The following is a 288,358-nucleotide window of genomic DNA, read 5'->3' on the forward strand; positions in this document are numbered from 1 at the left end:
GCCTTGCAAGTCTGCACTTGCATTGGGTCTGTGGTGGATCCGTTGCTAAGGATCACGGCTTGCATGTCATCGTGAAGCAGGCAAAGGATGGTGACAAATTTTTGAGGGCAGCCGAATTTAAAGACACTCCATAATCCCCCTCGGTCAATAAGAATCAAAGGCCTTTGTGAGGTTAAAAAAGGCTATGTAGAGAGGTTGATGCTGCTCATTACATTTTTCTTGGATTTGTCACGTGGTGAAAATCATGTCTGTTGTGGAATTTGCATTGTGACTCTGGGAGGAGCTCTTCAGCCACTGGGAGGAGACGACGGAAGAGGATGCTTGCAATGACTTTCCTTGTGGCAAACAGGGAAATTCCTCTGTAATTACCACAATCGGCCTGTCTTTCTTGAAGATAAGTCACAATTACGGCATCTCTGAAATACCCTGCTATGCTCTCCTCCTGCCAGATAAGGGAGATGAGGCCATGGATTCACACCAACAGTATTTCTACGCTTTAGTACTTTGGCAGGGATTTCATCTATTCCGGGAGCCTTGTTGTATTTCAGCTGTCGGATGGTCTTTTCAACCTTACGCTGGGTTGGGATTGTGCCAAGATAGTGGCCAGTGGCATCAGTATAAATGCCAACTGTGAGCGCATCATGGTGATAGTCAGTGGCTCCCCAGCCCTGCCAACATTTACTGACCAGAATCAGCTTTATTTTAAAGAGGAACTTTAAAAATGGCCCATCATAGCTCCGCCAGCTCTTTAAAAAAGCTATCCAATTAGCTCCACTCCCCTGCTCGTTCCCCATATACCTGCAAATTACTCCTTTTCAAGTTTAGGTTTGGGCTTGATCTTTGGAATTCAAATAGGTTGGGGAACAAGAGGGTTCTGCTCAAAAGTGGCCCTGTTGGTTGGGGTAATGGACCTCACCTATGGTTGCATTCCTGTGTTGGTCTGCTGTCTCTCCTAGAAGTTGTTAAGAGGTGGAGCAGCAGGTTGGTTTGTGCTGAGTTAGACTCAGGGTCCAGGCTTCACAACTAAATATTTCTCCAGTTCCAAGTGGAGTCCAAAGATCACTCATTTAGATAGGAGCATGCCATATAGGTGCTTCCGTATGTGGGAGAGGGTGTCACCCCTTGCAGCTAGAATGCTAACTTTTCATAGAAACTTACAGCACAGGTCATTCGGGCCAGTGTGCCTATGCTGGCTCTTTTAAAAGAGCTGCCGTGCTTAGTCTCACACCCCTGCTTTTTGTTTGTAACCATTTACGTTCCTCATCCTCTAGTACCTGGCCAGCTCTCAAATTTACATAATCAGCTCCCACCACCTTTGCAGGTAGAGTATCCCAGATCCCAACAACTCTGCAAAATATCAGCATTGGTGTCCTTCCTCCGGCACACTGGTGACACCAATACCACAGTGTCAGCATTGTACATTTGTTGCCAGACAATGACTGCATTTATATCAATACTTTTCAATGCGATCACATTAATCTTTCTACATTGTCACACTACGATTGGAGGTGGTTATCACTATTTTAAAAAAAACACCCCAGTACTCAATTAGCATCTCATTAAAAGCAATTTATTCATAGGTGGAATTGGCAGGTATCCCAGTGAGCTCATTCATTGCTTGCAAATTCGTTTTCAAATGAAAGTGCTGGAAATACATGTCTGTTGAATACTGTGCTTTTCAGAACTCTGTCCAGTCTTTGCCAGAACAATTATTGCCCAGTGAAAGTGGTGTCAACACAACTGATAGAGAATTCAAACAGGCTGCATTTAGACAGGCTGTGAAAATTCACAGACAACAAGTCAGAGATGCTACATGCATTTCAGCCACATTGCGTTAAGTCATCAATCAACTTGACATTATCGGACCTTGAGTAGTGAGCCAATAAGGTCAAAGAAGGCGAATTCTTTTCTGTAAATTGATCCAGGTATAAATACAGCCATTTTGACCATGTGGTTTCAGTAAGACAAAGAAACTGGCCTTCAGCCAGCAGCTTGTTACTCTTTGCCAAGATTAAAAAGTTAAAACTACCATCGGAGTTCATATTTCATTAAAATTAAGAGATCTAACAATTTTGGCGCTGTGAGCAGGGTCGCTGAGGAAAGAAACTGAATTTTGGACATCGGACCTACATATTGAGGTAAGGACACCTCTTTTTAAAAAAAAAGTCCTCGGTCAGAAGTCTAAATTCGCCTCTTCTTCTACGCGATTCCAAAAGCCTCCGGTTTGCGAACCCTCTGGTTGGTAGTCGGCTCGAGGTCCCATAGACGTCTAAACTTCGGCGGTGTGTTAGTTAATTAATCACCGACCTATTGATCGGCTAAAAGCCTACGACTCGAGACCCCAGTAAAGAAATGGCAGCAGGAGATAAGAACAAAGAATTGCCTACAACTGTTAAAGGTGGGCAGGCACCACCTGAAGTTTCGCTAGATTTAATTCTCGAACAGTTGAAAGAATACATAGAGCAACAATTCAACTTATCTAAAACCTGTATTAAGATCGAACAAAAGTACGGAACCTCCAAAGGACAATGGTCCTTGGACGAGATTAAAAGGGTCTGGGGAAAAACGACCCGTATGAAAAATAAAGAGTGAACTAGATGGTCCCTAGCGGTTATGGGCCAGATTCGAAACCAGAATGAAATTATAATGCGTTCCCAACATGATCGAGAACTGACCAGTACAAAGGATCAATTGCAAGCAGTTTGTGCACACTACGACAGAAAAAGCTTGAACTTGAAAAGCTGGAAGCGGAAGTTAAAGATCTTAAAGGTGAAATTAAAGAATGGGAAAAATCATTAGGTCAAGAGACAGTAATAGGAAAAGGAAAATGTATTGATCAATTCCCAGGGTACCCATGTTTGGATAAATTAAAAGCGCAAACCCGAAGACACGACCGAGGAATAGATACGGTTTCTGAATCCTCCGACAATACAGTGTCGGAGGATGATGAAGAATTAGGGGTGCGCTTTGCCCCGTTTAAAAAAAGACGAGTTGTAGTCAAATCAGAAGAGACTGCGGATGAGGGCGGAACCAAAAAAACAAAGAGAAGAGTGTATGCAGAATACTTAGTTCATGCTCCGGCAGACCCAGAGAAAATTGATAAATGGTCCAAGGAATTGCCCAATCCAAAGAAAGGGGGAGTAAAAACGTGGGACCAATTGGACCGCTTAAGAAATATATATCAACTTCATCCCTGGGATGGAGTGCAAATTTTGACCATAATGGTGTCAAAAACACAGGGAAGAAAATTGCACGACAAGGTAGATGAAGCTTTGGGGCAGAATGAGCAAGAATTAGACGCAGGATGGGAGGCGATTAAACACTGGCTGCAAGCCTTCAGTCCAGCTAAGACAGACTGGGGAAAAATTGCAGCCTGCCAACAGAAAGGAACAGAGGAGGTCCTGGAGTATGACGAGCGGTTTAGATGCACGTGGCTAGAACATTCGGGTATGAATAATACGGATGAGGAAATGGATGAACAAGCGTTTGGACCCCTGAAAGCAGCTTTCGTGGCAGGTCTAAAGCCAGAACTGTCCAAAATGGTTAAGGTAGTGTTACTGGACTGGGAAGGTAGAGGAACTACCTTTGCAGCATTTGTGGATCGATGTAACCAATTAGATCGGGATATGGGAGCTAAAGTCCGAGCTGTACAGGCTATAGGATGGAAATCCCAGGATTCCGATAAACAGTCATTAGGAAAATTACCCGGAAAATGTCATTATTGTGGGAAAGAAGGTCACTGGGCCAAGACGTGCAGGGCCAAACAGAAAGGTCGTGGCTGGGGAAGAGGACGCAGCCAGGGATACAATTCAGCCAACAAACCAGGCTTGTCACAAGATAACGACCTCATAGAAGCATTTAAGCGACTGACAATACAACAGAAGGAGTTACTTGGGATAGCAAAAAACGGTTAGAGCCCACCCTGGCCCCCCTCCTCGCACTAATACAACAAAGGGGAGATGGGTTATATATAACTGTGAGGGTGGGCGATAAGGATGTGGACTGTCTTTTAGACACAGGGGTGGAATTAACATGCTTACCCCTACAATATGGAGACTTTTTGCCGTTGGATGGTAGGGCACGTACAGTCTATGGAGTTGGGGGCCATAAAATGGAAATTAAAAGGACAACACCGGTACTTATAGGGCTGGGTCCACATGAACTAACCACGCCGGTCTGGATAGGCCCAGTAGATCAGCCCCTTTTGGGAATGGACGTTCTAATCCAAATAGATTCATCGTTGCATTTCGAGGATGGTCGGGTGACATGGTCAATTAGAACTTTGAAGAAAGAAGAATTGAAGGAACACCCGATATGGGCTAAAGATAAGAACGATTGTGGCCTACTCCAGATGGAGCCTGCGTCATTTATCGGGACCAAGCCTCCAGGCACTAAACAGTATCCCATCAGTCCAACTGCCATCGCAGGAATCTTACCGGTTATTCAGCAATTGGAGAAACAAGGGGTGCTTATTAAAACGCATAGCTCCTCCAATAGCCCCGTGTGGCCGGTACAGAAATCTAATGAGACTTGGCGTATGACTGTCGATTATAGGAAAGCTAACCAGTGTATTGATCAAAAAGCTCCTTTGGTCGCAGAACCCTCCACCATTTTTAATGCCCTCAAACCGGAACATAAATATTTCTCGGTTATAGATATGGCCAACGGATTTTGGTCGGTGCCTCTAGCACCGGAGGTTCGACAGTGGTTTGCTTTCACGGTCCAAGGACAACAGTATACTTGGACCCGGTTACCACAGGGTTTCCACAACAGCCCTACGGTATTCCACATGGCTTTACAAAGCCATTTGCGAGAATTACCTCCCCTGTCATCCACAGTCATCCAATATGTAGACGATATCCTGCTAGCTTCAAATACGGAAGAACAGCATGAACAAGATTTACGAGCTTTGCTGGACCACCTTTGGCTGAAAGGACATAAAGCCAGCATCGACAAAGCACAAATATCCCAAGAAGAGGTTGTATACCTGGGACAAAAGATTTCACAAGCAAAGAGAGAACTTACCCAGGATAGAACTGCAGCCATTCGGGCTGCTAAAAAACCCACCACTATTCAGGAACTAAGGGCTTTTTTGGGATTGTGTAACTTTAACAGAAATTGGATTGACTCCTTCACACAGCTTGCTCAGCCACTGAATGATATTTTAAAGGGGAAATGTGCCTCTAAAGAAGCCATTACCCTCACTAAAGAACAGCAAGAGGCCTTCCTGAGTTTGAAAAAGGCTTTGTATTCGGCACCAGCTCTGGGAATCCCCGACAGTGGTAAGCCATTTACCCTGTTTGTTCATGAGAAAGAAGGATATATGACAGCTATACTGACACAAGAACATGGGGATCGGCAAAGACCTATTGGCTATTATTCGGCAAAACTGGATGCGGTAGCCCTCGGATGGGGAAGTTGCCTAAGGGCCATGGAAGCTACATGTCGAGCGGTAATGATCACTGCGGGTCTAGTCCTCGACCAAAAGCTGATTGTCAAGTGTCCCCACACCGTACACGCTTTGCTGTCTATGAATAGAATGTCTCAGGTGACAGCAGCAAGATGGACCCGCTGGACAGCAGTTTTGGAAGCTCCTAATTTCCATATCGTCCGGGCCAGCCCGGTTAATCCCGCAACTATGCTCCCGATGTCAGAATCGAGGGAGCAAGAGGGGGGAGAATGTGAAGAGCATAACTGCGTGGAGATTTTAAAAGAAACAGAAGAAGCAGCCTTGGTAGCAGAGGAGCCTCTGCACAACCCAGACCTCATCCTGTTTACAGATGGTTCCTCCTTTGTTGACAACGGTACCAGAAAAGCAGGATGGGCAGTTCCAACCTTATATGAGGTAGTGGCAAAAGGATGTTTACCCTCAGGAACGTCAGCACAACAGGCCGAGTTACGGGCCCTGTCAGAAGCATGTCGAATAGCAGAAGGACAGACAGCTAATGTCTACACAGATTTGCGTTATGCTTTTGGAGTCGCTCACGACTTTGGTATGTTATGGCGGAAAAGAGGATTCCTCACTGCTGCTGGTACACCTATCCGAAATGGAAAAGAAGTCCGAGACTTACTGGAGGCCATACAATTACCTCAGGAAGTGTCCATCCTGAAGTGTAAGGCCCATACCAAGGAAAATACCACAGAAGCACAGGGAAATGCCCTAGCTGACCAGGCAGCTAAAGATGCCGCCTCACAGGGCATTCCTCCAGAAGAACCAACACAGATGTGTAGATTGAAAGCACTCAGGACTCTGACACGAGACCTTCAAACAATGCAAGGCGAGTGCTCCCGAGAGGAAAAATGGACATGGATCGAGGCAGGAATTAAGCTATGCGAAGATGGTGTCTGGAGACAAAGAGTTACCGACAAGCCAGTCGCGCCACAAGCGCTTATGCCTTTTTTAGCCCAACAGATCCACTCGTGGGGACACTTGGCCTCACAACAGCTGACGGCACGGTTCCAGAAAAGCTGGTGGGGTCGGGGATTTAAAAAACATGCCCAGCTGATAACAGACCGCTGTGTGGTCTGCCAGAAAAATAATTCTGGACCCATCACGGTAATGCCCCAACTGAGGCCCCCTGCCCCTGTCGGACCATTCCAGCATCTGCAGGTTGATTATATATCTCTTCCTTCATGCCAAGGCTACACTAACATTGTTATGGTCAACAGATTCTCTAAATGGGTAGAAGCTGTCCCAACTAAAAGAGCCACAGCCAATCACACTGCAAAGGTCTTGTGTAAGGATTACATTCCCCGATGGGGAGTCCCGAGTAGCATTGACTCAGATCAGGGAACACACTTCACAGGTGCTGTCTGCCAAGAAGTCTGTAGGTTACTGAACATTATGTGGGATTTACACTGTCCTTATCAGGACAAGTAGAGCGAATGAATCGAACTCTGAAACAACGGCTTGCCAAATATCACCAAGAAGGAACACCATGGCCCCAGGCACTACCAATAGTGTTATGTAGCATTAGGGCAACCCCAAACAGAACTACAGGTCTAAGCCCATTTGAAATTATAACAGGAAGACCCATGTCGCTGCCAGGAACTATCGATTTACGGAAAGCTGATGTTCACTTAAATGAGTGACACTCTGTTATCATACTGTCAGAACCTAACCAATGCTATTAGTTCTGTTTCCCGACAGTTATCGGCAGCTTGGGGTAATCCACGCGAAGGTGGACACATCATCCCGGGAGTCTGGGTGTATGTGAAAAAGTTGCATAAAGAACCTTTGGGTGCCAAGTGGGAGGGACCTTATCAAGTGTTATTGACCACCCAGGCAGCTGTTAAAGTCCAAGGAAAGAAAGCCTGGATCCACGCTTCACACGTTAAACGAGCACGCGTAACTGAAGCTGAAATCTAATAAGGACAATTACTTTTCGCGAAAATGTATAAATTTACTGTAGTATTGATTGTAGGTATTCTTGGCATAGGCCTACTTCTTACTAGCCGACCCTCTGCACCAAAGGGAAATAGTAGAGTACCAAGGGAATTACATGTAAATACCTTTTACTTTTATATTGTTTGTTTATGTTGATTAAATGTTGTTGCGACCAGGCGGCTGTCCCGCAGGTGAGACACCTTGCAGGTCCCAGCAGACTGTCTGTACGTGGTACAGGGGTATGGTATGCTTAAGGAAAGGTTGTTTACTGGTTGAATTAAGATATTGATTTGGATTAAATTGGAATAAGGTTAATTAATCTACTAAAACCAGACTTCCATTGTGGCCAGGATGGAACTCGGGTTGGTGTAAATTTGTGTGGCAGCTACTAGTCCGGACATGTGGCGAAACACATCAACAAATTTTAGAAGGAAACTCTATTAACACGTATGAAATTATTTTGTAGAATGTTTAACCAGTGATACCTGAAGTTTTATGATTCAGTTTGTGAAAGAATCAAAGGGGGGATTGATAGAGAATTCAAACAGGCTGCATTTAGACAGGCTGTGAAAATTCAGACAAGTCAGAGATGCTGCATGCATTTCAGCCACATTGCGTTGTCATCAATCAACTTGACATTTTCGGACCTTGGGTAGTGAGCCAATAAGGTCAAAGGAGGAGAGTTCTTTTCTGTAAATTGATCCAGGTATAAATACAGCCATTTTGACCATGTGGTTTTAGTAAGACAAAGAAACTGGCAATCAGCCAGCAGCTTGTTACTCTCTGCCAAGATTAAAAAGTTAAAACTACCATCGGAGTTCGTATTTCATTAAAATTAAGAGATCTAACAAAAACCCAGCTCAATTTCCTTCCACTGAGCCTGCGCTTTAATTAAATTAGGGCAAGTGATTCAAGTATTTCAGGAGAAAGGATCCACATTTGTTAAAAGTTATAGAACGCAGCACTGTAAAATAAGGGCAACTGATCTCCACTTAAGTGGGAGCCACTGAGGTTATAAAAGCTGACAGTCATTAGCTTCAGCTATTTGACAACAGCTGAGTAATTGCAAAATACATTTTTCACACCTACAATGGAACATCGCAACACATTAACTGACAAATATGAACAGCCAGTGTTAGTGTGCCTTGACATTACAACCATTAGCAGTTTTTGCACAATCCCCTCAAACTTGTTCGATGACAGAACTTCCATCCATTGAAACCACCCCCCACCCCGGTATACACATTTTGCTTATGGCTAATTAGTATATTGAAGATTTCTCCATACATTCCAAATACTGACTTTATTCATATGAATGTTTAAAGTGAGGCAAATTCAACAGAATGCAATGCAGTTTTAGAAAAAGACTAATGCGTTAATGCTTTTAGCTACAGAATAGGAATAATCATAAAACAAGCATGCATCTTTTGTCTAATGTGGATTAACCAATTAAACATATTCCATGCTGCTTGAGCAAGAAATGCATAGAATGTAACTGTAGAAGTGCATGACCATAGTGCACCATGGGATGGGTCAGAGAAATGCCATGCATTTAGAAAAACAATATTCCTGTCATTTACCCTCGAGTCCAACACTTAACCCGTCAATTTAACAATTCTACAAAGGTTTAACTCCCCCTAAAAAGGATCTTTATTTTGTTTTAAAAAAAAGATAGGGACTGACCAATTTTAATAAACTCCAACATATGGATGTAGAAACCCTGGGAGTAGGACTTCTGCTTATTTTGCAATTATTCGTTTGAGCAAGCAGATCTTGCGACGAAAATGCTAACACGCAAGTTTCAAGTAATTTGGCAAGACTGCAATATTCAGGTTAGAAAATGTGGGATCTTTTTGAAATTACAATCGTGTGACCCCCAATGTACTGAAGTGGAAACAATATGCAAGTTACCTTCACACTTTAAAAAAGTTAATATTCTTGACAACGTATAATTCCAAATTCAGTTCAACCAAATATTTTGAACAGGACCACACTCCATGTTAGTTTATTTGTTGGTAACTGGAAAAAGCCATTCAGCAAGTCATAATGTCTTGCAACGTTACCCGATTCCCATGCATCACGATGTAGAACATTCAAAATCGTACATATCTGTGCCGTATGTTGTGTTGTTACTGCGGTCAGAAGTTGTATGCTTCTCCAAGTAAGTTGCACAATGAGACAAGAAAGCCAGATAACTTCAATTAACAGTGCGCATTTATTTCATGGTCTGGCGGGCAGGTCCATCCTCCCATGAAGACATGCAACCAGTAAAACGTATCCCAAAATGAAAACATTCAGTACAAAACAAGACTGTGACTTAAAAAGTTACATAGATTTAAAAACCTATTCCATGGAGTTACTAGACTACATTGTTCGTGTCCCTCCCACAAGAAAAAGTCAACCGCTGATGAGTCCATTTCAAGGTCACTTAACTTGTATCCATCTACAAGAGAAGAAATACACCAATGGTAAATGTCAGCATATTGATCAGCATCAAGATTTTAAAACAAGCTACAAATGTACACTACTCAGTTTTTATCCATTTTAGATTAATTCAGCACTAGAGTCAAACCATTAGCATCCAAAGAGACCAATTTACAGGCCATGTGTCACTGGACTGTACCCCTGGCCCTTATATCACCAATCTACAGTTCTCCTCTGACCCCTAAGCAGACTAGCTCTTACCAAGCTTCAGCTCTGGTTGCCAAATGCACCTGTGTTTCCCCCATTGGACCCTTATTTACAGTCTTCCTTAAAGTATTATAATTAGCCAAGTTTATCACCTGTGTTTACTTGCATCCACAGCTGCCAGACTAGAGCTACCCGGCCTGTTTCCCAGCCTACCCGGCCTGTTTCCCAGCCTACCCTGCCATTTCCACACCCCATCTCAGAATTTCAGTCACTCTTCCTCAGCCCTCATTCACCCACACAAATCTACTCCACCACCGGTTGTCAGCAAGTTCCCACTGTATACCCTGCTCCCGAAATACAAGTTTCATCTTCTAATTCTCTACTGAATCTATCCCATTCATTGATCCTACCAGCACAGGTTATACTATAAAATGGCTGTCCCTTACACCTCTTCACCCATGATCTAATCCTGGGTGAATCCACCTACATCCTGGACCGGACTAAAACCCAGAGTGTTTGCCCTTTCAACCAAGCCGGTTCACCTGCATGTTCTCCACCCAGACCATTGAGTCATAGCTCATCTGCAAGGCTGACTTCAACCCTTCCTCTGCCATCCTATTACAGCTCTCATCGGCTACCATTGCCCAGAGATCCACGAGCCTTCATTAAGCAACTTGTCTCACCTATACAGTACGTGGCTTTTCCATCCAAGGTTTCTATCACTGACAAGACCCTTATCAAGCAATTCCTCGGTTCCCTTACTATCCACACATGCGTGTGCAACCTTTATCCCAAGGAGAGAGAGATACTTTCCCACCCCTCCTTTTCTTTAAGGCACATTCCTTCTTTGAATCCCAACAATTGGGCTTCTGCTCCTCCCATAAAGAGTACTCAGCCCAACAACAGCACTTCTATCACCTCTGACGGAGATCAAACACTGGGAGCCTCTTGGTCTGTGTGGCTCAGCTTAGAAACCTCAACTGATCAGCATTGTAGCCACCAGTAAGTCATTACTTTTTCCTTGCTAGACACAATAAACGGTCTAAACGCAATATTAAAAGGACACTTGGGACAGATTTAAATCCCACTAATGACATTGCTAATGAAACATTTGTGATACACGATTTCATCTTCCATTGATTTTTTTTTTAAGAAAGCCCATTAATGCTGCTTTAAACAATGAAGACGAACCCTACACCACCAGACTCACCCTAGCATTATAAGCATCCAATTGGGCATCCAGCTCTTCTGCTGAAAGCTGCTGCCTCGGATTTCTTCCACCCCGGCCGCCTCTTCCACCTCTGTTGCCTCCTCTGGATCGTCTATTTCCACCCCCAAACGCACTACCGCGGGTTCGGCTTATTCCTCGATTGCCACTGAAATTATAAATAATGCGGTCACGAAAGAGTCATGAAGATCATCGCCCTAAAGCACCAACTAGCCAGTGATAAATCAACAGTGCGCTTTTCCGACAGAAATCGTTTTAGCCCATAAATGTCAAATGTTAAAACGCTACAAAATAAACCTTTGGAGGTAGAGAAACTCACTCACCCGACAATCGGTCGTCTTTGGGCATCAATTTGTGAGGTAACCAGTTGAATATTCATTGGTCGCCCTATTCCCCGTGAGGAGAAAGGAAAAAAGTGTTAGGCAGCAATTCCAACAGTAATCTACAATCGACAATGTACAAAAGCACTTAGTCATTTACAGATAACTCAAATACAGACTGCCTGCAAATGCGTCACGTTTTTATTTTAAAATCATGTCTATTTCAGGTAATACTACTGATAGCAGCAACAAGCCATATTTCTGGTCACAGGGGACTGAACAAAATCTAAATACTTTGGCAAATGGTTATGTTGGCCTTCACTGCAAGAGGATTTGAATACAGGAGCAAGGATGTCTTACATAAGAATTAGGAACAGGAGTAGGCCATCTAGCCCCTCGAGCCTGCTCCGCCATTCAATAAGATCATGGCTGATCTGGTCGTGGACTCAGCTCCACTTACCCGCCCTCTCCCCGTAACCCTTAATTCCCTTATTGCTTAAAAATCTATCTTTGACTTGAAGACATTCAATGAGCTAGCCTCAACTGCTTCCTTGGGCAGAGAATTCCACAGATTCACAACCCTCTGGGAGAAGAAATTCTTTCTCAACTCGGTTTTAAATTGGCTCCTCCGTATTTTGAGGCTGTGCCCCCTAGTTCTAGTCTCCCCTACCAATGGAAACAACCTCTCTGCTTCTATCTTGTATATCCCTTTCATTATTTTAAATGTTTCTATAAGATCACCCCTCATCCTTCTGAACTCCAAGGAGTAAAGACCCAGTCTACTCAATCTATCATAAGGTAACCCCCTCATTTCTGGAATCAGCCTAGTGAATCGTCTCTGTACCCCTTCCAAAGCTAGTATATCCTTCCTTAAGTAAGGTGACCAAAACTGCATGCAGTACTCCAGGTGCGGCCTTACCAATACCTTGTACAGTTGCAGCAAGACCTCCCTGCTTTTGTACTCCATCCCTCTCGCAATGAGTTATACAGGGCATTGGTGAAACCGCACTTGGGAGTATGGTGTCCAGTTTTGGTCTCCTTGCTATAGAGGGAGTGCAGCAAAAGTTCACCAGACTGATTCCTGGGATGCGGAACTGTCGTATGAGGAGAGATTGGGTCAACTAGGCCTATATTCACTAAAGTTTAGAAGAATGAGAGGGGATCTCATTGAAGCGTATAAAATTCTGACTGGGTTGAATAGACTGGATGCGGGGAGGATGTTTCCCCTAGCTGGGAAGTCTAGAACAAGGGGGTCACAGGCTCAGGATACGGGATAGGAAATTTAGGACCAAGACGAGGAAAATTTCTCACTCAGAAGGTGGTGAACCTGTGGAATTCTGTACCACAGAAGGCTGTGGTGGCCAAGTCGCAATATATTTAAGAGGGAGATAGATAGATTTCTAGAAACAAAGGGCATCAAGGGGTATGGGGGGGAAAAAGCAGGAATATGGTGCGGAGATAGAGGATCAGCCATGATCATATTGAATGACGGTGCAGGCTCGAAGGGCCGAATACTGCTCCTATTTTCTATGTTTCTACTTCGCTTTATAGATCTCAATCGTGAAGGAGAATTTGACACCAAAAAATCTACCGATGTGTTACACTGTGCAGAGGTTTGTCCCTCTATCAGAGGCATTTTACAGCTCGTTCCCATTGAAGCCACTAAAACAGATCTTAACAGTTTGCTATATTCCCTGTAGTTTTAGTCTCCTTAACTGAGGAAGGAGAGACTTGCCCTGGAGGCGGTGCAACGAAGGTGCGCTAGTTCCTGGAATGAGAGATTTGTCCTAAGGAGATTGAGCCTAGACTCTACAGAGAGTTTAGGAGAGGTGATCTCATTTGAAATATACAAGATTCTGAGGGGGATTGAAAGAGTAGATGCAGAGAAGCTGTTTCCCTTGGCTGTAGCGTATAGAACATTGTCTCAGGATAAGAATACTGCCATTTAAGATGGAGATGAGGAATTTCTTCACAGAGGGTCGTGAATCTTGTGAATTCTCTACCCCAGAGGGCTGTGGAAGCTGAGTCATTGAGTATACTCAAGGCCGAGATAGATAGATTTTTGAATTCATGGGGAATCAAGGGATATGGAGATCGTGCAGGAAAGTGGAGTTGAGGTCGAAGATGAGCCATGATCGAGTGAATGGCGGAGCAAGCTCGAGGTGCCATATGGCCTACTCCTAATCCCGTTACGGTATGCAACAAAGCCAAAGCTTACTTTCATACATTTGGAAATATTATTAGAGGATCTTGCTGTCTTCAGTAGGTACTGGCTCTGTAAATCTTCTCTAATTCATAAACTACGTTATTTTTAGAATTAACTCCATTAAATTGGCAGTCAATATGTACTTAATTTTAAACATGGGTTATGGTTACATTTGGAGTTAACTAGCAGATGTTACTTCCAAATTTAAAAACTAAACCAATCTCACGGCATTGATGGGTGCTCTAGGCTACATTCGTTGCTACTGGGCCAGAGAATCTCCACCCATAAATGCTAGAGCACCCTTGGCCATTAACACACCCGTGACCCACAGCAGCTCCTCCTGACGTGACAATATCTTTAATATTTCAAAGGTAGCAGCATGGAGGCTCAAAAATCAACATGTGCTACTCAGCTCCACTCAATCTCCAAGCAATCATTGTTTCCTCCAATGAGGCGACTCACCCGAGCATCGATAGCAGCATGTGTGCCTGCACCTCAACTGCAGGCTCCAAAGGAGGAATTAAAATACAAGGAAACTTGAAGCAAGGATTGAGCAGTCAGACCATTGAGTAGGTTGGGCCTCTACACATTGGAATTCAGAAGAATCAAAGGTGGTCTTATCGAAACATAAGATTATGAGGGAGCTTGACAAGGTGGATGCAGAGAGGATGTTTCCACTGATGGGGGAGACTAGAACTAGAGGACATGATCTTAGAATAAGGGGCCGCCCATTTAAAACTGGGATGAGGAGGAATTTCTTCTCAGGCTTGTGAATCTGTGGAATTGGCTGCCTCAGAGCTGTGGAAGTTGGGACATTGAATAAATTTAAGACAGAAACACAGTTTCTTGAGCGATAAGGGGTTATGGGGAGCGGGCAGGGAAGTGGAGCTGAGTCCATGATCAGATCAGCCATGATCTTATTGAATGGCGGAGCAGGCTCGAGGGGCCGTATGGCCTATTCCTGTTCCTATTTATGTTCTTATGTAACTTGATTGGAGCAGGTTTAATATATTTTGTAGATGTCTTCAATCCCAAAAGAAAGTTGGACCAGGGAAGCACACCAATAATTAAAATGGGCATTTGGGGGGGGAGGGGGGGGGGGAGAAAGAGAAGAAACTCCTAAACATAATTGGATAATTAGAAATTTAAATTGGTGTTTTGCCTTAAATCTATCAACACTTCGCATCTTTTTTTTTTAAAATAGGATTTTCGTATTTATATCATTGTACGCTCAGTATTGTTGCACAAACTGAAAAAGTAAGATCAAGAAGCAAAGTCCAGGATCTGCCAGCTGTGCTAATGATCTTAAACTGGATTCAACTTTAAAAAGCTGATGCAACTTAAATTTTTTTCTCGATTCAAGCATTCTGCCACTGCTAGGCTAAGATTACCATCCAAGGGAACTCCATTATATTGCTTCATGGCCTTTAGAGCATCTGCCTTTCGCTCAAAGTGGACATCCGCTGTCCCCAAACTGCGACCCGATCGGTCATAATGTACAGCCGCTTTCTTCAGTGTTCCAAACTCAGCAAAAAGTTCCTGAAAATCAAAAACTGCATATAATTAGAGTGTGACAAGTGAGCAGACCCAACACATCCGGTATGGAGACATTGACAGGACAACGAAATGTATTCCACTGAAGTCACAATCCTAGATGTTAGCTTTCAGTGCATTTCATATCCAATAGCATGTGCTGCTGCATTTTACACTTGTTTTGTACAACAATTTAGAAACCATGGTTTACAGGTAGCCCACAAAGCTCAAGAAACAGCAATCATGGTTTCTGGAACTCGGTAGTACATTTTTAACTGCACATAGTACTGCAATTCCAACAAGTTACAAATGCCAAAAGAGGTACTAAAAAGGTCAGTTGGTTTCCACTGGCAACTCATTCAAGGCAATGTTAATCTGCAAGTGGATTAACCCACTAGGGATGACTGGGAAACACTGACAAGCAATAATTTGTTTTTAACAAAATATAAAAAATGCATTCAAGGAACAAAGTGTACCTTTCTCTAATTAGAAGTTTTTAAATGTTCTATCTGAAGCACATATATATATATATATATATATATTTAAAAAAAAGAGTAACGCAGGGCAAGGTGATCTCTGATATTGGGTCACGTTAGAAGCTGCATGCAAGTATTTGTATTGCGCCTTTAACGTTTTAAAACATTCCAAGGGGCTTCACAGGAGCATTAACAAAACCTGACATCCGATCCACATAAGGCGATATTAGGGGTTAATTAAAGAGGCAGTATTCAAGGAGCATCTTAAAGAGGAGGGGTAGAGGCGGAGAGGTTTAGGGAGGGAATTCCAGAGCTTAGGGCCTAGGCAGATGAAGGCACAGCTGCTAATGGTGAAGTAATTGAGCATCCTGAATTTGAGACACCAGAATTGGAGGCACGTAAATATCCACAGTTTGTACGGTGGGAGGCTACAGAAGTAGGGAGGGACGAGGCCATGGAGGGATTGGAAAACAAGGATGAGAATTTTAAAAGCGAGGCATTGCTCAATTAGGAGCCAATGTAGATCAGCGAGCACAGGCGGTTATGTGCGAATGAGACGATGCGAGTTAGGATGCAGGGAGCAGAGTTTTGGATGACCTCAAGTTTACAGAGGATGGAAGACGGGCCAGGAGTGCGATGGAATAGCCAAGTCTAGAGGAATGGATGGGGTTTCAGCAGATTTGCAAAGGCAGGGGCGAAGTCGGGCAATGTTATGGATGTGCAAATAGGCAGTCTTAGTGATGGGAGCGGATATACAGACATTGGATGCACAACATGGCACACGGTAGAATTCATGGGCCCTCCTGAAGCTTGCGAGCATAAACCCTGAACTAGTACATAAGCATATTATGTAGACTGACACTCCAACGTAACAAGGAGGAAGTGTTGTATTGTCAGAGGTGCCATCCCTTCGATCAGACTCTCGAGTATATACAGAAGGGGTATAGGATAGCGGCATGGTTGATTTCTGGAAAGAGCCCATGTGGGCCAATAGGCCAGTTCCATAGGTGTTTAGACTATAACGTCAATCCAATTTTTGGTGGTGAACCTTTATGCTCCAGGTGGGGATTCGAATACTTAAATAGAAAAAAAATGTATTTGGACATTTGGTCCCACAGCCTTCTGATAAGTTATTACACCTAAATTAAAGGCCGTCACTGTGGCATCAACCTGTCCTTGGGGGAATTGCAAATTTGATTGAGATTTTGGCAGAATTAGTCCAGACGGTCTCTTGCATCCTGGAGGTAAAAGGTCCATGTGCTTACACCGAGTCAGCAGCAACAGTAAACAACAGCTAACATCTAAACTACTTCAATTATAGGGCTTACATTGCAAGACTATTCTGGCAATGTCAGGAGGAGCTTGAAACTATTAAGAAAGAAATAGCGGGACATCTAGATAGGAATAGTGCAATCAAGCAGACACACCATGGATTCATGAAGGGAAATCATGTTTAACTAATTTACTGGAATTCTTTGAGGATATACCGAGCATGGTGGATAGAGGTGTACCGATGGATGTGGTGTATTTAGATTTTCAAAAGAAATTCGATAAGGTGCCACACGCAGAAGATAAAGGTACGCGGAGTCAGAGGAAATGTATTAGCATAGATAGAGAATTGGCTGGCTAACAGAAAGCAGAGAGTTGGGATAAATGGGTCCTTTTCGGGTTGGAAATCGGTGGTTAGTGGTGTGCCACAGGGATCGGTGCTGAGACCACAACTGTTTACAATATACATAGATGACCTGGAAGAGGGGACAGAGTGTAGTGTAACAAAATTTGCAGATGGCACAAAGATTAGTGGGAAAGCGGCTTGTGTAGAGGACACAGAGAGGCTGCAAAGAGATTTAGATAGGTTAAGCCAATGGGCTAAGGTTTGGCAGATGGAATACAATGTCGGAAAGTGTGAGGTCATCCACCTTGGGAAAAAAAAAACAGTAAAAGGGAATATTATTTAAATGGGGAGAAATTACAACATGCTGCAGTGCAGAGGGACCTGGGGGTCCTTGTTCATGAAACTCTTTTTGGGAGTAAACAAAAAACATTAAACCGTGCCCCCCAGATCTGGGGGAAACACCAAAACATTTACAGGCCCTTTTATTTTTTTGTGGTATTTTTTGGGGGGTTTTTTTTGGGCACAAAAACATATTTTTCTCCAAGTGCCCCCTATAAAAGGGGAGGGGGACACTAAAAGCACCGGCAATTAAAACAAATTAACTTAAAAACATAAAATCAAATTAAAATTTGGTTGCCGGGCGTGATGATGCACTCCAGTCCCTCCGGTGCCCACCTCTCGCGGAAGGCCGCGAGCGTACCGGTGGACACCGCGTGCTCCATCTCCAAGAACACCCTGGACCGGATGCAAGAGTGGAAGAGAGGCAGGCAGTCAGGTTGAACGACCCCCTCGACCGCCCGCTGCCTGGACCGGCTGATGGCACCCTTGGCCGTGCCCAGGAGCAGTCCTACGAGGAGGCCCTCGGACCTACCCACTCCCCTCCACACAGGGTGCCCAAAGATCAGGAGAGTGTGACTGAAGTGCAGCCAGAATTTCAGGAGCAGCCCCTTTAAATAATGAAACAGGGGCTGCAACCTCGTGCACTCAATAAAACTCTTTTTGGAGTTCACCTGCAAAACATAAAACATTAAACGGTGCCACCCGACCTGGGTGACACTCCAGACATTTACAAGGCCCTTTTCCCCCCCCCCCCCCTTTTTTTTTTTGTGTTTTTCTTTTTTTGGGCACTAAAATCACAATTTTCCCCAGTGCCCCCTATAAAAGGGAAGGGGAACACTAAAAGCACCGGCAATTAAAACAAATAAAACTTAAAAAACGTAAAATCAAATTAAAATTTGGTTGCCGGGCGTGATGATGCACTCTAGTCCCTCCGGTGCCCACCTCTCGCGGAAGGCCGCGAGCGTACCGGTGGACACCGCGTGCTCCATCTCCAAGGACACCCTGGACCGGATGTAAGAGCGGAAGAGAGGCAGGCAGTCAGGTTGAACGACCCCCTCGACCGCCCGCTGCCTGGACCGGCTGATGGCACCCTTGGCCGTGCCCAGGAGCAGTCCTATGAGGAGGCCCTCGGACCTACCCGCTCCCCTCCACACAGGGTGCCCAAAGATCAGGAGAGTGGGACTGAAGTGCAGCCAGAATTTCAGGAGCAGCCCCTTTAAATAATGAAACAGGGGCTGCAACCTCGTGCACTCAATAAAATCCCAAAAAGTTAGTTTGCAGGTGCAGCAGGTAATCAGGAAGGCGAATGGAATGTTGGCCTTCATTGCGAGGGATGGAGTACAAAAGCAGGGAGATCCTGCTACAACTGTACAGGTGAGGCCGCACCTGGAGTACTGCGTGCAGTTTTGGTCACCTTACTTAAGGAAGGATATACTAGCTTTGGAGGGGGTACAGAGACGATTCACTAGGCTGATTCCAGAGATGAGGGGGTTACCTTATGATGAGTAGACTGGGTCTTTACTCGTTGGAGTTCAGAAGGATGAGGGGTGATCTTATAGAAACATTTAAAATAATAGGGATAGACAAGATAGAGGCAGAGAGGTTGTTTCCACTGGTTGGGGAGACTAGAACTCGGGGGGCACAGCCTCAAAATACAGGGGAGCCAATTTAAAACCGAATTGAGAAGGAATTTCTTCTCCCAGATGGTTGTGAATCTGTGGAATTCTCTGCCCAAGGAAGCAGATGAGGCTAGCTCATTGAATGCATTCAAGTCACAGATATTGGTTAAAAATCTATCTAAGGGAATTAAGGGTTACGGGGAGCGGGCGGGTAAGTGGAGCTGAGTCCACGCCAGATCAGCCATGATCTTGTTGAATGGCAGAGCAGGCTCGAGGGGCTAGATGGCCTACTCCTGTTCTTATGTACTCACTGCTGCTACAAACAGAGCTGGAGCACGGGCCCTTGAACATCGTGGGCCGCCACGACCTATGTTAACACCACCGCAGGTCGGGCCTATAAATAGAGCTGGAGCGCCGGGCCCTGGAACATCGTGGGTGAAGGTGTGGCAAATGAGGGTACGGGGCCCAGGGGCAGCATGGGCCAGCCCACACTGCAATGTGTGCGTGCACTAGACCCGTGCAGCAGAGCAGGTCTCCCGTCACCCTGGTTAATCCTTGCCACTGGATAAAGACCTAGCTCTGTCGAGCCCGTGTGGTGGCTGATGTGCAACGGTCACCACACGTTAAAAAAATCCACGCACAGGCAGCTTCCACCCCCTCAATTGGAGTTCAGGACTGGAACATCGGGTCCTTCATTGAAGCATCTGTGAACTCTCGTGGAAGCAAGTCATCCTCGTTCAAGGGACCGTCTATGATGATGATCCTAGCAATGTCAGGAATGACCAAACTGGCAGCTTCTGTGCGTAAATTAAACGGAAGTCACATTAAGTCAAATTACGATTGCTCGAAATTGGTCAGCTGACACCAATTCGCAGGGGTAAAAAAAGAGCACTTGTTCACTCAACTCCTCTACATTGTTCCACTTTGCACAGGTCGATAAAATGGTGGTACCAGACAAAGCCCAATCCTACCAGAACTAGAAACAACCAAGGCTTCCAATCCACAACTTTATCAGCAGACAAAATAAATGACCACGTTAAAAGAAAACGGTTACCATCCTGCACTTCACTTACCTGAATATCCGCATCAGACACACCGAAGTCCAAGTTCGACACCAAGAGCTTTCCACCAGTTTCAACACCACCGCTAGCTCCAAAACCACTGTCAAAAAGGTCATGCTGCCATTTGTCTGGAAGTTGTTTCGGCTATAAGAAAATAAAGAGATACACCTCGCTGACTTCCTACATTTTGTTACCCCAAACATTGGTTGATTCACATGTCGACCAACCTCACCCCCCTCCTCAATATTTAAATGTAGACAAGCTTGAAATATCACTTGCTTCAGCAATGTTGTGTTAAGGGAAGTTTCATTACAAAATAAGGTCACTGACCTTACCTGAGATGGATTAACTACTTAACACGATCACGCATGTGTGTAGTGAATGTATTTGGTAGCTAATTACATTGTTTCTGCTCAGTTCACTAAATTAGTAACATGTAAAGAGCTCATACATACACAATGATAAATCAAATGAAAATTAAGTATAGAGAATCTGATGCAACTGTTTAATTGGTGAAAAATGAATTCACTTATTATCCTACCACTGTTTCCACAGCACATCTCGAACTAAAGCCTGGATTCCTTTTATTAGCCACTAGCCAGATACTTTGGTGTGAAATTCTCCTCAGCTTCTCCATAGGGGACATCTGTACGTCTCCACCTCTTCCCCAAGCGGGAAACATTCCATCTCTTCACAAATTTCTTCGTAGTGTTAACAGTCCCAAGGAGCAATTTTGCATTTGCCTGTTAAGCTCCTTTCGAGTGTTTTTTTTTTATAAATATAAAAAAAGTCCTTCGAAAGTCCGCGACTTGTTAGAAAACTAGCCGAGTCGTGAGACACATCTAAGGTGAATGTCCATACAAGTCCATGAAACGGTGTTGCAGAGTACTAGTCATTTTTGTTTTTAAGTAGAAAAATACGTGGGGTTGCTGTTGAGAAATAAGAGTTGAGCCGTTGATGTTTTAAGTGAATGTTCAGACAAGTCCATGAATAGGTATTGTAGAGTTTGCGACAGTTCAGAGTTTTCCTCTCTCAAAAGATATAAATATAAAAACGTGTGTGTGTGTGGGGGGGGGGGTGGGAAGAGAGGTTGATGTTTAAATAAAAACAGTCTTTACACTTCCTTGGCAGATGGCGACAATTGTGTTTCATCCTTTTTTTAAATTGCTGAAGAAGCAGGGCAGTGGCCATTGTTTGGTGTGCAGTTGCTGATCCCACGCAGGCGATGATGGCGCCTCCCGACATCTTTGTGCTGGTCGGGCCGCCATTTTACCTCCTGAAGAATGAAGGCCGTCCTCCCGAGAATCCACAGCTCGTTATAGCCCAACGTTGTGCCAAGCAAATAAAATATATCGATAAAATATATACACACACACACACGAGAGATATTTTCACACACGAAAACCGAAGCCATTGGGATCCTGCCCGACTGCCCTCCGTCCAATCCGAGACTCCCGTCCAATAATTCCTCCTCAGCCGCGATGCTTTCGAACTTCTGTCTCTCCGATGTTTAAAAACTTTTGAGACCAACGGGCCCGGAATTCGTCGTTTTTTAAAAAAAAAATTAACGGGCTAACAAATGTATTTTTTTTTTAATATAAAGAAAGATTAATCTAGAACGGCTCCACCAATGTGGCGCCGCTCCGTCACGGTTCCAAATTTACACCGTTTTTCTTTTTTTTTTAAAAATCACTTCAAAAACCAAAAAAAAAACCTAACGAAAGATTTTTTTCTCTCTCTTTGTTTGTTTTTTTAAAAAAATGCATCACATTTTTTTTGTTTTGTTATCATGTTATACCGCGGTCGCTTCCTACCCTGCTGTACGGAGCCGGCCGGTTTCTTCCCCGCATTGCACTCTGTCTGTTGCGCATGAGGCCTACACCCAGGCCCCCGCCACCAGCAGTAGCGCCGCCGCCGCGGCCTCCTCCTCCTCCTCCTCCCGTTCCTCGGCCGGCCAGGCCGCCACCACCACCTCGGCCTGCTCCACGGCCCATTCCGCCGCCGCCGCCGCCGCCGCCCCGACCTCCGCCTCTGCCGCCGCGGCCGCCCGGGCTTTTCTGCCGGTTGAGTTTGATGATGTCGTCCAAGGACATGTCGAGTTTGTCGCCCATTTTCCTTCTCAAGTTTTCTTCTCTTCCTTCACAAAATAAAACTTCCCCGAGAGATTTTACCGCGTGGGTGGGTTTTTTCCCCCCCCCTCCTCCTCGATGAATTATTATTATACGAAGCAAAAAAAAAAATGTTATTTATTCAAACTTTTTTTTTTTTTCCCCCCCCTCTCACTCAGATATTTCAAAAAGTGTGTGTGTGTGTGTGCCGGGGGCGGGGGGGAAAAGAGACCGTTTGTGTGCGGCGGTTGTCGGCCTGGCCCGCGGCGCGCACGCTGTAAACACGGTAATGGCGGCTTTAAGGGCACAACGGGCTGCAGCGGTGTTGGCGGCGGCCGCGAGGAGGGAAAGGGGGGAGGGGAGAGGAGGGAAAGGGGGGGCGGGGCCACAACCCACATTCGGCAGCGCGCCTGCGCCGATAGCTCATTATAACGGCTGCGGACGTCACGGCGGGATCAGACCAATGAGAGAGATGAGATGATGGTGGGGGGGGGGGGGGGGAAAAAGCGAGGGCGGGCCATTCATAAATCGCTCGGTCGGCGCTCTTCCGACTTACTACGGGTTAGTTTGTGACGTAATGGCGCTGACGCGGTAAAAGGCGCTCTTCTTACTACGGGTCAGCTTGTGACGTGATGGCGATGTGACGTAAAGGGCACCCCTTTTCCCCCGGGATATCCTGCTGTGGATGGCAATAGCCAATTTAGAGTTGAGCCCCAACTTAACCAAAGTTAAAAGGGAACTTAAAAGAATTAAATTATAATTCTATTTCCTGCTGAGATTGCTCACTTATTACACTGGTGGATGGTAATTGCCATCACCAATTTAGAGTTAAGCATGTGCCCCCTTCTTAAAGGGACACAACCAATTAAAAACTGTCACTTAACCAAAATTAAAAGGAAACGTAGCAAATTAAATTAGAATTCCTTTTCCTGGGGTGCTGATGCACTCCAGTCCCTCCAGTGGCCACCGGTCGCGGAAGGCCTGAAGCGTACCGGTGGACACCACGTGCTCCATCTCCAGGGACACCGTGACACGAACGTAGCCGCAGAAGAAAGACATGCAGTCGGGCCAAATCATCATCATAGGCAGTCCCTCGAAATCAAGGATGACTTGCTTCCACTCTAAAAGTGAGTTCTTTGGTGTCTTAACATCTTCATCATAGGCAATCCCTCGTAGTGAGGATGACTTGCTTCCACCAAAAAAGGATGAGTTCACAAGTGTTTCAATGAAGAACCTAATATCCCAGATCCCGAACTACATAATGAAGGGTGGAAGATGTCAGTGCGTGGATTTATTTAACGTGTGGCGGCCGTTGCACATCAGCCACCACACGGGCTTGACAGAGCTAGGTCTTGGTCCAGTAGCAAGGATTAACCAAGACGACTGGAGACCAGCTCCGCTGCACAACCTAGCGCGCGCACACATGTGTGGGCTAGTCCGTGCTGCCCCTGGGCCCTCGCCTCTTCTGGGCCCTGATCACGTTGCTCTACAATCTCTCGCCGCTCCAATCATGTTAACAAAAGACCATACATGTAAATAAATACCAGCTGTATAATCCAGGTCGATATTTACAGGACAAAGTCTGTAATCCAACTCTGCAAGTGGACAAAATACAACTCTTAAGAACTGCTCTGATTCTTTTAAATACTGACCGTGTCTCTTTTCTTTTTGGATTCCTTCTCGCCGGGGAAGCTGATTTTCATCGAAACTGCTTTTTCTTTCTTTTCTCACTCACTGTGCTTAGAAAGATGGAATTGTGATGATCCTCCTTTTCCAGGTTCAGCAGCACCTTCGAAGTTTCAAACTGACCAATTCCTTTGAGACTCGTGTGTGTCAGCCATGGCTCAGTGGGAAGCATGTTTGGTGTATGGGCAAGTACAGCGAGTGACTTAACAATCCAATACGGGAATGACAGTCTCTGTCACAGGTGGGACAGACAGTTGTTGAAGGAAAGGGTGGGTGAGGAGTTGACCGCCCGCTGCTTGGACCTGTTAACTGCCACCTTGGCCAGGTCCAGGAGCAGTCCTATGAAGAGGTCTTCTGACCTACCCGCTCCCCTCCTGCACTGGGTCCTGCTGCGATACTTCACTCTTATTTCACTGCTGGATGGCAACTACCATCACCAATTTAGAGTTAAGCATGTGCCCCACTTCCTAAAGGGCCACAACCAATAAAAATTATAACTTAACCAAAATTGAAAGTAAACTTAACAAATTAAATTAGAATTCTATTTCCTGGGGTGATGATGCACACCAGAACCTCTGGTGCCTACCGGTTGTGGAAGGACTGAGATAACTCGTCATTATTGGCAAGAGCAAATTGATGCTGGAAACGTAAAATAAAAATAAAATGCTGGAAATACTCAGCAGGTCAGGCAGCATTTGTGGAGAGAGAAACAGAGTTAACGTTTCAGATCGATGACCTTTCTGACCACATGAAATGTTAACTCTGTTTCTCTCTCCACAGATGCTACATGACCTGCCGAGTATTTCCGCTATTTTCTGTTTTTATTTAAGATTTCCAGCATCCACAGTGCTTTGCTTTTGTTCTCATTTAATTTATTGAGTTTCCTTTGTTTTATTTATAATTTGGGTGTTTGTTGTTTAATTTTTTTTAAAGGTAGTTCCCACATTGTTTTCCCATTTGCGTTCATCCAAGCTCTGTGCTCAAGCTCACATTGTGTAGTGTATGCACCTGTGAGCATCACAAGTTTGTGGAGCTGTTGCGGTCAAGGGGGTCGTTCAGCCCGATAGCCTGCCTCTCTTCCGCGGTTACGTTCGAGCCAGGGTGTCTTTGGAGATGAAGCACGTGGTGTCCACCCGTAAGCTCGCGGCCTTCCGCGAGAGGTGGGCGCCGGAGGGACTGGTGTGCATCATCATCCACTCGGCAACCAAATTCTAATTTGATTCATTTAATGGTAAGAGTTTAATTTGTTTAATTTGTTGGTTAAAGGGGCACTTGATTTATAGTTTCAACTGAAACAGTTGTGGAGCTGTTGCCGGCTTGCGGCCAAAACCATCGAGTTGTTAAAAGTGGTACTGGGCCCTGTCTCCACTAAGTGTATCAAGGAGGCTCAAGCACGTGAGGCGATCCTGTCCGAACTGACTCCCGTCTGGACGGAATTCCTCATTGACGCCAAGCCCTGGAACCTCCCTCGGGAGCCAGCGCCTCACACCACAGGCTAAATCAGGAAGTGTGGAACCATTGGTCTACTGCTCAAACCCAGGTTGAGCTCGCGAAACATCCAGTCCGATTGCAAGTGCATTGCTTTCATCCACTTTCGCAACATGAGGGGTCTGGACAGAGTAGATAGAGAGAAACTGTTCCCATTGGCAGAAGGGTCGAGAACCAGAGGACACAGATTTATGATGTTTGGCAAAAGAACCAAAGGCGACATAAGAAAAAACATTTTACGTACCGAGTGGTTAAGATCGGGAATGCACTGCCTGAAAGGGTAGTGGAGGCAGATTCAATCATCTTTCGAAAGGGAGGTGGATAAGTATCTGAAAGAAAAAAAATTGCAGGGCGGGGGAGTGGGACTAGCTGAGAGTCGGCATGGGCTCAATCTCCAGCTCTACTTCGACTTCTTCCCCTCCAGCTTACAAATCCTGAGACCGTGCCTTCGACACTTACGGCTTCACTTCATTAATGATGCTACATCCTTGTACAAAGGAAGAATCACACTCCCATCAGCCCCGTCCTTGTTTTCAAATCCCTCCATGGCCTCTCCCCTCCCTATCCCTGTAACCTCCACCAGCCCTACAAGCCTTTGCGATCTCTGCCCTCCTCCAATTTTGGTCTGTGGTACATCTCTAATTCTTATTGCTCCACCTTCAGCTGCCAAGTCCCTAAGCTTTGGAATTTCTTCACTAAACCTCTCTGTGTCTTGACCTCTCCTCCTTTAAGATACTGCTTAAAACCTACCTCTTTGACCTGTCCTAATCTCTCGGTGCCAAATTTTGTTTGATAATGCTCCTGTGAAGTGCCTTGGGATGTTTTTACCACCTTAAAAGCGTTATATAAATGCAGGTTGCTGTTGTCCTCTTCAATTACGATTGGCTTCCCATACCCTAGTGGGTTGACTTCAAAACATCTCATCCTCACTTCCAAATCCCTGCATGACCTATCTATGCCCAACCTTAGCGATAGCCTCCTGCCTTGCTTCTGAGCATACATTCTTCTGATGGGACTGGACAGGTGAAGTGCAGGAAGAATGTTCCCGATGTTGGGGAAGTCCAGAACCAGGGGTCACAGTCTAAGGATAAGGGGTAAGCCATTTAGGACCGAGATGAGGAGAAACTTCTTCACTCAAATTGTGAACCTGTGGAATTCTCTACCACAGAAAGTTGTTGAGGCCAGTCCGTTAGATATATTCAAAAGGGCATTAGATGTGGCCTTTACGGCTAAAGGAATCAAGGGGTACTGAAGTTGCATGGTCAGCCATGATCTTATTGAATGGTGGTGCAGGCTCGAAGGGCTGAATGGCTAACTTCTGCACCTATTTTCTATGTTTCTCATAGAAACATAGAAACATAGAAAATAGGTGCAGGAGTAGGCCATTTGGCCCTGCGAGCCTGCACCACCATTCAATAAGATCATGACTGATCATTCACCTCAGTCTCCCTTTCCTGCTTTCTCTCCGTACCCCTCGATCCCTTTAGCCGTAAGGACCATATCTAACTCCCTCTTGAATATATCCAATGAACTGGCATCAACAACTCTCTGCGGTAGGGAATTCCACAGGTTAACAACTCTCTGAGTGAAGAAGTTCTTCCTCATCTCAGTCCTAAATGGCTTACCCCTTATCCTTAGATTATGTCCCCTGGTTCTGGACTTCCCCAACATCGGGAACATTCTTCCTGCATCTAACCTGTCCAGTCCTGTCAGAATTTTATATGTTTCTATGAGAGCCCCCCTCATCCTTCTAAACTCCAGTGAATACAGGCCCAGTCGATCCAGTCTCTCCTCATATGTCAGTCCTGTCATCCCGGGAATCAGTCTGGTGAACCTTCACTGCACTTTCTCAATAGCAAGAACGTCCTTCCTCAGATTAGGAGACCAAAACTGAACACAATATTCCAATTGTGGCCTCACCAAGGCCCTGTACAACTGCAATAAGACCTCCCTGCTCCTATACTCAAAACCCCTAGCTATGAAGACCAACAGACCATTTGCCTTCTTCACCGCCTGCTGTACCTGCATGCCAACTTTCAATGACTGATGTACCATGACACCCAGGTCTCGTTGCACCTCCCCTTTTCCTAATCTGCCGCCATTCAGATAATATTCTGCCTTCGTGTTTTTGCCACCAAAGTGGATAACCTCACATTTATCCACATTATACTGCATCTGCCACGCATTTGCCCACTCACCTAACCTGTCCAAGTCACCCTGCAGCCTTTTAGCGTCCTCCTCACAGTTCACATCACTCCCAGCTTCGTGTCATCTGCAAACTTGGAGATATTACACTCAATTCCCTCAACCAAATCATTAATGTATATTGTAAATAGCTGGGGTCCCAGCACTGAGCCTTGTGGCACCCCACTAGTCACTGCCTACCATTCTGAAAAGGACCCGTTTATCCCGACTCTCTGCTTCCTGTCTGCCAACCAGTTCTCTATCCACGTCAGTACATTACCCCCAATACCATGTGCTTTAATTTTGCACACCAATCTCTTGTGTGGGACCTTGTCAAAAGCCTTTTGAAAGTCAAAATACACCACATCCACTGGTGCTCCCTTGTCCACTCTACCAGTTACATCCTCAAAAAATTCTAGAAGATTTGTCAAGCAGGATTTCCCTTTCATAAATCCATGCTGACTTGGACCGATCCCGTCACTGCTTTCCAAATGTGCTGCTATTTCATCTTTAGTAATTGATTCCAGCATTTTCTCCACTACTGATGTCAGGCTAACCGGTCTATAATTACCCGTTTTCTCTCTCCCTCCTTTTTTAAAAAAGTGGTGTTACATTAGCTACCCTCCAGTCCATAGAAACCGATCCAGAGTCGATAGACTGTTGAAAAATGATCACCAATGCATCCACTATTTCTAGGGCTACTTCCTTAAGTACTCTGGGATGCAGACTATCAGGCTCCATGGATTTATCGGCCTTCAATCCCATCTATTTCCCTAACACAATTTCCCGCCTAATAAGGATTTCCTTCAGTTCCTCCTTCTCACTCGGTCCCCTAGTATTTCCGGAAGGTTATCCGTGTCTTCCTTCGTGAAGACAGAACCAAAGTATTTGTTTAACTGGTCTGCCATTTCTTTGTTCCCCATTATAAATTCACCTGAATCTGACTGCAAGGGACTTACGTTTGTTTTCACTAATCTTTTTCTCTTCACATATCTATAGAAGCTTTTGCAGTCAGTTTTTATGTTGCCAGCAAGCTTCCTCTCGTACTCTATTTTCCCCCTCTTAATTAAACCCTTTGTCCTCCTCTGCTGTATTACAAAATGCTCCCAGTCCTCAGGTTTGCTGCTTTTTCTGGCCAATTTATATGCCTCTTCCTTGGATTTAACACTATCCCTAATTTCCCTTGTTAGCCCAGTTGAGCTACCTCCCCTGTTTTATTTTTACTCCAGATAGGGATGTACAATTGTTGAAGTTCATCCATGTGATCTTTAAATGTTTGCCATTGCCTATCCATCGTTAACCCTTTAAGTATCACTCACAATCTATTCTAGCCAATTCACGTCTCATACCATCGAAGTTACCTTTCCTTAAGTTCAGGACCCTAGTCTCTGAATTAACTGTGTCACTCTCCATCTTAATAAAGAATTCTACCATATTATGGTCACTTTTCCCCAAGGGGCCTCGCACAACAAGATTGTTAATTAGTCCTTTCTCATTACACATCACCCAGTCTAGGATGGCCAGCCCTCTAGTTGGTTCCTCGACATATTGGTCTCGGAAACCATCCCTAATATACTCCAGGAAATCCTCCTCCACCGCATTGCTACCAGTTTGGTTAGTCCAATCAATATGTAGATTAAAGTCGCCCATGATAACTGCTGTACCTTTATTGCACGCAACCCTAATTTCTTGTTTGATGCTGTCCCCAACATCACTACTACTGTTTGGTGGTCTGTACACAACTCCCACTAGTGTTTTCTGCCCTTTGGTATTCCGCAGCTCCACCCATACCGATTCCACATCGTCCAAGCTAATGTCCTTCCTTACTATTGCATTAATTTCCTCTTTAACCAGCAACACCACCCCAACTCCTTTTCCTTTCTGTCTGTCCTTCCTGAATTTTGAATACCCCTGAATATTGAGTCCCAGCCTTGGTCACCCTGGAGCCATGTCTCTGTGATGCCAATTACATCATATCCGTTAACTGCTATCTGCAAAGTTAATTCGTCCACCTTATTCCGAATACTCATCGCATTGAGGTACAGAGCCCTCAGGCTTGTCTTTTTAACACACTTTGCCCCTTTAGAATTTTGCTGTAATGTGGCCCTTTTTGCTTTTTGCCTTGGGTTTCTCTGCCCTCCACTTTTACTTTTCTTCTTTCTATCTTTTGCTTCTGCCCCCATTCTACTTCCCTCTGTCTCCCTGCATAGGTTACCATCCCCCTGCCATATTAGTTTAACCCCTCCCCAACAGCACTAGCAAACACTCCCCCTAGGACATTGGTTTCGGTCCTGCCCAGGTGCAGACCATCCGGTTTGTACTGGTCCCACCTCCCCCAGAACCGGTCCCAATGTCCCAGGAATTTGAATCCCTCCTTTCTGCACCACTCCTCAAGCCACGTATTCATCTGAACTATCCTGCAATTCCTACTCTGACTAGCACGTGGCACTGGAACAATCCTGAGACTACTACTTTTGAGGTCCTACTTTTTAATTTAGTTCCTAGCTCCTTAAATTCGTCTTGTAGGACCTCATCCCATTCTTTACCAATATCGTTGGTACCTATATGCACCATGACAACTGGCTGTTCACCCTCCCTCTTCAAAATGTCCTGCACCCGCTCCGAGACATCCTTGACTCTCGTACCAAGGAGGCAACATACCATCCTGGAGTCTCGGTTGCGGCCGCAGAAACGTCTATCTATTCCCCTTACAATAGAATCCCCTATCACTATAGCTCTTCCACTCTTTTTCCTGCCCTCCTGTGCAGCAGAGCCACCCACGGTGCCATGAACTTGGCTGCTGATGCTCTTCTCTGATGAGTCATCCCCCTCAACAGTACCCAAAGCGGTGTATCTGTTTTGCAGGGGGATAACCGCAGGGGATCCCTGCACTACCTTCCTTCCACTGCTCTTCCTGTTGTTCACCCATCCCCTATCTGGCTGTGTACCCTTTATCTGCGGTGTGGCCAACTCACTAAACATGCTATTCACGTCATTCTCAGCATCGTGGATGCTCCAGAGTAAATCCACCCACAGCTCCAGTGCCACAACACGGTCTGTCAGGTGCTGCAGGCGGATGCATTTCTCGCACATGTAGTCATCAGGGACACTGGAAGCATCCCTGACTTCCCACATAGCACAGGAGGAGCATAACACGTGTCCGAGCTCTCCTGCCATGACTTAACCCTTAGATTAACTTAATTTGGCAACAACAATGCTAAAAGGTTACTTACTGATAAAGAAAAGAAAAATAAAAACTACTCACCCTAGCAATGGCATTCTCTATCTCTCCTATTCCCCCAGCACCATCATTGGTGCCCGCTTCTTCAGTCACTACAATTTTCACGATTAGGTCGCTGAGAAATCGAGCAGAGCAGTTGCACTATGAGCTGGTTTCTGCTGCACTCTGTTACTGTTTTTTGGATACTTAACACAGTTGGATCAGTGGTGCAGTGTTGAACTTTTAATCAGGGGTTTGTTGATTCAAATCCCTCTAGAGTGAAGTTCTACTGTGAGGTTTTTTTTCTAAAGCCGGACTCCGAAATGGCATCGAGGGAGAGATTAGGGGAACGGTGCTAATGTTGATGACTTGGAGTGTGGATAGGTGATGGAAATCTATGGCTGTTTAGAAAGCATTTCATGCAATAAATCAATAGCATTATAGCAGTGTAGGTCCACTCACATAACTTTAAAGGATTTGCTGAAGAATAAATGTGAAGCAGGCCGACTTGTTGTTTCAAAGACACAATTGTATTCTTTTCAGACTTTCCTGGAGAAGATCCAATTTTCTGTGCTATATTTTTTGAGTCATTATCTTGGATTTTGCTAATTGTGTCCTTTAGAATAAAATGATTGTTAGAACCCCACTGGGACAATTACATTGAATTTGACATTTTGCCATTCTTAAATTCATTAGTTGCGTCTGGCGTACGTCACTAACTCGAGCTATTTCTGCCTGGGTCTCATCTGCTGAAAATTGTTATTTCCTGGTTACATTCCCATGGAGAGTAAACATGTCCTGTCTATTATCCTTCATGGATTTTTAACATCTCAGTGTTAACATCACTACAACCTAGTAAGGGAGTATTCGTGGAACACAAGGACACAGCATCTAACTTCCTCACTTTATCTTCTCTGTCAGTTGACAGATTTCTTTTATATCTACATTTACAATTGTTTTTTCCCTGTAAAGCACAGGAACTGTGTCTGGGAACCTTGTAATTGGCAATAAGCACTGTAATTGATGCATAAGTTAAACCGTTTATGTGGTGCCATTTAAGCAGTTACTACCAGGTTGACCCCAGTATCTTGTGTGTTTTGTCCTCATACAATTGGCAGTTTTGTCAAAGCTGGATTTACAAATGGGTATCTTTTATGATGCTTTTCTGGTTTTATTTATAATTCATTGTTCATTCCTGTTTTATATTTCAACAACATTTGCGATCACTGCTCTTTATAAATTGTTAGTTTGCAACTGAATTTCTTTATCCTCAAGAAAGACCATCAATAAATAAACCCTTTAATGTAAATGATGTGAATAGGGTTTTAACAATGGTGATGTTGAAGAATATGAATCATCATCATAGGCAGTCCCTCGTGTCGAGGATGACTTGCTTCCATGCCAAAAAGGGATGAGTTCACAGGTGTTTCAATGAAGGACCTGATATTCCAGATCCCGAACTACATCCTGAAGGGTGGAAGATGCCTGTGTGTGGATTTTTTTAACGTGTGGTGGCCTTTGCACACCAGCCAGCACACGGGCTTGACAGAGCTAGGTCTTGGTCCAGTGGCAATGGTTAACCAAGACGACTAAAGACCTGCTCTGCTGCACGGACCTAGTGCACACACACATTGCAGTGTGGGCTGGCCCGTGCTGCCCCTGGGCCCTCGCCTCTCCTGGGCCCCGATCACGTTGCTCCACGATCACTCGCTGCTCCTGCGCCCCAACCTCGCTGCTCCTGCCCACGCTCCAATCAGTGACCTGGACCTTGGTGACGTTCAATCCAGTCGCCCTCTTCGCAGCCGTCGCTCTCCACCACGTATTGTACCTTGAAGTGGACCTGCTGATGGTCCTTGCAGGTCGGGGCCGCCGCGCCGAATGCCGGGTCGGGCCGCACGCTGCTCCTTTGAAACATAGAAAATAGGTGCAGGAGTAGGCCATTCGGCCCTTCGAGCCTGCACCACCATTCAATATGATCATGGCTGATCATGCAACTTCAGTACCCCATTCCTGCTTTCTCTGCATACCCCTTGATCCCTTTAGCCGTAAGGGCCACATCTAACTCCCTTTTGAATATATCTAACGAACTGGCTTCAACAACTTTCTGTGATAGAGAATTCCACAGGTTCACAATTCTCTGGGTGAAGAAGTTTCTTCTCATCTCGGTCCTAAATGGCTTACCCCTTATCCTTAGACTGTGACCCCTAGTTCTGGACTTCCCCAACATCGGGAACATTCTTCCTGCATCTAACTTGTCCAATCCCATCAGAATTGTATATGTTTCTATGAGATTCCCTCTCATTCTTCTAAATTCCAGTGACTAAAACCCTAGTCGATCCAGTCTTTCTTCATATGTCAGTCCTGCCATCCGTCTGGGGAATCAGTCTGGGGAACCTTCGCTGCACTCCCTCAACAGCAAGAATGTCCTTCCTCAGATTAGAAGACCAAAACTGTACACAATATTCAAGGTGTGACCTGTACAACTGCAGTAAGACCACCCTGCTCCTATACTCAAAATTCTCTCGCTATGAAGGCCAACATGCCATTTGCCGCCTTCACTGCCTGCTGGACCTGTATGCCAACTTTCAATGACTGATGTACCATGACACCCAGGTCTCGTTGCACCTCCCCTTTTCCTAATCTGTCACCATACAGATAATATTCTGCCTTCCTGTTTTTGCCACCATAGTAGATAACCTCACATTTATCTACATTATACTGCATCTGCCATGCATTTGCTCACTCAACTAAGCCGTCCAAGTCACCCTGCAGCCTCTTAGCATCCTCCTCACAGCTCACACTACCACCCAGCTTAGTGTCATCTGCAAACTTGGAGATATTACATTCAATTCCTTCGTCCAAATCATTAATGTATATTGTAAATAGCTGGGGTCCTAGCACTGAACCTTGCGATATGCCACCAGTCACTGCCTGCCATTCTGAAAAGGACCCGACCCGCAAGGACCATCAGCAGGCTGAGGCCTTCAAAGGATTCTTTCTGAAGAATATGAATAGAATATAATAGAGTAACATAAAAGGACCAGAAGGATATGTTGATAGGGTGAGATAAAGTAAGGTGGGAGGAGACTCACATGGAGCATAAACACCGGCAGTACTGTTGGGCCAAATCGCCTGTAGAATTTACAGAATACTGTAAATTCTGTGCAATATGTAATCTACAGTTAATTGAAATAAAACAGAAAATGCTGGAAATATTAGCAGGTCATGTAACATCTGTGGAGAAACAGGGTTAAAGTTCTAGTTCTGATGAAAGGTCATCGACCTGAAACGTTAACTCTGTTTCTCTCTCCAACAGATGCTGCCTGACCTGCTGAATATTTCCAGCATTCTCTGTTTTTATTTCAGAATTCTAGCATCTGCAGTATTTTGCTTTTGTGCCGTTAATTTAATGAGCTTGTTGTAGGTTACCCTTAAAGAATTTATATCGACCCCCAAAAAAGGCATGTGATGAAAATTTCGACAAACACAATGTAGTTGTTTAGAAGACCAAGTATGTATATTTTCCGTAATAACACAAAATATCTGTACCCAAGACTGGATGCACACTTTTTCATGCATATTTTCTATCGTTATACAAATGTGCACGGCAGGTTGGATATGCATGTTTCTATAGCTGCACAGTCCCTATTTCTGTCATTTAAATCACCATCACTGCATCTTTAAGAGCAGCAACCTCAACTGCCACATCCTTCGCTCTTGCCAACCATCTCATCTAGTGTACTCCTCAAGTGTAAACCTTTCCAACCTCCTCCCTATCCCTCTCACAACTCTGCCTTCGAGCCACTGGCAGACAAACAATTAGTAGGTTTTAAGCAGCGTCTTACAGGAGGAGAGAAAGGTAGAGCGATGGGGAGATTTAGGGAGGGAATTCCAGAGCTTAGGACCTAGCCAGCTGAAGGCACGGCCACCAAAGGTAGAGCGATGGAAATTGGGGATACGCAAGGGGTCAGAATTGGAGGAGCGCAGAGATCTCAGAATGTTGTAGGGCTGGAGAAGGTTGCTGAGATAGGGAAGGGTGTAGGGCTGGAGGAGGTTGCAGAGTTAGGGAAGGGTGTAGGGCTGGAGAAGGTGGCAGAGATAGGGAAAGGTGTGGGCTGGAGAAGGTTGCAGAGATAGGGAAGGGTGTAGAGCTGGAGGAGGGTGCAGAGATAGGGAAGGGTGTAGGGCTGGAGGAGGGTGCAGAGATAGGGAAGGGTGTACGGCTGGAGGAGGGTGCAGAGATAGGGAAGGGTGTAGGGCTGGAGGAGGGTGTAGAGATAGGGAAGGGTGTAGGGCTGGAGGAGGTTGCAGAGATAGGGAAGGGTGTAGGGCTGGAGGAGGTTGCAGAGATGGGGAAGGGTGTAGGGCTGGAGGAGGGTGCAGAGATAGGGAAGGGTGTAGGGCATGAGGAGGTTGCAGAGATGGGGAAGGGTGTAGGGCTGGAGGAGGGTGCAGAGATAGGGAAGGGTGTAGGGCTGGAGGAGGGTGCAGAGATAGGGAAGGGTGTAGGGCTGGAGGAGGGTGCAGAGATAGGGAAGGGTGTAGGGCTGGAGGAGGTTGCAGAGATAGGGATGGGTGTAGGGCTGGAGGAGGTTGCAGAGATAGGGAAGGGTGTAGGGCTGGAGGAGGATGCAGAGATAGGGAAGGGTGTAGGGCTGGAGGAGGTTGCAGAGATAGGGAAGGGTGTAGGGCTGGAGGAGGGTGCAGAGATAGGGAAGGGTGTAGGGCTGGAGGAGGGTGCAGAGATAGGGAAGGGTGTAGGGCTGGAGGAGGGTGCAGAGATAGGGAAGGGTGTAGGGCTGGAGGAGGGTGCAGAGATGGGGAAGGGTGTAGGGCTGGAGGAGGGTGCAGAGATAGGGAAGGGTGTAGGGCTGGAGGAGGGTGCAGAGATAGGGAAGGGTGTAGGGCTGGAGGAGGGTGCAGAGATAGGGAAGGGTGTAGGGCTGGAGGAGGGTGCAGAGATAGGGAAGGGTGTAGGGCTGGAGGAGGGTGCAGAGATAGGGAAGGGTGTAGGGCTGGAGGAGGGTGCAGAGATAGGGAAGGGTGTAGGGCTGGAGGAGGATGCAGAGATGGGGACGGGCGAGGCCATGGAAGCATCTGAAAGGATGAGAATTTTAAAAATGCGGCGCTGGGAGTCAATGCAGGTCAGCGAGCACGTGGGTGATGGGTGAACGGGACTTGGTGCGAGTTAGGATATGGGCAGCAGAGTTTTGAATTAGTTCAAGTCTACAGAGGGTGCAAGGTGGGAGGCCGACCAGGAGACCATTGCGATAGATTTAATGCCTGTCTTACAACCATTCACTTGATCAGATTCCCTCAACGACTATCTGTCCCACCTGTAACAGAGACTGTGATTCCCGTATTGGGCTGTTCAGCCTAAGAACTCATCTTAAAAGTGGAAGCAAGTCTACCTCGATTCCGAGGGACTGCCTATGCTGATGCTCCTTAAAACCTACCTCTTTGACCAAGCTACTGGCAACCTGTCCTAGTATCTCCTAAGGTGGCTGGGTGTCAAATTTTGTTTGACAAATCTCTTGTTAAGAACCTTGACACTGCTCCCTGCATTTTTCACGCTCTCAGCGTTGAGATTCGAAGAGCTCAACACCCTCCCGGAAGCACTTTCTCCACCTAGGGCAGACTTCACCAGGCTTCGCTGGGCAGGCCACATAGTTCGCATGCCAGATACGAGACTCCCTAAGCAAATGCTCTATGTGGGGCTCCTTCACGGCAAACGAGCCAAAGGTGGGCAGCAGAAACGTTACAAGGACGTCCTTAAAGCCTCCCTGGTAAAGTGCGACATCACCACTGACACCTGGAAGTGCCTGGCCGAAGACCGCCCGAGGTGGAGAAAGTGCATCCGGGAGGGCGCTGAGCTCTTCGAATCTCAACGCTGCGAGCGTGAAGAGGTCAATCGCAAGCAGCGGAAGGAGCGCACGGCAAATCAGTCCCACCCACCCCTTCCCTCGACGAATGTCTGTCCCACCTGTGACAGGGTCTGTGGCTCTTGTAAGCGGGTAGGTCCGAGGGCCTCCTCGTAGGACTGCTCCTGGGCACGGCCAAGGGTGCCATCAGCCGGTCCAGGCAGCGGGCAGTCGAGGGGGTCGTTCAACCTGACTGCCTGCCTCTCTTCCGCACGTACATCCGCGCCAGGGTGTCCTTGGAGATGGAGCACGCGGTGTCCACCGGTACGCTCGCGGCCTTCCGCGAGAGGTGGGCACCGGAGGGACTGGAGTGCATCATTATGCCTGGCAACCAAATTTTAATTTGATTTTATGTTTTAAAGTTTCATTTGTTTTAATTGCCGGTGTTTTTAGTGTCCCCCTCCCCTTTTGTAGGGGGCACTTGTAGAAAAATATATATATATGATTTTAGTGCCCAAAAAAAAAACTTTAAAAAAAAATACAAAAAACAAAAAAAAAAGGGCCTTGTAAATGTTTGGTGCGTCCCCCAGATCGGTGGGCCACGATTTAATGTTTTCGTTTCCCCCAAAAGAGTTCTGTGGCTCTTGTATTGGACTGTTTAGCCATCAAAGGACTCACTTTGGGAGTGGAAGCAAGTCTTCCTCGATTCCGAGGGACTGCCTATGATGATGATAAGAATCTTGGAGGCCATTCGGCCCATCGAGCCCCTGCCGGCTCTCTGCAAGAGCACCTCAGCCAGTCCCACTCCCCGCCCTTTCTAGCCCTGCAATTTTTTTCCTGGCGTTACTTATCCAACTCCCTTTTGAAAGCCACGATTGAATGTGCCTCCAGCACCCTCTCAGGCCGTGCATTCCAGGTCCTAACCACTCGCTGCTAAAAAGAAGCTTCCCCCTCATTGTCGCCTTTGGTTCTTCTGCCAATCACCTTAAAAGGCCGCTGTATAAATGCAAGTGGTTGTTGCGTTGCAAGTGCAGTTCTTTGCAGATTGATTCTTTTTATGTGTCCCTGGCAAGTGCGTGTGCGCATGTGCGCCGGGCGGCTGATTGACAGCCGGACTGTGGCCCGCCCCGGAGCGCGAGCCGCCGTTGCCTTGGCAGCAAGGAGCGACGAGTCTGCGCACAAGCCCGGCATCACTTGGATACAAAAGGATACTGGGATCCGATTCATTCTCAAATCCGAGACTCCACAGACCGGAGGCAACATGACTATCAAGAACTGCACTCAGGGTCAGCAATATCGGCCACGAATGGCTTTCCTGCGTAAGGTAAAAGAGAGGAAATATTATTATTAATAATAACTCCTGCCAGTCGGTGCTCTTAATATCAGTGGGGGACTTTTGCTGAAAGCGCCCAGACACAACCAAAGTATGAATCTGCAGAGGCAGAATTGGAGCTGTCTTCCTTTGGAAGTAAAAATTATATTTCTGTTTAACAAAGAGTGCAATTTTTGTGATACGTGGTGCAAATGTGTGTCTCTCTCACCCACACATGCAAGTATTATTCAGGATTGATTTATTCCAGGTTAATTTGCTTAGCAAATTCGTTTTATATCAAAATAAGCAACAGATTACTGTCCTGCACTGGAACTATTTGTGTACTCCGTGCCCAGCATAACGGGAACTGTCTGCTGTAAGCACGTTGTTTGTTCTGTGAATTTTGTTTAGGGTGGGGGTGCTTATTAGAGATTTCAGAGAATGCATTTTATTTTCTTTATTGGAAAATCTTTCCATGCTCTTCTTGCAGCGCTTTCTGGAAACAGCTCTGCTCCGCCCTTCAGTCGAATAAAAAAAAGACGAATTTAAAGACAATAATCCGGCCAAGCGACAATAAATAGCCTGGGGAGCGAGTGTGGGGCATCTTAGGGCTAATAATAATCGGTCCTTTGTCCGATTTCATAGAATTAACGATATTGAGAGTGACAGGACCTTTAATACCTGAAACAAACCTCGTGCATCATTCCAGCTTCAGACTGTGAAGAGTGATACAGCAGCAAAAATGATACCAGAAATGTCTATACTCTTAATATTTACAAATAAATTAAGGAATAAAGGTTTAGGACGGGACACTTTAGCAGAGTTGACCTCTAACGTAGAATCCCATCGCAGTCTTGACCTCTATCCGATGCTGAGTGACTTGTTCCTGTTTCCAGCATTGGCTCAGTGTTCTTTTCATCTTTTATAAATGATATTCCGACTGCCAATTAGATGACGACCCATCAGTAAATGAAAATAAACCGCCCAGGCATGAACAACAGACTGGCTATCATTAAAGACATTTCTAGTGTGCTGCTTCCCTCGCCCTCCTACCCCACACACCTTCATTATTGCCTCTCTGTGCCAGTGATCTGTGCGTGCGCCGTCTCATTCCAGCCTGGAGCAGACACCACACATAGCAGTTCTCCAGTTTAATGCGATCTTCCTCAGATAGGCCACAGGGACAGTGAGGGAATAAAAAATGAAAGTGTAAGAGCGATGTCACGCTGATGGAAGAGGTGGCTTGTTGGAGGTTGGGGTTAAGACTCATTTGCTGCATTTCGATATTCGAACAAACTCATATTTTTCCTCGCTTGCAATTCTCCATTGGGTAGCACTCTCGCCTCTGAGTCAGAAGGTTGTGGGTTCAAGTCCCACTCCAGAGACTTGAGCACATAAATCCAGGCTGACACTCCCAGTGCAGTGCTGAGGGAGTGCTGCACTGTCCGAGCTGCCGTTTTTTGAATGAGATGTTAAACTGAGATCCGTCCTCCCTCTCAGCTGGACGTTAAAAACCCCTCCGCCTAAGTTTGAAGACGAGCAGGGGAGTTATCCCTGATGGCTTAGCCAATATTTATCCCTCAATCAACATCAGTAAAAACAAATTAACTGGTCATAATCATATTGCTGTTTGTGGGATCAAACTGGCTGCGTGTTTTCTACATTATAACCGTGACGACACTTCAAAAGTACTTCATTGGCTGTAAAGCGCTTTGGGACATCCTGAGGCCATGAAAGGCACTATATAAATCCAAATTTTTATTTCTTACTCCTTCCCTTTCCTGTTGCTGTACTTTTTAAGGGTGCCTTCTGTCATTGTCCTACCTTGTTCCAGTGCCATTCTTCAAATATGATTCTCCACAGTGAATGACAGCAGGCTATTCGACTGTGGGGGTCACCACAGCTATATACTCATTTCAGTTCTCTTTTTTTTTTGCTGCTCTAATCACCCTTTTTGATATGCCTCTGTAATCTTTTTTCCTGTGGGCCCTCTCTCTCTGCATGCCTATTGGTTTGATTTTGACATCAATTGTCTGATTGATATGAGCTATTTGAAATGATGATCACAAGATGCTGAGAAGCTGTTTTCCCGATCGTAGAGATAGAACCAGGGGTCACAGTCTCAGGATAAGAGGTTGGTCATTTAGGGCTGAGATGAGGAGGAATTTCTTCACTCAGAGGGTTATGAATCTTTGGAATTCTCTACCCCAGAGGGCTGTGGATGCGGACTCATTGATTATATTTGAGGCTGAGATCAATAGAGTTTTGGACACTAAGGAAATCCAGGAATATGGGGATCAGGTGGGAAAGTGGAGTTGAGGTCGAAGATCAGCCATAATCTTATTGAATGGTGGAGCAGACTTGAGAGGCCTACTCCACTCCTGCTCCTAATTTTTATGTTCTTATGCTTATGAATACATCCTAGAAACCTAGGATGTGCATGGCAAAAAGTTCATTTGATGCAACTCAAATTAAAGTCAACTCTGCCTTTAAGTTCATGACGTGGTAGCGTAACAATCAGTTACTGAATGTATATCAGGTACAAGGGAAGGGTACAGAGGGAATTTGGGCTATTAGGAGAGAGATCGGGTATGAGGACAGGGAAATGGGGGACTATTTTTGCTTTTGAAAAGGAGGAAGAGATGTCCGAGTTGGGAAAGGAGTATTACATAGAATTACACTGAAGTTACAACACCGAAACCAGTGTTGGTGTTTGTAGCCAGTAGTCCTAGAGGAGGTAGTTGAGATACAGGATGGGATAAAAATTGCTAAGGAGGAGTTACTAGAAAGACTGGCTGTATTTAAGGTAGATAGGTCACCAGGGATGCATCCTAGGATGCTGAGGGAAGTAAAGGTGGAAATTGCAGAGGTACTGGCCATAATCTTCCAATCCTCCTTAGATACGGGGCTGGTGCCAGAGGACTGGAGAATTGCACATGTTATACCCTTCTTCAAAAAAGGGTGTAAGGATAAATGTAGCAACTACAGGCCTGTCAGTTTAATCTCGGTAGTGGGTAAGCTTTCAGAAACGATAATCAGAGACAAAATTAACAGTCACTTGGACAAGTGTGGATTAATTAAGGAAAGAAAGCACGGATTTGTTAAAGGCAAATTGTGTTTAACTAATGTGATTGAGTTTTTTGATGAGGTAACAGAGAGGGTTGACGAGGGCAGTGCAGTTGACGTGGTGCACATGGACTTCCAAAAGCCGTTTGATAACGTGCCACATAATAGGCTTGCCAACAAATTTGGAGCCCATGGGATAAAAGGGACAGTGTCAGCATGGATATGAAATTGGCTAAGTGACAGGAAACAGAGAGTAGTGGTGAACGGTTATTTTTCAGACTGGAGGAAGGTATACAGTGGTGGTCCCCAGGGGTTGGTACTAGGACCACTGCTTTTCTTGATATATATGTTAATGACTTAGACTTGAGTGTATGGGGCACAATTTCAAAATTTGCAGATGACACAAAACTTGGAAGTATAGTGAACGCTGAGGAGGATGGTGATAGACTTCAAGAAGACATAGACAGGCTGGTAGAATGGGCGGACACGTGGCAGATGAAATTTAATGCAGAAAAGTGTGAAATGATACATTTTGGTAAGAAGAATGAGGAAAGGCAGTATAAACTAAAGGGTACAATCCTAAAGGGGGTGCATGAACAGAGAGACCTGGGGGTATATGTGCACAAATCATTGGAAGGTGGCAGGGCCGGTTGAGAAAGTGGCTAAAAAAGCTTACAGGATCCTGGGCTTAATAAATAGTGGCATAGAGTACAAAAGCAAGGAAGTTATCATGAACCTTTATAAAACACTGGTTCGGCCTCAACTGGAGTATTGTGTCCAATTCTGGGTACCGCACTTTAAGAAGGATGTGAAGGCCTTAGAGAGGGTGCAGAAAAGATTTACGAGAATGATTCCAGGGATGAGGGACTTCAGTTACGTGGATAGACTGGAGAAGCTGGGGTTGTTCTCCTTGGAGCAGAGAAGGTTGAGAGGAGATTTGATGGAGGTGTTCAAAATCATGAGGGGTTTGGACAGAGTAGTTAGAGAGAAACTGTTCCCATTGGCGGAAGGGTGGAGAACCAGAGGACACAGATTTAAGGTGATTGGCAGAAGAACCAAAGACGACATGAGGAAAAACTTTTTTAAGCAGCGAGTGGTTAGAATCTGGAATGCACGGCCCGAGACGGTGGTGGAGGCAGACTCAATCGTGGCTTTCAAAAAGGAATTGGATAAGTACCTGAGAGAAAAAGATTGCAGGGCTACAGGGAAAGTGCGGGGGAGCGGGACTGGCTGAGGTGCTCTTGCAGCGAGCCGGCACAGGCTCGATGGCCTCCTGTGCTCGTAACTGTTCTGATTCTATTCTGTGATTCTAAACTCGTACAGGTTAGCCAGTTTATGTGCATCATCGTAATAATGTGGAATAAAGCACACTTGGCAGGATTCACAAGGTTGCTGTCTAAATCAAAGGGTTTGGATGGTTTCTATTTGGAATGATGGCTAATGAAGTGGTTCCTCGGCTGGAATCTAATAGAGCCCATACAACATCCAACCAAAACACGATGAGGCTTCGAGTGGTTCCTGAGTAGTATTAGAATCCGGATTTTAAATGACTGCTTTTGAATTGCCTCCGCCTGCTGCCATTCTAGATTTTTTAAATAGGAAATTTAAAACAATTATAATTTTTATTGATTATCGCAAAGTAAAACTGGCATGAATTTTGGGAGCATGACCTTCAGACACGGGTATTATTGCTGGTAATGTCATTACTGACGTCTTTATTTGGTGTACTTAAATATCAAATAATTATGCAGTTCCTTTATAAAAACACAAGCTGGTAAAAATTCAGAATGAGATTCATTTTCGCAATTTTATAAGGGAGAAGTCAGAATCCGTCTGTATCAGGTCCAGATTAAGGCTGGAACCCAGAATGTCTGTACTTAAACATTGCATCGCCAGGGTAGAATACTGCTTCTTTTGGTGAAATATTTATTAGTTTCAAAAGAAAAAGACTTTGATGTTTTTCCAGCGAATGGAAGGCACTTTAGAAAAATTTCAACTGTGACACTCCTTGTGTTCAATTATTTCAAAAAATATATTCACTGTATTAAACAATTGTTACATAACGGTGATAGCGAATTACACAGAGGGGAACAATTCTAATCTGACCCGCCCGGCTGAATCGGGTCGGCCGCCCGTTTTATACGCTCGTCCTATTTTGCTCCCCACTGATTTAAATATGGACTATAATCGGGCAGGGTGTAAAACCGGCGTTCAACCCGATCCCATCATTTTCCCGCGCCTGGGTGATTTAAAGTGAAATGACCCCCCAGATTCTTGCTGTTGAAAATAGCCAGTGAGGTTCCACAGCCATCTCCTCACATCCTGCTCCTCTGTTTCAATAATAGGTAGAAGCATAAAACAATTCACTATCCTAAAAATGCTGTAAATAAAACTGGCTAGGTGTCAGTATTAAATGTTGCTCCCATGGATTTGTAACGTCATTTAAGCCCCTCAATTCATTGGCGCTTTGTAATTGATTTGACAGGCGTTCCCAGGTTTATGTGGCTAAGGATAAATACAACGGTTTGGGAATGATACTGAGCAGTGGTATTGTGCAAATGCTTTATGTGCTCGTATCAAATTTTCTTTGCAGTTTTCACAGAGAAGTTAATTTCAGGCTGCGGAATTTATTGTAACTGACTAAGCGCTTGTATAGTATCGCAGAATGTAATTTCCAATGTAAAGAATGCATGTTCTATTAAATTGTGTACGGACAGCCAAATAACATGCACAAACCCGCCTAAGCCTATGATCAAAAATGATAGCCAGTCAGTAAGGGCCTCCTTGGTGGCTGAAATTCCGCTGTGACATTTATATTGCATTGGTTAACGCGGTCGTGTGACGTTCCTCTGACAGTCACTAATCTGTTTCGAATAAATTGTGTCAGCTGTGCCTCAGTGGGTAGTCAGGTGGTTGTGGGTTCATGAGCACAAAACTCTAGGCTGACCCTCCCAGTGTCAGTCATCATCATCATAGGCAGTCCCTCAAAGCGAGGATGACTTGCTTCCACACCAAAAAGGGATGAGTTCACAGATGTTTCAATGAAAGACCTAATATTCCAGGTCCCAAACTGCATCCCGAAGGGTGGAAGATGCCTGTGCGTGGATTGTTTTAACGTGGGTTGGCCGTTGCACACCAGCCACCACACGGGCTTGACAGAGCTAGGTCTTGATCAAGTGGCAAGGGTTAACCAAGACGACTGGAGACCAGCTCTGCTGCACAGACCTAGTGCATGCACATATCGCAGGGTGGACTGGCCCGTGCTGCCCCTGGGTCCTCGCCTCTCCTGGGCCCCGATCATGTCGTTCCACGATCACTCGCAGCTCCTTCGCCCCCAACCTCGCCATTCCTGCTGTACCTGCCCACGCTCCAATCAGCGACCTGGACCTTGATGACGTCCAATCCAGTTGCCCTCTTCGCTGCCGTCGCTCTCCTGCATCAATTCGCGCTGTACCTTGCAGTGGTATGCCGCCACGCTGTCCAGGGGCCGCTCGCCACTCCTTTTATGGCCCCGTCCAATGCCATATCCCAGTGCCAGTACTGAAGGAGTACTGCACTGTCTGAGGTGCCGTCTTTTGGATGAAACGTTAAACCGAATCTGCTATCTCGGGTGGACGTAAACGATCCCATGGTGCTATTTCGAAGAAGAGCAGTGGAGTTATCCCTGCTGTCCTGGCCAATATTTATCCCTCAATCAACATCACAAAAACAGATTACCTGGTCATTATCATATTGCTGTTTGTGAGAGCTTGCTAAAGCCATTAAAAGCCTCTCTGGTCGCACAATAAAATGAGGCCCCATAGCTTTCCATCACAGTTAGACAGCATTTCCCACATTACAACAATGACTACACTTTAAAAAGTACTTCATTGGCTGTAAAGCGCTTTGGGATGTCCGGTGGCCGTGTAACAAAATTTGCAGATGACACAAAGATTAGTGGGAAAGCGGGTTGTGTAGAGGACACAGAGAGGCTGCAAAGAGATTTAGATAGGTTAAGCGAATGGGCTAAGGTTTGGCAGATGGAATACAATGTCGGAAAATGTGAGGTCATCCACCTTGGGGGAAAAAAAAAAACAGTCAAAGGGAATATTATTTGAATGGGGAGAAATTACAACATGCTGTGGTGCAGAAGGACCTGGGGATCCTTGTGCATGAAACTCTTTTAGAGTTTATCTGTAAAACATAAAACATTAAACCGTGCCACCCGCCCTGGATGACACAGCAGACATTTACAAGGCCCCTTTTTTTTCCTTTTTTTTTTGGGGCGCTAAAATCAAATTTTTTCCGGTGCCCCCTATAAAAGGGAAGGGGACACTAAAAGCACCGGCAATTAAAACAAATTAAACTTTAAAACGTAAAATCAAATTAAAATTTGGTTGCCGGGCGTGATGATGCACTCCAGTCCCTCCGGTGCCCACCTCTCGCGGAAGGCCGCGAGCGTACCGGTGGACACCGCGTGCTCCATCTCCAAGGACACCCTGGACCGGATGTAAGAGCGGAAGAGAGGCAGGCAGTCAGGTTGAACGACCCCCTCGACCGCCCGCTGCCTGGACCGGCTGATGGCACCCTTGGCCGTGCTCAGGAGCAGTCCTACAAGGAGGCCTTCGGACCTACCCGCTCCCCTCCGCACAGGGTGCCCAAAAATCAGGAGAGTGGGACTGAAGTGCAGCCAGAATTTCAGGAGCAGCCCCTTCAAATAATGGAACAGGGGCTGCAACCTTGTGCACTCAATAAAAACATGGAACACGGACTCCTCCAGACCGCAGAAATTGCAGGCGGCCTGGGAGTCCGTGAACCGGCTTAAAAATTTATTGCACGGCACTGCTCCGTGCACCACCCTCCAGGCCAAGTCCCCGATGAATAGTGGGAGGACCCCTGCGTAGAGTGCCCTCCATCGGGGACCCCCGCCTCCTCCGGACGGCAAGATGGTACGCCATGGCGTGTCCGGACGGCCGGCGAGGATGGCAAAGTTGAGGGTGTGCAGGAGCAGCCCGTACAGGAAACCCCTCCGCGCGGAACTGAAAGGCACGGAGGGGATTTCCCCGAGGCGGCTCAAGTTGTGAGGCGCCGGCCCCCGAGGGAGGTTCCGGGGTTTGGCGCCGATGAGGAATTCCGTCCGGACGGGGGTCAGTTCGGACGGGATCTCCCCACGTGCTTGAGCCTCCTCGATACACCTAACGGAGTCAGGGCCCAGAGCTGTTTTTAGCGACTCGATGGCATCGGCCGCGCGGCGGACGTTGGCAGAATTTAGGCGCCGCGCCAGCGTGACTGGCGCCATCCAGCCCGCTCCTCCGCCATCGAGCAGGTCCCTGACCCTGGTCACCTCACCAGCCACAGCCCTCTCTTCCGACCGCCACATGAAGCCTCGGCCGTGGAGGTACGGATTCCCGAGCAGCGGTTCCTGCAGGACGGCCGCCACTCCAGCCGGCGGAGAGCTGCGCTTGGTGGAGACTTTGTTCCAGACCCTGATGAGTTCCCTGTAAAAGACAGGCAGCTCCCGGAGGGCGGTCCTGGCACCCCCCAAGTTCACAAACAGGAGCTGCGTGTCATAATTGAGGTCGAGCTGCTGGCGGAAGAAATACCTCGCCAGAGCACACCACCTAGGAGGGGGCTCGACGTAAAGGTATCTCTGCAGGGTCTGAAGACGGAAAGTCGCGAGCTGGGCGCTGACGCACACCAACGACTGACCGCCCTCCTCAAGCGGGAGACTCAAGACCGCGACAGAGACCCAGTGCTTCCTGTTGTTCCAGAAGAAGTCCACCAGCTTCTTCTGTATCTTGGCGACAAACGCAGGGGGAGGGGTCAAAGTGACCAGCCGGTACCACAGCATTGCGGCCACCAGCTGGTTTATGACTAGCGCTCGACCCCTGTAGGACAGCACTCGGAGCAGTCCTGTCCAGCGCCCTAGGCGAGCGGCGACCTTGGCCTCCAGCTCCTGCCAGTTCGCCGGCCAGGCTTCCTCGTCGGGGCTAAGGTAGACTCCCAGATAGAGGAGATGGGTCGTGCTCCAGGCAAAAGGCCTGAGCTCCTCCGGCAGGGAGTCCACCCGCCACTGACCCACCAGGAGTCCGGAACATTTCTCCCAGTTGATCCTGGCGGAGGACGCGGCCGAGTAAATCTCCTGGCACTCACGCATCCTCCGCAGGTCAGCGGGATCCTCTACCGCGAGGAGCACGTCATCGGCGTAAGCCGAGAGGACGACCTCCACGCCCGGCCCTTGCAGAGCCAGTCCCGTCAACCTCGTCCGCAAGAGGCGCAGGAAAGGCTCCACGCAAACGGCGTATAACTGGCCGGACATGGGGCATCCCTGGCGCACCCCTCTCCTAAAGCGAAGGGGCGCCGTCAAGGACCCGTTAACCTTAATCAGACACTCCGCGGCGGCGTACAAAAGTCGGATCCGGGCGACGAAATGCGTCCCGAACCCGAAAGCGCGCAGAGTTCCGAGCAGATAGTCGTGATCCACCCTGTCGAACGCCTTCTCTTGGTCGAGGGATAGGAAGGCGACCGACAGACCAGCCTCCTGGGAGCAATGGATGAGGTCCCGGACCAGATGGATGTTGTCGTGGATTGTCCGGCCCGGGACCGTGTATGACTGGTCGGGGTGGATCATGTGGTCCAGCACGGCACCAAGGCGAGCAGACATCGCCCTGGCGAAGATTTTGTAGTCCGTGCTGAGGAGGGAGACCGGGCGCCAGTTCTTAAGGAGGCGGAGATCGCCCTTCTTAGGCAGCAGGACGATGACTGCCCTGCGCCAAGAGAGGGGCATCTCCCCGGTCGCCAGACTTTCCCCCAGGACCCGCGCGTAGTCGCCCCCCAGGACGTCCCAGAACGCCCTGTGGAACTCCACGGTCAGCCCGTCCAGCCCCGGGGATTTTCCCCTCGAGAGCCGGGCGAGGGCACCGGTCAGCTCCGCCAGGCTTAGCGGAGCTTCCAGATTTTCGGCGCCCTCCGGGCCGACCTTCGGCAGGTCCTCCCACAAAACTCTACGCGCTTCCTCGCTGGACGGATCCGGAGAGAACAGAGCCCCGTAATATTCACGGACCCTGTTGTTGACGCCCTCCGGATCCGAGACGAGAGAGCCGTCGTCGGCCAGCAGCGTCAAGAGCTGCTTACGGACACTCTGCCTTTTTTCCAGCGAGTAGAAGAAGGGGGAGCCGCGGTCCAGATCCCGCAGGAACCGGATCCGCGACCTCACGAACGCGCCTCGGGACCCGACGAGCTGCAGGTCCTTCAGCGCGGCCTTCTTCGCTTCGTACACCGTCCGCAGGGCCGGGTCCTGGACGACTTGACCGAGACGGGCTTCCAGGTCGAGCACCTCTTTTTCTAGGCGCCCGACTCTGGCCGCCCGCCTCTTGGTCGACCCCCTCGCGTACTCTTGACAGAAGACGCGGACGTGAGCCTTGCCCACGTCCCACCATAGCCTCAAGGAGGGGAAGCCCCCCTGCTTCCTTCTCCAGTCGGACCAGAATCGACGGAACGAGTCCTGGAACCGCACGTCCTCCAGCAGCCGGTTGTTAAAGTGCCAGTACGCGGACCCCGTCCTCGCGCGGAGCGAAGCGAGCTCCGCCCACACCAGGTGGTGGTCCGAGCACGGCACCGGCCGCATGGAGGCCGCCGGGACGCAGGAAACGTACGCCCGAGACACGTAAAGGCGGTCGACTCTAGACCATCCAACTCCAGGCCTCACCCAAGTAAAGGCGCTGGAGTCGGGGTGGAGATTTCGCCAGACGTCCACCAAGTCGAAGGACCCGACCAGGTCCCTCAACTTCTCCATCGCCGTCATGCACTGCGGGGCACCGGAGCGGTCCCTCGCCTCGAGGGTGCAGTTAAAATCCCCCCCGAGGACAATGCAGTCGCCGACGTCGACGGAGCCAAGAAGAGCGGACACCTCTTCAAAGAAGCGCGTCTGCTGCGGGCCGGGATGAGGGGCGTACACGTTCACGAGATGGAGCGGCACGTCCCCCAGGCGAACCGTTACGTGCAGCAAGCGGCCTGGCACGGGCTCCTCGACCCCCAAGATCTCCGGCTGAAAATGCGGGCCCAGCAAGATGGCCACCCCACTTGAAATGGCGGTGAGGTGGCTCATGCGGACCTCTCCTTGCCATTCCAGGAGCCACGTGGCTTCGTCTCCCGGAACGGTGTGGGTTTCTTGCAGGAAGCACACCGCATATTTCCCCTCCCGCAGGAGCGAAAAATTGTCAAATCTACGGCGTGCCCCTCTGCCGCCGTTGATGTTGAGGCTGGCTATGGTTATCTTCATGGCAAAAGCATAGTGCAACCTCTACCTTAACCTATTTTGGGGGAGGGAGCGAAGTCTTTTGTTGAACTCCGCTCCCTCCGCAGCCCAGCGAGGAGTCCCTCGAGCTCGCGCAGCTCAAGGTGCTGCTCCTTTGTCAAGGGCCCGCCCGCGGCCAAGGTTTTAACGGCGGCGCGGACGGACCCCTTGATCAGCTCCGGCTCGGACCATTTTTCCAGGGCCAGTCGGGCTTGGTCGCGGCGACCCCGGCTCTGGGCCAAAAAGTCCCGGAGTTCCTTTGCAGGAACGAGGAGGGCCTCAGCGGCGGCCGCGAGCAGATCCACCGCCTCCCTGGCGGTGGTCTCTAGGTCTTCACCCGCGTCCCCCACCGAGTCCCCGTCCTCCTCCGGGAGGTGGCCGCCAGCAGCCGGCCCATCGACCGCACAAGGTACGGCAAATGAACCGGCCGCTCCAACCGGCCCTGGCACTGCCCCGATCCCACCCCCAGGATCGTCGGCAGAGGAGTCCCCACTGGGCTCTTTTAAAAATGGTGCCGGGTCGGGAAATGACAGCGGAAGGGGTTCCCCCTCCGCCCCAGGAACCGGAGAACAAGGAGAGACCCGGCCATAGGAAATCCCCAGGCCCTCCAAGTGCTCCAGCTCCAAAGTAAGGGGCGAGGGTGGGTGTTCCTCCCCCTCCCCGCTGCCACCCCCCGGCCCAGCATCTACAGTATCATTAAAATCAATTGTTTCATTCTCTGCCGGGTCGAGCAAATCCCGGGGTAAGTTGTGTATTGGCTGGGCGGGCTCAGGTTCGGCCTTTTCGGCCCCGCCCGCCTCGGTCCCCGGGACGCTCGACCCGGCGGCTACGCATTCTTCCACTGGCCCCACGCCCCCCACGACAGGCAGATCTTCCACGCCCTCCCCAGGAGGCAGCGGCTGGGCAGCCTCGACTGCCTCACCCTCCCCGGGGAAAGACTCCTCGCGCCTGCAGCGCAATTTGGGGGCGCTGGTGGGGGACGCGGGACACGCGGCGGGCACCGCCTCCTCCGCGGAGGGATGTTGTTCCCCCTCCGCCTCATTGGGGCGGTGCCTCTTTTTGTTCCTGGGGGCGCGCGGAGTCAGGGAGACCTCCATGTCTGCCGAGGCCTCCCGCTCCGCCCCCCCCTTTTCCTTTTCTTGCCCGCGCCTGGGCCCCTCTGTGGTGTTATTCAAGGGCCCGGGCACGGGCTCGGGGCACCCCGCGCTCGCCGGTGACTGGGTTGGGCTGAGCGCGGTGGTCAGACTTTCCGGCGCACCGAGGGGACCCGCCTCTAGATGTTTTTCCTTCTTCCGCGCCTTCTTTCCGCTCGGACGCTCTCCCTCCCCCCCGCCGGAGGCCCTGAAAACAAAGGCCTCCGACGATGCCCGCGCACCCATGGCTCCCGGCACGCGGACGCAACTAGGGGGAGGGGTGGCGGCGGCGCCAGCTATGGCCGCCTTCGGTGGTTTGGCGGCCTTGGAGGCGGGGCAGTTCTTGCGAACGTGCCCCACCTCCCTGCAGGCATGGCACCGCACGCCGTCCGACGTCCAGAAGACGCGGTAGGCAGTCCCCTCGTGCACCACATTAAAGTGCCCTTCTGTCAGGTCCTCCCGCGCCAGCCGGACAAAGAGCTGGCGGCGGAAGGAGAACACGTGGCGCAGGCTGTTCTCCCTGAGGCCGAGCGGTATGGGGTTGATCCCCGACCTTACCTCCCCCAGTTGGTGTAGGTGAGGGAGGAGGAGCTCAGCGGAAACAAAGGGCGGGACGTTTGACACGATGACCCTCTGCGCGGTGGCCTCGAGAGGGTCCACCGGCAGGAACGTCCCGCCCACCGTGAGCCCCTTTTCAAGGGCCAGGGACACCGCCCGCTCCGACCCCAGGAAGAACACGGCCTTCCCAGACATCTTGGAGGCTGCGACAATGGCCGAGGGGCCGACTACCCCAGCCATCGCCCGCACGCACTCCTCGATGGTCATTGTGGGGTGAGTGTAGCTCTTGACCCCGTGTTTTTTCGTAATTAACCTAAATGGTGGCAGGGCAGCGGGTGGCGCAGGAGGTGCCGTGGATGTGGACACCGCCTGCGCATACGTCCTTGCTGGCCCTGCCACCGGCGTGGATGGGGTCGCCATCACGGGGTCCCTTTAAGGGCTACACCCACCCCAAAGTCACAGGCCTTAATGGTCTTTATTAGGCCTCTTGTAGATTGACTGAGCAGAGGAGCCCTTAATGAGGTACCTCTCCCCTAGTTGGCAATTGGGGAGGGGCCTTGCTCCCTCTGCTCAGTTGTCTTAAATGTTTTTTAAAATTAAATTTGGAAGAAAGAGGCTCTCAGAGAGAGAGGGGAGAAACAGAGTAACAGAGAAAGAGAGAGGGGGGGGGGTGGGAAGGGGGGGACTGCGAGGGCAGGTCTCCCCTCGCAGCTGTGGGTGGGTGCACTCCCCAGATGGCAAAAACACAAAAGTCCTTGGGGTGGTCTTCAGGTGGGGGGAGAAGATGTCTTCACCTGGGGTAGCTGGAGCCACCAGGCACTCCTAACGATCTTTAATTGGGTGATTAATAACAATCTTCAGCCTGGTAGCTCCAGCTATCCCAGGCTAGGCAAATGTGGGGGGTGGGGGGGGTTCCAATTGTGGGGGGGGCCTAGTTGTAAGCACGGCCCCCACGCACACTACCACACACACACACACACCCCCCGCGATGTTCCGGCCCTCAGTGGTCTTCTTTCCTCCCCCCACCGAAACAACAAAGTCTTTTTGGGAAATGCACCCACACCCACCTGTAGAATGTAGAGTCTCCCTCCTTCCACACTGGATGTTGTTGTTGGTTTTTCCCCCTCTCTCCAACTCCTTGCAGAAATGATGAAGATGTTTAAAGTTTTCTGTTCTCCTCCTCTCCCTCTGGATAGAAGTTGGTGTTGAAGCCCCTTTCTTCCTTCTCTTCCTGGGCTGGTCTCAGGGCTCTCCAGGCAGGAGCTCAAGTTGCTAGCAGCTCCCCTCACTGCTCACAGCTCCAACTGAGCAGGACACGCCTCCACTGCTTCACGATTGGTTCCTTGTGCATGAAACTCTTTTGAGTTTACCTGCGAAAACATAAAACATTAAAGAGTGCCACCCGACCTGGATGACACTCCAGACATTTCCAAGGCCCTTTTTTTCCCCCCTTTTTTTTTTTGTGTTTTTCTTTTTTTTGGTTTTTTTTGGGCACTAAAATCACAATTTTTCCCCAGTGCCCCCTATAAAAGGGAAGGGGACACTAAAAGCACCGGCAATTAAAACAAATTAAACTTTAAAACGTAAAATCAAATTAAAATTTGGTTGCCGGGCGTGATGATGCACTCCAGTCCCTCCGGTGCCCACCTCTCGCGGAAGGCCGCGAGCGTACCGGTGGACACCGCGTGCTCCATCTCCAAGGACACCCTGGACCGGATGTAAGAGCGGAAGAGAGGCAGGCAGTCAGGTTGAACGACCCCCTCGACCGCCCGCTGCCTGGACCGGCTGATGGCACCCTTGGCCGTGCCCAGGAGCAGTCCTACGAGGAGGCCTTCGGACCTACCCGCTCCCCTCCGCACAGGGTGCCCAGAGATCAGGAGGGTGGGACTGAAGTGCAGCCAGAATTTCAGGAGCAGCCCCTTCAAATAATGGAACAGGGGCTGCAACCTCGTGCACTCAATAAAAACATGGAACACGGACTCCTCCAGACCGCAGAAATTGCAGGCGGCCTGGGAGTCCGTGAACCGGCTTAAAAATTGTTGCACGGCACTGCTCCGTGCACCACCCTCCAGGCCAAGTCCCCGATGAATAGTGGGAGGACCCCTGCGTAGAGTGCCCTCCATCGGGGACCCCCGCCTCCTCCGGACGGCAAGATGGTACGCCATGGCGTGTCCGGACGGCCGGCGAGGATGGCAAAGTTGAGGGTGTGCAGGAGCAGCCCGTACAGGAAACCCCTCCGCGCGGAACTGAAAGGCACGGAGGGGATTTCCCCGAGGCGGCTCAAGTTGTGAGGCGCCGGCCCCCGAGGGAGGTTCCGGGGTTTGGCGCCGATGAGGAATTCCGTCCGGACGGGGGTCAGTTCGGACGGGATCTCCCCACGTGCTTGAGCCTCCTCGATGCACCTAACGGAGTCAGGGCCCAGAGCTGTTTTTAGCGACTCGATGGCATCGGCCACGTGGCGGACGTTGGCAGAGTTTAGGCGCCGCGCCAGCGTGTCTGGCGCCATCCAGCCCGCTCCTCCGCCATCGAGCAGGTCCCTGACCCTGGTCACCTCACCAGCCACAGCCCTCTCTTCCAACCGCCACATGAAACCTCGGCCGTGGAGGTACGGATTCCCGAGCAGCGGCTCCTGCAGGACGGCCGCCACTCCAGCCGGCGGAGAGCTGCGCTTGGTGGAGACTTTGTTCCAGACCCTGATGAGTTCCCTGTAAAAGACAGGCAGCTCCCGGAGGGCGGTCCTGGCACCCCCCAAGTTCACAAACAGGAGCTGCGTGTCATAATTGAGGTCGCGCTGCTGGCGGAAGAAATACCTCGCCAGAGCGCACCACCTAGGAGGGGGCTCGACGTAAAGGTATCTCTGCAGGGTCTGAAGACGGAAAGTCGCGAGCTGGGCGCTGACGCACACCAACGACTGACCGCCCTTCTCAAGCGGGAGACTCAAGACCGCAGCAGAGACCCAGTGCTTCCTGTTGTTCCAGAAGAAGTCCACCAGCTTCTTCTGTATCTTGGCGACAAACGCAGGGGGAGGGGTCAAAGTGACCAGCCGGTACCACAGCATTGCGGCCACCAGCTGGTTTATGACTAGCGCTCGACCCCTGTAGGACAGCACTCTGAGCAGTCCTGTCCAGCGCCCTAGGCCTCCAGCTCCTGCCAGTTCGCCGGCCAGGCTCCCTCGTCGGGGCTAAGGTAGACTCCCAGATAGAGGAGATGGGTCGTGCTCCAGGCAAAAGGCCTGAGCTCCTCCGGCAGAGAGTGCACCCACCACTGACCCACCAGGAGTCCGGAACATTTCTCCCAGTTGATCCTGGCGGAGGACGCGGCCGAGTAAATCTCCTGGCACTCACGCATTCTCCGCAGGTCAGCGGGATCCTCTACCGCGAGGAGCACGTCATCGGCGTAAGCCGAGAGGACGACCTCCCGGCCCGGCCCTTGCAGAGCCAGTCCCGTCAACCTCGTCCGCAAGAGGCGCAGGAAAGGCTCCACGCAAACGGCGTATAACTGGCCGGACATGGCCTTGTGCATGAAACTCTTTTTGGAGTTCACCTGCAAAACATAAAACATTAAACGGTGCCACCCGACCTGGGTGACACTCCAGACATTTGGCCTTGTGCATGAAACTCTTTTGAGTTTACCTGTGAATGGCCTTGTGCATGAATCCCAAAAAGTTAGTTTGCAGGTGCAGCAGGTAATCAGGAAGGCGAATGGAATGTTGGCCTTCATTGCGAGAGGGATGGAGTACAAAAGCAGAGAGGTCCTGTTGCAATTGTATAGGGTATTGGTGAGGCCGCACCTGGAGTACTGCGTGCAGTTTTGGTCACCTTACTTAAGGAAGAATATACTAGCTTTGGAGGGGGTACAGAGACGATTCATTAGGCTGCTTCCGGAGATGAAAAGGTTATCTTATGATGATAGATTGAGCAGACTGGGTCTTTACTCATTGGAATTCAGAAGGATGAGGGGTGATCTTATAGAAACATTTAAAATAATGAAAGGGATAGACAAGATAGAGGCAGAGAGGTTGTTTCCACTGGTCGGGGAGATTAGAACTAGGGGGCACAGCCTCAAAATACGGGGGAGACAATTTAAAACCGAGTTGAGAAAGACTTTCTTCTCCCAGAGGGTTGTGAATCTGTGGAATTCTCTGCCCAAGGAAGCAGTTGAGGCTAGCTCATTGAATGTATTCAAATCACAGATTGATAGATTTTTAACCAATAAGGGAATTAAGGGTTATGGGGAGCGGCCGGATAAGTGGAGCTGAGTCCACGGCCAGATCAGCCATGATCTTGTTGAATGGCGGAGCAGGCTCGAGGGGCTAGATGGCCTACTCCTGTTCCTAATTCTTATGTTCTTATGTTCTAAGTCTTTTAAACTGATACTGACTTTGTTAAGGAAAGAAAGACTTGCATTTATACAGTTCCTCGTCATATCTCAAATGTTTCAGAGCACTTCACGCGCATTGAATCACTTTGAAGTGCAGTGACTGTTGTTATTTAGGCAAACACAACACCCCTTTTGTTCACAGCAAGATCCTATAAACAGCAATGAGGTGATGACCATCTAAACCAGCGAGCGGGACACCCTAACTAGTCCATTACAAATATTGCACAGATAAACTTCACTCCCAAAGTGGGGATTTGAATTTAGGGCTGCAAAACCATGAGCCAGCTGGTGCAAGTAGCTGAGAAAAGTTAGTGATCTGAAGTTTGGAAACCGCCCTCCCTCTAATAGCAATCAGACATGAACTTATTATGCATTACAGAAGCCTAACTTTTCATTAAAAGTACTTTGTAAGCAGCTTGCACGGGTAAGGACAAGACTATGTTTGGCTATGATGCCTTTCATGGTTTAAATAACCTGCCAATGCATACGGTCTGGGTTTACACATGTAGAATGATTAAACGGGTGAGCCACTCAAGTGCCACAACAATTTGTATTTATATAGCGCCTTTAACATAATGAAATATCCCAAGGCGCTTCACAGGAGTGTTAAGAGATAAAAATTTGACACCGAGCCACATAAGTAGAAATTAGTGCAGATGTCCAAAAGCTTGGTCAAAGAGGTTCTTGAAGGAGGAAAGAGAGGCGGAGAGGTTTAGGCAGGGAGTTCCAGAGCTTGGGGCCCAGGCAACAGAAGGCATGGCTGCCAATGGTTAAGTGATTATAATCAGGGATGCTCAATGATAGAGAATTCAAACAGGCTGCATTCAGACAGGCTGTGAGAATTCACAAACTCCCCAGTCAGAGCTGCTACGTGAGTGGGAGCATATTGCATTAAGTCATCAATCAACTTGACATTTTAGGACCTTTGGTAGTGAGCCAATTAAAGGTTAACAGACTATCAATTGAGCCAATAAGGTCAAAGAAGGCACGTTCTTTTCTGTAAACTGATCAGGTATATGAACATCCATTTTGGCCATGTGTTCTCAGTAAGACAAAGGAACTGGCAATCAGCCAGAAGCTTGTTGCTGCTGCCAGAATAAAAGTTATGTTAAAACTACAACCGGAGTTCGCATTTCATTGAAAATTAAGAGATCTAACACTCAAGAGGGCAGAATTAGAGGACCGCAGACATCTCGGGGGTTGTGGGGCTGGAGGAGATTAGAGATAGGGAGGGGTGAGGCCATGGAGGGATTTAAAAACCAGGATGAGAATTTTGAAATCGAGGCGTTGCTTAACAAGTTGTTGATGTCGATCTAGTAGAAAGTGTTCCTCTCAAACATTGGACTAGTGTTAAATGGTTCAAATGAGTCTGTCTGGTTTGTGTGATTCTCATTGTAGCTAATGTGAAACAGTCCTTTGGAATGGATATTATAATAACCCCTTCACCTGTCCTGCTATGTATCTGGACTTGTATATACTCTGTACAGCCACCAGAGGGCTCATTCCCTGGAGTCCCAAGGGATCTCATCATCCCTTGGGAGCACGGGTATTTAAGAGTGCTTCACAGGTTGGAGAGGCACTCTGGAGACCTGCAATAAAAGACTAAGGTCACACTTTACTTTGAGCTCAGTGTTCAGTCTGACTCTTTCTCCATACACTACAACTGGCGATAAGATACAGATAACAAACCCAAAGATGCAAAGAACAGTGGGCATCCTGGAGAAATTCTCGGAGGGAGATGATTGGGAAACTTTTGTGGAGCGACTCGACCAATACTTCATGCCCAACGAGCTAGATGGGGAAGAGAGCGCTGCCAAACATAGAGCGATCCTTCTCACCGTCTGTGGGGTACCAACGTATGGCCTCTTAAAGAATCTGCTCACTCCAGCGAAACCCACGGAGAAATCATACGACGATTTGTGCACACTGGTCCGAGAGCATTTGAACCCGAAGGAAAGCGTTCTGATGGCGAGGTAGCGGTTCTACACCTACAAAAGATCTGAAGGCCAGGAAGTGGCGAGTTATGTCGCCGAGCTAAGACGCCTTGCAGGACATTGCGAATTTGGAGCACATGCTCAGAGACTTTTTCGTACTTGGCATTGGCCACGAAGCCATACTTCGCAAACTTTTGACTGTATTGACCCCAACCTTGAGTAAGGCCATAGCGATAGCCCAGGCGTTCATTGCCACCAGTGACAATACTAAGCAAATCTTTCAGCACACAAGTGCTGCTACAAGTACTATGAACAAAGTGATGTTGTTTTCAAATCGTAACATACAGGGCAGGTCACACATACCTGCAGCTACATGTCCGCAGATGTCTGAGTCCACCATCAAGGGTTATGAATGCAAGGCCATTAACACCTTGTTGGCGCTGCGGGGGTGATCATCGTTTCCATTCATGCCGATTCAAAGGATACATTTGCAAGGGCTGTGGAACAATGGGAAACCTCCAAGTGTGCAGGCGAGCTGCTAGGCCTGCTAAACCTGCAAACCACCACATTGCAGAGGAGGACAGATCCGCGGAGGATCACGATGAAACAGAACCTCTGATAGAGGAGGCAGAGATACATGAGGTGTACACAGTCACCACGAATTGTCCCCCGATAATGCTGAATGTTGAATTAAATGGACTCCTGGTGTCAGTGGAGCTGGACACGGGCGCGAGCCAGTCCATCATGGGTAAAAAGACTTTCGAAAGGTTGTGGTGCAACAAGGTCTTAAGGTCAGTCTTAACTCCAATTTGCACGAAACTAAAAACTTACATGAAAGAACTGATTCCTGTAATTGGCAGTGCTACCGTAAAGGTTTCCTATGATGGAGCGATGCACAGGCTACCACTCTGGGTGGTACTGGGCGATGGTCCCACATTGCTCGGCAGGAGCTGGCTGGGAAAGATACGCTGGAACTGGGACGACATCCGAGCGCTATGGCTTTGTGTGCACAGGTCTTAAACAAATTTCCTTCGCTGTTCGAACCAGGCATCGGGAAATTCCAAGGAGCAAAAGTGCAGATCCATCTAATTCTGGGGCGCGACGCATCTATCACAAGGCGAGAGCAGTACCATACATGATGAGAGAGAGAGAGGGTAGAAATCAAGCTCGACCAGCTACAACGAGAGGGCATCATCTCACCGATCGAGTTCAGCGAGTGGGCCAGTCCTGTTGTCCCAGTCCTCAAGGGAGACGGCACCGTCAGAATCTGTGGCGATTACAAAGTAACTATCAATTGTTTCTCCCTGCAGGACCAATGCCCACTACCAAAGGCCGACAACCTCTTTGCAACATTGGCGGGAGGAAAGACGTTCACGAAGCTGGATCTGACTTCAGCCTACATGACACAGGAACTGGAGGAATCATCGAAGGCCCTTGCCTGCATCAACATGCACAAAGGTCTTTTTGTTTATAACAGATGCCCGTTTGGAATCTGATCGGTGGCGCCGATATTCCAGAGAAACATGGAAAGTTTACTGAAGTCGGTCCTGCACACCGTGTTCTTCCAGGTCGACATCTTGGTCACAGGTCGGAACACAGTCGAGCATCTGCAGAACCTGGAGAAGGTTCTTAGTCGGCTCAACCGCATGGGGCTCAGGTCAAAACGCTCGAAGTGCGTTTTCCTGGCACCTGAAGTGGAATTCTTGGGAAGGAGGATTGTGGCGGACGGCATCAGGCCCACCAACGTGAAGACGGAGGCAATCGAGAATGCACCAAGGCTACAGAACGCGACGGAGCTGCAGTCATTTCTGGGACACTTGAACTACTTTGGTAACTTCTTACCAGGTCTCAGCCCCCTGCTAGAGCCACTACATGTCTTACTACGAAAAGGGGGCGAATGGGTTTGGGGCAAAAGCCAAGAAAATGCCTTTGTAAAAGCGAGAAAATTGTTATGCTCAAACAAATTGCTTGTGTTGTATGATCCATGTAAGCGTTTGGTACTAGCATGTGATGCATCGTCATATGGTGTCAGGTGTGTATTGCAACAAGCTAATGATTTCGGAAAACTGCACCTGGTTGCTTATGCATCCAGGAGTCTGTAAGACTGAGAGCCTACAGCATGATTGAAAAAGAAGCATTAGCGTGTGTCTTTGGGGTAAATAAAATGCATCAATACCTGTTTGGGCTAAAATTCAAATTCAAATTGGAAACTGACCATAAGCCACTTGTATCCCTGTTTTCCGAGAGCAAAGGGATAAATACCAACGCATCGGCCCGCATCCAGAGATGGGCGCTCACGTTGTCCGCATACAACTACGCCATCTGCCACAGGCCAGGCACAGAAAATTGCGCCGATGCTCTCAGTAGGCAGTCATTGCCCACCACGGGGGTGGAAATGGTGCAGCCCGCAGATCTAGTCATGGTTATGGAAGCATTTGAGAGTGAGCAATCACCCGTCACTGCCCGGCAGATCAAAACCTGGACAAGCCAGGACCCCTTATTAACTCTAATAAACGCTGTGTGCTTCACGGGAACTGGTCCAGTGTCCCAGTGGAAATGCAGGAAGAGATAAAGCCGTTCCAGCGGCGCAAAGATGAAATGTCTATACAGGCAGACTGCCTTCTGTGGGGCAATCGAGTAGTGGTCCCCAAAAGGGCAGAAACACCTTCATCAATGACCTCCACAGTACCCACCCAGGCATCGTAATGATGAAAGCGATAGCCAGATCCCACGTGTGGTGGCCCGGCATCGATGCGGACTTAGAGTCCTGCGTTCACAGATGTAATACATGCTCGCAGTTAAGCAATGTACCCAGGGAGGCGCCGCTAAGTTTATGGTCTTGGCCCTCCAAACCATGGTCTAGGGTACACGTCGTCTATGCAGGCCCATTCTTGGGTAAAATGTTCCTTGTGGTTGTAGATGCGTACTCCAAGTGGATTGAATGTGAGATAATGTCGGCTAGCACGTCTGTTGCCAACACTGTCTGCGGGCCATGTTTGCCACACATGGCTTACCCGATGTCCTGGTGAGCGACAACGGGCCATGTTTTACCAGTGCTGAGTTCAAAGAATTTATGACCTGCAATGGGATCAAACATGTCACATCTGCCCCATTTAAACCAGTGTCCAATGGTCAGGTAGAGACGATCAACCAGTGCAAGAAGGGCCCCAGATCAACTCGCATTGTAAATAGTTACACTATTGACTTTGGGGGGTGACTGTTATTATGTATCTGGACTTGTATATACTCTGTACAGCCACCAGAGGGCTCATTCCCCGGAGTCCCAAGGGATCTCATAATCCCTTGGGAGCACAGGTATTTAAGAAGGCTTCACAGGTTGGAGAGGCACTCTGGAGACCTGCAATAAAAGACCAAGGTCACACTTTACTTTAAGCTCAGTGTTCAGTCTGACTCTTTCTCCATACACTACATGTCCCATTGCTTGTTATCTAAGCTGTGTCTCAGTTCTTTTCAAGACAGTCAATTGGTGTTTTCCATCTCAAACTGGTGCCAATTAGACCACCCGGGCCTCCTTTCCATTTGTGCTTCAGTCATTTAGGCTGGTGTGGAGCATAAACCCCGGCACCAATCAGTCGGGCCGAATGGCCTGTTTCTGTGCTGTAAATTTTATGTAATTGCAAGCCCTGGATTAATCATCAAAGCCCAGGATCCTTCATAAGAACATAAATAGGAACAGGAGTAGGCCATACGGCCCCTCGAGCCTGCTCTGCCATTCAATAAGATCATGACTGATCTGATCCTGGCTTCAACTCCACTTCCCTGCCCGCTCCCATAACCGTTGACTCTCTTCATTAATCATCAGAGCCCAGGATCCTTCAGTGAACCCCATTACCGTTCTCCTAGAAGTTAATGAAACAGTTCCTATGTCCTCTCTCGTTGAATTTGCCTCTCGGCTGCTGTTAGTGCAAATGTGAGCACAAAGAAGCTGCAAGATGTTAATTACACATTGAAAAATGGATCCGAAATTGACATCGCTCTGGCTGGTCCATCATCTGACAGGGAAATAAAGTCATGGTAAAACAGTGTAGTATATAACTAGTTCACATGACAAGGGGCTCATACTGTACTGACCTACATCCATATTCATGGCTGCTAATGGCACTATAGTACTTTTATAGAGCTTGGGGTCAGAGGCATGGACTATGTACGCCAGACACCAAGTTGCTGGTGAAATATCACCAACTATGTCTCCGCAAGATCCTACAAATCCCCTGGGAAGACGGGTGCACCAACATTAGTGTCCTCGTCCAGGCTAACATCCCCAGCATTGAAGCACTGACCACACTCGATCAGCTCCGCTGGGCAGGCCACATAGTTCGCATGCCAGACACGAGACTCCCAAAGCAAGTGCTCTACTCGGAGCTCCTTCACGGCAAATGAGCCAAAGGTGGGCAGCGGAAACGTTACAAGGACACCCTCAAAGCCTCCCTGATAAAGTGCAACATCCCCACTGACACCTGGGAGTCCCTGGCCCAAGACCGCCCGAGGTGGAGGAAGTGCATCCGGGAGGGCACTGAGCACCTCGAGTCTCAACGCCGAGAGCATGCAGAAATCAAGCACAGACAGCGGCAAGAGCGTGCGGCAAATCAGTCCCACCCACCCCTTCCCTCAACGACTATCTGTCCCACCTGTGACAGTCTGTGGCTCTCGTATTGGACTGTACAGTCACCAAAGAACGCACAGGTGTGGAAGCAAGTCTTCCTCAATTCGAGGGACCGCCTAAGAAGAAGACTTGTTTAAAACCTATTACAAGAATCATAGAAATTTACAGCACGGAAGGAGGCCATTTTGACCCATCGTGTCTGCGCCGGTCGACAAAGAGCTATCCAGCCTATTCCCACTTTCCAACTCTTGGTCCGTAGCCCTGTAGGTTACGGCACTTTAAGTGCACATCCAGGTACTTTTAAATGTGTTGAGGGTTTCTGCCTCTACCACTCTTTCAGGCAGTGAGTTCCAGACCCCCACCACCCTCTGGGTGAAAAAGATTCCTCTCAAATCCCCTCTAAACTTCCTACCAATTACGTTAAATCTATGCCCCTTGGTTGTTGACCCCTCTGCTAAGGGAAATAGGTCCTTCCTATCCATTCTATCCAGGCTCCTCATAATTTTATACACCTCAAAGGTTTCCCCTCAGTCTCCTCTGTTCCAAAGAAAACAACCCCAGCCTATTCAATCTTTCCTCATAGCTAAAATTCTCCAGTCCAGGCAACATCCTCATAAGTCTCCTCTGTACCCTCGCTAGTGCAATCACATCTTTCCTGTCATGTGGTGACCAGAACTGCACGCAGTACTCCAGCTGTGGCCTAACTAGTGTTTTATACCGTTCAAGCATAACCTCCCTGTTCTTGTATTCTATGCCTCGGCTAATAAAGGCAAGTATTCCGTATGCCTTCTTAACTATCTTATCTACCTGGCCTGCTACCTTCCAGGATCTGTGGACATGCACTCCAAGGTCCCTTTGTTCCTCCACAGTGTCCTATCATTTAATGTGTATTCCCCTTGCCTTGTTAGCCCTCCCCAAATGCATTACTCAAAAGCTACATCTCTAACTTTTTCCAATTCTGATGAAAGGTCATCGACCTGAAACATTAACTCTGTTTCTCTCTCCACAGATGCTGCCTGACCTGCTGAGTATTTCCAGCATTTTCAATTTTTATCAGTGCTTAAATAGTGGTGCATTTCTCATCATCATCATAGGTAGTCCCTCGGAATCGAGGAGATTTGCTTCCAGTCTCAAATGAGTTCTTAGGTGGCTGTACAGTCCATACGAGAATCACAGTCCCTGTCACAGGTGGGACAGATAGTCGTTGAGGGAAGGGGTGGGTGGGACTGGTTTCCACTGCCTGCGCTTGATTTCTGCACGCTCTCGGCGTTGAGACTCCGGGATGCACTTCCTCCACTTAGGATGATCTTTGGCCAGGGACTCCCAGGTGTTGGTGGGGATGTTGCACTTTATCAGGGAGGCTTTGAGGATGTCCTTGTAACGTTTCCTCTGCCCGCCTTTGGCTCGTTTGCCATGAAGGAGCTCCGAGTAGAGCGCTTGCTTTGGGAGCCTCGTGTCTGGCATGCGGAGAATGTGGCCTGCCCAGCGGAGCTGATCGAGTGTGGTCAGTGCTTCAATGCTGGCGATGTTGGCCTGGTCAAGGACGCTGATGTTGGTGTGTCTGTCTTCCCAGGGCATTTGTAGGATCTTGTGGAGACATCATTGGTGGTATTTCTCCAGCAACTTGAGGTGTCTACTGTACATGGTCCATGTCTCTGAGCCATACAGGAGGGCGGGTATTACTACAGCCCTGTAGACCATGAGCTTGGTGGTGGATTTGAGGGCCTGGTCTTTTACAGACAGGATAGTCAGCCGAAGTTGTTGATTAATTCTGGAATGGTTGCTGCTTTGCTCATGGAATGTCTCTTGGTAAGATATCAGACACTCGAGAAAAGATCAGAGCCAACACTCCAAGCCGCAGTAACAGCCTGTCTTATTTCTAATGTGGCTTGAAAGGAAGCTGCTTTGAGGGGAAAATAAAGTGTTCAGTGTGCTAAGGGGGCTGCTAATTTCAAAAGAAATTGCTGGAAATGCACACAAGACGGTCGTTATCTAACAGATAAGAACAGAAAAAAAAAAACTGGAAGTACACAGCAGGTCAGTCGGCATCTGTAGGGAGAAGAAACAGTCGATGGTTTGGGTTTATACCCTTCATCAGATCCAAAAACTGAGAGGAACAAGTTTATTAATGGGGTCAGAAAAAGGGGGAGCGGAGGGAATAAAGATAAAGCAAAGGGAGAGAGCAAGTGGAATGTCTTCAGTCCAGTAGTCGACAGATGCATTAAATAAAAAAAAGATATTACAGAAAAAAGAATGTGTGACTTGCTAAAACAGTGGGAGGCCAAAGGAAAATGGAACATAGAAACAGGAGTAGGCCATTCAGCCCCTCGAGCATGTTTGCCATTGAATGAGATCATGGCTGATCTGCGATCTAACTCCATATACCTGCCTTTGTCCCATATCCCTTAATATCTTTGGTTAACAAAAATCTTCGATTTATAATTCGCAATTGATCTAGCATCAATTGCTGTTTGTGAAAGAAAGTTCTAAACTTCTACCGCCCTTTGTGTGTAGAAGTGTTTTCTAATGTCACTCCTGAAAGGTCTGGCTCTAATGTTTAGACTATGCCCAGAGTCCTAGACTCCCCAACCAGCGGGAATAGTTTCTCTCTATCTATGCTATCAGTTCCCCTTAATATCCTGAAAACTTTGATCTAATCGCCTCTCAACCATCGAAATTCCAGGGAATACAACCCTAGTTTATGTAATCTCGCCTCATCCAGGTATCATTCTGGTAAACCTACAGTGCACTCCCTCCAAGGCCAATATATCCTTCTGAAGGTGGGGTGCCCAGACCTGCTCAAGTGCTCCAGGTGTGGTCTAACCAGGGTTTTGTATAGCTTCTATCCTCTTGTATTCTAGTCCTCTAGATATAAAGGCCAGCATTCCATTAGCCTTTTTTGATTATTTTCTGGACCAGTCCAGGATATTTTAATGATCGATGTACATGGACCCCTAATTCTCTGTGGACCTCCGCTGTTTCTAGCTTTTCACCATTTAGAAAGTTTTCTGTTCTATCTTTCTTTTTTAGGTCCAAAGTGGATGCCCTCACATTCGATTTGCCGCAGTTTTGCCCATTCACTTAATCTATCAATATCTCTCGAAATTTTATGCTTCCACCAACACTGCTTATAATGCCGCCTATCTTTGTGTCATCGGCAAACTTGGATATGTGGCTTTCTATCCCATCATCCAAGTCGTTAATAAGTACGGTGAACACTTGCAGCCCCAACACCGATCCCTGCGGGGCCACTGGTCACATCCTGCCGATTCGAGTACCTGCCCATGCTCCCCACTGCCTGTCTGCTGCTGCTCAGACAATCTCCTAACCGACTTGTCTTCAATTCCATGAACAAAAAAAAATGGGAGAGATAAAAACACATAAAGCCTGCAATTAAAACCAATTTGAAATTCAGACAGTAGATGTGAAGTAGAGCGTGTCTTCCAGTTCCTAAAAGAACAGGTGACCAGTTACAGTGAAGTTCCTTTTCCCTATCCCAGCATTGCACTGTGAGGAAGGTACCCCCATCACCAGTCAGTATTAAAAATCCGTGAATGTTTAGAATGCAATCCAGCACAACAAAAATCTGACCCGATTGCTGCTAATGTCATTGTGTGGTTATTTATTTGTTTTTTTTTATGCATTCCTCCTGTCTTTAGACTGTATAATGCAGCATTTTCCAGGTTGAGAATGGATTGCCCCCAACTATTTACTCCTGGTGCTGCATGTCATCTCCGTTAGCAGGCAGTGTGAGAGAGTGGGGAGCAACGGTGAACTGTGCTCCAATTTTGCCCATCCCTCTATCTCTAAATGACCACTCCCCCCACCCCCCGGGACTAGGTTTTTTCAACATTATACTATCAAAGTGCCTTCTACAGAGGTGACTGATTGCACAAATATGCGTTTAACATTGGGGCAATACTTTTATTTCAGCTTTGTTGACTGACTCGTGTGCCAGTTCCATACGCCGACTATCTGTTCTTCTTGGCTGTACCCAGACTGTGCAGGTCAATCGGCTATTTGATCAGAGCGGCATCACGGGCAGCCCGATCCTGCCCTAATTCAACGTAAATACACACATCCTACGCAGCAGAGGTGACTGGACAGCGGTCAGGTGCTGATTCCCCCCCCCCCCCCCGTCGCCCCATCTCCCCCCCCCCCACCCCCCAAGCTCAGGGGTACTGAGCCCATCGCTAACAGTTGCTGACATGAGTGAGATGAGCTAACTGAGCTCAGGCTGGAGACTGTCCTGGTCAATTCCACAATGGCAGACCATTTACCAACAGACCCACCAGGATTTCATAATGAATCCTATTGTTACCTGTAAAATCTATTCTTGTCCATGGGATCAACTCACTACCTTGAAGTCTCACCACCCCACCACCCCTCAATAGTTTTGCCTGTAAGATGAATTAGTACTGAAGGATCATACAGCACAGGAGGCCATTCGGCCCATCGAGTCTGAGTCCAGTGAGTCCCACTCCCCGCTCTTTCCCCATATCCCTGCAATTTTTTCTCCAAGTATTAATCCAATTCCTTTTTGAAAGCTCCTCTTTAATCTGTATCCACCACCCTCTCAGACACAGAATCCCAAATCCTAACCACTTGCTGTGTTTAAAAAAAATTGTCATGTTGCCTCTGATTCTTTTGTCAATCACCTTGCGTCTGGTTATCGACCCTTCAGCCACTGAAAACATTTTCTCTTTATTTACTCTATCACAACCCTTCATGAGATACTTTCAATGAAATAAACCATCCCCCAACCTGGATGAGATTTGAAAAAGAAAAAAAAGAGAAGAAAAAATAAAGACTTGCATTTATATAGCATCTTTCACGATCACTGGACATCCCAAGGCGCTTTACAGCCAATGAAGTTTTTTTTTTTGAAGTGTAGTTACTGTACACTGTAATGTAGGAAACACAGCAGCCAATTTGCCCACACACAGCGATGTGATAATGACCAGATAATCTGTTGTAGTGATGTTGATTGAGGGATAAATATTGGCCAGAACACCGGGGATAACTCCCCTGCTTTTCTTCAAAATAGTGCCATGGGATCTTTTACATCCACCTGAGAACAGACATCAGTTTAACGTCTCATGTGGAAGATGGCAGTTCCGACAGTGCAGCGCTCCCTCAGTATTGCATTGGAGTGTCGGCCGAGATCTTTGTGCTCCAGTCCCTGGAGTGGGACTTGAACCCACAACCTTCTGACTCAAGACATGAGTGCCACCCACTGAGCCACGGCTGAGGTGAAATGACCTTACTTTTTGGCTTGTTGCTGGTCAATGGGAGCACATAGAGGAACTATTATACAGAGTACAGCATAGTGAGTTCACTCAAGCGATACAAAGCTTGATCGATGTATGGATTTCCAACATTAACATGTGCGTGCAGTTACAGTATTACTGCAACAAATCTGTCGCTGATGATGAGTAGATGGAATAGCACATAACAAAGCCGTCAAACTCCCTTTCACAGAAGTGGAACTGATGTAGAGCTAAGGAGACACTGGTGTGTGGAGGTGAATTTTAATTACATGAATACAAAGGGGCTGCAGTGAGCTATCAATAGCATTCATTAGCGTTTGCCCAAACACCTCCATCAAATACCATAAACCCCTGGCATTTGATTAGCACAATTTACTATTAGCAACCCAGATACAATGTGCAAATACTCAATGCAGAAAAGAAACGGTTTTATTTTTAAAAACACACCTGTTTTTTCAGTACTGCGAGATTCTCAGTTTTATAAAGCTCCACTTCTTTTTACCATCCATCCTTCGGATGAGACGTTAAACCGAGGCCCCGTCTGCTCTCTCAGGTGGATGTAAAAGATCCCATGGCACTATTTCGAAGAAGAGCAGGGGAGTGATCTCCGGTGTCCTGGTCAATATTTATTCCTCAATCAGTATCGCCACAAACAAATTATCTGGTCATTATCACATTGCTGTTTGTGGGAGCTTGCTATGCGCAAATTGGCTGCTGCCATTCAGACATTACAACAGTGACCACACTCCAAAAGTGCTTTGGGATTGCCTGAGATTGTGAAAGGCACTATACAAATGCATGTCCTTTCTTTCTGCTGGAGCTGTTTTGTGACAATTTCAAACAATTGGTATTCTAGAATTACAGCAATTTGAGGAGTTTCAAATTTTATGCAAGTATTTACAAAAAAAAATTGGATCACCTCCATGACTTATTCTTCCAAACTAAACTAGATGATAACCTCCACTCCCATTCTCAGGCAGCAGGAGCTGGTAATTGTTGTATTGTTGCCATTTTCAGCTCCTCTCGATCCACCTTTTTGTTTTTTGACTTATTCCATTACCGCCCCCATTTTGCCTTACACCACTCATCATCCCTATTGTCATTTAATCTCTCCTACCTCCCACCCTATCACAGACCTTTCTGTTTGCTCTTCCCCCCCCCCCCTACCTCTGTACGAGTTTATAAACTGCTAAATCGCTAACTTCTTCCAGTTCTGACAAAAGGTCATCGACCTGAAACGTTCTCTCTCCACAGATGCTGCCTGACCTGTTGAGTGTTTCCAGCATTTTCTCTCTTTTTTTTTAATAATGTAAAGTAACTGCTTGTCTTGACTGTTTGTCATGTGGGCGAAGCATCATCATCATAGGCAGTCCCTCGGAATCGAGGAAGACTTGCTTCCACTCTTAAAATGAGTTCTTAGGTGGCTGAACAGTCCAATACGAGAACCACAGTCCCTGTCATAGGTGGGACAGACAGTCGTTGAAAGGGTGGGTGGGACTGGTTTGCCGCACATTCTTTCCGCTGCCTGCACTTGTTTTCTGCATGCTCTCGGCGATGAGATTCACTGACACCTGGGAGTCCCTGGCCAAAGACCGCCCTAAGTGGAGGAAGTGCATCCGGGAGGGCGCTGAGCACCTCGAGTCTCGTCGCCGAGAGCATGCAGAAATCAAACGCAGGCAGCGGAAGGAACGTGTGGCAAACCAGTCCCATCCACCCTTTCCCTCGTCGACTATCTGTCCCACCTGTGACAGGGACTGTGGTTCTCGTATTGGACTGTACAGTCACCTAAGGACTCATTCTAAGAGTGGAAGTAAGTCTTCCTCGATTTCGAGGGACTGCCTATGATGATGATGATGGTGTTTGTGGGAGCTTGTTGTGCACAAATTGGCTGCCGTGTTTCCCACATTACAACAGTGACTACACTCCAAAAGTACTTCATTGGCTGTAAAGCGCTTTGAGACCTCTGGTGGTTATGAAAGGTGCTATATAAATGCAAGTCTTTCTTTTTAATGTCCAGATAATCAGTTTTTTTTTAATAATGTTGATTGACTGATAAATATTGGCCCATGCACCTGGGAGAACTCGCCTGCTTTTCTTCAAAGTAGCAGCATGAGATCTTTTACGTCCACCTGAGAGCAGACGGAGCCTCGGTTTAATGTCTCATCCGAAAGACGGCACCTCCGACAGTGCAGCACTCCCTCAGCACTGCACTGGAGTGTCAGCCTAGATTATATGATCAAGTCTCTGAAGTGACCCATGACCTTCTGCCTCAGAAGGCAACAGTGCTGCCCACTGAGCCACGGCTGACATTGAGGAAGGTTGGTTTGCTTAGTAGGCATCAGGCTTTAGAATCTGACAGCCAAATAATCGATTGTAACGTCGAATGGTAATCTACCTGACACAAATAATTATGCTCCGATTCTAGGAGCCCAATTTTGCATTTTAAGAGTCAAAGTGAAGAGAAAGAAATGATGATGATCTGGGCTGGGTGTGTTTAGTCTGCACTTTAGATATGATATTGTATGTGGTAAGTGTAATAATGGTACTTGATGTCAGCCGTGATTCAGTGGGCAGTATCCTTGCCTCGGAGTCAGAAGGTTGTGGGTTCAAGTCCCACTCCAGTGCAGTACTGAGGGAGCACTGCACTGTTGGAGGGGCAGTACTGAGGGAGTGCTGCACTGTCGGAGGTGTCGTCTTTCGGATGAGATGTTAACCCGAGACCCTGTCTGCTCTCTCCGGTGGATGTAAAAGATCCCACGGCACTATTTCGAAGAACAGCAGGGGAATTTTCCCCGGTGTCCTGGGGCCAATATTATCCCTCAATCAACATCACTAAAAACAGATGATCTGGTCACAATCACATTGCTGTTTATGGGAGCTTGCTGTGCGCAAATTGACGGCCGTGCTTCCTACATTACAATAGTGACAACACTTCAAAAAGTACTTCATTGGCTATAATGGGCTTTGGGATGTCTGGTGGTCGTGAAAGGCGCTATATAAATGCAAGACTTTCTTCCTTTTGCCTAGTGGGAGAGCATCCCACAAAAAAACTTTATGGTTATTTGGGCAGCAGTGATCCTTTGTACGGTGTCTGGATATGAGAACGGTCCATTCAGTTGGACACCAAGCACTTGGTTAGAGGGCAGTGGGGACAAGCTGAAGTCAGGCCTGAAGGTGGGGTTGTCCACATGGTTATCTTCATTATATTGCATTTTCCTTGGCAGGTTATTTGCTATTTTCCCCTCTTCCATTTCTCTTGCCCAGGAAGTGACTGTCACTGTGGGGAAATACGGGGCTACCCACGCTGAAATGGGCGTGGTTGGTGGGGCGGACGTCACCATGTGAAGGGTGAGGGAGGAAGGGTCTTCCCTTCCCTACAGGGAGGGAGGGGAATCGGGAGGGCAACTATAGCCCTTCAAGCCGGAGATGGAGAGTGTGTGGTTGAAGAAACAGAAAAATGTTGGGGTTTTTTTTGTTTGTTTTTGTAAGCTACGCTTCTGTGAAAATAGGCAAAACCAGAATTGTTCTGACGCAATACTACACTGCCTGGCAATCGGCAAAAACGGAACATTTGCCTTTTGGAGAATCTGCAAGGAAAGCACAGCAGGTGCTGATGAACAAAGTGTTCCGTCCGATGCGGCCTCCTCTGTACGTCATCCGCTCAGTAATTTAAGGCTACATCACTCCATTCTCTACACCCAAGCTCCAGACTCGCTCATTATAACAACAACATCTCTGAAGTTCAAAAGGGCATTCCATTTCACGATTTATTTCTATTTATAATCCAGCAGGGCCTCAAATACTGCAATTAGACTTCCTAAAAATGTCACTCGTGGATCATTGCTAATAGGCTTGCCTGAGGCCCACGCAGTTCTGTGACCAGTGTTTTTTTTGGCTATTGGTTCAGTTTTAAGGTGGAATATTACTATAGAAGGAGGCTCGTGTGGAGCATGAACGCTGGCATAGACCAGTTGGGCCGAATGGTCTGTTTCTGTGCTGTAGACTTGATGTAACTCATTGTAACTATGGTGGTAGTTGTCAGGAGATCAAGTGGTACTTTCAATGAACATTCCCCCTCCACCTCTTTCTCCCCCCCCCCCGGCTCCCAATATACTTTGCCTCTTGAAACTATTCGAGACAATGGTGCATATCGTGTCTTGTTGCACTTGGGTATAAAGAATTGCCAGGGCACAGCACATCGAGGAAGCTCAGGAGAGAAAGATCACCTGTAAAGCAGCCCAGCCGATTTTCTGTCTATTAAGTTAAACGGACATAGATACAGGCAGGAGGTGTGATAAGCAGAGGATACAGGTTTAAGATAATTGGCAAAAGGACCCGGGGGGAGGTGAGATGAGCTGATTTTTTTTTTTTTTTACACAGCCAGTTGTTACGATCTGGAATGCATGGCCTGAAATGATGGTAGAAGCAGATTCAATCGTAACTTTCAAAAGGGAATTGGATGTACAGTTGAAAAGCAACAATTTTCAGGTTGTATGGGAAAAGAGCCAGGGGGTGTGGGACTCATTGGAAAGCTCTTTCAAAGCCTGCGAGGAAACACCAGCCGCTGGTCGGGGGTACAGGAGGAGCAGCCACTTCAAGATACAGCTTGAGGAGGGCGACGGCCTCGAGGAAGGTGACTGGGTGACGTCACCAAAACCCAGGTCGCCGACTGGAGAATGGGCAGGAACATCGGTGGGGCCCAGGTTCCGCCGAGGTGCAGCGAGAGATCGTGGCGGAGGAGTGGTGAGAGATCGGGGCCCAGGAGAGGCGAGGGCCCAGGGGCAGCACGGGCCCAGCCCACACTGCGATATGTGTGCGCGCACTAGGTCTGTGCAGCAGCGCAGGTCTCCAGTCGTCTTGGTTAACCCTTGCCACTGGACCAAGACCCAGCTCTGTCAAGCCCGTGTGGTGGCTGGTGTGCAACGGCCACCCCACGTTAAAAAAATCCACGCACGGGCATCTTCCACCCTCCAACATGTCGTTCGGGACGTGGAATATCAGGTCCCTCATTGAAACACCTGTGAACTCATCCCTTTTTGGTGTGGAAGCAGGTCACCTCGATTCGAGGGACTGCCTAATACTACAGGGTACTATACTTTTCAAAGAGCCGGCAGAGGCACGATGGACCAAACAGCCTCCTTCTGTGCTAGAATTCTATGACCGAAAATTCGATTGGAGGCAGCTTCATTCTACATGTAACTGAGAGTGACAGTCTCGCTCTGCATGTAACAGTGAGAGTGACCGTCTCGCTCTGCCATCAGGCAACATATCTTGTGTTGGTGCAAGCTGAGTTTTGCATTACATTGATGCAGGTCACCTGCAGTTTAACAACTCTGCCGAACTGGCATCCATTTGGAGATTATGCCGCAGTGCTGGACCCCATGGAATGGACTCTCCGGCAGCACTGGACCCCATGGAATGGACTCTCTGGCAGTGCTGGACCCCACTGGAATGGACTCTCCGGCAGCGCTGGACCCCATGGAATGGACTCTCCGGCAGCGCTGGACCCCACTGGAATGGACTCTCCGGCAGCGCTGGACCCCACGGGAATGGACTCTCCGGCAGCGCTGGACCCCATGGAATGGACTCTCCGGCAGCGCTGGACCCCACTGGAATGGACTCTCCGGCAGCGCTGGACCCCACTGGAATGGACTCTCCGGCAGCGCTGGTCCCCATGGAATGGACTCTCCGGCAGTGCTGGACCCCACTGGAATGGATGCTGCTACTGCAGTGCCTCCGATAGAACCAGTGTCAAAGCAGCTCCTTGAACTTTGAGGTTATGCTGTATAGGACTCGCCCATACAGCATACAGCAAGTGCACGTGGGGTGGAATGGTCCCTAATCGGCAGAACATCAGATCAGTTCCCTTACGGACATAAGAACATAAGAACAAGGAACAGGAGTAGGCCATACGTCCCCTCGAGCTTGCTCCGCCATTCAATAAGATCAGGGCTGATCATCGACCTCAACTCCACTTTCCCGCCCGATCCCCATATCCCTTGATTCGTCCAAAAATCTATTGATCTCAGTCTTGAGTATACTCAACGACCGAGCATCCACAGCCCTCTGGGGTAGAGAATCCCAAAGATTCACCACCCTCTGAGTGAAGATATGTTTCCTCATCTCGGTCCTAAATGGCCAACTCCTTCTCCTGAGACAAAGTCCCCTGAGACATGTGCTCCTCCTCGCCTTTGCTTCGGCACAGTGAATGCAGAATTAATCAAATATGCCCAGGGACTGGACCAGGACCAGGACAAGCTGTTCCAAAAAAAACCGAGGGATTCAGCAAGCCCACTGAATGTCCTACTCCCCCGTATCTTTTCTGTGATATGATGACTGACCCTCAACATTTTGCATTGATGTAAAACCAGAACTGAGCAGCACAAACTGTGCATTATACGTATTCTATGACTCTGTTCACTCGTTGAAAGCATTTTTTTAATAGAAGGACCAAGCCTCAGTGGTGAAGTCTCTCCTTCCGTTCCGTTACGTTACGCACTCGAATCTATGTTTAATTGGGTTGAGTGCGTTTCTTAGCCCTCCAGTTGGAGCGCTCTGTCTTCAGTTAACTAGGCCACCTGCCAATTCTTTTTTTCTTTCCGTTTCTGGAATAATGAAAAGTGACACACAGGAACTTTCAGTCTTTAATTGTGATATTCCTCCCTGCCACATGAGATTAGTCTCATTGAAGTAATGAAGCTGGCCTCTGAGAAGACTAGCTATACGCAGGAAGTGTGTCTTGTCTTGTAACTCTCTTAGGGCAAAGTGTCAGAATAAAGATCAATCATGTCCCGAGTGGCCAACTAGAAACCAACTGAGAAATATCAACAGTAATTGGCTAGAAAAGACGGAAGGAAAAGGCAAAAAATATAATTTTCTTTACTTCATTTAATTGTTAAATCTCAGCCATAAAATTGAATATCAATGTACTATTTAAAAACTACTTGGATGTGTACTTGAAGTGCCGTAACCTACAAGGCTACGGATCAAGAGCTGGAAAGTGGGATTAGGCTGGATAGTTCTTTGTCAGCCAGCGCAGACACGATGGGCTGAATGGCCTCCGTCCGTGCTGTAAACCTCTCTGATTCTGTGATTCAATGTTTTCATTGCGCAATAGTAATAGCCAATAAACAGAGGAACAGTAGGCCATTCATCCCATCGAACCTGTTCCGCCATTCATTAGATCTGGGCTGGTCTGTATCTTAACTCCACCTACCTGCCTTGGTTCCGTAACCCTTAATACTCTTGTCTAACAAAACTCTTTAGGCTGGATTTTCTGGTCCTTTGCGCTCTGGCTTGAGCTAACTTTCTCGCCCCGCCGCCATTATCGCCCCGAAAACAGCAAAGCCTAAAATCCAGCCCTTTCAATCACCGTTTTGACATTTTCAATTGACCCCTGGCCTCGACAGCATTTTGGAGGCGAGTTCCAGATTCCCACTGTCCTGTGTGAAGAAGTGCTTTCTCACATTACTCCATGAACGGCCTGGCTGTAATTTTAAGGTGATGCCCCTTGTTCTGGACTCCCCCAGCAGAGGAAATAATTTCTCTCTATCTACCCCACCAACTCCTTTTAATCATCTTGAACACCTCAATTAGATCACCCCTTAATCTTCTATACTGGAGGGAATAAAGATCTAATGGTCAGAAGGTCAGAGGTGAAGAATCCATCCCAAGAGTAGTCACTAGCTCTTTGGGTTTGAGTAGGTCACAAGAGCGATGGGATGCAGACACTGATATCAGACTTGGATATCACAGTCCAAATTTATGGATTGGATCAGCTCCAACAGCTGATGGTACTTGAGGAAGCGATGTGACACTAATCCCTCTAAGAGGCTAAAGAAAAAAAGCCTGCAGTATAACCAAGCAATTACATCAAATGAGATTGCATAAACGTTTGGAAATCTGAATAATGTCACGCGTTCAGCCCAGAATGTCCCAGGAAGGATGCAATTAGGACCCAGGCCTGTGGAGGTTGTGCACCATTGGATCACGGGCTCATTTGCTACAACGCAGCAGTGTCAATATTCACTCTGGGAAAAGAATCATGTGTGACCCTGTGACTGACACCTGGATGGCACCATGCTTTGGGACCAACACCTTCAGTGTCGCTGCTTCACTTAAACTGCGATGAAATTAACAGAAAAATTGATCCATCAGTTTAAATAAGAGATGCAGCAGTTCCAATGTGACGGAAGTAGGTTATATAACTAAGGTAGACTTCAATGCATGGCAATTTAATATCTCTGGAATCCTATAACAAGAGATAATTGTCTCTGACAAGGCAACCTGTCATTGGAATGGCATTAATGAGTTGGGTAGCTCTACCCAAATTTAGATGATCTTAGACCAGATGTCTGTGAAAAGATACTTTGCACAGTTGAAGTGTTTCCATGGAGAACGCTAATTATACAATACACATACAAACCCAATAGTTGTATCTGTGGAATCCTGATATGATTTTGGGAAACAAATGATGAATCTCAAAATGATTGATTTGTGTCCGATATTGTGCACTGATAGCCAGTTGCTGTTAAAGGAGTGACACATTATTGGGTAATATTATGTATTCACTGTTCAAGAATTCACAAGGAAATATTCAAAATGTCCTGTTGTAAAAATTTTCATTTGCTATAACTATAATCTGTTTCACTTGGTCACTGTTCCCCTCCCTTTTGAAAAACAGCAGCGGAGTTAACATAAGAACATAAGAATTCGGAGCAGGAGTAGGCCATTTGGCCCTTCGAGCCTGCACCACCATTCAATAAGATCATGGCTGCTCTTCGACCTCAACTCCACTTTCCCACCCGCTCCCCATATCCCTTGATTCCCCGAGAGTCCAAAAATCTATCCACCTCTGTCGTGAATATACTTAACAACTGAGCCTCCACAGCCCTCTGGGGCAGAGAATTCCAAAGATTCACAACCCTCTGAGTAAAGAAATTTCTTTGCATCTCAGTCTTAAATGGCCGACCCCTTATCCTGAGACTGTGCCCCCTAGTTCTAGACTTTCCAGCCAGAGGTAAACATCCTCTCAACATCTACCCTGTCAATCCTCCTCAGAATCTTGCATGTTTCAATGAGATCACCTCTCATTCTTCTAAACTCCAGAGAATATAGACCCATTCTACTCAATCTCTCCTCATAGGACAACCGTCTCATCTCTGGAATCAATCAGGTCAACCTTTTCTCACCAGTTTCTGGGCAATTTTTATCCCTCAGTCAACTTTACTAAAATCTCTCTCTCTCCTCTCTCTCTCTCTCTCTCTCTCTCTTTCTCTCTTTTTTTTTTTCTCTTTCTTTGCCAGTGTCCGTCACAGCATCCAGTGCCCACTGCCAGTGAAAGCACTATTGCACAAATGGCAGGTTGCCTCTGCTGTTTGTAAGTCCCAGACACGAGTATGGAGAATATGTCCGATGTCACTAAGTCAACTGCGGCTTATTATTCCAGCAGAGTGACATGATAGATTTTTTTTTCTTTTCCTTTCATGGAATTAGAGAAATCGATCTTGGCCAATTATGATATTGAATCTGAGCAATGTCACAGACCTTGCAAGCTACATTTTAGCTGTTAAGCTGTCTTTCAAGGGCACTGGACCTTGCTTTGAAATTAAGCTCCATTGTTGATAGAGTGGGTGAAAGGTCTCCGCCCTTGCCTCAGCTCGATCGCTGCTGAAGCCCTCATCCATGCCTTTGTTACCTCTAGACTTGACTATTCCAACACACTCCTGGCTGGCCTCTCACATTCTACCCTACGTAAACTAGAGGTGATCCAAAACTCGGCTGCCCCTGTCCTAACTCTCTCCAAGTCCCGCTCACCCATCGCCCCCTGTGCTCGCTGACCTACATTGGTTTCCGGTTAAGCAATGTCTCAATTTCAAAATTCTCACCCTTGTTTTCAAATCTCTCCATGGCTTCGCCCCTCCCTATCTCTGTAATCTCCTCCAGCCCCCCAACCCCCCCCCCCCCCCCCGGGGATGTCTGCACTCCTCTAATTCTGCCCTCTTGAGCATCCCTGATTATAATCGCTCAACCATTGGTGGCCGTGCCTTGTGTTGCCTAGGCCCCAAGCTCTGGAACTCCCTGCCTAAACCTGCTCAACCCTCTTTCCTCCTTCAAGACGCTCCTTAAAACCTACCTCTTGGACCAAGCTATTGGTCACCTGCGCTAATTTTTACTTATGTGGCTCGGTGTCAAATTTTTAATCCCATGATACTCCTGTGAAACACCTTGGGATGTTTCACTACGTTAAAGGCACTATATAAATACAAGTTGTTGTTGTTTTAATTCAGAGATCACTATTTAATTGCACTAGTTACCAAATGGCCTTTGCTATAATTATAACAATTAAATGCTGCAACCATATCAGAGACCAGGGAAACTGTCCCAATTATGAAGGCAGTTATTGGAGAGTAAGAGATGGCTGGATTGAGTCGCAAGGTACTAACTCAACCAAAGCAGTTTCCGATAGTGTTATTTCTTTTTTCTGCTGTTGAGGTTAAATTTGTGTTTATTCTTTAATGTGTTACCTGGTACTGCACAAGGCACAGTGATGGTGGCGGTGTAAGCAGAAAGAGATAGAAATGTGGGTGAGAAGAGCTAAAGGCACACAGTGTCAGCTTTCTGGTCCTGGAGACCTGCCTGTTCATTTTCTTTGCCCTGAATTACGAGGCAAGTGAATTACAGTTTAAAGTCATGACCTGACCTCTGCAAACCTGTCCTCTCCTGCTGGCAGTGTCCGCCCCAACGTTGCCTTTTTTGTTGTTTCCCCACAGTGTTTAACGTTGAAAATGCTGAGTCTGCTTTTGCTGCCACGGCCCTTTCTCCGTCTCCCCGGTGCTCTCTGATCCACTCGGCGGGAACTTTGTGCCGTACATTTTTCGCTCAACATTTCACATTTGTCGGTATTACGTTTAGTTTGCCACTGGCCTGCTAAATTAATCGAAGTCCCGCTGGCAAATCTTGAACTGCATTCCCTGCATTACTAAAAATCAGCGTTTGTAGGCTGTCGGCTGGCCATTGGCCAGAAACTTAACTGGACCAGTCATATTTAAGGTCATTGGCAAATGAACCAGAGGCGACATGAGAGGAGTTGTTGTGATCGGGAACGCGCTGCTTGAAAGGGCAGTGGAAGCATATTCAATAGTAACTTTCAAAGGGAGTTAGATAAATACTTGAGGGAACATTTTCAGGTGCTGTGGGGAAAGGGCGGGGGAGTGGGGCGAATTGGATCGCTCTGTCAAAGAGCCAGCACAGGCACGATGGGCCGAATGGTCTCCTTCTGTGCTACATTATTCTATGATTCTGTGAAAAGTGCACAACTAATAAAGAACTTAACCATCAAACAACAAAGGAATCTTGTATAATACCAATGTTACTTGTGTCCACTATACGCACCAGTCCCTCTGTTACTCGTTGCATCTGGTATTCGCAATCAATGGCCCATCGCAAGTGCTAACCAAGTTTAACTCTGCTTCGCCTGGACTGGCCGCTGTTTTTAAATTGGATTTATTGAACATTGAACACATTTACAACATGTGATCATTCTCTTGTACCATACAATCGTTTCCTTTACCAGTTTTTAGTTACAGAAATTAATCACTAAAAACATTATCAGCATTGTTCTACTGTGCAGTCATTCCTTTACCATTTATTAGCTTCAGAAATTGAAATTCAATTTGTCTCCCATGACGTATATTAATCTATTGAATTTCAAAAACTGGTCAAAAAGAATCGTGTGTTTTCAGAGTACCGTGTAAGTTGGCCGGCTTGATGTGTGCGATTTTGCAATATCAAGTTATGTGAATAATTATCTCTGCTCTGCTTTGTCCTGTCCCTAGCAGCAAGGGAAAGGCAGACAATCCTGTTACAGGTCACATTTAAAGATAAGTGGCCCCATCTGGACAAATATTGTTTCAGCTGTTTTAAAGGTTCAAAATGGATTTACAGTCTTTGTCAGTCTGTACCCCGACTTTGTGGGCCGAGAGGGGGAGTGGGGAGGGCGGGGGAAGGGGAGTGAATGCCAGGTAAGGTATGAAGTGGAAGGGAACCCATTGGAGTTAAGTGGGCCAGGGGCAGTGGTGCATCTGTTTGTCTGATGCACGGGAAAGTGGAGTTACTGTCTGAAATAGGTTGGGAATTATGTATGCAACCCTATGTAACCAGCATCATACCGCCACCAGAGGGCGTACCTGTTGGAGTCCCAAGGGATCCCAGCATTCTTTGGGAGCACAGTATATAAGCAGGTCACCCATGCTGTACCAACACTCGAGTTAGAATTAAAGGAATTAAGGTCACACTTACGTCTGCAGTACTCATATTCAGAATAAAGTAATGTAACTAACAGGTGTCCTGTTTGGTACTTCAGAGAAACCCTTTCCAGAGATCAGCAGTGCATCGTGCTTTCAGTAGATGATAGCTCGGCTCGCGGGTGTGCATGATACACGGGTACCCACCTCCACCACCAGCACAGCCTCACACAGTTGGATTAATATGTCATTGTTTTTATTTTTCAATCTTTCCTCTCCTTTTCACCTTGTTGGGATCTCTTTTCCCTTCAGATTGAACCTCTGATAGTGGCGATGCAGGATCCAAATACCGGAATTAAAACGCAAACACAGAGGCTGATGATCACCACCATCCCGCACGCTATAACCGGTAAGAAAGTTGATATTCCTTCCTTCTACCACCGACCGGGCAGGGAGAGCTGATTTTCTATCTGCCGTCATGTTAGTGGTTGTTCTAGAATTTGTTTCTTCAAATTGGTTTTAGAAATCTTACTAACAATCCTCTGCAACACTATTACATCAGTTCCCAGGCTTACTACTGGTGGTACAGGTTACTGGCACATCCATTGCTAAACCATTATACATGTACCAAACTTAAAGGTCTGTCTCTTTAAATGAGAGAACTTTTATTTATATAGTGCTTTACAGCCTCATCATGTCTCAAAGCGCTTCACAGCCAATGAAGTACTTTGAAATGTAGTCATTGCTGTAATGTAGGAAACGCGGCAGCCAATTTGCGCACAGCAAGGTTTCACAAACAGCAATGATATACATGACTAACTAAACTGATTCAGTAGTGTTGGTTGAGGGATGCTCATTGCCCAGTATGCCGGGAGAACTCCACCTCTCTTCTTTGAACTTTTACAGTCAACTGAGAGGGTAGAAGGAGTCATTTTTTAACATTTTACCTGAAAGTCAGCTTTCATTGACCAATGCACGGGGTCCTAAATCCTCAACATATTTTGGGTCAAAAAAATGGCAGCACTCTACAGGCATCAGCCCCTTTACTGCTCCTGGTACACGGCGTTCTGGCCTTCTCCCCAAGCTAAGAACATAAGAAATAGGAACAGGAGTAGGCCATACAGCTCCTTGAGCCTGCTCCACCATTCAATAAGATCATGGCTGATCCGATCATGGACTCAGCTCCACTTCCCCGCCCACTCCCCATAACCCCTTATCCCCTTATCGTTTAAGAAACTGTCTATTTCTGTCTTAAATTTATTCAATGTCCCAGCTTCCACAGCTCTCTGGGACAGTGAATTCCACAGATTTACAACCCTCTGACAGAAGAAATTTCTCATCCCAGTTTTAAATGGGCGGCCCCTTATTCTAAGATCATGCCCTCTACTTCTAGTCTCCCCCATCAGTGGAAACATCCTCTCTGCATCCACCTTGTCAAGCCCCTCATAATCTTATACGTTTCGATAAGATCACCTCTCATTCTTCCGAATTCCAATGAGTAGAGGCCCAACTTACTCAACCTTTCCTCATAAGCCAACCCACTCATCCCCGGAATCAACCTAGTGAACCTTCTCTGAACTGCCTCCAAAGCAAGTATATCCTTTCGTAAATATGGAAACCAAAACTGCACGCAGTATTGCATCTCCTTTGCAATAAAGGCCAAGATACCATTGGCCTTCCTGATCATGCTGAACCTGCATACTATCCTTTTGTGTTTCATGCACAAGTACCCCCAGGTCCTGCTGTACTGCGGCACTTTGCAATCTTTCTCCATTTAAATAATAACTTGCTCTTTGATTTTTTTCTGCCAAAGTGCATAACCTCTCACTTTCCAACATTATACTACATCTGCCAAATTTTTGCCCACTCACCTAGCCTATGTCCTTTTGCAGATTTTTTGTCCTCCTCACACACTGCTTTTCCTCCCATCTTTGTGGCTTGACCAGAGCTCTCTGTTTGCACCATGAGCGCCCATAACATATTTCGTGGAACAGATCTCACTGTGAGGTTTTGCTCATTTGGACACAGACACAGCCAGTACCCAATGAACAACCCCTGTTCCACTATACCTGTATTGTGGCCTCACCCCTCACTGAATCCATTCATGTAAAGAAAAGGGGCTAATGGCATTCATCACATCCAAAAGATGGCACCTCTGACAGTGCAGCACTCCCTCAGCGCTGCACTGGAGCATCAGCCTAGATTTTTGTGCTAAAGTCTCTGGAGTGGGACTCGAACCCACGACCTTCTGACTCAGAGGCGAGTGTGCTGCCCACTGAGCCACGGCTGAAGGGAGAACTTAGAAGAAATGTTTTTTTGACAGAGGGCTGTTAAGACCTGGAATGCCCGACCAGGAACTGTGGAGAAAGCAGGATACATAATGGATTTTAAAAGCGAAGTGGATACATATTTGAAAAAGTAAAATTTAAGAGTTTGGGGAAAGGGCAGGGAATCGGGACTTCGGAGAGCCAGCATGGGGACAATGGGAAGGTAAACCTCCTGTGCTGTAAGATTCTATATCAACATCACTGCTCACTCTGCGAATTGAAAATGCTGGAAATACACAAATAGGTATAAAAATAATTTGGCTGGATTTTCATGAGACCTAGCCCCCATCTATAATGCAAAGCTGTATTTTTGTTATTCAGGTGCTTGGCTCACTGGTTCTGTATTTTCTACCATTTTGGATTCACATTTCTGACGTTCAGTGTCTCATTTCATTTCTGCACGAGTGGCACATCTCTCCTGATGATGTTCTCGGGTGAAGCCTCCTCCACCAGCTTTCATTTGCATGATTTGAATTGAAGTGCGATGGGACAGTTACTGTTCGAGCCACAGAGACATCGGGGGTGTTGTTGTTAATGGGGGAGTGACACATCCTGAATATACACAGCCGGTGTGAGCAGCGCGGCATTGCTGTGAAGTCCAGTCCGATTTGCATTTTTAATTTATTTCTCGCGAGTGAAGAACTGTTTGTTGTGTAGCCGCCCATAGTATTCCACGCAGCCAAGTACCACTTGTGCTTTCTACTTCGGAGATAAAATGAAAGAGTAATGTCACTGATTCATCCTTTCATCAGCTCAGTCTGTTGCTAGGTTACCCGGTATAACAGTAAGAGGATTACATCACCCAAACGCTGACACCCACATGCGACTGCCGATCTTACTGATTTTGAATTTATTTGTGATTTTAGGAGATAGACAGGGTCAGCAACAACAACTTGTATTTATATAGCGCCTTTAACGCAGTGAAACATCTCAAGGCGCTTCACAGGAGTGTTTTGAGATAAAAATTTGGCACCGAGCTGCATAAGTAGAAATTAGGGCAGGTGACCAAAAGCTTGGTCAAAGAGGTAGGTTTTAAGGTGCGTCTTGAAGGAGGAAAGAGAGGCGGAGAGGTTTAGGCAGGGAGTTCCAGAGCTTGAGTTCGAGGCAACACAAGGCACGGCCACCGATGGTTGAGCGATAACAATTAGGGATGCTCAAGAGGGCAGAATTAGAGGAGCGCAGACATCTCGGGGGTGGGGCGGTTGTGGGGCTGGAGGAGATTACAGAGATAGGGAGGGGCGAGGCCATGGAGGGATTTGAAAATAAGGATGAGAATTTTGAAATCGAGACATTGCTTAACCGGAAGCCAATGTAGGTCAGCGAGCATAGGGGGTGTTGGGTGAGCGGGACTTGGTGCGAGTTAGGACACGAGCAGGCGAGTTTTGGATCACCTCTAGTTTACATAGGGTAGAATGTGGGAGGCCAACCAGGAGTGCGTTGGAATAGTCAAGTCTGGAGGCAACAAAGACATGGATGAGGGTTTCAGCAGCAGATGAGCTGAGGCAAGGTTGGAAATAGGCGGTCTTAGTTATGCTGTGGATATGTGGTTGAAAGCTCAGTTTCGGGGTTAAATATGACACCCAGGTTGCGAACAGTCTGGTTCAGCCTTGGACAGGAGTTGGGGAGAGAGATGGAGTCAGTGGCTCGGGAATGGAGCTTTTGGCGGGGACTAAAAACAATGGCTTCGGTCTTCCCAATATTCAATTGGAGAAACTTTCTGCTCATCCAGAACTGGATATCGGACAAGCAGTCTGAGAATTTAGAGACCGTGGAGGGGTCGAGAGAAGTGGTAGTGAGGTAGAGCTGGGTATCATCAGCGTACATGTCAGAGCAACAACGTTCTCCAACTGTAGCCCTGCTCTCCTGAAGGGAGGTACTCCGTGCTCTGGCTCCTCTAGCCATCTGTGTGTGAGCTTAGAATGTAACCTCCTCCAGCCCTCCGAGATCGCTGTGCTCCTCCAAATCTGGCCCCTCGTGCACCCCCCATTTCCTTCATCATCATCATCATCATAGGCAGTCCCTTGGAATCGATGAAGACTTGCTTCCACTCCTGAAGTGAGTTCTTTGGTGGCTGAACAGTCCAATACAAGAGCCACAGACTCTGTCACAGGTGGGACAGATAGTCGTTGAGGGAAGGGGTGGGTGGGACTGGTTTGCCGCACGCTCTTTCCGCTGCCTGCGCTTGATGTCTGCATGCTCTCGGCGATGAGACTCGAGGTGCTCAGCGCCCTCCCGGATGCACTTCCTCCACTTAGGGTGTTCTTTGGCCAGGGATTCCCAGGTGTCAGTGGGGATGTTGCACTTTATCAGGGAGTCTTTGAGGGTGTCCTTGTAGTGTTTCCGCTGCCCACCTTTGGCTCGTTTGCCGCGAAGGAGCTCCGAGTAGAGCATTTCCTTCACTCCAACGTTGGCAGCTGTTGAGGTCCTAAACTCTGCAATTCCCTCCCTAAACCACTCCGTTTCTTCGTCTCTCTCTCTCCTCCTTTTAAATCACTCCTTAAAACCCATCTCTTTCACCAAGCCTTTGGTCACCTCTCCTAATAACTCTTTAATAAAAACAGGAAATGCTGAAGACACTCAGCGGGTCAGGCAGCATCAAGAAGAAACAGAGTTAACATTTCAGGTACGGTGAGCTTTCATCAGAACTAGAGGAAGTTAGAGACTTAACTGTTTTTAAGCAAGTACAGAGGCAGGAAAAACGTGGGTGGAAAGATCAAAAGGGAAGGTCTGTGATCGGGTGGGAGGCGGAGAGATTAAATGACAAAAGGGACGATGGTGCGAGGAGAAAGGAGACGGTAATGGGACAAGATGGTCTAGAGGAGGTGTGAAAGGAAACAGCACAACCATTACCAGCTCCTGCTGCCTGAGAATGGGAGCAAAGGTTATGGTCTGAAATTGTTAAACTCGATGTTGAGTCCAGAAGGCTGTAAAGTTTCGAATTGAAAGATGAGGTGCTGTTCCTCGAGCTTGCGATGAGCTTCATTGGAACAGTGTAGGAGGCCGAGGAGAGAGTGGGACGGAGAATTCAGATCAGGGTCACTTTAATGGACATTTGAAGTTAGTTGACTTTCCTAATTAGCAGTGCGGAAGATTAACGAGTAATAATTACATTTGCTGTTAAAGTGATTAGATGGTGTGTAGAAATATTTAAATTTACAATGGCTTTTTAGCCTGAATTGCCTTGAGGATAAATTTGATTACATGGTTTATAATTAAGAGTCGGCTTCTGCCAACATTTCCTCCTTAACTTCTGTTTGTCTGCATTTCTGTTTTTGGATTCATTAAGGCTCACATGGAGGTGCTCACTCACTGAAGGATTGATTTTAAAGCCTTTTTTGATATAATGCACTAAAGCTTTTATGTCGAGTAGATCCTAGCCCGGAGGAATAGGTTTTATATTCTGACAACTAATGAGTTTTAAAATTCAGGATCTACACCTCCAATTTTATTGCCAAAATGTAACTACTTCTGTCTGTTGTGAGTGTTCCACAGAGTTAGTTTTCAAGCTGAGGAAAGAAAGAAAGACTTGCATGTGCGCGTACGCGTCTGCACTGTCAGAGGTGCCGTCTTTCGGATGAGACGTTAAACCGAGGCCCTATCTGTTCTCTCAGGTGGACATAAAAGATCCCGTGGCACTATTTCAAACAAGAGCAGGGGAGTTATCCCCGGTGTCCTGGGCAATATTTATCCTACAATCAACATAACAAAAACAGATTATCTGGTCATTATTACATTGCTGTTTGTGGGAGCTTGCTGTGCACAAATTGGCTGCCGCGTTTCCTATATTACAGCAGTGACTACACTCCAAAAGTACTTAATTGGCTGTTAAGTGCTTTGGGATGTCTGGTAGCCCACTCCATTGGTAGGAACTACAGGGCAAATTTACAAACGGTAACACCATTAATTTACAAAAGGTAACATATTACAAGAGAGAGACCATCAGCCCTGTCGGAGCTCTCCTGGCCTGGTAGATGGTGCAACAATCCTCACCACCCGCCCCAAATTTGGCAATAAACCGATGGCACGGGTCCCTTGGGGAAATAGCCATGTTGGTAGAAAGTCAATGTCTTCAGGAAAGTCAAAGTTGACAAGTGCCCACTCGGAGCTGAGATGTGGCTGCGCAACTCGCATCATGTACGAAAGCCAGCAATTTGGATTTGAAGCTAATCCAACTGCCATGGTCCATTGACCTACTGCTCCCTGCGTTGGACCTTATCACAATACTGCTTGTTCTCTCTGCAGGGCACGACACGTTGGAGTGGCTGATTCAGCACCTGCAAATTACAGAAGAAGGTAAGAGTATTGGCATTAATTTATTGGTTACAGTAGCATAGTGGTTATGTTACTGGGCTAGTAATCCAGAGCCTTGTCCAATGATCCAGAGACATGCGTTCAATCCCACCATGGCAGCCGGAGAAAGTAACTTCCAATTAATTAAATACATCTGTAATAAGTAGCAGTGACCGTGAAACTAATGGATTGTTGTAATGTTGTTCACTAATGTCCTTTAGGGAAGGAAATCTGACCTCCTTACCTGGTCTGGCCTATATGTGACTCCTGGCCCACAGCGATGCGTTGATATATATAAAATATGTGTGTGTGTGTACATATAATATATATATATATTATAATGTATGCCTAGAGTGTCTCTTTTATTACATTTAATATTTGTTGCTCTAATATCTTCACACTAGCTGACCGTTGTGTTTCACTGAATTGTATTTTTAGAAGGCGATCTCTTGGGAAATTTGATTGTGAAGCTCGGCTACATCTACCCCTTACAAGAGCCCAAGAACTTAATCCTGCGGCTGGACAGCAGTCTCTACAGATTCCAGGTAAGCAGTCGCCTCATCGCTAATCGAAAATGTCCGCACCCGGTTTGTGGAGAAGCGACGGAGTTTGTTCCTGAATCGGGACTCGGTCCTGGGCTGCCTTCACACCACAACTGCAGCACCGGTACGACGCACAATTGCCTCACACACACAAACTATTGCACAGGCAGCGGGGGCAGTAACCAGAGGACGCAGATTTAAGAAAGTTGGTAGAAGAACCAGAGGAGGAGATGAGGAGACCTTTTTTACGCAGTGAGTTGTGATCTGGAATGCGCTGCCTGAAAGGGCGGCGGATGCAGATTCAGCAGTAACTTTGGAAAGGGTATTGGACATATAGTTGAAAAGGAGCAACTTGCAGGGCAATGGGGAAAGAGTGGGATTAATTGAATTGCTCTTTCAAAGAGCTGGCTCAGGCACGATGGGCCGAATGGCCTCCTTGTGTGCTGTAAGATTCTATGCTACAGTCAAACGGAGAGATTTTCCTCGACCTTCGAGTTTTGGTCCCGTGCTGGCAGGCCCTGATTCTCCCATGATGCGGCCTACGTGCCGTTCAGAATGCTGCTCTCCGCTATCATGGGTACCACTGGGCCTGTTGGGTGCCGATTTAATGGGATCCAGGGGTAGCAAGAGAATGTCCACAGAACATACCCCAAAGCTGTTGCCGGTGGATAGAATCTCACAGGCGAAGGAGGCCATTCAGCCCGTCGTGCCTGTGCCGGCTCTGTGGAAAAAGTTGTCCAATTTAGTCCCACTGCCCCGCTCTTTCCCTCTTCAAATACTTGTCCAGCTGCCCTTCGAATGTTCCTATGGCACCTGCTTCCACCACCCTTTCAGGCCATGCGTTCCAGATTGTAATAACCCGCTGTGAAAACGTTTCTCTTCATGTCCCCCCTCTTTTGCCAATTATTTTAAATTTGGTTACCGACCAACTTGCCAGAGGAAATGGTTTCTCCCAACTCGCTCTATTTTCTTCTCCCAGAGGGTTGTGAATCTGTGGAATTCTCTGCCCAAGGAAGCAGTTGAGGCTAGCTCATTGAATGTATTCAAGTCACGGATAGATAGATTTTTAACCAATAAGGGAATTAAGGGTTACGGGGAGCGGGCGGGTAAGTGGAGCTGAGTCCACGGCCAGATCAGCCCTGATCTTGTTGAATGGCGGAGCAGGCTCGAGGGGCTAGATGGCCTACTCCTGTTCCTAATTCTTATGTTCTTATGTTCTATCAAAACCCCTCATTATTCTGAACCCCTACTAAATCTCCCCTTAACCTTCTCTGCTCTAAGGAGAACAATCCCAGCTGCTCCAGACTCTCCACATCACTGAACTCCCTCATCCCTGGTGTCATCCTGGTAAACTTCCTCTGTATCCTCTCCAGGGCCTTGACATCATTCCTAAAGTATGGTGCCCAGAATTGAACTACTTCAGCTGGAGCCTAAGCAGTGATTTGTAAAGGTTTAGCATGACCTTTTGTATTCATTGCCCCTAGTCACAAAGCAAAGTATCTTGTACACTTTCTTAACCCCCCCTCATCAATTTGCCCTGCCACCTACAAGTATTTGTGAATATGCACCCCCAGGTCCCTCTACTCTCCCCCTCCCCCCCCCCCCACCCCACTGTGTTTCATTCCCAAACTCTGGTGCCTCTGACCATAGAAGGGGCAAGATTGCTTGTGTCAACATAGATCTGGTTTGTGGTTTTCTGGTTAAGTCGGATTAAATTGGATAGTTAGCCCCAGACTGTCTGGAAGGGGAGTCAACGTCCACTCTCCTGCGTATTTCAGCTGGTTAGCAATCCGGATCAGGGATCCCAGGCTGATTTTTATTTCCCTCTCCAATGGGAACCGTTGTCGCTCCCCGACCGTCACCCGACTGGGAGCAGTGCCTCCGTACAGACCGAGAATCAATCCCCGGGATCCTTCCTATTCTGTACAGCTCGACCTCGCCCTGGGTGGGGCATGAAGCCACTGTGTGTGGGAGCTGTGACCGTGTCTGCCTTGTTGGCTCAGGATCGAAGCCCCGCGGAGTCACCCTGGATAAATATTCATTCGTAAATAATCAAGGGGGGGTCGGCAAATGTCCTGACTTTATCCAGTCAACGATTTATTGTTTTGGGATACGTTCAAGCAACTTAACAACCACTTGCATTTATATAGTGCCTTTAACATAGTAAAAGGTCCCAAGGTGCTTCATAGTAAAATTTGACACCGAGCTACATAAGGAGATATTAGGACAGGTGACCAAAAGCTCGGTCAAAGAGGTAGGTTTTAAGGAGCGTCTTTAAGAAGGAGAGAGAACATAAGGACATAAGAAATAGTAGCAGGAGTAGGCCATTCAGCCCCTCGAGCCTGCTCCGCCACTCAATAAGATCGTGGCTGATCCGATCATGGACTCGGCTCCACTTCTCTGCCCGCTCCCCATAACCCTTGACTCCCTTATCGCTCACAAATCTGTCCCTATCCGCCTTAAATATATTCAGTGACCCAGCCTCCACCGCTCTCTGGGGCAGAGAATTCCACAGATTCACAACCCTCAGAGGAAGTTTCTCTGCATCTCAGTTTTAAATTGGCGGCCCCTTATTCTGAGACTATGTCCCCTAGTTTTAGTTTCCCCTATGAGTGGAAATATCCTCTCTCAATCCACCTTATCGAGCCCCCTCATTATCTTATATGTTTCAGTAAGATCACCTCTCATTCTTCTGGACAATGAATATAGGCTCAACCTAGAGAGGCGGAGAGGTTAGGGAGGGAATTCCAGAGTTTAGGCAGTTGAAGGCATGGCCGCCAATGCTGGAGCGAAGGAAATCTGGGGATGCTCAAGAGGGCACAATATCTCGGGGTGGGGGTTGTGGGGCTGGAGGAGATTAGAATTAGGGAGGGACAAGGCCAAGGAGGGATTTGAAAACAAGGAGGAGTGTTTTTAAATCGAGGCGTTGCTTAACTGGGAGCCAATGTAGGTCAGCGAGCACAGAGGGTGATGGGTGAGCAGGACTTGGTGTGAGTTAGGACACTGGGTCAGTGAGCACAGTGGGTGATGGGTGAGCAGGACTTGGTGTGAGTTAGGACACTGGGTCAGTGAGCACAGAGGGTGATGGGTGAGCAGGACTTGGTGTGAGTTAGGACACTGGGTCAGTGAGCACAGAGGGTGATGGGTGAGCAGGACTTGGTGTGAGTTAGGACACTGGGTCAGTGAGCACAGAGGGTCATGGGTGAGCAGGACTTGGTGTGAGTTAGGACACTGGGTCAGTGAGCACAGGGGGTGATGGGTGAGCAGGACTTGGTGTGAGTTAGGACACTGGGTCAGTGAGCACAGAGGGTGATGGGTGAGCAGGACTTGGTGTGAGTTAGGACACTGGGTCAGTGAGCACAGAGGGTGATGGGTGAGCAGGACTTGGTGTGAGTTAGGACACTGGGTCAGCGAGCACAGGGGGTGATGGGTGAGCAGGACTTGGTGCGAGTTAGGACACTGGGTCAGCGAGCACAGGGGGTGATGGGTGAGCATGACTTGGTGCGAGTTAGGACACAGGGGGTGATGGGTGAGCGGGACTTGGTGCGAGTTAGGGCACAGGGGGTGATGGATGAGCAGGACTTGGTGCGAGTTAGGACACGGGCAGCCGAGTTTTGGATCTGCTCTAGTTTACATGCAAACAATGACAGTCTATTTGAGGGTGCATTTCTTGTGTATCGAGGTGCTTTGTTATTTACAATTTGCCCCCGCCTCCTAATTGTATGCATTTTCACCGATCTAAATTTATTTATTTTATATATCTTTATATCCTATGCAGACTCCGTACTTTTGGGCCACCCAGGAGTGGCCAGCAGACGACACAGACTATGGTAAGTATCTCAATCAAGGATTTGAGTCTGATCTTCCCCTTCCCACTCGTATCAACTCAAACAACCAACAACAAAGTCAATCAAATAATGCTAACACTAGAAAGGAAGAAAGAATTTGCATTGATATGGTGCCCCGGGATGTCCCAAAGAGCTTTACAGTCGTCATCAACAACAACAACAACAACTTTTATTTATATAGCATCTTTAATGTAGTAAAACGGAGCACCATCAAACAGTTTGACACCGAGTCACATAAGGAGATAATAGGATAGAAAAGAGGTGGATTTTAAAGAGTGTCTTAAAGAAGGAAAGAAACATCGAGAGTCGGAGAGGTTTAGGCAGGGAGTTCCAGAGCTTGGGGCCCAGGCAGCTAAAGGCACGGCCACCAATGGTTGAGCGATTATAATCAGGGATGCTCAACTGGGCAGAATTAGAGGAGCGCAGACATCTCGGCGGGAGGGGGGTTGGAGGAGTTTAGAGAGATAGGGAGGGGCGAGGCCATGGAAGGATTTGAAAACAAAGATGAGAATTTTAAAATGAGGCCAATTAGGTACTTTTGAAGAATAGTCACTGTTGTAATGTAGAAACACTTGTCTACTTTATTTTCCTTTCTGTTATGAAACTGTTAATTGATGAATATATTTTTTGTTTAACAGCAATTTATTTGGCAAAGAAAAATATCCACAAAAAGGGCGTATTGGAAGAGTACGAGAAGGTGAGACTCACCACATTTTACTTTGTAAGTCACAAGAGGTTAACGCTTGCGGCATGCTGTAAACAGGATTTTTTTACCCTGCAGCAATCGGCGATTATTTCTGAGCAAGTTAAAGTGAGATTCTGGAAGCCTGGATTACTCCTGCACGGCCCCACAGTTTCAGCCTTGGGCCTCAAACTCGTGACTATTTCCCAGCTGGGACCCAGTCCGCCACTTCCTGATCGACTTGGTCACCAGCCACGAAGTTCACTGGCCTCCTCCAGCATAGTCTCCCTTACTGCAGTGCACGCTCCACAGATCTCCCATTGTCCCCTCGGCAGAGACCCAACAGGATACCACGCTGGGACCCTGCCTCTGGTTCCGCACCACACAGGGGTGATGGGTGGGCGGGACTCGGTGCGAGTTAGGACGCAGCACTGCCGAAATGGCCTCCTTCTGCACTGTCGATTTCTATTCTACATTTAGCCGGGTCCTTTGGCACAGTCCGCCTCTTACAATCACAGAACGACACAGCACAGAAGGAGGCCATTCAGCCCATCGTGTCTGTGCCGGCTCATTGAAAGAGCGTCCCATTTGTTCCACTCCCCCCCCCCCCCCCCGCTCTTTCCCCACAGCCTGGCAAATATTGATCCAATTCCCTTTTGAAAGTTGAATCTGCTCCCACCGTCCTTTTAGGAAGTTTGTTCCCGATCACATAAACTTGCTGCATAAAAATAGTTTTCCTCATGTCGCCGTGAAACGGTTCATTGATTAATAACATTTTTGTTTAACTGCAATTTATTTGGGATAGAAAAATATTTCCTCATTGGTTCTTATTCCAATGACCTTAAATCTGTGACCTCTGGTTACTGCCCCTTCTGCCAGTGGAAACCGTTTCTCTTTATTTACTCCGTCAAAACCCTTCAAACACCTCGATCAAATCCTCTCTTAACCTTCTCTGCGCTGGATGAGCGCAGTTCCAACAACACTCAAGAAGCTCGACACCATCCAGGACAAAGCTGCCGCTTGATTGGCCCCCCATCCACCACCTTCTACATTCACTCCCTCCACCACCGGCGCCCCCTGGCTGCAGTGTGTACCATCTACACGATGCACTGCAGCAACTCACCAAGGCTTCTTCGACAACACCTCCCAAACCCGCGACCTCTACCACCTGGAAGGACAAGGGCAGCAGGCGCATGGGAACACCACCACCTCCACGTTCCCCTCCAAGTCACACACCATCCTGACTTGGAAATATATCGACTGTTCCTTGTTGAATGGCGGAGCAGGCTTGAGGGGCTAGATGGCCTGCTTCTGTTCCTAATCCTTATGTTCTTATGTTCTTATGTTCATCGTCACTGCGATAAAATCCTGGAACTCCCTCCCTAACAGCACTGTGGGAGTACCTTCACCACACGGACTGCAGCGGTTCAAGAAGGCGGCTCACCACCACCTTCTCAAGGGCAATTGGGGATGGGCAATAAATGCCGGCCTTGCCAGCGATGCCCACATCCCAGGAATGAATAAAAAAAGAAAACAACCCATAAAGGGCATTAATGAACCGGTTGGCTTTTTACAACAATCTAACAGCTTCATGGTCACTTTTACTGAGACCAGTTTTATTTCGAACTTAATTCAAATTCAGGGACTGTCCATGGTGGGGATTTGAACTCTCGTTCTAACTGGGCTATTTCTAGCACAGCAACATAAGCACTACATGCCCGTACCCCCAGAGGGAGACTTCAAACAGGCCACCGTGGGTGACTGAATGTGTGGCAAAGGCCCTTGGCAAATTCTGTGCCAACCGATTGCGGCTTGTAGCACCGCAGAATGCCGGGATGAGTTGATGGTCTCTCCCGGGTGGAGTTGCCGGGATCACAGACTCCACACTCCTACACAAGTGGACACAGACAGCCCAATCACACAGCGGGTTACTTGCGGGGACCGAGTGTGGGATTACACAGGCAGTGGGCGAATGAGGCTGTGCATCTGGCCAATTCACAAACTGCCCAGCCCGCCATCCTCTCGCCATTGATTATGGACAGGGAGTGTGGGATTGCCAACTCCAATTGGACGTATTCCTGGAGGTTTTATCACCTGCTTCCCCCCGCCCGGTCTAACAGACTTCTTTCCCCTTCTACAACATTGTTATAAATAATAAAGGTGTAATTCATTTTTAATGACTTTATAATCCCCAGTTGCTTGCAGAATTGGGGGTAGTGTGCTGACATGGATTGAGAACTGGTTGTCAGACAGGAAGCAAAGAGTAGGAGTAAATGGGTACTTTTCAGAATGGCAGGCAGTGACTAGTGGGGTACCGCAAGGTTCTCTGCTGGGGCCCCAGCTGTTTACACTGTACATTAATGATTTAGACGAGGGGATTAAATGTAGTATCTCCAAATTTGTAGATGACACTAAGTTGGGTGGCAGTGTGAGCTGCGAGGAGGATGCTATGAGGCTGCAGAGTGACTTGGATACGTTAGGTGAGTGGGCAAATGCATGGCAGATGAAGTATAATGTGGATAAATGTGAGGTTATCCACTTTGATGGTAAAAACAGAGAGACAGACTATTATCTGAATGATGACAGATTAGGAAAAGGAGAGGTGCAACAAGACCTGGGTGTCATGGTACATCAGTCATTGAAGGTTGGCATGCAGGTACAGCAGGCGGTTAAGAAAGCAAATGGCATGTTGGCCTTCATAGCGAGGGGATTTGAGTACAGGGGCAGGGAGGTGTTGCTACAGTTGTACAGGGCATTGGTGAGGCCACACCTGGAGTATTGTGTACAGTTTTGGTCTCCTAACTTGAGGAAGGACATTCTTGCTATTGAGGGAGTGCAGCGAAGGTTCACCAGGATGGTGGGACTGACCTATCAAGAAAGACTGGATCAACTGGGCTTGTATTCACTGGAGTTCAGAAGAATGAGAGGGGACCTCATAGAAACGTTTAAAATTCTGACGGGTTTAGACAGGTTGGATGCAGGAAGAATGTTCCCGATGTTGGGGAAGTCCAGAACCAGGGGTCACAGTCTAAGGATAAGGGATAAGCCATTTAGGACCGAGATGAGGAGAAACTTCTTCAACCAGAGAGTGGTGAACCTGTGGAATTCTCTACCACAGAAAGTAGTTGAGGCCAATTTACTAAATATATTCAAAAGGGAGTTCGATGTAGTCCTTACTACTAGGGGGATCAAGGGGTATGGCGAGAAAGCAGGAAGGGGGTACTGAATTTGCATGTTCAGCCATGAACTCATTGAATGGCGGTGCAGGCTAGAAGGGCTGAATGGCCTACTCCTGCACCTATTTTCTGTGTTTCTATGTTTCTATGTAAGTTATTCATCTTTAATTCCTGGAGACTCCAGGACAGATCTGGAGTATTGGCAACCCTGAAAGACACTTCTTCAGGAGAGGCATTGAGAGGGTGACGGGACGGGGGAGGATTTGTGCATTTACTATTTTGTTTCTCTATTTTTAAAGGAAAATTACAACCTCTTAAACCAAAAGATCAATCACAAATGGGATTTTGTCATCATGCAGGCAAAGGAGCAATATCGGTAGGTCCAAGCGATTGCAGCAATCATCACCCGCCGATGTTCAATCACTTCTTAGTTAGACAGCACCAGGTGCTTGGGAATCAGTGAAAGCAGAACGGTGATCCAGCCAATGTTCCCCCCAAGGTGCTTGGCCGAGCAGACCGTGCACCAATCGGGAGGCCCTGCGCGAGCCGGGCCTTGCACAAATCGGGAGGCCCCATGCGGTCCGCTCACCAGCTGAAAACACAGCCACGCAGCAAATTTAAAGGGACCACGCACCAGGGAACATTGGATCCAGCTCTGGAGTTTTCAGATTACAGCACGGGTTAATATATAGAAAAGAAGAAAGAACTTGCATTTCTATAGCGCCTATCATGACCTCAAGATGTCCCAAAATGCTTTACAGTCAATGAAGTACTTTTGGAGTGTAGTCACTGTTGTAATGTGGGAAACGCAGCAGCCAATTTACGCACAGTAAGTTCCCACAAACAGCAATGTGACAATGACCAGATCATTTTTTTTAGTGAAATAAAAATCTGAAAATACTCAACTCTGTTTCTCTCTGCACGGTTGCTAACGTTTCAGGTCAATGCCCTTTTATCGGAACATTGGGTGTTTCCAGCATTTTCTGGGATTATTCCAGCTTTCCAATACATGCGGTATTTTGCTTTTGTTTTATTAGTGATGTTGATTGAGGGATAAATATTGGCCAGACCGGGGGATAACTCCCCTGCCCTTCTTTGAAATAGTGCCATGTGATCTTTTACATCCACCTGTCGGCTGTGGCTCAGTGGGCAGCACACTCACCTCTGAGTCAGGAGGTTGTGGGTTAAAGTCCCACTCCAGGAACTTGAGCACAAAAATCTAGGCTGACACTCCAGAGCAGTGGTGAGGGAGTGCTGCACTGTCGGAGGTGCCGTCTTTTGGATGAGACGTTAAACCGAGGTCCCGTCTGCTCACTCAGGTGGACATAAAAGATCCCATGGCACTATTTAGAAGAAGAGCAGGGGTGTTATCCCCGGTGACCTGGGCCAATATTTATCCCTCAATCAACATAAAGAACAGATTGTCTGGTCATTATCACATTGCTGTTTGTGGGAGCTTGCTGTGTGCAAATTGGCTGCTGCATTTCCCACATTACAACAGTGACCACACTCCATAAGTACTTCATTGGCTGTAAAGTGCTTTGAGATGTCCTGAGATCGTGAAAGGCGCTATGATAATAAATGCCCTTTTTTTCTTTGAGGGCAGACGGAACCTCAGTTTAACGTCTTCTCTGTGTTTAGTTGATGTTGGTTGAGGGATAGTTATTGAGCCAGGACACCGTGAGTCCGTGCTGGAGGTGGGAAGTGTTGGCCAGCAGCAACGCGGACTCGTAAACCGCCAGAGCAAAGCTCGCGTAATGCGTTCCCCTCCTGCGTAGAGCTGGGATCGTAGAGTGACTTTTCCACTTTGCATGCTGCTGGCGCAGTCTTTTATCAGGTAGCCGTGCGCGTGGGCAGCTCCTGATTTTAATGGGCAGAAAATTGTAGGCCGCACGTGCGCGATTTCCCCACTGGGCGAGCGAGACTGCACACTGGGCAAATGGACAACTTTCCTGTACATGTAATGTAAACAATGGCCAGCAGAGGGGAGTGCTGAGTCACTGTAAAATGGGGCGCCTTGCAGTCTGGGGTGCGTGTCGTTGCAGAGTTTTCATGGCCGAGCTACAGCTTGAAAATCTGGGAAAGAAAGTACCTGCATTTATGTAGCATTGTTCACAGCCTTCAAAACATCCCAAAGTGTTTTACAGCCAATGAAATACATTTTGGAGTGTAGTCATTGTTGTAATGTGGGCAACGCAACAAACTCCCACAAACAGCAATGTGATAATGACCAGATAATTTGTTTTTAGTGATGTTGGTTGAGGGATAAATATTGGCCAGGACACCGGGATAACTCCCCTGCTCCTCTTCGAAATAGTGCCATGGGATCTTTTATATCCACCTGAGAGAGCAGACCGGGCCTCGGTTTATAAGAATTAGGAGCAGGAGTAGGCTATTCGGTCCCTCGAGACTGCTCCACCATTCACTGAGATCCTGGCTAATTTTGTACCTCAACCCCACTATCTTGCACTATCCCCATACGTGTCATCCGAAAGGCGACAAGTCCGACCGTACAGCACTTCCTCGGTACTGCACTGGTGTGTCAGCCTCGACCTTTGTGCTGGGACTTGACCCCACAACCCCCTGACTCGGTCACGGCAGAAAGCAATCCGAAGATCTCTGGCAACGGAGTCCTTTGAAAAAGAATGCGCCACACGTTAATTCGAACCCTCAGGATTAAATCTGAAGGCCAGGATTTTCCGAGACCGCACTGCCCAGGCCGCTTGGGGCTTTGTTGAAGGTCTCGAGCCAAGACTGCAGCAACCGACAGCACAGAACGGCCTCTAATTCGGGTCTAACTCCAGTGTCACCGAGACAGGCCTGAGGGTGGTTCGTATGGGAATGGTACATTAAATGCCCCACTGTCGTCACAGGGCGGTACAGTTCTGCGTTTGGGGTTGAAGCATGTTTTGGGCAGCAGAGTGGAGGGAGCTCTGCTTTGATGCATGAAATCCCCAGCATCGATGTCCCACAACTTTACGTACACAAAAAAATGTAAATGTATAAAAAGGATGTAAAGAAAGAGGAACAGAAAAAAGCAACTTTTGAAAATTGCATTTGGCGTAATTTGAATGTGAGCTGGGGCCCAGGACAGTGCATTCCAAACTGAAATTACATCTGGACTATAATCCAGATACCGGTGAGGACGCAGCTGTGTAAAGGGACGACAGCACAATGGCGGGCACATCCGTTCCGGAAAGAAATCGCTCTGTAAAATGCTCCTTTTCATTTTCTCAACCAGGGCAGGTAAAGAACGTAAGAAGGCGGATAGATTCGTCCTGGACTGTCAGGAACGGGCCTACTGGCTTGTGCAAAGACCCGCGGTGAGTACTGGTCCAATATCGGGGACCCTGTCAAAGAGTCTCTCAAATATGAACACATTTTTTCCCCCCCAAAAAAGAAAGACTTGCATTTATATAGCGTCTTTCACAACCCCAGGACGTCCCAAAGCGCTTTACAGCCAATGAATACTTTTTTTGGAGAGCAGTCGCTGTTGTAATGTGGGAAACGGGGCAGCCAATTAGCTCACAGCAAGCTCCCACACACAGCAAGATGATAATGAGCAGATAATTTTTTAGTGATGTTGGTCGAGGGATAAATATTGACCAGAACACCGGATCATCTTCGAAATAGTGCCGTGGGATCTTTTCCGCCCACCTGAGAGAGCAGACGGAGCCTTGGTTTAACGTCTCATCTGAAAGACGGCACCTCCGACAGTGCAGCACTCCCTCAGTACTGCTGCTGGGAATGTTAGCCTAGATTTTGTGCTCAGGCTCTGGACCGGAGCTTGAACCCACTGACTCGGAGACGAGAGTACTTCCAGTGGAGAGCCACACCTGGTCAGGCAAGGAGGCAGACAATGGGCTGAATAGCCTCCTTTCACTCTGTAAATAAAACAAAAGATTTGAACGCACCAGTCACGCTCCAGAACTCACGTTTGTATAGAACACCAAGAAATCGCTACGTGAGATTTAGACTGGTGGCTAATAGTGCATGTTTTTTTGGCACTTTTCCAACAGCCAGGAACCCTGGACGTGCTTGATTATGGGATTGACCGTGCGACTGACCCGAATGCAGACAAGGTAGAGCAGGTGAGCTCAGCGTTGGGTGGTGTTAAGCGGCTGGCTGTGAGGGAGCTGTGTGTTCGGGTTCTCCTGGGGCGTGGGGAAGCAGTCTCTGTCTGTGGGCCCTGCGGCTATCGCCAGTGCCTCGCGGTGGGTCCCAGCACGCGGCCACACACGGCAGCTTGGCACGACGTCACCACGGAAACCGTCTCGCCGCACTTTCCCAAGTGGTTCCCGATTCGCCGCGTGACGATCAGCATTGGTGACCTATTCAGCCACGGGCAGCATCACAACCCCGGTCCTGGCCTGGCGCCTACTTCCACTGGGGGGAGGTGGTGGAGAACAGCCACTTCCACCGGGGGTGGAGGGAGGAACAGCCAATCAGCCAATTCCACCAAGGGGGACGGTGTGGCCACTTCCACCGGGGGTGGGGGCGGAGAATGCCGGGACAGCGATCAGAGGCCGGACCCCCCCTGGATGATGCTTCCTCCTCCCCAACCAAAGGGGAGCCCAGTCCGATCGTACCACCCCCCCCCCCCCCCCGACCCCGACTATTGCTGCGGATAACTTGCCGCACGCCAGCCCTTGAAGCGGGGATCTTCCTCTGCCGTGGGGTGAGCCCAGTCGGTTAGTCCCACTCTCCGTGTAGGCGGGATGGGAGAGATAGGTCATCGTTGCTAATGGAAGCGCGGGCTGATTGCTCACGGGAGCAGCTCCCAGCTTGGATCGGGAGCGTGCTTGAGGGAAAGCTGGAATTTATGTCCAAGGAACAGACCAGCTCAGGGTGATGGGGAGCGGGCAGGAAAGTGAAAGATCAGCCATGATCTGATTGAATGGCGGAGCAGGTTCGAGGGGCCGAATGGCCCGCTCCTGCTCCTATTATGTTCTTATAAACCTCAGTGACCTCCCCTCATGGTTGCTTTTGAAGTTTGAGTATACAGTTGACGGCATTGTCTGACACTTGAGGGGACAGGCTGTGGAGTTACTGAAAGCCCATCACCATTTTATTTACTAGCATTTAGTTACTAATAAAATGTTTTATTTATATAGCGCCTTTAATGTAGTAAAATGTCCCAAGGCGCTTCACGGCAGTGTTAAAAGACAAAACAGATAAATTTGACACCGAGCCACACAAGAAGAAATTAGCGCAGGTGACCAAAAGCTTGGTCAAAGAGGTAGGTTTTAAGGAGCTTCTTAAAGGAGAGAGAGAGATAGAGAGGTGTAAATGTTTAGGGAGGGAGTTCCAGAGCGTAGGGCCCAGGCAGCTGAAGGCACAGCCACCGATAGTTGAGCAGTTAATGAGGGATGTTCAAGAGGCCAGAATTTGAGGAGCGCAGACATCTCGTGGGATTGTGAGGCTGAAAAAGATTAGAGATAGGGAGGGGCGAGACCATGGAGTGATTTGTAAACAAGGGTGAGAATTGTGAAATTGAGGCATTGTACATATCATTTTCCATCCCTGCGTAGATTCTATGAGTTATTTCACCTTTATGAGGAGGACCTTCTGATACCGATTTATTATTGGTCGATTTGAAGGCGATCACCGTAACCCACAGGCATTGAAGCCCTGAATGAGTTTTGCAGCTCATCCCCTCCGTGAACAATTGCCCACTTACACCTCTTGCCCCTTGACCTATACCAAGAACTTTCATTTCTATAGCACCTTTCTTTACCTCAGGCCATCCCAAAGTGCTTTGCAGGTACTTTTGAAGTGTAGTCACTGTTGTAATGTAGGAAATGCAGCAGCCAGTTTGTACACAGCAAGCTCCCACAAACAGCAATGTGATAACGATCAGATGATGTTGGTTGGGGGATAAATATTGGCCAGGTCAATAAGGCGACGACGTACTGTAACCCCATTGGAGGAGCTCGGATCTGTGAGGCGTTAAATTCCTCCTTTTTAAAATTCTTTTAAAAATTCTAAGCGGCTTAACTAAAACAACAATAAATTGCATTTATATAGCGCCTTTAACATAGTAAAACGTCCCATGGCACGACACAGGAGCACAATCAGACAAAAATCTAAACAAAGCCAAAGAAGGAGGCATCAGGACAGGTGTGTGAGAGAGGCGGCTGAAAATGCAGCAGCCAATGTGGAACGATGAGAATCGGAGGGGCGCGGAGATCTCGGAGGGTTGTAGGGCTGGAGGAGGTGCAGAAGGGTAAGCATTGACCAAAGGGAATTAACCCCTTGGTGACGGGAGCCCCGATGTCCAGTTCTCCCCCGCCCCCTACCCCCCCCCCCCCCCCCTTGACTTGATGCAGAACAGCAGAACAAGGGGACACGATGACCAGGGGACACGAGGACACGCTGAAACATTGGGCAGTTTTGGGTCGGAGAGGGCAATCAGCTTCTGGAACAGCTTATCGGGGTGGGCAGTAGGAGCAAGTAGCTTCGAGCCTTTCGGGAAGGAAGTGGGCGAGTCGTTGAAGAGAAAGGTAGCGTCTGCTGCAAAGTACTGGGATGGGAGGGAGGTGGACTCGTGGTCTTTGAAAGCCTTGAGATTGTCTGTTTATCTAAGCATTGTCTCACCTACTCAGCCTCTCGAGAGTGATTCCAGCATAAACGCTGATCCCCAAAAACTAATTGAGCAAAAACCAGATGCTGAATGCAGAGAGAACAGAGGGGAATGGTTTGAGGCGCCCAATAGTGCGGTAAACAGATTGGCTTGCTCTTGGTCTGATGGTTTTCAGCGTGTCTGGAGAAACACATTGCTGCTGCCTTCATGATTACATTTCACAGTCAGAAACAGGCCATTGGTTCCTCTCGGGGCCCTTGCACAAGTGACCACCACCAACACCATTCCGGCGCTGCGAGTCGATTCATCGCCTCCGGCATTTCCACTTTGCAAGGAGGTTCTTCGGGGACTTTCGACTCCTAGCAACAGATAATTGCCGAGGCTGAGCTGGGCTGACTGTTGCCATGGGCAACGGGAAGAGCAGAGAGAGACTGCCAGCTTTCACGATGTGCCTTGTGCAGTCACTCTCAGCATCAGAGCGTCCCGCCGGCTGATTAGCACTGACAGGAGGTAGCGGTTAACACAAACCCCTCGGATCTCTCTCTCTCGCTGAAAACAAACTGAAATCCGAGTGAGAGAATCGACTGTTACAGGGTCTAACTCTCCCTCTCCCTCGCTCTGTCTCTCCCTGATGATCAGATCAGCCATGATCTTATTGAATGATGGAGCAGGCTCGAGGGGCTGTATGGCCTACTCCCGCTCCTATTTCTTATGTTCTTATGTTCCCTCTCCCCCTCTCTCTGTCTCCCCCTCTCTCTGTCTCCCCCTCTCTCTGTCTCCCCCTCTCTCTGTCTCCCCCTCTCTCTGTCTCCCCCTCTCTCTGTCTCCCCCTCTCTCTGTCTCCCCCTCTCTCTGCCTCCCCTCTCTCTGCCTCCCCTCTCTCTGCCTCCCCTCTCTCTGCCTCCCCCTCTCTCTGCCTCCCCCTCTCTCTGCCTCCCCCTCTCTCTGCCTCCCCCTCTCTCTGCCTCCCCCTCTCTCTGCCTCCCCCTCTCTCTGCCTCCCCCTCTCTCTGCCTCCCCCTCTCTCTGCCTCCCCCTCTCTGACTCTCCCGCTCTCTCTCTCTCTCTCTGACTCTCCCGCTCTCTCTCTCTCTCTCTCTGACTCTCCCGCTCTCTCTCTCTCTCTCTCTGACTCTCCCTCCCTCTCTCTCTCTCTCTGACTCTCCCTCCCTCTCTCTCTCTCTCTCTGACTCTCCCTCCCTCTCTCTCTCTCTCTCTCTGACTCTCCCTCCCTCTCTCTCTCTCTCTCTGACTCTCCCTCCCTCTCTCTCTCTCTCTGACTCTCCCTCCCTCTCTCTCTCTCTCTCTGACTCTCCCTCCCTCTCTGACTCTCCCTCCCTCTCTCTCTCTCTCTGACTCTCCCTCTCTCTCTCTCTCTCTGACTCTCCCGCTCTCTCTCTCTCTGCCCCCCGCTCTCTCTCTCTCTGCCCCCCGCTCTCTCTCTCTCTGCCCCCGCTCTCTCTCTCTCTGCCCCCCGCTCTCTCTCTCTCTGCCCCCCGCTCTCTCTCTCTCTCTCTGACCCCCGCTCTCTCTCTCTCTCTCTGACCCCCGCTCTCTCTCTCTCTCTCTCTGCCCCCCGCTCTCACTCTCTCTCTCTGACCCCCGCTCTCTCTCTCTCTCTCTCTGACCGCTCTCTCTCTCTCTCTCTGTCCCCCTCTCTCTCTCTCTCTCTGCCCCCCGTTCTCTCTCTCTCTCTCTCTCTCTCTGTCCCCCCCTCTCTCTCTCTCTCTCTCTCTGCCCCCCGCGCGCTCTCTCTCTCTCTCTCTCTCTCTCTCTCTCTGTCCCCCTCTCTCTCTCTCTCTCTCTCTCTCTCTGTCCCCCTCTCTCTCTCTGCCCCCCGCTCTCTCTCTCTCTCTCTCTCTCTCTCTCTCTGCCCCCCCGCTCTCTCTCTCTCTCTCTCTCTCTCTGCCCCCCCGCTCTCTCTCTCTGCCCCCCGCTCTCTCTCTCTCTGCCCCCCGCGCTCTCTCTCTCTGCCCCCCCGCTCTCTCTCTCTCTCTCTCTGCCCCTCTCTCTCTCTCTCTCTGCCCCCCGCTCTCTTTCTCTCTCTCTCTCTGCCCCCTGCTCTCTCTCTCTCTGCCCCCCGCTCTCTCTCTCTCTCTCTCTCTCTCTCTGCCCCCCGCTCTCTCTCTCTCTCTCTCTGCCCCCCCGCTCTCTCTCTCTCTCTCTCTCTCTCTCTGCCCCCCGCTCTCTCTCTCTCTCTCTCTCTCTCTGCCCCCCGCTCTCTCTCTCTGCCCCCCCGCTCTCTCTCTCTCTCTCTGCCCCCCCGCTCTCTCTCTCTCTCTGCCCCCCGCTCTCTCTCTCTCTCTCTCTCTCTCTGTCTCTGCCCCCGCGCTCTCTCTCTCTCTCTCTCTCTGTCTCTGCCCCCCGCGCTCGCTCTCTCTCTCTCTCTCTCTCTCTCTGCCCCCCGCTCTGTCTCTATCTCCCTCCTGAGGGACTGAAGCTGGCTTGTTTCGATCAGAAGATTCTGAAGAGGATGAGCCTGACTCTCAGATCATTAATATTCCAGCTGTAAATGTCAGCTTCAGACGCACTGCAGGGTCACCGGAACCCGTTTACTGAGATTAAACCGCTTCCTATTAATTAAAATCTTAATTGGATGTTTTTCTTTTGCGCTTCCAGTTTTGTTCTTTAAAATCTCTGCCTCCAAATCATTTGCCTTCCTGACCCCACCGTGACCCCGACGGGTTAGGGTCGGTAGATATGCTGGGGGCAGGCTCCCAGGGTGATTCCCCACTTGGTGTGTGCATTGATGGGGTCCTCAATATGGCTTCTTGTTGTTAGCACCATCAGGGGGCAGGGAGGCACATTCCACCCCCACCGACCCACCAAGGGGTCCTGCTGCCATGTTCCTCCCCCCGCCTCACCACCTCTTTGGGAATATATCGGCCGTTCCTTCATCGTCGCTGGGTCACAATCCTGGAACTCCCTCCCTAACAGCACTGTGTGGGAGCACCTTCACCACACGGACTGCAGCGGTTCAAGAAGGCGGCTCACCACCACCTTCTCAAGGGCAGTTAGGGATGGGCAATAAATGCCGGCCTTGCCAGCGAGGCCCATATCCCCAGAATGAATTTAAATCAATGAACATTTTGTGCACAGTTTGATTTGATCTTTTGCTGCCCTGAAGGTGCTGACTCCACGCCGGAGTACAGGCCTCAGGAGCTCTCGGGCACCTCGCCCACGGGGCCGCTCGACTGTCAGTCGGCAAACTGAGCTTGGGGACTTTGAATAGAGCCCGTCACCTGATCGGTAGTCCATGGATAGTAACCAGACACGGGAACTGTGGGCCCCCCCATCCCATCCCCCCCCCCACCCCCAGCCCAGTGGCCCAGAGGATCAACTGCTGCCCAGGAGGATTAGAACAAGGATTGATACTGGACCGTCTGGTTAGTGCCTGTCATCAGCCCTGTGCTCACTGACCTCCATTGGCATCCGGTCTGGCAACGCCTTGATTTTAAAATTCTCATCCTTGTGCTTAAATCCCTCCAGCCCTCCAACCCTCCCAGATCTCTACACTCCTCCAATTCTGGCCTCTTGCCCATCCCCAATTTCAATCACTGGCAGCCGGGCCTTAAGTTGCTCAGGCCCTAAGCTCTGGAATTCCCTCCCTAAACCTCTCCAGCTTTCTCGCAGCCTCCCTCCCTCTTGCAACCTCCCTCCCTCTTGCAACCTCCCTCCCTCTTGCAACCTCCCTCCCTCTTGCAACCTCCCTCCCTCTCTCGCAACCTCCCCCTCTCGCAACCTCCCTCTGTCACCTGTCCTAATATCCTTCTTTGGCTCAGTGTCATTCTTAATCTGATAACGCTCCTGTGAAGTTCCTTGGGACGTTTCACTACGTTAAAGGCGCTATATAAATACAAGTTGCTGTTGTACCCACCAGCTAGTGTGAGATCTAAAGATAGCTATTAGCACCATGCGAATGTTGGCGTTATTAATTCCGACATGGCGGTCATCGCTGGTCTGTGTCACCCTCACCCCTCACCCCTCACCCCTCACCCCTCACCCCTCACCCCTCACCCCTCACCCCTCACCCCTCACCCCTCACCCCTCTCCATCGTTTACACCCTTCACCTCTGAACTACATTTTACAGCAATATATTTAATGTGCAATTGATAAATTGATTCTGATGTTCAGACAGAGGCTCTCCCTATACATACAATTAATTCAGTCTTATTATGTTATATGGTATAACAAATAGAAAGTTTATCAATTAAATCTGTTCCTTTTTTCCTTTTTTGTTTCCATTCAGACTCTTCCTCTTCTTTAGTGTGTTGTGACTGTCTGTCTCCAAATCCGTGGATCTCTCAAATCTCAGAAGATTGCCGCATATTTCACTGTGTAATTCTCCGTCTGTCTCTGTCCCTATTCCTGTCTCTGATTCTCTATCCATATCCCTTATTCATATCCCTTATCCCCATCTCTATCCCCGATCCCCTATCTCTGACTCTATCCCTCCTGTTGTTCCAATAGATTTTAACTCTCATTTATCATAATGGTGTTGAGGTGTCTCACACTGTAAAACAGGGAAAGACATCCATGTGGGAAAAGAGCATCCTGATTGAGGGAACTGAGCAAGTCTCTCCTGGTCGATTGTCCACTGGGTTCCCAGGGAGCCAAAGTTAAGAATTTGGAATTTGTTTCATTGGTTGTAGAAAATTCAAAGAAACATCTTTTATTAAAGTTGGTTGGGGTGGGTGGTAGCAAAAACAAATCTTTATCTTTACTCAGGCAGAAAAATATTCCCCATAGAAGTTAGGAATAAGTTGGGTAGATCAGGCAGAAGGGAAGGAGAATTGTGGAATCAGCTAACCCGGAAACCCACTGAAACAGACAGTGTGAATGGGTCCCTGAGGCATCTCCATGTGCTTCCGGAGAGCGGGAGAGAGGAAATGGATGGGCTGGTGGGGATGACATCGGTCAGAAGGGGGCTTGTTGGAACCGATGGGCTTTTCCCTTCCTTGTGCTCAGATAGTTCAACCATTTAACAAGCAATGTGTTTAATTCATTCCTTTCTGAGTACAGGATGTTGCTGTGCAGCTTTTGTACTCTGAACGATTACCTGTGAAGTTATAACGTTGAACTCTAGACTCAGGATAAGGGGTCGATCATTGAGGACTGAGATGAAGAGAAATTTCTTCACTCAGAGGGCGGTGAATCTTTGGAATTCTCTGCCCCAGAGAGCTCAGTCGTTGAGTATATTCAAGACAGAGGTCGATAGATTTTTGGATATTAAGGGATATGGGGATAGTGGAGTTGAGGTCAAAGATCAGCCAATGGCGGAGCAGGCTCAATGGCCTCCTCCTGCTCCTATTTCTTATGTTCTTATGAATGTTATAAAGCAGATGATTCGAAGACAGTGCAGAGTTACTGAAACATGCTTGCTTGGAGTTTTTAGTTGATTCATTCTGGGATGTGGGATGTGGGCGTCGCTGGCAAGGCCGGCATTTATTGCCCATCTCTAATTGCCCCTTGAGAAGGTGGTGGTGATCCGCCTTCTTGAACCGCTGCAGTCCCGTGTGGTGAAGGTGCTCCCACAGTGCTGATTTTGTTGCAGCGGTTTGGTACTGAGTGGCTTGCTGGGCCATTTCAGGGGGCAGTTAAGAGTCAAACACATTGCTGTGGGTCTGGAGTCACATTTGGGCCAGACCAGGTACAGGTGGCAGATTTCCTTCCCTAAAGAACATTAGTGAACCAGATGGGTTTTTACGACAATCCGGTGGTTTCATGGTCACCATTACTGATACTAGCTTTTTTAGTTAATTAATTGAATTTAAATTCCCCAGCTGCCGTGGTGGGATCATGTCTCCAGATCATTGGTCCAGGCCTCGGGATTATTAGTCCAGTAACATAACCACTATGCTACTGTTCCCCTTTGTGTTCTCTGGAGCATTGCTGGAGAAAGAAAATAATTTGTTCCTCTGGTTTCCCAGCCCCAGCATTAAGCACGCCCTGACCAGGTATAATGGATGTGATAGGTCCTACTACACTGTACGATGTTTCAGCAGGACAATACGACATTTCCATTTGCCAAACTAAAAGAAGTGTTGTTAAAGATTGTCGATTATCCTCGGGTCCTGGAACCTGTCACAAGCTGCACTAATGATCGAGAGGGAAACAATGAATCCTCGTTTATTACTTGTTCACGGGATGTGGGCGTCGCTGGCAAGGCCGGCATTTATTGCCCATCCCTAATTGTCCTTGAGAAGGTGGAGGTGAGCCCTCTCCTCGAATCATGCCAGTCCTTGTGGCGATGGTGCTAGGTAGGATGGTACACACACAACCTTAGGCCACATGCAATTACCGAGCGTGTATAGCACAGAGACAGGCCTGGCTGATCTAACTGCTCCATGCCAGTGTTTATGCTCCACACGAGCCTCCTCTCATCCCTTGATCGTCTAACCCTATCAGCATAACCTTCTATCTTCTGTCGTTTAAAGAAGACTTGGATTTATATAGCACCTTTCATGACCACCGGACATTTCAAAGCACTTTACAGCCAATGAAGTACTTTTGGAGTATAGTCACTGTTGGGTGAGGGATAAATATCGGCCAGGATACCAGGGATAACTCTCCTGCTTTTCTTTGAAATAGTGCCATGGGATCTTTTACATCCACTTGAGAGCAGATGGGTCCTCGGTTTAACGTCTCATCCAAAAAACGGCACCTCCGACAGTGCAGCGCTCCCTCAGCTCTGCACTGCTGCCAGCCTAGATTTTTTTTTTTTTGTGCTCACGTTTCTGGAGTGGGACTTGAACCCACAACCTTCTGACTCAGAGGCGAGAGTGCTGCCCACTGAGCCACGGCTGACCGTTTGCCCTGCAATGTATCCATGCTAACTGCCCCAACCCCTCCTTGTGGTAGTGCCTTCCACCTTCTCACCACAAAGAGCTCAGATTGCGCTTGGTTTCACATCACTGGGGTTGTAGACACAGACACCGACTTACAGCAGCAAAATCAACCACTACCTCCAAGTCTCGCAAGTCAGCGCCTATAATTGAGCCAGGCCTCCCACTCCTACCTGCCTATAATTGTGTTTCATGGCACTCTGAGTGAGGAGAGACTGCCATTTTATTACAGTGTGTTGAGGATTTGTGTTGAGGATTTTCAAAGTTTACAGTGAGCGAGGGCGTTTATCCCATCCATTCAGCTTGAATTCAAATCCTAAATCCAGGGGATAAACATAAGAAAAGTCAGGGGCAAGAAAAGGCCATTTGGCCCCAGAGAGCTTGTTCCTGTTTGAGGCCCCAGTATCAAATTGTGCTGCCCTAAACACAGCCCGTGTCAGGCCAGCCGCATTCAGGAAAACCAGGACTCCTGATCGCTACCCCTCCCTTTCTCCCTCCCTCCACCCTCCCGCTCACTGCCCCGCACCCCTCCCGCTCACTGCCCTTCCCCCTCCCGCTCACTGCCCCTCCCCTCCCCCCTCGATCACTGCCCCTCCCCCTCCACCCCCCCGATCACTGCCCCGCCCTCGCCCTCCCTCTCCCGATCACTGCCCCTCCTCCTCCCCCTCTCCCTCTCCTGATCACTGCCCCTCCCCTCCCCCTCTCGATCACTGCCCCTCCCCCTCCACCCACCCGATCACTGCCCCTCCCCGCCCCCTCGCCCTCCCTCTCCCGATCACTGCCCCTCCTCCTCCCCCTCTCCCTCTCCTGATCACTGCCCCCTCCCCCTCATTCTCCCCCTCCCGATTACTGCCCCATCTCCCTCCTCTCCTGATTACAGCCCCCTCCCCCAATCACTGCCCCCCTCCTCTCCTGATTACTGTCCCCTCCCCCTCCCGATCACTGCCCCCCCAACCCTCACCCCCGATCACTGCCCCTCGCCCTCCTCTCCCAATTACTGTCCCCTTGCCCTCCTCTCCCGATCACTGCCCTCTGCCCCTCCTCCTTCCCGTCCGACTCCTGGTTACTGACACCCCCCTCTACCCCCATTGGAAAGTGCGCAGGTGCAGACGTCAGGGGTTTGGGCCTATGTGATGCTCCACATTGCCGAACAGCCTGCTGACAGTCCTCTGTATCAGAGGGCTGCTGCCACCCCAGCAAGAAGTCAGCACCTTTAGGTTGGAAAGGGAGATAACATGGTGTCAAATGGAGGGATGGGGGGGGGGTTGTGCAATACAAATCTATAAACAGAAGGAGTGGAATTGGAACCTGGACCCCTGGAAACCAATACTGATGTTCACTTTTCTGATTTCTCCCCATATGAATAGCCTCAATCCACTCCTCCAGTTTTGCTCACGCGTTCCTACATTTCCATATCCTTTTATTTTTCTTAAAACTTTGAAAATGTCACTAGTTATTCCATGCGGTATAATGAGCTCATGTATATGCATGGAACATGCAGATTGGGAGTTTGCCGCAGACCGAAGGCAACAGGGTTGTTCGTGCCAACTTGCTGGTAGCCCGCTGTGTCTGACACTGCTGCGTGCACGGAGTCGCCTGGAACCTTGCCCAGTTTTATTTTGTCCACTCTTTAATTAAGAACCACTAATTAGAATAATTATCAGGTGCTCTAAAATGACTCGCCTTACTCTTTTCAGACACCGGCAATTTGCCAATGCTGTCAACCTGTAAATTAACATAAACATTTCTAGGAACCTTAAGAAATCAAGTTAAAATGTTGCTCCTGGTTGTGGTGATGTCCTCCAGTCCCACCAGTCTCGAGTGGACACCGCATGCTCCATCTCCAGGGGGACACCGACTCGGCTTAACACCAAGACACAACTCAAAAAGTGGTTTGAAGGCATGAGCGTTGGTGCTTTGCTTTATGGCAAAGATGTTCTCATTTGAAACATCGCAAGGTTTTCCCATTGATTTGATTCTGATAAATTTTCCAAAAGAAGGGTGTGTTCCAGAAATCTGCTGCTGTTTATCACAACACTGTGTACAAGAATTGTTTGCAAACTAAAGCAACATTTCAGCTGAAACCCATTGTCACCCATCTGGTGTGTTGAAATGTGCAGTGTGAGCTCCTGCAGAGCCCTCTTGTGGTGACCGATATTTCCCCTGATCGTTCTTCATTACACCACTAGGTGGCGCAGCAGGCAGCGAAACATTTTGGGGGCGAATTTCCTGGGGGATTTTCTCCTGCTCCGCGCTGTAACTTAGCCGGAAACGGCAGCTTTACGCCAAACTTTAAGCCTCGAGGAAACTGACCCCCGCCCCCACCTTACAATTGTGAAAATCAGTTCAAACATTTGTGTAAAATGCAGGCGGAAATCACTCCTTGCGGATGTGCAACGAGTTTCTGTTGTGGAAATAAAATATTGGCCCAGATTTTGCAGAACCGGAGCATCTCGCGGCATACGCCATTAGTTAGACTTGTTCGTGCACATTTAGGTTTAACATTTTTTTCCCCACAAAGTTGTTGGAAGTGTGAGCTGATAACGATGCAGGAGGGCAATGGGGCATCTGGGACCTTAGTGAATGACTGGACCAAACGGTGTACCTCCTTAACCAATGAGATTAAAGGATTGAGAAATAAACAGGAAGGGCTGAGAACGAAGGTGAATAAGAGTGGGTGAATTCAATGTCAGATCGGGTAAAGAAAGAGAAGTAAAGCGAGAGAAAGAAATATTGGATTAAGAGAGAGGAAAACATTAAAAAAATCTCCAACAACAATTCAGTACCTGAAAAATGGGACGCCACGTTTTAATTGTTTATTTTCTGGACCAGAGAGATTGATTGACAGTCATTAACAACGATCATGTCATTAAAAGGCTGCAGGTTGAACCTCCCTTATCTGGAACCCTCGGTTTCCTGGCCTGTTCTGGATAAGGGATTTTTCCGGACGAGGGGTGGTCACAAACAGGTACTGAGCAAGAGGATATCGGAGCTGGCTGGCTTGGGACTGGGATTGCAGCAGAGAGATTGTAGGGGGTGGGGGCAGTGGTGGATTGCGGGAGTCGGCAGCAAGGAAGGACTTTAATTTGTTTATGTCAGAGTTCCGCACATGCGCCACCGGTGGCTGGGAATGGTTCTGGACGAGGGGTGGTTCTGGATAAGGGAGTTCTGGATAAGGGAAGTTCAACCTGTACTTGCACTGTTGAATGTGCAGATGCAGCAACTACATGAAAATCACTGGGAGGTTAATGCTGATTTCACAAAGCTAAATCGTCCAGCAACCTCTGGTGATTCTCAATTCATGGGGTATCTCTTCCTGGCCACAAGTCGGCTGATTTGCGCATTAATAATTCACACACCGTTATTTTTTCAGCAAATTCTGGGCCATTGTATTTCATCATTTTTTAAATGCTTTCCTCTTTTGTTAACATTATTTTAATTTTTTAAATGGCAGTTGCTTTCCTTTCATAGCTGCCTGCTGCATGCCCCTACCTAGCGCTGACTACACTGTTGAATGTGAAGCAGTCATTTAAACCCACACAATCACTTTGTCTCCATGATTTCTGAAGATCAGAGATGGGAGTTCTTCATCCGCTACTGCCTATAATTCAAACCAAACCAAACCAGCATTATTACAAATGTTCACTCATTTGCTGATGCTTATTACAGAAAGGTTAAAATATAAGAAACACTCTCGGGTGTCATTACTGCAGCCAACAGGACTGGCCACAGCCTAAATGTGAACTCTATCGTACCCGTTACATATGCCACATGTAAAGTTTCAGTTGTTTAATAATTAACGAATTCCTTTGCTGTTCTTTTTCCCAACAGAAAAAGACGCATGTTTATTACAGACGAGAGGTAATGTGGTTTTATTTCACTGCTGGATCTGTCATTTTATCTGTTTGTGTGGATTTTGTGTAAGATGAATGCCTGAGTTCAGAATTTCCATTTAATCCAAAGAGAAATTTAGAATAATGCCCATTCTAACACCTTTTTTAATGATACAAATTAATAAACTTTGTGCTCAGTGTTTTTTAAAAGAAATCTGGAAATCTAATTCTGTCGCAGCTTTTGGTTTGGAAAATCAGCCGCGGTCATTGGTTTGATCGAATTCCCAATATCCGTAGATAAAAGAGACTCTGGAATACTGACTTCATTGCACAAATGATCCGAGTGCTCACGTTCACACGTGCCCCGTCTTTAACTATATTTTTCTTTGATTGTGTTAGATTCTCTACTATCAACAGGCCCTGATGAAGTCCAGGGTGAAGTCTTCTGTCTCACTGGGAGGGTAGGTGATGCAGAACGTGATGCTGTAGGTTTTCTGTATTATTAAGGAACGAGGACAAGTTAAAATTGTTCGATTTTCAACACTTGGGTGCAAGTTATCACCTTGCCCATGCCTGCATGTGAATTTGAAGTAATATAAAACAAAATTCTCAGTGTGGAAATGACCGAGGAGATGAGTGGAGTAGATTGCAGACACAGATATTCTTTCCTAATTCCCAATTTCCAAGACACAGCCTGATCCTGGCACTGAACCTGCCCACAACACTGTCCCTTTCAGTCATACATAGCAATACATAGAACTTACAACTCGGAAACAGGCCATTCGGCCCATCCACTCTGTGCCAGCCTTTGCCCACCATGCGAGCAAATTGTTCTAACCACGTGTGACCATGCTTGTCCAGTATGATGTGAAAAGCAAGAGCAGCTTATACTACGTATATGAACGCTACACCTCCACTGAGTCAAACACCTCCTTATTGACTTTCTTATTTGTATCCAGGCTTGTCTAAGATATCATTATGTATGCACTGCTGCTAAAGGAGTTTGAATGTGTCAGACAGAGACCACTTTTCAAATGGTAAATTGCCAATGGTGTTGCCCATGGTTAGTTGATGAATATAACTTTATATATACAAAATGGCGACAGAATTGGGAAAAAGATGTTAGCAACTGGATCCATGGGGCCAACCAGTGGCCAGGACCTGAAATTGCAGCGTTACCGTTGACATAGCAAATTTGCATGGAAATTGTTGACCGCGGTGAATGTTGACAGAAATTTGTGACAAAGACTGTGATGGCAGGAAGAAAGGTTTGTGGACAGGACATCGTGCTCCACAGAAGATTTCAATATATTAGTCGACCTCTCATGGAGTTGTGCACAAAACCAAGTGTACTCTTTAAGTGAAGTGGGGTTAGAGGGCAGGAGATGATTGGACCAGGATGTAAACATGTAATTCATACAATGAATTTTAAATTCATACATTCTTCCCTTATTTTTATATAGCCTACTTCAATTTTCTTTATAGTTAAATAGCAAAAAGGACTCTAATTTGGGAAGCAGAGAATTAGAGTTGGTTTGGAGTACGGGAGTTTCTCTGCAGTACTAACTGAGGAGCTGGGAGATACAAAACTTGGGTGCTACAACGCCACCACTGGTGGGATAGTGTGCTTACGGTGTGACTGTTTACATAGGCATTTCCCATTATAAATGTGGATGTAGAAATTTATAATGTGAAAAATCGGCAAAAGCTGTGACAACAGGAAGTGCACACATGTAAGATTTTGAATATTGGTATATTTTATACACATTTGACTGTGCATTCGAATGGAAATAATAATGGTTTCTTCTGTTGCTCTCTCACAATAACGTCAGTGTTTATTGTATCACACCGCACATTATTATGATTGTTGCCCCTTCCTTCAGGATTGCGAAATACTGTGATCAGTATTTTAGCCACGACCCGATATTGACTGGATGCTGCCCCAGTAATCCTTGGCTCACCGATGACCCAACGTTTTGGGAACTCAACACTCCGATGTAAGTGCCCGGGCTGCGATTCCACTTTTGAAAAGGCACTGGAACATGATGGTTCCTTTTTTTTTGTATTGCAGAATGGCAATGTAACGTATTTCCCTGATGATAAGGGCTGTGTTTCCAGTTCAGAGGTGAAGTTCTCTCTGTGCCAGCTGATTACTGACCCGCTTTTGTTTTGCTCTGGGGACGGCTGCAGGGTGGATGTGCCAACCAAGTTGCGGGTCGAACGCTGGACCTTCAGCTTTGCTGAGCTGATGAGGGATCCCAGCGGCCGCCAGGATTTCGAGCTCTTCCTCAAGAAGGAATTCAGTGGTATGTGCAGGCGCGGGATATACTTCCATTGGAGGCAGTTCAGAGAAGGTTCACTCAGTTGATTCCTCAGATGAAGAAAGTTTGGACAGGTTGGGCCTATACTCATTGGACTTTAGAAGAATGAGAGGTGATCTTATTGAAACGTACAAGATTCTGAGGTGGCTTGATAGGGTAGATGCAGAGAGGATGTTTCCCCTCGTGGGGGAATCTAGAACTAGAGGGCATAGTTTGAGCAAGCGGTCACCCATTTAAAATGGAGATGAGGAGGAATTTCTTCTCTGAGGGCCGTGAATCTTTGGAATTCTCTGCCCCAGAGTGCTGTGGAGGCTGGATCATTGAATATATTTAAGGCAGAGATAGACAGATTTTTGAACGATAAGGGAGTCGAGGGTTATGGGGAGCAGCAGGGAAGTGGAGTTGAGGCCAACTTCAGATCAGACATGATCTTATTGAATAATGGAGCAGGCTCGAGGAGCCAGATGGCCGACTCCTGCTCCTATTTCTTATGTTTTTATGTAAGGACCGGTTCAGATACAGTTAAGGAAACGTGATGGTTCCTCAAGCCTCTGGGAATGAGGGATGGATGCTACGGGCTGCAAGGCTCGTCAGGGATTCTGGCTGATTTATTTGAGGGACCTGTCCATTGGGGCAGTATATGCAGGGATTGGGGGAGGGGGCGGTGTGGGGGGGTTTGGAGACTATGGTAGAGCAGATTGTGTCAGCAGAATGGCCTCTTTCTGTTCTGTGCTTTCTCATGGTGTTAAAGACCCTGAATTAAACCACACTGAAATCCTAGTCAATACAGTAGACGGCACCGAGTGCTAAAAATACAAAACCAAGGGTCATCATTATAAGATAGTCACTAATAAATCCAATAGGGAATTCAGGAGGAACTCCTTTACCCAGAGAGTGGTGAGAATGTGGAACTCGCTACCACAGGGAGTGGTTGAGGCAAATAGCACAGATGCATTTAAGGAGAAGCTGGATAAGCACATGATGGAGAAAGGAACAGAGGCATATGCGAATAGATTAGATGAAGTAGAGGATCATGTGGAGCATAATCACCAGCATGAACCAGTTTTGCCGAATGGCCTGTTTTGGTGCCGTAATTTCTAAGTAATTCCATGTAATACCAAGGCTCTGCCTGAAATTGCTAGCTGTACTGCAGATGCTGTCTGGCACGTTGGTGGAATTGTGCACAGAATAGAATCAGAGACAGGTTTAAGGTGTTGCAATCCTTTTGGATTGCAGCACTATTACAGCAATATTTCTTGTCCTGTTGCCCTCAGAACAACAAAAAAACACAACGCTCTGGCAATACACAGGCCCCGATCCGGGCACTTACCTTGAGAGTGTGCCTGCCAAGGACCACCACTGCTGCCCCTCCCGGGGTCTGTGGCATCTGTGGGAGGTCCATCATTTACAAACACACCATGGGGCCCAAGATATATCAAAAGGCCAGGAAATCCAGAAAATAGAAGGGGGCAAGTCTCCCCGTTCACCTCAGCTGGTTAAATCTTGAGCGTCCCGCTCCAGGAAGATCCCAAGTTTGATCCATGGTCCGTGGTGGATTAGCTGATTTCCGACAAGGCAGTGCTACAGTTGGTCTAGGTTAGAGAAGAGAGGGATATTGGCCAGAGTTCCTGCTCCTGATCACGAACCAGCAACCTCTGCTGGAAGTGTGGGTATCGATCTTAAGTAGGTCATTTGTGAAGCTCATCCTGGTTGAATAACTTGCTGACGATGTTGAAGGGGCCGATTTTAATCCCACTCACTCAGCAGAAACCCAGCAGGTGGGCAATTAAAATCACCCTGACTCTTGCCTGTCCGAAAGCTGCAATGATCATAACATCTGAATTTTAACCTGCTCTTCTGAGCAGGCAGCCCGGAGCCAACAGGGTCCTTCTTTACACATGCATGTTGTGGCCCTGATGACATCATTGAGACCCGACTGTAATTTTAACTCTGGCCTGAGCGGGGATTCCACCTGGAGTTAAAATCGGGGGCAATCTCCACTCTCATATGAAGAGTGGCCGCTCGGCCCACAAATCTGTGCTCAGTGACTGGTCTGTAGCTTAAGGAGAGGGGAGAAAATTGATGGAAAAGGAGAACAGGAAACAAGAGAACTTTAATACTTGAAAATAGCTTACTAACTTCTGAGCTTTACCTTGCCATCCTGCTATTGCGTCTATGATGCAGCAGTTTGACGAATGTTAATTGACATGGTTTTGTATTTTAGTGGAGAACTTAGCTTTCTGGGAAGCTTGCGAAGACTTGAAGTATGGAGAACAATCAAAGGGCAAGGAAAAAGCTGACGAGATTTACAAGTGAGTTGGTGTGAAGCATCCTCAACAACAACATGTATTTATATAGCGCCTTTAACGTAGTAAAACGTCCCAAGGCACTTCACAGAAGCATTATCAAACAAAATTTGGCACCATGCCACATAAGGAGATATATGGGCAGGTGACCAAAAGCTTGGGCAGAGAGGTAGGTTTTAAGGAGTGCCTTAAAGAGGATAGAGAGGTGGAGAGGTTTAGGGAGGGAGTTCCAGAGCTTAGGGTCAAGGTAGCTGAAGGCACGGCCGCCAATGGTGGAGCGATTTAAAATCAGGGATGTGCACGAGGTCAGAATTGGAGGAGCGCAAAGATCTCGGAGGATTGTGGAGCTGGAGGACGTTAGATAGGGAACCTCTCAGGTTTTATCTTTGGCAAATAGAGAGATCCCTGAATTCAGGGTCAGGGCACTGGAGTAAAGTGGGTGTGACTCGTGAGAAGAGGCAGCCTCTTTGGACAGGAGTCAGGTTGGGCCTTAATGCCCAATTTAAACTGAATTACTTCATTCCAATTCTAAACTTATAGTGTAAATGCACCCATAAAGAAAGGGATAAAAGTGGCAGGGGGAAAAGGCTGAAGTATAGAAATAAAATTTAATTTACAACTGAAATAGAATTGAGGTATTAACCTGGAGTGCTCAGTTAGTAGTACACTCGCCTCTGAGTCCAAAGACTTGAGCACAAACGGGAGGGAATACTGCACTGTCCGAGGTGCTGTTGTTAAACCGAGGCCACGTCTGCCCCTCAGGTACTATTTTGAAGAAGAGCAGGGGAGTTATCCCCGGTGTCCTGGCCAATATTTATCCCTTAATCAACATCTAAAAACAGATTATCTGGTCATTATCACTTTGCTGTTTGTGGGAGCTTGCTGTGCGCAAATTGGCTGCTGCCTTTCCCACATTACAACAGTGACCACACTCCAAAAGTACTTCATTGGCTGTAAAGTGCTTTGGGATGTCCTGAGGTTGTGAAAGGCGCTATATAAATGCAAGTTCTTTTTTAAATAAGGGGCGTTGAAAAGTTAAGAGAAACCAGTAACCAAGGAAAATATCCTCTAATGTACGCTCCCCTGGGAGGGATGGAACACTTATTCCTGTTTAGATCTCATTCGAGATTTTTCATGGAAAAATTACAATCATTCCATGGAAATGTGCCATGTAATTCCGTAAAGTTTGGGATATGAGTCTCTCCTTCCTGCCTGTTCTTGATGCATTAGAAAGGTGATCTAAAAGTTTTTATAGTAAGGGCAGGGGGCAACTTGTATATTGAATGCTGAGTGGGTGAGGTTTTTAGCCCACTGTAAGGAAAGGGTTAATCAGCCTGTCTTGATATCTGCTACTGTTATACTGCTATTGATTGCTGTTTATATTGTAGTAATTGTTGCTTGTTAAGCAGGGAAGTATAAATCCATTTCGATGCAGCAACCACTGAACTATTGAACTAAGATCTGAAAACAATGGGCCGTTTAGTTACTTCTGTAAATCTAATTTAAGAAACATGATTCATATATTCCGGAAAACTTTAAGCGGTTGATAACAAGTGCAGGAAAAATAGTTCGATCTGCAGAAGGAAATATCCTTTTGAGGCAGGAAACTGGTGTGAAATGGTTTGATTCAGAGGCAGACATATAATGAGAAGTTTCACTTGGTGGAATAGTGATGATATGCAACAAGATTGAAACGTTCTCCCTGGTGTCCTGGGACCAATATTTATCCCTCAGTCAACATAACAGAAACAGATTATCTAGTCATTATCACATTGGTTTGTGGGAGCTTGCTGTGCGCAAATTGGCTGCCATGTTTCCCACATTACAACAGTGACTACACTCCAAAATTACTTAATTGGCTGTAAAGCACTTTGAGACCTCAGGTGGTTGTGAAAGGTGCTATATAAATGCAAGTCTTTATTTTATAACAAAGTTGGGGAGTTTTTACCGGTCTAAGGAAAAATAACGCGTTAAAACTAAAATTATTGATAAGGGCCAATCACATTGTTTTGGGATTGTAGTTTAACTTTTGTATAATCATGCAATGCAGAAACACAGGGATTGTCACATAGAGGGGGATAAGAAAACGGTATAAAAAGTGGGTTTTGAAACAGATGCATAGGATTTGATAAGGTCTGATGGGCCTGTATACCAAACTCGTAACTGGGACGCTTTTGAGTCCCCCCAATTAAACCCGCAAGGTTTCATTGTAAGTTTAAGTTGTGTATACCCTGTACTTAATAAATCTGTGAGACCTGATATTTAATGCTTATGGACCCTATTAATTTGAGGAGTAAATTATAATTAAGAACACTTCTATCCTCTCTAACACCACTGGTCCTACAACCCAAACCCAGAGGTGAAAGGGCATTACCTCTTCCTCACTATGTAACAGAAGCCCACGTATGTGCCCTCCTTTGATTTCAGAACGTTCCTGGCACAGGGAGCGAGGCGTTGGATTAACATTGATGGGAGGACCATGGAGATTACTGTCAAGGGCCTGAAAACCCCACATCGCTACGTGCTGGATGCTGCACAGACTCACATTTACATGCTGATGAAAAAGGTCCGCCGTTCATTTTTTTTGCTTCTTTGCAGGTTTCATAGCTTTGTCATTTTGTGAGCCCTCAGTGCACGGTTTGTGTGGGTGGGTGGGCCAGTGAGTGTCGTTTGTTTTCTCCTTAATAACATCATTGGTTGTCAAGGCGGCTAGATAAACAAAGGTACTTCATGAGGCAGCTTTTCAAAGAGCAGGTTGAAACCCCTCATAACTCGCCCCAGTCACTCCTTCTTGTCTCTCTTACACAGGATTCGTACCCACGTTTCTTAAGATCCCCCATTTACAAGGAAACGCAGAATAAGGCCCTCATTCTCGAAGAGACCAAGCAAAAAAGGTCAGTACTGGAATGTTTCCACTCTTAAATTGGTCAATTTAAAGTGAGTATTGGATGCTGCTGCTGCATAATCCAGTTCCATTCAGTGTTAAAGACAATTCAAGAGGTGTCTGTCCCAAATGTTGATTCATATTGGTGTCTGGGGTTTGTACCGATTTGGTGTCTGGGGTTTGTACCGATTTGGTGTCTGGGGTTTGTACCAATTTGGTATCTGGGATTTGTACCGATTTGGTATCTGGGGTTTGTACCGATTTGGTATCTGGGGTTTGTACAGATTTGGTATCTGGGGGTTACACCGATTTGGTATCTGGGGTTTGTACCTATTTGGTATCTGGGGGTGGTACAGATTTGGTATCTGGGGGTTACACCGATTTGGTATCTGGGGGTTACACCGATTTGGTATCTGGGGTTTGTACCTATTTGGTATCTGGGGGTTACACCGATTTGGTATCTGGGGGTTACACCGATTTTGGTATCTGGGGGTGATACAGATTTGGTATCTGGGGTTGATACAGATTTGGTATCTGGGGGTGATACAGATTTGGTATCTGGGGGTTGTTCAGATTTGGACACAGTTCTGCACTGAGAAGGGGGTGTAAGAAACTCTGTTTTTCTTGACCCTTTTTGACAAGAGCAAAGTCCCAATGGAGGTTTAAACTTATGACGAAAGATATAAGATGTGTCTCCAAATAGCTCCCCCCTCTGTGTCCCCTCCTCAGATGCTGCCTGACCCGCTGAGTGTCTCCAGCATTTTCTGCTTTTTGATTGGGATTTTCAGCATCTGAGCAGCTTCCGCACATACAGCGGGCAGGCTGCTGACAGCCCACGATCGAAGATAATCTTCAAAAGAACCAGAGGCTGTGTGAGGTTTCAGCTGATTAAAATCCAGAAATCCCACTACACGCACTTTCGGCTCACAGCCTTGGGCATTGACAACCTGTGCTTCATAGAATCATTGAAATTTACAGCACGGAAAGAGGCCATTTCAGCCCATCATGTCTGCTTGTGTTAGGCGGAACAGGCTCGAGGGCCTGAATGGCCTACTCCTGCTCCTAATATTACCTAAGCTTAAGGTAAATGGCCTGTGTCCTGAAAGAAATAGAGCGTGCATTCCATATCAGACAAACAGAAACTCAAAGTGGATTTCTTAGTAGCTTGGTTGGAATGATCTTGAGCATGGTGGCTTTCTCGGTGTATCAGAACCTGACTGATCAAAATAATGGTTAACGAAGAGCAGCTGCAGGAAAAGAATTTTGTTACACTGGCAAACCAAGAGAAAAAAATAAAGATTCAATTAGCCGCCAGCTGTCCAGAGGGTAGCTCAGTTTCTGACACTCTGGGCTAGTGCATACACTGAGTGCAGCTTTGATCCTTCTCTATCGCAGGCTGGAAGAGAAGCTCAGCTCAGTGGGAGAGTGACTTTAATGTATTTCCTGAAGGCTGTTTATCTTTGAGACTCCTCTTGGTTGGAAACAGCGCTTAGCATGTGGGGTGGGGAAACTAAAAGGGAGTGGAGAGTGTAATATATATCGCTCCACCTGGTGAACTACTGTGGCTTAGCAGCCATTGCTGTTTACAACAATAAAGAGGGAGTCACCCTGACAGGCTCCCTAAAGTTATCAGCCATCGTACTGAAAACATAACCGAGAGAAACTCTGAAGGTGATTAGTTTTTGATGGTGTCGAGATACAACATTTTGGTTCAAATCCTAGCACAATTAATGGGTCTTTCACGTCACACAGACTTTTGAGTGCAGGTGGGGTTGGTATCCCGCACTGGTCGGGGAGACTAGAACTAGGGGGCACAGCCTCAAAATACAGGGGGAGTCAATTTAAAACCGAGTTGAGAAGGAATTTCTTCTCCCAGAGGGTTGTGAATCTGTGGAATTCTCTGCCTAGGGAAGCAGTTGAGGCTAGCTCATTGAATATATTCAAGTCACAGATGGATAGATTTTTAACCAATAAGGGAATTAAGGGTTATGGGGAGCGGGCGGGTAAGTGGAGCTGAGTCCACGGCCAGATCAGCCATGACTTTGTTGAATGGCGGAGCAGGCTCGAGGGGCTAGATGGCCTACTCCTGTTCCTAATTCTTATGTTCTTATGTATGGGTCGAATATCCCTCTAACATCGCCCGCCTCAGGCCGTCTGCTGCTGTAGTCCCTCAGACTCCACTATTCCAATGCTCCCCTGGCTGGCCTCCATTGGATTATCACATTGCTGTTTGTGGGACCTTGCAGTGTTTCCTTCGTTACGGCAGTCACAGCGCTTTTTAAACAAAGTATATCATTGGCTGTAAAGTACTTTGGGACATCCTGAGGTCGTGACAGGTGCTATGTAAATACAAGTCTTTGTTTCTTTCAGACAGTAAGTTTCCAATATAAACTCTGTCTTTGGGGTAGAGGTTGTGATCCTTCCCCGCAGGCAGGGAGAGCAAGAGGAACATGAGAAATTGAAAGAAAGTTTTTTTTAATATATTGCTTCATCTCATCCCGAGTATATGCTTTCATAACGTATGAATTACAGTGGCTCAGTGAGCAGCACCCCCACCTCTGAGTCAGAAGGTTGTGGGTTCAAATCCCACTCCAAGGACTTGAGCAAATAATCTAGGCTTGACACTCCAGTGCAGTGCTGAGGGAGCACCGCACTGTCGGAGGTGCCATCTTTTGGATGAGACGTTAAACCGAGGCCCCGTCTGCTCTCTCGGGTGGATGCAAAAGATCCCATGGCACTATTTCGAAGAAGAACAGGGAAGTTATCCCCGGTGTCCTGGGCCAATATTTAACCCTCAATCAACATAATGACCAGATCATCTGTTTTGTTGTCACATTGCTGTTTGTGGGAGCTTGCTGTGCGCAAATTGGCTGCTGCGTTTCCCACATTACAACAGTGACTACACTCCAAAAGTACTTCATTGGCTGTAAAGCGCTTTGGGTGTGAAAGGCGCTATACAAATGCAAGTCTTTTTTTTTTAAGTGCAGCCACTCGAGCCAATTCTACCACAGCCCCAGTTAAGTGTGGCTAATGTACCGGAGACCAGGGATTGAAGCTGGGAACCTGGCAGATCCTTGCGGCACAGTCAGTGGTGTAGTTACTGACCAGATCATCAGAGGGGCCCCGGGGTCGGAGTTATTTATCATTCATGTAAAGATGTACAAATATTGCTGAAGCTGTGACGGTTTCCATGCATCCTGTAAGATTATATCTTGTTGTTTTCAGTAACTTTCCTTTCATGAAGAGACACAGACGCTCCAGCCCCAGCCCAGTGATCCTGCGGCAGCTCGAGCAGGAGGCGAAAGCAAGAGCGGCTGCCAGCAGCACCAAGGTGGTCGACATAACGCAGGTTATGAGCAAGTTAGAACTCGGGCATCAGCTAAAGCAGGAGCCTCCCAAACCAGAGGCGCAGTAAAGACCTCACCTCCACGGACCGCTCAACAAATCACCCAATTAACACAAATAGGGCATGTACCCAGTGCTCGAAGTGAGAGAGGATGGGACACATGTTGGCACCAGCGCCTGTACAAGCTGTAATATCACTTTATTGTGAGCATTTCTATTCTCTGCTGCCCCTTCCCTTCACTCTCCCTTCCTGCCCCTCCTCTCCAACCCCTCCCCTTCACTCTCCCTTCCTGCCCCTCCTCTCCAACCCCTCCCCTTCACTCTCCCTTCCTGCCCCTCCTCTCCAACCCCTCCCCTTCACTCTCCCTTCCTGCCCCTCCTCTCCAACCAATCCCCTCCTGCCCCCTCCCTCATGTTCTGTACCACACAGCACACAGTGGCCAAGGAAGGCTGAAGGTGGGCTTCATCCAGGCATGTGACGAGCCTTCTCTTTAAATGGTCACTGTTTGTTTGGGAAAAGATTGTTTGCTAAACCTTTATTTACCAATGGCGCGATGATGTAATTCATGTTGAAATGCACCATCGCTTCACTTGCACAGAACACCTTTGTGGCCAAATTCTTCTCTCCGTGACCCAGTACGAAAGGTGGGTTACATCCAGTCACCTAGAAATTCTTTCACACGTCCCACTAAGAGCAAACATGCTTAGGCAGCGGACATCTTTTATTTCGCACGTAAGGATTCTGATTGATCACCAGCTCATCGAAACGAGGCGTCTATTCATGCTATTGCCACCCAGCCGTAGTGCCACACTGGCCAGGGATTTCCTCAGAATAAATAGGCTTTCCGCCGCACTGGTGGTGAAGTTATGGAGGCAGAGAGGGATCAGTTCCAAGGAAATTCCTAGCCGTTGCCTTCATGAATGGAATCCAGTGTAATTATTGTACATTTACAAAACACCTCATCAAGTCTCTCTCAAACATCTCAAAGCGCATCAGTCACATTAAATCATTACATAGACAAGTGCAGCAACCATTTTGAGTTCAGCAATATCCGACAAACCGCAGTGGGGTTTTTTTGTTGAGGGAGGGATGTTGGCCAGGACACTGGAAGGACTCCTCATTGAGGATCCTTAACGTCTACCCAAACAGGGAGACATGGCCTTGGTTTAAAGTCTCATCTGAAGGTTTGGAGTAGCTCTTGAACCCCAACTCCTGAGCAAGGGCTGTAACAGCAGAGCCAAGCTGACACTGAAGAGCCGATTTTCCAAACGCGTGCTATCAACACAGAGTCTTGTCCGGTAGGAACTGGTGCTCTGCCCACAATTTTCTGTCTGATGTGCACTGCCAGTAAGCCTCTGTAAAATTAGCCTGAGTGTCATTCTGTTTGATAGTCACTCCTGCGAAGCACCTTGTGACATTTTTTTTTATTCGTTCATGGGATGTGGGCATCGCTGGCAAGGCCGGCATTTATTGCCCATCCCTAATTGCCCCTTGAGAAGTGGTGGTGAGCCGCCGCCTTGAACCGCTGCAGTCCGTGTGGTGAAGGTGCTCCCACAGTGCTGTTAGCGAGGGAGTTCCAGGATTTTGACCCAGCGATATATATCCAAGTCAGGATGTGTGACTTGTAGTTTTACTACACCAAAGTTGCTATATAAATGCAAGTTGTTGTTCTTAGTACAACTGCACCAGTTAAATGTTATTTAGAACAAGGCTACAAAATGTATGTCAGGAGGGGGTTGCCAAATAATCTTTTCACGCAAACAGTGGCCCATTATCCAACCGTTCATGGGCACAAGATTGGCTGATCCGTTCCATTTAATATTCTTCCCCATGAGCAGGCCGAAATGACCCCCAGCATCCTACACCCTCCCCCACAATCCTACTAGGGGGATCAAAGGGTATGGCGAGAAAGCAGGAATGGGGTACTGAAGTTGCATGTTCAGCCATGAACTCATTGAATGGCGGTGCAGGCTAGAAGGGCCGAATGGCCTACTCCTGCACCTATTTTCTATGTTTCTAATCCCTCTCCCCCACAATCCCACACAATCTCTTCCCCACAATCCCTCTCCCTCCCCCACAATCTCCCCCACAATCCCACTCACTTCCCCCCCCCCCCCCAACCATCTCAATTCTCCCCCCCCAACCATCTCACTTCCCCCATCCCCCCAACCATCTCCCTTCCCCCATCCCCCCCAACCATCTCACTTCCGCCCACCCCCCCAACCATCTCATTTCCCCCCCCCCCCCCCCCCAACCATCCCACTCCTCCCCCCAACTATCCCACCCCACCATCCCTTGTTCCACCTGGTTTTTAAGCTTCCCTTCGAGCACTGAGTATAATGTACCTATCTAAAACTGTACCAATAAGTGTCTATGCAAATCTAAATATTGGCTATTGAATACAGTAGCAAGTAATAACCAGTGTAAAAGCGGAGGCTGTTGTAGTTTGTTGATTAGATCTAATATTTCTTGTCTTCAGCTAATTACTTCCACTAGCTCCCGTGGTGACGGAAGGATCCTAAATTGGCTGGTGGAGGGATTCAGAGGCTGTTTCCTTACTAAACCCACACCCCTCGAGTGCACTGCTTGGCAGACCGACTGGACAGCAGCATTTTGTGTGCGCAGTGATCGCATGGTCCCTGTAGGTGTGGGTGAGCTGGAGGGTAATGTGTATCAGGGCCTAACTTGAGCGCTAGTGAGAAGAGGAATTCAAAACTAACTCGCACAAATAAAATAATACTTTATAGAAAAAATAATAATTATTGCACTTACATAGAACAAGTACTGTGATGACCGATAACTATGCAAGCACAGACTTGGGTTCATTATGCAGCCCTTCGCAAATGTGAAATGGTGTAAATGTTTATTAACTTTCCAGTGCTGCTGTCAGTATTAGCATCTGCTTTGTGAAAATTAGTTGCACAGAATGATCCAACTTGGCTTTGAGTTAATTTCCATTTATTTCTGTTGAAGTTTTGAATGTTTTGGTGTAAACAGTGATTTCTGATGCTGTGTTCAGGATGGTGACTGGGAGAAGTTACTGAGCCCAGTACAGCTATATGAGCGGGTTACAATTAGTAGATAAAGCCATTGTCACAGATTGCTGGCTAGCAACTACTAAGCCTGAAAGCTCTGGGGAGATGTTAATAATCTGAAACAGCACCGGTTACGCCAGACTTGTACTCCGATTTTTGCCCCGTGAAGGTGGAAATTCAGTACAAAAACCGAGCAGCCAAATCCTGCTCCAGTTCACAGGCTCCTTCTCCACTAAGGCTCACAGCAGGTTGCTCAGCGAGTGGTGGCGGGGTGGGTGCGATGCGATGCTGTCGGCTGCCATGATAAGCGCCAGGGCTGACAAGCCTTCACACTCCAGTGTGTACAGCGGGTTGCAATTATTACATATGCCAAGCCGTGTGGATTCTCTCTGAATCTTGGATAACCATTGTCTGTTTGTGTACAGCAGACTACACACTCCCGTGCTGCGAGTTTTAGACTCCCGCTGTATTCAGAGAGTGTGATCTGCCTGGACTGAGGTGGTAGGACTGCTTAAGGCATCAAAGTATAACAAAGGGTATCAATGACTATCTCGATAGTGACATTGTTTCAGATCCCTTGCCATGTCTGGCTCAGTAACTCCTCCAAACCCACATTGTTTAAACAAAATGATTCAATGCAAGCAACAGAAATAAACCAAAGGGATATTAAAGTTAATGACAGTGCTTTGTAGCTGCTGTTTTTAAAGAGCTATTGATGGTGAAACTTTTTAAATTTGTATTTAGGCAATAATTAGGATACACAGTTAAAATGTGACTGTACTAATAAGATATGACTTGAACCTACTGATTTCAATTACCTTGCAATTGTAAGTCATTGGCCCTGAAAGTTTAAATTCTTTATTAATATACAATTGATGGAGGAATGTGATTTGTCTCCTTTCTCCTGCACTATATTTGCTGGTCTTCTCACCCATGTCCGATCAATTTGGTTCTTGACCACATTCATTGCATAATTGAGATGGTATCTGGTACAATCAAATTACCGCCTGAAATATAACATGTGTTTTGTTTGTGGAAATCATTTATAAAATGTGTTTTTTTTTTGTTGTAAAAGATTTTTACATGTGTATTAAGTCAGTCCTATCAGGTGGTTAGTGTTATATTTAAACGAGCGATACCAGAGTCAAAATCCCTGAAAGGTCAGTGTTGGAATGCCAGCTCTCTGCCTGAACAACCTCTCTTTAAAATCTTAAAAAATGTATTTACACCGGCTCTTTAAAAATGAATAAGGAAATAGTTGGTTAACATTGTCAGACTCGCCATTTTGGAAGAATTTCCCTTCATGGATTCATTACAGCGGCCCACTGATTTATAAATACAATTTGTGAAGTTCCTAAATGGGCTGCTGCCTAAAGGTGCTAAGGATCAACATTTTTCACCTACAGGTTAAATCGTGTAATGTTGGTATGGGTGTCCAGAAATTTTCGCTCCAATATCTGGGTGGGAGTGCAGGGTCTGGGAAGAATTACATTGAGCTTTAGCATCTTGAGCATTTCCCTGTGGAGAGTCCCTGGCAGTGCAGATTGTACAGGGTCGATAGCAGAGAAAGGGCTTCCAGGTTCACTGGCCTCGCTCATCCTTCCCTTTTAAAAAGAGTCTCAGTTAGCCAGTGTATGGCTCCTTTAAAGCTTCTGTTCTCTGCCATTGTTTAGGTGGCCCTGTGGTCTTCCCATTGGATGTACTTGTACAGTCTTTCCTCTTTGCTTTGTTTGATTTCATGCAGTGCTGGTGGTGTCTCCATAGCGATCTGCTCTGAAGTAGCCATGCGTCATGGGTAGAAATTCTGCACACTTTACTGACTTCAGTTTACCATGACAACCAATAAAATGATTCACTGAAATAAATGAAAATCAAACTATAGGATGGTGTAGACAGGAGAGAACATGCACATAGGAATGAATTAGATATTAGAAAACACACAGGTAGTAGGAGGCTATATATAAGGTAACTCACAGGTAGCAGGGAGCTATATATCAGGTAATGCACAAGAGTCTGTTACAATGGAGTAATGTATTGGTTCAGTTGACAACCGCAGAAACATGCTCCAGGTGTATCGGTGTCATCTTAGCCTTGAGGTGTGTTACTGCTTTGAAATAGGTTTTTAATCTGTTATTATTTATAATGTATAGAGGACAAGAAATTGTATTCTAGTTTTAATGAGCTCTGCAGTTAAGACATGATGAGTTTAAAGGAGTTCGATCCCAACTTGCATTACGCGATTCAGCTGCAATGAGTGACATCCTGGGGTAGTAGATAAAATGAGAGTGTGACGGAGTGGGCCCACAATTGCCCAACACACCACTGAGTTCCTGGCCGCAGTTGCATCATGGTAGGGTGGGAGGAAGCAGAGACCACACTTTCAGAACGAATAGAGGGAGTTACCACCAAGACTCTCTCAATTCCCAGCTTCAAGCATTGACCAACACCTACAGCAAGGTTTCTCATAAGCTGCAGTTGGCATGGGTAAACCAAGGAGGGAACAAAGGGTTTGGACAAGTGCCAGCGAACCACATGATTCAAACTGCAGTGACAGTGAACCATGTGAGTTAAACAACAGTGCCATTGTACTCCATGCTTCAAGCTGTCATGATATTATCTTCTTTTTCACTCTTTGTTGCGATCCATTAACCAACATTAACCATCATTCCAAGGCTTAAAAGGAACCTTGTAACTGAAACCTCTTTTGTTAGCTGACCACGTGATTTTCTGGGAGAAACAACAAAAACAGAAAACAAACCCAGGCCAATTAGCAGGGGGAGAAATCTGGAAAATCCTTAGGTGATTGAAACTAGTCCAGGAGACCACTCTGACCCTAATTAATGTGCCTACCTTTTGTGCCCCAGCGAGAAACAGGCCCGGCTCTCACTTGAAGGAATTCAGTGAAGCAGCATTCCACACGTCTGCTATTCTCTGGGAAAAGAACCATCTCCTGACCTCTAACCTAGTTCTGGCCTGACATAACTTGAGATTATTATGTCATTAGTCTTGGGAGTGTGGCCATGATTGCAACACACTCGCACACACCATACATTTTCTGTACTTTAAACACTAAATTCCACAAACTGGAGCTCCTGTGAAAGTGTGAACAGTGGATTTTCAGAATGACTTGGCTGCAGATTCTATTTAATGTTCATTTAATGAAAAATAAAGTAGTGTCAATCATTGCACATCTGCTTTGTGTGTTTTTGTTGCATCTGTTTAATGTTTTCATCTTGTGCCGAGCTCTGGATTTGATGTTCTGTGTTGCATCGTGAAACTGCAAATATGTTTTCTCATTTTCATTGTGTCTATCACACAGCATTGTTCATCATCCTTCCTGTGCCCCCGATGTCACAATCATTGCTGAACTCCATCTGATGCCTCTGTTTGAATCTTTATTTGAGAGGGATAGAAAGTCTAAGGCATGCCCCTTTTACTCAAAGCACAGCCTTGACACTTCCCCACCCCTTTTGCACAGGACTATGTCCATGGTTATCTCCGCATTCAGCATTGCTTCATTTTGTGCTCAAATAAACATTGTTGTGACAAAGCCCCCACTCCAGACACACCTTGTTACTTGGCCTGAATAACATGGACAGCTCCACTCCCCACTTGCTGGCTTTTGGTGAGGCTGAAGTGTTCTGGGAACCACGGTAGGACCATCCTTACTCCCCCTGTCTCAGATATTTCAATGTTTTTCCACTTCACCAAATTCACTGTTGCTCTTTCTGCCTGATTTCTCCCCCATACCAAAGGCATATTTTGATCAACTTTTCTTCTTGCTTTCCATCGCCCCTTCCCTTTTCTTGGGTTTTCTACACCTGGGGCTCAAGTGGCAGTGCCAATCCAAGGGGATTTTCCTCTTTTGCATGGTGTCAAAAAATATAACATTTATCAATGGTGAAGGGAACAAAAGCTAAATTGTTGCTGGAAATAAAAAAACTTGCAATTTGCAACACATCAGTGATCAGCAACAACAACCCCAGGGTCAAACATCATACCGTTGTGCTGCTCAACCTGCCCTCAACCTCACAACTGCCCCTCAACCTCACTACTGCTGCTCAACCTTGTAAAGTCCTTACACAATACCACAAATCCACACGAGGCACAGTCTATGGACAAGGTCACTCCATGATCTGAACTTTATTCACAGGACCAAGAAGTGATGTCCTTGGTGGGACCTCCCTTTATATACCTGGGTGACCAGGTGAGGAGTGTCTCCCACAAGTTCACCCCCTGTGGTCAATGTGTGCATTTCTTGCGTATATACAGTATTGCAGTGTTGTTACATAAAGGTTACATACATGACATCACCTCCCCCTCAGCATCTTATTGGAATCATAGGTTAAGTCTCTCGGGTGGTCTGCGCTCTCTCGTGGAGCGCCGCAGTTGAGGCTCTGGTTGTTGAGCCTTGGTATGCGTGTCTGTCCCCTGTGGTGATTCCGGCCTGTCCGGGCTGACCGCAAGGACTGTGCATGCTGCTGAATGTTCTTGTTGCTCGTTCACTGGCGGTGGTGTGAATACCATCTCATGATCCTCCTCAGGTTCCTCAGTGTCCATGCTGAACCTTTTTTTTTTACTTGGTCCAGATGCTTGCGGCATATCTGCCCATTGTTAAGTTTAACCACGATGATCCTATTCCCCTCTTTGTCTATTACAGTACCCTCAAGCCATTTGGGCCCCAAAGCGTGATTGAGACCAAATACGGAGTCATCAATTTCTGTACATCTCCCCCTTGAATTTCGGTCATGGTACTCGTTTTGGGACTGGCGCTTGCCCTCAACAATGTCGGACAGGACTGGATGAATGAGGGACAGCTGAGTTTTGAGTGTTTGTTTCATGAGTAGCTCCGCGGGCAGGACCCCCGTGAGCGAGTGCGGTTGGGACCTATAGGCCAGCAGGAGGTGCGATAGGCGGCATTGAAGGGAGGGTCCTTGAATCCGAAGCATGCCTTGTTTTATGATTTGGACCGCACGTTCCGCCTGGCCATTGGCTCTGTTGGAGACATACTCTTGGGTCTATTGCTGCCTGGGGTGTGTCGAACTGCCCTTGCCTGCCTGCGGGGCTCTGTGTCGCATTTATGATATTGACTCCCTGATCCATCGCCACGTTGGAGGCAGAATTGCGCGCATATATTATTCTTGGTTTCCTCCTTCTCCGCCATAAAAGTCTGAGCCATCAATGTCGCCGCTTCCAAGGTCAAGTCCTTGGTCTCAATTAGCTTTCTGAAAATCCCAGCATGACCGATGCCCTCAATAAAGAAATCCCTTAGCATCTCCCCCTGCAGGCATCTGTGAACTTACAGAGGTTGGCCAAGCGCCGGAGGTCCGCAACGAAATCCGGTATGCTCTGTCCTTCCCGACATCGGTGTGTATAGAATCTGTGTCGGGCCATGTGTACACTGCTCGCCAGTTTGAGGTGCTCACCGATTAGTTTGCTGAGCTCTTCAAAGGTTTTGTCCGCCGGCTTCTCGGGTGTTAGCAGGTCTTTCATGAGCGTGTAAGTCTTCGGTCCACAACTGGTCAGCAGATGAGCCCTTCGCTTGTCGGCCGCTGCGTCTCCCAGCCAGTCCTTCGTGACACAACTCTGCTGGAGCCGCTCAATGAAATTGTCCCAGTCCTCACCAACACAGCACCGTTCATCTGTGCTGCCGGTGGCCATTCTCGTGGGTCGCTGATTCCCGTTTCTCGTCGCCAATGTAAAGTCCTTACACAATACCACAAATCCACACGAGGCACATTCTATGGACAAGGTCACTCCATGACCTGAACCTTTATTCACAGGACCAAGAAGTGATGCCCCTGCGTGGGACCTCCCTTTATATACCTGGATGACCAGGTGAGGAGTTTCTCCCACAAGTTCACCCTCTGTGGTCAAGGTGTGCATTTCTTACGTATTCTGCATTAGGATGGAGAATGAAACAGTTAATTCAGAGACCATGGTCCAGAACTTAAAGAAGGGTAACTTTGAAGCGTGAATTGGCTAGGATAGATTGGCGAATGATACTTAAGGGGTTGACTGTGGATGGGCAATGGCAGACATTTAGAGACCGTAGGGATGAATTACAACAATTGTACATTCCTGCCTGGCGTAAAAATAAAAAAGGGAAGGTGGCTCAACCGTGGTTATCTAGGGAAATCAGGGATAGTATTAAAGCCAAGGAAGTGGCATACAAATTGGCCAGAAATAGCAGCGAACCTGGGGACTGGGAGAAATTTAGAACTCAGCAGAGGAGGACAAAGGGTTTGATTAGGGCAGGGAAAATGGAGTACGAGAAGAAGCTTGCAGGGAACATTAAGGCGGATTGCAAAAGTTTCTATAGGTATGTAAAGAGAAAAAGGTTAGTAAAGACAAACGTAGGTCCCCTGCAGTCAGAATCAGGGGAAGTCATAACGGGGAACAAAGAAATGGCAGACCAATTGAACAAGTACTTTGGTTCGGTATTCACTAAGGAGGACACAAATAACCTTCCGGATATAAAAGGGGTCAGAGGATCTAGTAAGGAGGAGGAACTGAGGGAAATCTTTATTAGTCGGGAAATTGTGTTGGGGAAATTGATGGGATTGAAGGCCGATAAATCCCCAGGGCCTGATGGACTGCATCTCAGAGTACTTAAGGAGGTGGCCTTGGAAATAGCGGATGCATTGACAGTCATTTTCCAACATTCCATTGACTCTGGATCATAGAAACATAGAAACAAACAAAATAGGTGCAGGAGCAGGCCATTCAGCCCTTCTAGCCTGCACCGCCATTCAATGAGTTCATGGCTGAACATGAAACTTCAGTACCCCCTTCCTGCTTTCTCGCCATAACCCTTGATCCCCCGAGTAGTAAGGACTTCATCTAACTCCCTTTTGAATATATTTAGTGAATTGGCCTCAACTACTTTCTGTGGTAGAGAATTCCACAGGTTCACCACTCTCTGGGTGAAGAAGTTTCTCCTCATCTCGGTCCTAAATGGCTTACCCCTTATCCTCAGACTGTGACCCCTGGTTCTGGACTTCCCCAACATTGGGAACATTCTTTCTGCATCTAACCTGTCTAAACCCGTCAGAATTTTAAACGTTTCTATGAGGTCCCCTCTCATTCTTCTGAACTCCAGTGAATACAAGCCCAGTTGATCCAATCTTTCTTGATAGGTCAGTCCAGCCATCCCGGGAATCAGTCTGGTGAACCTTCGCTGCACTCCCTCAATAGCAAGAATGTCCTTCCTCAAGTTAGGAGACCAAAACTGTACACAATACTCCAGGTGTGGCCTCACCAAGGCCCTGTACAACTGTAGCAACACCTCCCTGCCCCTGTATTCAAATCCCCTCGCTATGAAGGCCAACATGCCATTTGCTTTCTTAACCGCCTGCTGTACCTGCATGCTAACCTTCAATGACTGATGTACCATGACACCCAGGTCTCGTTGCACCTTCCCTTTTCCTAATCTGTCACCATTCAGATAATAGTCTGTCTCTCTGTTTTTACCACCAAAGTGGATAACCTCACATTTATCCACATTATACTTCATCTGCCATGCATTTGCCCACTCACCTAACCTATCCAAGTCACTCTGCAGCCTAATAGCATCCTCCTCGCAGCTCACACTGCCACCCAACTTAGTATCATCCGCAAATTTGGAGATACTGCATTTAATCCCCTCGTCTAAATCATTAATGTACAATGTAAACAGCTGGGGCCCCAGCACAGAACCTTGCGGCACTCCACTAGTCACTGCCTGCCATTCTGAAAAGTACCCGTTTACTCCTACTCTTTGCTTCCTGTCTGACAACCAGTTCTCAATCCACGTCAGCACACTACCCCCAATCCCATGTGCTTTAACTTTGCACATTAATCTCTTGTGTGGGACCTTGTCGAAAGCCTTCTGAAAGTCCAAATATACCACATCAACTGGTTCTCCTTTGTCCACTTTACTGGAAATCCTCAAAAAAATTTTCCAGAAGATTTGTCAAGCATGATTTCCCTTTCACAAATCCATGCTGACTTGGACCTATCATGTCACCATTTTCCAGATGCACTGCTATGACATCCTTAATAATTGATTCCATCATTTTACCCACTACTGAGGTCAGGATCAGTTCCTATTGAGTGGAGGGTAGCCAATGTAACCCCACTTTTTAAAAAAGGAGGGAGAGAAAACAGGGAATTATAGACCGGTCAGCCTGACCTCAGTAGTGGGTAAAATGATGGAATCAATTATTAAGGATGTCATAGCAGCGCATTTGGAAAATGATGACATGATAGGTCCAAGTCAGCATGGATTTGTGAAAGGGAAATCATGCTTGACAAATCTTCTGGAATTTTTTGAGGATGTTTCCAGTAAAGTGGACAAAGGAGAACCAGTTGATGTGGTATATTTGGACTTTCAGAAGGCTTTCGACAAGGTCCCACACAAGAGATTAATGTGCAAAGTTAAAGCATATGGGATTGGGGGTAGTGTGCTGACGTGGATTGAGAACTGGTTGTCAGACAGGAAGCAAAGAGTAGGAGTAAATGGGTACTTTTCAGAACGGCAGGCAGTGACTAGTAGGGTGCCGCAAGGTTCTGTGCTGGGGCCCCAGCTGTTTATATTGTACATTAATGATTTAGACGAGGGGATTAAATGTAGTATCTCCAAATTTGCGGATGACACTAAGTTGGGTGGCAGTGTGAGCTGCGAGGAGGATGCTATGAGGCTGCAGAGTGACTTGGATAGGTTAGGTGAGGTGGGCAAATGCATGGCAGATGAAGTATAATGTGGATAAATGTGAGGTTATCCACTTTGGTGGTAAAAACAGAGAGACAGACTATTATCTGAATGGTGACAGATTAGGAAAAGGGAAGGTGCAACGAGACCTGGGTGTCATGGTACATCAGTCACTGAAGGTTGGCATGCAGGTACAGCAGGCGGTTAAGAAAGCAAATGGCATGTTGGCCTTCATAGCGAGGGGATTTGAGTACAGGGGCAGGGATGTGTTGCTACAGTTGTACAGGGCCTTGGTGAGGCCACACCTGGAGTATTGTGTACAGTTTTGGTCTCCTAACTTGAGGAAGGACATTCTTGCTATTGAGGGAGTGCAGCGAAGATTCACCAGACTGATTCCCGGGGTGGTGGGACTGACCTATCAAGAAAGACTGGATCAACTGGGCTTGTATTCACTGGAGTTCAGAAGAATGAGAGGGGACCTCATAGAAACGTTTAAAATTCTGATGGGTTTAGACAGGTTAGATGCAGGAAGAATGTTCCCAATGTTGGGGAAGTCCAGAACCAGGGGTCACAGTCTAAGGATAAGGGCTAAGCCATTTAGGACCGAGATGAGGAGAAACTTCTTCACCCAGAGAGAGGTGAACCTGTGGAATTCTCTACCACAGAAAGTAGTTGAGGCCAATTCACTAAATATATTCAAAAAGGAGTTAGATGAAGTTCTTACTACTCGGGGGATCAAGGGGTATGGCGAGAAAGCAGGAATGGGGTACTGAAGTTTCATGTTCAGCCATGAACTCATTGAATGGCGGTGCAGGCTAGAAGGGCTGAATGGCCTACTCCTGCACCTATTTTCTATGTTTCTATGTTTCTATATACAGTATTGCAGTGTTGGTTACATAAAGGTTACATACATGACAAACCTCACTACTGCCCCTCAACCTCACTACTGACCTTCAACCTCACTACTGCCCCTCAACCTCACTACTGCCCCTCAACCTCACTACTGCCCCTCAGCCTCACTACTGCCCCTCAGCCTCACTACTGCCCCTCAACCTCACTACTGCCCCTCAACCTCACTACTGCCACTCAAGCTCACTACTGCCCCTCAACCTCACTACTGCCCCTCAAGCTCACTACTGCCACTCAAGCTCACTACTGCCCCTCAACCTCACTACTGCCACTCAAGCTCACTACTGCCCCTCAGCCTCACTACTGCTCCTCAACCTCACTACTGCCCCTCAACCTCACTACTGCCACTCAAGCTCACTACTGCCCCTCAACCTCACTACTGCCCCTCAACCTCACTACTGCCACTCAAGCTCACTACTGCCCCTCAACCTCACTACTGCCCCTCAATCCCACTACTGCCCCTCAACCTCATTACTGCCCCTCAACCTCATTACTGCTACTCAACCTCACTACTGCCCCTCAAGCTCACTATTGTCCCTCAACCTCACTACTGCTACTCAACCTCACTACTGCCGCTCAAGCTCACTACTGCCACTCAAGCTCACTATTGTCCCTCAACCTCACTACTGCTACTCAACCTCACTACTGCCCCATAACCTCACTATTGTCCCTCAACCTTACTACTGCCCCTCAACCTCACTACTGCCCCTCAACCTCACTACTGCCACTCAACCTCACTACTGCCCCTCAATCTCACTACTGCCCCTCAACCTCACTACTGCCCCTCAACCTCATTACTGCTACTCAACCTCACTACTGCCCCTCAAGCTCACTATTGTCCCTCAACCTCACTACTGCTACTCAACCTCACTACTGCCCCTCAACCTCACTACTGCCACTCAAGCTCACTACTGCCCCTCAGCCTCACTACTGCTCCTCAACCTCACTACTGCCCCTCAACCTCACTACTGCCACTCAAGCTCACTACTGCCCCTCAACCTCACTACTGCCCCTCAACCTCACTACTGCCACTCAAGCTCACTACTGCCCCTCAACCTCACTACTGCCCCTCAACCTCACTACTGCCCCTCAACCTCACTACTGCCCCTCAATCCCACTACTGCCCCTCAACCTCATTACTGCCCCTCAACCTCATTACTGCTACTCAACCTCACTACTGCCCCTCAAGCTCACTATTGTCCCTCAACCTCACTACTGCTACTCAACCTCACTACTGCCGCTCAAGCTCACTACTGCCACTCAAGCTCACTATTGTCCCTCAACCTCACTACTGCTACTCAACCTCACTACTGCCCCATAACCTCACTATTGTCCCTCAACCTTACTACTGCCCCTCAACCTCACTACTGCCCCTCAACCTCACTACTGCCACTCAACCTCACTACTGCCCCTCAATCTCACTACTGCCCCTCAACCTCACTACTGCCCCTCAACCTCATTACTGCTACTCAACCTCACTACTGCCCCTCAAGCTCACTATTGTCCCTCAACCTCACTACTGCCCCTCAACCTCACTACTGCCCCTCAATCTCACTACTGCCCCTCAACCTCATTACTGCCCCTCAACCTCATTACTGCTACTCAACCTCACTACTGCCCCTCAACCTCACTACTGCTCAGCTCTAACCATGCAGTGCTTAAAAAATGAAACCATTTAAAATAAAAGCAAATTAGTTGCTTATCATAAACATTACACATTGCAAACACCTGGGTGTCTATTAACAATTCAGTCTTGGGATTCATAAACCTTTCCCATACTCTAGGTTCACTCTGATGCTTATGATATAAGAGTTCCCAATTGAGCAAAATGCCTAGCCTACTGCTTGCCACTGATCTCTCTGGGACAACACAAAAACAAGTCATGCTGACTCATATCTGCACTGATCTTAACAAGCATTTTGGGGTTACAGGAAGTACTCACCGATTCTCACATTATTATAGAAAGAACTATCCATTTATACAGCACCTTATCATGCCACTCAGAATCATCCCAAACATAAGACATAGAAGCACGATTAGTCCATTCGGCCCCTCGAGCCTGCTCCGCCATTCAATAAGATTATGGCTGATCTGATCATGGACTCAGCTCCACTTCCCCGCCCGCTCCCTATAATCCTTTACTCCCTTATCATTCAAAAATCTGTCTATCTCCGCCTTAAATATATTCAATGACCCAGCCTCCACAGCTCTCTGGGGCAGAGAATTCCAAAGATTTACAACCCTCTGAGAGAAGAAATTCCTCCACATCTCAGTTTTAAATGGGCGGTCCCCTTATTCTGAGACTATATTCCCTAGTTTTAGTTTCCCCTATGAGTGGAAATATCCTCTCTGCATCCACCTTGTTGAGCCCCCTCGTTATCTTATATGTTTCGATAAGATCACCTCTCATTCTTCTGAAATCCAATGAGTATAGGCCCAATCTACTCAACCTATCTTCATAAGTCAACCCCCTCATCTCCAGAATCAACCTAGTGAACCTTCTCTGAACAGCTTCCAATGCAAGTATATCCTTTCTTAAATACAGAGACCAAAACTGCAAGCAGTACTCCAGGTGTGGCCTCACCAATACCCTATACAGTTGTAGCAGGACTTCTCTGCTTTTATACTCTATCCCCCTTGCAATAAAGGCCAACATTCCATTTGCCTTCCTGATTACTTGCTATACCTGCATACTAACTACTTGTGTTTTATGCACAAGGACCCCCAGGTCCATCTGTACTGCAACACTTTGCAATTTTTCTCCACTTAAATTTAAATTTGCTTCTCCATTTTTACTGCCAAAGGACTTCACATGAAATTAATCACCTCAAAATGCAGTCACTGTTGTTAGAAACATAGAAACATAGAAAATATGTGCAGGAGTAGGCCATTCGGCCCTTCTAGCCTGCACCGCCATTCAATGAGTTCATGGCTGAACATGAAACTTCAGTACCCCATTCCTGCTTTCTCATCATACCCCTTGATCCCCTTAGTAGTAAGGACTACATCTAACTCCTTTTTGAATATATTTAGTGAATTGGCCTCAACAACTTTCTGTGGTAGAGAATTCCACAGGTTCACCACTCTCTGGGTGAAGAAGTTCCTCCTCATCTCGGTCTTAAATGGCTTAGCCCTTATCCTTAGACTGTGACCCCTGGTTCTGGACTTCCCCAACATTGGGAACATTCTTCCTGCATCTAACCTGTCTAAACCCATCAGAATTTTAAACGTTTCTATGAGGTCCCCTCTCATTCTTCTGAACTCCAGTGAATACAAGCCCAGTTGATCCAGTCTTTCTTGATAGGTCAGTCCCGCCATCCCGGGAATCAGTCTGGTGAACCTTCGCTGCACTCCCTCAATAGCAAGAATGTCCTTCCTTAGATTAGGAGACCAAAACTGTACACAATACTCCAGGTGTGGCCTCACCAATGCCCTGTACAACTGTAGCAACACCTCCCTGCCCCTGTACTCAAATCCCCTCGCTATGAAGGCCAACATGCCATTTGCTTTCTTAACCGCCTGCTGTACCCGCATGCCAACCTTCAATGACTGATGTACCATGACACCCAGGTCTCGTTGCACCTCCTCTTTTCCTAATCAATTTTTATTTTTCTCCATGCCTATGTCAAGACCATTGATGAGCTCAAACAATGAATGAATGACAAGGTGTTAGCCCAATGGCAGGTGCACTCCAAGCAATGGAAAGGGGAGGGGAGGGGAGGGGGGGGTGGTGGGTATCATGTTCTCCCTTCAATTATAGTGGACAATTATATTATTTAAAATGTTGCCGTTCAAATCTTTGGAGGTGTACGCTGTGACCGACCCACCATGTGGGCCCCATTTCTGCCATGGAAGTGGCCAGTGTGCCTGCTTTAACTGGGCTTATCAACACTAAGGATACATTGAAGACCCTTTGGCCATGGTTGCAGGAACTCTCAATGTAAGAAGTCGTTACCCCCCATTCCCTTAAGATAGTGTCCTTATTTGGGCAGACAGAGACTATAGATCTATGGATCTGTGTCAACATCAAAAAATAACTCCATAAATGTAAAACAATTCAAAAATACTTTACTGCTATTAATTACCCTAATTTACCCTATTAATTGATCAAAATGTCATTAAGGTCACAGCGTAGACCTCCAAAGATTTAAAAGGCAACATTTTAAATAATATAATTGTCCACTATAATTGAAGGGAGAACATGATACCCACCACCCCCTCCTCCCTCCCCTTTCCATTGCTTGGAGTGTACCTGCCATTGGGCTAACACCTTGTCATTCAATAAGGGGATCACTTTTGTCATTTGGGATGGTTTGAGAATAGATTTAGTTCCACCAAAATTACCACCTCAAGTATGAATTCCTATCACAGAGCCAAATCTTCAGTAACTAAGGGATAGAATTTTCAAATCACATATTGACAATAATGAGGCTAAGGAGCTTCAACTTAATGACATTAAGTGGGAGGGGTTTATGAGCTTGATTTCCTTTTATCTATCAATTTTCTTCCCATCTCTCCTGAAGATGTTAACTCCTTGCTGGGATACAGTTTCCCAGCCGCCGTCTGGTACTTTGCCCATTCATGTGTGAGCCTCAATAGCAGGTTGTCTAACCATGGAGGCATCACAGGCAAGCTACATCTGGCATTTTCTCGATATTCACACATAAACCTGAAAATTCGGCATTTGTCGGTGGTTCTTTACTGGGGACCAACAGAACCCATGGAGAAATGGAGCAAGCGGCTGTATTGGCCATTTACACCGGTTCTCTTGGGTTCCACTGATCACCTGCTGAAGTTACGGCAGGAGATTGGGAAAGCACCGTGGAAATTTATGGACATGCATTTCAAACAGGAGCTGTGGTTAGTAATTCCCCTCTAACCTAGGGGCGCTGAAACTAATTGTAGCCTCCATTATCATTGCCCTGGCTCAGATCAGCTAATAGCACAGGCAGGAGATCAACCCTGGGACCTTTCTGGTCTGACAGTTGAGCTCACCTTACTAAGCTAATGGGAATGAGATAACAACTTGCATTGCTATGGCTCTTTATCAAATCTCTCAGATACCTCCACATGACATTGTGCATTTACTGCAGCAACTAAGGTCCCACAAACAGCAGTGGGATGAATGATTCTGGTGGTGGTGTTTGAGGGTGGAATAGAACCCCCTTCTCTTTAAATAGTATCCTGCTAGAGCATGGTTCATAATACAGAAATGTTTAATGGTAACTACTTAGTAGCAGCATCCACGTAATGGGAATGCTTTCCTCTTAAGGCTGACAATTGGCGCAACGATTGCCTTGAATCCTGGCAGAGAAGGATAATAATTGTCAGTTGCTGGAGCGCTGAGTCAGTGCGTTTGAGACTGATATTTGCTTTCCTGTTGCATTAATCAATAGATTATCGGGCATTAAGGGAATCAAGGGATATGGGGATAGGGCAGGAAAGTGGAGCTCATGTAAGTTCTGCCATGATCTTATTGAATGGCGGTGCAGGATTGAAGGCCATATGGCCTCACCTTACTGAGCTATTGGGAACTTGCATTGCTCCGGCTCTTTATCAAATCTCTCAGATACATCCACATGACATTGTGCATTTACTACAGCAGCCATCTTGCACACAAGCAGCAGTGGAATGAATGATTCTGGTGGTGTTCTTATGTTCTAAACATTTTTTCTTTTTTTTATAGATATGTAGGTTTACTGCACCTGTTCCCCACCTGACAGTGTACACAGGCTTATGTATCCCACCTTGTTCTCCAAGCCCATCCTTATCCAATCCTGCCAACGGTGACCTGCCCTTCTACTCCCCCAGATACATTCCGCCATCAAACAGTGCCATCTGCCCCTCACCGATCAGCGTAGCCATAGACAGCACCCCAGGACTGGAAAGAAAATGGGAGCAAAATAATTCTGTTTCTAATCAATTTTCCTCAGTTGCTGAAAGGACAGAGTTGTCTATTGGGTCCGAATCGAGCACCTGCAACCAGGTACCAGCACCCACGGAAACCAAACCTTCTCAGAAATCCAAAATGGCTCTGTCCTTCAGCAAATTTTTGAAACGGGGATGTACAAATTCGCCAGTCTTCGCAACTTTGTCTCCCAAGTGCATCTCGTTGAAAAGTGGAAAGATTCAACCCTTAAATGGTGAAGAGAAACAGCAACAGCAAAAGCCAAGAAGAGTGTCCAAGTAAGCAATCGCTTCTCTTTTCTATCACTGCTTTTTAGATTTATTTTAGACGTCAGTTAATAAGTTAATACCTTGAAGAGTTTTTGGAACAACAGTAGGCCAGTTAGTCCCTCGAGCCTGTTCCGCCATTCAATTAGATCATGGCTGATCTGTACGTCAAACCTATTTACTTGTCTTTGCTCCATATCCCTCGATACCCTTACCGAGCAAAAATCTATGGCTCGGAGTCTTGAAAGCTTCCGTTGAACCAGTATCCACAACCTTACTGGGGGTGAGAGTTCCAGATTTCTACTACCCTTTCTGTGAAGAGCACATCTGCATTTAAAACAAGTCAAGGTGTTCCAGATGGATAAATGCAATGCATGATGGGATATCAAGCCACGCAAACCAGTTCAGAATGATGTCAGCACAATCTCTGGTACATCCTGTGGTAACAGATCCGGGGGGTGGGCGGGGAGGTCAGTGGTAGGGGCATTACAATTGGCACTGATGTTTCTGGACTAAGAAGGAGTGAAATTGGACAGGTGTGGGCTGAGCTGTGATAGCCCAATGTTGATACCCTACCAAGACTCACTGACCTGACTCAAATATGAAGAATGGTGGCTTGGCTCAGGTACCGGAGAGCGTTGGTGCTCATGGAACTGTATCCCAGCATGAGTCAGCACTTTAAGAAAAGAAAAGGACAAAAAGAGAAATTGAGGGAAATAATCAAACAATGAAGAAACCTAGCACAATTTTGGGTCAAAAAATAATTCGAGATTTTTAACTGCACATTATCTTTGATTTCTGTTCCCTTAGTTTTTTCCAAATCAAAGTAGACATCTCATCTGAGTGCAGAATTTACCCCATAGACTCCGAGGATGAGGATGAAGATTGTCACCGCACCGACAGGGACTCTGCGAAGGAGGTCATTTGTCCTTGGGAGAATGTGGCAGAGAAAAGTAAAGCAGGATGATGGGAGTTCAGTTTAAGGCCTATCGACTTTGAGATACCCAAGAACTTGAGCTACCTTAATTCCAGTATTATGAAACCAGCTCTTCTGGTATGCTGGCACATACTGTTAAAGACACACCCAACTTTGTGAAATCATTTTATTTGTCACATTCTCCATTTTCTTCTTTGTTTAATGATTATTAATCTTCAGTTTTATTCCTCTTGATCAATTTTTGCTCCCTCATTTAGGTCATCCAGCTTACCATGACATTGCTTTTTGCTGGTAAGAACTATGAGTAACTAAGGTCATTGTAATGAAATAAAACAGTTGACGTGCAGAAGTGAGCTTTAAAAAAATAGAACTGGGATTCTTCAACTGCACCATTTGCCCATAATTCTTTCCAGGAAAAATATGCCATAATACCATGGAAGGTCTAACTAAGTGAACTGACAGAATCAGAACCAGCAGAGGGAGGTTTATTGTAATTGCACAGTTGGGTATGTAATGCAATAAAAAAAATGGTTTAAATTCTTAGTTTATTTTCCATTTTATACATCAGAGTAGAGAATGTATACACGTGTTGGTAATGATAGTCCTGAACCCCTACTGTTTGAGAACCTTTCCTATTAGAACTGTAAATGGAACTATCAGATTATAATGATTTTGGTTCTAGCTAACACAGAAGTATTTGTAATTTTTTTGTATAAAGATGCAAAACATCAATTATGATCTTGGTGGCTTCAAATCGTATATTGTATACATTTCTACTTTTATATGGAATCATATGTATAAAGTATTCTTAGCAGTGACACAATACTGTATGTTAACTAGTCAGTACACTCAATAGCCCAAATGTCTTTCAGATGTTGTAATAGATGTAATAATTGTGTAATCCTTCATGGGATAGCAAAAGAAAAGTCGTGCAAAGCTCCCCTGCTGGCTTTAGTGGTAAAGGCATCGTCTAGCATGATATTGAGCCATCTGGTATGGTAGCATTACTAGACTAGTAATCCCGAGGCCTGGACAAATGATCTGGAGATGTGAGTTCAAATCCCCACCATGGCAGCTGGGGAATTTAAATTCAGTGAGTTAAATAAATCTGGAATAAAACGCTAGTATCAGTACTGTTAACTGTGAAACTACTGGATTGTCGTAAAAACCCATCTGGTTCACTAATGTCCTTTAGGGAGAGGAAACCTGCTGTCCTTTCCTGGTCTGGCCGATATGTGACTCCAGACCCACAGCAATGTGGTTGACTCTTAACTGCCCTGTGAAATGGTGGCTCACCACCACCTTCTCAAGGGCAATTAGGGATGGGCAATAAATGCTGGCCTTGCCAGTGATATCCTCATCCAATGAATGAATAAAAGAAAAACCCAGAGGAGGAGATCCCAGCTTTAATTTCCATTCTCTACTGAGTTAGTTGAACAGTGGCTGTCATAGAATTGGTATCTGTCCCCCTGGTCTTGGTAATGGAAAAGCCAACCAGCTGTTCTGACTCTGGATTGATATCCAGTGACCTCTGCTGGAAAGTGCATTTGTGGCAACATGATTAGACCTAGCTGTGATGCCTTTTAGAGTCAAATAGCCTGATGATAATGTCCAGGCACACGCATAAAGAATGGCCTCTTAGGCGAGGTAATGCAGGGTTGCCAGCATGTCTAGAACCATAACCAAGCGGGAGTCAGCGGTTTTGGGGGAGGAAGGAAAATTGGAGAAAAGAATACCTCAGGAAGTCTTGTGTGTATTCTATATAGCCAAGAATATTAAGGCACGTGTTTGAAGACTATTGCAAAATCTCTGGGTTCAGGAGTTATTGTTAAACCATTTGACTTTTGCTTTCAATTGTATTACATCCTTATAACCTACACTGATCATTACTCTTTCTTGCTAATCAACTGTTGAGTATTGGTGAATGTGCATTGTAACATGCTATTAATCCATCAATGTCATGACACACCAACAACAGTGGGGAACATGGTTGGCAAAAATAAGAATCTTAATATAGTAACAACCCCACCTGTGAAGTCCACCAATTACATTATACAATGATGTGATATTGATACCGTGGGTATTATTAGCAGTCATAAAACCACTCCAGATGTTTAGGAAATCATCTGAATACACTGACGAGATTACTGATTTGTAATCACACCTAGGTATCCATTATTATCTGGGAGATGCTTCTCAACATCGGTTGTCCCAGATATCACGAACCAGTTATAGAATGTAAACTATACTCTTCCTTTCCAATGATCTTTTCTGATGCTGTAACTCTGTTGTACAAGTGCCTAAACAGAAACAGCTGGTTCGTTGTAATTTTATAATCTTTTAGTTTGTTAATCCAATGAGATTGTAGGCTGTACAGACCCAGTTGCTGCTAATTGTTGGTGCTGGTGATTTATTTTGGTGTTAAATTAAAAAGTGCAATTTCAAGTGTTTGTCATCTATTATTTGCGCTCTCAATGTGGGTTAAATATTCTGCCTCATCCACCTCCTTAAGAAAGCCCCAAGTAGCTGTTGAAAAGTCCTATTATATTGTATACCTAGACTTCCAGAAGGCCTTTTATAAAAGTTTCATGCGAAAGGATGCCTTCCAAGCTCAAGGCAGTGAGTATCTGAGGTAAAACTTGGAGGTTAATAAGGAATTGGATGAACGAGAGAAAGCAAGCAAGTGCTTTTTAGGAAAAGTAATGTCAGATTGGGAGGTAGACTGAGTGGAGTGTGCCAGGGATTAGTGTTTCTGAACTGTATCAATGACATGAATTCAGAAATGCAACGCAAATTGGTTAGACGCACAGATGACACACAGCTGGTGGAGACACTGAGAAACATAGAAACATAGAAAATAGGTGCAGGAGTAGGCCATTCGGCCCTTCGAGCCTGCACCACCATTCAATACCATCATGGCTGATGCAACTTCAGTACCCCATTCCTGCTTGCTCTCCATACCCCTTGATCCCTCTGATGAAAGGGCTAAGGAATTACAGAAGAACTGAGACATTATTTATAAGTGGTCTGAATTATAGCAGATGATTTTCAATACAGATCGGTATAAGGGTCAAGGCCTCCACCCTCCCAAGTGCCGCCCCAAATTGCCGCCGATGGCCGGCGAGGTACCAGATGGTACTTTCGGCGGGGTTTTCATCACCGAGGGCCCTTGAAGGTCAGTGGGTGGCAAATTCACGACGTACACCGCCAATCTGGGCGGCAGCAGGTGGGAGGTCTCATTCTCGGCGGCAGAGGGGCTTGCCGCCCAAGTACCGCCGTGGATCGAGTCGTGCCCATGGAGGGTCGAAGACCTAAAAATAAAAATCACCACCAACAAAGAAAGAAACATCTGGGGACCTTCAGGGGACCTCACCCAGGTATGTACTTGCAAAGGAATAATTTTAAAACATTCCACTTACCTTTTTTACAGGATCTCGACACTTACCAGTGAAGACAGAGCAGCCTCCATGCAGCGACCCACCACAGCGAACCGACTCCAGCAGACTCCCGCCCGCACCAATCTGGCATCTCAATATGTGCAGCGGCCATCCACTGACGTCGGCGGGTGCTTCCCGGCGGCTCTCCCAAGAATGGCCAGCACAGTCTTGTCCATCAGGGCGATGTTATGCAGGTGCGCTGTCCCCCGCTGGTTAGGTCCTGCTAGTGCCAGTTGTAAGCCACCTTTTCCTGCAAGAGAAAGGGAAGTGTGTCAGTGAGTGTGGTGCAATGTGTTTGGATGATATGCCTGCCATGGTTGAATAGCTGCAGTGTGTGCAAGCTGTGAGATGTAGATGTGAGGCTTGCAGCAGTGGTAAGTGTGAGGCTGAGCCGAAGCTATGAATGTGAGGTATGTGTCATGTTTGGTAGAGATGGTTGATAGATGAGTGATGGTGGTGTGGTGTGATATGTCCTTACTATACAGTGTAAATGCACACCAGGCCCATACTTGAGAGAAGGTCACTCTGTGACCAGTTACCTTTATTACCAATACCTCAAGTGATGAAGGTGGGTGGAGCTTCCTCTTTTATACCTGAAAGTCCAGGTTAGGAGTGTCTCCCACAAGTTCGCCCCTTGTGGTCAATGTTCTCAAGGTGTACAACTTAGGTCAGCTTATACATGGGTTACAATGATAGTTGAATACATGACATGGTGCATTGAGCAGTGTGTGAGGCTAGTGGTACAGATGGGATATGCCATTTGAAGATGAATTCACTGACCTTAACTACTCATGTGCGGTCATTAAACTTCTTCCTGCACTGTGTCCATGTCCTCAGGGGTAAACTGTTGGTATTGGGAGGGGAGAGACTGATGGCTGATGTCCCAGTTTCCATTGTAGCACAAGCAGAAGCCAACCAATGTTTGAAGGCTGCAGTGGAAGCTCAGACTGCTCTCATGCAGGCTCAGCTTGCTGCCACACAAGCTCAGACTGCTGGCTATCATGGCTACGTTTATCAGCGGTGGAAAGGGGACTTGCAGTGTGTCACAGCAGGCCAGCAATCTGTCCTCCAACAGATGGCTAGAAATGCTGAGGCGCCGCCCCGAGGGAGTGGCAGTGGCTCCGTGGAGCAAGAACCTGCTGTCCTGCCTCAGGATGACAGCATTGGTTCCCCCCACCCCCCCCCCCTCCTCCATCACTACATCACTACATCACTACCACTCTGCCAGTGCCCTTGCTGTTGTTTGTCAGCCTTCCACCATCCATGCTGCAACCACAAGGATAGCACTTTGTAGAAGCACTCGGAGAGGCAAAGGCACACTGAAGACAGGCACTAATGGAATACACAAGAGTGATTAGCCGACTTTGTTATGCTGGATGGATTGATATATAAAGTTGGATTGGAATGTTTCTTTTGTGGTAGCTTTTGTTTCAGCGTTGTGATGGTCAGTAACAGAGGTAAGGTAAAGTGTTGAATGGAGAATTTGGGTTTCATACACTGGTACCGCAGTCGCTTTCTCCTCTTCCTCAGCTGGTCGCCGTATGCCTAGTGGCAAGAGCTGTGCACTCTTGATAGTGAGGTTGTGGAGCATGCAGCAGACCATGACAAATCTTGAGACATGCTCTGGTGAATACTGCAGTACTCCTCCAGAGCGATACAGACAGCAGAGGTGTTGTTTAAGGACACCAATGGTCTGCTCTATCAGATTCCATGTGGCAACATGGCTCTCATTGTACGCATGCTGCCCAGGTGTGGTTGGGTTGCGGAACGGAGTCATGAATCAAGTAGTCAGCAGATCGCCCTTGGAGCCCAGTAGCCACCCTCCGGTTTGTCACACTGGCTCAAAGACTGAGGGAACTGCGGACTGGCGCAGAATAAAGGCATCATGACTGCTGCCAGGATACCGAGCATTCACCGGGCATGTGCTGAGAATGGTCGCACACCAACTGCACATTCAGCGAGTGGTAACCTTTGCGCTTGCTGTACATCTCAGCATTTAGATGCGACACCTGCAAATCCATGTACATGTAGTTGATGGTGCCTTGTACTAGGGGAAGCTCACTCTCCTGGCAAAGCCACGTGCACGCTCTACCTTCTTCTCTCTGGTCAGAGAGAAAACAATGAAGTCTCCCTCCCGGCATAAAGAGTGTCTGTCACCTCTCTTATGCAGCAGTGCACGGTGAACTGGGAGATGTTACAGATGTCGCCTGGAAGGATCCCGATGTGAGGAAATTCAGGGCCATGGGCACCTTCACAGCCACTGGCAGCGCTGACTTGCCCTGGTGTGAGGCTGCAGGTCTGGTTGCAGGGTCCCGGTGTCATGGGGTCCCAGTGCCATCGACTCCTGCTTGGAGGTATTCCTGGAGGTTTCATCACATGAGCTCTTCCCTCCAACTATCCCGCTCAGTCAACCAATCTTTCTTTCCCATCTCCAATATTTTTACAACTAATAAACAAAAGCAAATGAAAAAAAAACTCACAATCTTTTTAATGTCCCTATGATTCTTCTCCCGGCAATATCCAGGAGACTAATTTTTCATTCCTGGAGACTCAAGGATGCTCCTGGAGGATTGGCAACCCTACTGCAGAATATAATATTTAACATTACACAGCATAGCAACCTCAGCACTCGAGGTATATAGGTCCCAAAACACTGCTGAATGGACTTGATCATTGGTTGGTGTTTGGAGGGGTGAGGGAGATGCTGATGTGTGTAGTGATGCGTATAGTGAGGCCTATTGCGTGTTGCGATGTGTGTAGTGATGTGTTGCGTGTAGTGATGTGTGTTGCAATGTGTGTAGCGTGTAGTGATGGGTGTTACGTGTAGTTATGTGTGCAGTGATGCATGTTGTGATGTGTGTTGCGTGTAGTGATGCCTGTTGCATGTAGTGATACCTGTTGCATGTAGTGATACATGTGTGTAATGATGCATGTTGTGTGTAGTGATGTGTGTTGCATGTGGTGACATGTTGTGTAGTGATGCCTGTTGCCTGTAGTTTTGTGTTGTGTGTAGTGATGTGTTGTGTGTAGTGATGCATGTTGTGTGCAATGATGCGTGCTCCATGACTCCTGACTCACTGAACAAGACACTTCGATTGACACCCCGTCAAATGTAAAAATGTAACGTTCTTACTTCTTCAAGATATAGCTTGAGTATTGTCTGAGGAAATAGTGAAGGGATGAAGTCAGAGCTGCTTCCTGTAACCTCCTTCCGTGCCACCTATGAAATGCGAGCTTCCAATTCACCCCCTTTCTAAAAATTGCCAACATTTGTTAATGTGAAAGAAAGAACCTGCATTTCTATAGTGCCCTTCACGACCTTGGAACATCTCAAAGCGTTTTACAAGCCAATTAAGTACTTTATGAAGTATAATCACTGTTGTAATGTAGAAAACGGGGTTGTCATCATGCACGCAGCAAGCTCCCACAGACTGCAATGTGATATTGTGATGTTGGTTGAAGGTTAAATGATGGCCAGGAATCTACAGACAGTTATCTTACCGAGATATTCTGTGTCAAATGTAACGTGATGGGTTTGTAACAACCTGAAGCTGCTGCTGGCTTAACCCTGCCCAGCCAACTTAGTTACACTCACAACCTTCAGCACTTATCCCAGTCTTTACCGTTATGTCTGTAATGTACTTATGAATGACTCCACGAGGCAATGTGTTGTACTCAAACTGTACGGACCTTGGTCCTTTATTCGTAACTCCAGAGTGAAGCACAAGCATGGTGGCTTCCCTTTTATACAGCCCCTGCCACCAGGGCAGGAAACCCTGGTCTCCACCAGTTACACCCTCCAGTGGTGCCGGCATAGTATATACACAGTGTAAACCTTATTGATAGTACATCAGGTAAAGTCTCCATCTTATGCAACTATACAGTGACTACACAGAGAGTATATCTATAGTCTGCATATATAACATTTACCCTCATAATATGATTGTTGTATTGGAAGGTCCGGCGTAAACATGGCCTCAATTTCACCCCAGAGTAGAACCTCTGATCTGTTCTCTGTCCAGGACGTGCCGACTGAAAGTCTCCAGGATGGTGCTCAGACTCCATACCTGCGTCATACTGATTTCCTTGGCTTCTGTTTTGTTGTATTATGCCACTGTTTGGAGTTTCTGCAGGAAATGGAAATATTTGTCAGCATCAATGTTGGGAGTGGCTGGAAGTTTCTTTGGCCGAAGAGAAGCTCTCTCTCTCACACTTGTAAACAGTAGAAGCTTCCACCCCACAGGGCTCAGTGTACAAGATCGAATTCCTTCCTCGACTAAACTCACTAAGTGCACCGAACAATGCTGCATCTTGTAATGTCAGCCGTGACTCAGTGGGGTAGCACTCTTGCCTCTGAGTCAGAAGGTTGTGGGTTCAAGTCCCACTCCAGGAACTTGAGCACAAAATAATCTAGGCTGACATTCCAGTGAGGGAGCACTGCACTGTTGGAGGTGCTGTCTTTCGGATGAGATGTTAAACCGAGGCTCTCTCAAGTAGACATAAAAGATCCCATGGCACTATTTTGAAGAAGAGCAGGGGAGTTATCCCCAGTGTCCTGGCCAATATTTATCCCTCAATCAACATAACAAAAAAAACTGATTATCTGGTCATTATCACTTTGCTGTTTGTGGGAGCTTGCTGTGCGCAAATTGGCTGCCATGCTTTCAACATTACAACAGTGACGACACTCCAAAAGTACTTAATTGGCTGTAAAGCGCTTTGAGATGTCCGGTCGTGAACGGCACTATATAAATGCAAGCTTTTCTTTCTTTCATTTCACTGTAAACTCCAAGTTTGGATCTGATCCCATGGGAAGGCCTGATGTCAACTTGTTGTCCCAGTGAATGTCACACATCTGAGGCAGTGACTATCGGTTCGACTTTACACTTTTGTACAAATCTGCCAAAAATGGGCGTTGTTTCCAGCATGGGCAGTAAATATAGGATTTGAGATCGCTGGATTATCGCCCATTTCCAAAACCCTAACTTTACATTTTTTTAAATGGCCGTTACCGCGAGTGATCTGAAAAGGGTGATAGCGTTAAAATCTTTTGACCTTCTGCCGTAAAGTGTCGCCGTCCATAGCAATGGCATGGCAACGCTCGTTTTACGCATTTCAGGAGGTCAGGGGTCATCATTACAGCAGAAGACGAGACAGAGAGGGAGCAGAGAGGGACTGAAAGTGTGTGTGGGTGTGGTGTGTGCTTGTTTGGCTGTTGTGGGAGGTAGGAGGGAGATTCACCAGCAGCAAAAAGCACCAAGAAGGTAGCTGGCACCGAGTTTTTGTCCAACAAATAATATAATGGAAGGGATAGAGGAGGTCCTGGAGCTGGCGACAGAGGGCTCCCAGTGGTCCCGGAGCACGGCACTGCAACCCAAGGTGCCGCATCCTCATTACCAACGACACATGAGAGCCAGGGGGAAGATCTTGCTTCTGGCTCGGAGCACATTCCCACCTCGGGAACGTCCTCTCCCGTATCGGTCCAAGCAGCGGTTCTACCGTCATCCCCCCCAATGCAGCAGCACCTGTGGAGCTCCTCGGCCAGGCGGCTTTGAGTCAGGAGGGGAAGGGGAAGGGGTAGAGGAGGGGAGGAGAACCGGGGCGGAAGAGGAGGGGAGGGGGGTTGTGGAAGAAAAGTGAGGTGTTGTTTTCGGGGGACATAGAAACATAGAGAAACATAGAACATAGAAAATAGGTGCAGGAGCAGGCCATTCAGCCCTTCTAGCCTGCACCGCCATTCAATGAGTTCATGGCTGAACATGAAACTTCAGTACCCCCTTCCTGCTATAGAAACATAGAATGCTATAGAAACATATTTTTAGGTTGCTGGTGCTATTTTGGTGGGAGGGTCGGGGCAAGGGGCGAGGGGGCTACCTTGTTGGTTTGCATTTGTGTTCTGTTTTGCTGGAAATGGGAGCCATCATAACGATGTAAATGTGATAAATTTGTGGTGGGGTGGGGTGCGGTGTTTTTTACAGTTATAATTATGATTTCAGACAAATGGTCGGATTAAATGTTTTTTATTTAACATAACCTTGTTGCACATTGTCTCAGGTGGCTGCACAATTACACACTGGTGATTCCTTAACATGAAAGGGTATAATTACACTTAACTTGAATCAAGGTGATGCACACCATTGATGTATGACCTGCACACCCTGCAGCTTTGTAAATAACAACAATGTTCTTTCAAGCAAAGCGCTCATTTATGAGCTGCTGACGTAAGAGTCTTGCAGCTATGTAGCCACCACAGGCCCTTTCCCATGGTCTGGAGGGGTGCGGGGGCATGGTTTCAGCATCAGCCCGATTGTCTAGCCCGAGGTCAGTGTCCACCTCCTCGTCCTCCTCTTCCTCTCTCTCCTGACGTGGACCGTCAGTCCCTTCTGGCAATTCTTGTCCCCTCCTGAAAGCCAAGTTGTGCAGCATGGAGCACACCACCACGGATTGAGCTACCTGCTCAGGGTGGTATTGGAGCTCGCCTCCTGAGTGGTCCAGGCATCTAAAGTGCTGCTTCAGCACTCCAATGGTTTTCTCCACGATATTGCGAATTGCTCTGTGGCTCTCGTTGTATCGCCTCTCGGCTTCGGTGTGGGTGTCACGCAGGGGGTCATCAGCCAGGTGGCAAGGCCATATCCTTTGTCACCAAGCATTGACCTTGTGGCTGACTGGTAAACATGTCAGATACAGTGCTCTCATGCAGGATGTGAGCATCATGGATGCTGCACGGAAATTTCGCATTCACTGCCATAATAATTTGCTGGTGGTCGACAACGAGTTGCACATTCAGGGAGTGGAATCCCTTGCAGTTCCTAAAAATCTCTGCATCCTGAAAAGGTGCCCGCATCGCGATGTGCGTACAGTCTATTGCTCCCTGCACCTTGGAGAAGTTAGCAATTCGGTAGAATCCTAAAACCCTCTCAGTCTGAGCCTCCCTGGTCATAGGGCAGCTGATAAAAGTTCATCCTGCTTGCGTACAGGGCTTCAGTGCCCTGTCTAACGCAGCAATGTGTGGCATGCTGATATATAGCGCAAATGATGCCAGCTGAGGCCCGAAAGTAACCCGACGCGTAGAACAAAAAGTGCCGCGGTGACCTTGATCTCGACGGACAGTGCGGTCCTGATGGTGCTGGCAGGCTGCACATCTCCCCTGATGAGCTGGCATACCTCACTGATAACCTCCTTGTGGAAGCGCAGTCTCCTAAGGATAAGTTGGGGTAAGACTGCTTCTCCCCGTAAGTGCCGGGGGTGTAAGGTCTGGTCCTCCTCATCAATCTGGCACGTGTTAAATTGGGCACATAATGCTGTCGCATGTACCTTCTGCAACCTCGAGTCTGCAGCATGTGCGTGGTCATCAAGACAGGCTGAGAAATGACAGGCCCCATTCCAATAGCTATCAGTATTACACCGATTGTTCACAAACAATAAATGTCCCCACTAAGACACCTAAAGTAAATTCCAATCATGCACAGTATGAAAAGATGTTTGTTCAGATGTTCACATCACCTTAAAAGACTTCCAGAGTACATCCAAACTCCCCCAAAGTTGAAGCAGAGCAGCCTTATAAATGACGCGACCTGCGATTTAGAAAATGGCGTCATACCGCTGTGATTAGTTCAGGTCAGTTCAACTTTTTTACAGCGGGTTTTTCAGCGAGAAATATTGTCGGCAAGATGTGTGTGAGGTGCCGAAAGTAACGCTGGGTGATTTTCTGAGCGTTAGTTTCGGCAAATGTGATCTTTATGACAAAAAACAGTGGCCGGGTGGTATTATTAAATCTTGGCGTTAATTACGTGCTGAAAGTAATGCTGGGCGACATTATGGGTGTTGGTTTCGCCCATTCTGATCTTTCCGCCCCAAACAAGTGGACGGGCAGTATTATTTTTTATCGGTGTTACGTACATGCCGAAAGTAACGCTCGATGATAAGTGACCGAGAAATGGGCGTTACTTTCCATTTTGTGGCTAAATGGGCGATATATGGGCGTTACACATTTCAGCGTTAAAATGGACATTAAGTGGGTGGTATGCATGCAAAAATAATGGAAAGTCTAGCCCATGTTGTGAAACAGAAGGCGCTGAGCCTTGTCCCCCCTTCAAATATTTTCCTCTTTAATGTTTTTTTTTTTAATTGTCTTTTCAGAAGATTTTAACTATTTAAGGGCTAAAATTCCTAACCCAATGCATTCTTTCCCAGGCGCTGAAAACTGAACTCTTTGCCTCCCCCGGCCTTCGCTCCCTCCTACAACATGTAGGCATTTAAAACACCAAGCCTTTGGTCACCTAGTTTCTAATTTACCCTCCTGTTTACCCTCCTTTGACTCCTGCACTTTTCAATGTTGACATGGTTTCGCACCCTGGGCCTTGACCCTTCCACCCAGGGTTCTCAATTCAACCAGAAGTTCAAGTATTATGGCCATGTACTGGAGGCCTCCCATGAGTTACCTCAGGAACCGTTATCCAGCACTGGTCAGTGTCTTCCGGAGAGAAGGGTGGAGAAATAGAAGGCTTAAAAGGAATGAGCGATGAATAATTTCAAGCCCTGTTCTCTGATTCTGGGTTTCTGTATCTATATGTGCACGTTACTTAGAGTTCTGGTGTATTTTGCATTTAATGGGAAGCTAGATAAGCACACGAGGGAGAAAGGAATAGAAGGTTATTGTTGTGTATATGTAAAGCATGCACTTCTATGTTCTGCCACCAGGGAGCGCATCCCCTGAAGTCCCAAGGGATCCCAGCATCCCTTGGGAGCACTGTATATAAGCCGGCCCCTAAGGCCTGTTCCTCACTCTGGAGTGTCTTAATAAAGATTGAGGTCACTGTTACTTTAACCTCCCTGTGTGCAGGCTCATCTGTGTTAGGAACACAACAACTGGCGACGAGTATACGAATCCAACGCAAAGATGCAGCAAACTTTGGGCATCCTGGAGAAGTTCTCGTAGGGTGAGGACTGGGAAGCCTATGTCAAACGGCTAGACCAGTACTTTGTAGCCAACGAGCTGGACGGAGAAGGAAGCGCTGCAAAAAGGAGAGTGGTCCTCCTCACAGTCTGCGGGGCATCGACGTATAGCCTCATGAAGAATCTTCTGGCTCCGGTGAAACCCACAGATAAGTTGTATGAGGAGCTGTGTACACTGGTTCAGGAGCATCTTAACCCGAGGGAGAGCGGCTGATGGCGAGGTATCGGTTCGACACGTGCCAGCGATCTGAAGGTCAGGAAGTGGCGAGCTACGTCGCCGAGCTAAGGCGACTTGCAGGACAATGTGAGTTTGATGGCTACCTGGAGCAGATGCTCAGAAACTTTTTTGTGCTGGGCATTGGCCACGAGACCATCCTACGAAAACTTTTGACTGTAGAGACACCAACCCTCAGTAAGGCCATTGCGATAGCACAGGCGTTTAGGTCCACAGGTGATAACACCAAACAAATCTCTCAGCACAGAAGTGCCAGCAATGTTCATAAATTAACTGGAACTGTGTTTGCGAGCAGAAATGTACAGGGCAGAAACCACGAGTCTGCAACTGCCAGCAGGCCTCAGGTGACCCAGATGACTCAGAGTCCGCAACAAAGGATGAATGCAAGGCAATTCACACCTTGTTGGCGTTGTGAAGGCTTCCATTCAGCCTATTCATGCCGCTTCAAAGGGTATGTTTGCAAGAGCTGTGGAACAATTGGGCAGCTCCAACGAGCTTGCAGACGAGCTGCAAGCTCTGCAAAACGTGCTAACCACCACATGGCAGAGGAAGATTGGTCCATGGTGGATCAAAGCAATTTTGAGCCTCAGAAAGAGGAAGCAGATGCTGAAATACATGGGGTACACACATTTTCGACGAAATGTCCACCTATAATGCTAAATGTAAAATTGAATGGCTTACCCATAGCCATGGAACTGGACACTGGCGCTAGCCAATCCATCATGAGTAAAAAGATGTTTGAGAGACTGTGGTGCAACAAGGCACTCAGACCAGCCCTGAGCCCCATCCACACGAAACTGAGAATGTACACCAAAGAGCTCATCACTGTCCAGGGCAGCACCATGGTTAAGGTCACCTACGAGGGCACGGTGCACGAACTGCCACTCTGGATTGTCCTGGGCGATGGTCCCACACTGCTTGGAAGGAGCTGGCTGGGCAAAATCCACTGGAACTGGGATGGCATCAGAGCGCTATCAAATGTCGATGAGGCCTCATGTACCTGGGTTCTTAACAAATTTCCTTCCCTTTTTGAGCCTGGCATTGGAAACTTTTTTGGGACGAAGGTGCGGATCCACTTGGCTCCAGAGGCACGACCCATTCACCACAAAGCGCGAGCGGTACCTCACATGATGAGGGAGAGTGTGGAAATCGAGCTGTACAGGCTGCAATGCAAGGGCATCATCTCCCCAGTGGAATTCAGCGAGTGGGCCAGCCCAATTGTTCCAGTGCTCAAAAGTGATGGCACGGTCAGAATTTGCGGCGATTATAAAGTAACTATTAATCGTTTCTCGCTACAGGACCAATACCCGCTACCTAAGGCAGATGCTGGCAGGAGGCAAGACGTTCACCAAGCTCGACCTGACTTTGGCCTACATGACGCAGGAGCTGGTGGAGTCTTCGAAGGGCCTCACCTCCATCAACACACACAAGTGACTGTTCATCTACAACAGATGCCCGTTTGGAATTCGGTCGGCTGCAGCGATCTTCCAGAGAAACATGGAGAGCCTACTCAAGTTGGTACCATGCACAGTGGTTTTTCAGGACGACATATTGGTCATGGGTCGGGACACCGCCGAGCACCTACAAAACCTGGAGGAGGTTCTCCAGTGACTGTATCGCATAGGGCTGCGGCTGAAGAGGTCGAAATGCATCTTCATGGCAACAGAAGTGGAGTTTTGGGGAGAAAGATCGCGGCGGACGGCATTCGGCCCACAGACGCCAAGACAGAGGCTATCAGGAACGCGCCCAGGCCACAGAACGTCACGGAGCTGCGGTCGTTCCTGGGATTCCTCAACTATTTTGGTAACTTCCTACTGGGGTTAAGCACCTTTTTATAGCCCCTACATGTGTTATTGTGCAAAGGTGAGAACTGGGTATGGGGGAAAAAAAACAAGTAATTGCTTTTGAGAAAGCCAGAAACATTTTATGCTCCAACAAGCTGCTTGTATTGTATAACCCGTGTAAAAGACTTGTGCTAGCATGTGACGCGTCGTCGTACAGATTCGGGTGTGTATTACAATAATCTAACGTTGCGGGGAGGTTGCAACCTGTCACCTATGCTTCCAGGAGCTTGTCTAAGGCCGAGAGGGCCTACAGCATGATTGAGAAAGAGGCATTAGCATGTGTGTTCGGGGTAAAGAAAATGCATCAGTCCCTGTTTGGCCTCAAATTTGAGCTGGAAACTGATCACAAACCCCTCATATCCCTGTTCGATGAAAACAAGGGGAGAAATACTAATGCCTCAGCCCGCATACAAAGGTGGGCACTCGCACTATCAGCGTATAACTATACCATCCGCCACAGGCCAGGCACCGAGAACTGTGCGGATGTTCTCAGTCGGCTACCATTGCCCACCACGGGGGTGGAAATGGCGCAGCCTGCAAACTTGTTGATGGTGGCGCAGCCCGCAGAATTGTTGATGGTCATGGAAGTGTTTGAAAATGATAAATCACCTGTCACGACCCGCCAGATTAGGACTTGGACCAGCCAAGATCCTCTGTTGTCCCTAGTAAAAAACCGTGTACTGCATGGGAGCTGGGCCAGCATCCCCGTTGAAATGCAAGAGCTAATCAAGCCGTTCCAGTGGTGAAAGGACGAGCTGTCCATTCAGGCAGATTGCCTGTTGTGAGGTAACCGTGTAGTGCTACCCAAAAAGGGCAGGGAGACGTTCATCTCGGATCTCCACAGCACACACCCGGGTATAGTAATGATGAAAGCGATAGCCAGATCCCATGTGTGGTGGCCCGGTATCGACTCTGACTTAGAGTCCTGTGTACGGCAATGCCTCTAAGTTTGTGGTCCTGGCCCTCCAGACCATGGTCGAGGATCCATGTCGACTATGCGGGCCTGGTTCTCGGTAAAATGTTCCTGGTGGTGGTGGATGCTTTTTCAAAATGGATTGAATGTGAAATAATGTCGAGAAGCACCGCCACCGCCACCATTGAAAGCCTGAGGGCCATGTTTGCCACCCACGGCCTGCCTGACATAATGGTCAGTGACAATGGGCCATGTTTCACCAGTGCCGAATTTAAAGAATTCATGACCCGCAATGGGATCAAACATGTCACCTCAGCCCCATTTAAACCAGCCTCCAATGGGCAGGCAGAGCGGGCAGTACAAACAATCAAACAGAGCCTCAAATGAGTCACAGAAGGCTCACTCCAAACCCGCCTGTCCTGAGTACTGCTCAGTTATCGCACGAGGCCCCACTCACTCGCAGGGGTGTCCCCGGCTGAGCTACTCATGAAAAGGACACTTAAAACCAGACTCTCGCTGGTTCACCCCAACCTGCATGATCAGGTAGAGAGCAGGCGGCAGCAACAAAATGTAAACGATGGTCGCGCCACTGTGTCACGGGAAATTGATCTGAATGACCCTGTGTATGTGCTAAACTATGGACATGGTCCCAAGTGGATCGCGGGCACGGTGATAGCTAAAGAAGGGAGTAGGGTGTTTGTAGTCAAACTAGACAATGGACAAATTTGCAGAAAGCACCTGGACCAAACGAGGCTGCGGTTCACAGACTGCCCTGAACAACCCACAGCAGACACCACCTTTTGCGAGCCCACAACACACACCCAAAGGATCAACGACACCATCCCGGACCAGGAAATTGAACCCATCACACCCAACAGCCCAACAAGGCCAGGCTCACCCAGCAGCCCTGCAGGGCCAACAACACGCCAGCCCAGCGAGGGCACAGCCAACGCACCAGAACAGACATTTGTACCAAGGCGGTCCACCAGGGAAAGAAAGGCTCCCGACCGCCTCACCTTGTAAATAGTTTTCACTCTGACTTTGGGTGGGTAGTGATGTTGTGTATCTGTAAAGCATGCACTCCCATGTTCCACCACCAGGGAGCGCATCCCCTGAAGTCCCAAGGGATCCCAGCATCCCTTGGGAGCACTGTATATAAGCCAGCCCCTAAGGCCTGTTCCTCACTCTGGAGTGTCTTATTAAAGACTGAGGTCACTGTTACTGTAACCTCCCTGTGTGCAGCCTCATCTGTGTTAGGAACACAACAGTTATGCTGATAGTTTAGATGAAGTAGGGTGGGAGGAAGCTCGTGTTGAGCATAAACGCCGGCATAGGCAAGTTGGGCCGAATGGCCTGTTTCTATGCTGTATTGTAATTAGTCAGAGCGTGACGTTAATCAGCGTGCAAAGACAAGTTGATATATCATCCATTTTGATATAGCGGCTCCTCTTGCTGCCCTCTCCAAAGCATGCCCGTGCGTGCAGCTGTTAAAAGTGCTTCAGCTGCATTAACAGCTGTGTAGAGAGTTGTGTACAGACCATCAAACAGTAATAGTGAGGTTGGGGATGGCATCAAACAAGAAATTAGGGATGCGTGCAATAAAGGTACAGCAGTTATAATGGGTGACTTTAATCTACATATTAATTGGGCTAACCAAGCTGGTAGCAATGCGGTGGAGGAGGATTTCCTGGAGTGTTATTAGGGATGGCTTTCTAGACCAATATGTCAAGGAACCAGCTAGAGAGCTGGCCATCCTAGACTGGGTGATGTGTAATGAGAAAGAACTAATTAGCAATCTTGTTGTGCGAGGCCCCCTGGGGAAGAGTGACCATAATATGGTAGAATTCTTTATTAAGATGGAGAGTGCCACAGTTAATTCAGAGACTAGGGTCCTGAACTTAAGGAAAAGTAACTTCGATGGTAAGAGACGTGAATTGGCTAGGATCGACTGACAAATGATACTTAAAGGTTGACAGTGGATAGGCAATGGCAGACATTTATAGATTACATGGATGAACGTCAACAATTGTCCATCCCTGTCTGGAGTAAAAATAAAAAGGGGAAGGTAGCTCAACCAAGGCTAACAAAGGAAATTAGGGATAGTGTTAAATTCAAGGAAGAGGCATATACATTGGCCAGAAAAAGCAGCAAACCTGAGGACTGGGAGAAATTTAGAATTCAGCAGAGGAGGACAAAGGGTCTAATTAGGAGGGGGAAAATAAAGTATGAGAGGAAGCTTGCAGGGAATATAAAAACTGACTGCAAAAGCTTCTATAGATATGTGAAGAGAAAAAGATTAGTAAAGACCAATGTAGGTGCTTTGCAGACAGAATCAGGTGAATTTATAATGGGGACCAAAGAAATGGCAGACCAATTGAACAAATACTTTGGATCTGTCTTCACTAAGGAAGACACAAATAACCTGCTGGAAATACTGGGGGTTCGAGGGACTAGCGAAAAGGAGGAACTGAAGGAAATCCTTATTAGTCAGGAAATTGGGTTAGGGAAATTGATGGGATTGAAGGCCGATAAATCCCCAGGGCCTGATAGGCTGCATCCCAGAGTACTTAAGTACCTAGAAATAGTGGATGCATTGGTGATAATTTTCCAACATTCTATTGACTCTGGATCAGTTCCTAGGGACTGGATGGTAGCTAATGTAACACCACTTTTTAAAAAAGGAGGGAGAGAGAAAACAGGGAATTATAGACCGGTTATCCTGACATCAGTGGTGGGGAAAATGTTGGAATCAATTATTAAAGATGAAATAGCAGTGCATTTGGAAAGCAGTGACAGGATCGGTCCAAGTCAGCATGGATTTATGAAAGGGAAATCATGCTCGACAATTCTTCTAGAATTTTTTGAGGATGTAACTAGTAGAGTGGACAAGGGAGAACCAGTGGATGTGGTGTATTTGGACTTTCAAAAGGCTTTTGACAAGGTCCCACACAAGAGATTAGTGTGCAAAATTAAAGCACATGGTATTGGGGGTAATGTATTGACGTGGATAGAGAACTGGTTGGCAGACAGGAAGCAGAGAGTTGGAATAAACGGGTCCTTTTCAGAATGGCAAGCAGTGACCAGTGGGGTGCCACAGGGTTCAGTGTTGGGACCCCAGCTATTTACAATATATCAATGATTTAGATGAAGGAATTGAATGTAATATCTTCAAGTTTGCAGATGACACTAAGCTGGGTGGCGGTGTAAGCTCTGAGGAGGATTCTAAGAGGCTGAAGGGTGACTTGGACAGGTTAGGTGAGTGGGCAAACGCATGGCAGATGCAGTATAATGGATAAATGTGAGGTTATCCACTTTGGTGGCAAAAACAGGAAGACAGAATATTATCTGAATGGTGACAGATTAGGAAAAGGGGAGGTGCAACGAGACCTGGGTGTCATGGTACATCAGTCATTGAAGTTTGGCATACAGGTGCAGCAGGCGGTGAAGAAGGCAAATGGCATGTTAGCCTTCATAGCTCGAGGATTTGAGTATAGGAGCAGGGAGGTCTTACTGCAGTTGTACAGGGCCTTGGTGAGCCACACCTGGAATATTGTATTCAGTTTTGGTCTCCTAAACTGAGGAAGGATGTTCTTGTTATTGAGGGAGTACAGCGAAGGTTTACCAGATTGATTCCCGGGATGGCAAGACTGACATATGAGGAGTGACTGGATCAACTGGGCTTGTATCCACTGGAGTTTAGAAGAGAGGGGATCTCATAGAAACATATAATATTCTGACGGGATTGGACAGGTTAGAGGCAGTTTGAATGTTCCCGTTGCTGGGGAGTTCAAGAACTAGGGGTCACAGTCTAAGAATAAGGGGTAAGCCATTCAGGACCGAGATGAGGAGAAACTTCTTCACTCAGAGAGTGATTAACCTGTGAAATTCTCTACCGCAGAAAGTTGTTGATGCCAGTTCGTTAGATATATTCAAAACGGAGTTAGATATGGTCCTTAAGGCTAAGGGGATCAAGGGGTATGGAGAGAAAGCAGGAAAGGGGTATTGAGGGAATGATCAGCCATGATCTTATTGAATGGCGATGCAGGCTTGAAGGGCCGAATGGCCTGCTCCTGCACCTAATTTCTATGTTTCTGTTTCTATGTAACAGCCATGAGGATGCTTCAACTGACAAATGTAAGACAGCCAGAACTCTCCACATAGCATTAATCGCAAGCCTAGGTCGTGAGAGGTATACCTTGAGATCACATGGTTTCAGATGGAGTGGACACAAAGTATCGCAATTGTGTGGGATAGGCTCGATAGACCAGAGGGTCTTTATCTGTCCCTCATTGTTCATAGATGTTAGGTACTTCTTACTTTCCCAGAGAGTAGTGAGCCACTGAAATGTGATGTGTGCTGACTCTCTGCATACAATCAAGAGGGAGCGAGGCCAGTTCTTGGCTACAGCAGAGATCACATCTTATAGAAGGTAAGTGGTTTAACAGTTAATGTACACATGGTAAACACCATCTCCTGGACTAGTTTTGATCGACTGAGGGGTTTGGAGATACATTTTCTAAAGTTTTTTTCCCCTTATTGGCTGTTTTTTTGGGGGTTTTTGCCTCTCCTAGTAGATGCCCTAGCTACTGGGGGTAAGAAGTGTCTCGTCATGATGCTCCAGCCAATATGAGTGTGGGGCAGAGTTGATGGACTAGCTGTGTTTTTCATACGTGGTACATCAGCCCACTAGGAGAGGCAAAAACCCCCCAAAAAACAGCCAATAAGGGGAAAAAAACTTTAGAAAATGTATCTCCAAACCCCTCAGTCGATCAAAACTAGTCCAGGAGATGGTGTTTACCATGTGTACATTAACTGTTAAACCACTTACCTTCTATAAGATGTGATCTCTGCTGTAGCCAAGAACTGGCCTCGCTCCCTCTTGATTGTATGCAGAGAGTCAGCACACATCACATTTCAAAGGAACTGTCTTACTGCAGATATAGATAACAGAACAGTGTAATATCACAAGTAGCAGCTGATTTATAAACAGGAACTCACCACATAAGCCATATGGGTGGGGAAACACTGTGACTTTGATACATTTCCAAATCTTCTTCTGAACAGAAGTGCCAGAAAAACAAACGGAAATTGCAAACAGCCCACAGATTGCAAAAGAAAAAGACCATGGGTCCAAAATTCGGATCCTTCGCGCCTGTTTTTTTTCGGTGCTACTAGTGCACCGTTTGGTTCAAATGGTGTTCGCGGCACACGCAAAGGGTTGTGTGGCGAATCGCACCGGACACCAAATTGGTGAGGGCGTTAGCGCACGCGCAATAAAGGTGCACTGCAAGTATATAGAGCAGGCAGATCATGATGCCAATCAGCATACAACGCTAATTTGATGCCAGCAGTGCCATTTTGGAGCGCAATGCTCCAGCCAATGCCCCCTCTTAACCGCGCACAGCTGAACGCAGGAAGGCCCCCCCCATCAGCACTATTTAAAGGGATCACACAGAAGTACACAGAAGTTGCTGATTTATTTCTACTGGCTGTTGCTACAATTCTACAAGTGTTTGGTTCCTTCTATAGTTGTTTAAAGTTGCTGAAGTCTATGGGGAGTGGTGTGGCAGATCCTGAAGGATCTTTCCCTGTCTTCAAAGCTTTTGCACAAACCACTTGCTGCCAGACGTGGAGAAAGAGCAGAGGGAAGGCAGCTGGAAAAGGAAGAATGAAGAGGGGGAGAAGGGCTCTCAGCAAGAGGCCATATCCGCCTAGAGTGTTCAGGGAGCAATTCTCCTCACTGAACCTCAGCGAGAAACAACGTGTGGGACATCTGTGCTTCAGTAAGGATGTCCTCATTGAAATCTGCCACATGCTGCAGCCACAACTCAGAGCAGGGCAAGGACCACATTGCCAGTGAGATGACCGTGGCCATGAACTTTTATGCATCAGGCTGGAGCTGGAGACATTTGCAACATCTCGCAATTTGCCATCCACTGTTGCGTAAGTAAGGACACCGAGGCTTTCTATTCCAAGAGAGCTGACTGCATTTCGTTCTCTCTTGCCAGAGACCAGCCAGCAGAGCAAGTACACAACTTTGCTAGGATTTCAGCTTTCCCCGTGGTGCAGGGTGCCATTGACTGCACACACATTGCTTTGTGGGCACTGCATGTCAACTCTGCAATGTATCGGACCCGAAAGGGATTCCACTCCCTCAGCTTCCAGCTGGTGTGCGACCCTAGGCAGCGAAGAATGCAGGTGAATGCCAGCTATCCCGGCAGCAGTCATGATGCCTTTCATTCTGCGGCAGTCCGCTGAGCCAGCTGCATTTCAGCCAACACGGCAAATAATAGGGTGGCTACTGAGTGACAAGAGCAATCTAATGACCGGGTAGTGTCCCCGGTACACAACCCATGCACACATGCGCAGCATACATACAATGAAAGCTGTGCTGCAGCACAAAATGCGATAGAGCAGACCATTGGCATGCTGGAACAATGCTTCCACTGCCTGGACCACTCGGGAGGACCTCTGCAGTACTCGGCAGAAAGGGTGTCAAGATTCGTGGTGGTCTGCTGCATGCTGCACAACCTTATCATCAAGCGGGCACGACCCTTGCCAGCAGCTATACGGGGAGCAGCTGAGGAGCAGGGGCATGAAGAGAAGGAGGAAGAGAGAGTGCAACCTAGAAAGCCCCTTTCTGCCCAGGCTGTCTGTGATGAACTCATCTGAGTGCGATATGAGTAACTGCAACCTCAATTCTCCATTCACCAACACTCCCACATATTACCTTCCTTCTGTCACTGACTATGGGCCCAAATTTGGCCAGGAGTTGCTCCGTTTTTTTTGGAGCAACTTGATTTTTCTGGAGTATCTTAAAAATCCCCATTCTGCAAATTTAATTTGCGGCAGTGTAAGTGAGTTAGGATTTTTTTTAGTTTAGTTTTTTTTTTCAAAAGGGAGCGTTACCAGCCACCTATGCCTGTTTTGGCCATTTAAGCCAGTTTGGACAGCTAATAGTTCCTCCAAACTAACTTAGGCCAGCTTGTGGCCACTTGTGGCCACACAGAAAACCCTTGCGGAGAGTTAAGAAATCAGCGCAGGTAAGTACATTCTAAAGCACCAAGCACTAAACAAAGCATAAAAATAAGCATTCAATAACAAATAAAAAATACAAGGAAGTTGAGAGGACCTGCACCAAGCACCAAGATTTACAAAGCACTAAACAAAGCTCAAACAGTAATAAGCAATTAATTAATAAAAAATAGAAGGAATCCTGCACCTAATGCACCAAGACCAAAGAGATAAGCAATCAATCAATAACAAATAAAAAATAGAAGTCCTACCAAAACACGGCCCAGGAATGCTTCGGCCCCTCCCACACAGCCTACAGAGCAGACTCACAGATTCTGGGGGCGAGAAGCTACTGCGCATGCGCACACACTCTGGCGCGCATGTGCAGAGGTACCAGCACTATTTTCAGCGCCAGGACCTGGCTCCGCCCCCGAATCCAGTTGCCACGCTACGCCACCATTGAGGAGAGGCTGGGAAGCGGCCAAACTCGGCCCGAAGATTTTTGCCACCCTTGGAGTTCTACAAAAAAGGCGCACCTCTAGTGAGTGCGTCAGAAATCTGTACTGGCCAAATTTGGGCCCTATGAAAGTAAACTAGCACGAAATATAAAAACAAATAGCAAGAGTTTCTACGGGTATATAAAAAGGAAACAAGTGACTAAAGTAAATGTTGGTCCCTTAGAGGACGAGACCGGGGAATTAGTAATGGGGAACACAGAGATGGCAGAAACTCTGATCAAATATTTTATATCAGTCTTTACATAAGAACATAAGAAATAGGAGCAGGAGTAGGCTATATGGCCCCTCGAGCCTGCTCCGCCATTCAAGAAGATCATGGCTGATCTGATCATGGACTCACTTCTCTGCCCGCTCCCCATAACTCATTATCCACTTATTGTTTAAGAAACTGTCTATTTCTGTCTTCAATTTATTCAATGTCCCAGCTCCTTCCACTGACTGCGCTTGGCTTCTGCATGCTCTCAGCGATGAGACTCGAGGTGCTCTGCGCCCTCCCGGATGCACTTCCTCCACCTAGGGCGGTCTTTGGCCAGGGACTCCCAGGTGTCGGTTGGTGTGTTGCACTTTATCAAGGAGGCTTTGAGGGTGTCCTTGAAACGTTTCCTCTGCCCACCTGAGGCCCGCCTGCCGTGTAGGAGTTCCGAGTAGAGCGCTTGCTTTGGGAGACGTGTCAGGCATGCGAACAATGTGGCCCACCCAGCGGAGCTGGTCGAGTGTAGTCAGTGCCTCGATGCTGGGGATGTTGGCCTGGTCAAGGTTGGTGCGTCTGTCTCCCAGGGGATTTACAGGATCTTGCGGAGACATCATTGGTGGTATTTCTCCAGCGATTTGTGGTGTCTGCTGTATATGTCCACGTCTCTGAGCCATACAGGAGGGCGGATATCATTACAGCCCGTAGACCATGAGCTTGGTGGCAGATTTGAGGTCCTGATCTTCGAACACTCTTTTCCTCAGGCGGCCAAAGGCTGCGCTGGCGGACTGGAGGCAGCGTTGAATCTCGTCATCGATGTCTGCTCTTGCCGATAATAGGCTCCCGAGGTATGGAAAGTGGTTCACGTTGTCCAGGACCGCGCCGTGGATCTTGATGACCGGGAGGAAGTGTTGTGTGGTGGGGACAGGCTGGTGGAGGACCTTTGTCTTACGGATGTTTAGTGTAAGGCTCATGCTTTCGTATGCCTCAGTGAAGACGTTGACTATGACTTGGAGTTCAGTCTCTGAATGTGCGCAGACGCATGCGTTGTCCGTGTACTGTAGCTCAACGACAGAGGTTAGGACAGTCTTGGATCTGGCCTGGAGACGACGAAGGTTGAACAGGTTCCCACTGGCTCTGTAGTTTAGTTCCACTCCAGCGGGGAGCTTGTTGAGTGAGAGGTGGAGCATTGCAGCGAGGAAGATTGAGAAGAGGATTGGCGTGATGACGCAGCCCTGCTTGACCCCTGTCCGGATGTGGATTGGGTCTGTGGTGGATCCGTTGGTCAGGATCATGGCTTGCATGTCGTCGTGGAGCAGGCTGAGGATCACCTGTGTGTTTACAGTACTTAATGACGGGGGTTGATTGTTACAGTGAGACCTGATTTCAGGACAATGGGTAGCTAATCATTTAGTCTACATCATCTGTATGTTAATTATTTGTATGTATCATTGATACTATGCATGGAATCGAAGACTTGATTCTGTATAAACTCCTGCTGATCACCTGGTTTGTGTACAGTAATCCTTCCGACTGTGTGCAGAGGAGGTTGCCTGGCCAGTCATCTCACCTATGTGGATAGAGCTACCGTCGGAAGAGGGGTGTGACTTGATCGGTTGGCCCGAAGAACCTACAATCAACACAAATTGACCATCCATGGGCATTGTATGTAAATCCTATCTGCATTACAGGGAGCAACGTGCAGCGGCCCAGCCCGGAAATCGGCACGGTCCCGGCCTGCAAGACCGTCGGCAGGCTGGGGCTGTTAGAGGGAGCAACGTGCAGCGGCATACCACTGCAGAGAGCAACGCTTGCTGCTGCAGGAGGGCAACGGCTGTGAAGAGGGCGACTGGATTTGACGTCATCCAAATCTAGATCGCTGATTGGAGCGTGGGCGGGTCGAGCAGGAGCGGCGAGGTTGGGGTGAAGGAGCGGCGAGAGTTCGTAGATGGATGTGATCGAAGCCCAGGAGAGGCGTGAGTTCGGGGCCCAGAAGAGGCGAGGGCCCAGGGGCAGCACAGGCCCAGCCCACACTGCGATATGTGTGCGCACTAGGTCCATGCAACAGAGCTGTCGCCAGTCATCTTGGATAATCCTTGCCTTTCCAAGACCTCGCTCTGTCAAGCCCGTGTGGCGGCTGGTGTGCAACGGCCACCCCACGTTAAAACAACCCACGCACAGGCATCTTCCACCCTTCAACATGTAGTTCGGGACCTGGAATATTAGTTCCTTCATTGAAATACCTGTGAGCTCATCCCTTTTTGGCGTGGAAGCAAGTCATCCTAGATGCGAGGGACCGCCTATGATGATGATGTACAGTCATTCATGAAGCAGTTAGATGTGATTTCTGGACAATGGTTGTTTAGTCTACATCGTCTGTATGTTAATTATTTACATGTACTATTGATACTATTTTTGAAATATCGAGTTCAAAGGCCTAATTTTGTATTCGTGATATGAGAAAAGGCTGTTTGAGGAGAGTCTCGAGATTGGAAGGTGCGTGCCTCACAAGTAGAGAGCTGGCTTTGTGAAGTGTTTGTGTCTCAGTAGCATTCATACTGGGTTGGTATAAGTATGAAGGTTTAACCAAAAGACCTGATCCTGCCATTACTACAACTGAGTGTGTGTGTAATTCCGCTGTTTAAAGCAACAAAGCGAAAAGAGCAAGTCCACAGCTGTCCAACAGGCTCCACTATCTCTTCAGCTTGCTAAGCGTGAAAGAAAACATGGATAGGGATTTCCAAACCGTTACATCACTCCTACACTTTGCTCTTGCTTAGGGCAGTGGGAGTGCTGAGACACAGCGCTACGTGAGTGGGAGAGGCGCATGCTATCCTCTCTCAGGATGACAGCATACTCTGCTCCACTACCAGTCTCGTCAACCAGTGCCCATGTTGGTGCTTAAAGCAGCAGGGCCAAACTGCTCTGGCTGTAACGGCAGTCTGCAGCTGAGGGTTCTCAGGCCAGAGGTCCGATGTCACCCAGCACGGTCATCTCAAACACCCTCAGTGGATGAACCGCAGCTGTCCATGTCTGTGGGCAGCCAGGAATGGAAAATCTCCCCTTCCTGTGTGTCTGGAGTATCGCAGCCACTTTACACAGGGTTTGGTATCACTCTCCGGTGTTGTCTACAGCTGCACTGCAGCAGGTGGTATAGCTTTCACTGAACTACAGAAACCATGCTAACCTACTTTACAAATAACGGCTGGCTCTCGGTAACACATAAAGCAATCACTTGGTGTAGGAGGGAGGGCTTTACATTTTTGAGGCATTTGGACCGCTTCTGGGGGAGATGGGACCTGTACAAACCGAATGGGTTGCACCCCAACAGAGCCGGGACCAATATCCTCGCGGGGAGTTTTGCTCGTGCTGTTGGGGAGAGTTTAAACTAGCTTGGCAGGGGGATGGGAACCTGAGAACAAATTCAAAAGGGAAGGAAGTAAAGCAGAAATTGGATAGCAAGAATCTAGAAAACGAATCTGTAAGACAGAGAAAACAAAGCTTAGTAAGGAGGTCTTCCTGTGTTAAATGGTATATACTTTAATGCAAGGAGTATAGCGAATAAGGCGGATGAGCTAAGAGCACAGGTAGACACTTGGGAGTATGATATTACAGAAACATGCCTGAAAGAGGGGCTGGTTTGGCAGATCAATATCCCTGGTTACAGGATTTTTAGACAAGATAGAGATGGGGGTAAAAAAGATGGGGGCAGGGGGCGGCGGTCACGGTACTGATTAAAGAAACTATTACAGTGGTGAGGAGGGATGAGGGATGATATGTTAGAGGGACCATGAAATGAGGCCATATGGGCCGAATTGAAAAATAAAAAAGGGGCAATCACACTGCTGGGCGTGTATTATAGACCCCCAAACAGTGGGAGGGAGATAGAGGAGCAAATATGTCGGCAAATTGCTGTGAAGTCCAAAAACCATAGGGTAGTAATAGTAGTGTGCTCTGATTCGGGACCATCTCAAATCTAAAGAAGGCATCATTATCTCGAGATACCGCTTTTACAAGCATGTTGGTTCTGAGGGCCAGGAGCTGGCGGAATTTGTTGCCGTCTCGCTGGGCCGTGTAAGTTTGGAACCGCGTTGGAAGACATGCTGCGTGACGTCTTTGTAACAGGCCTAAACCACGAGGTGATCCTGCGGAAACTGCTGGCTGCGGAGGCGCTGGATCTGAGCAGGGCCATCACGATCGCCCAGGCTTGCCTGACCACAGTCGATAGTACAAAGCAGATATCCTCGCAGAGTCGGAACTCCACGGCAAGTACTGTGCTCCAGATTGTGTCATCGGTTAGCGGAGCTGCATATGGCAGGGCCCAGCCGACTGTGTTTGCGAAACCTGTAGCTACTCGAAGTCCGCCATTGGGCACGAATCCGATTTCACCCTGTTGGCGTTGTGGGGGCAATCATCGGCCTCATCAGTGCCGTTTCAGACAGTATATTTGTAGAGGCTGTGCGAAAATGGGGCACCTTCAGCGGGGTGTGTTCGCAGCTCAGTAAGCGTGCTGCGACACACCATGTGAATGATGATGACCGATCCGGAGCGGATCCGGCAATGTAACCCGAGATACCCAAGGAGGAAGTGTTTAGTGTACATTCATTCCTGGCAAAGAGCCGACCGATAATGATTAAAGTAAAATTGTACGGCGTGCCGGTATCTATGGAATTAGACACAGGTGCGAGTCAGTCAATTATGAGCCAGAGGACTTTCGAAAAGCTGTGGGACACCAAGGCCGTGAAACCCAAGCTGAGTCCAGTAAATGCAAAATTGCGTACCTACACCAAAGAGCTCATACCAGTGATTGGCAGTGCAGCAGTCACGGTGTCGTACGATGGGGCGGTTCATGATCTATTGCTGTGGATCATTCCAGGCAATGGTCCAACGCTGTTGGGCAGCAGTTGGCTCAAAAAAATAAAGTGGAACTGTAACGATATTAAAGCTTTGTCATTGGTGGATGACGCTTCGTGTGCTCAAGTGCTGAGCAAATTTCCCTCGCTGTTTGAACCGGGCATCGGCAACTTCACGGGAGCCAAGGTGCAGATCCACCTGGACTCAGATGCAAGACCCGTCCATCACAAAGCCCGGGCGGTCCCGTACATGATGAGGGAGAAGGTCGAAATCGAACTGGACAGACTCCAACATGAAGGGGTCATTTCACCGGTCGAATTTAACGAATGGGCTAGTCCCATTGCTCCTGTGCTGAAGAGCGATGGCACTGTCAGGATTTGTGGAAACTACAAGGTTACGATCAACCGAGTTTCGAAACAGGATCAGTACCTATTACCAAAGGCTAATGACCTGTTTGCACCGCTAGCCGGGGGAAAGTCGTTCACCAAATTGGATTTGACGTCAGCCTATATATATGACACAGGAGTTTGTCGAAGTGTCGAAGAAACTTACGTGCATCAATACCCATAAAGGGCTGTTCATTTACAACAGGTGTCCTTTCGAAATTCGCTCGGCTGCAGCCATATTTCAGAGAAACATAGAGGGTTTACTGAAGTCCGTCCCTAGAACCGTGGTGTTCCAAGAAGACATTCTGGTCACAGGTCGTGATACTGCCGAACACCTGCACAACCTGGAAGAGGTTCTACGTCATCTGGACAAAGTAGGGCTCAGGCTGAAACGTTCAAAGTGCATCTTTATGGCACTGGAAATCGAATTCCTGGGAAGGAAGTTTGCTGCAGACGGCATCAGGCCTACAGACTCGAAAACAGAGGCCATCAAAAATGCACCCAGATCCCAGAATGTGCTGCGTTCGTTCCTTGGTCTTCTCAACTAATTTGGTAATTTCTGACCTAAATTGAGCACATTATTAGAGCCATTGCACAAGCTGCTCAGAAAAAGCGACAACTGGGTTTGGGGTGTATTTCAAGACAGGGCCATCGAGAAGGCTAGAAATCTGCTTTGTTCCAACAAATTGCTGGTACATTATGACCCGTGCAAGCGTTTAGTATTGGCCTGTGATGCTTCATCACATGGGGTTGGTTGTGGGCTCCAACAATCCAATGAGTCGGGTAAACTACAACCCGTTGCGTATGCGTCGAGAAGCATATCTAAAGCAGAAAGAGCCTACGGCATGGTGGAGAAAGAAGCTTTAGCCTGCGTATATGGGTTTAAAAATATACACCAGTATCTGTTTGGGCTTCGTTTCGAGCTTGAAACCGATCACAAGCCGCTCATATCTTTGTTTTCAGAGCATCGTGGTATCAAATACCAATGCATCGTCCCGCATCCAGAGATGGGTGCTGACATTATGTGCCTATCATTATGTATTTGCCATAGACCTGGCACCGAGAATTGTGCTGATGCATTGAGCCATTTACCATTGCCCACGCCGGAGGTGGAAATGCCACAGCCCGCAGACCAGTTAGTCATGGATGCCTTTGAGAGTGAAGGGTCGCCTGTCACTGTTTAACAAGTTAGGACCTGGACCAGCCAGGATCCGATCTTATCGGTTGTAAAATGTTGTGTCCTTAGTGGTGATTGGTTGGCCATTCCCAGGGAAGTCTGTGATGAGACCAAACCTTACAACCGTCGCAAAGACAAATTATCCATTCAATCTGATTGTTTGCTATGGGATAATCATGTTGTTATGCCCAAGAAAGGCAGGGAGAGATGTGTACGGGATTTACACAGTACCCATCCCAGTATTGTGATGATGAAGGCCATTGCCAGGTCCCATGTTTGGTGGCCTGGCATTGACTCTGATTTGGAGTCATGTGTGCATCAGTGCAACACTTGCATGCAGTTAAGCAATGCACCAGTGGAATCTCCGCTAAGTCGGTGGTCGTGGCCATCCAAACCATGGTCGAGGATCCACATCGACTATGCGGGTCCTTTCCTGGGCAAAATGTTTTTGGTGATGGTGGATGCGTATTCCAAATGCATAGAATGTGTAATCATGTCATCCAGCACATTCACAGCCACCACTGAGAGCCTTCGTGCCATGTTCGCCACTCATGGTCTGCCTGACATCAATGGTATCAAGCACGTAAGGTCAGCACCATTCAAACCCACGTCCAATGGTCAAGCGGAGCAGGCCGTCCAAACCATCAAGCAGAGCCTGAAACGCGTAACTCACGGTTCTTTGCAGACTTGCTTGTCACGCATACTGCTTAGTTACAGGACGAGACCTCACATGCTTACCGAGGTCCCCCCTGCTGAACTGTTGATGAAGAGAGGTCTCAAGACTAGGCTCTTGCTTGTCCACCCTGATCTTAACGATCACGTCGAAAACGGACGTCAACATCAGCAGTGGTATCATGATTGCACTGCCGTGTCACGCGACATCTTTATTAATAATCCTGTGTATGTGCTAAATTATGGTCAAGGCCCCAAGTGGGTCACTGGCACTGTTACAGCCAAGGAGGGTAACAGGGTGCTTATTGTCAGGCTCACTAATGAGCAAACATGCAGGAGGCACATTGATCAGATGAAATTGCGGCACACAGACAAACCGGAACAGCTTGAAGAAGACACCATCAATGACCAACCGATTCATGTTCAGCCATCAGAAGACCCTGCTGTTGTCAATGAATCTGGACCTTCAATCCCCGACATGGACACTGCCACTCCCATTAGATCGGCTACCCAGCCTCAAGACATCAATGACTCGGAGAGCTCACCCAGATCTGGAATTGAACTGAGACGATCAACTAGGGAGCGGAAAGCCCCGGTCCGTCTCAATTTGTAAATCGGACTGATACCAAGATCATGGGGGGGAATGATGTAATGTATGTATGCCTGGGTTTACCTGCCACCAGGTGGAGCGACCGTCAGAGGTCATTGGGCCACAGACACACACGTGAAGCCCTTGTATTATAAAGAAAGCCTCCATGTTTAATCCTCACTTTGAGAGCTAATAAAGTAGAGTCAAGTCGCACCTGACTGTGTTCATGGTACTAAGCCTATTGAGTTATTGCATACGCAACAAGAAACACATGCCAATTTCTTATTTTTCAAAAAAACCCAGAACTATATCTAAACGCCCCATCGTAAATTACCTCAAACACATCCACCCACCGTTTGTCTGTCTCTCTATTTTATTGGAGAGCTTGTATTTTTAACTTGCAGCATACAAGATTACGAATCTACATTGTGGTATCTGTCTCACCAGTCAGTCCTATGACGGAAGGACAAAAATAAACATTTCCTGATCTAGATTGCCAGAAGTACTTGCCCACATATCTCCCACTAACTGTTACTACAGAGAAAACAACTTTGTTTCTGATCATCCCAGTTCAACAAATATGTTGCAAACAATCTTCTCTCTTTGGATTGTTCTATGTAAGTACAGTATATGTGTATATATATATATATATATATATATATATTTTTTTTTTTAACAACTAATTTTAAAAATGGTTTTTATTAGCATCAACATAAATGGTCAGCATTAGAATCAGACACAGAAAGCATGACATCAATATGGTTAGCTTGGGATGTAGGATTATGGAGTTAACCTTTTTTTTAAAGAAAGTTCTGCATTTCACCATAATTGCAGGGTTCTGCACAAGCAGGAAGCATCGCGATAAAAATAAAACTTGGTTGGCAGAGTGGCAATGAATTAAAGAAAGAGAAATGGATTGTTCCCAAATAATTTGGATGTGTTTTAAATGATGACAATACAATAAGAAATACACAGGGGCTGTGGCAAAGCTACGCAACAAAGCACAGCAACTAATTTAACTCTGATCTGGGATGTTTGTGATAATAACAGACAGTCTACTATAAAGTGATTTAAAACTTACAATATATCCTTTCAGATTAATCACTGTAGTCTGTGTTTAATACACTGTGAAAATTTGAAGTTCCAATATCTAAACTCATTGTGTTTTCATTGTTTCAGTTCACGTTATTAAGACAATGGAGTCTTGGCAAGGTAAGGAGGTATTTAACGTTAATCCTTAAATATTCTGAGCTCTTACTATAAGATTGTACTGGAAAATAATGTAAAAAGCATGTGATAAATACTGAGCAATAGAAAGCATTATATGGTTTCTGTAAATTAAAGAAAGGGAAAATGCATTCTTCCCAAATATTTTGGACGTGTTTTAAATGATGACGATACAATAAGACATACACAGGGGATGTGGCAAAGCTACGCAGAAAAGCACAGCAACTCTTTGAGAATTTAACTATGGTCTGGACCATACAATTTCAAAATTTACAGATGACAGCAAATTGGGGGACTGCGTCAAAATACTGGATGACATTAATAAACTAGCAGAATCTGTGCTCCACCAATTGTGGCCTCTTGCACATCCCAGTTTTAATCGCTTCACTATTGGCGGCCGTGCCTTCAGCTGTCGAGGGCCTAAGTTCTGTAATTCCCTCCCTAAACCTCTCCACCTCTCTTCATTCCTTTAAGGCACTCCTTAAAACCTACCCCTTTGACCAAACCTTTGGTCATCTGCCCTAATATCTCCTTATGTGGCTTGGTGTCAAAGTTTGTTTGATAACACTCCTGCGCAGCATCTTGAGATGTTTTACTACATTAAAGGCACTATATAAATACATGTTGTTGCGTAATTGGCAAATGAACTTTAGCATAGTTAAGTGTGAGGTGGGACATTTTGGTAGGAAGAATAAGGAGGCCACAGGTGGAAAATAAGTGTCTAAATGGAGTAATGGAACAGAGAGATCTGGGGGTACAGATAAACAGATCATTAAAAGTAGCGACGCAGGTTAATATATGGATTTGTATAGCACCTTTCACGACCACCCAAAGTGCTTTACAGCCAATGAAGTACTTTTTGAGTGTAGTCGCTGTTGTAATGTGGGAAACGCGGCAGCCAACTTACGCACAGCAAGCTCCCACACACAGCAATGTGATAATGACCAGATAATCTGTTTTTGTGATGTTGGTTGAGGGATAAATATTGGCCAGGACACCGGGGATAACTCCCCTGCTCTTCTTCGAAATAGTACCATGGGATCTTTTACGTCCACCTGAGAGAGCAGACGGGGCCTCGGTTTAACATCTCATCCAAAAGACAGCATTCCCTCAGCACTACACTGGAGTGTCAGCCCATATTTATGCGCTCAAGTCCCTGGAGTGAGACTTGAACCCACAACCTTCTGGCTCAGAAGCAAGTGTGCTATCCACTGAGCCACAGCTGACACATAATAAGACCATAAAAATGCAAACAAAGCTCTGTCACAAAAAGAATTAAGGAAACAATTTCTTTACACAGAGGTTGGTTAGAACTTGAATTCTCTGCCACTAAACATAAGAACATAAGAAATAGGAGCAGGAGCAGGCCATACGGCCCCTCAAGCCTGCTCCACCATTTAATACGATCATGGCTGATCTGATCATGGACTCAGCTCCACTTCCCTGCCCACTCCCCATAACCCCTATCCCCTTATTGGTTAAGAAACTGTCAATCTCTGTCCTAAATTTATTCAATGACCCAGCTTCCACAGCTCTCTGAGGCAGCAAATTCCACAGATTTACAACCCTCTGAGAGAAGAAATTCCTCCTCATCTCAGTTTTAAATGGGCGGCCCCTTATTCTAAGATCATGCCCGCTAGTTCCAGTCTCCCCCATCAGTGGAAACATCCTCCCTGCATCCACCTTGTCAAGCCCCCTCATAATCTTATACGTTTTGCTAAGATCACCTCTCATTCTTCTGAATTCCAATGAGTAGAGGCCCAACCTCCTCAACCTTTCCTCATAAGTCAACCCCTTCATCTCCAGAATCAACCTAGTGAACCTTCTCTGAACTTCCTCCAAAGCAAGTAGATCCTTTCGTAAATATGGAAACCAAAACTGTACGCAGTATTCCAGGTGCGGCCTCGCCAATACCCTGTATAACTGTAGCAAGACTTCCCTGCTTTTATTCTCCATCCCCTTTGCAATAAAGGCCAAGATTCCATTGGCCTTCCTGATCACTTGCTATACCTACATACTAACCTCTTGTGTTTCATGCACAAGTACCCCCAGGTCCCGTTGTACTGCAGTACTTTGCAATTTTTCTCCATTTAAATAATAACTTGCTACTTGATTTTTTTCTGCCAAAGTGCATGACCTCACACTTTCCAACATTATACTTCATCTGCCAAATTTTTGCCCACTTAGCCTGTCTATGCCCTTTTGCAGATTTTTTGGGTCCTCCTCACACATTGCTTTTCCTCCCATCTTTGTAGCATCAGCAAACTTGGCTACGTTACACTCCAAGTCGTTAATATAGATTGTAAATAGTTGGGGTCCCAGCGCTGATCCCTGTGGCACCTCACTAGTTACTGATTGCCAACCTGAGAATGAACCATTTACCCCGACTCTCTGTTTTCTGTTGGTTAGCCAATCCTCTATCCATGCTAATATATTACCCCCAACCCCGTGAACTTTTATCTTGTGCAGTAACCTTTTATGTGGCACCTTGTCAAATGCCCTCTGGAAGTCCAAATACATTACATCCACTGGTTGCTCTTTACCCTGGCATCACGGAGACATGGCTCCAGGGTGACCAAGGCTGGGAATTCAACATCCAGGGGTATTCAACATTTAGGAAGGATAGACAGAAAGGAAAAGGAGGTGGGATAGCGTTGATGGTTAAAGAGGAAATTAACGCAATAGTAAGGAGGGACATTAGCTTGGATGATGTGGAATCTGTATGTGTGGAGCTGCGGAATACCAAAGGGCAGAAAACACTACTGGGAGTTGTGTACAGACCACCAAACAGTAGTAGTGAGGTTGGGGACAGTATCAAACAAGAAATTAGGGATGCGTGTGTTAGCGTTAGTGTTTTCTTAGAAGAATCACTCAACACTCAGGGTCGGTTCCAATGCTGAAGCAGCTTTTATTACGCTCAGCGGGAAGGAAAAACTCAGGACCGTATCCAGGTTTCTCTTCACAGAACAAAGGTTTACATGTACCTTTATATGTTTCACAACAGTTACAAAACAGTTTACTACAGTTACACAGCCCATCACGGCTGGACACAAGCCAATCACAACGATTATAGATTACATATAGGTTCTTTTAACCCAATAGAATTCTCCTAGTATCCAGGGAACCATATGTTCGGTTATTGTCAGCTTGGGCTGATCGATGACTTTATAGGTTCTCTCCCTAGTTCTTTCATCTGGGAGAAATAATTGGTTTATAGCCTTGTTTACAGCAAATGGCTTCCCTCTTATCTTTCTTCCTGGGGAATTAATTGGTTTATGACCTTGCTCACAGGAGATGGTTTCCTTCTTATCTCTGTCTTCCCAGGCATTCCTACAGTGGGCCTCACAGGGTTATTGCTCGGTCAGTGAACGTTCAACAGTTCACAGCTTGACTACCTGGTTTCCCATCATGCCTGGGCAGCCATTTTATGTGTGTGTCCATTTAAGCTTATGTGAGTTTTAAATATCCAGCAGGTGCCTAATGCCTAAGTCTATATATATCTTTCTACTCTCTACAACAATTCCCCCTTTCGGTAAAGGGACTAGTCCTAGTCCCCTTTTAACCAAAATACTGCCTTTATCTGATATTTGTGCACGGCCCGGTATTCCTTGCCTCAACGTGCTGGCCAGTCACGCGGTTTCAGGAGTTCCGGTTGCTTAAATCAAATTAACAAAGGCTAGCTCCTCCCGTCCCCTTATCAAACAGGCTTGTTTAATATCCAGGGAACGGTGATTAGTCCGTTTCCGCCATTTGTGGCGCCTGCATACCTGGCAGGCCATCACGCCCCAGGTTATTGCTAAGATTAATTGTATACCGACCAGTGTGTGTGAAATAATTCGGATCCATGGGTGGATGTTCACATTTATTCCCCAGTCCCAGACCTTTCTCCACCAACTCTGACTTTGTAAGTCTACCTCGGTATCTTCTTCCAGTTCTTTGATTTTAGTTTGTAGCTGGTGATAGATTTTTACAGATTGCCCCACTCTGAGCCTTAACTCCCGTAATACCTCGGTTAGATGTGGGATAGGGACCTGCTCTGGCTCGTCATAATCCTGTAAATGATCATGGAGCTGATTGGTTACCTCGATAACTTCGGACTTCCGGCGCCTAACCTGGGTGATATGCGCTTGCCCGATCGCGACAGGTCGTAGTGGTGTAAAGCAAAAGTTTGGCTGCGGTATAGGGCACTGCAGGTCATTATACTGGTATGAACGCTCTGTGGTAGAGACGCAGTATCTTCCCCTCCCTCCGTAGCCTGCCCTCGCGAAGTGCATGTGTGCGGGCACTATTTCTAGTACACACCCGTTGGTTCGGTTAAACCCGCACTCGTCTAGTTCACCTCGGCCCACCGGGTGAGGGCATACTGTGATTTCCCCCTTTTGCTTGCAATCTGCTAGGGAAATCCCAGTAAGTATGTTGTTTCGACGAACGGCAGAGGTGGTGGTTAGGTAGTAGCGTATGGAGACATTTTCCCGTATTACTCCGATATTCTCTCGTTGGTATAGGGGGAACGGCCCTGAGTCCGGCGTGACTATAGGGATCATCAGGACTGTCCCTATCCCGGTAGTCCTACCCATCTGGCAATCTGGAATTGCTGGGTATACTCTGGTCAGTCCCTTCAGAGTACAATTATCCAGTGTCCCCCTTTGGTTAGCCAACTGAGCTAAATCTTCCTGTTCTCTATCAATGAGGTGATTGATGGTTCTGGCGTGAGCTTCCAGAACTGAGATGCCATCCAGCTGGATTTTGGCACCCTCCTTTCCTAGGTTGGCTTGGTCTTCCTGGTTTTGCTCCACCCTCTCCAATAACCCCTTCATCACCCCTCTAAGCTGTTCCACCCTCTCATTTAATTCTTGTATGTCTATCGAGTTCACTACGGAGGTCTCTGTATTGAAAACGGTAGCAACATCATTAACTATTTCCCTCTTCATCCTGGGGGCTAACCCCTGTCCCCGGAACCTACTGGCACCCATTGCATCGGCAGCCTGCTGCATTACAACTTTACTTAATACATTGTACATCTTCCTTGACTGTTCTGTACAGTATTCCGGCATCTGGATGCCTGAAATATTGATCAGAACAGGCACAATTTCATGTCTAACATTATCATACAACAGTTCCCCCTCGCTGTACATTACAATCCCATTCTCTGGTCCCTTCGTAGTTATGGGGCAAGGCAGTTCCTCGGGCAATGTAGTGATTCTTATGGGGCGCGGTGTCGGAGGGGGTGAGAAACATACATACAATGATATTGCAGCCGCCCCCACCTCCTCGTAATACCCACACAGCCCCATTCCCTTCTTGCGGATGACTGATTGCTGGGATTGTCCCGGAGGCGCACAAATTATGCCGAAAGTACATTCATCAGGCCCTTTGACATCCCTCCGTTTAATGCATCTGCTCCTTATACCCGTGGAGCACTGTACACATACTCTTATTCTTATTAGGATTCTTATTAGGATTCACTTGTAACCATGCATTAAAATAAGTCCTGTCCTTGCTCCAGTCCTTGGCTGCTGGAATGCACATTCCGTCCGTTAAATTAAACAAGACTCCATAGTTCATGTAGTTGTTTATTTCCAGCGTGCTCTGCTGTCCGTCGGTGTTGCCCAGGGTACGTGCATGTCGCAGGGCTATCCATATTACGAGTAGCGCCGTTCGTATTCCCATTCCGGTAAGTATTATCTGTAATTTTAAACAGACGGCCTGGTCGTCACCAGGGGTTAAGTTTTTTTGCTCTACGAGTGTCCCTGTCACCCTGCAAAATCAGAAGCACAAGGTTATAATCGAACCATTTCGAGCTGAATCTGTAGGGCGTGCGCCCGTGTCTTTACCCACTTAAATATTACCCAAACTCCTATGACCAAGGCCAAAGCTATTCCTCCAAACATCGCTGTCTGCTTTACCGTTAGGTTGGGTTTGTGGACTACACCTACCCACCGTGGGGTACATTGGCTCTATTGCCAGAGGTGACGGTGCTATGGCTGCGCACTGCACTATCCGTCTAGTCCCGTTATCTCTTCCAGCCTGTTTATCTTAGCTTTTAACTCTTCAATTTGTTTTATTGAATATCTATTTCTTTATTGTATCAGGCAAGTATTATTACATAAGCTAGTTCTGTTTTTATTTTTGTTTCCTCTGTTAGGTGAGTCTTTTTTTTCCTATTAAGAAATCCAAATTAATAATGTTCAGTATAAAACGGCTGTCAATGGAAAGGGTTAACTCCTTTCCAGGTTTGTAAGAAGACCTGATGTCATTACGTGACTTCACGTAATCATCTGAAAAAAAGTCTTTGTGCCTTCAAAACTGGCTTCGAAATTAGGAATCCGTTAAAAACAGCATAAATCATTAGAGTAAACTCCAATGTTTTCTTAACTTCTAATTCAAGTACTTGCCAAAGAAATTTTTTTTTTTTTTTATTGTTTTAAAACAAGACCACACATACAATAGCAATTTTGTTTACTGAAATTCAATTCTGTTTTTTTTTATTTCTCTCTTTCTCCTCGTTATCTTCAAAACCCTCCTGCTTGTTTAGACTGTTCGGGACTTTTTTGATAAACACTGTCCATTTTGGAAATCTTTTCAAACTGCATTGAAACTTTTGAAAATTCGAATCCATGTAGAGTGTTTTTTACTTATTATTTTTTTTTTCTCTTCTAATTAAACCAATATCTTTTTCACAGCAAACATCAACTAGTATTTAGTAAGTTATGTCTTTTTCCATTTAGTCCGTTACATCTTTTTTTTTTCTTTCTTCAAATTAGGTTTTGTATTTTACACGGAGGGTTCGTAACTCCATAAAGTTGTTAATTTAAAATCATGCTCCAGTTTCAAAGTCGTTACTAAAGCTTGCTGTTTTTTAACATTTTCCAAAAGTTCCTTTTACACCTTCGCAGATAGCTCGCCACTTGCCCAGGAGTTTGACCTGATCAGATTTAATTTAATCTTTTTCTTTTTTTTTTTAAATCCACCTCAGTATTTCCTGTGCCTTCTCTGAATATCTCAAAATCCCAATTCAAACTTTGTAATTTCAATCTTTATTTAAAACTTTTTTTTTTTAGAAGCTCTTTTTTTTTAAAGCATTCTTTATCTCATTCCGAGACTAAATTTATGTCTTTCAACCCAATCAATCATTGCATGTTTTCTTTCGGCAAGTAAGTGAGCATGTCAAATAAATATTTTGCTCAACAAACCTATTCTTTATTTGTTTATTTTCCTAGCTCCGTAACTTATCATCCGAATAAATCCACACCTGCGTTTCTAACTTAAATGTCTTAAAACTTCCCACATACAGGACAACATTACAAAGGGTTTAAAAAAAGACTTTCACTCTGTTTCTAAAATAAACAGACACTTGCATTCCTCTTCCAACCAGGCTTTCGGAACATGAAAACATAAAAAAATCACACAGACACTTCTCACTCAACGATCAGACATTTACAACAGTCTCTCTTCTTGTTTTGGCCGTCTCTATTTTTGGATCCATGACCTTTCAGGGAATTCGTAGTTTTATCTAAATAATTCCTCACATAACTAATTCCTGAGGATTCCACCCTGCTTTAATCATTTTTTCAATTAGCTTCTTTTGTTTTTCCGCCAGGTGGCGGGTAAGCGACCCTTCTGGTCCCCACTCGAGTTTACTTGTTTTCATGGCCATTCCTGGGTAGGGCTAGTACCGTTAGGAATCTACTCTCAGAGGTCCACTTTCTTTCTAGCGCGACTTGTAGTAAACTGTCTCTTGGCTACTGTCAGGTCACAAGTTCTGCTGTTACACAAACTTATACAATTCTTAAAAACGCGTTTAAGCAATTCCCGCAGTGCTCTACGTATCCTTAACGACTACCTACCACCGCTCAGCCCGTTGGTCCGACCCTGTTCACAGGTTTGGATTCCGTTAGCCGCTGTACACCGCTTGGTTCTACCCCGGGGTATTTCAAATTACACTACTGGGTCCGGAAGATGTCTCTCGGTATCACGATCCCACGGTCTAAGTGTGTTCCCTACGCCTACTTGGTTCCTGGCCATCACGTGGGACAAAAGTCCTCTTAATTCAGGCTCAGGCTAGGCGTTTGAGATATTAGACCGTCTCCTCATGTCGATCAACCAGCTTCCACCTTCCGCACCCTTTATACTTAAAAATTGTTTTTTATACTCACCCGGGTTTTTTCCAAGGGCGTCCAGCGACTCCGGGAAATCCCGTCGACTACGCCATTGTTAGCGTTAGTGTTTTCTTAGAAGAATCACTCAACACTCAGAGTCGGTTCCAATGCTGAAGCAGCTTTTATTACGCTCAGCGGGAAGGAAAAACTCAGGACCGTATCCAGGTTTCTCTTCACAGAACAAAGGTTTACATGTACCTTTATATGTTTCACAACAGTTACAAAACAGTTTACTACAGTTACACAGCCCATCACGGCTGGACACAAGCCAATCACAACGATTATAGATTACATATAGGTTCTTTTAACCCAATAGAATTCTCCTAGTATCCAGGGAACCATATGTTCGGTTATTGTCAGCTTGGGCTGATCGATGACTTTATAGGTTCTCTCCCTAGTTCTTTCATCTGGGAGAAATAATTGGTTTATAGCCTTGTTTACAGCAAATGGCTTCCCTCTTATCTTTCTTCCTGGGGAATTAATTGGTTTATGACCTTGCTCACAGGAGATGGTTTCCTTCTTATCTCTGTCTTCCCAGGCATTCCTACAGTGGGCCTCACAGGGTTATTGCTCGGTCAGTGAACGTTCAACAGTTCACAGCTTGACTACCTGGTTTCCCATCATGCCTGGGCAGCCATTTTATGTGTGTGTCCATTTAAGCTTATGTGAGTTTTAAATATCCAGCAGGTGCTAATGCCTAAGTCTATATATATCTTTCTACTCTCTACAACACGTGCAATAAAGGTACAGCAGTTATCATGGGAGACTTTAATCTACATATAGATTGGGCTAACCAAACTGGTAGCAATACAGTGGAGGAGGATTTCCTGGAGTGTATTAGGGATGGTTTTCTAGACCAATATGTCGAGGAACCAACTAGAGGGCTGGCCATCTTAGACTGGGTGATGTGTAATGAGAAAGGACTAATTAGCAATCTTGTTGTGCAAGGTGCCTTGGAGAAGAGTGACCATAATATGGTAGAATTCTTTATTAAGATGGAGAGGGACACAGTTAATTCAGAGACTAGGATCCTAAACTTAAGGAGAGTTAACTTCGATGGTATGAGACGTGAATTGGCTAGAATAGACTGGCAAATGATACTTAAAGGGTTGATGGTGGATAGGCAATGGCAAACATTTGAAGATCACATGGATGAACTTCAACAATACCTGTCTGGAGTAAAAAATAAAACGGGGAAGGTGGCTCAACCGTAGCTAAGAAGGGAAATTAAGGATAGTGTTAAATCCAAGGAAGAGACATATAAATTGGCCAGAAAAAGCAGCAAGCCTGAGGACTGGGAGAAATTTAGAATTCAGCAGAGGAGGACAAAGGATTTAATTAGGAGAGGGAAAATAGAGCATGAGAGGAAGTTGCCAGGAACATAAAAACTGACTGCAAAAGCTTCTATAGATATGTGAAGAGAAAAAGATTAGTGAAGACAAACGTAGGCCCCTCGCAGTCAGATTTAGGTGAATTTATAATGCGGAACAAAGAAATGGCAGACCAGTTGAACAAATACTTTGGTTCTGTCTTCACGAAGGAAGACCCGAATAACCTTCCGGAAATACTTAGGGACCGAGGATCTAGTGGGAAGGAGGAACTGAAGGAAATCCTTATTAGGCGGGAAATTGTGTTAGGGAAATTGATGGGATTGAAGCCCGATAAATCCCCAGGGCCTGATAATTTGCATCCCAAAGTACTTAAGGAAGTGGCCCTAGAAATAGTGGATACATTGGTGATCATTTTCCAACAGTCTATCGACTCTAGATCAGTTCCTATGGACTGGAGGGTAGCTAATGTAACACCTTTTTTTTAAAAGGGAGGGAGAGAAAAAACGGGTAATTATCGACCGGTTAGCCCGACATCAGTAGTGGGGAAAATGTCGGAATCAATTATTAACGATGAAATAGCAGCGCATTTGGAAAGCAGTGACAGGATCGGTCCAAGTCAGCTTGACAAATCTTCTGGAATTTTTTGAGGATGTAACTAGTAGAGTGGACAAGGGAGAACCAGTGGATGTGGTGTATATGGACTTTCGAACGGCTTTTGACAAGGTCCCACACAAGAGATTGGTGTGCAAAATTAAAGCACATGGTATTGGGGTAATGTACTGACATGGATAGAGAACTCGTTGGCAGACAGGAAGCAGAGTCGGGATAAATGGGTCCTTTTCAGAATGGCAGGCAGTGACTAGTGGGGTGCTGCAGGGCTCAGTGCTGGGACCCCAGCTATTTACAATATACATTAATGATTTAGATGAAGGAATTGAGTCTAATATCTCCAAGTTTGCAGATGACACTAAGCTGGGTGGAGGTGTGAGCTGTGAGGAGAACGCTAAGAGGCTGCAGGTGACTTGGGCAGGTTAGGTGAGTGGGCAGCTGCATGGCAGATGCAGTATAATGTGGATAAATGTGAGATTATCCACTTTGGTGGCAAAAACAGGAAGGCAGAATATTATCTGAATGGCGACAGATTAGGAAAAGGGGAGGTGCAACGAGACCTGGGTGTCATGGTACATCAGTCATTGAAAGTTGGCATGCAGGTACAGCAGTGGTGAAGAAGGCAAATGGTATGTTGGCCTTCATAGCTAGGGGATTTGAGTATAGGAGCAGGGAGGTCTTACTGCAGTTGTACAAGGTCTTGGTGAGGCCTCACCTGGAATATTGTGTTCGGTTTTGTTCTCCTAATGTGAGGAAGGACGTTCTTACTATTGAGGGAGTGCAGCGAAGGTTCACCAGACTGATTCCCGGGATGGCAGGACTGACATAAGAGGAGAGACTGGATCGACTGGGCCTGTATTCATTGGAGTTTAGAAGGATGAGAGGGGATCTCATAGAAACATAAAATTCTGATGGGACTGGACAGGTTAGATGCAGGAAGAATGTTCCCGATGTTGGGAAAGTCCAGAACCAGAGGACACAGTCTAAGGATAAGGGGTAAGCCATTTAGGACTGCGATGAGGAGAAACTTCTTCACTCAGAGAGTTGTTAACCTGTGGAATTCCCTACTGCCGTGAGTTGTTCACTGGATATATTCAAGAGGGAGTTAGATATGGCCCTTACGGCTAAAGGAATCAAGGGGTATGGAGAGAAAGCAGGAAAGGGGTACTGAGGTGAATGATCAGCCATGATCTTATTGAATGGTGGTGCAGGCTCGAAGGGCCGAATGGCCTACTCCTGCACCTATTTTCTATGTTTCTATCCACCCTGTTCATTACATCCTCAAAGAGTTCCAGCAAATTTGTCAAAGATGACTTCTCCTTCATAAATCCATGCTGACTCTGCCTGACTGCACTATGCTTTTCCAACTGTCCTGCTGCTGCTTCTTTAATAATGGACTCCAACATTTTCCCAGATGTTAGGTTAACTGGTCTATAGATTCCTGCTTTTTGTCTGCCTCCTTTTTTAAAAAGGGGCGTTACATTTGCAGTTTTCCAACCTGCTGGGACCTCCCCAGAATCCAGGGAATTTTGGTAAATTACAACCAATGCATCCTCTATCCCTGCCGCTACTTCTCTTAAGATCATAGGATGCAAACCATCAGGTCCAGGTGATTTATTCGACTTTAGTCCCATTATCTTACTGAGTACCACCTCCTTAGTGATTGTGATTGTGTTAAGTTCCTCCCCGCCTCCCCATAGCCCGCAGAGCACCTCGAGTCTCATCGCCGAGAGCATGCAGAAGCCAAGCGCAGGCAGTGGAAGGAGCTGGGGCATTGAATAAATTTAAGACAGAAATAGACAGTTTCTTAAACAATAAAGGGTTATGGGGAGTGGGCAGAGAAGTGGAGCTGAGTCCATGATCAGATCAGCCATGATCTTATTGAACGGCGGAGCAGGCTCTAGGGGCTGTTTGGCCTATTCCTGCTCCTATTTCTTATGTTCTTATGTAAAGATTGATACAAAATATGTGTTCAGAGTTTCTGCCATCTCCATGTTCCCCATTACTAATTCCCTGGTCTCATCCTCTAAGGGACCAACATTTACTTTAGCCACTCTTTATATACCTATAGAAACTCATGCTATCTGTTTTTATATTTCGTGCTAGTTTACTTTCATAGTCTATCTTCCCTTTCTTAATCATTTTTTTGGTCATTCTTTGCTGGCTTTTAAAAGCTTCCAAATCTTCTGTCCTCTCACTAGTTTTGGCCACTTTGTATGCCCTTGTTTTTAATTGGATACCGTCCATTATTTCTTTAGTTCGCCACAGATGGCTATCTTTTCTTTTACACCCTTTTCTCCTCACTGGAATATATTTTTCTTGAGAGTTGTGAAATATCTCCTTAAATGTACGCCACTGTTCATCAACCGTCCTACACTTTAATCTATTTTCTCAGTCCACTTTAACCAACCCTGCCCTCATACCTTCATAGTCTCCTTTATTTAAGCTTAGTACGCTGGTTTGAGATCCAACTTTCTCACCCTCCATCTGAATTTGAAATTCAACCATGTTATGATCACTCATTCCAAGGGAATCCTTTACTAGGTGATTGTTTATTAGTCCCATTACACAGGACCAGATCCAAGATAGCCTCAAGGAACCCGTCCCTTATACACTCTATGAACTCGTCCTCAAGGCTACCCCGACCAATTTAATTTGTCTGATCAATATGGAGGTTAAAATCACCCATGGTTATTGCTATTCCCTTTTTACAAGCCCCCACTATTTCCTGGTTTATACTCCGACCAACAGAGTTGCTACTATTAGGGGGACTATAGATTACGCCCACCAATGACTTTTTCCCCTTATTATTCCTTATCTCCACCCAAACTGTTTCAACATCCTGATCATTTGAGCCAATATCGTTTCTCACTATTGCAGTGATCCCATCCTTTATCAATAGAGCTCCTCCACCTCCTTTTCCTTTCTATCTGTCCTTCCGGATTGTCAAATACCCCTGAATATTTAATTCCCAGTCCTGGTCACCTTGCAACCACGTCTCTGTGATAGCTATCAGATCGCACCCATTTGTATCTATTTGTGCCGTCAACTCATCTATTTTGTTACAAATGCTACAAGTGCATTTAGACAAAGTGCCTTTAAATTTGTTTCTTTACCCTTTTTTCCTGCTTGTTTCCTCTCTCCTTCAAACTCACTTTATTTGTTTTTGCTTTCTAATTCCAGCTTTACTCCCTTCCCTACTGAATCTATTTCCAGGTTCCCATCCCCCTGCCAACCTTCTATGATTTAGGAACCATGCTTGATAAATATCCCATTGACACATGTCTTTGTTGGTGCAATTTTTGTGGGTGGACAATCTTCATCTCAAATGGTGCTAATTTATTATCCCAAAAAGAAGTTTAGGAAATTCTCGGTATAGTGCAATGTTAATGGCTGGTTACCCGATGCTGTGCTTGGGGAGCGCCCCATCTCGGGCAACAGGCGAGCAGTGTGGAATGAGGAGGTAGGAGCAAGTGCCAGCGATACCAGACTCTTGGTTTGGTGACCCACGGGGTTTTTTGATTGTTTTGAAACTGCACAGCAAGCAAGCACATACCAGATTATTTATTCTAATTGATTTAAATGTTTCCCACAACAATTGCTGTTCCCTCAATGCTTTGTGTGCAATTTGCTGCTTTTAAAACAGGCGTTTCTTGATTCCAAGTTGTTCATAAGAAAAAGGGTTTTATTTTTATTTCACTTGGCATAGTGCTTTTTCTGCATTATTGATTCTGCTATAGGGTTTTTTCTTCTGTTTGCTGGTGGCTGTTTAAAATACTGGACTCCTTTTGCACACACTCTAGGCACCGTATTATTTCTCCCACCAGCTGCCAATATCTGCTCCAACCAGACTGCTCATCATGAGCACTCCATTGGGCTGTTATGGAGGTGGAGGAAATGGAATTCCTGCTAGGGAAGAATGGAAGGTGTGCATCTTCTTCCCTGGTTCTTCCAGTGAGAATCCCCGATCTCCGTTCCCTTGTTCCCCATTGGCCCACCGGTGGAAACAATCTTTCACTGTTTATCCTGAGTAAAGTCCCCAGGTTTCACTTACTCCTTTACTGACTGCTGCTCTCTCGGTGCCGCCCCCACTCACCACATTGCTGCTGCTCCTGGCTCTGCAGTAAAATCCCCATCACCCACGCCATTGCCCAGTCACCCTCTCCACCACCTCCCCAGGCAGCAGGGGTGACATCAGCGAGCTGGGGGCTTCTCTGCAGTGGTGGGTGGTGATGCCATGAAAGCAAAAGGGAAAGCACTGCTGCGGCAGGGAATTTAAAGCTAGCGGCAGCTCATGGGTGATGCACGCCCCATTCCAGGAGACTCCCGGGCAATTCTGGAGGGTTGGCAACGCTTGCAGTGACTCATCCTTCCTAGCAACCAAACAATTGGAGGACGGGTTTTTCAAAGGCCGATACAGAAAGTAATTTGCGTCTGTCACCATATGCCCTTACGCCTACAGAACCTGTGTGAGAGGGAGTAGGAAAATCATGAGTATCTCCTGCTGATTGCAGTACTTGATACTTCTTCTCAGTGGGCAGTGTAGTTTCTCCCACAGACAATGGTTAATTGTGAGTTTACATTAAATCTGGCCATTAACTGTATTTGAATCTGCAATATTCTTGGTGACACATTAATCATGTGATGCACTAATCTCATCTATTAGAAATCGGTATTAGAATTCATCCTTGTTTGTGTTGGGAATAAAAGCTGTATTGTGTTGTGTTTCGGATTCTTGGCTCAAGTACTGCATTCTTACCTCAGAAAACAAGAGATTTTAAATAAATATTTGCCATCTAGAAGAAAGATTCACCTTTATGTCTTGATGCCATAAAGACATAAATTTCTAAATAAACTATGACATTTCCAGTTAGTAAGACTACAGATACCTCAGTACAGTAGTTAATGATTTAAAGTTTAATGTTAATGTTATTGAATATTTATATTTTTAACATATGGTTTGGTTATTGCAGCAATGTCCCAGTCCTCTGCTCAGAATTTCTCTAAAATACATAACTAGAAATAAACACTAATACTGTATCCCAACTTTGGTTTCTGTGCAGGTACTACACAGTGAAAAAAATATTCTACAAGAAGAAGCTAATTTCTGTTTCTGTTCTTCTCTTACAGTTGCGACTATAAGTAATGTACAAATAATCTCTGATTCTGCAGATGCAGAAAATGTTCAAGAGGGAAACACCATTACCCTGACTTGTTCAGCAAATATCGTGATACCTCTTGGCCTACCATCTCAGATTTTGTACATATTTTATAAAGGATCAAACAAAGGTTTCCTGTTGAAAAATGTCACGTCTACTAAGCAAGAATCCCAGTATACTATACAACCTGCTCGAGCATCACATTCCGGATACTATTATTGTGTAGTGGTAGCAGGAAGTACAAGGGAAAAAAGTGAAACAACATATATAACAGTTACAGGTATTGTAAAATATGAAACATTTAGCAGCACAACATGAGATATGGGACTAGTAACATGATTCTAACCAAAGTGTTCCCACCATTATAGCCATTACAGAGCTATGGCTGAAAGAGGGGCAGGTTTGTCAGCTCGATATTCCTGGTTAAAGGATTTTTAGACAGGACAGAGAGGGGGTAAAAAAAGGGGGGTCACGGTATCGATTAAAGAAACTATTACAGCTTTGACGAGGATTGATATGTTAGAGGGATCATCAAATGAGGCCATATGGGTCGAACTGAAAAATAAAAAAGGGATGCTCACACTGCTGGGCTTATATAGACCCCCAAACAGTGGGAGGGAGATAGAAGAGCAAATATGTAGGCAACTTTCTGTGAAGTCCAAAAACCATATGGCAGTAATAGTAGGGGATTTCAACTATCCTAATATTGATTGGGACAAATATAGCGTGAAGGGTATAGAGGGTGCGGAATTCCTAAAATGCATTCAAGAGAACTTTTTTAGTCAGTATGTAACAAGTCCAACACGGGAGGGGGCGGTTCTGAATTTAGTTTTGGGGAATGAAGCTGGGCAGGTGGAAGGGGTATCAATGGGAGAGCACTTGGGTGTCAGTGACCATAATTCAGTCAGATTCAAGGTAGTTATGGATAAGAACAAGGATAGACCAGGAATAAAAGTCCCAAATTGGGGAAAAGTTAGCTTTGCTAAGTTGAGAAGTGATTTGGCCACAGTGGACTAGATACAGCTACTTGAAGGTAAATCAGTGTGGGAACACTGGAAGGCATTCAAGGAGGAGATCCGGAGGGCTCAGGCCAAACATGTGCCCTGAAAGAAAAAGGGTGGGAATAACAATTCAAGAGCACCCTGGATGTCTAGGTACTTACAGGGGAGGATAAAGAAAAAAGAGAAGCTTATATCATATACCAACAGCTAAATACTGTAGAATCTCTGGAGGAATATAGAAAGTTCAGAGGTGAAATTAAAAAGGATGTTAGGAATGCAAAGAGAGAGCATGAAAAATTCTCAGCAAGCAAAATCAAGGAAAACCCAAAAATGTTCTATAAATATATTAAGAGCAAGAGGATAACTAAAGAAAGGATAGAGCCTATTATCATCATAGGCAGTCCCTCGGAATCGAGGAAGACTTTTTCCACTCCCAAAGTGAATTCTTTGATGGCTGAACAATCCGATACGAGAGCCACAGAGCCTGTCACAGGTGGGACAGACATTCGTCGAGGGAAGGGGTCGGTGAGGCTGGTTTGCCGCACGCTCCTTCCGCTGCCTGCGCTTGGCCTCTTCACGTTTTTTGCGTTGAGACGCGAAGAGCTCAACGCCCTCCCGGATGCACTTTCTCCACCTCAGGCGGCATTTGGCCAAGGTCTCCCAGGTGTCAGTGGTGATGTCACACTTTACCAGGGAGGCTTTGAGGGTGTCCTTATAACGTTTCCGCTGTCCTCCTTTGGCTCGTTTATCACGAAGGAACTCCACATAAAGCATTTGCTTAGGGAGTCTCATATCTGGCATGCGAACTATGTGGCCTGCCCAGCGACGCTGATCGAATGTGGTCAGTGCTTCAATACTGGGGATATTAGCCTGGTCGAGGACACTGATGTTGGTGCGCCTGTCCTCCCAGGGGATTTGCAGGATCTTGCGGAGACATCGTTGATGATATATCTCCAGCGACTTGAGGTGCCTTCTATACATCATCCATGCCTCGGATCCATACAGGAGGGCGGGTATTACTACAGCCCTGTAGACCATGAGCTTGGTGATAGATTTGAGGGCCTGGTCTTCAAACATGTGTGAAATTCTGGATGAAATAAACATCGTGAGAGATGAGGTATTAAGGGGTTTAGCAGTTTTGAAAGTGGATAAGTCCCCAGACCTGAAATGCATCCCAGGCTGTTGAGCGAAGCAAAAGAGGAAATAGCAAAGGCCTTGACCATCATTTTCCAGTCCTCTTTGGATTCAGGCATGATGCCAGGGAACTGGAGGACTGCTAATGTGGTACCTTTGTTTAGGAAAGGAGAAAGGGATAGGCCGAATAATTACAGGCCTGTCAGCCTAACCTCAGTGGTTGGAAAATTATTGGAAAAAATCCTGAAGGACAGAATAAATCTACATTTAGAAAGGCTAGGATTAATTATGGACAGTCAGCACGGATTTGTTAAGGGAAGATCGTGTTTGACTAACCTGATTGAATTTTTCGAGGAGGTAACCAGAAGGGTCGTTGAGGGCAGTGCGTATGATGTAGTGTATATGGACTTTAGAAAAGCTTTTGATAAGGTCCCACATAGCAGACTGGTCATGAAGGTAAAAGCCCATGGGATCCAGGGCAAAGTAGCAAGTTGGATCCAAAATTGGCTTAGAGGTAGGAAGCAAAGGGTAATGGTTGATGGATGTTTTTGTGACTGGAGGGATGTTTCCTGTGGAGTTTCGCAGGGCTCAGTACTGGGTCCCTTGTTTTTTGTGGTATACATCAATGATCTAAATTTGAAAATAGGATGTTGATTAAGAAGTTTGCAGATGACACTAAAATTGGCTGTGTGGTTGTTAATGAAGAGGAAAGTCATGAACTGCAGGAGGATATCAATCTATTACTGAAGTAATGCACTTGGGGAGAGCTAATAAGAAAAGGATATACACATTAAATGGTAGGCCACTTAGAAGTGTAGATGAACAAAGGGACCTTTGAGTGCTTGTCCACAGATCCCTGATAGTAGCAGGCCAGGTGGATAAGGTGGTTAAGAAGGCATACGGAATGCTTGCCTTTATTGGCTGAGGCATAGAATACAAGAGCAAGGAGGTTATGCTTAAATTGTATAATAGCTATGAGGATAGATTGGATAGGCTGGATTTGTTCTCCTTGGAACAGAGGAGGCTGAAGGAAGACCTCATTGAGGTATATAACATTTTGAGGGGCCTGGATATAGTGGCTAGCAAGGGCCTATTTCCCTTGGTGGAGGGGTCAATTATGAGGGGGCATAGGTTTAAAGTGGTTGATGGAAGGTTTAGAGGGGATTTGAGGGGAAGCTTCTTCACACAGAGGGTTGTGAGGGTCTGGAACTCACTGCCTGGAAAGGTGGTAGAGGCAGAAACCCTCACCACATATAAAAGGTGCTTGGATGGGCACTTGAAGTGTTGTAACCTGCAGGGTTACGGACCTAGAGCTGGCAAGTGGGATTAGACTGGATAACCTCTTGTTGGCTGGCACAGATACGATGGCAAGTACTGCAGGGAATCAAATACAGTCAGAGTGGTCTCCTGGACTAGTTTCGATCACCTGGATGGGTTGGAGAGGAATTTTCCCAGATTTTTTCCCCAATTGGCCTGGGTTTTTATCTAGTTTTTTGTGTCTCCCAGGAGATCGCATGTCTCTGGGTGGGGTGGAGTGTAAAATGTTGCAATATATGGGGTATCGCAGTTCTGTGGGGCGGCCTGGTTGGGCCGGATGCTCTTTACCTGTCCGCCATGGTTCATAGGTTTATATGTAACCTTCAGGGATGCTGACCGAGGGCCGCGCGGCTCTTTGTCGGCTGCCGCGGACATGATGGGCCGAAATGGCCTCCATCTGCGCTGTAAATTTCTATCTCTGGATAACTGTACCTCAGTGTGTATCTGTGGTTATTATTATGTTATCCTTTCCTCTGTCCACTGCTGCTGCTCCTCCTCCATTATAATGTCATACATTGGTATGCTTATAGGGAATGCCAAACCTGCTCCTGAGCAGCAAGGGACCAAGATTTGCCGGTGGTTTTAGACTCACAGAAGTGAGAAGCCAGCACAAAGCTGTGTAGGTGGAATGTCAACAAATTTCTCAGAAGTTATTTCCAGCTGCAGTAATTGCGATGCAAACCCTCCACATTCTTCAGGCTCACAAACTCCTCACTGCCTGCCTCAGCTGACCCTAGTAGCAGCTATGCCTTATATTTCTCATTCTAACTTATCCCAAGTCCATTGCAAGTGTAAAACCAGGAAATGTGAGGATGCAGCACTATTGTCCCTTTTACCCTATGTTTTAATGAATTCACTATGGGATTGGCAGGCACAACACAGGAGGAGCCAAATCGCATTAGGAATCTTGAGAGGTCTGAGATTGGGGTGATAAGCCAGCGGGCATGGCTTCCATCTCATTTTGCTGTGCAATTCATATACTTCTCAATGGAAGCAGACAAAGAGAAACTGACAGGGTTCCCATTGGTGCATGGAGCAACTGATGGAGTACATGTGCCGTAATGTGTTGTAACCTACAAGGCTATGGACCAAGAGCTGGAAAGTGGGATTAGTCTGGATAGCTCTTTTAGACACAATCAGCCGAATGGCCTCCTTCTGTGCCGTAAATGTTTAAGATTCAAAACCCCAAATGACAACCCCCTCATTTTTTTGAACAGGCAAAGTTGCCATTCTATTAATGTACAGCTAGTGTATGATGCCAATCCTGCACATCATTGCAAGATACCCAGGAAGCTGCTATGATGCTTTCATCATGTGACAATCCACCATACCACCCTTCACGATTCAGAACATCAGGCTGGTTCACGGTCATAAGGACTATGTCCTGCAGTCATGGCATATGCCTCCAGTAAGGTTTCTGCAGGTAATGGGAAGGTGGGGCGGGGGAGGGCAATAGATAAAATGAGGTCCATGCCACTACAAGAAGTGTCATAGAGCAGACTATAGAAATTCTCAAGTCTCATTTTCAGTGCCTGGATTAATCTGGTAGCACTAAGCCCAGTGAGGTTTTCCCAGGAATTTAATTGGACCTGTCACTCTGCCACCGTAACTTTGCTTGAAGCATGGCGGAAATCCTGTTTGTGCTTAATCAGGGTTTCCACTGCACTTCCGTGAAGTTACAGCGGTGAGGAGCAGCAGCTCTGAGGAAATTAAGTACTTCACAATTTTGATCATTCCTCCCTGCCGTGATGGTAGTCACCAATACCACAATGCTTTGGTGGCCACAGATGGAATAAGTGCGGCCATACAGGCCCAAAAATTCCTGCGACCCTCACTTTGCTGGCATGGAGTGAAACCCCTGCGTGCCTGGAGACCTCAGTCCAAATTCGGGCAAATTGCTGGGGCCTGCGAGGGCACATCAGTGGTCTCTGCCTCAGCCCATCCCAATCTACCCTTCTAAGCCTGAAGTTCTAAACTGCTGAAGGAATTTTTTTAATTAAAAAAAATATATATATAAATATTAAAATCTTCAGCTCCCATTGGAGCCACTCGACGCTTCAGAAGGTAAATGATCACTTCCAGGATTGAGTAGCTTATTCTAGTAAAGGCTGGGGCCGTCTAAAGGCCTCAATTGACTCATGCTAGGTCTTAGTGGCACGAGTTCCACCTGAGGCAATTCAAGAGCGTAGTTCAGGACGTCCTGCCCTACACATCTCCTTAACGTGAAGATCCGCCCACAGACTCCCAGACCAGAATTCAAAGGTCCGGTCTAAATGGGTTGGAATCTGTGCAGCGCCAGGTTCCGGTCCATTTTCCGGAACCGGTGGATGGAAAAGGGATTTTTGCCAAGGCTGACACCTTGGAAGGCTCTTTATAGTGTAAACTTCCTTCACCCCTGAAAGAATGAATCAATTGTTGGGTGACTGAATCACTCCTTTCCCACTCGAAATTTTAATTTTGAGCACAAAAATACGTACGCTGCCCTTTTCTGGCACATAATGCCTGCAGCAAGCACCTGCCCCTCTCACAAGGAGGTTCCACGGAGCAGCCGGGGATCTGGGGATCCTGCTGGGAGTCTGCCAAAAAACACAAAGATGAGAATTGGACTGAACAGCTTTTTCTTTCCTATTTTCTAAAGCTGTAAAAAGACAACAGATTTTTAAAAGCCACAAACGTTGCTTAATTTCCTTTTTGTATTCCACTTTAGGAAAATTACAGAGGCCTGTACTCAGCATACATCCAATGGTGGTGACTGTGGGAAATTCAACTGAGCTGCGCTGTGAAATATCTGGAGAAATTCCTCCTCTTACATTCATATTCTATAAATACAGTGGACGATATCTGCGCTTAGCTGACACAAAAGACACCAATAAAAGTTTTGCAACACACACATTGAAAGTGGCAGAAAATACAGTGAAAGACTATTGCTGTAAAGTCCACGGCAACAGCAAGGACAGTATCTCAAACTACAGTGAAATAGTAAAACTCAGCGTGCAAGGTAAGTCAGCTTTCTAAATACTTAAATACGTACATATAGTTGAAGAATCTATGAAGCTCAGAGCCTCCATTTTAAAATTCTGCTTTAAAAATTCCTCAATCGTTTTGGTATAAAAATAGTAGAGGAGTGTGGGGATTTGAAGTGCGATTCAAATAGGCCAGAGTTCTGCCGCTAAAGAGGCAGGAGCAAACGACAGAATAATGAAGTGTAAACTGATCTGTCAGAAATTCTGCCATTGTTTCAGCCACATTGCACCTGGTTTAACTCAAGCCTGTACAACATAGGCGTGAATTGTTGCATGACCTGCCAAGCTATGAAGCGGTTGACTTCACAGGCAATGACTGCCCAAGGACTTTCTCTGATATCACAGCTCTGACTGGTGCAATTTAAAACGTTTATTTTTCCCGCTGTGCTGCAGTTTCAGGCAGGGAAATGTATTTTTTCCATCCTTCTTGCCATGGGGTTCCCTTTGGATATTCCCATACATGTACTTCTGATCGTGGCAGAACGGGAGCAGGGTGAAAAAAAAATGAGATGCATGCAGGATATCCCTGTACCAAGGGAGAAGACCATGTAGGAGATATCCTTCCACCACCACCACAACAACTGCATTTATATAGTGCCTTTCATGTAGTAAAAATGTCACAAAATGTCACAGGAGTGTTATCAAACAAAATTTGACACCGAGCCTCATAAACTTGGTCATAGAGGTAGGTTTTAAGGAGAGAGAGATGGAGGGGCGGGGAGGTTTAGGGAATGAATTCCAGAATTTGTCTACAGACCATGCTATACCTTTAAGGATGTATCAAAAGCAGTCTGTTTAAGAAGGTGTTTATTCAGTAAGAACTCTGCAGGAACTCTTGCGTTCTATAGCAACCAAACCTTAAAGCATTTTCTCAAACACAAAAAATCCAAACAAAGAACAGGCATACTTCTGAGCACTGGACTTCACGGGGTAATTTTAACCCCAAAAATGGCTGGGTTGGAGTCAGGCGATATGTAAAAAAAAATTTTAAATCTCAAATCCGAGCCCAACCCGCCCACTTTTTCGGGGTTTAACAAGGTGGGACAGGTGGTGGGCAGCCAACCTGCTCCCAGGAGGTGGGTTGGCCATTTAAATATTATAATGAGGCTGGGAACCTCACATTTAACCTGTCTTACAGGTTTAACCCTGGCCGTCCAGGTTTCCCAAGCCTTGGGAAACCTGGCAGCTCAAGGGAGGCAAGGACAGCTTTGGGGAAAGTTAGGTGCCCTTACAGCACTGCTTGTGGGCCAGGAGGAACAGGAGTGCTTCCCCCCAGTCCACCAAGCTACCTTTTTCTCTGCCTTCAGACCCCCTCACCACCCACCCCCACCCACTAACGCAGCAGCAGGTTTTATACCTGTCAATCAGGCTAGCTTCCAGGTGGGGAACCTGTTGAAAACAAAGATGCACACTGTGTAGTTAAAACTCCATAGCATGCGGGGAAACCCGGACTTCCGGGAAATATTAATAGGATTGTTAACTAGTTTAAAATAAAATGTTATAAAATAAACAAGTTAGCACTTCAACTTTTTATCGTTTAATTCAACAACACAGTGACATCGCTCTGCAGCTTGTTTCCAAATTTTACCAACATGTTTAACAAACTTATTAATTTTCACAATATATAACAATTGCATTAAGAAAGTAGTAGCCACCACAGTGATTTATACAGTGTCATTGCTAGACAGTGACTGACTTTATTTTGCTTTTTTCTGATAGCACTGGAAGTCTCTAAGCCAATTTTGCAGTCAGATTCCAATACGAATACACTGAAGAAGGGACAAGCTTTGACTCTAAAATGCACCGTATCAAAAGGATCCTTTCCCATCACTTACATGTTTTTCCATGGATCACTCAATCATAGCACAACTTCAAGTTACAATGAAGAAAAGTATTTAATTCGCTCTGTGAACAATCATCACAGTGGAAGGTACTACTGTACGGCATCAAATGCAGCAACATCTGAAGCAAAACAGAGCAACCATATTGTTATGGAAGTGTTTGGTAAGATCAAAGTATTTACCAATTGTTCCTCTGCGAACTTTATTTATTGTGATTGAAAAAAATTCTCCACGTGAAATATAGAACTCCAAAAATTAGCTTGGAAAACCTGTGAAATCTGTAATGTTGATCTGACAGGGGAAATCAAGAAAACTTTTGTTCACAATCACTTTGATGACTTATAATCCAGCCACACATCGCAGCTATCATTGCACGTATTCATTCAAATCCTTTTTGAGGACTAAATTCCCATATCCCAGTTTTCTATTTATTTACCACATCTGGCAGTGTAGTGGTTCTTGTACTGAACTAATAATTACACAAACTGAGGTTGTATTCCCTGGAGGGGTGATTTGATCGAAGTTGTCAGGATATTAAGGGAAACTGATAGGGTAAATAGAGAGAACTATTTCCCCTGGTTGGGGAGTCAAGGACTGGGGTCATAGCCTAAAAATTAGCAGATCTTTCAGGTGTGAAGTTATGCAACACTTCTACACACAAAGGCTGGTGCAAGTTTGGAACTCTCTTCTGCAAACAGCAATTGATGTTGGGTCAATTGTTAATGTTAGATCTGAGATTGATAGATTTTTGTTAACCCAAGGTATTAAGGGATATGAGGCAAAGGTGGGGATATGGAGTTAGGTTGCAGATCAGCCGTGATCTAATTGAATGGCAGAACAGGTTCGAGGGGCTGAATGGCCTCCTCCTGTTCCTATGTTCCTTTGTAATGGGGTAAGAGTTGAAATCCCACCATGGCAACTTGTGAAATTGAATTTAATAAATCTCATGTTCAGCACCAGGGACAAATGACAGATTGGGAGCTGACAGATTATTGTTAATGCCCACAGATTCACTAACGAAATCTACCACCCCTACCCAGAATGGCCTATATGTGACTCCAGTCCCACACTACGTGTTCTCTGGTGACCGAGCCATCCACTCAGTTAAAAATAAAATCGTCCCACCACCACCTACTGAGGGTAACTGGTACAGTAATGTGAAATAAAAACAGAAAATGCTGGAAATAATCAGCAGGTCAGGCGACATCTGTGGAGAGAGAAACAGAGTTAACGTTTCAGGTCGATGACACGTCGTCAGAACTGGAAAAAAATAGGGGTGCATCAGATTTTAAGCAAGTGCAGGGACAGGGGAAAGGGGAAGGGGAGGAAAGAACAAATCTGTGATAGGGTGGAAGGCAGAAGGGATTAAATGACAAAAAGGATGATTGTATAAAGCAAAAGGAGATGGTAATGGGACAGGTAAAGAAACAAAAGATGAGTCTGGAAGAAATGTAAATGGGAATTGCAGAATAATCAACAGCTGCCATCTGAAACAATAGCAGTACAGGTTATGATCTGAAATTGTTGAACTCACTGTTGACTCCAAAAGCCTAATCGAAAGATGGGGTGCTGTTCCTTGAGGTTACATTGAGCTTCGTTGGAACAGTATAAGAGGCCGAGGGCGGAGAGGTCAGAGTGGGAGTTGAGTGGAGAATTAAAGTGACAGGCGACCGGTAGCTCAGGTAACACTTGCAAACTGAATGGAGGTGTTCCATAATGTGGTCAACCAATCAGCTCTCTCTAATGTAGAGGAAAGCACATCGTGAGCAGCGAATGCAGTATACTAAATTGCAAGAAGTACAGGTTAATTGCATGTACACCTTGAAGGAATGTTTGGGAAGGGATGCATCTCCTGGACTTGGGAAGGGGAGGGGGTGTTGGGGGTGATTGAGGAGTGGACCAGGATGTCGCAGAGGGAGCAGTCCCTTCTGGAATTCTGAAAGGGCAGGGGAGCAGATGTGTTTGGTGGTGGGATCACGCTGGAGGTGGCGGAAATGGCGGTGGATGATCCGTTGACTGTGGAGGCTGGTGGAATGGAAGATGAGGACAAGGGAATGCTGCCGTGGTTCTGGGAGGGAGGGGAAGGAGTGAGAGCAGCAGTGCGGGAAATGGAACGGACACGGTCGAGGGCCACATCAACCACGTAGAGGGGACTCCTTGGATGAGAAAAAAGGAAGACATATCGGAAGCACTAGTATGGAAGGTGGCATCATCAGAACAGATGCAACGGAGACGGATAAACTGGGAGAATGGAATAGAGTCCTTACAGGAAGCGGGGGTAGGAGGAAGTGTAGTCTAGGTAGCTGTGGTGTCAGTGGGCCTACAGTAGATGTTTGTCAGCAGCCTATCCCCAGAAATGGAGACAGAAGTCAGGGAAGGGAAGAATCGGAGTTGGACCATGTGAAGGTGAGGGAATATAGTGGTTATGTTACTGGACTAATAATCCAACAAATGTGAGTTCAACTCCCAGCAAGGCAATTTGAGAAAATGAACTCACCTCACAAGTGATCCAGTAATACAGTGTCGATTTTAACAGAGGGCTTTTGCTGTTGGGATAACTCCACTTCCATATCATTCTCTTTCTTTCTCTTCTTGTCCAACAAGAGAAAACACTCACAAATCCCACAGCCAGACAAGCTATTAAGAGAAAATAAAATGCAGGAAAAAGGAAACAGAACGAGAAGGGTAATAGAGGAAGAGAAATGGAATGGACAGAGAAATGAAAATGAAAGGAGTATATTGGCAACTCAATTCGCTCATGTGGCCCACATGTTGCTAATGTTAATGTTGTTTAAAGGTGTGAGGTGACAACTCGAGTATACAGCCCAGGATTGAAAAATCTCACACCTATAATTTGTTCTAGGTTAACAGCCCCATTTCCAGTAGAGACAGTTTATACAGCTGCACCGCCAATGCTATATGCAGACATGTGACTTGATTTACACACTTGCCTGAATAAATCCGTAGTTTGAGTTAAGTTTTGAAGATTATAGCACTTTTCAGCTTTCAAAATTATCGTTCTAAAGTTTTTTAAAAAATGCCTTGGTGCAATTGTGCTACTGTGGTTTTGTGAAGATTAGCAGTGCATATCTGAAACTATGTTTAGCAGAATAAAGCTGGAATCAAACACCATTCGCACACAGGAAGCTGAAGTTCTGCACATTCGAAATGCAGAAAGTAACAGAGCACGTCAGCATTTACCACAGTGGAAACTTCAAAGCTTAAAATATAGAGACAATAAAAGTTCAAATGTGTATCTGCTATGAACAGCAAACAGCAAATAGCACTGCCTGGCCACAATGGAAAATGTTGAATCGTGAAACTACCAGCATCTCATGCATGCATTCACAGACATAGAGATCCTGAAAAAATAATCTTTTATAATATCAGCCCTGTGTCACTCTCTGCAGATGTGCTGAGGTCCATTCACTGGCATCTGAATACGAATTAAAATCTAATTGTTCATTGTTAACCTTCAAAGTATATTCAACTTCATTTTAACGTTGCAAGAAGTTAAAAAACCATGGTCCTGATGACACAAAAAAAAGTTTTTCAAGTGTTTCCCAAGATTACGGCTCAATTTTCTTCAAAGCTTTTTTTTGGAGTATTTGAAGAGTTCCGCCTTTTTTTTGGGCCCAAGTACGCCAAAAATAAATGTTCCAAGTTTCCCCGTTTGATTTCTTCATTTTGGCTCAGCCTAGCCTGTCCTTTAGTTTTGGGAGTGAAGCCTTGATCTGTACCAAAAAGATCAGGTTGCCACGGTAACCAGGGACACAATGCGAGCTGAGGCTGGAAAGTGAAACATACAACCAGCTCACAACCTGCACAAGCGCATTAAACATTGTAGCAACGTCATAAGCACAAATACAACTTACCTCCATTAAATTATTAAAGTTTCCCCCTTGATGCCGATCCCTGCTCCGATCCCAGGCCGAAGGGCCTCCCGGTCAGCTCCCCCGCACCAAGCTCTGGCCGAGTGGCCTCCTCCCTCCCTGTCCCGCACCTAGCCCTGGCCAAGTGGCCTCCTCCATCTCGGTCCCGCACCTATCCCAGGCCAAATGGCCTCCTCTCTTCCGGTCCCCGCACTTAGCTATACCAGAAAGGCTTCCCCGCTCTCTCTTACCTCTCCTGTTGTTGCTGCCCGGGCATTTGCTGGACTTACCTGCGCTGATTTCCTTAACTCTCCAGAAGGTTTTTCTACAGAGGCCACATACGCTGGCCTAAGAAGAACTGGAGTAACTCTCAGCTGGCCAAACTTGCCTAACCGGCCAGAATTGGCGTGGGTGGCAAGTTACGCCCCCTTTGGCTGAAAAAAAGTACCTAAAAAAATCATAACTGAGTTATGCTGGTGCAAATTGATTGGGGAAACTTGGGTTTTTTAAACTTAGGCCAAAAAAAGCGGCCTGCGCTGATATGCCCTTCCTATACAGTATAAATGCACACGAGGCCCATACTTGAGAGAAGGTCACTCTGTGACCAGTTACCTTTATTACCAAGACCTCAAGTGATGAAGGTGGGTGGAGCTTCCCCTTTTATACCTGAGAGTCCAGGTTGGGAGTGTCTCCCACAAGTTCGCCCCTTGTGGTCAATGTTCTCAAGGTCTACAACTTAGGTCAGCTTTTACATGGGTTACAATGATAGTTGAATACATGACATGCGCCAAAAAAACGGTGCACATCACTGGGGAAAATTGAGCCCTAAAACAGTGACTACATTTCAAAGTACTTAATTGGCTGTGAAATGCTTTGGGGCGTCCTGAGGTTGTGACAGGCACTAGACAAATACAAGTTCTTTCTATGTAATATATTCTAGCTTTTGTCTTAGCCAATACAAATAACAGATTTGTCCTTTAATATACATTTCATTTTACTTATGAGATAATTTTACTCCCTCTGTAATTAAATCACAACAGAGCACTTCACTTCACTTGTCTAAAACTGTATGTTCAAGATGCCAATTACTGTGCGCTTTGTTTAAACAGGTTGTTCTCAAGCTGCAGTACCAGTGGCCTGGATTTTAGTTACCACACTGCTCCTCAGTATCAGCATCATCTGCTCCAACTAACTAAGCACAGACGCGACAGTGGTGTGCATTTTTCAATCGGCCACGAGTTTGATGAGAAGTGGGACAGTGCAAGAATCATCCACCATCTGCAGTGCAGTGATTCTGTCTGTATTTCTAGCATCAGCGTCGTGTGGGTGTGTACAATGCAGTAATTAGGAGGAGCTTGGTCTCCAGTCATCTTGGTGAACCCTTGCCACTGGATCAAGGCCTAGCTCTGTCATAGAAACATAGAAAATAGGTGCAGGAGTAGGCCATTCGACCCTTCGAACCTGCACCACCATTCGCTAAGATCATGGTTGATCATTCCCTCAGTATCCCTTTCCTGCGTTCTCTCCATTACCCCTTGATCCCTTTAGCTGTAAGAACCTTATCTAACTCCCCCTTGAATATATCCAATGAACTGGCATCAACAACTCTCTGCTGTGGTGAATTCCACAGGTTAACAACTCTCTGAGTGAAGAAGTTTCTCCTCATCTCAGTCCTAAATTTCTTAGCCCTTATCCTTAGACTATGTCCCCTGGTTCTAGACTTCCCCAACATCGGGAACATTCTTCCTGCATCTAACCTGTCCAGTCCCGTCAGAATTTTATATGTTTCTATGAGATCCCCTCTCATCCTTCTAAACTCCAATGAATACAGGCCCAGTCGATCCAGTCTCTCCTCATATGTCAGTCCTGCCATCCCGGGAATCAGTCTGGTGAACCTTTGCTGCACTCCCTCAATAGCAAGAACGTCCTTCCTCACATTAGGAGACCAAAACGGAACACGGTATTCCAGGTGAGGCCTCACTAAGGCCCTGTACAACTGCAGTAAGACCTCCCTACTCCTATACGCAAATCCCCTAGCTATGAAGACCAACATACCATTTGCCTTCTTCACTGCCTGCTGAACCTGCATGCCAACTTTCAATGACTGATGCACCATGACACCCAGGTCTTGCTGCACCTCCCCTTTTCCTAATCTGCCGCCATTCAGATAATATTCTGCCTTCATGTTTTTGCCACCAAAGTGGATAACCTCACATTTATCCACATTACACTGCATCTGCCACGCATTTGCCCACTCACCTAACCTGTCCAAGTCACCCTGTAGCCTTTTAGCATCCTCCTCACAGCTCACACTGCCACCCAGCTTAGTGTCATCTTGGAGATATTACACTCAATTCTCTCATCCAAATCATTAATGTATATTGTAAATAGCTGGGGTCCCAGCACTGGGCCCTGCGGTACCCCACTAGTCACTGCCTGCCATTCTGAAAAGGACCCGTTTATCTCGACTCTGCTTCCTGTCTGCCAACCAGTTCTCTATCCACGTCAATACATTACCCCCAATACCATGTGCTTTAATTTTGCACACCAATCTCTTGTGTGGGACCTTGTCAGAAGCCTTTTGAAAGTCCAAATACACCACATCCACTGGTTCTCCCTTGTCCACTCTACCAAATACATCCTCAAAAAATTATAGAAGATTTGTCAAGCAGGATTTCCCTTTCATAAATCCATACTGACTTGGGCCGATCCCGTCACTGCTTTCCAAATGCGCTGCTATTTCATCTTTAATAATTGATTCCAACATTTTCCCCACTACTGATGTCAGGCTAACCAGTCTATAATTACCCATTTTCTCTCTCCCTCCTTTCTTAAAAAGTGGTGTTACATTAGCTACCCTCCAGTCCAGAGGAACCGATCCCAGAGTCGATAGACTGTTGGAAAATGATCACCAATGCATCCACTATTTCTAGGGCTACTTCCTTAAGTACTCTGGGATGCAGACTATTAGGCCCCGGGGATTTATCGGCCTACAATCCCATCAATTTCCCTAACACCATTTCCTGCCTAATAAGGATTTCCTTCAGTTCCTCCTTCTCACTAGACCCTCGGTCCCCTAGTATTTCCAGAAGGTTATTTGTGTCTTCCTTCATGAAGTCAGAACCAAAGTACTTGTTTAATTGGTCCACTGTCAAGCCCATGTGGTGGCTGGTGTGCAACTGTCACCATACGTTAAAAAAAAACCACGCACAGGCATCTTCCGCTCTTCAATATGTAGTTCGGGATCCGGAATATTAGGTCCTTCACTGAAACACCTGTGAGCTCATCCCTTTTTGGTGTGGAAGCTGGTCATCCTCAATACAAGGGACTGCCTAATACTACTACTAATAATTAGGATGAGTTCACCTGTTCTGGGTGGGAAATCATGTGCTGCTGCACGGATTATGGGCTCAAATTTCCTCAGGAGTTGCTCCGTTTTTTTTGGAGCAACTTGATTTTTCTGGAGTATCTTTTTAGATGCAATTTAGGCCATTTAATTTGCGCCAGTGTAAGTGAGTTAGTTCGGTTCTTTTTTAAGTTTTTTTTTCAAAAGGGGGCTTTACAGCCCTTTACACCTGTTTTGGCCATTTAAGCAAGGTTAGCCAGCTAAAAGTTACTCCAAACTAATTTAGGCCAGCGTAAGTGGGCACTCTTGTACGTTCAGAAAAACCTTGCGGTGACTTAAGAAATCAGCACAGGCAACCAGAGATAGGCGGGGTGGGGGGAAGGGGACCTTGCAAAGCACTAAACACCTTCACAACAACATTAAAGAAGCATAAATACATTTAAAGCACCAAGCACTAAACAAAGCACAAAAAGTAATAAGCAATTAATTAACAAATAAAAGATAGAAGGAACCCTGCACCTAAAGCACCAAGACCAAAGTAATAAGCAATCAGAATGGCAGGCAGTGACTAGTGGGGTACCGCAAGGTTCTGTGCTGGGGCCCCAGCTGTTTACACTGTACATTAATGATTTAGATGAGGGGATTAAATGTAGTATCTCCAAATTTGCGGATGACACTAAGTTGGGTGGCAGTGTGAGCTGCGAGGAGGATGCTGTGAGGCTGCAGAGCGACTTGGATAGGTTAGGTGAGTGGGCAAATGCATGGCAGATGAAGTATAATGTGGATAAATGTGAGGTTATCCACTTTGGTGGTAAAAACAGAGAGACAGACTATTATCTGAATGGTGACAGATTAGGAAAAGGGGAGGTGCAAAGAGACCTGGGTGTCATGGTACATCAGTCATTGAAGGTTGGCATGCAGGTGCAGCAGGCGGTTAAGAAAGCAAATGGCATGTTGGCCTTCATAGCAAGGGGATTTGAGTACAGGGGCAGGGAGGTGTTGCTACAGTTGTACAGGGCCTTGGTGAGGCCACACCTGGAGTATTGTGTACAGTTTTGGTCTCCTAACCTGAGGAAGGACATTCTTGCTATTGAGGGAGTGCAGCGAAGGTTCACCAGACTGATTCCCGGGATGGCGGGACTGACCTATCAAGAAAGACTGGATCAACTGGGCTTGTATTCACTGGAGTTCAGAAGAATGAGAGGGGACCTCATAGAAACATTTAAAATTCTGACGGGGTTAGACAGGTTAGATGCAGGAAGAATGTTCCCAATGTTGGGGAAGTCCAGAACCAGAGGTCACAGTCTAAGGATAAGGGGTAAGCCATTTAGGACCGAGATGAGGAGGAACTTCTTCACCCAGAGAGTGGTGAACCTGTGGACTTCTCTACCACAGAAAGTTGTTGAGGCCAATTCACTAAATATATTCAAAAAGGAGTTAGATGAGGTCCTTACTACTAGGGGGATCAAGGGGTATGGCGAGAAAGCAGGAATGGGGTACTGAAGTTGAATGTTCAGCCATGAACTCATTGAATGGCGGTGCAGGCTAGAAGGGCCGAATGGCCTACTCCTGCACCTATTTTCTATGTTTCTATTAATCAGTAAATAACAAATAACAAATAGAAGTCCTATCTTCGGGAACGCAGCGGGCCGCCGATGAGGGAGCCCATTCGGCCCGGGCTAGGGACGGCATGCTTCGGGCCCCTCCCACACAGCCTGCAGCGCGCACTCTCAGATTCAGCCTGCTAAGAGCTACTGCACATGCGCGCAGACTGTAGCGCGCATGTGCAGAGGTCCCGGCACTGTTTTCAGCACCGGGATCTGGCTCCGCCCCCAATCCACTGGACCACGCTACACCATCACCGAGGAGAGGCTGGGGAGCGGCCAGAATCGGGAGGAAGATTTTCGACGCACTTGGAGGCGGACAAAAGCGACACACCTCGGGTGAGGGCGCCAGAAAAAGGGGTTGGGGAAATTTGAGCCCTATATTTGGCCAAATTTGGTGGACAGCAAATTTCTAATTTAAAAAAAATCATAGAATCATAGAAGTTTACATAAGAACATAAGAATTAGGAACAGGAGTAGCCCATCTAGCACCTCGAGCCGCTCCGCCATTCAAAAAGATCAAAAAGATTACAGCACGGAAGGAGGCCATTTCGGCCTATCGTGCCTATGCCGGCCAACAAGAGAATATGCAGCCTAATCCCACTTTCCAGTTCTAGGTCCATAACCCTGCAGGTTACAGCACTTCAGCTGCACATCCAAGTACTTTTTAAATGTGGTGAGGGTTTTTGCCTTTACCACCCTTTCAGGCAGTGAGTTCCAGATCCCCACAACCCTCTGCGTGAAGACATTTCCCATCAAATCCCCTCTAAATCTTCTACCAATTACTTTAAATTTATGCCCCCTGGTTGTTGACCCCTCTGTAAGGGAAATAGGCCCTTTCTATCCATTATATCTAGGCCCCTCATAACTTTATACACCTCAATGAGGTGTCCCCTCAGCCTCCACTGTTTAAGGAAAACAAACCCAGCCTCTCCAATCTGTCCTCATAGCTAAGATGCTCCACTCCCGGCAACATCCTCGTAAATCTCCTCTATACCCTCTCCAGTGCAATCAAGTCCTTCCTGTAATGCGGTGACCAGAACTGCACGCAGTACTCCAGCGGTGGCCTAACCAGTGTTTTATACAGTTCAAACATAACCCCCCTGCTCTTATATTCTATGCCTCGCTTAATAAAGGCAAGCATTCCGTATGCCTTCTTAACCACCTTATCCACCTGGCCTGCTACCTTTAGGGATCTGTGGATGTGCTCTCCCAGGTCCCTTTGTTCCTCTACACTTTAGTGTCCTACCATTTAATGTATATTCCCTTTCCTTGTTAGCCCTCCCCAATTGCAATACCTCACACTTCTCCGGATTAAATTCCATTTGCCACTGTTCTGCCCACCTGACGAGTCCATTGATATCTTCCTGCAGTCCACAGCTTTCTTCTTCGTTATCAACCACACAGCCGATTTTAGTATCATCTGCAAACTTCTTAATCATACCCCTATATTCAAGTCTAGATCATTGATGTATATCACAAAAAGCAAGAGACCCAGCACTGAGCCCTGCAGAACCCCACTGGATACAGCCTTCCAGTCACAAAAACACCCATCAACCATTACCCTTTGCTTCCTGCCTCGGAGCCAATTTTGGATCCAACTTGCCACTTTGCCCTGGATCCCATGGGCTTTTACTGTCATGATCAGTCTGCCATGTGAGACCTATCGAAAGCTTTGCTAAAATCCATACAAACCACATCATATGCACTGCCCTCATCGACCCTCCTCGTTACCTCTGGAAGGACTGCAACAGGGCAGAGAGAGCGCTCTCTTTATGCGACATGGCCACAGAAATTCTTTTGGTTTCTGTGAAACTACTGCTATATTTTGTAGATTTCCGCTCGGAATGTGCAGATGCTATCATCAGCCTTTTAGCAATTAGTAAACAAAAATATTTTTATCTTAATGTTTAGTTATTACAGTATTTTTACATTGACGTTTTTAGATATGTATTTTACAAATTACATTGAAGCTTTTGAAATGCTTTATGAGAAATGTTGTTAAAATGTAATTTTTTAAATTATTTTATGCAATAATACAGCATATGGCTGCCTTGAAATGGTTCCTGAAATGAGAGGATATTGTACATTTCAATATACCCTGTATAGGGAACAGTACCTTTCTGGAGTATGTGACCACCTCTATATTACAGCAAGTGTGGCACATTAAATGATAAGGGGATAAGGGGTCGTGGGGAGTGGGCGGGGAAGTGGAGCTGAGTCCATGATCAGATCAGCCATGAGCGTATTGAATGGCGGAGCAGGCTCGAGGGGCCGTATTCCTGTTCCTATTTCTTATGTTCTTATAAGACCGGCATATAGATAATGCTCAGGGACTGGGGGCGCAAACAGGGGCTTCACCATATTTCAAATCATATAGTTTATGGCTCCGAAATCCCTGGAGGTGTGCTCCATCAGCAGAACCTCTACCCACCCTAGCCCCAGGCCGCAGACCCTAGCCGAGATTCTCATCCACGATCCCGCACAAAATCAGGCTTGATCACGTCAGAGAACGAGGGGCATTTATGACGGTAAAGTCTACAGCCGCCTCACCACCCAGCCTGGGACTTGCCACCCCAGCCCTGCCGGAACCACTTTCCTTCCCTGCCTGCTCCGTTCAAATGGCCTGAGTCCTCGGAGTTTTTTGTATCCCACCTGTCCCACTTACCGCTGATTCTCAGGCCACCATGTGGAAGGTGGCAGAGACCCAGGAAGCAGCAATTTCCCCAGTGGAGGGAGGGGGTCTTATCATAGAATCATAAAACCATAGGCCTAGAAATTGGGTGCATTTGTGCCTCCCGTTAGTGTCCCTTTGCGACCGGGTGCAGCGCTGACAACAACAGTTTAGCGGCCGCTCTATGGCATTGCGTCCCGGTCTCCTGCGCCCGGAGATTGTGACATCATCGCTGTGTGCATCACCCCGTTAGCATCCTGGACCCGAAATTCACTTTCGCCCCATGCAGCAGAGTCGGGTGAAAACACCGGCAGCTGCAGGAGGCGTGGATCAGGCTGGCCGCCCGGGACGGTGATTAAAGGCGAGATGGCTGATGCAAGTTAAAAAAAGGCTTACCTTTGCTGTTGATGTCTTCTTCCATTTTCTTTGCAGGGTCCTGCCTGTGATCATTCAGACCGGCACTCTGCATAAGTGCTGGGCTGACCGCGCAGGTCCACTGCTCCCTTGGTGGCCCAGGTCAGTGATTTTTTAATTGCTGATCCTGTAGCGGTGGCCCCTCCCTTTAAGGGAGGGAAGAGCCCTTTGAACACAACAGCACTGCATGGCCCAGTGTGCATCGCTGCTGAGGTTTCTGACCCGCCTACTGCCCGTCAGCGCTCCAAGAAGAAAGTGGAGCACTCGATTTAGCACTTCACTTTCTTCCTGGAGCGCTAAAGCCAATTTTCCTCCTAACCCCAGATTAGAGGTTGCCTTTCCTTATTCATTTTGCAAAGCATTGCTATTTTAAAACTGTTACACAAAATTGTTGTAATTCTCCTTATTCATGATGTGTAGCTTTGTATAAACAATAAAATATTATGTGTTCTACATCTTTTTTACTGATTACCTAAAACTATTTATTTGAGTCAATTTGTGTCTAAAACTTTCTACATCTGCATCTGTATCTGAACTTGCCAGACTTCCATTCCAACACCTGTATTTATGGAGCTACTAAAAACTATTTTTGGTCCCGTCTATTTTCGCTCTATTTTCCTTCCGAACTCTCGGGTATGTGCCATCCAGTCCTGATGACCTGCACTTTGTCACAAGGACTACAGAGGTTCAAGAAGGCAAAACGTGCATTCTTGCCCATGAAAAAAACAAAGATCCCTCTCTGTTTGTACATTAAATTCAGCAACAGTCATTTTTCCCCCTTTCGTCAGGTAAAACATCTCAAAGGAGTGAGGAAAATACAGAGCATGCTCAAAGATATCCCCTCATTCTTTCAAACTGATGTTAAAGTAGCAGAAACTAGCTTGGCTATATTACCTCCTCTCCATCCCCATTAGCCCTTAAAAATCCAAAATTCATATTATAAAAAAACTTTTGAAGGTAACCTCCACTGCTATTGTGCTCTAAAAACTTTAAATTGCCCTTAATCAAATAAGGCAGCAATCAAATAATACCGACTTTGAACAGGGAAAAATGAATGCAACAAGTGTACAGGATGGTAAATATATCCAGTAGAAAATGACAGTGCCCAACTGCCAGTGGTCAGGTTACTGACTGCACTATGTTCCTGGCATCCCTGTGAAGCACCATACAGCTTCAACCTTCTATCCCCATCTTTGCTTCCTTGATCCCAAGAGGGTGATGCTACATAAGAACATGAGAAATAGGAGTAGGCCATACGGCCCCTCGAGCTTGCTCCACCATTCAATAAGATCATGGTAATCATCGGCCTCAACGCCACCTTCCAGCCCGATCCCCATATCCCTTGATTCCCCTAGACTCCAAAAATCTATCGATCTCAGCCTTGAATATATTCAGTGACTCAGAATCCACAGCCCTCTGGGGCAGAGAATTCCAAAGATTCACAACCCTCTGAGTGAAGAAATTCCTCTTCATCTCTGTCTTAAATGGCCGACCCCTTATCCTGAGACTGTGCCCCCTAGTTCTAGACACTCCAGCCAGGGGAAAACAACATGCCATTTGCCTTCCTTATTGCTTGCTGTACCTGCATGCTAGTTTTCTCTGTTCCTTGCACAAGGGACACCCAAATCTCTCGGAACACCAACATTTAAAAGTTTCTCACTACTTAAAAAAATTCTGTTTTTCTATTCTTCCTACCAAAGTGAATAACCTCACATTTCCCCACATTATACTCCATCTGCCACCTTGCTGCCCACTCACTCAGTCTATCTATATCCCTTTGCAGACGTTTTGTGTTCTCCTAACAACTTGCTTTCCCACCTAGCTTTGTATGGTCAGCAAACTTGGATACATTACACTCGGTCCCTTCAGCTAGGTCATTAATATAGAGTGTAAACAGCTGAGGCCCCAGCACTGATCCTTGCGGTACCCCATTAGTTATAGCCTGCCAACATGAAAAAGACCCGTTTATTCCTACTCTCTGTTTTCTGACCGTTAACCAATCCTCTATCCATACTAATACATTACCTCCAATCCCATGATCCCTTATCTTGTGTAATAACCTTTTATGTGGCATCTTATCGACTGCCTTTTGGAAATCCAAATATACTACATCCACTGGTTCCCCTTTATCTACCCTGCTAGTTACATCCTCAAAAAACTCTAATAAATTTGTCAAACATGATTTCCCTTTCATAACACCATGTTGACTCTGTCTATTCATGTTATGATTTTCTAAGTGTCCTGATACTACTTTCTTAACAATAAATTCCAGCATTTTCCCGATGACTAATGTCAGGCTAACTGGCCTGTAGTTCCCTGTTTTCTTTCCCTCCTTTCTTGAATAGCGGTGTCATATTTGCTACCTTCCAATCCGCTGGGACCGTTCTAGAATCTAGGAAATTTTAAAAGATCAAAACCAATGCTTCCACTATCTCTGCAGCCATCTCTTTTAGAACCCGAGGATGTAGGCCGTCGGGTCCGGGTGATTTGTCGGCTTTTAGTCCATTAGTTTCTCTCGTACTTTTTCTCTACTTATATTAATTACATTAAGTTCCTCACCCTCATTAGACTCTTGGTTCCTCACCATTTTAGATATGCGTTTTGTGTTTTCTACTGCGAAGACAGATACCAAATTGTTTAATGTTTCTGCCATTTCCTTACTCCACATAATAATTTCTCCTGCCTCAGCCTCTAAGGGACCAACGTTTACTTTTGCTACTCTCTTCCTTTTTACATACTTGTAGAAGCTCTTACAATCTGTTTTTATATTTCTTGCCAGTTTTCTCTCATAGTCTCTTCCCTTTCATCAATGTTTTGGTCACCCTTTGCTGGTTTCTGAAACTCTCCCAATCCTCAAGCTTACTACTATTCTTCGCAACATTATAAGCTTCTTCTTTCAATCCAATGATTTCCTTAACTTCTTTAGTTAACCACGGGTGGATCACTTTTCCTGTGTAGATTTTGTTTCTCAATGGAATGCGTTTTTGTTGAGAATTCTGAAATATTTCTTTGAATGCTAGCCACAGCTTATCATACTCTTTAATCTATTTTTACAATCTATCTTAGCCAACTCGCACTTCATACCTATGTAATTGGCTTTTTTTAAGTTTAAGACTCTAGTTTCGGACTTAGGCATGTTACTTTCAAATGTGATGTGAAATTATATTGTATTATGATCATTCTGCCCCAGAGGATACTTTACTATGAGATTGCTAATCAACGTTGTCTTATTACACAATACAAGATCTAAAATAGCCTGTTCCCTGGTTGGTTCCATAACGTATTACTCTAGGAAACTGTCCCGAATGCATTCCATGAACTCTTCCTCCAGACGACCTTTGCCAATTTGATTTGTCCAGTCTATATGAAGATCAAAGTCCCCCACGATTATTGTATTACTTTTGTTACAAGCTCCTGCTATTTCTTGATTAATATTCTGTGCAACGGTACAGCTACTATTGGGGGACCTATATACTTCTCCCACCAGTGTTTTCTGCCCCTTGTTATTCCTTGGGGCGGAAATTCAGGTGCACAAGAAAGTGGTACTTACCGCTGGGAGCTTCAATGCGGTCGGAAGAGCCATTTCCAGGACTTTGACATTTTTCATAGTCCCCCAGGAAATGGCTGGTAATGGGGGCGGGCCATAGACTTAAAGCCAGGCTGACTGGCTGAAAATCAGTCGGTCAATCAGTGGTAGAGTAATGGTGACGTCACAGCGTTAAAGGGGAGAGATTCTGTTATTTTACATCTTCGGCCACGGGGCCACCAGGGAGGGTTTCGGCCGGGCCAGCGGCCTGGCGTTCATGGGGGGGGTGCCAGGCTGCCCATTAGCGGCCCGGCCGAACCCGGGGGGGGGGGGGGGGCAGTAATTTGCCAGCCAATCGGGAAGTCGGCCGGCAAAAATGTTTACATCGCGGCCGCGGCAGTGGGCCCTCCCTTTTAAAAGCCGCCATGCTGCTGGGCCGCACTCACTCTGCAGAGGGTGCACCGACAGCAAAACCTGCCGGGGGCACCGTGCGGAGGGGGATCGACGGATGGAGCTGAATATCAGAAGGTAAGTATTTTTGTGCAATAAAATTGGTGCTGCAACCCCTGATGACTCAGCGGTTATCAGAATCGAGCAGAATCGTATCTAGGCCGAAAAATCCCCGACCTGAATTTAGGTTGGATCGGCCCGTTGACCCCAAAGCGCCCGTCAATCCGTTTTTAAGAATGGCTGCTGCAAACGGGCATTAACAGGTCTCTTTGAGACCCTGAATTTCGGTCCCTTCATCTCCACGCATTTTGATTATATTTCCTGATCTTCTGTGCCAAGATCCACTAGGCTAGAATTTCCTCTCACATCGCCCATTTACCACCCAGGTACTGCCCATTTTCATGAAAAATGTGAAATACTGGCCGGTAACAGCCGTTACAGCTCCCGATTATCGGCGGCGTTAATTTGGGCCTACCATTTCCGCCGACGTTGCTGCAAATCGTCCGCCCACTTTGGAGATCCAGAAATGTCGGAAAATTCACTCCCAGCGCTAAATTCCATTAAAATGTTTTTTTTAAGGCCCACTACCACCCGTTATTGCTGCGCTGGAAACCACCCATTTCTGAAGTACTTACCTGACTTCGGCCCAGCGTTATGCCTCCCTCCATTTTGTTTGCAGCTTGACAGTGGCCCAGAAGATCGTGGATAATGAAGAAAAGCTATTCTTGATGCAAATGTAATGACATGTGCTGTACATATTAACAGACATGTGAGATTTTGACAAGATGACCACCACTACAGTAGTTAAATGCTTCTATGCAGAAAATGAACTTTTGTATCTTTGAATGTGATTGGGAGAACCTTTTGTTCAGTCGGCTTTGAGCTGACATGTATGCTGAGTTTCTGCTATAATTTGGTTCTGTGTTAGCTGATTGACACTTCGACTCTGTGGTGGACTGGAACATCACCTCACCAACGTGCAAACATTGTATCAGGAAGTCTATGAAGGATTGTGACCTCAAAAAGCATTGCAAATTATTGGACTGTGCAATATAAAAAAGTTATCATATTCAAAGGAGTATTCAAAAAGGCACTGAATTAACTCCCAGTACAGGATTAGAGAAAGGGTCTCACTGTCTTACACTGAGGGGGGAGTGGCTGTGTCCACGCAATGGGACCTCATTCAAGTCACTGTGTGTACATAACGACCTGGGGGGGAGGGAGAACAAAGTCAGTCACTGGGTGTACAAGAAGACCGGAGGGGGGGGGAGCAGGAGGAGAAGGGAGTCAGTCACTAGGTGTACATCCAAGTAACCATTCAACTGTAGCAGGCATCACAACTGTAATGTATGCCCCTGTGAGAATGCTCACAGGTTGGTAGAGCTGTTGTATTGGGAGTGGCTTACCCAGTTACATGATGTTCGCAAGACTCAAGAAAACCCCAGTCAGTTGGGTTTAGGTCATCCAAGATGAGGTATGAGTTTACAAGGGACACATGTAAAATTGTGTTTCCTAAAAGTTGTCAAAGTTGTAAAAGATCCCACTAACAATACCCCTGGCCCTGCCCACGTCGGGACCAGTAGGTCGTGCACCAGCACAGCTCCTCGAGCGTGTCTGCTGAGGGGGGGGGGGCGACAATAGCAGCACTATGTTTGGGGGTTTTGGAGAAGGTGGAGGTGCTAAGGATCCATCTTCAAAGTCGGAAGAAACTACTCCCTCCCAACGATCAGGTGCTGTCACCATTGGTGGTATAGCACCTTGGGGTGCAGTGCCATATCCCACGACCGTCGATTGCAGCATTGCATTGGCGGTCCGCGTGTTCTCCCTCACCGCGGCAATCAGCTCCGCCATGTCCTCCGATTGACAGACGGCTAAAGCCGCGATGTTTTCGGACAGCCCAGCAATGGCCTGGAGGAGCTCTCGAATCAAGTCGATGCTCATCCTGGACAGTCCCACCAAGTCCAGCCTCACATCTGCCTGTCACGCAGCATTCCCACTTTGGTGGATCAGTCGCCATGGATTCACCACGGGGGTCGGTGTGTGCTATTGCAGTCCGCTTGGTCCCCCTTCCTCGGGCCGGAATCCAAGAAAGTTGGATTCCGACGAGGAACCGGTGGGCCACCAGTAGAAACGACCCTTGAAGTCCCGCCACCCCTCCCTCCTCATGCAACACCAGCATTACAACGCTTTGAGGAGTTCTCCTCCAGCTCCTCCAGCACCATGTCCTCCGTCTCCTCCACCACCGTCTCTTCATTTCATCTTCCCTGCAATGACTCCTCTCTGGGAGGGGCAGGCAGCTCCACCTGTGCAACTGTAAAAACAGAACATTAATGGGTGGCGACAGGGGAGGGGAGGGGTCAGAGGTAACATCAGAGCAATTCTTATGTGGAGGAAATTTTTTTTTTTTACTGAGAATCATTATATGAAAGTATCATAAGCAAAGTATAGAGAAAGTACATGACATAACAAAAGTTCAGTCTCAAACAGTTTGGTTTCCAAGTGGCAGAGGGTGATCAATCAATAAATCATGTCACAACTAATAACATTTCTTGCTCCCAGCATTACATTACATTCTACATTATATTGTCATAAGATTGAATTACATGACCGCAGTTCAGTCCAGGGATTGTGCAGACTTACCCTCCGGGACCAACACACGTGGCGGTACGATCATATGCTCCCATTAGGGCTGCAGCGCGTTCCTCGAGGTCCGTCAGAGGAATGGTCTTCGATGGACCACTGCCCGTTTTGCGTAGCTCTGCCCTATTGCCGGCTAGTTTTTTCTGCAAAGGTGACAAAAAATATTTGTGAACTAATTTGGCAGCTACCAATACCGAACACACACACACATACGTATATACATACATACATACACAATATATTGGTACACACCCCCAATTAACCATCCCCCAGTCTTTTCGTCAACGAGTGCACGATTTAAGTTTTGATAGCAGGCTCATGTTGCATGATGAACACATTAAAATGCAGAGGACTAACACAATGAGATCGCTGATGGGAAATAAAAATGATACCAAGCTTTACAATATAATAAAACGTGGCACTACTTAAGAGCAAATCGTCAATGCGTGATAAAAGTTAGTACTTACTCTTGCAGACCCAACGATGTCTTTCCATCTTTTGCGGCCCCCGCATCACGGGCGCTACGGAGATCTCGCGCCATCACCACTGATACACGAACGGTGACGGTTTCCCTCGCCCACCCCGTGTTCACTGATTCCGACGGGCCTTCACTTCGCCCACCAATGACTCCTGGACTTCCTCTGAGAAACGAGTGGCCCTCTTCCTCCCACCCAACTCCCTCTCCACTTCCATGGCTTGATTCTCCTTTGTACTGATATTTATTCATATATATATATAAATAAATTTAATTGATTATTTATTTATTTATTATATTTTTAAGGATTAATTATTATAATAATTATTAGTTATATTATTAATTATAGGATATAATTGTCAAGATACTAAATACTCCTCAAAAACCTGAAAAATCCTCACAGCTCCTCTCTCACTGACATCAATCAAGCTCTGCAGCTTGAAAATTTTCAGTGCTGTCCTTCTCTTCTCTGCGCATGTGCAGGGTCACCCTTGACCCCGAAATCGCGGGAGAATGGCCGCACATGCGCAGAGAAGCTTCTCCGGCTATTTTGGACAGAGGTTCTGCTTTCCTTTCTACAGCTAAGCTGATCACCGACTTCAGTCCCAGTTCGGCTGCCTGCTCGACTCCACTATCGCAACGCTTCGCCGCCATCGAGGCTCCGAAAACCTCAGGAGCGTGCACCAGCGGTATTCCAGCGGTTAAAAAGACGCAAACGCAGGAATACCGCTAACGATCGGGCGGGGGCGATCCGGATGCAAATTCTAGCCCTTTCTCTCTACTGTCCTTATGTCATCCTTTATTATCAGGGCTAGCCCCCTCCTTTACCATTCTGATTGTCTTTTCAAAACGTCAAGTACCCTGGAACATTTAGTTCCCAACCGTGGTCACCTTGCAGCCACGTCTCTGTATTCTCTGCATTCGGTGCGGTGGCCCCGACCTGCAAGGACCATCGGCAGGTCGGGGCCTTCAAAGGTGCATACCGCTTCAAGGTACAGCGCGTGCTGGAGAGCGAGGGCTGTGAAGAGGGCGACTGGATTGGACGTCACCATAATCCAGGTCGCTGATTGGAGCGTGGGCAGGTACAGCAGGAGCGGTGAGTGATCGTGGCGCGATGTGATCGGGGCCCAGGAGAGGCGCGAGTTCGGGGCCCAGAAGAGGCGAGGGCCCAGGGGCAGCACAGGCCAGCCCACACTGCGATGTGTGCGCGCACTAGGCCCATGCAGCAGAGCTGGTCTCCAGTCATCTTGGTTAACCCTTGCCACTGGACCAAGACCGAGCTCTGTCAAGCCCGTGTGGTGGCTGGTGTGCAACGGTCACCACACGTTAAAAAAATCCACACACTGGCATCTTCCACCCTTCAACATGTGGTTCGAGATCTGGAATATTAGGTCCTTCATTGAAACACCTGTGAACTCATCCCTTTTTTGGCGTGGAAGCAAGTCATCCTCGATACGTGGGACTGTCTATGATGATGATGACGTCTCTGTGATGGCTATTAGATCAAACCCATTTATCTCTATTTGTGCCACTACTTCATCTCACTCCAAGTTCTTCTCCAGCTGCGATAGATATCCTTGGCACCAGGCAGGCAACACAACCTCCGGAACTCCCTGTCACGGAGAACAGTATCTATCCCACTGACTATACTGTCCTCTACCACTACCACATTCCTTCCTTCTCCACCACTTGGATGGCTACCTGCATCATGGTGCCGTGATCAGTTCGCCCATCCTCCCTGCTGTCCTTCTCCTCATCCATACAGGGAGCAAGTGCCTCATACCTGTTGGACAGGGTCAAAGGCTAAGGCTCCTCCAACACTGCGCCCTGGGCCCCCATACCTTCCTGACTCGCAGTCACACCCTCCAGTCCCTATCAATTGTTTAACTCTAAAGTACTACTGAACCTTAAGGGTATGACTGCCTCCTGGAGCAAAGTGTCCAGGTAACTCTCTCCCTCCCTGATGCATCGCAATGTCTCACCCTTTCTTAGCTTCTGCCCTCCTTTCCTTTCAAGTCCCCCATAGCAGCGGGCAGCACAGGAGGAAGATGACGGTGAGGACCGAGCTACCCAAGAGTCGAAGCATTCTAGCGCCGCTTCTCAGGACAGCAGCACATGCCAGGCCTCCAGCCGTCCCCCTCACAGTGGGACATGGGAAGCAACACCAACCTGCCAAGGAGTAAACTGACCTGAGACGAGGGCCCCTTTAGTCCCATGAGCCTCTTGTAGAGCGTGAGCAGCCAATCACCTCCCTTCCATGATCCTGGCCCTCGAGTGGCACCGAGAAGAAGCAGGTGCCCTTAGGCTATGCCGTACATGATCCTGAGAAGCCCCGATATGAGGTAGCAGGTGGGGGGTCCAACAATCTGCCAGTGGTCTGACTCAGTGAGAAACAGGTTGAAGAAAGTGCAGGTGTCTGTAGCCAGAATGAATTTTTTAAAACTGCTTTAAAAATCGTTTCCTACCTGCAGAAATCTGAAGTTAAAGATTTCCAGCGTCTCGTTTCAGCGCTAGGGTTTCAACTCCTGGTCAGTATTTAGGAGTCCTCCTGGCAGATGCACCCATGTGAACGTCAGATTGGCTGTGGCTGTGATTCTCCCATGGTAAAATAGCAGACATACGCTCTCTATTTAGGCCACTTAGGTGAGGTACCAGAGAGCTGTATACACCAACGTGAGTTACTGCTCGTAACTTTTAGGTTTCTATTCTGTTTCTTCTCTGAATATTCTTTTTTCTGCTGTTTGAGACCCATGTTAAATGAAGAAAGTTATATGCAAAAGTTTACTCGTTTATTTATTTAAATCACGTAACTCTTAATGTTTGCAACTTCTTTCAGCCTTTATAAGAACATAAGAATTAGGAGTAGGAGTCAACCATTCGGCCCCTCGAGCCTGCTCCATCATTCAATAAGATCATGGCTGATCATCAACCTCAACTCCACTTTCCCGGCCTAGCCCCATATCCCTTAATTCCCCCTGAGTCCAAAAATCTATCTATCTCAACATTGAACATACTAAATTTATTACTTCATAAATCTATTCAATTATCATAAAACATTTCTCTCCTGTATCACATGACACTAAGATGTTTGGACAAGTATTCTTACAAGTCCACATGATCTATGATCGCCACCTTGTGGTACATTTATGTAAATGCCGTTCATGCTATTTCTGCAGAGGTTCCGCCGATCTTCAGCTGAAGATCAGGAGAACCCCCCCCAGGCAGAAGTGGATTAACACATGGGGCAATGGAGCCCATGCCCATCGCCCCAGCCGAATATGGGGGCCCCCGGAGAAATTCACTATATCGCAGAAAAATTGCACATGATCACTGGAGCAGTTTCATTTTAGCGTGGTACATTGGGATATGATTTGCTTTATTAAAAATGCAGTGTATAAACATCGTGCAGGCCTATTTCTTCATGCATTTTACTACACATTTGTATTTTAATGGATTGGGGAGGAGCGTTTGTGCAGGGAGTGCAGCAAGGCCCTGAATGTTCTTGGTGCCCAGGGCCCCAAGCATTCTGAATCTAACTCTGATTGCAGGCATCAATTTTGACTTGCTAGAGTAGATTTTCCAATTAGTTATGCTTGATAAACAGGCCTAATATGTGAGAAGGGCCTGGACCAATATCCTCGCAGGAGGGTTTGCTAGTGCTGTTCGGGAGGGTTTAAACTAGCTTGGCAGGAGGATGGGAATCAAAGTGTAGAGTCAGAAGGAAGAGAAACAAAGCCGGAAATGGAAGGCAGAAAGTTAGTAAGTGAGTTTGGAAGGCAGAGGAAACAAAGGCTAGAAAATAGACAACAAAGGAGTTTGGCGGTGCTTAATGGTATATACTTCAATGTAAGGAGTCGAGTGAATAAGGCAGATGAGCTGTTCCAATGACAGACGTTAGGCTAACTGGTATATAGTTTCCTGCTTTCTGTCTCGCTCCTTTCTTAAATACGGGTGTTACATTTGCGCCTTTCCAATCCGCTGGGACCTCTCCAGAATCCAGGGAATTTTGGTAGATTACAACCAATGCATCCACTATCTCTGCAGCCACTTCTTTTAGACCCTAGGATGCAGGCCATTAGGTCCAGGGGACTTCCACCTTTAGTCCCATTAGTTTGCCTAGTACATTTTCTCTAGTGATAGTGATTGCTTTAAGTTCCCCCCCTCCCAATAGGCCCTTGATTATCAATTATTGGGATGCTTTTAGTGTCTTCTACCATGAAGACCGATACAAAATATTTGTTCTGCCATTTCCCTGTTTCCCATTATTAATTCCTCAGTCTCATCCTCTAAGGGACCAACGTTTACTTTAGTTTCACTCTTCCTTTTTATATACCCGTAGAAGTTCTTACTGTCTGTTTCTATACTTCTTGCTAGTGTACTCTCATAATCTAACATCTCTCTCTTTATTATTTTTTTAGTCGTCCTTTGCTGGTTTCTAAAAATTTCCCAATCCTCTGGCCTTCCACTAATCTTCGCAACATTGTATGCCTTTGTTTTCATCCTTTACTTCCTTAGTTAGTCATGGGTCATTCAATCTTCTCTTAGATTCTTTCTTTTTCACTGGAATATATCTTTGCTGAGAGTTATGAAATATCTCCTTAAATGTTTGCCACTGCTTATCTACTATCTTACCCTTTAATCTATTTTCCCAGTCCACATTAGCCAACTCTGCCTTCATACCTTTGTAATTGCCTCTATTTAAGTTCAGGACACTAACTGAGACCTAACTGTCTCACTCGCCAACTGAATTTGAAATTCTACCATGCTATAAATCACTCTTCCCTAAGAGGATCCTTTACTGTGAGATCATTGATTAATCCAGTCTCATTACACATTACCAGATCTAAAATAGTCTGCTCCCTGGTTGGTTCCACAATGTATTGTTCTAAGAAACCATCCCGAATACACTCTATGAACTTTTCCTCAAGTCTACCTTTGCCAATTTTATTTGCCCAATCAAAATTAAGATTAAAATCGCCCATGATCATTGCCATACCTTTCTTACAAGCCTCCGTTATTTCTTGATTTATATTCTTTCCTACAGTGTAGCTACTGTTAGAGGGCCTATAGACTACTCCCGCCAGTGACTTCTTTTCCTTATTATTTCTTATATCCACCCAAACTGATTTTTCACCTTGATCTTCTGAGCCAATATCTACTGAACTGATCTCATCCTTTATTAACAGAGCTACCTTATCTCCTTTTCCTTTCTGCCTATCCTTCCGAAATGGCAAATACCCCTGAATATTCAGTTCCCAACCTTGGTCACCTTGCAACCACGTCTCTGTAAAGGCCATCAGATCATACCCATTTATTTCTATTTGTGCCGTCAACTCATCTATCTTGTTACAAATGCTGCGTATATTCAGATAAAGAGCTTTGAATTTTGTCATTTTTCCATTTTTCCCTACTCTGACCCCACTTTCTGAAGCACGCTTATGTTTATATGCTCTGTCCCTTCTTGTCACGCACTGGTTATCATTACCCCTATCGCTACCCTGCACCATTGCCTTCTCCTTTCTTTTTGACTTTTTAAATTTCTGCGCATTTGATCCCACCTCCCCACTATTTAGTTTAAAGCCCTATCTACAGCCCTAGTTATTCGATTCACTAGAACACTGGTCCCAGCCTGGTTCAAGTGAAGCCCGCCCCAACAGAACAGCTCCCTCTTATCCCAGTACATAAGAACATAAGAACATAAGAATTAGGAACAGGAGTAGGCCATCTAGCCCCTCGAGCCTGCTCCGCCATTCAACAAGATCATGACTGATCTGGCCGTGGACTCAGCTCCACTTACCCGCCCGCTCCCCATAACCCTTAATTCCCTTATTGGTTAAAAATCTATCTATCTGTGATTTGAATACATTCAATGAGCTAGCCTCAACTGCTTCCTTGGGCAAAGAATTCCACAGATTCACAACCCTCTGGGAGAAGAAATTCCTTCTCAACTCGGTTTTAAATTGGCTCCCCCGTATTTTGAGGCTGTGCCCCCTAGTTCTAGTCTCCCCGACCAGTGGAAACAACCTCTCTGCCTCTATCTTGTCTATCCCTTTCATTATTTTAAATGTTTCCATAAGATCACCCCTCATCCTTCTGAACTCCGAGTAAAGACCCAGTCTACTCAATCTATCATCATAAGGTAACCCCCTCATCTCCGGAATCAGCCTAGTGAATCGTCTCTGTACCCCCTCCAAAGCTAGTATATCCTTCCTTAAGTAAGGTGACCAAAACTGCACGAGTACTCCAGGTGCGGCCTCACCAATACCCTGTACAGTTGCAGCAGGACCTCCCTGCTTTTGTATTCCATCCCTCTCGCAATGAAGGCCAACATTCCATTCGCCTTCCTGATTACCTGCTGCACCTGCAAACTAACTTTTTGGGATTCACGGAGCAGTGCCGTGCAACAAATTTTTAAGCCGGTTCACGGACTCCCAGGCCGCCTGCAATTTCTGCGGTCTGGAAGAGTCCGTGTTCCATGTTTTTATGGAATGCACAAGGTTGCAGCCCCTGTTTTATTATTTGAAGGGGCTGCTCCTGAAATTCTGGCTGCACTTCAGTCCCACTCTCCTGATCTTTGGGCACCCTGTGCGGAGGGGAGCGGGTAGGTCCGAAGGCCTCCTCGTAGGACTGCTCCTGGGCACGGCCAAGGGTGCCATCAGCCGGTCCAGGCAGCGGGTGGTCGAGGGGGTCGTTCAACCTGACTGCCTGCCTCTCTTCCGCTCTTACATCCGGTCCAGGGTGTCCTTGGAGATGGAGCACGCGGTGTCCACCGGTACGCTCGCGGCCTTCCGCGAGAGGTGGGCACCGGAGGGACTGGAGTGCATCATCACACCCGGCAACCAAATTTTAATTTGATTTTACGTTTTTAAGTTTAATTTGTTTTAATTGCCGGTGCTTTTAGTGTCCCCCTTCCCTTTTATAGGGGGCACTGGGGAAAATTGTGATTTTAGTGCCCAAAAAAAAAAAAAAGAAAAAATGAAAAACACAAAAAAAAAACCAAAAAAAGGAAAAAAGGGCCTTGTAAATGTCTGGTGTGTCACCCAGGTCGGGTGGCACGGTTTAATGTTTTATGTTTTTGCAGGTGAACTCCAAAAAGAGTTTCATGCACAAGGACCCCCAGGTCCCTCTGCACCGCAGCATGTTGTAATTTCTCCCCATTCAAACAATATTCCCTTTTACTGTTTTTTTTCCCAAGGTGGATGACCTCACATTTTCCGACATTGTATTCCATCTGCCAAACCTTAGCCCATTCGCTTAACCTATCTAAATCTCTTTGCAGCCTCACTGTGTCCTCTACACAACCCGCTTTCCCACTAATCTTTGTGTCATCTGCAAATTTTGTTACACTACACTCTGTCCCCTCTTCCAGGTCATCTATGTATATAGTAAACAGTTGTGGTCCCAGCACCGATCCCTGTGGCACATCACTAACCACCGATTGCCAACCTGAAAAGGACCCATTTATCCCGACTCTCTGCTTTCTGTTAGTTAGCCAATTCTCTATCCATGCTAATACATTTCCTCTGACTCCGCATACCTTTATCTTCTGCAGTAACCTTTTGTGTGGCACCTTATCGAATGCCTTTTGGAAATCCAAATACATCACATCCATTGGTACAGCTCTATCCACCATGCTCGTTATATCCTCAAAGAATTCCAGTAAATTAGTTGAACATGATTTCCCCTTCATGAATCCATGTTGTGTCTGCTTGATTGCACTATTCCTATCTAGATGTCCCGCTATTTCTTCCTTAATGATAGCTTCAAACATTTTCCCCACTACAGATGTTAAACTAACCGGCCTATAGTTACCTACCTTTTGTCTGCCCCCTTTTTTAAACAGAGGCGTTACATTAGCTGCTTTCCAATCCGCTGGTACCTCCCCAGAGTCCAGAGAATTTTGGTAGATTATAACGAATGCATCTGCTATAACTTCCGCCATCTCTTTTAATACCCTGGGATGCATTTCATCAGGACCAGGGGACTTGTCTACCTTGAGTCCCATTAGCCTGTCCAGCACTACCTCCCTAGTGATAGTGATTATCTCAAGGTCCTCCCTTCCCACATTCCCGTGACCAGCAATTTTTGGCATGGTTTTTGTGTCTTCCACTGTGAAGACCGAAGCAAAATAATTGTTTAAGGTCTCAGCCATTTCCACATTTCCTATTATTATCTTCTAAGGGACCAACATTTACTTTAGTCACTCTTTTCCGTTTTATATATCAGCGTACCTTTTACTATCTGTTTTTATGTTTTGTGCAAGTTTACTTTTGTCATCTATCTTTCCTTTCTTTATTGCTTTCTTAGTCATTCTTTGCTGTCGTTTAAAATTTTCCCAATTTTCTAGATTCCCACTAACCTTGGCCACCTTATACGCATTGCTTTTTAATTCGATACTCTCCTTTATTTCCTTGGTTATCCACGGCTGGTTGTCCCTTCTCTTACCGCCCTTCTTTTTCACTGGAATATATTTTTGTTGAGCACTATGAAAGAGCCAGTGCCCCATGAATCGAAACCCATTTCTCCCACACCAATCTTTGAGCCACACGTTCATCTCTCTGATCTTATTTAATCTATCCAAAATTGATTGTAGCTCAGGTAGTAATCCAGAGATTATTACTTTTCTGGTTCTGCTTTTTAATTTAGCCCCTAGTTGCTAATACTCCCTTAGCAGAATCTCTTTCTTTGTCCTACCTATGTCGCTATGTCGTTGGTACCTAGGTGGTCCACGACAGCTGGATCTTTCCCCTCCCACTCCAAGTTCCTCTCCAGCCCAGAGGAAAGGTCCTTAACCCTCGCACCAGGCAGGCAACACACCCTTCGGGACTCACACTCTCGGCTGTAGAGAACAGTTTCTATCCCCCGAACTATACTGTCCCCTACCACTACCACATTTCTTTTTGCTCCCCCAACTTGAGTGGCCCCCTGTACCACGGTGCTGTGGTCAGTTTGCTCATCCTCCCTGCAGTCCCTGCTCTCGTCCACACAGGGAGTAAGAGTCTCGAATCTATTGGACAAGAGCAAGGGCTAAGGCTCCTCCATCACTCCATCCTAAGTCCCCGTACCTTCCTCACTCGTCGTCAGACCCTCCTGTCCCTGACCACAGGAAGCAAAGCCCCAGCATGAGTAAATGGGGGTTCATCATGGGTCCACTTGCTGCCAGGTTTGCCATCTTATTCTGTCCACGGGAAGTTGAGCTTTGAGCTCACCCCTACAACAACAACTTGACAACAATGCTATTTTAACACCAGCAGCCTTCCCCCAACACCATCTAAACTTAAGATCTTGGCTGAATGCAAACTGTGCTTGCTCTTATAATTCCGCTTTTATTCTGAGCAATGTGGTAATCTTTGTTCCCCTTTCTTGCAAAGCAGATCTAAATTGCTTCTTTAAACATTATCTGACCAGTATCTAAAGAGGTAGAATTTCGGTTATTTCCAAGTCAATCTTGTGCTGTCATTGTTTACTACATTTCTGAGTTTTATGTCATCTGCAAACTTTGACTTTATGCCCTGTATACCCAAGTATAGGGTCATTAATATGTATCAAAAAGAGCAGTAGTCCTAATACCGATCCCTGGGGGACAATACTGTATACCTCCCTCCAGTCTGAAAAATAACCGTTCAGCACTATCTGCTTTCTATCGCTTAGCCAATTTTGTATCCATGTGGCCACTGCCCTTTTAATCCAATGGGCTTTAATTTTGCTAACAAGTCCATTTTGTGTTACTTTGTCAAACATCACAATGCACCAATCCTCATCCCAAGGAACTGAGGGAAGGGTCAGAGGTCAAGTTTTTGGCTTCCTCTCTCGATGGGAAAAAGTCATTCTGCACAAATTTGAATTTGAAGCTGTAAGAGGAGCAGGGAACTGTCTTTTATCTAAGGTTACTGCCAGTCAGTTCAATGAATACTGACTTGTAAAGTGAAATTAGTGCTACATCAGGGGCTAAGTGGGCCTAATTTATTACTTTTGATGTTACAACACGAAAATAGGAATTATATTGAAATTCAATGAAATCTGTGTTCTATTTTTTCATATATTACATGTAAAATGAGGGGGGAATTTAACCTTAGAAAATGGGTTGGTTTGGAGCGTGGCATTTAAATTGTTAAAAATGGAATTTCCGACCTGATCCTGCCTCCAACCCGCTCACTTCCAGTTTTAACGGAGGCGGGTCAGGGGAGGGCAACCAACCCACTTCTAGGAGGAAGAATGTCAATTTACATCTTATTATGAGGCTGGAGGCCTGTTTTTGAACCCCCAGTTTGTATCTAACTGCATGTGGATGGGTTTCACACAATTCATGAAACCTGGCAGTTACAGCAAGATAGGGATTGCCGGATCCAGGAAGTAAGTGCCTTCATACCTAACTATTGGATCCAGGATCCCAACCTAATCTACACCCACCCCCCCTCCCCACCTTGTCATGCGAGACCCCCTCACTCCGATCACCTCCCCAGGCACTGCCCCCACCCCACCCCCAGTAATGATGCACACATCAGCCACTCGGGTGGCTAGCCAAGATCTTCTCTACCCCCCACACCCCTCCTGCGACCCTCCGATGGCGGGCCACGATCTTCTCTTCACCTCACCCTCCACCCATCATCCAGCCCCGATCCTCCCTCCTGCCACCCCCAGATCCATTTAATGGCCCGGTTCAACACACGATTCTCTACCCTCATCCCTTTATCCATTTAACGGCCCGGCCTCCTTCTCTATTCTGTGCAGCCGCAGGCCTACAGGCCTGCAGCCAGCCAGCCTCTCGACCTAGCTGGCTGCAGGCGGGAAACCAAGGCCTAGCATGCAAATCAGACCATGTTGTCAAAGTCGGCAGGGCCTACGAGTAACCCGGCCTCCCGGGTTTCCTGACCGCCTTGGATCCCCCCACCCCCCGACAACTCCAACCTGCCGTCCTCCTTAAAATACCAGCTTTGGTTTACAATTGGCCTGATCTCCACCCTCTGGACATTATGAAAAAAACACTCATAGGGCTACACACACAGTATCCATTACACATGAGGGGTCTTATTATTACAGTCTCGGGTAACGCTATTGTATGGTTAGATATTGGGGAGTAAAGTTAAAGTCCTGGCCACACGGGTCATGGGGGCAACTTACATGAGTGCCTACTGATACTGAACCCAAGAGAATATCTAGTGTAGGCCTCGAATTTGTAACACAGCCTATCTGGATTTGTCTCAGGACTTCTGCCTGCAAATGCTCAGCAATGACAGAGCTGTTTCACCAGTTGCAAGGATGATGCAGCTAATATACACCACATGGCTGACACTGCCAAAGGCAGTAATAGTCAGTATTGCACTCAACTTCCCTGCAACTACCTCCTGCCAGGCATGCTGCAATGTTACCCCATGAGGAGGGCATCCTAGAATACAAACAGAGTCTCACCCTCCTCACCATCATCTCTTACTATGTCTATTTCACAAGGCTTCAACCAATGGGTTCAAGTGACATGCTACTCCATCCCTTGACCAAGATCTTGCTTTCTTGCCTTCACTTTTGACTGTCCCATTTGCCAGCCAAACAGCTGAAATACACCCACAGAGCATTTTGTTCATTACTTTGGTTGGGGCCATTCGGATACTGTAGGAGGGCTACCCAAAACGACAACTGCCCAGTTTTAAAAGACATGCTTTATGTAGCCCAACACTCTTCTTGGACAAATGAGATGAATAAACTGTGATGATGTGTTTTTGTTAGTCGTTCACGGGATGTGGGCGTCGCAACCAAGGCCGCATTTATTGCCTATCCCTAATTAGAATCATAGAATGGTCACAGCATGAAAGAAGGCCATTCAGCCCATTGAGTCCATGCCGCCTCTCGCAAGAGCACCTCAGCTAGTCCCACTTCCCTGTCCTTTCCCTGTAGCCCTGCAAAAAAAATTCTTTCAGATACTTATCCAACTTCCTTTTGAAAGCAGTGATTTGAGTCTGCCTCCAACACCCTTTCAAGCCGTGCATTCCAGATCCTAACCACTCGCTGCGTAAAACAATTTTTTCTTATATCGCCTTTTGGATCTTCTGTCAATCACCTTAAATCTGTGTCCTCTGGTTATCGACACTTCTGCCAATGGGAACAGTTTCTCTCCATCTACTCTGTCCAGACCCCTCATCATTTTTTACACCTCTCTCAAATTTCCTTTCAATCTTCTCTGCTCTAAGGAGAACAACCACAGTTTCTCCAATCTAACATAAGTCCCTCAGTTGGAATCATCCTTGTAAATCTTTTCTGCACCCTCTCTAAGGCTTTCACATCCTTCCTAACCTGTGGTGCCCAAAACTGGACACAATACTCTATTATTGATACGATTTGCGCATATACCCCTAGGTCATTCTGTTCATGCATCCCCTTTAGAATTGTACCATTTAGTTTATATTTCATCTCCTCATTTGACAAGGGCCACATAGAAGGTTACTGCACAAGATAAAAATTCACGGGGTTGGGGGTAATATATTAGCATGGACAGAGGATTGGCTAACGAACAAAGAACAGAGAGTCAGGATAAATGGTTCATTCTCTGGTTGGAAACTAGTGGGTTGCCGCAGAGATCAGTGCTGGGATCCCAACTATTTACAATCTATATTAACGACTTGGAAGAAGGGACTGAGTGTAACGTAGCCAAGTTTGCTGATGATACAAAGATGGGAGGAAAAGCAATGTGTGAGGAGGACACAAAAAATCTGCAAAAGGACATAGACAGGCTCAGTGAGTGGGCAAAAATTTGGCAGATGGAGTATAATGTCGGAAAGTGTGAGGTCATGCACTTTGGCAGAAAAAAATCAAACAGCAAGTTATTATTTAAATGGAGAAAGATTGCAAAGTGCCGCAGTACAGCAGGACCTGGGAGTACTTGTGCGTGAAACACAAAAGGATAGTATGCAGGTACAGCAAGTGATCAGGAAGGCCAATGGTATCTTGGCCTTTATTGCAAAGGGGATGGAGTATAAAAGCAGGGAAGCCTTACTACAGCTATATAATGTATTGGTGAAGCCACACCTGGAATACTACATGCAGTTTTGGTTTGCATATTTACGAAAGGATATACTTGCTTTGGAGGCAGTTCAGAGAAGGTTCAGTAGGTTGATTCCTGGGATGAGGGGATTGACTTATGAGGAAAGGTTCAGTAGGTTGGGCCTCTACTCATTGGAGTTCAGAAGAATGAGAGGTGATCTTATCGAAACGTACAAGATTATGAGGGGGCTTGACAAGGTGGATGCAGAGAGGATGTTTCCACTGATGGGGGAGACTAGAACTAGAGGGCACGATCTTAGAATAACGGGCCGCCCATTTAAAACAGAGATGAGGAGAAATTTCTTCTCTTAGAGGTTCTGTGGAATTTGCTGCCTCAGAGAGCTGTGGAAGCTAGGGCATTGAATAAATTTAAGACAGAAATAGACAGTTTCTTAAACGATAAGGGGATAAGGGGTTATGGGGAGCGGGTGGGGAAGTGGAGCTGAGTCCATGATCAGATCAGCCATGATCTTATTGAATGGCGGAACAGGCTCGAGGGGCCGAATGGCTTACTCCTGCTCCTATCTTATGTTCTTATGTTCTACCAAAATGTATCATTTTGCACTTTTCAGCATTAAATTTCATCTGCCACGTGTCCGCCCATTCCACCAGCCTGTCTATGTCCTCTTCAAGTCTATCACCATCCTCCTCACTGTTCACTATACTTCCATGTTTTGTGTCATCTGCAAATTTTGAAATTGTGCCCTGTACAGCCACATCAAAGTCATTAATATATATCAAGAAAAGCAGTGGTCCCAGAACCGACCCCTGGGGAACACCGCTATATACCATTCTCCAGTCCGAAAAACAACCGTTGACCACTACTCTGTTTCCTGTCACTGAGCCAATTTTGTATCTATGCTGCCACTGTCCCTTTTAATCCATGGGCTTCAACTTTGCTGCCAAGCCTATTATATGGCACTTTCTCGAACGACATTTGGAAATCCATGTACACCACGTCAACCGCATTGTCCTCATCAACCTTTCTGTTACCTCATCAATTAACTTGATCAAGTTGGTTAAACACGATTTGCCTTTAATAAATCTGTGCTGGCTTTCTTTAATTAATCCACACTTGTCCAAGTGACTCTTACATAGAAATATAGAAAATAGGTGCAGGAGTAGGCCATTCGGCCCTTCGAGCCTGCATCATCATTCAATAAGATCATGGCTGATCATTCACCTCAGTACCCCTTTCCTGATTTCTCTCCATACCCCTTGATCCCTTTAGCCGTAAGGGCCATATCTAACTCCCTCTTGAATATATCTAACGAACTGGCCTCAACAACTTTCTGCGGTAGAGAATTCCACAGGCTAACAACTCTCTGAGTTAAGAAGTTTCTCCTCATCTCGGTCTGTGATATCTTCACAGAGCACAGCACACACAGCTTCTTACATGGCAGCTCTCTCGGAAGCCTCTGGAATCTGCCTGGTTCTGTTTAATTATTAACTCTGCAGTGCAGTACACAATACGTCCACATCCACAGTGTGGCGCTACAAACATTACTAGCTTACAGACATTACACTTCTCCATCCTTAATGAAGAAGTTATTATAACAATTACCACTTGTTTTCTGTTTTGAAGAGGATATCTTCGCTCTCGAACAGAACCTTCCAAACATGGTGTCGAATCTAAACTCATTCGAGACTCATCCTGAGGAACGTTTTCCTCCACAGAATTTCCTTGATTTTTATTTGAACTCACTCTAACTTCAGGCTCTTTGTTTTCCTGACTCGGACTCAGACTTTCATTTTGATTCTCTCCTGGATTTGTTTCCAGTACTTTGGATTTAGGATTTGCTACTAGTGTATCAAAATTATCTGATGAGTCAGAAATAATTGAATCATTCCCACCTTCAACTCCTTCCATGTCTGTAGGTAAAATATGATCAATATGAACAAATCTAACCGGTCCATTATCAAACATCTTTACCAAATCTGTGCGAGGACCACATGTCTTCACTACTCTTCCTGGTAACCACTTTAACCATTTATGGTGATGGTTCTTCACTCTCACCTTCTGGTTTAATTTCACACTTCTCTCTTTTACTCTACCTCTATCATGATTCTCTTTCTGTCTTAATTGTGTCTCTTCTACGGACTGTGCCAAATTTGGTTTTAACAATGAGAATCTGGTTCGTGGCTGTCGTTTGAGAAACAACTCTGCTGGTGTTCTACCAGTAGTTGTATGAGGAGTATTTCGATATGTAATCAAAAAATTAGCCAATTTGTGATCCAATGACAACTGTCGTTTCCTTGGATTTGGATCTAACATTTGTTTTATGAGGGCACGTTTTACAATTTGTACAGTGCGCTCTGCTGCATCATTCGAAGCAGGATGGTATGGTGGAACCTTGGTTTGTTTCACACCATTTTTGCTCGTGAATTGTGCAAATTCTTCTGAACGAAATTATGGTCCATTATCCGAAACAATCTCTTCAAGGAGGCCAAATGAAAAAAATAATTTTCGTAAAATATCCAATGTTTTACTTGTTGTTATTTTCCACATTGGAAACACCTCAACCCACTTTGAATGGCTATCAATCACAATGAACAATTGTTGTCCTTCTAACTCAGCAAAATCAATATGTAGCCTTTGCTACCCCCGGGAGGCCATTTCCATGGCTGTAATGGTACTGGTGGTAGTTGCTTGCTTACCGATTGACATGTCGTACACTGACTCACGATGTACTCTATATCTTTATCAAGACTTGGCCACCATAAATAACTGCGTGCAAAACTCTTGGTCAAGCACATTCCCAGGTGCTGGTCATGGAGGTCTCCTAATAATTTGGACCTGAATTTATTTGGTATAACCACTCTTGCACCCCACATGATACAATCTTTATCGACTGATAATTCATTCCTTCGAATAAAGAATGGATGTGTATCTTTGTCTGTTACCTGGTTTGGCCATCCATTTGCAATATAATCATACACCTTTGACATCACTGGGTCACGTTTGGTTGCTCTACCAATCTCTTCAACTGTGACTGGCAGTTCATCAATGTATGAAAAATAAAACACTACTTTCCTATCGGGTGTAACTTGTGATGGAGAAGGCAATCTAGACATTACATCAGCGTTACTGTGATCAGCTGATCGGCTGTATTCAATATCATATGTATATGCTGACAAAATCAAAGCCCATCTCTGCATTCGGGCTGCAGCTAATGTTGGAATTGGGGACTTTGGATGGAGGATTGCTGTTAGGGGCTTATAGTCCGTAACGATGGTAAACTTACAACCATACAAGTATTTGTGAAACTTCTTGACCCCAAAGATTAATGCCAAAGCTTCCCTTTCAATTTGCGCATAATTACTCTCACTGGCACTGAGAGTGCGTGAAGCAAAAGCAATTGGTCTCTCCTCCCCACTACGTGATACATGAGAGATCACTGCCCTAACTCCATACGGAGAGGCATCACATGCTAGCTTAATCTCCTTAGATATGTCATAGTGAACTAATATGGTACTCTCTACCAATTTGCTTTTACACTCCTTGAATGCTGTATCGCATTCTTTTGACCACTTCCAATGGACCTGTTTTTTCAAAAGTTCATTCAGTGGATGTAATACTGTAGCCAAATTTGGTAGGAACTTCCCATAATAGTTCAAAAGATCCAAGAATGAACAAAGTTCAGTGACATTCCTGGGAGTGGGTGCATTTCTAATTGCATCCAATTTTTCCATGGTTGGATGTGAACCATCTTTGTCTACTCTGTACCCTAAGTACTCCACTGAGTTTTTAAATAACTCACACTTACGAGCAGACACTCGTACTCTGTGCTTCTCTAGCCGTTTGAGGACTTAATTCAATATGTTATTATGAATTTGCCTATTTGGTGCTGCAATTAGAATGTCAACCAAATAACATACTACTCCCCCAATACCTAAGCAAAATCTGGTTCATCACCCCTTGGAATATGGCAGGGGCAGAAGACACTCCAAACGGTAGCCTATTAAATTGATATAGGCCTAGATGATATTTGTAGTCAAACATGACTTGGACTCCTCATCTAGTTCAAGGTGTAAGTAAGCATTCGTAAGATCCAGTTTTGAGAAGATCTGATCACCTGTCAGTGTTGTGAACAAATCTTCTATATTCGGCAATGTATTGGGGACATTACCCTTTAGAACCTGGTTTACGGTTACTTTATAATCACTACACAATCTTACCTTACCATTGGACTTAGGTACAACAACAATGGATGAAGCCCAATTACATCGATCTATCTTACAAATAATATTCTCAGTCTCTAGTCTTTTGAGTTCTTGCTCAACTTTCTCCTTGAGTGCATATGGTACAGAACGCGGCTTGTAGTAAACCGATCTAGAGTCCTTCTGTATCCTGATACTCGCCTTGAAGCTTTGGATCGGATTGCCCGTTTCGCAGAACACATTCGGATACTGCTTGATAACCTCATCCGTTGATGCCAATCTCGCTTCCACACAGAAAATCTTACTCCAATCCAGCTTCAGTGAGCTCAACCAATTTCTTCCTAGTAAGGCAGGCTTGTCTTCTTTCACTACTATTAGAGGCAAGTTCTGAAATTGATCTTTATATTTCACCGGTACGGTGATACGACCTACCACAGGAATTTTCTCTCCCGAGTAGCCTCGCAGCTCTATCTTGGATTTCTCCAGTTGAAAATCACGCAATTTGTCGCGGTATAGTGACTCCGGTACTACACTCACGGACGCACCCGTGTCAATTTCCATTGGTATCTTGAATCCCGCAACATCTATGTGGATTTTGATGCTTTCCGAATCGCTGTCCGTTAACCTCGCGCTCCAGATGACGTGTAACTCTAACATCTCCTCGTCCTGTTGTTGTTCTTCCATGCTATGTAGTCTCTTGGGATTTCTACTCATAGCTTTGAACACTGGACTCATAGTTTTGAAAGCTGGTTTACCCTTCAGTCGGCATGCCTTCATAAGATGCCTAGTCTTTCTGCAGCAGAAACACTCTGCCTTCATATATGGGCAACTTTGAGCAATGTGTTGTCCCATGCACGTATAGCACGACTTCGATGCTCTGTTAGAATTTCCAGTTTCTGAAATTTTGGGCCCCACCATCTTTTACTTTGAACCTGCAGGTGATTTACCTCGGTTGACTGACGACCGTAATTATTATTTAATTCTCGGGAATATTGTTTGGCCATGCCCATCGACCTTGCTGTCTGACAAGCAATCTCAAAAGTCAAGTCATCCGTCGTCAATAACTTCCTTCTGATCGCATCATTTTTCACCCCACAAACAAAACGATCCCATAATGCTCGGTTTTGAAAGTTTCCAAAATTACAGTGCATCGATAGCTTTTTTAATGCTACGATGTAATCACTGATACTTTCATCAGCCTTTTGATTCCGAATCCCAAAACGATAGCTTTCAGCAATTTCTAGGTTTGGGGTTATACTGCTGCTCCAGCTTCGTTAAAATCTCTTTAAACATTGTGTCCTTTGGCTCGTCAGGCACAAGCAGATTTACAAGGGTTTCGTACAATGCCGGACCCGCCTCCGATAAGAAGATCGCTTTCTTACGTTCCAACACAGCCCGGTTCTGGACTGCATTGTCTGGAACTTCGATTATGTTATTTGCAGTGAAATACATTTCTAGCCGATCCACATACGCTTTAAAACGTTCCCTGTAGTGTCTATATTCCCCCAAATGTCCGATTACACCTGCCATTTTAATCTCTAGCTGTTCACACCATTTTCCTAATCTGTCACCATTCAGATAATATTCTGCTTTCCTGTGTTTGCCACCAAAGTGGATAAACTCACATTTATCCACATTATCCTGCATCTGCCATGCATTTGCCCACTCACCTAACCTGTCCAAGTCACACTGCAGCCTCTTAGCATCCTCCTCACAGCTCACACCGCCATCCAGCTTAGTGTCATCTGCAAACTTTGAGATATTACACTCAGTTCCTTCATCTAAATCATTGATGTATATTATAAATTGCTGTGGGCCCAGCACTGAACCTTGCGGTACCCCACTAGTCACTGCCTGCCATTCTAAAAAGGACCCGTTTATCCTGACTCTCTGCTTCCTGTCTGTCAATCAGTTCTCTATCCACATCAATACATTACCCCCAATACCATGTGCTTTAATTTTGCACACTAATCTCTTGTGTGGGACCTTGTCAAAAGCCTTTTGAAAGTCAAAATACACCACATCCACTGGTTTTCCCTTGTCCACTATACTAGTTATATCCTCAAAAAATTCTAGAAGATTTGTCAAGCATGATTTCCCTTTCATAAATCCATGCTGACTTGGACCGATCCTGTCACTGCTTTCCAAATGCGCTGCTATTACACCTTTAATAATTGATTCCAACATTTTCCCCACTACCGATGTCAGGCTAACCGGTCTATAATTCCCCGTTTTCTCTCTCCCTCCTTTTTTAAAAAGTGGTGTTACATTGGCTACCCTCCAGTCCATAGGAACTGATCCAGAGTCGATAGACTGTTGGAAAATGATCACCAATGCATCCAATATTTCTAGGGCCACTTCCTTAAGTACTCTTGGATGCAGACTATCAGGTCTTCAATCGCATCAATTTCCCTAACATAAGTTCCTGACCAATAAGGATTTCCTTCAGTTCCTCCTTCTCACTAGACCCTCGGTCCCCTAGTATTTTCGGAAGTTTATTTTTGTCTTACAGAACCAAAGTATTTGTTCAATTGGTCTGCCATTTCTTTGTTCCCCATTATAAATTCACCTGATTCTGACTGCAATTTGTCTTCACTAATCTTTTTCTCTTCACATATGTATGGAAGCTTTTGCAGTCAGTTTTTATGTTCCCAGCAAGCTTTCTCTCAAACTCTATTTTCCCCCTCCTAATTAAACTCTTTGTCCTCCTCTGCTGAATTCTAAATTTCTCCCAGACCTCAGGTTTGCTGCTTTTTCTGGCCAATTTATATACCTCTTCCTTGGATTTAACACTATCCCTAATTTCCCTTGTTAGCCACGGTTGAGCCACCTTCCCCGTTTTATTTTTACTTCAGACAGGGATGTACAATTTTTGAACTTCATTCATGTGATCTTTAAATGTTTGCCATTGCCTATCCACCGTCAACCCTTTAAGTATCATTCGCCAGTCTATTCTAGCCAATTCACGTCTCATACCTTCGAAGTCACTTTTCCTTAAGTTCAGGACCCTAGTCTCTGAATTAACTGTGTCACTCTCCATCTTAATAAATAATTCTACCATATTACGGTCACTCTTCCCCAAGGGGCCTCGCACAACAAGATTGCTAATTAGTCCTTCATCATTACACATCATCCAGTCTAGGATGGCCAGCCCTCTAGTTGGTTCCTCGACATATTGGTCTAAGAAACCATCTCTAATACATTCCAAGAAATCCTCCTCCACCGTATTGCTACCAGTTTGGTTAGCCTCCAATCTATATGTAGATTAAAGTCACCCATGATAACTGCTCTACCTTTATTGCACGTATCCCAAAGTTCTTGTTTGATGCTGTCCCCAACCTCACTACTACTGTTTGGTGGTCTGTACACAACTTCCACTAGCGTTTTCTGCCCTTTGGTATTCCGCAGCTCTATCCATACCGATTCCACATCATCCAAGCTAATGTCCTTCCTTACTATTGCGTTAATTTCCTCTTTAACCAGCAATGCTACCCCACCTCCTTTTCCTTTCTGTCTATCCTTCCTGAATGTTGAATACCCCTGGATGTTGAGTTCCCAGTCTTGGTCACCCTGGAGCCATGTCTCCGTAATCCCAATTATATCATATTTGTTAATAGCTGCCTACACAGTTAATTCGTCCACCTTATGACGAATACTCCTCGCAATGTCCCTGATTATTGTTTCTAAAATCTTCCCCACTACCAAGGTTAAACTGGCTATAATTGCTGGGTTTATCTTTGCACCCTTTTTTGAACAAGGGTGTAACATTTGCAATTCTCCAGTCCTCAAGTACCACCCCCTGTTTCTAAGAAGGATTGGAAGATTATGGCCAGTACCTCTGCGATTTCTTCCTTCACTTCCCTCAGCAGCCTAGGATGCATCCTATCCGGTCCTGGTGCCCTATCTACTTTAAGTATAGCCAGCCTTTCTAGTACCTCGTCTTTATCAATTTTTATTCCATCCAGTATCTCCTCTACCTCCTCCTTTACTATGTCTATGGCAGCATCCTCTTCCTTGGTGAAGACAGATGCAAAGTACTCATTTAGTACCTCGCCATGCCCCCTGCCTCCATGTGTAGGTCTCCTTATTGGTCCCTAATCGGCCCCACCTCTCCTCTTACTACCCGTTCACTATTTATATGCCTATAGAAGACTTTTGGATTCCCTTTTATGTTGGCTGCCATTCTATTCTCATACCCTCTCTTTGCCCCTCTCATATTTTTTTCACTTCTCCTCTGAACTTTTTATATTCAGCCTGATTCTCAGATGTATTCTCGACCTGACATCTGCCATAAGGGCCTCCTTTTTCTGCTTTCTCTTCCTATCTCTTTCATCATCCAGGAAGCTCTGACTTTAGTTGCCCTACCTTTCCCCCTAGTGGGAATGTACCTCGACTGTACCCAAACTATTTCCTCTTGAAAGGCAGACCATTGTTCCAGTTTTGCCTGCTAATCTTTGATTCCAATTACCTGGGGCCTGATCCATTCTCATCCCACTGAAATTTGCTTTCCTCCAATTAAGTATTTTTACTCTAGATTGTTCCCTGTCCTTTTCCATAGCTAACCTAAACCTTATGATGCTATGATCACTGTTCCCTAAATGTTCACCTACTTCGCTACCTTCTTTGCTGGGCCAGAAACGTACTGATCAAGAACGTTCTCCTGAACACACTTCAGAAATTATTCCCCTTCTTTACCCCTTACACTATTACTATTCCAGACTATGGCCCCAAGTTTCCACATGATTTGCGCCTGAGTTTTAGGAGCAACTGATGGAGAACGGACTATTTTAGAAATCGCAATTCTCCACATTTTTTTTTCTGCAGTTCTTGTCAGTTAGAACAGTTTCACTTTGGAATAGAATTTTTTCTTCAAAAGGGGGCGTGTCCGGCCACTGACGCCTGATTTCAAAGTTTCCACAGTGAAAACGTACTCCAAACTAACTTAGAATGGAGCAAGTGAAGATTTTTGTAGAACTGAAAAAACCTTGTCTACACATTAAAAAATCAGGCGCAGGTTACAAATTAGGCGTCCGGAACGAGGTGGGGGGGAAGGGAACTCATTAAATTCTACAATAAATCCTTATTTATACTTATACAAATATTATACAAATAAATCCAACCTGAATAAAAATTTATAAGCAAAGAAAAGATTAAATAAACCATCTTCCTACCTGTGTGAAAGTGCTTCAGCCAGGGAGAATGCTGCAGGCGTTCGTTCCCGACAGCAGGGGGGGGGGGGGGGAAGGGAGGGAGTGCGGGCCCGACCGACCGCAGCGGGGGGGGGGTGGGGGGGGGGGAGGAAGCCGTTCCCGACGGCGGGCGGGGGGGGAGGAGGCAGTGAGAAGGCTGCAGGAGGCCTCAGAAGTTGAGCAGCCATTCCCGACGGCGGGCTGGGGGGGGGGGGGAGAGGCCATCAGGAAACGGCTGCCTCAACTTTCTGAGGCTTCCTGCAGCCTTCTCACTGCTGCAAGAAGCCTCAGTGCTGATCATGGAAGGGCAATGTGCTTTTATTAAAAAATGTTCAAAAATTAAACAGCTACAAAGAACTACAAAAATGGCCGAGTGCCAATGTTTCCTTCACACTGCGCGTGCGCGAACGCTCCAACGCGCACGCGCAGGGTTGCCGGCAGGAAAATAACTAATTTAAATGGTACCCGCCCCCTCCCACTTACAAAATCGGCGCGAGTGGTAGGCTCCGCCCCCCCTGGGCGCCACGCCAAGTTGCCATGGAGCTGCAGGGCGCTCCAGAATCGCGCGTTATTTTTTCCAGCGCCGTTTTCGGCGCAAAAAACGGGCACCCAGCTCGGAGGGGCGGCCGTTTTGTAGCGTGTGGAAACTTGGGGCCTATATTAGGATAGTTAAAGTCCCCCATTATCACTGCAGGTTGAACCTCCCTTATCCAGAACTCCCTTATCCAGAACTAACCCCTCGTCCAGAACCATTCCCGGCCACCGAGTGCCGCATTCACAGAACTCCGACATGAACAATTGAACAAATGGAAATCCTTTCTCGCTGCCAACTCCCAGAATTGCTGGCTTGACCCCACGATCCACCACCCCCTCCCCCCTCCGTGATCTCTCTTCCGCACTCCCAGCCCCAAGCCAGCCGGCTCCGATATACCTTTGCTCAATACCTGTTACCTGTACCATCCAATTTAACATGACCACCCCTCGTCCGGAAAAATTCTTTATCCAGAACAGGCCAGGTCCCGAGGGTTCCGGATAAGGGAGGCTCAACCTGCACTGTATAGTTCTCACATCTCTCTATAACGTCTCTGGAAATTTGCTCCTCCATATTTCCCCACTAGTTGGTGGCCGATAGAATACACTGTGTTATGTAATGGCACCTCTATTATTTCTGAACTCTAACTAAATAGATTCTGTCCTTGACCCCTCCAGGAAATCCTCTCTCTCTCCAGCACTGTAATATTCTCCTTAACCAACATTGCCAGACCATCGGCTATCTTTCCTTCCCTATCTTTCCTGAACACCCTATAGCCAGGAGTATTTAATACCCAACCCAACCTCAGCAGTCTAACTAAACTTATCCCGAGGGAGCTTTTCCTCTCATAAGAATTGCAAAAATGGTTTGGTAATTTTATTAAATAAAAAATCTTAACCACAAGGGGGAGCATAGAGGACATACAATTCAACCTGGGCAACATCCTCATTTCGAGTGCTTTGATGTTCAACTGCATGGATACACGCAACAATTTTCCTGAAACAAAGTCCCTCCAAGCAACAGTTATTGACAACTTTTTTCAAAGTAATATCTCCCCTTCCAAATTCTGGAGTTTCCTTGTGCCATGCACAATTCTCAGTTAACAGAGTGGGCAGACAAACCATTGCTCATGTTGCTCTGAAACCACATAGCAAGAGATGCACATCAGTTGCCCTGGGCGACTCTCCCTTTGACTGTTGTCTCCTTATACATGGGGAGGTACCTTTATTGTTGGGAAGAAGAAGAGGGGAGGATTGGCCATCCATTATACTCAGCAGGCCATGGCACCAAGCCAGAGAATATCACAAAACATCACTCATTCAGACCTCCAAGCCTCCCTGGATGGCATTGAAGGCACAACTAACTGCTTCATGTGTGGGTACCTGAAGAGATGCCACCAGCACTGACTGCTATCTCCCTCAAGCCCAGTACTCTAGAACACTGTCGCAAGAATTCCCCTATCCTCAGTAGGGCAGGCAAATAATACTCGGCCTGCTGAGTAGAGGGGAATTCTTGCGGCACTGTTCTCGAGGAAGACTTGCTTCCACTCTGAAAGGTGACTGAACAGTCCAATACGGGAATTACAGTCTCTGTCACAGGTGGGACATATAGTCGCTGAAGAAAAGGATGGGTGGGGAGTCTGGTTTGCCGCTCGCTCCTTCCGCTGCCTGCGCTTGTTTTCTGCATGCTCTCGGCAACGAGACTTGAGGTACTCAGCGCCCTCCTGGATGCTCTTCCTCCACTTAGGGCAGTCTTTGCCCAGGGATTCCCAATTGTTGGTGGGGATGTTGCACTTTATCAAGGAGGCTTTGAGGGTGTCCTTGAAACGTTTCCTCTGCCCTGGGGCTCGCTTGCCATGTAGGAGTTTCGAGTAGAGCACTTGCTTTGGGAGTCTCGTGTCGGGCATGCAGACGATGTGGCCCGCCCAGCGGAGCTGGTCAAGTGTGGTCAGTGCTTCATTGCTGGGGATGTTGGCCTGATCGAGAACGCTGACTTGGTGCATCTGTCCTCCCAGGGGATTTGCAGGATATTGCGGAGACATCGTTGGTGGTATTTCTCCAGCGATTTGAGGTGTCTACTGTATATGGTCCACATCTCTGAGCCATATAGGAGGGCGGGTATCACTACAGCCCTGTATACCATAAGATCGGTGCCAGATTTGAGGTCCTGGTCTTCGAACACTCTCTAAATCAGGCGATCGAAGGCTGCACTGGCGCACCCGGAGGCGGTGTTGGACCTCGTCGTCGATGTCTGTCCTTGATGATAGTAGCTCCTGAGGTATGGAAAGTAGTCCACGTTGTCCGTGGATTTTGTTGACCGGGGGCAGTGCTGCGTGGCGGGGTCAGGTTGGTGGAGGACCTTTGCCTTACGGATGTTTAGTGTAAGGCCCATGCTTTCGTACGCCTCGGTGAAGATGTTGGCGATGGCTTGGAGTTCAGTCTCTGAATGTGCGCAGACGCAAGTGTCGCTGTGTACTGTAGTTTGACGACAGAGGTTGGGACTGTCTTGGATCTAGCCTGGAGGTGATGAAGGTTGAACAGGTTCCCACTGGTTCTATAGTTTAGTTCCACTCCAGCGGGGAGCTTGTTGAGTGTGAGATGGAGCATTGCAGCGAGGAAGATCGAGAAGAGGGTTGGCGCGATGATGCAGCCCTCCTTGACTCCGGTTCGAACGTTGATTGGGTCTATGGTGGATCCGTTGGTCAGGATCATGACTTGCATGTCGTCGTGGAGCAGGCAGATGATGGCAAAAAACTTTTGGGGGTAACCGAAATGGAGGACGCTCCATAGTCCCTCGTAGTTAACAGTGTCACAGGTCTTTGTGAGATCAAAGAAGGCCATGTACAAGGGTTGGTGCTGTTCCCTGTATTTCTCTTGCAGTTGTCGTGCTGTGAAGATCATGTCCGTTGTACCTTGTAGTGGACGGAACCCGCATTGTGCCAATATCTATCCCTCAATCAACATAACAAAAACAGATTACCTGGTGATTATCACATTGCTGTTTGTCCGAGCTTACTTGTGTGCAAATTGGCTGCCACGTTACCCACATTACAACAGTGATTACACTCCAAATGTACTTCATTGGCTATAAAGCGCTCCGACAGTCGTGAAAGGCGCTATATAAATCCATGGGCTAGAACCTACACTTTTGTGCTTATCGACCAAAAATGGGCGTTATTTCCGGCGTGGGCGTTCAGATCGCCGGCTTCTCGCGCATTCTCAAAACACCTAGTTTCCATTTTTGAAAATGGGTGTTACCGCGAGCAATATCAAATGGGCAGTAGAGTTAAATTTTTTTGACCTCCTGCCGTAAAGTGTGGCCGTCCTTGGCAATGGCATGGCAACGCTCGATTCCCGCGATTGTGGAGGGCAAGGGTCATCATGACATGCGCAGAAGAGGAGACAGAGAGTGAGCTTAGAGGGACTGAAGGCGTGTCTGGGTGGGGTGTGGCTGCTTTGGGAGGAAGGAGGGAGACTTTAGAGCTTCACAGCAAGTAGGCAAACAAAAAGTAGCTGTTACCAGCCACATATTTGACCGAATTTGGCCTATAATGGAGAGGAGGAGGCATCACAGCACGCTCTGGAGACTGACGCTGGAGAGAGCAGTGAGGTGGGAGAGGAGCACATTGGAGGGCGCAAAAGAGCCAGGAGGTTCTCGGACGAGGCAATGTCTCCCTCCTGCAGGAGGTCGAGTTACGCTGGGGTGATTTGACACAGGGAGAGTGTGGGAAGCCCACCCCAAAGGCATATGGACCACGATAGCAGAGGTGGTCTCATCGGCGACCAACGAGGTGCATGAGGGCAACCAATGCCGCAAATGATGGAACGACCTTGTGGGATCCGCAAGAGTAAGTATTACATTGATTTACATGTACTTATGTATTTATATAATTTGATTTGTAACCGTCATGAGTGACTATCATCAGATGTGAGGTCTTTCACTTTTACCGGGAATTTTACTCAAAGCCTGTGGTCACGGTGCATGTCTTTAGGTAAAGAAGGATCATTTTCATAATAATGATGATTACATCTGTCGGTTATGTGTTCTATCAGTGCCTGTGACAGTACCTCGCAATGATCTCACGTAATGATCTCATGCCATGTCGTCCTGTCACCTTTTACAGAAGAAGCTGTTGACGATGAGGGCCAGGCAGAGGCCAACAGGTGGGGGGCCACCAGTCCCCAGCGACCTCACTGACATGGAGGAGCGGGTGCTCGCACTCGTGGGGAAGCACACCCGGACAGCCATGGACACATCTGCAGACCCTGAAGTGATGCCACGTGAGTAAAGCTTACACCATTGCGTAATGTAAAGTCAACAGATGCCACACCCACTCATATCCAAACAATCATATATGATAGATGATTTCTAAAATTGTCATAGATATAATGATGGCCTAATGAAAATCATTGCAATGCAAATGTGTTGATGGTCATGAAGTGTGATGTCTGCGATGATTTTGAGAGCGGTGGTGCTTTTGTCGTGCATATGCGGTGTGTAGCGCTGGAATCACCTTGTGACCCTAGCACCCTCTTCTCCTCTAATAACCTCACTTGTGTTTTTCAGCTCAGCCAGCAGCATGTCCCAAGGCAAGACCACAGAGGCCAGAACGTGGGGGTCGACAGGAGTCGACAGACGATCCTACGTCTGGTGCTGAGGAGCTCCGATTCTCGCCCGTCAATCCGCTGGGTCTGTTCTCCACGGATGAGAGCGCGGATTTCAAGAGACCTCGCCACAGGGCACCTCATTTGTCCCCAGGATGGCGCCGACCCCGTGGAGGTCCCGTGGACGAGGCAGGTGTGTTCCACGAGCACTGCATGACAACGGAGAGATGGTACAGTTGTCCAGGAGGACTGTAGACATTGGTGACCAGCTCATCGAAGCAGTGGGGAACATAGCCCGACAGCTGGCCACCATGACCGAGTACATTCCATGGATGGCGGAGACCCTGGATGCAATAGCCAGGAACGCTGCTACCACAGGCCTCCCAGTGGTCCGGGAGCGTGACACTCCATCCTTAGGTTCTGCACCACCACTGCGAACGACAGATGAGAGCAAGGACCAAGATCCTGCTTCTGCATCAGAGAATGTTGCCCCCTTGGCATCCCCCGCTCCCATGCCCGTGCAACGATCGCATCTGCCTTCATCCCCCCCCAATTTGGCACCACCTGAGAAGGTCCTCGGCCAGGTGCCGTGATGCGAGGAGGGAAAGGGGTAGAGGTGGGGAGAAGAAGGGGAGGGGGGGAAGGAAAGTGAGGTGATGGCAGTGTTATATCTCCATCTGGGTGTATGCAATTTATTGCAATGTATAGGGGCTGGGGACCACGCTCCTGCTTTGCCTTTGTATTATGTGTTGCTGGACATGTTGAACACGTGATTGATGTCAATGGTGGAAAAAGTGGGGTGTGGGCGGGGGTTGTGTGTTATTGCCTGTGATACTTATGATTTCAGACCAATGTTGGTATAAAATTTTTGTTATTGAACATAACCTTGTTGCACATTGTCTCAGATAGTTGCACTGTTACATACTATTGATTCCTTAATATGAAGGGGTTACAACTTAACATCAATCAACGTAAACTTTAACTGGCACCAAGGTAATGGGCACCATTGATGTCTGAGCTGCACACACACAGCAGTGTGTCAGTGTTGTCACTCACATCAACGCTCTTTCAGACAAATCGTTCAGATTTCAGCTCCTCGCGTAAAATTGGGATTTTAAAAATGCCAGCCGCATCACTGCCGTTCGTTCAGAACAGTTCCACTTTTATTTGGGTGTTTTTTTGGGCGAGCGATATTGTGGGCGACATGTGTGCGAGGTGGGGAAAGTCACGATGGGCGATCTCCTGGGCGTTAGTTTCGCTAATTGTGCTCTTTACGACAAGAAAAATGGGCGGGCGGTATTATTGAATTTCGGCGTTAATTCCGTGCGGAAAGTAACACTCGGCAATAAGTTTTCTAAAAATGCCCGTCAGTTTCCATTTTGTGCCAAATGGGCGATATATGGGTGTTATACGTCATTTCAGCGGTAAAATGGGCGTTAAGTGGGCATTAAGCATGCAAAAAAAGTGGAGGTTCTAGCCCCATGTCTCTTTCACTACATTGGGGAGACCAAACGCAGATTGGTTGACTGCTTTGCGGAACACCTCCATCCAGTCCGCAGCGTGACCCGAGCTTCCGGTTGCCTGTCATTTTAATTCTCCACTTCACTCTCACTCTGACTTCTTGGATTTTGGCCTCCTCCGCTGTTCCAACAAAGCTTCAGGTAAGCTCAAGGAACAGCACCTCATCTTTCGATTAGGCACTTTACAGCCTTCTGGACTCAACATCGAGTTGAATAATTTCAGACCATAACCTCGGCCCGTATTGTTTCAGATGGCAACTGTTGATTATTCTGCGATTCTCATTTACACTTCTTCCAGACTCATCTTTTGTTTCTTTACCTGTCCTAACCCATCTCCTTTTGCTTTGTACAATCATACCTTTTGTCATTTAATCACCTTCCCTTGTGTTCTTTCCTCCCCTCCCCCGGCCCCCCTTGCCCTGCCCTTAGACTTGCTTAAAATCTGTTACATCTCTAACTTTTTCCAGTTCTGATGAAAGGTCATCGAGCTGACACGTTAACCCTGTTTCTCTCTCCACATATGCTGCCTGACCTGCTGAGTATTTCCAATATTTTGTTTTTATTTCAGATTTCCAGCAGCGGTAGTATTTTGCACATTAATAAGAGCGCGTCGTTAACATGCGGTTATTTTTCGAGCAAGAGCCGGCCCAATATTTATTTTACACGAGTCGATGACCCATGGTGTTGCATGGGGGAAAGGGCACAATTTCAACCCATGGTTATCCATTATGCACCTAAAAAAAAACGGGCGGCCAGGAACTGAAAATCGGGCGGGGCTGGGGTTATCTCGGCTGTTCCATTGACAACCAAGGTCCGCTTGATGCCTGAAACAGGCCTAAGGCTGCTTTACTATGCAAATCAGGGTCCTAGGTTGTGGTGCCCCAGTGCAAAATCCGGGTACAAATGAGTAGATTTGAAAGTGTAGACAGTTCTATTTTGTAGATTTTGTTTGCAATCTTCCTTTGTTCCCTCCCCTACTATTTAGCTGAGAATCTAACACGAAGGAAACTACACAATTTGGGATATTTCTAGGTGTGTGAGCTTCCTTTACTTTAACATGTGATTAATGTCACAACGCTGCCTTTGGAAACAGCTTCAATTTAAATAAGGAGCGGTGGTTTCATTTCCTACCTCCGGAAGCAAAGTCCCAGCATGAGTAAATGGGAGTCATCGTGGGTCCCATTTGCTGCCAGGTTTGCCATCTTATTCTGTCCACGGGTAGTTGAGCTTTGAACTCAACCCCTACAACAACAAGTTGACAACAATGCTATTTTAATACTAGCAGCCTTCCCCCAACACCATCTAAAGTTAAGATCTTTACTTTGCTTGTCTACAAACAGTGCTTGTTCTTATAATTCAGAGTCCGCTTTTATTCTGAGCAATGTGGTAATCTTTGTGCCCCGTTATTGCAAAGCAGATCTAAGTTACTTCCTTAAGAGTGCATATAACCACTCTCAGAACCAGAACTGCGTCGATCTGTTGGTACCGTTCTTACAGGAAAAACACTTCGTTGATCAAATCGTTGATCAAACCATTACGACGAAGATGTTGAAAACCACCTTTCCACTTCTGACTTTACTGCTATGTAAGTACGATATAAAGATTATTTTATTATTTCAGCAAAGTAAAGATAGAGAGATTTCCTCTGCACTACGCACAACAAACTTCTAAACCATTTTACTAGAACACGTTTAGAATGTCTTAAAAACATAGGGGTACAGAGGAAATCTCCCCCACCCCTCACACAAGAATAAAGGAGTCAGACACAACAAAGCACCGTAAGTTATGCAGATTTATTTAAAGGTTGATGTTAAAGAATATATAAAACAGTTAAACCTCATGTAATCTGGAAAATTCTGCATTTCACTGTGTGCAGCAGAGAATATAAACTCAAATAGCTCCTTGGTCTCGTAGAACTAGCTGGCTGTTGGATCAGATCTTAACAAAAGTACGGCATGATTTATTATAGTGGTTTTTCATTTTTAAATTGAGGTAAATGCAAAACTGAATATCTAAACGTCATTGTATTTTCATTATTTCAGTTGAGGCTACTAAAACAGAGTCACAGCAAGGTAAGGAATATTTTAAGTTAATCCTTAAATATTCCAATCTGTCTCTATAGCGTTGATTTTACAAGCAATGAAAAAAGCACATGATGTTTAACTTCAGAAATATCTGTGTGGGTCTGTATCAGGGAGGGAGCTCTTATCAATGCTAGTTCTGTTACTGTTCTGTAAATGTTCCTTTGATTTATTATGTCTAAAAATGAATTTAAAACATTGGGGTAGATCTTGACTGACAGAAAGTCAATAAAAATAAAAATCGGGAGAAGTAAAATGGGCTGCCGACTCGCTATCACCCATTTTACACTATTGCACAAAGTCAAAATCAACCCCACTGTGTCTAAACAGCTGTGAAAAATTTAATGTGTTTGAGAATTTTTATCTCTGCTTATTCTATTTGCATATATTTTTGTGGTGAGGCATTTGTCAGCTCAGTCAAATGGTGCTTTTTTTTATCATATTGTATCATCATTTTATGGTTTCTAGCCACAAGAAATGCACTGTAGGAAATGCTCTACATTACATTAGTTGGATAGGATTTAAATCTAAATACAAATTAATTAAGTGAAAATGCATTTTATAAATGTTTACATCAATGCAGAAAGCCCATACTGTTCCCCCATCATGACAATCAGATGCTGCTTAAAAGATTCCAAGGTTTTTACCTGAACTACATTCCATGAATTGATCACTTTGTGTGGAGCACGTGCTGATATAATTGTTAAATTTCCCTTTGACTAGTTTGAACACATGCCCCCTCTGTCCTGTTGGCATGGGTTAGACTAATGTAGTGTTCCACATCTACCTTTTACTGTACTGTTTACTATCTCATGTCATCATCATAGGCAGTCCCTCGAATCGAGGATGACGTGTTTCCACGCCAAAAAGTTCACAGGTGTTTCAATGAAGGATCTAATATTCCAGATCCCGAACTACATCTTGAAGGGTGGAAGATGCCTGTGTGTGGATTTTTTTAATGTGGGGTGGCTGTTGCACACCAGCCACCACACGGGCTTGAGAGAGCTAGGTCTTGGTCCAGTGGCAAGGATTAACCAAGACGACTGGAGACCAGCTCTGCTGCATGGACCTAGTGCGCACACATATCAGTATGGACTGGCCTGTGTTGCCCCTGGGCCCTTGCCTCTTCTGGGCCTGAACTCACGCCTCTCCTGGGCCCCAATCACGTCGCTCTACGAACTCTCACCGCTCCTTCGTCCCGACCTCGCCGCTCCTGCTGTACCAGCCCGCGCTCCAATCAGCGACCTGGATTTGGGTGACATCAAATTCAGTCGCCCTCTTCACAGCTGTCGCCCTCCTGCAGCAGCACATGCTGTATAAGAACATAAGAACATAAGAATTAGGAACAGGAGTAGGCCATCTAGCCCCTTGAGCCTGCTCCGACATTCAAAAAGATCATGGCTGATCTGGCCGTGGACTCAGCTCCACTTACCCGCCCGCTCCCCATAACCCTTAATTCCCTTATTGGTTAAAAATCTATCTATCTGTGACTTGAATACATTCAATGAGCTAGCCTGAACTGCTTCCTTGGGCAGAGAATTCCACAGATTCACAACCCTCTGGGAGAAGAAATTCCTTCTCAACTTGGTTTTAAATTGGCTCCCCCGTATTTTGAGGCTGTGCCCTCTAGTTCTAGTCTCCCCAACCAGTGGAAACAACCTCTCTGCCTCTATCTTGTCTATCCCTTTCATTATTTTAAATGTTTCTATAAGATCACCCCTCATCCTTCTGAACTCCAACGAGTAAAGACCCAGTCTACTCAATCTATCATCATAAGGTAACCCTCTCATCTCCGGAATCAGCCTAGTGAATCGTCTCTGTACCTCCTCCAAAGCTAGTATATCCTTCCTTAAGTATATCGTGTAGTGGCATGCCTCCACACTCTTTTTAAGGCCCCGACTTGCCTCTGGTGTTCCTCATAGGTCGGGGTCGCGCCTATAATGTCACCTCACAGTCAAGACCTTCCGTGCCTGAAATAGCTCAAATTTCTCCAGTCTTTCCTCATAATTCAGTCTTATGACACTAGGGCTTAGTCTTTGGCTCTTTTCTGTACGGCCTCCAGGGCTTGAATGTTCGTTCCTTGTGTCTCGATGTTTGGAACTAGACACAGTACTCAAGGTGTGGTCTGTTCAGAACACTGTACAGTCCAATCACAACTTCCTCTGACTTATATTCTACTGTTTTGACCATATCATTCAACATTGTATTTGGTTTGTTGATTGCTGCTGAAACACAGTGAGCATCAAATCTGCTAAAACTTCTAGATCACTTTGACTAACACTTTGCTATGGTTTGTGTGTGTATATACTGTCTCTCTCTCTCTCTCGAGAGCAATCCAGTCAGTCCCATTCCCTCGCTCTATCCCCGTAGCCCTGTAAGTTTATTTCCCTCAACTGCCTATCCAATTTCCCTTTGAAATCATTAATCGTCTCCACTTCCACCACCCCTCATTGGCAGCGAGTTCCAGGTCATTACCACTTGCTGCGTAAAAAAAACTTCTTCCTCATAATCCCCCCTGTATCTCTTGCCCAAACCCTTAAATCTGTGTCCCCCTAGTCCTTGTACCACAAGCTAATGGAAACAGCCTTTCTCTGTCTACCTTATCCAAACCTGTCATAATCTTGTACACCTCTATCAAATCTCCCCTCAACCTCATTTGGTCCAAGGAGAACAAACCCAGCTTCTCCAGCCTAACCTTGTAGCTAAAATCCCTCATCCCTGGAACCATTCTGGTAAATCTCCTCTGCACCATTCTGAAGGACCTTCACTTCCTTCCTAAAGATGCAATACTCCAGTTGTGGCCGAACCAGAGCTTTATAAAGGGTCAGCATAACTTCCCTGCTTTTGTACTCAATACCTCTATTTATGAAGCCCAAGATCTCATATGCTTTGCTAATTACTCTCTCAATATGTCCATATGTCCTGCCACCTTCAGAGATCTATGCACATGAACCCTCAGGTCCCTGCACACTCTTTAGTACTGTGCCATTAAGTCTATAGTGCCTCTCCCTATCCCTTCTGCCAAAATGCATTACCTCACACTTCTCTGTATTAAATTCCATCTGCCACTTGTCGATTGGTATCATCCTCACTGTTTGCCACTGTCAGTGGCAAATTTTGAAATTTTACTCAGTATTCCAATATCCAAGTCACTTATATATATCAAAAAAGCAGCGGTCCGAGCACTGACCCTTGGGGAATACTACTATCTACCATCCCCCAGTCTGAAAAACATTTACCATGACTTGCTGTTTTCTGTCCTTAAGCCAATTTTTTATCCAAGCTGACACTGACCCTCCTGTACCAAGAGCCTCAATTTCGTTAACCAGCCTTTTATGTGGTACTTTGTCAAATGCTTTCTTAAAATTCACATAGACGACATACACTGCATTCCCTTCATCAACCTTCTCTGTTACTTCATCAAAAAATGTAATTAGGTTGGTCAAACACGATCTGCCTTTTACAAATCCATGCTGGCTCTCCTTAATTAACTTAAACCTCTCTAAGTGCCGGTTAATTTTTTTCCCTGATTATTGCTTCTCAAACCTTACCCACCACTGATGTTATACTGACCGGCCTATAGTTACTCGGATTGTCCTTGCACCTTTTCTTGAACAAGAGTGTCACATTTGCCACTTTCCAATCCTCTGGCACCTGGTTATGATCTGGAATCATTGAACTCAATGTTGAGTCCGGAAGGCTGTAAAGTGCCGAATCGAAAGATGATAGTGTTAAATCCAAGGAAGACTCTTATAAATAGGCCAGAAAAAGCAACAAACCTGAGGACTGGGAGAAATTTAGAATTCAGCAGAGGAGGATAAAGGGTTTAATTAGGAGGGGGAAAATAAAGCATGAGAGGAAGCTTGCAGGGAACATTAAAAACTGACTGCAAAAGCTTCTATCGGTATGTGAAGAGAAAAAGATTAGTGAAGACAAATGTAGGTCCCTTGCAGTCAGAATCAGGTGAATTTATAATTGGGAACAAAGAAATGGCAGACCAACTGAACAAATACTTTGGTTCTGTCTTCACTAAGGAAGACACAAATAACCTTCCGGAAATACTAGTGGACCGAGGGTCTAGTGAGAAGGAGGAGCTGAAGGAAGTGGCCCTAGAAATAGTGGATGTATCGGTGGTCATTTTCCAACATCCTATAGACTCTGGATCAGTTCCTATGGATTGGTGGGTCGCTAATGTAACCCAATTTTTTAAAAAAGGAGGGAGAGAGAAAACAGGGAATTATAGACTGGTTAGCCTGAGATCGGTAGAGGGGAAAATGTTGGAATCAATTATTAAAGATGAAATAGCAGCGCATTTGGAAAGCAGTGAGAGGATCGGTCCAAGTCAGCATGGATCTATGAAAGGGAAATCATGCTTAACAAATCTTCTGGAATTTTTTGAGGATATAACTAGTAGAGTGGACAAGGGAGAACCAGTAGATGTGGTGTATTTGGACTTTCAAAAGATTGGTGTGCAAAATTAAAGCACATGGTATTGGGGGTAATGGATTAACGTGGATAGAGAACTAGTTGGCAGACAGGAAGCAAAGAGTAGGAATAAATGGGTCCTTTTCAGAATGGCAGGCAGATACTAGTGGGGTACCGCAAGGTTCAGTGCTGGGTCCCCAGCTATTTACAATATACATTAATAATTTGGACAAAGGAATTGAATGTAATATCTCCAAGTTTGCAGATGACACTAAGCTGGGTGGCAGTGTGAGCTGTGAGGAGGATGCTAAGAGGCTGCAGGGTGACTTGGACAGGTTAGGTGAGTGGACAAATGCATGGCAGATGCAGTATAATGTAGATAAATGTGAGGTTATCCACTTTGGTGGCAAAAACAGGGAGGCAGAATATTATCTGAATGGTGACAGATTAGGAAAAGGGGAGGTGCAACGAGACCCGGGTGTCATGGTACATCAGTCATTGAAAGTTGGCATGCAGGTACAGCAGGCGGTGAAGAAGGCAAATGGCATGTTGGCCTTCATAGCGAGAGGATTGAGTCTAGGAGCAGGGAGGTCTTACTGCAGTTGTACAGGGCCTTGGTGAGGCCACACCTTGAATATTGTGTACAGTTTTGGTCTCCTAATCTGAGGAATGGAGTGCAGCGAAGGTTCACCAGATTGATTCCCGGGATAGCAGGACTGACATATGAAGAAAGCCTGGATCGATTAGGCTTATATTCACTGGAATTTAAAAGAATGAGAGGGGATCTCATAGAAACATATAAAATTCTGACGGGATTGGACAGGTAGATGCAGGAAGAATATTCCCGATGTTGGGGAAGTCCAGAACCAGGGGTTACAATCTAAGGATAAGGGGTAAGCCACTTAGGACCGAGATGAGGAGAAACTTCTTTACTCAGAGAATTGTGAACCTGTGAAATTTTCTACCACAGAAAGTTGTTGAGTCCAGTTCGTTAGATATATTCAAAAGGGAGTTAGATGTGGCCCTTACGGCTAAAGGGATCAAAGGGTATGGAGAGAAAGCAGGAATGGGGTACTGAAGTTGCATGATCATATTGAATGGTGGTGCAGGCTCGAAGGGCTGAATGGCCTACTCCTGCACCTATTGTCTATGTTTTATGTTTCTATGAGGTGCTCTTCCTCGAGCTTCCATTCAGCTAGTATAGGAGGCCAAGGACAGAGAGGTCGGAGTGAGAGTGGGGCGGAGAATTAAAATGACAGGCAACCAGAAGCTCAGGGTCATGCTTGTGAACTGAACGGAGGTGTTCCTCAAAGCGGTCACCCAATCTGTATTTGGTCTCCCCATTGTAGAAGAGACCACATCCTAAGCAGCGAATACAGTATACTAAATTGAAAGAAGTACAAGTAAATTGCTAGAAGGAGTGTTTGGGGCCCTTGACAGCGGGAAGGGAGGAGGTAAAAGGGCAGGTGTTGAATCTCCTGTGCTTGGATGGGGAGGGAGGTTTGGGGATGATTGAGGAGTGGACCAGGGTGTTGCATAGGAACAGTCCCTTCGGAATGCTGAAAGGAGAGGGGAAGATGTGTTTGGTGGTGGCATCATGCTGGAGCTGGCAGAAATGGCGGAGGATGATCCATTGAATGTGGAGTCTGGTGGGGTAGAAGGCGAGGACAAGGGGAACCCTATTGTGGTTTTGGGAGTGAGGGGAAGGGGTGAAGGCAGAAGTATGGGAAATGGAACAGACATGGTCAAGGGCCCTGTCAACCATGGTGGAGGGCAATCTTCGATTGAGGAAAAACAAAGACACGTCAGACGCACTGGTATACAAAGTGACATCGTCAGAACAGATGCAACAGAAAAACTGAAACAATGGAATAGTGTTGTTACAGGAAACAGGTTGGGAGGAAGTGTAGTCAAGGTAGCTTTGCGAGTTAGTGGACTTATAGTGAATATTGGTCGATAGTCTGTCCCCTTACCTTCCTCGACTTCTGGTTCTCCACTTCTGGGAAGAGTCGGAGATGGGCCATGTGAAGGCAAGGAAGGATGGAAATTAGAAGCAAAGTTGATGAAATTTTCTAGTTCAGGGTGAGAGCAAGTAATGGCACCTATACAGTCATCAATGTACTGGAAAAAGAGGTGAGGGAGGGGACCAGAATGGTACTGGAACAAAAAATGTTGCACATAATCCCACGAAAAGGCAAGCGTAGCTAGGACCCATACGGGTTCCCAGAGCAACACCTTTTATTTGGAGGAAGTGAGTGGAGTCAAAGAAGAAGCTGTTCAATGTGAGAACAAGTCCAGTCACCCTCCTTCACCTGGCTGAACTTGCAGGCCTACATTCCAGATCCTTTGTCTCAATCAACTCCCTTCCATTAATTATACAGACACACTTAATTTTGGAGACCTGCTCAGAGCTGTGGAGCTTCCTGATATACCCGGTCAGTGGAAGTTCTGTTTGAAGTAAATTTCACCAGAATGTATGTGGAGACATAGACAATTTTGAAATTTGCAGATGAAACGAAACTTAGAAGTGTAGTAAACAGTGAGGAAGATGGTAATAGACTTCAAGAGGACATTGACAGGCTGGTGGAATGGGCGAGCACATGGCAGATGAAATTCAACCCAGAAAAGTGAAAGGTGATACATTTTGTTAGGTAGAACAGGAGAGATAATACAAATTAAAAAAGACCATAAGAAACGGGAGCAGGAGTAGGCCATGCGGCCCCTTGAGCCTGCTCCGCCATTCCATGGCTGAACTTCAACATCAACTCCACTTTTCCACCCTATCCCCATATCCCTGTACAATTTTAAAGGAGATGCAAAAACAGTAAGACCTGGGGTGTTTGTGCACAAATCTTTGAAGGTGGCAGGACAGGTTAACAAAGCATATGGAATCCTGGGCTTTATAAATAGAGGCACAGCATACAAAAGCCAGGATGCTCCGTTAAACCCATATAAAACACTCGTTTAGCCCCAGCTGGAGAATTAGGAAGGACGTGAAGGCTAGAAGAGGGTGCAGACGAAATTTACTAGAATGGTTCCAGGGATGAGGGATTAGTTATGTGAATAGACTGGAGAAGCTGGGGTTGTTCTCCTTAGAGCAGAGAAGGCTAAGAGGAGATTTGATAGAGGTGTTTAAAATCATGAAGGGTTTAGATAGAGTAAAGAGAAATTGTTTCCAATAGCTGAAGGGTCGATAACCAGATGGAACAGGTTTAAAGTGATTGTCAAATTAACCAGAGGCAACATGAGGAAAACCCTTTTTACGTAACGAGTGATTAGGATCTGGAATGCAGTGCCTGATAGGGAGGTGGAAACAGATTCAATCGTAGCTTTCAAAAGGGAATTGGATAAATACTTGAAGGAGAAAAAAATGCAGGGATATTGAGAAAGAACTGCAGAATGGGACTCACTGGATTACTCTTCAAAAGAGCCAGTGCAGACTCGATGGGTCAAATGTCCTTCTTCTGTGCTGTACTATTCTATGATTCTATGACATGTTGCTCCTTATACTTTCTTCGGGCCTTGGTGCAGGGATTCCAGACTGGTGTTAATACCCGAGACTCAAAGGGGTTACCTTGCTTTCCCCACCACAACCCCACCAGCAGCCATTTGCCCAATCTTGGAGTCTCCTGAAATAGGGATGGTGCCATGGACAGGCACAAGATGAAAGTGTTGTGGCAACTGCCAGCATATTGTGCAGTCATTTGCATTATTCTGCTTTTGTAGTTGGTCTTGAAACAACTGCCGTTAAATTGACCACCTGTAATTTGATGGAATGAAAATCTTTCCTTTTGATATATGCCATGATGTTGTTGTTTAGATCCTGAAGGATACATATGAGGCAGAACATCCTGCACTTTAGGGAAGCCTGCCATCTGGTAAAAGTGCTGGGCCCTCTCATTCCACTGTCTGTTTCCATAAAGGAAGTAACCATAGTGACCCCTAGTAAACGAGGATTCCATGACCTATTTGATGTACCAATGGTCCAAACTTTAACTAATGTGGACAATGTCACCGGTGATGGCCTAAATAGGCTTGGTCATGCATGTAAAAGTAGCTTTTACAGTAATGGACAGGGCAGCCCTGTGGTAGATCTTGTTTTCAGATCTAGCTTCACTAGGTGGGAGAACACTGTCTCAGCCTTGCTGGTGAAACCGGGATGGAGAAGACAGGTATCCTCAGACATGGCTGAGTAGGTGTTCCTGGGTTGGAGAACCTAGTTCCTTGGCTGATTGAAGATGGGCTGCAGATGCCTGAGATGTAAGAACATTGCTTATCTTCCTTTTGTTGGAACTGCTCTTCTTCCTCCAAATCCAACACAGCCATTGGAAGTCCCAGGGGAATGGCTATGCTCAGCGGTTAGATTGTAGCTGAATTGACAGCAAGAATACTGTGGCTGGAGGTCTGTGCAGAAAATTAGCAGCAAGTAGTGAGAAATGGTATTTCGCAAGCAACTATGAAAAACAGCAGCATGGCAAGTAAAAAAGATGAAAGCACAACTCTTCCAAAAGTTGTCAGTCATATCTTTGAGAGTCCCTTTTCAACCATTCATCATGGAGGCTGCCCAGTGGCCATTTTAAACCGCCACACAGTGAATAAACAGCAGACCTGCAGAACAACAGGGGAATTTATCCTGTGACTCATTAGATTATATTTACATTAAATGAGTGGCCTTAATTAAGCTTGTGCACATTTTCAGCGCGGGCACAAGGACTAAAAATTTGGGATTGGCAAATCCTGCATGTGATGACATGTGCTTACTCACTCAAATCCGCATTGCTCTCCCATTGGGAGCATGGGGCCGTTCCTTAGCACATTGGGGAATTAGCCCTCAACAAGTATATGTTAGCCCAGAGTTTCCTCTCTTTTCTTATCATAAAAATTGCGCAATCTGGGTACACGATGGAAAGCATGTAGGACCCAGATCTGCCATATTGTATGTGCGCCACAATTTTCATTGGAAGTTGGGGTTGACGATTCATCGCTAGGATTACTCCTGATTCAAGCCTGTGTACACCTGCCGTTACTGACTGCAACAGTGGATCAAGGCTGAAGTAAATTTTAACAGACTTCTTTGATTCTTGAAACAACTGCCATTAAATTGACAATTTCAAAAGCAATTTCAATTTGTTTAAAACATTTTGAAATGATGGATAGGACTTTCTACCTGCCTCTGTGCAGTCCATCGGGAACATTTTTCCTTAGACTTTATACACGTTTCAATATGGGCTCCCAAAGTGGATTTTTCTGTACACAATTTTAATGGAGCTAGGGAGCAGGAAGATGAGGAATACAGGGAAGTAAGGGATTATGAGCATGAGTCCTACTAACTGGTATTCAACAGCACAGGATGCGACTTAGGAGGTAAGTTTGAGGAGGCTGCACTTCACCATAGCAGCTCTGGATGAGCCAAACCCTATCTTCAATTACAATCCTAACCCTAACTTCTATTTACCTATATTACAAGAGTGACCTCGCAGCACGATCAGATTCCACATTCACTGCACACCCTTCTGGCTGCCACATCGACTGTCTTTCACCTAGTGATAAAACTTAATTGGCACTTATTTCCCTGGGTGGGTCTCTCTGGGCTCATGAATACAAGACAGGGGGTGATTTTCAGTGTGGATCTGATGGAGTGGTCTGAGGCAGAGGGAGTGTGTTCATTTTCTACCTCTTCTGCAGCTTTTTGCTGTTTTTAATCTTGAGGAAAAGGTAAAGAGAAGTTAGAACATTTGGTGGACAACTGAAGTGTGCTGACTTGCATTTGAAGAAGCAAGAACTGGGTGTCTGTGCTCCTACACCAGGAAATGGAGAAGGCAATCTAGACACATTTAGAGCTGCCTACTACTGGCCCTCCTACTTCTCTGGCCCAAACAGCATCTGCAGTGTGCCTCTCCAGTCCTTTTACTCCTGTTGGGTGAGAGGCCAGATGTCAGGGACCTACCATGTGTGGCTGAGATTCACAGGGTTATCAGCCACCCTGTCCTGCCAGTAAAAAGTGAAAGGCATGAGTATAGCACTCAAGGATTTTAAATACAGAAGGGAATGACAGAAGCTGCATGCAAGAAAGGACAGGTCAAGGGAAAAATGGAAGGCTTTTCATGCATAGGGCACTGTGATGGAAGGTGCACATGTAGGTTTCATAGAAACATAGAAAATAGGTGCAGGAGTAGGCCATTCGGCCCTTCGAGCCTGCACCACCATTCAATAAGATCATGGCTGATCATTCCCTCAGTACCCCTTTCCTGCTTTCTCTCCATACCCCTTGATCCCTTTAGCCGTAAGGACCATATCAAACTCCCTCTTGAATATATCCAATGAACTGGCATCAACAACTCTCTGCGGCAGGGAATTCCACAGGTTAACAACTCTGAGTGAAGAAGTTTCTCCTCGTCTCAGTCCTAAATGGCCTACCCCTTATCCTTAGACTGTGTCCCCTGATTCTGGACTTCCCCATCATCAGGGACATTCTTCCCGCATCTAACCTGTCCAGTCCCGTCAGTATCTTATACGTTTCTATGAGATCCCCTCTCACCCTTCTAAACTCCAGTGTATAAAGGGCCAGTTGATCCAATCTCTCCTCATATGTCAGTCCAGCCATCCCTGGAATCAGTCTGGTGAACCTTCGCTGCACTCCCTCAGTAGCAAGAACGTCCTTCCTCAGATTAGGAGACCAAAACTGAACACAATATTCCAGGTGAGGCCTCACCAAGGCCCTGTACAACTGCAGTAAGACCTCCCTGCTCCTATACTCAAATCCCCTAGCTATGAAGGCCAACATATCATTTGCCTTCTTAACCGCCTGCTGTACCTGCATGCCAACTTTCAATGACTGATGAACCATGACACCCAGGTCTTGTTGCATCTCCCCTTTTCCTAATCTGCAGCCATTGAGATAATATTCTGCCTTTGTGTTTTTGCCCTCAAAGTGGATAACCTCACATTTATCTACATTATACTGCATCTGCCATGCTTTTGCCCACTCACCTAACCTGTCCAAGTCACCCTGCGGCCTCTTTGCGTCCTCCTCACGGCTCACACCGCCACCCAGTTTAGTATCATCTGCAAACTTGGAGATATTACAATCAATTCCTCCATCTAAATCATTAATGTATATTGTAAAGAGCTGGGGTCCCAGCACTGAGCCCTGCGGCACTCCACCAGTCACTGCCTGCCATTCTGAAAAGGACCCTTTTATCCTGACTCTCTGCTTCCTGTCTGCCAACCAGTTCTCTATCCATGTCAGTACATTACCCCCAATATCATGTGCTTTGATGTTGCACACCAATCTCTTGTGTGGGACCTTGTCAAAGGCCTTTTGGAAGTCAAAATACACCACATCCACTGGTTCTCCCTTGTCCACTCTGCTAGTTACACCTTCAAAAAATTCCAGAAGATTCGTCAAGCATGATTTCCCTTTCATAAATCCATGCTGACTTGAACCGATCCTGTCACTGCTTTCCAAATGCGCTGCTATTTCATCCTTAATAATTGATTCCAACATTTTGCCCACTACTGATGTCAGGCTAATCGGTCTATAATTACCCGTTTTCTCTCTCCCTCCTTTTTTAAAAAGTGGTGTTACATTAGCTACCCTCCAGTCCATGGGAACTGATCCAGAGTTGATAGACTGTTGGAAAATGATCACCAATGCATCCACTATTTCTAGGGCCACTTCCTTACGTACTCTGGGATGCAGACTATCAGGCCCCGGAGATTTATCGGCCTTCAATCCCATCAATTTCCCTAACACAATTTCCCGTCTAATAAGGATATTCTTCAGTTCTTCCTTCTCACTAGACCCTCGGTCCCCTAGTACATCCGGAAGGTTATTTGTGTCTTCCTTCGTGAAGACAGAACCGAAATATTTGTTCAATTGGTCTGCCATTTCTTTGTTCCCCATTATAAATTCACCTGAATTCGACTGCAAGGGACCTACGTTTGTCTTCACTAATCTTTTTCTCTTCACATATCTATAGAAGCTTTTGCAGTCAGTTTTTATGTTCCCGGCAAGCTTCCTCTCGTACTCTATTTTCACTCTCTTAATTAAACCCTTAGTCCTCCTCTGCTGAATTCTAAATTTCTCCCAGTCCTCAAGTTTGCTGCTTTTTCTGGCCAATTTATATGCCTCTTCCTTGGATTTAACACTATCCTTAATTTCCCTCGTTAGCCACGGTTGAGCCACCTTCCCCGTTTTATTTTTACTCCAGACAGGGATGTACAATTTTTGAAGTTCATCCATGTGATCTTTAAATGTTTGCCATTGCCTATCCACCGTCAACTCTTTAAGTATCATTTGCCAGTCTATTCTAGCCAATTCACACCTCCTACCGTCGAAGTTATCTTTCCTTACTTCAGGACCCTAGTTTCTGAATTAACTGTGTCACTCTCCATCTCAATAAAGAATTCTACCATATTATGGTCACTCTTCCCCAAGGTTGCCAATTAGTCCCTTCTCATTACACATCACCCAGTCTAGGATGGCCAGCTCTCTAGTCGGTTCCTCGACATATTGGTCAAGAAAACCATCCCTAATACACTCCAGGAAATCATCCTCCACCGCATTGCTACCAGTTTGGTTAGCCCAATCATTATGTAGATTAAAGTCGCCCATGATAACTGCTGTAACTTTATTGCATGCATCCCTTATTTCTTGTTTGATGCTGTCCCCAACCTCACTACTACTGTTTGGTGGTCTGTACACAACTCCCACTAGCGTTTTCTGCCCTTTGGTATTCCGCAGCTCCACCCATATCGATTCCACATCATCCAAGCTAATGTCCCTCCTTACTATTGCATTAATTTCCTCTTTAACCAGCAACGCCACCGCGCCTCCTTTTCCCCTCTGCCTATCCTTCCTAAATGTTGAATACCCCTGGATGTTGAGTTCCCAGCCTTGGTCACCCTGGAGCCATGTCTCTGTGATGCCAGTTACATCATATCCGTTAACTGCTATCTGCACAGTTAATTCATCCAGCTTATTCCGAATACTCCTCGCATTGAGGCACAGAGCCTTCAGGCTTGCCTTTTTAACACACTTTGCCCCTTTAGAATTTTGCTGTAATGTGGCCCTTTTTGTTTTTTGCCTTGGGTTTCTCTGCCCTCCACTTTTACTATTCTCCTTTCTATCTTTTGCTTCTGCCTCCATTTTATTTCCCTCTGTCTCCCTGCATAGGTTCCCATTCCCCTGCCATGTTAGTTTAACTCCTCCCCAACAGCACTAGCAAACACTCCCCCTAGGACATTGGTTCCGGTCCTGCCCAAGTGCAGACCGTCCGGTTTGTACTGGTCCCACCTCCCCCAAAACTGGTTCCAGTGTCCCAGGAATTTGAATCCCTCCCTGCTGCACCATTCCTCAAGCCACGTATTCATTTGAGCTATCCTGCGATTCCTACTCTGACTAGCACATGGCACTGGTAGCAATCCTGAGATTACTACTTTTGAGGTCCTACTTTTTAATTTAGCTCCTAGCTCCCTAAATTTGCCTCGTACGACCTCATCCCGTTTTTTACCTATATCGTTGGTACCTATATGCACCACAACAACTGGCTGTTCATGCTCCCTTTTCAGAATGTCCTGCACTCGCTCCGAGACATCCTTGACCCTTGCACCAAGGAGGCAACACACCATCCTGGAGTCTCAGTTGCGGCCGCAGAAACGCCTATCTTACAATCGAATCCCCTATCACTATCGCTCTCCCACTCTTTTTCCTGCCCTCCTGTGCAGCAGAGCCACCCACGGTGCCATGAACTTGGCTGCTGCTGCTCTCCCCTGATGAGTCATCCCCCCCCAACAGTACCCAAAAGAGTGTATCTGTTTTTCAGGGGGATGACCGCAGGGGACCCCTGCACTACCTTCCTTGCACTGCTCTTCCTGTTGGTCACCCATTCCCTATCTGGCTGTGTACTCTTTACCTGTGGTAAGACCAACTCACTAAATGTGCTATTCACGTCATTCTCAGCATTGCGGATGCTCCAGAGTAAATCCACCCGCAGCTCCTGTGCCACAATGCGGTCCGTCAGGAGCTGCAGGTGGATACACTTCCCGTACACGTAGTCGTTAGGGACACTAGAAGCGTCCCTGACTTCCCACGTAGTACAGAAGGAGCATAACACGTTTCCGAGCTCACCTGCCATGACTTAACCCCTAGATTAACTTAATTTGGCAACAACAATGCTAAAAGTTTACTTACTGATAAAGAAAAAAAAAGAAAATCTACTTACCAATCACCAGCCAATCACTTACCCCCTTGGCTGTGACATCACCTTTCGATTTCTTTCTACTTCTTTTTTGCGTCCCTGCTGCAGCTGTACCGACTAGCCTCTTGTAGGCCTCCCTGGACACCCGCTCCGCCTCCTCTCTGACTGTTATTACTGTTATTTTATCTATGTTAATTTTATTGAGTCCCTGTCCCCGATTAAATATTAATTTCTTTGGGATTTCCAGCATAGAAACATAGAAAATAGGTGCAGGAGTAGGCCATTCTGCCCTTCTAGCCTGCACCGCCATTCAATGAGTTCATGGCTGAACATGCAACCTCAGTACCCCATTCCTGCTTTCTCGCCATACCCCTTGATCCCCCTAATAGTAAGGACTACATCTAACTCCTTTTTGAATATATTTAGTGAATTGGCCTCAACAACTTTCTGTGGTAGAGAATTCCACAGGTTCGCCACGCTTACCCCTTATCCTTAGACTGTGACCCCTGGTTCTGGACTTCCCCAACATTGGGAACATTCTTCCTGCATCTAACCTGTCTAAACCCGTCAGAATTTTAAACGTTTCTATGAGATCCCCTCTCATTCTTCTGAACTCCAGTGAATTCAAGCCCAGTTGATCCAGTCTTTCTTGATATGTCAGTCCCACCATCCCGGGAATCAGTCTGGTGAACCTTCGCTGCACTCCCTCAATAGCAAGAATGTACTCCAGGTGTGGCCTCACCAAGGCCCTGTACAACTGTAGTAACACCTCCCTGCCCCTGTACTCAAATCCCCTCGGTATGAAGGCCAACATGCCATTTGCTTTCTTAACTGCCTGCTGTACCTGCATGCCAACCTTCAATGACTGATGTACCATGACACCCAGGTCTCATTGCACCTCCCCTTTTCCTAATCTGTCACCATTCAGATAATAGTCTGTTATCCTCTTCTTCTACTGTAAATACTGATACAAAGTAAATATTCAACATGTCCACCATTTCTCTATTGTCACTGACAATATCACCACTTTCAGTTTTTAAGGGGCCAAAATTGCTCCTGACCGCCCTCTTTTTCCTAATGTACCTCTAAAAATTCTTTGTATTGATTTTGATATCCCTTGTAAGTTTCTTTTCATACTCCCTTTTTGTAGTTCTTAATATCTGTTTTGTGACCTGTTATTTGTATCTTTTCCATTTGCCAGGATCTGAGCTATTTTTTGCATTTTTGTATACCCTTTCCTTTCGTTTTATGTTGTCACTTCCCTCTTTAATTGTCCATTGCTGTTTTTTTTGGCAAATAGAGCTTTTGCCCCTCAGGGGTATATACTGGTTCTGTATCACGTAAAAATCTTATTTAAACATCTCCCACCTATCTTCTGTTGTTTTACTCATTAACATATTTGAGCCTCTGCCTCATCCCGTTGAAGTCGGCCTTACCTAAATCTAGAATCTTAGTACCAATGCCTGTCTCTGCTCTTGCCTCAGCTTATCTGCTGCTGAAACTCTCATCCATGGCTTAGTTACCTCTAGACTTGACTATTCAAATGCATTCCTGGCCAGCCTCCCTAGTTCTACTCTTCATAAACTTGAGATCATCCAAAACTCTGCCGCCTGTGTCCTAACTTGCACCAAGTCCCACTCACCCATCTCCTCTATGCTCGCTGACCTACAGTGGCTCCCAGTTAAGCAATACCTCAATTTGAAAATTTTGACTGTTGTTTTCAAATCCCTCCATGGCATCTCCTCTCCCGATCTCTGTCATCTCCTCCAGCCCTACAATCCCCCAAGACCACTGTGCTCCGTCAATTCTGGTCTGAACATCCCCAACCTCTATCACTCCACCACTGGCGGCCATGATCCAAGCTACCTCGGTCCCAAGCTCCGGAATTCCCCCCTCAAACCTCTCTGTCTCTTTCCTCCTTTAAGATGCTCCTTAAAACCTACATCTTCGACCAAGCTTTTAGTCATCTGCCCCAACATCTTATATGACTCGGTGTCAAATTTTATTTTTGATATCGTTCCTGTAAAGCGCCTTGGAACATCCTACTATGTTACAGGCGCCATATGTAAACGCAAGTTGTTGTTGAATTGCTTTGGGATTAATGATCTACAAATTAATAGAAGGTTGGTTTGACACCATTCAGATTTAGAACTTCAGCTGTTGGTCACCAAACCTTGGTTTTAATACAGTTAAAGGTAAAGAATAAAAAGGGGGAAAAAAATAGAAGATGAAATATTTCCTTCCAGGTTCAGTCATTTCTGTGGCTTTGGAATTGCAGAGCAGAAAGAAGGAGACCTGATTACAGCCTATCAGGTCAAGAATAGAGGTAATCGCAACTTGATAACCAAATAAAGGAAGCATGTGAGGGGCCAAATACAACTGTTACGAATAATTTAAATTTACATGAGATAAATTGAGAGGATTATAATGGGAGTAAAAAATCAACATATATGACTGGCAGAATTATGGAGTGCAACATGAGTCAAATCATGAAGGAAACTAGAAGGCAACGGGGCGATATTGGATCTAATTCTCTAGAACAACCATGGGATGGTGGAGGCAGGTTTAGTTAGAGAACAAATCTAACACTGATCACAATATAGTAGAGTTTAAAGTCAAATTTATAATGGAGAAGGGGAGAACAACAAAGACACTCAAACTTTCATGTGATACATTACAGATCTCTGAAGCAGCACTCGAGTACAGATAGGATAAGGCTTGACAGACTCACATATATGGAGAAAGCTTTGAAGGAGAATGGAGAGGATTTACCTTACCTTAATTGCCCCGATCAGGTTAAGAACATAAGAAGTAGGAGCAGGAGTAGGCCATACAGCCCTTTGAGCCTGCTCCGCCATTCAATAAGATCATGGCTGATCTTCTACATCAACTCCACTTTCCCACCCTACTCCAAATCCTTTGATTCCCTTAGTGCCCAATAATCTATTTGATCTCAGTCTTGAATATAGCCAACGATTCAGCATCCACAGCCCTTTGGGGTAGAGAATTCCAAAGATTAACAAATCTCTGAGTGAAGACCTTTTTCCTCATCCCCTATCCTGAGACTATGACCCCTAGTTGTAGACTCTCCACCTTGTAAGGCCCTCTTAGAATTTCATGTCAATTAGATCATCTTTCATTCTTCTAAACTCCAGAGAATATAGACCCATTCTACTCAATCTCTCTACATAAGACAACCTTCTTATCTCAGGAATCAACCTGCAGTGACCAGATTGTTAAACTTCTTTCTGCACTGCAGTCCTAGGGATCAGTGAGTTTGCACTGATAGCCACAGATATCTTCCTTCACAAGGTGTAAACGACTGATTTTAAGGAGCCTTCTGCACAGATCTGAAACAGCCTAAGGGCTGGGTTTTCGGCTTTGCCATTTTCGGGGTGAAAACAGGCAGGGCGGGAAATTTACCGCCCAATTAACATTTGCGCTTTGTGGACCAACATTTGTCATTTGGGCCTTACGCCCGCAAAAGGAGGCATTGTACTCGTTTTGCGGCGCAAAAACGGGATCCTTGCCAACTTTAGTGTGGGGGCCAGGAGTGCTCGGAGAGGCGCCTTGGGCGGGGTAAAAAAAATTCACAGAAACATTCAAAAAACATTGCCAACACCCTTACCACACAAATCGCTGCAAAAATATAAAAAAATTAAAAGGGAACTTCTCTTTTTTGCAAGTCACCGCCGCCGGCTGTTTTCCCTGGCGGTCATCGCGGGGCGCGTTTTGGGGCGTACGGGTTGGGTGATTGGCAAAACTTCTGCCGGTGTCGCAAAGCGAACTGTTACACACCCGGTGCAGCTCTCCTCGGCGGTGTTTCTAAGCACCACTGCAAAAACTGACCCAAGGATCGCGCCCGGACGCAAAACAGCGACCGCCCCATTTTTCGCTGCGGATGGTCAAAACCCGGCGAAAACCTGGCCGCAAACGACCCGAAAATCCTACATTATATCTCATTGAGGATTATATCCAGGTCCAATTTCATTAAATAGACCTGTTCCTCCCGGCCATCTGTCACTGCTTATTTTCTAATCCTCCTGCGGTGCTGCCATTGCCGCTTTAAGCAGCAGCAGCAGGGCTATATATCCTTTTGCTGCATTACTTCTCCAGGCATCCCACAAGTTTTCCTCCCCCTGCCCCCCTCACATCCTTCTCTAATTCCAGGCAGGAGTTACACTTACTGCCCATCTGTAATTATGCAAATGCGTGACCCCAGGATGCGTGGGGTGAGCATCAAGGCAATCAAAGGGCAAAGGTCCAGTCCCACTGAACTTCCGGTGGCACAGTGACTCTCTGGAATTCATTGGCTATTATATATAATGGTACCCTTCACTTACCCAGGAAACAAAAAAAGTAAATATTTGGGGGTTTGGTTATTGCAGCAATGTCCCAGTCTTCTGCACAGGATTTCTCTAAAATACACGATAAAATATTATATATGGGGGAGGGGGGGGGGGCAATTGGAGAGCGAGTATTTGTTGTGTATTTAGACTTTCAAAAGACATTTGACAAAGTACCACATAATACAATTGTTAGCAAAATTAAAGCCCATTGGATATAATATTAGAATAATAATATAATAAAACTGTACCCCAACATTGGTTTCCGTCCCGATACTGCACAGGGAAAAAATATTGTACAAAAAGCTAATTTCTGTTTCTGTTCTCTTACAGCTGTGGCTATAAGCAATGTACAAATAAACTCTGTCCCTGAACATACAGAAAATGTTCAAGAGGGAAACACCATTACCCTGACTTGTTCAGCAAATATCGTGATATCTCCTGGTCTACCATCTCAGATTTCGTACATATTTTATAAGAAATCAAACAATGTTTTCCTGCTGCAGAATGTCACATCTGATAAGCAAAAATCCCAGTATACTATACAGCCTACTCGAGCATCACATTCCGGATCCTATTATTGTGTTGTGGAAGTAGGAAGTAGGAACGAAAAAAGTGAAATAACATTTATAACAGTTACAGGTAATGTGAAATATGGAACATATAACAACAGAACCTGAGATATGAAGAAAGAACTAATTTCATGATCTCAGGACATCCCAAACTGTTTACAGGCAGTGAAGTAACTTTGAAGTGTAGTTACTGTTGTAATGTAGGAAATGTGGCAGCTAATTAGTACACAGCAAGATCCCCCAAACAACAATGTGATAATGATTTGACCATTTGTTTTAGCTGTTGGTTGAGGGATAAATATTCGCAAGGCAGCAGGGAAAACGCCTCTGTTCTTCTTTGAATTGTGCCATGGAATTGTTTACATCCACCACAGGGCCTCGGTTTGATGTCTTCTCCAAAAGATGTCACCTCCGACAGTGCAACACTCCCATCAGTACTACACTGAAGTCCCAGCTAGATTATGTGCTGAAGTCTCTAGAGTGAGGCTTGAACCCAGGGGCAAGAGCACTACCCACTGAGCCACGGGTGACACCTATGGGGCCAGTAACATGATTCCAACCGAAGTGTTGCTAATGAGTATCTTTGGTTATTACTGTTATAGAACAAATTGAGGGAGGGGGAGAATTCCTCTGTACACTATATTTAATTCAATCATAAATCATTCATAAATTCCATGTTTATTATTTTGTTACACACAGAGAACGGAGGAAAACTTCTCTTCAGGGTTCTGCATTTTCATTTTATATAAATTTAAGATACCATGATCCTTGTCAAAATGTAAAGGAGATCAACAGTATAGTTCAGTGTAGCAATGTCCACTGTACAGCCCCAAATTCAGCTTTGTTGTTTTTTGACAATTTTATAATCCAGCTGAAGAGTGAATGACTCTTCAAATCGATTTTCTTTATATAATAATAATGCAGTTCCATGTGTATTATGAATACAAATTACATCATTCCTCATTAATGCGTTTCATGCTCGCCTCCTCTCAGAATGCTAAATATATACAGATAGTGTGTGGGGGGGGGCGGGGAGTGGGGAGGTGTGCGGGGGGGTGGGGAATGCTGGGGAGGGGGAGAGGGGAGGTGCAGGGGGTCAGGGGAGGTGCAGGGGGGTTGGAGAGCGAGTATCTGTTGTGTATTTAGACTTTCAAAAGATGTTTGACAAAGTACCACATAATAGAATTGTTAGCAAAATTAAAGCCCATGGGATTACAGGGTTAGTGGCAACATGGATACAAAATTGGCTAAGGAACAGAAAGCAGAGAATAGTGGTCAACGGTTGTTTTTTCAGACTGAGGGGTGGTTATACAGTGGTGTTCCCCAGGAGTCGATATTGGGATCACTGCTCTTTTTGATATATATTAATGACACGGACTTTGGTATATAGGGCATAATATCAAAGTTTGCAAGTTCTCAGTGCTGGGATCCCAGCTCTTTACAATATACATTAATGATTTGGATGAAGGAATAGAGTGTAATATCTCCAAGTTTGCGGATGACACTAAACTGCTTGGCAGTGTGAGCTGTGAGGAGGACGCTAAGATGCTGCAGGGTGACTTGGACAGATTAGGTGAGTGGGCAAATACATGGCAGATGCAGTATAATGTGGATAAATGTGAGGTTATCCATTTTGGGGGCAAAAACACGAAGGCAGAATATTATCTGAATGGCGGCAGACTAGAAAAAGGGGAGGTGCAACGAGACCTGGGTGTCATGGTTCATCAGTCACTGAAAGTGGGCACGTAGGACAGCAGGCGGTAAAGAAGGCAAATGGTATGTTGGCCTTCATAGCTAGGTGATTTGAATATAGGAGCAGGGAGGTCTTACTGCAGTTGTACAGGGCCTGAGTGAGGCCTCACCTGGAATATTGTGTTCAGTTTTGGTCTCCTAGTCTGAGGAAGGATGTTCTTGCTATTGAGGGAGTGCAGCGAAGGTTCACCAGACTGATTCCAGGGATGGCTGGGCTGTCATATGAGGAGAGACTGGATCAACTGGGCCTTTATTCACTGGCGTTTAGAAGGATGAGAGGGGATCTCATAGAAACATATAAGATTCTGACGGGACTGGACAGGTTAGATGCGGGAAGAATGTTCTCGATGTTGGGGAAGTCCAGAACCAGGGGACATAGTCTTAGGATAAGGGGTAGGCCATTTAGGACTGAGATGAGGAGAAACTTCTTCACTCAGAGAGTTGTTGACCTGTGGAATTCCCTGCCGCAGAGAGTTGTTGATGCCAGTTCATTGGATATATTCAAGAGGTAGTTAGATATGGCCCTTACGGTTAAGGGGATCAAGGGATATGGAGAGAAAGCAGGAAAGGAGTACTGAAGGAATGATCAGCCATGATCTTATTGAATGGCGGTGCAGGTTCGAAGGGCTGAATGGCCTACTCCTGCACCTATTTTCTATGTTTCTATGACACAAAATTCAGAAATGTAGTAAACATTGAGATGGATAGTAACAGACTTCAGGAGGACATAAACAGACTGGTAAAATGGACAGACACATGGCAGATGAAATTTAATGCAGAGAAGTGTGAAGTGATACATTTTGGTTGGAGGAATGAGGAGAGGCAATGTAAACTAAATGGTACAATTTTAAAGGGGGTGCAGGAACAGAGAGACCTGGGAGAGTATGTATACAAATCCTTGAAGGCGGCAGGATAAGTTGAGAAAGCTGCTAAAAAAGCATATAGGATCCTTGGCTTTACTATTATAAAGGAATAGAGTACAAAAGCAAGGAACTTATGCTCAACTTTTATAAACCACTGGTTAGGCCTCAGCTGGAGTATTGTGTTCAATTCTGGGCACCGCACTTTAGAAAGGATGTCAAGGCCTTGGAGAGGGTGCAGAAGAAATTTACTAAAATGGTACCAGGGATGAGGGACTTCAGTCATGTGGGGAGAGTGGAGAAGCTGGGTAGTTCTCCTTAGAGCAGAGAAGGTTAAGGGGAGATTTGATAGAGGTGTTCAAAATAATGAATAGTTTTGATAGAGTAAATAAAGAGAAATTGTTTCCAATGGCTGAAGAGAACTACAGACCAGTTAGTCTGAAATCAGTGGTAGGGAAAATGCTAGAATCTATTAATAACGGCGTGGTAACAGGGCACTTAGAAAATAATGGGCCAACAATTCCGGCCTCCCTGGGTCCATATGGAGTTCCTACAGACCCGAGAAGGCATCAGAAATGCTGGTTTCCAGCGCGCAATGCACATGCGCTGGAAACTGACATTTACGATCTCTCAAGTTTCTGGCTTGACAGATGGCCATATCTCGGTAGCAAGGACATTTGTAAGTGGAAATTTCTGATATTTACTCTTACAAATGTCCTCAAAAATCTTGCGCCTGAAAAAGCAGGCGCATAGCCTACTTTTACAGGTGCAAGTGTTTTAAAAAACACAAAAACATAAAATATGTTTTAATAACTTTATTTTTATATCATTTAGAAACCCTCCCCACAACGGTAAGTTTATTTAAAAAAAACTTTTTTTAAAAATCGGGAAATTTTTTTTTAAGACATTCATAACTAATTTAAATGAATGTAGTGTAATTATTTTCTATTTTTTATTAGTGTTTTGGGTGTTTGGGGCTGTGTTTTGGTGTTTCGGACTCTATCACAATCATAGTAATAGGAGTTTAGGACCTTGCGGAACTCCTATTACCATGATACTTTACCTGATTGGCTGCCCAGAGCCATGTGACTCCAGCTGTACGCCTGCGTATGCGTCGACGTGCATGCGCTACGACTGGCGGTCAGGAGAGGCCTCAGCATCGGAAAGTCGAACATGGGCAGCAGCTTAAGGTAGGTGCGTATTTTTTCTCTAAAATGCTCGCGAGAAGGCCAAAATGGAATTTCAGGGCCAATGTGATTGGGCAGAGTCAACACGGATTTATAAAAGGGAAATCATGTTTGACATGTTTTTTGAGGTTGTAACTAGCAGAATAGATAAGGGGGAACCAGTGGATGTGGTGTATTTCGATTTTCAGAAGGCATTTAATAAAGTGCCACACGAGGTTATTAAACAAAATTAGGACACATGGGATTGAGGGTAATATACTGGCGTGGATTGAGGATTGGTTAACAGACAGAAAACAGAGAGTAGGAATAAAGGGGTCATTTTCAGGTTGGCAGGCTGTAACGAGTGGGGTACTGCAAGGATCGGTGCTTGGGCCTCAGTTATTTACAATATTTATCAATGATTTGGATGAGGGAACCAAATGTAATATATCCAAGTTTGCTGATGATACAAAGCTAGGTGGGAATGTAAGTTGTGGGGAGGATGCAAAGAGGCTTCAAGGGGATAGAGACAGGCTAAGTGAATGGGCAAGAACATGACAAATGGAATATAATGTGGAGAAATGTGAAGTTATCCACTTTGGTAGGAAAAATAGAAAAGCAGAGTATTTTTTAAATGGTGAGAGATTGGGAAATGTTGGTGTTCAGAGGGACCTGGGTGTCCTTGCACACGAATTACTGAAAGTTAACATGCAGATACTGCAAGCAATTAAGAGAGCAAATGGTATGTTGGCCTTTAATACAAGAGGATATGATTATAAGAGTAAATATGTCTTACTACAATTATATAGGGCCCTGGTGAGACCACACCTAGAGTACTGTGTACAGTTTTGGTCTCCTTACCAAAGGAAGGGTATTCTTGCCATAGAGAGAATGCAATGAAGGGTCACCAGACAGATTCCTGGGATGGGTGAATTGTCCTATGAGGAGAGATTGAGTAGACTAGGCCTATATTCTGCAGGGTTTAGAAGAATGAGAGGTGATCTCATTGAAACATACAAAATTCTTACACGGCTCGACAGGGTAGATGCAGGAAGGATGTTTCCCCTGGCTGGAGAGTCTAGAACCAGGGGTCTCGGTCTCAGAATAACAGGTTGGCCATTAAGGACTGAGATGAGGAGAAATTTCTTCACAGAGGTTTGTGAATCTTTAGAATTGTCTGCCCCAGAGGGCTGTGGAAGCTCAGTCGTTTAGCATATTTAAGACAGAGATCAATAGATTTTTGGATATTAAGCGAATCAAGGGATATGGGGATAGTGGAGGCAAGTGGAGTTGAGGTAGAAGATCAGCCATGATCTCATTGAAAGGCGTAGCAGGCTCGAGGGGCCAAATGGCCTACTCCTGTTCCTATTTCTTATGTTCTTATTAGTGGCATTTGAACCCACAACCTTTTTTCTCCGAGGCGAGTGTGCTACTCATTGAGCCCCATCTGACAATATGGCTCTTTCATTATCATATGTGTTTTTTTCTGGGGTCTTTGCATCTCTGGGAACCCGGTCCATCTGTAGAATTGAATAGCTCGCATTCTTCGGGGGCGAAATTGCACTGCGCCCCAATTGGGGGCGGTGACCAGCTGGGGCTGAATTGGGCTTACCGCCCCTCAAAGTGAGTTGAGCGTAATCTCGCGCGCACCACTTGCTTTAGGAGTGGTTCGCGGGGTTCTACTGCGGCGGGGAATGAAGCGCTACACAGATGCTCTGCATAGTGCTGACGTGCTTCAATGCCCCTCCCCTTCGCTTAAAGGGGAGAGCCGCTGCGCACTCTGCAAGGCCTCTGTTGACATCCACGAGGCCACCAGGGGAGCGTGGGACCGGGCCTGCAACCTGGCACCCAAAACGGAGTGCCGGGCTGCACAGTGGCGACTGGACCACGATAGGGCCGCCATACTGGAGCCGACCCGAGAGACAACAAACCAGTAAAGATGGCGGCGGGGTGTTGCTGGCGCCCTCCCTTTTAAGAACGGATCTCAGCCAGCTTAGCATTGACATCCACTCATGGCCCATGGGGCAATGTCCCACACGGGGCGGTAAGGGATCAGCGTGGTGCGGGGTCACCGTGCTTGGCAATGACATAGTCGCCAGTTGTGTGGCTGCCTGGGGCATTACCCGTGGGGTGCGGCGCTGCCATGGCAATGCTTCCACAAACTCCCGGTAAATTTCCCACTAGCAAACACTGCCGCCCCCCCCACCCCACCCCGGGAGACGTCTCTTTCGCCCCATTAGCGCCCCCCACCCCCGGAGGTGCTAACGGGCCTCTAAAAAAGTGTAATTTCGCCGCCTTTGTTTCTATCACAAAGAATATGTGCTGCACCAGTTTGTCTGAACAGAGTAAAACAGTGAGCCCGATCAGCTGGATGTTTTTTTCTTTTCTATTTGTTTAGGAATAAAACCGATGTTAAATAGCATAACATTTCTTAATTTCCTCTTTTTATACATTAGGAAAATTACAGAGGCCTGTACTCGTCATAAATCCAATGATGCTGACTGTGGGAAATTCAGCTGAGCTGGGCTGTAAAATATCTGGAGAAATTCCTCCTTTTACATTCATATTCTATAAATATAAAAAGGGACAACCTTTCCGACTCAGTGATATAAAAGACACCAATGAAAATGTTGCAAAGTACCTACTGAAAGTGGCAGCAAATACTGAGGAAGACTATAGCTGTACAGTACAAGGGAACGACAAGGAAACTATCTCAAACTACAGTGAAATAGTACATATCACTGTACAAGGTAAGTTAACTCCCGCATAATGAAATACCTGCTGAGATAAAGATATTATCACCTCTATTCTTGTCATTCTATGTACTACAAGATAACTATGTAGACCCCAAAATTCCACAGTGGTTCTCCCAGTGTCCCACTATAACTCCAGTGGGGTGTCAGTGGAATCCCCAAACAAACAGTACAAACTCAGCATAACCATATACTGTAATGCATTTAAACACTATGGCCCTAAAATTCTACTGGATTTCTTTCATGTCTCCAGCAGTAACTCTTACAGGAGACTGCTGGAACCCTCAAAGAATGGTGCTTATCCTTGAAAATTCCACCATGCCGTGTGACAGAGCAATAGGATGCAAAGGTCATGTCGGATTATGCATGTGCATAGTCCAATTTCGGCCTGATGGTTAGACAGAGGTGTTGAGCAGAGACTAGGGAGCTTTCCGCCAGATTCCTGACATGTCTTCTGCTGGACCCAGTACAGTTATCAGGGATTCAGTCATGCTAGCGCTCTGACATTTCTGGGATTTTCCAGGCAGCCTTGTAAGGGGTGAAACCTCCATCTGCCCCTTACAAGGCAAATAATGTCAGGGGCAGCCCTAGAGGTGGGGGCACTCTATACCTGGACTTCCCACTTTCCCAGCTCAATCAGGACCTGGCTCTGAACTAGAGATTGATACACCAAATTAGATGAGATGTATTGGCCTCCAGAGAGGCGGAAGTAGTCCCCATGTGTCGGGGTAGCCGGTCAGGGTAACAGCCTGGACTCTTGAAGATTGGACAGATTTTTATTTGCAAAATAGAATTGAGATCAGGTCCCATAAAAAATAGGTGCCCTCCTACAAACTGGCAGGGACAGTGCTGAAGGCAACGGATTGACTTTTGGGGCCTAGGAGCTTCCCCATTTCTACAGGAAAGGAAAGTCAATAGTTTTCAGTTGGCAAAGAATGAGAGAAAGGAATTCCAACTGTGCTCTTGACCAAGAAATGGTACAGAATTAACTAACATGAAAGCAAGAAATTAAAAATCAGGGAAGAATAAATAAGATAATTTTGTAATATCAACCACCGTTACCCAATGTTTACCCACTGTATCTAACTTATTTCAGATCCATTTTCAGATCCGACATTTACAATTGAACCCTCAAATGGAATATTTGAAGGAGATCAGTTGGCCATTAAGTGCACTGTTGAACATACATCTTTGATTCATGATGTACCTCAATTAACAATTGTGAAGGGTACGACTCCAATAAAAACAATTGAAGATTTTGCAGCAGAATTTTCTCAAACAGCAACTTCAAATGATACAGGAGACTACAAGTGCAATGCAAAGTGGAATGATGCATTGAAAAGTACAAATAGACAGGTGACTGTGGCAGGTAAGACTGATATTTACTGTGATTTGGGAAATACAAGGTCCAAAATGCTCTTGATGATTATAAATTGAGCAATGTTGGTGTCAGGAATCAAACTGGATACTAGAACCTGGATTTGTAGACACTGGAGGTACATTTCCTTGAGGCTTCTCCTGCTCTCTGGGGTTCCTACCGAAGTTTCAGCGGCAGAGCAGGAGTAGACCCAAGGAAATTCACTCTCTTTGTTTTCTCGCTTTTGCTGCTTGCCCAGAATCTTCCTAAACATCACTTTCTATTTTGCTAATCACCAGCCAGAGTTTTTGAACCTTTCAGTATTGCATGTTTTGTGGCAATACTGTTACTGACCACCTCTAAATAACATTTATTATGGGAACAGAAAATGGAATAATTATTTGCAGAAGGGCATTGGGGAGATTGTCCTCTTCCCGGCAACTACGAAATACTCAGTCCACAGCGCAATGAAGAGGAAGAAGGGCTGGAGACCTGTTACATCCGTCCCCAATGTGCTATGGCAAGATTTTGCGCCATCGTTTGATATGCTGTGATAGGCAGGCCTGGTATAACCATTCAATCAAAGTGGGAGTGGCATTCCCATCTAAGTTTATTGTTTGTCCAACTCTTGGGTGCCTGAAGAAAGAAGTTGTTGGGACTTGCGACAAGATCCTCACAGGCTGGAAGGTCTGCAGGCACCCCAAAGATTTTACAGCTAACTTAATTTGTTCTTTTCAAATCCCTACCATCAGTACGATCTGTAGACACCAATGCCAGCAACCACGAGCACAGCTACAGGCCTTTCAGGTGCTCAAACATTCCTCAAAAAATGAGGAATTCTAGCCTCATATTTGGATACTTATTAAGTGGCTGCATCCTTTTAAATTTCAGCTAGTGTTTGATTTTGTGGTACAGGTACCCCCATTAGGCTAGCTCCTTGCACAAGGCCAAAGTTGCACATGCTGCTGTGAATAATTATGCAAATAGACTGACACTGGTATTGGCTAACTTTGCACTAGCCATGTTACTTTAGGCCACAAAACTGGCCCTTATAATACTTGGCAGTGAGACACTTGTGTCTGATGTTCTCATTTGTTTTTCTTTTAAAACAGTACCAGTATCCAAACCAACTCTAAAGTCAACACCCACTGATGGTAATCTGGTGAAAGGTCATGTTTTAGCTCTTTCGTGTGCTGTGTTGAAAGGATCTTATCCAATAACTTACAAGTTTTACAAAGAAGCATCAGGAGCACCTTTACATCAAGTAATGTTAAATGCTACTGAAGCAGTCCATCACATTAACTCAGAACATAATGGAAAGTATTTCTGTGAGGCATCAAATACTGCAAATCAAAAAACACGAAAAGAAAAGAGTCAGTTTATTACTGTAACTGTAAAAGGTAAGGTCAATGTATCTGTTTTCTTCCAGTAAATTCTTCAGAATGGAAGTGTATCTGGAATCCATTGTGCAGCAACTGCTACTAATTTAATTTTTAGCTAAATCTTCTCCAATTGTTGTATAGAAATATTGGTGAGCTGATAGTGGAAGAGCAGTATTAATGTCGACAATAACTGGGGGGCAGATTACTCATGGGCAGTAGTGAGTAATACTGATACCCACATCATTTTCTCCCTGTTCGCAAGTACTTTGGGGAATGAGGAAAACCTCAAAGTGCAGTAAAGGAGCAACATTCACCACAATACAGTATTATTTGGCCTAGAGTCTTGCTTTCAGTGGGATGATTGGAGCTATATGGCGTAATGTTTGAAAAAGGCTCCCTTTAAAAGGCAATTTTATTATAAATAATAATAACTTTTACTTATATAGCGCCTTTAACGTAGTAAAACATCCCAAGGCGCTTTCACAGCAGTGTTACAAAACAAAACAGATAAATTTGACACCGAGCCACAAAAGAAGAAATTAAGGCAGATGACCAAAAGCTCGTTTAAAGAAGCAGATTTTAAGGAGCATCTGAAAGGAGGTAGAGAGGCGGAGAGGTTTAGGGAGGGAGTTCCAGAGCTGAGGGCTCAAACAGCTGAAGGCACGGAAATGGTTGAGCAGTTATAATGAGGGATGTTCAAGAGGGCAGATTTTGAGGAGCGCAGATATCTTGTGGGATAGTGAGGCTGAAAAAGATTACAGAGATAGGAGGGGCAAGGCCATGGAGTGACTTGTAAACAAGGATGGGAATTTTGAAATCGAGGCATTGTTTAACCTTTTTTATAAAGGTGGAAGTTGGCTAGTCAGTGCAAAGCAGTGGCAGGTGAGAAATGTCTACTTGTTAAATATTTATGGACTGGAATTTCCTGGATTTCACGTACACACAAATTATACTGGCATCTATGGAATTATATAATTGAACAGAGAATTTCAGCAGACGTATCTGCAGGAATGACTATGTTTCAGCGTAAAACCGATATAAATCAGTTACACGCGAATTTCTTAAGAAAAACACTCTTGCGCCGTAGTTACGCTAACACTTTCCAGGAAATTCCGGGCTTAATATTTATATTCAAGCATCCCCATATCGAGGGCAAAGTATTAATTAATAGCTGTAATTCTGATATTAATAATATCTACGATCAGCAGCCATGGAGAAAATTGAAGCTGTATGAATTCACAATGAAGTAACAGTAATTGTTGGGACATTTACTGCATCGCTTGTGCAAATTTTTACAATCTGACGTTGGAATATCCATTTTGGTTTTCAAAGATAATTCAATATTCAAAGGAATTCACATTTGCAAGGGGTTTTGGTATTGTATTGATTTATCCATTAATACAGTGTGTATGTACATAAGTTACTAATATTCAGTTAATAATTCCAAACTGCACAGCTTCCAAACTCTTATAATTCTAACGCCACGCACTATGTTTGCTCATTAACTCTCTAACCTATATAAATATTAATAGAAGTCTTATCAATATTCAAAAGAGTACCTCTCACCATACTATTATTTTGAATGGTATTGGACATACTGCTCCTTCCCTACTACCTTTAGCTCCCTTCCCCACAATGTCTTCAAATAAACATTTGTTGCCTTAATGGATGCCAGGGCAGGGCGTTTGTTATCCACAACTCTCGTGTTCCTGATAGAACAATGAGTGATGCACTGCCAGATAAGAGTGAACTGTATAAGAAGAATTTTTCCTTTAAATTAATTTGTACTCTTCAAATGAGTTATAGCATTCCCAGAGAATCTAATTACTTTCCACCTTTGCTTTCACATTAGCATCAGACGTAGTGCCCGGTAAAGCTCCCTCTTCCCCATCTCAACTTCTTAATCCAGAGTTCAGCAGTTCGATTGCAATGGTGTGGTATTTCTTTTTCTAAAGAATCCATCCTCTTAGTGACCGTGCCAAACCAGAGCCAATTGATGTCAAACTATATGCAAAGGTTTGCTGTGGACTCACATTTACTGAAAATTAGACTGAGATAGCTCGAAGTAATTTCATTTGGAGGGGTAGGTTTTTGTCGAGGTTGGGTCAGACAGCCTTTGCAGAAGCCACTGAAATGAATGGAACGAAAATGTAACAAGTTCTGTTACTGGCGATCCTCCTCAGATATATCTTTCTGCACTCCGCCTAGGCTATGCCTGAAACATTAAACGTTCCTTTCTTTACAGGCACTGCCTGACTTGCTGAGTGTTTGCAACATTTCCTGTTCTTGTTTCAGGTGTTAATATTTTAATTGCAATCTTGAAAATTTGTTTTATAAAGTGTTCTTTGAGTTCAGAGGGCTTTTTCTTCACTTGGTGACACATGGATTGTTCTAGCAGCTTTTGGAATATTTGAATAGGTGCATTTGCATTTATTTCTATTTGACCATATACATAATTATTAATGTATTGAATTGTGTGAATTACAATGTTGTCATCTTGATACAGTTTTTGGGAAGTGCAGCCTATATTGCCTTTTGAAATCCTATGGATGTTTGAAAACCTGACACAATTATGAGATACATATTTTGATTTTCTTTGCCCTGGTTGAACTTCAAACAGGACCAGAGATATATCTCTGAGAGTATTCACCCAGTTGAGCAGTCCTTCTGTAGACATCAGAGAGAGAGATTGATAGGAAGCTTGTGAGAACTATGGCAGTAAACCTCAGATAAAATTGTCAAAGAACCATGTCTCGAATCCAGTTTCATTTTACGTTTAAGCACAGAGACACATCTGCTTATTAATTTCTATATTTAAGGGTAGTTATATTCCCTTCATTACTGTAAAATTGCTGTTTCTCTTTGCTGCTGCTTACTTAAAAAAAAAAAATTAGTTCTTGGGATGTGGGTGATGCTGGCAAGGCCACATTTATGGCCCATCACTAGTTGTCCTAAGAAGGTCGTGGTGGGTTTTCTCCTTGAATCACTGCAGTAGTGATGGTGCTCTCATGATGGTGTTAGATAAGGTATTCCACAATCGTGACCAGCAATGATAAAGGAATGGTGGTATATCTCTAAGCTAGGCTGGTGTGTGCCCTGGAGGGGAATTTGCAGGCAATGGTGTTCTCATGACATTATTACTCTTGCTCTTCTTAGTGTTTGAGGTCGCATAGCTGGGAAGTAAGCTTGGCAAGTTGCTGCACTGTATCCTGTAGATTGGCAGCTGTAGTGTGCCAATAATGGAATGAGTGTATAAGTAGTTAAATGACAGGGGATAGTATCAAACTTCTTGGGTTTGTTGAGAGTGCAACAATCCAGGCACTTGGTGGATATTGCATCACACTTTGAGCTGTGTAGATGGAGGAGCGGTATCAGGCGGTAAGCCACTCGTCACAGTACACAGGCTTTTTCAATTACTCTATTAAATAGTACGAGACAGCAGCAAATAAATATAAATTGATTTTGCCAGTCTTTCATATCATCAGCCAGACTGCAAATTTTTTCAGAGATCACAGACTACATTCACTGTAGTCACTTTGTCCCCAGAAAGAATAAAAAAAAATTTTAATCAACCATTCAATAGTTGAACCATCACTGAAGAGTTTGCTTTAATACATTCCTAATATGTGCTGGGAGTAATTTCTGTAATAAGTCTGTGTTGCCAACATGTAGAATCCATTGACAGAAAAATACAAAAGGTGAGATGAGTTAAACTGAGCTGCTACAACCTAGAAATGTTTCCTCAATTAATTTTTTTAACGAGATGGTATTTCCAGCCATGATTGGATTCCCTGCTAACTAAGAAGCCCTGCTCAACATACAATACCAGGAGAAAAAGAGAATAAATCATTTTAGATTAGAAACAAAAACATTAGAGAAGGTTCATCCCAAGATTCTATTGTGCCTTTTAATTTATACAATTTCTCCCATAATACACCATCACAAAAAGCAACTACAAGTAATTGGTGTTCTAATATACTAATATTTTACATATGATTTTCTGTGTTGCTGCAATCTCACAAAGTTGCATTGCATAAGTAACCCCTGTTATGCATTTAATCATAGCGCTATCTGAATGTAGCTTCAAATCATAGAACTGCTAATATTTTAACTGAGGATTTAGGCTGACATTCTATTTTGATATACATAATAATAAGCTCTCTTGTTTATATGTTGCTTTGTACATTTGTCTTCTTTGTCTGAGTTTTTGTTATTTTATTACTGTTATAATAACCATAAATTAGCCTGTCTCCAGTCACATTATATGCTTAATGTGTCGAGGATATCCAGCAGGTTCTAAGTCAACCATCTATTCACTTTCTGTAGTGACCATGTGACTCAATATTATAATTGTTAGACATTTTTAGTATGATCGCTATAAACTGAAAAAAATGCCAATAACCCCATCAATATACTAAAATAGCAGATTTATTGGTGTCTTCAGTCACCAAGTATTACAAGAAATTGTCAACCTTGGCATAGTGCTAACACTTTTGCCCCTCAGTCAGAAGGCTGTGGGCACTAGCCCCACTCCAAAGACATAAGCACATCATCTAGGCTGATGCATCATAGAAACATAGAAACATAGAAAATAGGTGCAGGAGTAGGCCATTCGGCCCTTTGAGCCTGCACCACCATTCAATGAGTTCATGGCTGAACATGCAACTTCAGTACCCGATTCCTGCTTTCTCGCCATACTCCTTGATCCCCCTAGTAGTAAGGACTACATCTAACTCCTTTTTGAATATATTTAGTGAATTGGCCTCAATTCAGTGCAATACTGAGGGTGTGCTGCACTGCTGGAGGTGCCATCTTTCAGATGCGATGTTAAACCAAGGCTCCCATCTGTGCTCTCAGATGGATGTAAAAGATTCAATTTCACTATTGAAGAGCAGGGAAATTGTCCTGATCAACATTTATCTTTTAACTAACATCACTGGAAGAAGATGCTGTTTGTGGGACGTTGCTGTGCGTAATTTAGCTGCCACATTTTCCTACATTACAGCAATGACGACACTTCAAAAGTACTTAATTGGCCATGAAGCACTTTGGGGCTTCTTGAAGCTGTGAAAGGCACCATGACTGCATTCTATTGATTTTCTGAAAAGAAAATGGTAAGATGATTATATTAAGCATAATTTATTAACTTTGTAGTCTGTCGATAGTCTCTCAATATTGGAAATTTGGGCATGTACTGTGCATGTTTCTAAACAGCTGCCCTCCAGTACCCTACCCAAGTAGTTACTCTTCATATATTAATAAAAAAACAATGAATGATGGCAGGCTATTAGACCCTGGGAGATATCGCATGTGAGCCCATTCCTGTGCATCACCCCTGACCCTCCAGCTCCCCAATGACTAGAAATGTACACTTTCCCTGCTTCGCTTGATTGAGCATATCAAAGCAGATTGTGGTGACTGCCACAAATACCCTGCCTGCCTCAGATTACCTAACTCAGCAAACACCAGGAATCAACACTGCAACTTTACTCATCTGTGTGACTCAGTTGTGTTTACCCATCACCATCATCATAGGCGGTCCCTCGAACGAGGATGACTTGCTTCCACGAGTTCACAGATGTTTCAATGAAGGACCCGATGTTCCAGTCCTGAACTCCAATTGAAGGAGTGGAAGATAACTGTGCGTGGATTTTTTTTAACGTGTGGTGACCGTTGCACATCAGCCACCACACGGGCTTGACAGAGCTAGGCCTTTATCCAGTGGCAAGGGTTAATTAGAATGACTGGAGACCTGCTCTGCTGCATAGACCTAGTGCGCACACATATCGCAGTGTGGGCTGGCCCGTACTGCCCCTGTTTTCAAACACTCCCATGAAGCACCTTGGGACATTTTACCACGTCAAAAATGCTACATAAACACTTATGTAGGGAAATGCAGCAGCAGGTTTGCTCACAGCAAGATCCCACAATCATTGAGATACATGTTCAGATAAAAACATTTTTTAAAGTGATTTTGGTTGAGGTATAAATATTGGCCAAGGAGAAATCCCTGCTCTTACAATGGTGGAGTTTACTCATATTCAACATAGAGCCGATTCACTCAGAGGATTGTGAATCCTTGCAATTCTCTACCCCAGAGGGCTGTGGTTGTTCAGGCGTTGAGTATATTCATGACTGAGATCACTAGCTTTTGGAGTCTAGGGGAATCAAGGGTCATGGGGATCGGCGGGAAAGTGGAGCTGAAGTCAAAGATCAGCCATGATCTTACTAAATGGCAGAGCAGGCTCGGGGGGCCGAATGGCCAACTCCTGCTTCTATTTCTTATGTTCTAAGCACTATGGGTAAGCTGTGTCTCCATTATTGCCAAAGTGGCAGAATTAAAAATGAAAAAATCATACGGAGAAAAAGAAACACAATATTTGACTCCATCCTCATAGCTACACCGACCATGGCACATGATCCAAAACCTAGTGACATCCCAACATGTGGGAGAACCAGGCTGAATTCCCTCTCCCCTCCCACTTCAACTTCAACTTCGCCCGGTTAAAAAAATCACTGAAACCATCATCTAAGCCTTGGTTCCCCCAGACTCTCCACGCCAGCAGCCCCCTCCACCCACCCTATCACCATCCTCCACCCTACTGAGCACCCAAGCTCTGGCATTCTAACTCTAAACCCATCGGCCTCACCAACACTGTCTACACCTTTCAGACCATCCTTAAGTTCCAGCTCTGTGAGCAAGTTCTTGGTCAGCTCTCCCAATAACCCACTCGTTGCTGTTCTCGCCCTTGCACTTCTGTCTCAACTCTTCCATCGCCTTCCCCTCTTCAATGGTCAAAATAGTCACGAAATATCGATGTGGCAATTCTGCCACTGCCCTCTTCTCCTCACTGGTACACGATCCAGCATCCCTCCACACATTTCTCCTCACTAGTACACATTCCAGCCTCCCTCTAGATATTTCTCCTGCTCCACATCATCATCATCATAGGCAGTCCCTCGAAATCGAGGAAGACTTGCTTCCATTCTAAAATGCGGGAATTACAGTCTCTGTCAGCCATCGGGGAAGCCAACACTTTACAGTTTATGTGAGGATAAGTGAAAAAAATTGTTGACCCAGTTTTCGTCATCACAGTAATTGCTTTGCTGGGCTTTCTAATTACAGTGGCAATGGAATACGCTATTGATATGACCAGAACACTAATCTAAATTGAAAAATCACATCCATGAAGGCAGAATACCACGATACAAAACTGTATCAGTAACATAACATAACATTACTCATTGAACTGATTGCCGTGACAGAAATTACTTTCTTTGGTATAACTATTAAAATTGGTATAACTAATGAAAACTGGCTCTATTGCTGTTTTTATCTTCTATCGACACAGGCAATAGTTAAAGTGCTGCACTTGCTTTTTTTTAAATAGGAAAGACTTCCATTTATACAACGTCTTTCCCAACCTCAGGACATCCCAAAGTTCTTCACATTCAATTAAATATTTTGAAGTGTGGTCATTGTTGTAATGTAGAAAACACAGCAGCCAATTTACATACAGCCAGGTCCTACAAACAGCAATATGACAATGACCTGATAACCTGTGCTAGTGATGTTGATTAAGGGATAAATGTTCACCAGCACACCAGGGTGACTCCTCTGCTTTTCTTCAAAGAGTACCCTGGGATCCTTCACATCCACCAGAGAGGGCAAATGCAGCATTGCTTTAACATCTCTTTTTTTTTAATTTCAAAATATACTTTATTCATATAAAAATTTGTACAATACATTCAAAAGCAGTTCAGTACATTTAGCTGCGGTCAGCAATCCCATACACTACATTTGGGTGCTGACGGCAGTTCCGTTCGATACATTTCCTTGCTTTTCAGTTCAAGTACAATTTGGTACAATACGGGATACATTGTAGTACATTCATCTGAAAGACAGCACCCCAGCAATGAAGCAGTCCCTGAAGTGTCAGGCTGGATTAATCTCTAGAGTGGGACTTGAGCCCACAACCTTCTTACTCAGACTGCTTCCGCTTGAGCCATCGCTGCCAGTATTTTAATTGCAAAATTATATTAAGGTATGGATTTACTTCTCTTCTAAACGTATATCTTACAGTGCTTTTGTTTCAGTTCCAGTATCCAACCCAACAATAAAACTCAACTCTTTAAACATTAAATATGCAACAGGAGAACGTGTAACCCTGCACTGCCACTCAACCAATGGAACCACTCCTATAAATTATTCATTGTTCTTAAACAGAAGATTAATCTACTCTGTCACGAGGTCTAATACAGAGCCTGCTGCTTTTAATGTGCTCATAAATGAAACCAAAGATGGTGGAGAGTATAAGTGCAAAGCTGAGAATGAAATTCCAAACTCGTCCAAATACAGTGAAGGCATCAGCTTTACAGTAAAAGGTATGTTCCCTTAACATCAGAGCTGGTAACATGAATAGGAGATACGGCAGAACTTTCCAGTTTTTCTCTCTTTCATCAATCATTAGTTCTGCAAATCTCTACTCATTGTTGCTATCATTTCCTCACCTGTGCACTATATGTAGAATTGTTAAATGATGACTGCCCCAGCAGCAACATGAAAGGTGTTACATTGGGTTCTTAAACAGGTTCTAAAATCTTGAGTCTCTTGCCATCACATGAGGACCATGGCCCCAATATTGTTTGGCCATTCTGGTGAACTCCAACAGCCATCCGGCCAAAATGGCCAGGAACTCTGCAGGGACCCAGAAACACCAGAGAGAGTGGGAAATTCCTGTGCTGGTTGTTCCCACGTTTGGAGGCCAGTACATCCATTGGGATGAGGCAACTTTGAAAAAGCTGCAGACTTGCATATTTTCTATAGATTAGTCCACCCAATATGAAAGTGAATACAGGATACTAAGTCGGGGTATTGCATTGTATTTTAAAGAGTAGAAGAAAAAACTACCAGTATTAACTTAAAATCTCAATTCCGGTATTGTTATTCGTGCAAAATATGAATATTTATTTATTAGGTAATTGTGAGTTCCTATAACAAGATTAGTTCGTAAATGGTATCAAATGGATGTATACTTCCAGTAAAAATGCAGAACTGAATTTTATACTTAATTTTTTATAAGTAAAATGTAATTATTTTTATTTCTGAAACGAGGTTTGTCACTGGCTAGAAGAGGAACAAAAGGATCCAAGTTCAAGAGATAAATATGCACTGGGAGTCATTTTTGCAAAATACATATTCAAAGTGCTCCCTAACTGCCATGAGTTCTACCTCTCTGAATTAATGACTTCAGTCATTTCCAGAGGAGAATTTATATATACATATGGTATATTACAAATCCCACATCTACACACACTTAGGGCCCAAGTTTCCACATGATTCGCGCCTGATTTTTAGGAGCAACTGGTGGAGAACGGACTATTTTAGAAATCGCAATTCTCCACATTTTATTTCCTGCAGTTCTAGTCAGGTAGAACAGTTCTAGTTTAGAACAGAATTTTTTTCTTCAAAAGGGGGCGTGTCCGGCCACTGACGCCTGATTTGAAAGTTTCCACAGTGAAAATGTACTCCAAACTAAAGTAGAATGGCGCCAGTGAAGATTTTTGTAGAACTGAAAAAACCTGTTCTACACATTAAAAAATCAGGCACAGGTTACAAATTAGGTGTCCAGAACGAGGTGGGGGGGGAAGGGAACTCATTAAATTCGACAATAAATCCTTATTTATACTTCTACAAATATTATACAAATAAATCCAACCTGAATAAACATTTATAAGCCAAGAAAAGATTAAATAAACCATCTTCCTACCTGTGTGAAAGTGCTTCAGCCAGGGAGAATTCTGCAGCTGTTCGTGCCGCTGAGCGAGAGAGGGAGGGAGAGAGAGAGAGAGAGGGAGGGAGAGAGAGAAGGGGAGAGGGAGGGAGAGAGAGAGGGAGGGAGGAGGGAGAGGAGAGGGGAGGGAGGGAGAGGAGAGGAGAGGGGAGGGAGGGAGAGGAGAGGGGAGGGAGGGAGAGGAGAGGAGAGGGGAGGGAGGGAGAGGAGAGGAGAGGGGAGGGAGGGAGAGGGGAGGGAGAGGGGAGGGGGGGGAAGGGGAGAGGGGAAGGAGGGGGGGAGCGGGCGTCGGGGGGGGGGAGAGCGGGCGTCGGGTCGGGGGGGGGTGGGTGTCGGGGGGGGAGCGGGTGTTGGGTCGGGGGGGGGAGCGGGTGTTGGGTCGGGGGGGGAGCGGGTGTTGGGTCGGGGGGGGAGCGGGTGTCGGGTGGGGGGGGGAGCGGGGAGCGGGTGTCGGGTCGGGGGGTGGGGAAGCGGGTGTCGGGGAGGGGGAGCGGGTGTCGGGTCGGGGGGGGGAGCGGGTGTCGGGTGGGGGGGGGGAGCGGGGAGCGGGTGTCGGGTCGGGGGGGGGAGCGGGTGTCGGGTGGGGGGGGGAGCGGGGAGCGGGTGTCGGGTCGGGGGGTGGGGAAGCGGGTGTCGGGGAGGGGGAGCGGGTGTCGGGTCGGGGGGGGGAGCGGGTGTCGGGTGGGGGGGGGGAGCGGGGAGCGGGTGTCGGGTCGGGGGGTGGGGAAGCGGGTGTCGGGGAGGGGGAGCGGGTGTCGGGTCGGGGGGTGGGGAAGCGGGTGTCGGGGAGGGGGAGCGGGTGTCGGGTCGGGGGGGGGAGCGGGTGTCGGGTGGGGGGGGGGAGCGGGGAGCGGGTGTCGGGTCGGGGGGTGGGGAAGCGGGTGTCGGGGAGGGGGAGCGGGTGTCGGGTCGGGGGGGGGAGCGGGTGTCGGGTCGGGGGGGGAGCGGGTGTCGGGTCGGGGGGGGAGCGGGTGTCGGGTCGGGGGGGGGAGCGGGTGTCAGGTCGGGGGGGAAGCGGGGGTCGGGTCGGGGGGAGCAGGGAGCGGGTGTCGGGTCGGGGCGGGGGGGGGAGCGGGGAGCGGGTGTCAGGTCGGGGGGGGAGCGGGTGTCAGGTCGGGGGGGGAGCGGGTGTCAGGTCGGGGGGGGAGCGGGGGTCGGGTCGGGGGGGGGAGCGGGTGTCGGGTCGGGGGGGGGGAGCGGGTGTCGGGTCGGGGCGGGGGGGGGGGAGCGGGGAGCGGGTGTCGGGTCGGGGGGGGAGCGGGTGTCAGGTCGGGGGGGGAGCGGGGGTCGGGTCGGGGGGAGCAGGGAGCGGGTGTCGGGTCGGGGCGGGGGGGGGGAGCGGGGAGCGGGTGTCGGGTCGGGGGGGGAGCGGGTGTCAGGTCGGGGGGGGAGCGGGGGTCGGGTCGGGGGGAGCAGGGAGCGGGTGTCGGGTCGGGGCGGGGGGGGGGAGCGGGGAGCGGGTGTCGGGTCGGGGGGGAGCGGGTGTCAGGTCGGGGGGGGAAGCGGGGGTCGGGTCGGGGGGAGCAGGGAGCGGGTGTCGGGTCGGGGCGGGGGG

At 46.2% G+C, this 288,358-nt stretch overlaps 4 protein-coding genes and 1 long non-coding RNA gene across 15 annotated transcripts in view; 3 read left to right on the forward strand and 2 right to left on the reverse strand.

Moving 5' to 3' along the window:
- Positions 1-9,583: 9,583 nt before the first annotated feature.
- Positions 9,584-22,883, reverse strand: alyref (Aly/REF export factor). 2 transcript variants are annotated; one of them, XM_070857853.1, is made up of 6 exons: positions 22,230-22,883; positions 20,428-20,559; positions 15,164-15,311; positions 11,570-11,633; positions 11,229-11,394; positions 9,584-9,830 (listed from the first exon to the last, which is right to left on the reverse strand). In XM_070857853.1, the coding sequence occupies exons 1-6, from the start codon at positions 22,524-22,526 to the stop codon at positions 9,816-9,818; spliced, it is 822 nt and encodes a 273-aa protein (XP_070713954.1). In that variant the 5' UTR covers positions 22,527-22,883; the 3' UTR covers positions 9,584-9,815. The 2 variants fall into 2 exon arrangements, with proteins under 2 accessions (XP_070713954.1, XP_070713955.1); XM_070857854.1 differs by lacking the exon at positions 22,230-22,883 and adding an exon at positions 20,957-22,170.
- Positions 22,884-38,212: 15,329 nt separating this feature from the next.
- Positions 38,213-142,745, forward strand: rgs9b (regulator of G protein signaling 9b). The gene is made up of 19 exons (XM_070857855.1): positions 38,213-38,286; positions 80,072-80,168; positions 86,329-86,379; positions 86,815-86,921; positions 90,697-90,748; positions 91,405-91,463; positions 94,924-95,000; positions 97,866-97,947; positions 98,644-98,715; positions 111,884-111,913; positions 112,285-112,346; positions 113,769-113,882; positions 114,076-114,191; positions 116,431-116,518; positions 118,940-119,078; positions 119,321-119,406; positions 122,622-122,745; positions 141,065-141,564; positions 142,363-142,745. Exons 1-19 carry the CDS (start codon positions 38,224-38,226, stop codon positions 142,517-142,519), a joined length of 2,076 nt encoding a protein of 691 aa, XP_070713956.1. The 5' UTR covers positions 38,213-38,223; the 3' UTR covers positions 142,520-142,745.
- On the reverse strand, positions 127,426-146,903 carry LOC139226818 (uncharacterized). Of its 2 annotated transcripts, none has more exons than XR_011587319.1 (4): positions 146,707-146,903; positions 145,935-146,176; positions 142,143-142,228; positions 127,426-127,632 (listed from the first exon to the last, which is right to left on the reverse strand). It is a non-coding gene; the product is annotated as an uncharacterized lncRNA (long non-coding RNA). The 2 variants fall into 2 exon arrangements; XR_011587318.1 differs by lacking the exon at positions 127,426-127,632 and adding an exon at positions 131,313-131,675.
- Positions 146,904-147,145: 242 nt separating this feature from the next.
- On the forward strand, positions 147,146-204,135 carry LOC139226819 (Fc receptor-like protein 5). 3 transcript variants are annotated; one of them, XM_070857857.1, is made up of 6 exons: positions 147,146-147,383; positions 174,453-174,485; positions 189,730-190,038; positions 195,918-196,208; positions 197,953-198,237; positions 203,056-204,135. In XM_070857857.1, exons 1-6 carry the CDS (start codon positions 147,296-147,298, stop codon positions 203,136-203,138), a joined length of 1,089 nt encoding a protein of 362 aa, XP_070713958.1. In that variant the 5' UTR covers positions 147,146-147,295; the 3' UTR covers positions 203,139-204,135. The 3 variants fall into 3 exon arrangements, with proteins under 3 accessions (XP_070713958.1, XP_070713959.1, XP_070713957.1); XM_070857858.1 differs by lacking the exon at positions 147,146-147,383 and adding an exon at positions 173,657-173,890; XM_070857856.1 differs by lacking the exons at positions 147,146-147,383; positions 174,453-174,485 and having other exon boundaries at positions 189,946-191,768.
- A 43,184-nt stretch (positions 204,136-247,319) lies between these two features.
- LOC139226821 (platelet endothelial cell adhesion molecule-like) overlaps positions 247,320-288,358 on the forward strand; it is a 151,171-nt gene continuing 110,132 nt past the window's right edge. For 5 of the 7 annotated variants that reach the window (XM_070857862.1, XM_070857859.1, XM_070857861.1 and 2 more), the window contains exons 1-7: positions 247,320-247,698; positions 248,156-248,185; positions 267,501-267,809; positions 273,974-274,267; positions 275,367-275,639; positions 276,740-277,027; positions 285,107-285,394. In XM_070857862.1, the coding sequence (XP_070713963.1) occupies positions 247,659-247,698; positions 248,156-248,185; positions 267,501-267,809; positions 273,974-274,267; positions 275,367-275,639; positions 276,740-277,027; positions 285,107-285,394 (1,522 nt within the window). In that variant the 5' untranslated portion in view covers positions 247,320-247,658. Of the gene's footprint in view, positions 247,699-248,155; positions 248,186-267,500; positions 267,810-271,528; positions 271,542-273,973; positions 274,268-275,366; positions 275,640-276,739; positions 277,028-285,106; positions 285,395-288,358 lie in introns of those variants that run through there. The other 2 variants (XM_070857864.1, XM_070857865.1) reach the window with 2 other exon arrangements.

Source organism: Pristiophorus japonicus, chromosome 16 (assembly GCF_044704955.1).
Source record: "Pristiophorus japonicus isolate sPriJap1 chromosome 16, sPriJap1.hap1, whole genome shotgun sequence".
NCBI lineage: Eukaryota > Metazoa > Chordata > Chondrichthyes > Pristiophoridae > Pristiophorus > Pristiophorus japonicus.

What these genes read in the sequence shown, in the direction of transcription:
- alyref (XM_070857853.1), bottom strand. Translation starts at nt 22,526, where the DNA reads ATGGGCGACAAACTCGACATGTCCTTGGACGACATCATCAAACTCAAC. An exon ending in GGCCGGCTCCGTACAGCAGG is followed by an intron (nt 20,560 to 22,229) that starts GTAGGAAGCGAC and finishes ATTTTCTTATAG; the next exon opens with CCGAAACAACTTCCAGACAA. An exon ending in TAATGGAGTTCCCTTGGATG is followed by an intron (nt 11,634 to 15,163) that starts GTAATCTTAGCC and finishes CACGGGGAATAG; the next exon opens with GGCGACCAATGAATATTCAA.
- rgs9b (XM_070857855.1), top strand. Translation starts at nt 38,224, where the DNA reads ATGACTATCAAGAACTGCACTCAGGGTCAGCAATATCGGCCACGAATG. An exon ending in GCAGTCTCTACAGATTCCAG is followed by an intron (nt 86,922 to 90,696) that starts GTAAGCAGTCGC and finishes TATCCTATGCAG; the next exon opens with ACTCCGTACTTTTGGGCCAC. An exon ending in CCTCAAGAAGGAATTCAGTG is followed by an intron (nt 114,192 to 116,430) that starts GTATGTGCAGGC and finishes TTTGTATTTTAG; the next exon opens with TGGAGAACTTAGCTTTCTGG.
- LOC139226819 (XM_070857856.1), top strand. Translation starts at nt 191,090, where the DNA reads ATGTTCTATAAATATATTAAGAGCAAGAGGATAACTAAAGAAAGGATA. An exon ending in CCTCGGATCCATACAGGAGG is followed by an intron (nt 191,769 to 195,917) that starts GCGGGTATTACT and finishes ATTCCACTTTAG; the next exon opens with GAAAATTACAGAGGCCTGTA. An exon ending in AGTAAAACTCAGCGTGCAAG is followed by an intron (nt 196,209 to 197,952) that starts GTAAGTCAGCTT and finishes TTTTTCTGATAG; the next exon opens with CACTGGAAGTCTCTAAGCCA.